Source organism: Prionailurus viverrinus, chromosome C1, assembly GCF_022837055.1.
Source record: "Prionailurus viverrinus isolate Anna chromosome C1, UM_Priviv_1.0, whole genome shotgun sequence".
NCBI classification, from domain to species: Eukaryota; Metazoa; Chordata; class Mammalia; order Carnivora; family Felidae; genus Prionailurus; species Prionailurus viverrinus.
In genome coordinates, this window is record NC_062568.1 from 39,542,368 (window position 1) to 39,830,725 (window position 288,358).

A 288,358-nucleotide genomic window follows, 5' to 3' on the forward strand; every position below is an offset into this window, starting at 1 on the left:
GACTATTTTCCAGGTTTTCTTTTCTGTTTTTTTTTTTTTTTTAAGTTTATTTATTTTGAGAGAGACAGAGAAAGAGAATCCCAGGCAGGCTCTGCACTGTCAGCTCAGGGCTCAAACTCACGAACTGTGATCATGACCTGAGCCAAACTCAAGAGCTGGATGCTCAACCAACTGAGCCACCCAGGCACTACTCTGGGTTTTTATTGTTATTTATTTTATTGTTTTTAATGTTTATTTTTGAGAGACAGAAACAGAGCACGAGCGGGGGAGGGGCAGAGAGAGAGGGAGACACAGAATCCGAAGCAGGCTCCAGGCTCTGAGCTGTCAGCACAGAGCCCAACGTGGGGCTTGAACTCCTGAGCCATGAGATCATGACCAGAGCCAAAATTGGACGCTTCACGGACTGAGCCACCCAGTCGCCCCTCTGGGTTTTTATTTTTAATGTGGTTTATGAAGAACGGATTATCTTGTATTTAAAATCAACCATTAAAACAACATTGCAAGTGGTAAGAATATATAGCTTGAGAGCCAACAGTCAATCACAAAGCATAAAGATGGCTTTAAACACTATAACTCAATTATCAGTAATGATTGAATCTGCTGTATGCAACACAATACTATTAAAAAGAGTTGGACAGTTCTTTTCATTGTAATTGTAAAAAAAAAAAAAAAAAAAAAAATAGAAGATGCTGCAGAAATATCCTTTGGCCCCCAGAGGGCGCGAGGCAGAAAGAAGTCAGAGCTGAGAGCTGGATCCCTACAGATGGGGGCCTCCGACCTTACCAATGCTGCTTAAGAGAATAGGAAAAGAGGTCCACATCCACCTCAGAGGACATTCAATATGGGATTCTAGTAGACATAAGGACTGTCCATATTTAACTCTACTCCTAGTTTTTGAAGTGTAAAAATTGCAAGAATTACAGAAACCTCCTTATCCCCTCTACCTTATAGATAGAAATGGAGTGTGTATGTGAGGATATTAGAGAGAGAAATAGAGAATATTTGAGAGTGCATGCACATGTGTGAGAGAGGGGGTGTGTGCACGTGTGAGAGAAGGAGTGTGAGAGAGAGTAGGAGGGGGCACACGGTGTTCCAGGCTTTAATTCTCATAAGCAACATAAGAATACTATTGAAAGTATGTGAATTTGGCTAAATTATGCATAAAATTGACAGTTCTAAATGTTCTGCCAAAGGCTAGAGCTGCAGATTTTCCCTTCAAGACAGGAAGCAAAACCCAAGCACAGCCCTTTCCTGTGCTCTCCCTAGTATTTCAGTGACACTTTATTTATGCTTAGGTGCTTGGAAGAGTATTACTAATTGAGCAGGAATTTTTCCTCTTCAATATTTTATTGAAGTGTTTCAAGCAACACTAGTAGCACAATATCCACTATTAAGAACTTTGCACATCAATGTAACTGCTACATGATGTCATTCATTTATTGAAATTATCGTTATTATGAACACATAATGGAAAAATGCTCCTCAAAAGAGGAAGGAGAACGTTGACCATCCATAGGACAAAGCTGTCTTCAAAAGATAAGAGATGTGGGAAATTGTTCACAGTTGGGTTTTCAAGTACATGAGAACAGAGTTCATCTACGTGCATGTATCCACAGGCGCAAGGTTTTGGATAAGGAGGCTCAGGAATGTCTCCAGTTGCTTCCTTGATCTGTATGCAATCAGTCCTCCCTTGTTGGCCCACCGATCCACGCCAGCAGCACCTTCGTTTTCCACGTGGTACACCAGCTGTGGCAAATCAAGCCCCATTTCTGAATTTCTTTGCAGGCATTCTCTTAAGTCTACCATTCCCCCACCCATGGCCCTGAGTATGGCATGAGCCGCACAAGAGTCCCACTTGAACGTGGTATCCTCTGAAAAGATGTAAATGTCAACAAGGCCTTGGACAACACAAAGGCTCTTGTAACCAGCCCCGGCTGCCCGGAATATGCGCTCGCCACATACACGTGACAATGCGGCTTTGATAGTGTCCTTTTCACTCGTACTAATGACCGCTGAAAACGGGTAGGAGCGTTCCGCCTCAGAGCTGGTGTTTTCAGTCATTTGGCTCAGCGCTTCACTGTTCTTTCTTGTAGAGTCAAGACGCTGAAGTGAATGGATGTTGGTATCCATGTAAGAAAGGCCCCAGTAGCACTGTCCTTTCCACCTGCAGAAGAGAACTTTCAGTTTGTGGCCATAGGCTGTCACATTTGTTTTATTACTTATGTTGTTTTCCAACAGGATGATATGAAAAAAGTGTATCAGGCAACAAATCTCAATGCCCTTAAGGCTAGAAATAGGTATCAAGTAGCTAATTGGTTTGTAAAAGTAACTCCTATGCCTGCACGTGTCATGTGGCTGCCAGTTAGAAATGCTGTCAGCATTATCACATCAGTCTAGAACAATGTGGAAACATCTATGGGATTTCTGGCCTCCAGGAATGGTCTGACCTCTTGTACTTCCATTTTTAAGCTGCTTGTGTTCCATTTTTCCCAACTCTGTGGGAACTCTGGAAGGGAGAGGACATGTCTGTAGTTCATGTGGCATCTAGCAGAGCACCTTGCAGTTTCTATCAGCATCCACCAAGCCCCCACTAAAATTATATTTAACCCAGGATTGAAAACAGAAGGAATTTTAATTTAAACCTGCAGACTTTAGTAGGAACACCTTAGTGTATCAAGTCATGGTATTGTCATGTAGAGTGACAGATCTTACCTGAGTGTGTTTAGATCTTGTGATACAAAAGGTTGGTTGATGACTCCCATTAGGGGCACTCCTGTCTGTAGGTCATAGACACCAATTAAAATGGTGACACACTGAAGTCCACTGGGGAAGATTCCTTGTTTGGATTTAATGTCAGCAGAACCTTTTATATACTGATAAGTTGAATCTGGGAAAAAAAAATGAAGCACATTTGTTTGGATTCAGGTAATGATTATTTCGAAGATAATGATGGATACAACTGGAAACGCTGTGCTGTATCATTTCTGTGTTCTACCAATTTGGTAACTGCTGTGGTCTGAATGTATTCTCCCCAAATTCTAACCCCATAAAGGTGATTGTATTAGTAAGTTAGGCCTCTGGGAGATACCTAAGTCATGAGAGTGAAACCTTAATTAATGAGATTAGTGCCTTATAGAAGAGGCTCCAGAGAGATCCTTACTCCTTTCCACCCTATAAGGACATGGTGAGAAGGTGCCAGCTATGAAGCAGGAAGAGGGCCCTCATCTCACCATGCTGGCACTCCAGAACTTTGAGAAATAAGTTTCTATTGTTTATAAGCTACCTAGTCCATGGTATTTTGTTAGCACAGCCCGAACAGACTAAGAGAGTAATCAGTCAAGTTTTGCCTTTGAGTGTCACTTGTTTCAAATTGTTATTTGACCTCTTGTACTTCCATTTTCAAGCTGCTTGTGTTCCATTTTTCCCAACTCTGTGGGAACTCCTGAAGGGAGAGGACATGTCTGTAGTTCATGTGGCATCTAGCATAGCACCTCGCCTACCATAAGCACTCAAATATCCATCATCTGTCAAAAGCATTTAAAAGCTAATGACTCAGGATGACTGTGGTGGGATTCTTTAGAGCCTCTTACTAATCAGAGGACAAGTATAGTGTGGATGGATGGGAAAATCTCCTTCCAGAAATCTCTCAGGGGTGAAATTACCTTTTTTTTTTTGTCCCTCAAATTAAGTTTTTTTAAAAATGTTTTATTTATTTTTGAGACAGAGAGAGACAGAGCATGAGCGGGGGAGGGGCAGAGAGAGAGGGAGACACAGAATCGGAAGCAGGCTCCAGGCTCTGAGCCATCAGTACAGAGCGTGACGTGGGGCTCGAACTCACAAACTGTGAGATCATGACCTGAGCCGAAGTCGGGCACTTAACTGACTAAGCCACCCAGGCACCCCTGTCCCTTAAATTAGAAGAGGGAGTCAGTGATGGTGGCACAAAAGGAAGAAATTGATAGTCCTCCTGTGAAAAAGAAGGCAGTGAGCTTAAGAGACATACATGCCAGCAGCTGACTGCCAACATCTAGTAGTGAGTTAATACCCAGCTAAGGTGTGCTGTGCAAAAGAGCTGGCTAGCAGAATCAATTCAGGATAGAACCAAGAAATAGGAGATTCTGGTCCCTCAGAAAACCACAACTAATGCTAATTTACCATTGTGTGATAAAAGATTTTGGGAAATCTTAGTTTGCATATGTAATCCATCAACTGAATGTTCTGTAATTCCCTGATGATTAAAGGCACTTCTGTAATGTTATATTAATGTGCTTGCAAGATGGGAGGATGGGGGCAGGGGATGCCTAGGAGTGGTCCCAGCTGTATCGGGCAGAGTGTGGTAGGCAAGTGGAAACGAAAAAAAAAGGAAAGACTCTGCAAATTAATATCCTGGGCATTGTATTAATAGCATCACTGAAATAGACCTACACTGTTAAAACACAGAGCTATAAACTAGGGTTCTACCACAACCATGCCCAAGAAAATAATAGGTAAGATTTACATAGGGCACACCAACTGGGAGTGAATCACATTCAGCTGTGTTATACTGTGTTTTGCTTGACCTATACAGTGGTTTTGACTGTTTACTTGTTTAATTGAATTAGTAGTCAGTGGTTAAAAAATGGGAGCTATCACTTAAAAACCTGGATTTTGGTTTCTCTTTAAAAAACCTAAACATCTAGACTGTACTCCTATATGGCCACAATCTGCTAGAGCTGAGTATTCTTTAAATGGCACGTGTGCTCAATTAGTTATAGCTACTATCAGTTCATTATTCTCTCATATTTACCAGTCTGGCCTCTGAAGTCTTTCAAAGATGAATTAATTCAGCTTTGTGTGTGTGTACGTTAATTCAGCTTTGTATATATATGCACACACAGAGATGGCACACAAATACTTGTGCATATCCATTGTAGAAATGTTACAAATATACACATAACAACACATCATTACATGTATACTTTCACTCTTCACTATTCATTTTATAACTCTGAAATGTTAAAATCTTCTAGGAGAATTAAACTACACTCTGAATTTTTATTTTTCCAAGCCTCCTCCCACAAAAGGATTACTAATAAGAACAAATAAAAGCAAACGTTCTCCTCTACTTACCTATGGGATCCACCCAGATTCCCAAAATGTCCTGTGGAATGCTGATCTCTATTGAATCCAGAGTTGGGTCAGTAAAAGTGACATCCTGATGGACAACCTTGGCTAACGCTTCAGACGCCAACTTGTTACCATTAAGGACTTTGCTAAGAAGCTCTACTGTTTCTTCCTCTGTTGGACACAGTCTCAAGATAATCTTTTCCCCTGGAATAAAGACAAACTAAAAGCCATTACATTTCAAGAGCTCTGGGGGAGAAACAACAACTGAGGGGTGAGGAAGAGCCAAAGCTGTGCACTTAGATTGGGCGAGGGCAATATGTTCATACTCCTGGTTCCTACCCTGGTTGACTGCCAGAATCACCCAGGCAGCTTCAAAAGGTCACAAGTGCCCAGTAGTGGCCGAAATACCTAGTAGGACGTGAGGGGTAGATTCCAGGTATCAAAGAAACTTCTTCCCAGGAAAATGTCCACAGGGGAACATGCATACAATCTTGCATCTAGTTTAAGGGAGCTCATGAACCAGTTAAGAAACCCTGAATCCCGAGCCCTTGATAATATTTATGTTTTATGCCTTTTGCCTTCTGAATACACACAGGTCACCTTGTTAGTGTTAGAATGTATTATCGAAAAGAAGGGAGGTTTTATCAGCACACGAAATGCTTCTACCTCCCTCTATAAAACTGCTTTTAACTAAAAGGTGTTTATGCTCAGCAAAGTACCATAAGATGAAGTGTAACTACTCTTTACGTGTGGTAAACTGCATGACTCTAAATGACATACCTAGAAATAGCTCTCCTCTGTGAAACCCACTGGAAATTAGGATGTAAGTAAAGCTACTCATCCAAATGAAACCACAAGTTACCAAATCCAGCTGCTTCACGATCACTTTGAACATGCTTCTTAGACCCTTGGTTAATCTGGTTTCTAGCTCCCAACAGAAGTGAGGAAAGAGGCAAAAATAGGCAACTTAGTAGCAACACAAAGGGACGGCAATGGTGAATATAAACTTTTTAAAAGAAGAAGACATGGCACTTTGGGGCTTTTTAGGTAATAGACAAGTACTCCTAGTGACCCTAGCCATTCCAAGGACTGGCAGCAGCATCACCTGAGAGCCTGTTAGAAATTCAGAACTTCAGGCTCCATCCCACACCTGAGTTTTAAAGAATCCCAAGTGATTCATGTGATCATTAAAGTTTGGGAAACACAGTATGAATCTATTACAATGATGACTGTATCAGCAAGAAACATTCAATTATATTTAGTTAAGTTCAAATTAAATTAGACTGTTGAAGTTGGGGAATCATAATGCTAATCACTGCCACTTAACCAAGCACCTATGACTGGGCTTAGTAAAAGTCATGGTATCAGGCCAAGAAGCAAATCATATCACATCACTCCTGTGCTTAAAATGCTCCAGTGAAAGGCACCTGGGTGGCTCAGTCAGTTAAGCATCTGACTCTTGATTTAGGCCCAGGTCATGAATCTCATGGTTTGTGAGATCAAGCCCCACATCAGGTTTCTCCTTGACAGTGAGGAGACTATTTGGGATGTTCTCTCTCTCCCTCTCTCTCTGCCCCTCCCCTGCTCACTGTCACACACACTCTCTCTCAGTCTCAAAATAAATAAACTTAAAAAAATAAAAAAGAATAAAAAAAATCACTAGTGAATTCCCATCACACTTAGAGGAAAATTCAAACTCCTCCTGCAAACTTCCATGCTCTGTTCCTGCCCCCACTTACCTTATCCATCCCACGTGCCATGTTTCTGTGACCCACCCCCAGCACGCTAAACTCATTCTCCCCTTCGGTTCTCAGGAATATGTATATGGAAGGCCTTTTTGCCCCTATAATTCTAGGTAAATAAAATACTAAATTGTTTTTGAGGTAGGCAAGCATAGGACTTCTTATCAGTTAATCACAGGTGTTTTTTTTCAACCTTAAGAAGTTTAAATGAGATTTCTCTCAAGGAGTATCATAGAACTAATTGCATCTTAATACACAGCCCACAAAGGGGAAAATTTTCCCAGCGTTAATCCAGAAATTAGTTTTTGCCTTTGTAACTGTGCCTCTAGAGGTTTAACTATTTGTCAGTGATCAGTGATTAAAGTTCACTATTTTAGTCTTCTACCTTAAACAAATAAAACACCCAAACTAAAAATAATTTGTTTCTCTCTAAGGGATCAGAGATTTTGATATTTTTCTCTCTACCATAAGGGAACATGGAAGTAGATCAACGGACAACCTGGCCCACAGGAAACTAATTAAAGAAGACATAAAATTTGGTATTAAAGGAACCTTTTATTTAATCCAACTCCTTTTACCAAGGTTCTGAGACCAGAGAACTAATGAGGTGAACACGTTTTCTTTACTCAAGAGCACACAGTATTTCAGAGACAGGGCCTCTCTAGATTCTCAACCAAGGTCTATGGACTCCCCGGGAGGTCCATGAATGGGTTTAAAACTTGGACCTAGGGGCACTTGGCCAGTTGACTGGGCATCCAAATTTTGATTTCCTCTCAGGTCATGGTACCAGCGTCATGGGATAGAGCCCTGTGTCTGGCTCCAAACTGAGCACGGAGCCTACTTAAGATTGTTTCTTGGGGTGCCTGGGTGGCTCAGTCGGTTGAGCATCCGACTTCAGCTCGGGTCATGATCTCATGGCTTGTGAGTTCAAGCCCCACATCGGGCTCTGAGCTGACAGCTCAGAGCCTGGAGCCTGCTTCAGATTCTGTGTCTCCCACTCTCTCTGCCCCTTCCTCGCTCATGCTCTGTCTCTGTCTCTCTCTCAAGAATAAATAAAACATTAAAAAAAATTTTTTTTTAAAAGATTGTTTCTCTCCCTCTGCCCGTCTCATCTAGTCATGTTCTCTCTCTAAAAAAGCAAAACAAAACAAAAAGAAAAAACAAAAAAACACAAAACTTGAACCTAAAATTGTCTATATAACTGTAAATGTGCATCTTTCTGAGAGCATCTGTGACTTCCATTAGATTCTCAAAGGGCCATGCAACTTCCCCAAACATTATTTAAATGGTACAGATTTATATATAAAATAATACATGTGGACTTGCTAAATACTTACAAGATACTACATCTCTCTAACTTGAATGGCATAATATTCTGAGGTACTCAATGAAGCTTAACATTAAAATATGCTATTTATATGAAAGGCTTACAAACATTCCTTTATTTCTTGATGTCATTGAAAATTACAATACCATATAATAATTAAATTATAAAAATACATTAGGATTCTTATACTTACCCAAATCATTAGTAAACTCATTGGATTCTTCTCCCAAAATGTTTTTTCCCAAGCCTGGAAACTGAATGATTTAGAGTATGACAAAGAAACAAAAAGACAAAAACAAAGACAAAGCAAAAACCAAAAAATCCCCAAATTCCACATACATGTTCAATTCTGTGCATATTCTCATTTTGTACTTCAAATTAACTAGTACAACTAGATCTGAAATTTAGAAATTTACAATCCCAGAAATCAATCTAGTATAAAAAGTGAAGTCAGGTTGGTTCAGTACTTAGTTTTCTAATATTTTCCTGCTCCTTGGCCCCTCCAGGAAGTTAAAATCATGGTAGAAGTCTGGTTTCCTTATGTTCTGTTGGGTCTGCAGAAGTACTTTAGAAACTTCATCCTTCCACTTACAGGCGATAGAACTAGAATATTTGCAAAGGAGACACTTGAACTGTTGCTCTTCAACAGCACCCTACTGGCTTATGTGAGTTAATGGGATTGACCAAGTACCTAAGACTATAACTTGAGACTGGATAGAAGGGATCAGAGGATGACATTAGATGTCATTGCTTTCATTTTCAGGTGTCTTCCGCACTTGTTGGAGGTATCACGAGACTTCAGGCAAGGAAGGGGATACAGAAAAAAAAGGGGGGTTGGAATATTTTATTGACTGATAATGCATCAAAATAGAATGAAAAAATGGAGCTAAGTAAGATTCTTCTCTCATCCCTTGTATGACCAGGAAGCTTTCAGGGATATTTTGCTTCTGATCCTCTCTGTGGTAAAGATAATTTTTCTCAAAATATGTGCTCAGTTACGATATGCATGATGTTCTCAGGGAACAAAAGCAAGGAAATGCTTCAGATATTTGAACCCAGTCATTTGCAGATGGCCAATAGCTTTAACAATGCCTGCAACCACTTGTTATTTTTTTCCTCTTCTGAAGAACAATCCAAGTCAACAGGGGCTGCCAGTGAGCCCATTCATCCCGAGGCTACAGGATGTAAGGGTCATGAAACAAAGCCTCTTATATAGCCAGCAATGAATGTCGTTTATTTGTTCATAAGTCCTGTCATATGTTTATCAATGAACAGTTACCTCAGCTTGTTATAATGCTTGGGGGCAAATATTAGCCAATAACTGTGCATGTTGATACATTTCTAATGCAGTTGCTCAACCTTCTCTTGCACCCAACTATCTCGATCAGTAACAAAAATAAACTTGCTTCATTTATTGGAGCTAGATATTACAGGGCATGAAAAAGTATAATTGGCAGAGATTTCAAGGGGTCATTTATTCTCTCTTCCTGCCTATGTTCAAGAATTCATTTAAATGGTTCCAAATGATTCCCAACATTTTGAGAATTTCATAGAAACTATTCCAATATTTTGTACTGCTTCCTGTAATAAAGTTCTATCCTCTCAAATCTTAAAAAAATATGTAATTATTAGATTATCATATAAAGGCAACATAGTATTGCAAAGAGCACAAACTCTGGAGCCAGTTGGCCTGTGTTCAAAAGCCAGCCCTGCTATTTGCTTGCTGTGTAACTTTGGACAAGTTACTTAACCTCTCTGTGCTTCCCTTTTCTCATCCATTACATTGGAATAATAGTTTCTACCTCATAAAATTATTACAATTTTAATATAAAATATAAATATAATATATTATTTATAATTATTTATATTATTTATAATTATATAATATTATAATAGTTACATAAATTAATATACTTAAAGCCCTTAGAAGTGCCTGACACACAGTGAGGACTCGTAATTGTCTGCTAGTGCTATTGTTTGTTATAACTACTTACAAATAGTTTCTTTTCCCAGTCAGCTTAAGATACCTAGAATCACAATCATTGTTAGTTATAAATGTTTTTCTATTATAATAAAGGGAATTTCCAGTATCCAGGACAGTACAAGCCAATAACTGAGACAACCATTAGATACAAGATTACATCAAAAGGTGGGATATGATATGTCAAGTTAAAAAAAGAACTCAATAAAACAGTATGTTCTCATTTCTACTGAGATCAGTTCTATGTGCCATGCAAACAACTACATATAGACGGAAAATGTTCCTACAAGATTTGGTAAAACATAGCTGTCGTTCTCTCTAGTGTTAGGATTAAGGATTCTTATTTTTGCTTATTTTCCAGAGAACATGTATTATTTATTAAAAAGAAATTCATTGATAAGTAAAAAGCTCCACGCCCAAATGTTTCTCTTTAGCTGTCAGAATTGTGATTTTTTTTCCCTTATTTGCTTTTCTGTATTTTATATTTTTTCTGCAATGAACATTTTGGTAATTTTGTAGTCAAAACAAGGGGAGGGGAAAACCCAAGTTGTTTATTAGAATCCTAGGCGCTAGTATTCTGAGGTGGGGAGGGAAAAGGAAAAGGCATGCTATTCTATCGGAAAAAAACCACAGGGCAATTACCTTGGCTGTGACCTTTCTTACCTTGTTCTCCATATTCTGTTTTATAACTTCCTGTACCAGTACATCAGCCAGGGTCTTGAAATCAACTGCAAACTTCTTGTTCTTTTCTCCCTCTTTCTTTTCTTCTATCAGCAGCTGGAAGAGGGCTTCCTGCTGCCTGCATGCCCGGGCGATGTTGGCAGCTTTCTCAGAGACACGGAGCAGCTCCCGGAGGATAGCTGACATTCTGAACCTTGCTTTCCAGTGGCGGTGCTGGTGGAATCGGCACCTACCCTCTGGGCTGTCAGCTGGAAAAGTACAAGAATGTGAAAGAGAAAGCAGTTCAGGGAATGATGTCAGGGTGCCTCTGACACTACTAAACAGCCCGTCTGGCAGTCAACCTGGTGGGCAGGACTGAACAGCTAGCATATGCCCTAGTCACATCTTCAGTGTGAAAGAGCAGATAGCATCTAAAATATCAAAGTTATTCTTTAATACTTCAAAATGTACTTTCAGTCTCAAAAATCCATTATGCAAAGAACTGAATTCTCAGAGAAGGGAAGTCTTTGAGAATCCTCTACATTACATTTCTAAATCCCTAGATGGACAGGCAGGTGGATACAAGCACAATGTTAAAAGGAAAACAGAAGTCTTGTAATGACCTTAGTTAGAATGATCACACAGGCTCAGTGGCAATGTTGAAGCAGCGCTTTCTTTCACCCTATTGGGGAAGAAGAGAGAAGTGGAAGAGGATTTGTCCTTATCCGTTTTAGGGCAACTTTCTAAAGTACTAAGTAAGCATCACTTCAGCAAGCACTGTAGTGTCCTACAAGACTCTGAAGCACGCTTGGGCTAACAGCTAAGCTGTCTTCCAACTACCTTTTTTTTTAATGGGGAGAAAAAAGTCCCACAATCTGTGCTGCTGTAAAAGTTTAAATAGTAAAGTAAAACACGCAACTTGTTGGGACTTTAAAAGTTCTGGCTTCTAAGAAGTATTCTGTCATACCTTGACATAGCAATTGGGTAATTAGGAAACATTTCTCACTTTTCAGCAGTAGGTGCATTTCACTGAAAGCTCCAACAAGCTTAAAATGCGATGTCATTGTGAGAATTACTGTGAAGATTGTCAGTTTTGTTTTACAGTCAAGGAAACCTGAAGCCTAGAAAGATTGGGTAACTTCTTCAGGGTTACAAAAGACTAAACGGCAGGGCTCTGAGTCAGTCTCATTCACAAGCCCAGGATCTTTATTGTCATAATAAACACTCAACTTCTTAAAAAAAAAATTCCCTTAATGGACTCTCAGAGGCTGAGGATTAATATAGCAAGGATGTCCTTGCAATGGAGTTAACTGTGAGTGGTCATAGTTGGTTTGTCTTAAGTTTGCCAAAAAAAATGCTATATTCTTAAGATTATGCATCAACCACCATGAGAAAATATGTCCAACCTCAACAGTAACAGAAGTGAATAAAAACAATGAGATCTCTTCCTTTGCTACTAGGTAGACAAAGCTATTTTAAGCTAGCATTCATTCTTGCAGGTATGGTGAAACAGGTGTGGATGCTCTACTCAGGGACATGCAAACAAATGGCTTTCCAGAGGGGGTTTGAGATAAATGTATCAAGATTGCTACATATGTCACTTATCTTTAGGCAGTAATTCCATTTTGGCTTAATTTGTGTTAAAAAAGTCAGAGTTGGGTTAAGATATATTTGCAAAAGAAGGATTAATATTGTTTACAATAGCAAAAGGTTGAAAATAATCTTAAGTATTTGTAAAATGTATGACAGACTATGTGGTCCTTAAAATCACGTTTTTAAGGAATATTTAATAATATGGAGATATGTTAATGCTATAGCATTAAGCGGGAAAACCTTATCGCTATGTATATAGTATGATAATATGTTACCAATTTGTGTTTATATGCACACATACACTCTCTAGGTGTGTGTGTGTGTGTGTGTGTGTGTGTATACACATATATACATATATATGTATATATGTGTATATATATATATCTAAAGAGAGAGAGAGAGAGAGAGAGAGAGAGGAGAGAGCGAGATTGAAAGACCAGTAGGTGATGCTGTACTGGTAGTTATGCAGATATTTAAAAAAAATTTTTTTTAACGTTTTATTTATTTTTGAGACAGAGAGAGACAGAGCATGAACAGGGGAGGGGCAGAGAGAGAGGGAGACACAGAATCGGAAGCAGACTGCAGACTCCGAGCCATCAGCCCAGAGCCCAACGCGGGGCCCGAACTCACGGACCACGAGATCGTGACCTGAGCTGAAGTCGGCCGCCCAACCGACTGAGCCACCCAGGCGCCCCTATGCAGATATTTAATGGTAGTTATTGAGTACGAGAATTGTAAATGATTTTTTTATTATGCTTTTCTATAATTTTCAAATATTCTACAATAAATATATACTATTTTTATAATAAGAAATGACATTCAAAAGTATCTTGGGACAATTAAGCATGAAGGACAATAATTCGTCAATTCGTGGAGACAGTTGTCCAAAGTAGTGCTATGGTAATAACACAAAGAGCTGTCAGGTGGTAGAGAAGATGAAGTTAAAAATTAAACAAAAACACCTGCCTACCTAACTGCCATTTTTCATCCAGGAGTGAATAATAGTCAAAGATTCACTTTGGTTGACTTGAACCTAAACACTAAGGAAAACAGGGGTGCCTGGGTGGCTCAGTCGGTTAAGCATCCAACTTCAGGTCAGGTCATGATCTCCCGGTTTGTGATTTCGAGCCCCACATCAGGTTCTGTGCTGATAGCTCAGAGCCTGGAGCCTGCTTCAGATTCTGTGTCTCCCTCTCTCTGTTCCTTTCCCTCTCACACTGTGCCTCTCTTTCTCTCAAAAGTAAATAAACATTAAAACATTGTTAAAAAAAAGTTATATTAATAAGCTGAGGCACTTGGACTTAGAAATAATTTATGGCACCTGTACACTATAAATTATAAGTTATATGAAATGTGTATATACCCGGATACATACATATCTTGGAATACACATGCCCCAAGGGTATAAATTCAGTAACTCTGATAATATTGATTTCTTTGTAAATGTTCTAAGTAACTGATTATAAGTGAAGAGAAAATAATCAGTGAACCAATAGCATCCAAATAGCTTATCTTAAAAGCAGCATAAAGATTTTAAGGAGTCTAATTTGAAAGCTTTCTAGATAAACAGTATCAGTATTGTCTATTTCCCTCAACTTTGTTAAAACCAAGTTTGTTTAAAGAAACACTATACCACTGCACTGTTGCACAACCAAGAAACTTTCCCTATGATGCCCTCAGAACACTCAGTTGAGCTACTTACAGAAGCCACACCACTACCCCTTTCTTCCCACAGAAAGCTCACCCCAGGGATCTGGAGTTTCTCCCCTTTGAACTTGACCTTTATTTCCTCAATAATGACCATTCTCTCACAACTTGAGCACAGCAGCTTGACCAGCAGGAAAGAAGTATCAGCTATAAACTTCAGTCCTGCAATTAATAGGTGTACAGATTTTAGGAATTCATCATAACACAATACTTGGGTTTTTCAGTTCCAAAGTTATCTTAGAGTCCAACCTTAATCACTCTTTCTTCTGACCCTGGGAAACACTATCATATTTTGTTAAGCTCCGGATTGAATGCCCAGTTTCAACTTCGGACTATGCTTTCTCCAGCCATCCTATAGAACCCAGCACTGTTTACCTTTCTCCAGGATCCTAGCTTCCTAAAAAATCTCTCACAGCTATCATTATCTACATGTAAAACTTTCTGATTAATTTGCACAACTAGCCTGCTACTTTCTGGCTGAATGGACCATTTCCACCATATAAACTGAACCAATATTCTCTGTGCTTCTCTTCAAACTGCTTCCATGTATCTCTCACCATCTGCCCTCAACTCAGGTCACTCAGGCCATTAGCCTGAGGGGAGCACTGAACAATTCATCCTCACCTTGAGTGACTCAACTGGAATAACTCAAATTGTCTATGGAAAAACTGAGGTCTACACTCGATGCTGAATTTCTTCAGGTTTATCAATAACTCTTAAAAACACTTGTGGAAATTGTCTTTCAGATGCTTTTTTTAAATGTTGATTTTGAGAGAGAGAGAGCACACACGAGTTGGGGAGGGGCAGAGAAAGAGAGAGAGAGACAGAGAGAGAGAGAAAGAGAGAGAGAGAGAGAGAGAGAGAGAGAGAGAGAGAGAGATTCCCAGGCGGGCTCTGTGCTCTCAGCACAGAGTCTGACTTGAGCCTCAATCTCACAAGCTGCGAGACCATGACCTGAGCTGAAATCAAGAGTCAGGTGCTTAACTGACTGAGCTACCCAGGCACCCCTCAGATGATTTTTAAAAACAAGTCTACATACTCATTTTTTAACCTAAGCTAGTTTTATTTAAACATTTCAAATGCCTTAAATGAAAATTATTACGGACTCATGATTAGTAAGTTATGAAATTTACCATAATTTAATAGCCTTTAATAAAGAAGAAATTATTTTTGATTAGTATTTCTTAATAGTTGTTCTGAGAACCACCTGTATCAGAATTAACCAAGGTGCCTACTAAAAAGACAAATTCCTGGGCTCCATCCAAACTTGGTGAATCAGAATCTTTAGGGAAAGGGCCTAGGAATCTATATTTTTGTCAGCCTCCTAGATGATGCTGACCACTGAGGTTTTTTTAATATATTTTTTTCAATGTTTATTTTTTGAGAGACAGAGACAGAGAATGAGCTGGGTAGCGGCAGAGAGCGGGGGAGACACAGAATCTGAAGCAGGCTCCAGGCTCTGAGCTGTCAGCACAAAGCCCGACACGGGGCTTGAATTCACAAACCATGAGATCATGACCTGAGCCAAAGTCCGATGCTTAACCGACTGAGCCACGCAGGCTCCCCTGACCACTGAGATTGAATATCTACTATTCTTCAGGCCCACTTCTTCTTCTTCAATACCATTCTGGCAAGTCCATGGGGGCTGGCACCTGGTGGCAGATATCTTGGTGGAACCATGTAGGTGCAAGAGTTCCTCTATTGGTTATCCACATGCAGAGACAGGGCCAAGTTAAAATAATAGCTAACATGTATTGGGTGCTTACTGTATGCCAGGTATCCTTCTAAGCACTTTACATATATTATTTATTTAATTTTCACAAAACCTTATGAAGAAGGTACTATTATCTCTATTTTACAGATAAAGAGACTGAGGCACAGGAGGTTAAGTAGTTTGTCCAAAATCACACAGCTAGGAAGTGACTGTGACAAGATCCAAGTCCCAGGAAAATGGCAGTCGCTCTAATAGCCAGCACCGTAGCCAATAAAATTCTTTCATAAATTCTTACCTGTTAAGTCAGGGGAAAAGTAATTATTGGGTAAATAACCATAAGTATATTATTACTATAAGGTACATTATATAGCAAAAAAATTAGAGAAACACACCTAGCTGACAGCTGTCACTAATTTGACTATTAAAATCACTATCTGACACTTGACTTCCTTTGTACTCTTAGAAAAACCTTTCCCCAGCTGATCTTCAATGTATACCATCTTTGCTGGAAAGTAAAATCTCATCCATCATATTCTACTGATGTCTCACTTAAATGGCTGTGTTGGCATCAGCGGGAAGGGCTTAGCTCATTCCAAATATCTAATTCCTGTTGCATCAGTTTGCTAGGGTTGCCAGAACAAAATGCCACAGACAGGGTGGCTTCAACAACAGAAATGTATTTTCTCATAGTTCTGAAGTTCCAAGAGCAAGGTGTCTACACGTTTGGTTTCTCCTGAAGCCTCCCTCCTTGATGTGCAAATGACCACCTCCTCGCTGTGTCCTCCTATAGCCTTTCCTCTGTGCGAACATCCCCGGTGTCTCTCCCTCTTTTTATAAAGACACCAGTCAGATTGGATGAGGGCTCATCCATATGATATCATAAACCCTAACGATCTCTTTGAAGACCCTGTCTCCAAATACAGTCACATTATGAGGTACTGGGGGTTAGGGCTACAACATGCACATTTTGAGGGAATACAACTTATCACCCAACACCTCTCCTGAAAGAGGTATTGCTTGATAATCTTAGCAAATGTCAACAAAATCTATTCCTTCATCTTCTGTCTTCTGGCCAGATAGTAAAGATGGAGTAAGGTACTTTGCCCCATCTATATGGTCAATAAATTTAATTCTGTGAGTCAGTCTTTCCTAATAGGAGGTGCTCACTTTAACAGCCAAATCATTAATGATACAGTGAACATTGAAATAACCTCCTGTAAGCCTTACTCTGGGACAACCTACTTCAAGGCACTTTTGAGCAGAACAGGTTTGAAGAAGTTATATTCCTCACCATCTCAGACCAAATGTATGTCAACATAATAGTGTATCGCAATGTCAGACAGAAATGGTCTCTTTAGCTTTTGGGGGATTTTTTCATCCCCAGTTGGAGAAATATTGAATACATTGAAGTGGGTGAAAAAACTGTTCTTAAGACTTTTCATGGAAACCCAAATCTCTACACAGACAAAACTCCATTTTAATTCCTAACCATCCTGTCATCTCATCAGAACACCAGTATTTTAAAAATCACATTTGAATAATATATGCATATTTCAGATGTGATAAACAGTACAGTGGGAAAGACACAGGCTTTGGAGACAAACCTGGGATCAAAACCTGGCTTTGCCATTAGCTGTGGGGCATCAGGTAATTTACTTATGCCGTCTGAGACTCTCTCCTCATCTGTAATATGAATATAATACTTAAAGTGCAGGGACACTGTGAAGATCAAATGAGATATTTCTGGAAAAGTACCGAGCACAGAGCTTTGCATATAGTAGATAACAAAGGACAGCTATGACTATTAAATACAACTTCACAGAAATACAGTCACGTGTCCTTCCTTGAGAAAATAAGAGGTTGGCAACTTTATATGGGTCACCAAAATCTTTTCTGAAAATTTACTAGTCCATTAAATCCCAAAGGCTGGGAGCTACTTGTAATTCTCTGAATGACCCAGATAAACTTCCTTTATGCAGGCCAGATCTGATTGCTTCAGTTTCTGGGCGTCTGAGTGGAAACTTGGCTCCTGGAGGCTGCATGACTACTCTGACATCATGGTAGGCCCTGTATGGATGGCTTGAGAGGACCATTATACTGTCAAGGGGGACATTTTGTCAGGATATTTTATGGGGATTCTAGGGCCCAAGTGTGTTCTTTTTGTGTGAAGAGCCTGGTTGTACCAGGAACTGGCCTTGCCCCTTAGCTGTTTACAGTGACAGAAGTGTGACGACATAGATAAGGGCCCTCAGCAAAACAGAACTGCTAATGAGTAAGCAAGTAGGTCAAAGCATTTCTGTTGACATTCCTTTCTTCCTACAGATAACTTCATACACAACTTCTACAACTTCTAGGGAACCTACATTTTGTCCAATATACAATGACTCCCCACCCCACCTCCACCATTCACATCCTGAATTTAGTTTTTCACTCATGCTCTGAAGGTTGACAGTTGGAAGCTGTTGTGTGGTGGCCATGCCTGACAGCTATTGCTGTTGGGGGGAAAGGCCAGACGTCCATGAAATACGTGGGTGTTTTACAAGAAATGTGTTTGTGGAGACTTCTCTCAAGGGGGTGCAAATGTCCAGGAGTCTCCCTAGGTGGGCACATGCTGAGGGGCTGACCAAGGCTTCACTTAGTGCACAGTTTTAGGGGAAACACAGACCTTGTTCTCCCTCTATTTCCTGCTTAGGACTGCTTTAGGGGCTAGTTGAGAGAATGGCAGCTTCCCTGGCAGAAGGGATAGGGCAGAACAGAAGTGGACCCACACAAAGTATGGCGGGGTCTCAGTTGGCTCAGTTGGAGCAACCAGTGAGGGCTAAAGAGCAACTTGGTAAAAATAGCCTCTCCTGATGCCCCTATGGGTCTTTCGTCGGCCCATCTGGTTACCTAGGCCACAGGGGAACTGAATCATAAGCATTACTAGGTATTTAAATACTACCTTTTAGCTAACTGGAAATTAAATTATCTTTCTAGTGGATAAGCTGTATTCAACTTTCAGGTATTTGTCAAACATTTCTCAGAATCCATTAAGACGTACAGTGTGAGACCACCTGTATTTTTTTTACTTTGTACTGTTATTTTACTTTGTACTGTGCGATATTGCTGTCATCAATTCATAGGTTCTAAATTTAGCATTTTCATAATTGATTTCCCACTATCTGTCCATTTACTCCTATGCTCTAATTTGTAATGCTGTTCCCTCTGGTTGATGATGCCTTGCCACCTGCCTTCTATGCCTAATGTTTACTTACTTTCTCACAATCAGTTCACGGGCAAAACAAACAAACAAACAAACAAATACTTGAACAGATACTTCATAAAAGAGGATATTTAAATGGTCAATAAACATATGGAAAGATATTCTATCTCAGTAATCAGGAAAATACAACTTAAAATCACAACAGGACACCACTGCCTATCCAATGGATGGAATAGCTCAAATCAAAGACTAACACTTTCCAGTTTTGGTGAGGATTTGGAGCAATGAGACTCTTATACACTGGGGTGTGAATGAAATTGGTAAAGCCAGTGTTGGAAATTACTTCTAAGTTGTTGAATATAAGCATAGTCTGTGATCCAGCCATTTCCCTTGTAGACATACACCCTACAAAAATTCATGCATGTATGAATATGAAAGGCAGGCATGAGAATATTTATGATTGCATAATTTGTGACAAGTTAACACTAGAAATAAGCCAAACAACCATCAATCATAAGATGGAACAAACTATGGCATGTTCACATAAGTAGATCTACATAGCAGTGAGAATGAATGAATTACTGCTCTAGGAAACAAGGTGGATGCATCTCACAGACACACACTGTTGAAAGAAGTCAGCCACAAAATATACATACTGTGCAATGTAATGTATTTGAAGTCTGAAAATAGGCAAAACTAACTTACGGTATTAGAAGTGACAATGGTGGTTCCTCTTGGAGAAGAAGGAGAGGTTACTGATGGGGGGATATGATGGGGGCTTTTAGGCACTGGTAATGTTCTGGATCTGAGTGACAGTTGCATGAGTAGGTTGACTTTGTGTAAATTCATCAAGCTATGCACTTTGAACCTGCATACTTTTCTGCATGTGTTTCTAATTCGATAAAAAGTATTTTTTAAAAGGGGAGGGCAGGGAGAAAGAGAGAGAACAGTCAGTTCAGCAGTTGGCTCCTCCAGGAACCATGCCTGACCCTCCTTCTTGTGCACCTGGAGCACAGAGGCCAGCCAAATCTGTGTTCCATCTCACCAACACCAGTACATTGGTTTGCTTGTCTAGGCTCTGTCTGGCAGGAGATTTAAAGGTGTGTGGTTTCTGGGGTACTTGGCTGCCTCAGCCAGTAGAACGTGCAACTCTTAATCTTGGGGTCGTGAGTTCGAGCCCCACTTTGAATGTAGAGATTGCATAAAAATAAACTTTTAAAAACCAAAACTTTGGGGCACCTGGGTGGCTCAGTCAGTTGAGTGTCCAACTTCAGCACAGGTCACAATCTGTCAGTTCATTAATTAGTTCCAGCCCTGTGAGCCTGCTGCCAGCAAGGAGCCCGCTTGGGATCCTCTGTCTCCCTCTCTCTCTGCCCCTCCCCTACTCTTGGGTGCGCGCGCGCTCTCTCTCTCTCTCTCTCTCTCTTAAAAATAAACATTTGACAAAAAGCCGAAGTTTTTTTTTTTTAATTTTTTTTTCAACATTTATTTATTTTTGGGACAGAGAGAGAGAGAGAGCATGAACGGGGGAGGGGCAGAGAGAGAGGGAGACACAGAATCGGAAGCAGGCTCCAGGCTCTGAGCCATCAGCCCAGAGCCTGACGCGGGGCTCGAACTCACGGACCGTGAGATCGTGACCTGGCTGAAGTCGGACGCTTAACCGACTGCGCCACCCAGGCGCCCCCAAAAACCCGAAGTTTTAAAGGCGTGTGGTTTCTTATAACTCTTAGCACATATCTCAGAGGTATTTAACAATGTCATCTGATGCATTTTCTCTGAGCTTTGTAAATACAGAGTTCGTCCTTGTAATATTGCTTATTGTGCTTGGCTTTTATCAGCAACACCTAGGTGCTGTTAGGCATGTGGGACTATATTTATTCATATAAAAATCTGCATATATTCTGTATTCATTTACAAAAACAAATCAAAGCTGTATCTGGATGACTAGAACTGAACCACCTTTGTGCCACATCAGAATCTGAGGTTATGCTTTGTCATCCAGAGGTGACCTATCTTGACATGATGAATTTAGTCGATTAAAAGACCAGAATACTAAGTTTAACTTGGTTTCGTTAGGCAAGACATTAAATATGGGATATGTAAATCCATCTATTTAACCTTAACATTTCTCCCTCCCTCCTTCATTACCTTCAGATGGCATTTACATACGTGCTGCTTCCAAGCTGGTCAGCCTACCTCACCCTAGCCCTATTAACGCTACTATTGGACCACAGTAGTCCACATTTTTCTCACTGATACTACTTACAGCAATAGACCACAAAAATGTCCTCCATTTCCAATGTTCTGGTAGCTTATAAATGGGATCTTGTGCTGAAGCAATGCTTTCCAGATTAGTAAGATCAAGAACTAAATGGGATGCTTGTTTAAAAATACAGATTTTTGGACTTTGCGCCTGGATATATTGATTCAGGAGATCTACGTTGAGGACAGGGAACATTGCTCAGCAGATCCTTATCTGATAATTTAAGGAAACATGAAGTGCACCAGTCAACTCTGTGTCTGGCTGTTCACTTGGAAGCAGAACAGGGAATCCTATATATACTGCAGCCAAGAATGATGGGCCTTGGTTGGCTAAAGGGTCAATTTATGTTGCCTTTTTTGTAAAGAAAATTAAATGCTGGGGGGGAAACACAACTTGATCTACCTAATAAGTATTTCATATTGGCATAATACTTGGATAAAATATGCATTCAAAGACTTCCCAGTATTCATTTGAAAACTATGAATTCCATTCAGAAATAATTTTAAATTTGATAGTGACCCTTTTTTTAAGCCTCTTCACCATAGTTAGGAACATTTTCACTAAATAGAAACCCTATTCATTTGGATAGTTTTCTTTCTTCTAAGTTTCAACTGTATGTTTAAACTTCTCTATGGTCAAGGATGTGTTTAGAACAATCATGGAGTCACAAATGAAACCTGAATTCCCTCAAAATACGAAAAATAGAAGCAGATTCAGTGTAACTATCTTAACCATAGGAAAGAATATATTTTTTCAATGTCTTATTTATTTATTTTGAGAGACTGCACGAGAGTGGGGGAGGGGTGTAGACAGAAAGGGAGAGACAGGATCCCAAGCAGGCTCTGTGCTGTCAGCACAGAGTCCGACAAGGGGTTCAACCTCACAAAATGAATGGTGAGATCAGGACCCCAGTCGAAACCGAGAGTCAGATATTTAACTGGCTGAGCCACCCAGGTGCCCCCAAGATAAATATTTTTAAGAATACAAATGTAATGTATAATTCAAAGCAGAAAGAAAAGAGACAAGATGTATGGCTTGTAGAAGAGTCTTTTCCAGGAGAAGATTATTTATAGTGATGATAACTGTTACTCAGAATCCAGTCTTACTGATCTTCAAATCGGTTCCAATGTTTCCATTCAAAGGTAGCATTTTTCAATTAACTTTCTTTCTGAAACCTGCAACACTTCGCTTTTGGCACCAACTCATTCAACACTTGTCTTTTATTGGCTGCATGGGCTTCGTGGGTGTATAGCAGAAAGAGCTTTCGTTTAGGCCATAGGAGAGCTGGTTCTTAGGCCCCGCTTTGCCTCTAACCAACCAGGTGTGAAACCTGGGCCACAAGCTCAGGGACTTGTTTTCCTTATTTTTGTAAATATAAAAAATGAAAGCAGGGACAGAGAGCTTAAAGGGGATTTGTGTGGTGTGTTCTAGTTCAAAACTTCCCTGTTTTTTATATCTATCTTCCAAATCAAAAGAGGTTGGGGAATATTATCCAGCCTTTAAAAGTAATGAAATTCTGGTACATCCTACAACATGGATGAACCTTGCAAACGTTAGGCTGAGTGAAATAAGCCGGACTCCAAAGAACAAATATTGTATGATTCCACTTATATGAGGTACCCAGAGTAGTCAAATTCATAGACAGGAAGTGAAATGGTGGTTACGGAGGCTGGAGGGAGAGGAGAATGGGGAGTTATTGTTCAGTGGGTCCAGAGTATCAGTTTGGGATAAGGAAAAAGTTCTACAGATAGAGAGTGGTGATGGTTGGTTAACAATGAGAACGTACTTAATGTCCGTGAATTATGCTCTCAAAAATGGTTATAATGGTAAATTTCATGTTATTACAGTTTTTAAAGAGTAAAAAACAAAATTTTAGGTTCAAAAAATGCACATTTTAAAAGCTATGGCTATTTATCATCTACCTAATGAGGGCATAGTAAATATTTGTTGAATGAAAAAAAATGAGGCTGGGAAAGGGGCATGAAAATTGGGTTGAAAGAATGGGCACTAGGCTATTTGTCTTGAAGTTGATTTTTTACAGGAATCACACGGATTTTTAATACTTGGATTATATTTTCATATGCAATGGTTTGGGTGTGGGTGAAGGAGCTAATGAATGTTATGAGGAGGGCCTACGCCCCCTCCAAGCCAGCCTTCAGGCACCATTGTTCTCTCTCTAATGGGCTATAAATTCCTTGAGAGTAAGACACACATTTTTTTCAATGTCCCTTGTAACACACAGGGGGAGTTTTGTAAGTTAATTGACTGATTTTCTTTCCACTGGAGACAAACATGTTTACGTGGATTTTCTTCCACCAAAATTAATCTGTCAAGGATTATTCATTATGTAAATTTTCAAATTATAACTGTTAGGAGAAATGTGATTCAAAGGAGTTCCTTATTGATCTTTTTAGACAATTGCTATTATTTTTTATTTCTGTGATGACAAGTAACATGACCCAAATATATTCTCTGAATATTACAGTAGGAAAGCAAGGTCATAGATCACGTTATGTATCATTTTTTCGAAGGCTGGGTGTAGCAGCCTACCTCCTGTCATTCTACTTCCACGTTATAGAGGCAAAAGTTGATTTTTTTTTTCAATGTTTATTTTATTTTTGGGACAGAGAGAGACAGAGCATGAACGAGGGAAGGGCAGAGAGAGAGGGAGACACAGAATCGGAAACAGGCTCCAGGCTCTGAGCCATCAGCCCAGAGCCTGACGCGGGGCTCGAACTCACGGACCGGACCGTGAGATCGTGACCTGGCTGAGGTCGGACGCTTAACCGACTGCGCCACCCAGGCACCCCCAAAAGTTGATTTTTAACAGATATTGACAGATATTGAATAAATCAATACCAAAAACTGAATGTAACATTTGCCTTTAAAGGAACACAAACTAATAAAAGAATATAGTCCTTTTATTCAAAAAGTTCAAACTAGTAAAAAGACATAAATGGCTCATTAAAGCCAACATGTAAAAATTATCCTGCATGCTTGCTAATCCTACAACCATAGATAACTATCTAAGTTGGTTAATATTTATCTTCCCGATCTGAATTCTTTATTTCTATCTCCCCATTCTTTGGTATTAATGATGCTTACCATCAGCCATGTTTGTAAAACAGAGCTTTCTTATTCCCAGGTCAAATTGGGACTATATGTGATTGATTATATGTGATTCTTACAAATTCCCAGGAGAAAAACAGATGTTTTCTAGAATTTGGAAGATCAGATCCTATTTAAAAAGCAATTGATAATGAAAAATTATAACATCACTATAACTAAATTAGGTTCTCCTTAAGCAATATTAAAAGAACAGTTTCTGGGGCACCTGGGTGGCTCAGTCAGTTAAGTGTCTGACTCTTGATTTTGGCTCAGGTCAAGATCTCATGGTTCTTGCGATAAAGCTTCTCATGGGGGTCTGCACTGTCAGAGCCTCCTTGGGATTCTCTCTCCCTCTCCCCTGCTGCCTGGGCATGTGCACACACACTCTCTCTCTCTCTCTCAAAATAAATAAACATTAAAAAAAGAGAACAGTTTGCTTTGATCATTTGAATTTAACTCCTTTGCTGTTTTTTTTTTAATTTTTATTTTTTTTAAATGTTTATTTTTGAGAGAGAAAGACAGTGTGAGTCGGGGAGGAGCAAAGCGAGAGAGGGAAACACAGAATCCAAAACAGGCTCCAGGCTCTGAGCTGTCAGCAGAGTCTGATGCGGAGCTTGAACTCGGGATCGGCAAGATCATGACGTAGGCTAAAGTTGGATGTTCAACTGACTAAGCCATCCAGGTGCCCCTAACTCCTTTGCTATTAATTATAACTCTCATTAGCATTGCACTCTGTAAAGAAAAGGATACGTTCAAGTATCTATTGATAAAGTTAGCAAACATTTACATTAATTTAAACTTTGATAATAGATTTTAAATATTTAGTTGATTAAAAATAAAAATAAGCTAGCAAACAAACCTCCTCCTCCCCTCAAAAAACAAAATACAACAAAACAAGAGAAATAAAGAAAAGGAAGGAAGAGAGAAGAAAAGGACAGAATACTCTGACACTTTCCATTGTGGTAATTCATCTTGACAAATTCTTTTATAGATATTTAATATTCTATTTTGTTAATTTGTTTTTATATATAATTTACCATGTTTTATGCCCAGGTAAAGTTTTTTTTTTTTTTCTCTTTTGGATGGAGTTAGGTCATTTTAGTAAAAGTTATAAATAAGTTATTAAAATGTGTGTGCTTATCTTCCCTATTTAGGAACACAAAGGGGCAGTAAAGAAATCTGTTACATGAAAGAAAAATGATCAAACACAAGAATTTGCTGTAGATTACTAGTCACAGTAATCTATATTAAAAGCCCATTAATAAAATGTTCCTATAACATTAAAGGACTTGAATTAACATTGCATACCACATAAAAGAGACTAAACATGCAAAAATGTTTGTTAGATTCAATCATCAGGAGGCTTGACTACAAAAGGATATAAAAGTTTCAGATTTCCTAAATGGGTGACTTCATCACGTTAACAAAACCATAGCTTCCATTTAAGACCATTTTATGTACCGGAATGAGGATAGGTTATGTCACCTACTCATTCCAGCAATAGTTATTTCCCACTCGTGTTTCCCATCCTTGCCTTTTTCGTTTGTCTTTTTAAAATTTTGTCATTTTGACCTATCTGAAGTATCTTCTTTCCCTTAGAGATTCTGATTCAAGAAGTTCCAAGCTGCAACCTGGGAATCTTTAAACCACTTTTGTTGCCCCCTCCCCTATGTGCCTGAGGTATTTTTTTTTTAACTAGGCAAATCTGGGAAACACTATGCTAATCATGAGATGGGAAGAAAAATGTTGTCAACCCTGCTTTTATTTCTAAACCCTAAACCAAACAAAAACATCAGTGTACAGAGGTTTTTTTTAGCTTCATTTAAAGATTCAAAATATTTTAATAAGGACATTTATTAAGAACACATCCAGAAAAAGTTCTCATATACACCATCCTCATCTTTAATAAAGGAGGAAGACACTTGTTATTAATCACTTTATATGATGTAATTATCTTTAAAAATTTTTTTAACATGTATTTATTTTTGAGAGACAGAGGGACAGCATGAGCAGGGGAGGGGTAGAGAGACACGGAAACAGAATCCAAAGCAGGCTCCAGGCTCTGAGCTGTGGGTCTCAAACCCACAAACCAGGAGATCATGACCTGAGCCGAAGTCAGACGCTGAACCGACTGAGCCACCCAGACGCCCCAATGTAATTATCTTTACACAATTTATCTACAAGATGGAATAGAATAAGACATTTTCTAGTTGTTATCAGAGAGAAATAAAAGGAGAAATACATACATAATGAATAAACTTATAACTTTTGTTTCACAGTCCTTATATGCCCAACAAGACATATTTTCTTTCTTTTTTATTTTTCAGGAGTACCACAAGTACAGTCATAATTTAAATCTGTAATGAGGTATTTCACATCAAAGGGCAAGTCCAGGCTGCAATTTCCAAGCATGCAATTTCCAAGCACGGTTTAGTCCCAAAGCATGAAAAGAAATGGTGGCTTATTCCATTCAAAAAGTGTAACTTTATGCATCTTACATAATCCTCTTTATGACCAAGAACTAATTTAAAGAGTAGTATAAAAATCCACAAAAGTTGGGGCGCCTGGGTGGCGCAGTCGGTTAAGCGTCCGACTTCAGCCAGGTCACGATCTCGCGGTCCGTGAGTTCGAGCCCCGCGTCAGGCTCTGGGCTGATGGCTCAGAGCCTGGAGCCTGTTTCCGATTCTGTGTCTCCCTCTCTCTCTGCCCCTCCCCCGTTCATGCTCTGTCTCTCTCTGTCCCAAAAATAAATAAACGTTGAAAAAAAAAATTAAAAAAAAAAAAATCCACAAAAGCTTAAAAATAAAGTCGGCTCTAAATAATTCAATAAGTATGTTTTGAAAAAACGAACTTTTCCCCTGCCTTTATCTTTTCTTTATATTCCCTATTTTTAAAGTAAAAAATGAGATCACTTAGCTAATTCATCACTCAATAGTAGTTCAGTGGATTATTTTCACCATTAGACTGTTATCCGGCTGAGTGGGGCTGATCCTCATCAACTTCTTTGGTTTCAAAGTTAGGAATCACAGGAAAAGGGCCAAAAAAATGTTTTATTTTCAATATGTGGGATTCACTTAAGTGGTCTGTCCATACAGCCTTAACCCACTGTTCTTTTGAAGTGAATGCCATTCAAACAGAGGGCAAATTTCTGCTTATTCAATGCCTTAAAATTAGCTTTACAACTGGAAATCTCCAAAATACACACCTTAATTGTTCGTATGTATTTTTCATGGATGTACTAAATAATCTAGGGATTTTTTTCATGCTCTTTGTGTCTAACAGCGTATAGGATTCGGCCAAATTAAAATTTTCCCACTTACTATTCTGGCCACACCACCTATCTATGAACATCTCACAAAACCGCCCTTCCAAATGCAGAGAATTAAAAGCAAGGAAGTAAAGACTTTTCTAAATATAGCCTCATCATGTTTATTTTACACTCATCTAGTAGGTCACCAGCAGCAGCCAGCAGCAACGGACACTTCGAAGCATCTCCCAAAGCAAAACCAAGGGGCGCTGGACAGCTACGCCATCTACCTGTTGAACCTGGGCCACTGCTCTCCGCAACTGTCAGGTCAGCTTCTTCGATCTAGAAATGCTCAAGATCGGTTTGTTTTTGTTTTTGTTTTTTTTTTAACCAAGTTGTTGGCTAACCTTTCTTCCCACCCTATGCTTCTTTCGGGTCATTTCTGCAGGGCGGAGGGAGCCGAGGGAGCCGCGGGAGCCGCGAGCTCCTCGGCCCGCCGGGCTGCAAGCCGCGATGCGGGCGGGCCGGGTGGCAGCCGGACTGCCGCGGACAGAGGTCGTCACAGGCCGGGCGGAGAAGCACGGAGCCTCCCGGCTCCGGTTTACTCACCTACGGTCCGCTGGGGCGGTGGGGCGCGTGCCTTCCGCCCAGCCCGGGGACCCAGATCCGAGGAGTGGGGAGGCGGCGGCGGCGAGGTGAGGGGCACGCAAGAAGGAAACCGTATTACCTAAGCCGGGGATGCGGAGCGAAGGAGGCTGCAGCCTTTCCCTCCAGAAACGGAAGAGGCGGGGGAGGAGGAGGAGGAAAATGAGGCGGCGGCGGCGGCGGCGGCGGCGGGCGCGGAGGCTGGCGGAGGGGCTGCAGGCGGCTGGCCGCAGGCTTAGCCCGAGGGCTTGGGGTCCGCGGCACCGCGGGGGGCGCTCGAGGGGACCGCGAAGCGCGCCGTCGTGCTCGCTGCCCGGCTCGTCCCGGCTCTCGGACCGTCAGCATCCGCGGGGCCGCCGCCCCCCCCCGCGGCCCCCGCGGGACCGCGGCGTGGAAACGCGGTGACGCCTGGAGGCTCCCGGGGCGGCGAGGGCATCCCACGCCCGCCGGGGCCAAGCGTCTGCGACGTCACAAGTAGAGCATGATGATTCAGGGAGCAGGGGCGCTAGGAGGAAAAGGCCCCCAGGTCACCTAACCCGCTGTTTTTGTTCTTTCCTTGCGGCCGCCCACAAATTTCGTTTGTGAAATCCTCCTGCTCCATTTTTCCGTACTCTTTTGGGGATTCAGGGTTTTTGACAGACGGGTCGGCAGCTCGGAACATAGACTTTCTGCCAGTGACAATCGGGTCCCACTATTCTAATAGAAATGTCAAGTGTGCTGGTGGTTCTCCAAACCAAAGCGGTGTCTCCCGGGCCTTTGCCTTATAAGGTGTGGGCCTAGGGCCACCTTGACAGGAAGAACATCATAGGTAGGGAACCCCTCTCTCTAAAAACCCTTTAAACTGTGGTTTTCAGGATGCCTTAAAAATGGTTTTGAGGGGCGCCTGTGTGTCTCAGTCAGTTAAGCATCTGACTTCCGCTCAGGCCATGATCTCTGAGTTAGTGGGTTCAAGCCCCCGTGTCCCGGCTCTGTGCTGACAGCTGGGAGCCTGGAGCCTGCTTTGGATTCTATGTCTCCCGGTCTCTCTCTGCCCCTCTCCTGCTCATGCGCTCTCTGTCTCTCTCTGTCTCTGTCTCTGTCTCTCTCTCTCTCTCTCTCTCAAAGATAAATAAACATATAAAAATTTTTTTTTAATATTTTTGAATTGGGGGTGGATTCAAAATTTTTAAAAAGCAACATGAAATTTTGAGTAGAAGGTGGCCTGGCAGCTGGCCCAACCGACTGAATGTTGTCTGTGAATGCATTGGGCCTTCTGCCCTTTCCTTTCACTTCTTGGCACAGCTAGGAAATGATACAGCCCCAAACAGGGTGAACAAAACAGGCTCCTTCTGCAGGCATAACCGGGCCCTTCCACCTGGAGGACCAAGGAGACCAATATCTACATACCTGTAACTCACTCCATGGCTAGAAATTTAGAAGCTCTGTTTTAAAGTTCCAGCTGGCAGGTTTTCTTAACTGTAGTTTCCAAAAGCACCCAAGACTGCCTCCTGAGTTGTCAACGCCTGGTCCCCTGTTCCCTGGGCTGTGAGGAACCACCAACACAGGAGCACAGGGCAACACTCAACTTGTCATAGTCCAGGAAATAGAGCTTACAACTTTCCATCTCCCAGACTGAACTCATGTTTCTGCTCCTAGCCTGCTTCTGTGGTCTCTAGTGTGGGACAACTCAAGTTCTTTTGCAGGCGGGATTCTCTAGCTACTATGATAATAATAGCTAAGGGCACTATGCTAAGTGCTTTTTGTGTTATATAGCTGTTCTTTCTTAAATCAGTCCTGGGGTAGGTGTTGTTGTTATTTCCACTTAAAAAGAAATCTGAACCTAAGAGTTTAGGTCATTTACTTAAACATGTAATATGTAGTGAGGCCGTATTTGAACCCAGCAATGTGACTCCCATTCTATTACCTATTGGTGTTTTAAATATCTTCCTCAGACTCTAAATTTGAGAAGGATTAAAAGATTTAAAATTTTTAGAAGTCTTAAAAGTGCAAGGAGAAAATATAAGTGAATTGCTTTTAATCTGAAAGTAAGCTTGGAGCAAAGGGCAAAATTACAAAGGAAAAGTGACAGACTTGACTATAGAATTTTTAATTTCTTTCATCAAAAAGACCCATAAAGGTAAAAGACAAGTAAAAACTATCAAAAAATTTGCAATTTGCAGGGCACCTGGGTGGCTCAGTCGGTTAAGCATCTGACTTTTGGTTTTCGGCTCCGGTCATGATCTCACCATTAGTGAGTTGGAGCCCCTCATTGGGCTCTGTGCTGACAGCATGGAGCCTGCTTCAGATTCTCTGTCAACCACCAAGCTCAGTACTGAGAAGGATATAAGTTACTTCAGTGTTTCTAGAGGGCAACTTGGCCGAACCCAGTAAAAGCCTCAAAAAATATTCACACCCTTTGCCTCAAAAACTGCATTTCTGGGAATTCATAATACAGGAATTGACAAATGTTTTCTGTAAGAGCCCAGATAGTAAATACTTTAGGCTTTGCAGGCCACATATGTTTCTGTTGCTTCTTTGTGTGTGCGCTTTTGTTTTCAAAACCCTTTAAAAATATGAGAGCTATTAGCTTCAGGGCTGTAGAAAAACAGGCTGTGGACTGAAATTGGCATGAAGGCAGTAATGTGTACAAAGAGTAGACTTCAAGAAAGTTCATCCTAGTGCATTTGGTAATAGCCAAAAAAGAAAGCATGCTAAATGTCTGAGGAGAGAAATTAGTCACAACCAGGTATGAGGAAACAAGTATTTTAAAAGTTTTAAATGTTTTTAAAAGTTGCAGAATGATATTTATTGCATGAGATAGTATTCGTGATTTATTACATTAAGAAAAGCATATCTATGTTATCTCAAATATGACATAATCATGTGTATGTACGCATAGAAAAAGATCTGGAAAGCTGTAAACACACTGAGATATTGATAGTGGTCTTGGGCTAGAGGTGAAATTGTAGATATTTGGTTTTCTGTTATGTGTGTGCTTCCTATAGTGAATATGTGTTGCTTTTGTAATAAGCAAAAATATAAGAAACTTTGCTTAGGCAGCAAAAAAGCACTTTTAACTTAGATTTTTGAGAAAATTTCCCCTGAATTCACTCTCCCAGATGGAGTTGTTTGCTGTCTCTTCCATGCTCCTTGAATTCATAACGGTCTTTTGAGTACCATTATTTACTTAATTAGAGAATGGTTAATACCATCATTTACTTAAGCATTCCCCTATTATTGGATCAGGGTTCCCAATATTTCACTATTGTAAGTTTGCCAGTTACTTTCTACCAGCCCTCTGCCAGATCCATTTTCCATCCTTCTCTGCTAAACTCTGTGCCTCTGAAGGCAGAACTTTCAAAAACTATTTTCTCTGGGGTCATTCCAGGTAGGATTTACCAATGGGTTATACTGACAATAGGTTGGAGGGGGGAAAAGGAGAAAAGTTGGGGTATTTATTCTCACCTCTTTTCCTGGTTTTGATCTCCTCCCCTTGCCCCTTCAGTCCTAGCAGTGGTCAGTGGCTTCTTATGTTGTCAGAACCTGGGTACCTCCACATCTCCTACCATCTCCATGTCATGTTATATACCTTTGCCCTCCTCTAAACCTAACCCAAAACTTCTATAAGTAGTCCCTTCAATAAAATCTCTTCTTTTTGTTTTCAATATATGAAGTTTATTGTCAAATTGGTTTCCATACAACACCCAGTGCTCATCCCAAAAGGTGCCCTCCTCAATACCCATCACCCACCCCCCTTCAACCCTCAGTTTGTTCTCAGTTAATAAAATCTCTTCTGTTGAAACATCTGAGTGGAAGTTGGTTCTTGTTAGGACAGACTGATATGTTAACACTGGTGAATATCATAGAACTCCAATCTTTTATTTCTTAAGTGACAGGCCCGGATATTCTCAGATTTTATATCTGAGATGTTGACTATTTACAAGGTAATTATAGAATGATTTCAGGTTTCCTGAAGCAGGAATTTAAATTACCGTGGGTCCAGCGTTTGGGAATGTAACACTCTGACTATTGTTCTCTACTTCTCCAATAGTTTTTGAGAAATAACACTCCATTGCATTTTATTGAAGAAATCAAAGAGTCCAGTATAGTGGTGTTCTAACTTAATGTTTTCAGTGGAATCTTTTTTTTTTTTAATTTTTTTTCAACGTTTATTTATTTTTGGGACAGAGAGAGACAGAGCATGAACGGGGGAGGGGCAGAGAGAGAGGGAGACACAGAATCGGAAACAGGCTCCAGGCTCTGAGCCATCAGCCCAGAGCCCGACGCGGGGCTCAAACTCACGGACCGCGAGATTGTGACCTGGCTGAAGTCGGACGCTTAACCGACTGCGCCACCCAGGCGCCCCTTCAGTGGAATCTTTAAGAAAATAAGTAATCTATAGGCACATAACATATAAATAAAAGCCACCTGCAGAGTTAAAGGAACCTTCTTCCTTATGTTTGAGGCATACTCTGCCCCTCTCCCCACCTTCACAGAACACCAGAGCTCTTTGGAACACAGTTTGAAAACACAGATTTAAAGAGTCCAAGTCTAGAAGATATATCCTTCATAAATTTCCAGTGTCTATTATATTTCTTTAGGTTAGATGCCTAGAATTACATAGTCTACAATATGACTACAATATGACAATTGCCCTTCAAAACACTCCTCACTGTCAATGATGTTGCCTATCTCATTACTGTGTCTATCATCAAATACACACCGACAAACAAACAAAAAAACCTTTCCTAATTTCACATCACAGTTTTAGTTGCATTTTTATTACTCCAAGTTCATTTTCCCTCAAATATCTAGCCAACTTTCCTGACATTGTTAGTGAGCAAACATCCCACTAATGTGTAATGATCAATGTATCATACATTAAGCTGTTTTATGCACTAGGCCATATTTCTGAGTCCTCTATTTCCTTTCATTCATCTTCTTTTGGATTATACTGTGCCAATGGCATAGCCTTTTAATTTCAATAAAGTAACTCTGTGCCCAAATTAGCTTTTTCAAATATTGTAAATATTTTGAAAAATAGTCTAAGTATTCTAAATAAATGCTTTCAGATGAAACTGTTGACTTTTTTCTTGTTATAAAATTAACACATTATGAAGAAAAGTTTGTGGAAACTCAAAAAATGTGAAAAAAATATGAAGAAGGAAATAAAACCCACCGCAAATACTGTAACTGTTAGCATTTTAGAGTATAATGTTCCATCTTCTCTCTCTGTATTATTTTTACAAATGTTACTAAACATACTGTTTTGTGAGCTGTTGTTTAATCATCATATATGAGCATTTCGCCATATCATTAAATGATTTATATATTTTTTGAAACATGATTTAATTTTTTTTAAGGTTTATTTTTGAGAGAGAGAGAGGGAGAGAGAGAGAGAAAGACAGTGTGAGTGGGGGAGGGGCAGAGAGTGAGGGAGACACAGAATCCAAAGCAGGCTCCAGGCTCTGAGCTGTCAGCACAGAGCCCAATGTGGGGCTTGAACCCACAAACTGTGAGATCATGACCTGAGCTGAAATCGGAAGCTCAACTGACTGACTCAACATGACCTGAGCTGAAATCAGAGGCTCAACATGACTTTTAATGACACGTTAGCCAAGGGCTCTAGAATCAGGGTCACTAGTAGCAGTGGCAGCAGGCAGTTCTCAGCTTTCTAGACTGAGTCATACCCTTTCCTCTGTCATATTAAACTCGCTTGAAGTCTCCAGTTGTTCCCTCATAGATCAACATTGCACACCTGCCCCTGCCACACCTCATAACCTGAAATCAGCTGCTAGACATGTGAAATTGGTTTTGACTGTAGTTGGCTGGATTTTAATGATTTTTGCAGCATTTGCCACCTGTATATCTTCTGTCAAGTGTATGGAAAGATGACGCAACCATAGTATATTAGGTGGTTAACAAATAAGGAAAATGTAGGTTATCCACACAAGGACTAGATTTGAATTAATTGTAAGAGTTTCCTAGCACCATATTGCACAATCTTATGGATTCCTTTTAAATCATTAACTAGTACGAATCATTTATACTTGTCTTAGAAAAGATTGAACAACTCTGGTGAAAACACAGCAGAGCTGTGATTTCTTTTAAAGATTTGAGGGTGGGGCGCCTGGGTGGCTCAGTCGGTTGGGCGGCTGACTTCGGCTCAGGTCATGATCTCGTGGTCCATGAGTTCGAGCCCCACGTCGGGCTCTGTGCTGACAACTCGGAGCCTGGAGCCTGTTTCAGATTCTGTGTTTCCCTCTCTCTGACCCTCCCCCATTCATGCTCTGTCTCTCTCTGTCTCAAAAATAAATAAACGTTAAAAAAAAAATAAAAATAAATAAATAAAGATTTGAGAGAGAAATCATTAGCATTTGTGATAGTATATTACAACTTTTTCAGTTGTTCTTAAGTTACAGTGAAAATTTACTGAACTATATAATCTAGGGGGAATCAGATATAATATTGAGGGCTACAAGTAGCTAAGGTATCAAAAGCAAAGGATAGATTTTTTTAGAACAAGTAATGTAGGTATATTTATAGGTGTTTTCCAATTCCTGGGCTTATAGGCTTCTAACAAAATTTTATTGGGTTTATATATTTATCTTTGTTCTATCACACTACACACACACACACACACACACACACAATGTATATATGTTAATTTTCATAAAATGGGAATTATATACTTTTTCACTTACTTTTCCATGTTCCTAGAGGTAAAATATAGTAAATGTCAAAACCTTGAATTATATGGACCCTTAGGGTCTGATCTCCACTCTGTCTTAATTAACACTGGATTAAATTAAGTTAAACGCTGGAATCTGAGAGCAAAAAGTTTGGGGGAGGGACACTGGATCGCCTTCCCCTGTCTTCATTTGAACATTCCTTACTAAACTGCCCAGCCCAGCCCCTGCTGATTAGTGTAGAGTGTTCTTGTGGTTTAGTACAAAGGTTATCCGCTGGAGCATATTATCAATTGAGTCATTTCCTCCAATTCTTAAACTTTCCTGAATATTTTCTTGTTTACATTAGCTATCCAGAGAAGACCCTAAAATCAATTTATTGTTGGATCCTCCCTGATACTCTTTAGTTTGTAAAATCATTTTATTGCATACTTTGTAATCTCAGAATATTTATATCCTGATTGCTTATTCCTTTGGTGTGTTTTGCTTTGGAATAAGTTGGCGTAGCTTTACAAATTTTTAACAATTTTTACGAATTGTTAACACTTTCGTAATCTATCTTTTGGATATTGCATGACAAGTATGATTATGACATTCATTTCATAGGGAATAGAACATCAAATATCTCTTAATTTCTTAGCTATTCAGTAAGAACTTTAAAAGGCTACTTTAAAATATCTAACATACAAAATCAAGTTCTTTTCCTAAACTGCACCCATATTATCTCCATTACACATCATGTTACCAAATCATTCTCGTAAAAACTTAAGGCAACAAGAGACTAGAAAGGCAAGAGGAGACAAATAGATCTCTCACATGCTGATTATACTGGGTTTTTAATTTGTTAACTAACTTCTTTTTCTGGTATTTAAGTGCCTTTGGAGACACATTTGGGCACATAGGCTGTATTATTACTCCTAATACCTTACAACTTAAAAATAATGCTAGCTTTTAAAATGCCTTCACAGGGGCGCCTGGGTGGCGCAGTCGGTTAAGCGTCCGACTTCAGCCAGGTCACGATCTCGTGGTCCCTGAGTTCGAGCCCCGCGTCAGGCTCTGGGCTGATGGCTCGGAGCCTGGAGCCTGTTTCCGATTCTGTGTCTCCCTCTCTCTCTGCCCTTCCCCCGTTCATGCTCTGTCTCTCTCTGTCCCAAAAATAAATAAACGTTGAAAAAAAAATGCCTTCACAAATATTAAATCTGACCCTAAATGATTATTGTAAGTGTTTTTATAGAATGTACTGACACTGGAATATTTGCTTATTGTGACTAATCTCAGGTTTCCACAAAAGAAATGTTATAAATGGAAAGAAAACCTTGGAAAATTAGAAAGAACATACACTTGTCTCCTTTTTTGGTGCTTATTTCAGTGTCTTTCTTCATACACATTTCCCCCCTCTTTTTCCACAAGAAAAGTTAAATATATTACCTGACAAATACAGTTACATTTTATGTTGGAAATAATAGTAAATGCAATTCAACAGATGCTTCTGTGAGGACCAATGAATTAAGTGAAAGGTGCAGGGCATTGCTTGACAGGATGAGGAAAAGCAGTGAATTTCCAGTCACCATTCACTTCTCCACACCATTTCTGGCCTCCTGCTCTCCATCTTCTTACATAGTCTTATGTTCTCTGTCAGGGTGGAGGTCCCATCCTTAATACACTCCAGAACCTAGGAAGAGGTCAGCATACAGCAGCAGCTATCTCTAAGTTGTTGCTGTTGAAGTCACAAATTAAAACTTGAAAAAAATCTTTGGTGTTACCATTTACCATAAACCTTTCATCAGCTGAAAATTACTTCCTACTTTATCCACTGTGAATCTTAAAAACACATCCCAAACATTGCTGTCTTGCCTTCCACTATCTTTTTGCTCTAAGTTATTCTTTTGCTCCTAAATATAGGCAGAAATTACACAAATTTCAATTGATTTTACCACTCATATCATGGGATGAGTTATCTTGGTTTTTTAATTTGGATTTGGAGGCAAGAGTCTTAAAGGAGGGTTTTTGAGCATTGTAGTTGCATGGAATACCAATAATTATAATTTTCTTTCCTTAGCTCTCAGGAAAAGTGAATATAGTAGTAAGAGCATAGAAAGTCTCACCAACCAAGCACAACGTAAAAGTGACTCTGAAAAGGATTCGAAAACCTTTCTCATATGAGTAGAAAAACATACCATTTCAACATTCATTTGATTTTATTTCTCCTCCCTAAAAGAGATACCAAATATTAAAAGCACCTAGTAAAGGTATATGCATACTTTAAGACAATTGTTAATCTACTTACATTTTTGTAACTATTATTGCTATGTGTACATACATACAAACAGTTCTAGGGAAACCCGGAAGAGCTTAAAAGCCATAATTATTACAAAAGATCTTCCTGATTACACAGTTCCCTGTGGCACTTGCTAATGTCATAGAATTTGTAATGTAACTTACTGAACTTGGTAGGACAGATCAGTTTACTCATTTACTCATTTGGAGATGTTTTAATAGTCATTTTAAATATGCATTGCTAAACTGAGGTCCTCAAGATTGTGCCTATATAATACACATATTTTTAAATGACATTGCATATTAGAAATATGCCAATTATTAGAAATATACAAATAGATTCTGTACTGTTACTGTGTATCAAGGCTTATGTTTTTTTGAAGTCTTTACAATGTTAGCATTACATCTTATGATGTGTATGTGTTATGCGTGTGTTTTTAATTATTAGAGATATAATTTGACATGCAATACATCAAAGTCAAGAAATGCACTACAGCTTTTCTTTTTCTTTTCCTTTTTTTTTTAGTGAAGTGCAATAGTGAAAAAGGGGAAGAGTAGAACAAAGAGATCTGTAACTGACTGTGAACAATCAATTGAGATAACTCACTACCTTTGGACCAGCTGTATTAAAGCTTTTCTAAGAATTTTATTTGGAGAAACTATTTTATGGAAAAAACATAAACCTTTCAATCTTCTTTGATGTGGTACATCACTACCTGGTAGCAACTCCCTAGAATCCAGTGCATCTAGTAAACAGAAAATTTGTCCAAAAACTATTTTCAGAATTACTTATAAAGAAAAAAATATGGTAGATTTTGTGCAGTATTTGTCATTTCCTTAAAACCACTTTTGTGTTTTGTTAATAAAACAACTTTTCTCATGAGAAACAATAGAAAATATAAATAACTATAGAGAAGTACTGAGTTACCCATACTTTCACCACCACCTACCTGTTGTTAACATTTGGGGTAGATATTCTTCTAGAATGTTTCTGTGCACATTTTTTTCTAACAGAAACCATTTTTGTTTTTAAAATTTTCTATTTTATTAATGCTCCTATTTTTATCAGTTGCTATTTGAATCATAACTCTGGGCATGGATACTGGTTGATGATCTGGGAAATAAGTCACCCTTCCCTGCCAAACCCACTTAATCTTGGAAGCCATGGACATCCCCAGTATCCAAATAGATGATGAAACCCCAAATGCCCCTTAATCCAAGGTCTCACATTCATGAGCTAATCAGATTGCTCTGCTGAGTTCAGATAATGAGAAACAGATTGGCGAGTTAGCAAACATGGCAAAAGCAAAAAGAGTATGTAAATAAATAACTATTTAAAAGCCAAATTGTGGGATGATGTCATGAAGTACAGTTGGGATCAGACAAGCCAGGGCAAATCAAAACTTCTTGCAAGTCAAGCAAGTATGAAAGCGCAGAAAAGATATGGGGAGGAGTGTGGGGAGCCAGACGTGTTCTCTCTGACCCACTGGCCGTACTTCAAAGTGATACTGACGGAACTAAAATCTGATAATGTCGTATTTCTGCTTACATACGCTTTAAAGGTGGCTTCACGGGCTCTTTGTGATCTGATCCCACCCTACCTCTCTAGTGCCACCATCAGAATCTGCAGTTGTATGCTTTGCTCTATCTGTGCCGAGTTTCCCTCTGTCTAAAACAGTCACTTCTTCTGAGAAGCCTTCTCTGATTTCTGGTTTATGACAGGTGGCCTTACTAGGTGCTTCCATAGCACCCTTTAACCTCCAAGGCTGCAGGGCCCAACACCTCACATAGTACCTGGATTATAATAGGCCTTCAAATTGACTAGACAAAGCACCAGGAGAGAAGCAGACATCTCACAAGTATGCACGAGATTGCATGTGGCCAAGAAAAGAGGGAGAGAGAAGAAAAGGCACCCAGATGTGGTGCTACTTGAGATTTTTTGGATCCAGTTTTGGCATATGTGATCCCTTCAATAACTGCACTACTATGCACGTAGTCGGGTCCTGTTCGTTGGTTTGCACACAGTGATTAGCACAAACATACAAAAGGGCAAGGGTGATATTCAAAATATTGAACAGCTGTGGTATACTGCGGTGCTGTGAGGGCAACGTTGGGGTTAGCCCGCAGCAGGCAGTCTCGACCAAGGCAGCAGCCTGACAGGCACCAGGCACATGCCTTCAGGTACACAGCACTATTGCCAGAAGTGTTATCTTCCATAAAAGGGCTTGGCCTACTATGAGCACATGGCATTGTGGTCTAGTGTAGACAGCTGTGGCCTGCTGGTTGGCAGGTACCAGGTTGGTCTCATCAGTAGTGCCCACCTGGGGTCCTTGGGGCCAGATTGACCAGATTAGCTGACATGGACAGTGGGTACTTATTAATTGGTTTGGAAGCATTTCGATGTCTTAACAACCATGTAGCCATACTGATGTTATTTACTGAATATTAGCCTTACAGAAGGGCTTATTTAACTTGCACTGGGCGCTGAGCAAGAGGAAAAGGAAGGGATCAGATTTCATTACTGGACTTTGGGCTTCCCCAGAACTCCGGGGTCTATAAGGTTACTCATCCATGACTGTAGTACAAAGGAGAAAACGATAAATGCCTTAAAAGAAGAGCTGTTGGGTCACAGGTTCAACAGTATCCCATACTGCTCACCTAGTTATATATAAGAAAGGATCACGTCCTTTTTGGGACCAATAAGTTGAGATTAACATTGTCATTGGATCAAGGTCTGTTTTCCGCACTGCTTGTTGGTAATAATTGAGCAATGTCTTACTTTTTGGCCTCCACTGTATGACCCAATTCCTTTTGTTTGGGAAGACACCTGGGACTCTGTGCAGGTAGTCTGTGTTGTATGCATCCTGTGGTTGGTGCGTGGCTAAAGGGGTACACTGAGACCACTACACTTACAGCTTTAGGTTGGGACCAATGAGATAATTCTAGGTCAGGCTTTTTCCCTGGAGCTTGGCATAAAACAAAAGAAAACAAAACAAAAACAACAGCAACAAAAACACACACACGCACACAAACAAAAAGATTGGCTCAAAACACTATTCCCACAAAAGGCCACTTTGCAAAATTTGGGGAAATTCAGGTATGAAAAGAAGGTGAAATGAGTGGGTTTCAGCACTCTTTCAAGAAGACTGATCGAAGGGAGTGGAGGGTTGAGCCTTAAGACTTACTACCCAACTCATGGGCAAGGGAGCAGGGTAGAACTGACCAGGTAGCACAGCCTCAGGCTGGTTAGAGTGAAGAAAAGGCACAACCGCTGAGGCTTTTCCAGAAGTGGGTTATTGGGACAGCTAGTGTAAGCAGCTCACTTCTGGCACTGAAGAGATCCTTGTTTGGTGGTGGAGCTTAGGGGTAGGGGGTGGGGCTAGGTGTGCTGAGGGACCTCAACCCAACAGTGGTGGTCTTTTGGCAAGCTTTTCAGAGCCTTTCATTGATTACCAATCACTTTCTAACAGGGAAGAGCACTAGGGAGTCACTTCCCTGCCTGGTGTTGGCTCCTGGATAATCTTTCACATGTGGGTACTTAATTCAAGGAGCATTTGTGTTTTGACAAATAATTTTTACAACTTATTTTCCATACCAATGCCAGGTTTACACTGATTAAGATTCACACAGTTATTTGTATGCAAAATCTTTCCTAATTAGTTAATTAGTATATCAAATCTGCATGCCTGTTTATCATGTTCCCAGCACTAGGTTTTCGAAAAATTCAGACAACATGTAAGATATAGTTTCTATCCTCAAGGAATGTATAATTCAAGAGAGAAGATTAGCATTCAGCAAACAATGAAGCAAGAAATGAGTGATGAACTAGGATGCTGATGAGAAGTATAATTCAAATGCAGGAGAAAAGAATCTGGTACAGGTTAGAATAAGAGACTGTTGCAGGAAAATGAGACTCAATACAGGCCCTCAGGATGGAAAAATTTTAGAAGAGGATGAAAGAAGAACAGCTTTCCTGACATAAGAAATCACCTGAACCAAGGAACAGAGGCAGGACATGAACATTAGGTACTCAGGGGCATCCAGGAGAGATGTGTGACAGGAATGAGGGCAGGTACATGGGAAATAAGTTTGGGTAGGTAAGGTAGAGCCCTATTTCTGTCACCTCAAAAGTCAGTCAGTTTGAACTCGACTTTACAGACCACTGCTGTTCAATAATAATGCCACGTATGTAATTTAAAACTTTCTATGTCACACTAAAAAAATAAAAAGAAACAACTGAAAATAATCATATATTTTCCCTAACCCAATATATCTAAAATATTACCGTTTTAACATGTAATCAATATTAAAAAATTTTACACTGCTTCAGTTGTTAAATTTAAATTAAAGACAAATTCATTTCCTCACTTGCACAAGCCACATTTCAAATGCTCAATAGCCACACGTGTCTAGTATTGGGCAACATAGCTATAGACAATTGCGAGATTATTTAGCAGCTGAATAATAAGCCAAAGTTGAATAGTATCTTGGGAGAATTTGTTGTCAATGAAATGCAGAGTGCATTGAAGGGTGTGATGATTGCGGGTGAAGAGGGAAGTTAGATTTGGAATGAGTTATATGTGGGTGCTGAAATGGTTGCCATGGGACAGGGCAAGAGGATAGGGCAAATCTGAGAGATGCTTCAAAGAAATAATTGGTGTGCCTTGATGACTGACTGGTAATGAGAAAAGAAAAAAAATAATTCACAAGTGGTAGCCAGCCTCCACACAGCCCTCAGTGATCCTCGCCTCCAGGTGTGGTATGTGTGACCAATAGAATAAGGCCACAGTGATAGTACTTCACTTTCAAGATTAGATTATAAAAGATACTCTGGCTTCTGTTTTGGTGTTTCTCTGTCTTGGCTCACTTACTCTGGAGAAATGGAGCTGCTATGCTGTGAGCAGCTCCGTGGAAAGGCCTATGTAGCAAGGAACTGAAGCTTGACAATGAGCCCATAAGTGAGTTTGGAAGGGGGTCCTCCTGCCCCAAATGAGCATTCAAATGACTGTAGTCCTAGCAAACACTGTGACTGCAACCTCAGGAGAGACTCTGAGCCAGAACTACCTCTCAGCCTCTCTCTGATTCCTAAACCTCAGAATCTGAGAGAGATAATAAATATTTGTTATTTTAAGCTGCTAAACTTGGGGGCAAATTGTAACAGCAACACAGAATGATTGTATCAAGCAGTAAGAAAAAGATAACTTCGTTTAAAATAGGCAAGAGACTTGAACAGCCACTTTACAAAAGAAGAGAGGCAAAGAAAAAAAGTGCTCAATTATTATTAGACACCAGGGAAATGCAAATTGAAACCACAATGAGATAACACTACCCACACATCAGTAGGGTAAAAATAAAGACTGAAAGCATAAAATGTTGATGAGGATGTGGAGCAACCAGAATTCTCTTAAAATTAAGATATAATTCATGTACCAATCAGTTCACCCATTTAAAGTATACAATTTAATGACTTTTAGTATAGTTCACCCATCACCACAATACATTTTAATTTTTTTTTTCAACGTTTTTTATTTTATTTTTGGGACAGAGAGAGACAGAGCATGAACGGGGGAGGGGCAGAGAGAGAGGGAGACACAGAATCGGAAACAGGCTCCAGGCTCCGAGCCATCAGCCCAGAGCCTGACGCAGGGCTCGAACTCAGGGACCGCGAGATCGTGACCTGGCTGAAGTCGGACGCTTAACCGACTGCGCCACCCAGGCGCCCCCACCACAATACATTTTAAAGTATTTTTATTACTCCAAAGAAACCCAATACCTCTTAGCTGTCACCCTTCCTGAACCCTAGTCTACTTTTGGCTCTGTACATTTGCTTATTCTGGACACTCATGTTAATTAAATCACACAATATTTGGTCTTTCACACTTGGTTTCTTTCACTTAACATAGTGTTTTCAAGGTTCATCTATGTTGTAGCATGTAGCAGTACTTCATTTTTTTCATAGCCAAATAATATTTCATTATATGAATATGTCACTTTTTTTAACCCATCAGTTGATACATACTTGTTTCTACTTTTTGGTTATTATGAGTAGTTATAAACATTTGTGTGGACTATACTTTCATTTCTTTGGGGTATATACATAGGAGTGGAATTACTAGGTCTTATGGTTGTCTATATTTAACCAATTGAGGGATTCTCAAATTTTTTCAAAATGGCCATATAATTTTACATTCCCACCATCAGTATATGAAGATTATTATTTCTCTGTATCTTCATCAACACTTATTACTGTTGGTCTTTTTGATTATAACCATCTTAGTACCAAGTCGTATCTCATTGTGGTTTTGATTTGTACTTTCTTGATGGCTAATTATGTTGAGTATCTTTTCATAAGATTATTTATCATTTGTAGATCTTCTTTGGAGAGCTGTCTATTCAGATCCCTTGCTCATTTTTAAATAGAAGGATCTGTGTCTTTTTAAAATTAAGTTGTAATAGTTCTTTACATGTTCTAGGTACAAAATCTTTATCAAATACTACATTTGCAAAGTTTTTTTCCTATTCTGTGGGTTTTCTGCAACCAGAATTCTTTTTTTTTTTTAAGATTTATTTTTAGAGAGAGAGAGTGCAAGTGGGGGAGGGGGAGGAAGGGGGAGAGAGAGAGAGAGAGAGAGAGAGAGAGAGAATCTTAAGCAGGCTCCATGCTCACCACTGAGCCCGATGCGGGGTTTGATCGCATGACTCTGGGATCATGACCTGAGCCAAAATCAAGAGTGGGATGCTCAACAGACTGAGCTACCGAAGTGCCCCTAGAAAGAGTACTTAATCCAAAATGGTATAAACACTTTTGAAAAACATCTTGGGTTACATAATTTGCCCAAGGTCACTAAAGTCAGCATGCTAGGGACAAGACAGGACCAACTACATTAATTTCTAGGATCTGCCTGTAGGAAAATGAAAATGTGGTGCACCTTGTTAAAAACTTGTTAAAAATAGAACATTAAACCAAATGCAGAGCCTTTCTAAGCATGAGGCCTTGTGAGACACAGGCTATATGCACATGAAGCTAAGGGAACAGGGAAGATTATATAATCTTGGGCTGTTTAACAGGAAAGCCCATGCTCTTTCCAATAAACCGTACTGCGTTGAGGGATCCATTCATTTTTTTGTGCACACTGAATGAGACTTTTTGTGCACACTGAATGATGGCAATGTCAGATGGTGATATAAAATATTGATGTCCCAGAGCTGTTTAAAAACTGAATTGCAGGTCAGAAGTTCCTTCTGGGATGCCTGTTTGTCTTTTGTTCAGTGGGCATTCAGTACATACATTTGATCTAAGTTAGAAAAGTAACTTTTGACCAAAGTCTTGACAGTATCTTCTTAAATGTTAATTTGCTAGGATTAACTCTTTTAACTCCCCTCCCTCTGAAATGCTTCACTGAATTCCTTTTTTCTGACAAATGTGCCAATGCTTTAGCGGTGATGAAATGTTTGCTGCTGGACATCTGGGTGTATTGGGATACAGAAGAACATTCTTCTGAATCAACAGTGGATCGTAATGTATAAGGTAAATCTTGAGTAATTTTGAGTATACTTTGAGTAATACTTTGAGTATTTTGAGTAAGCTACGTTCTGAATAGAATTAGGCTTTCGTTGGTAACAGTTAACTTTCAGTTTTGTTGGTGAAGACGTTATCTATCACCTCTTAATGGGACAGATTTTTGCCTGCTATTGAAGAGGAGTAGGGGATCAATAACTTTTCAAAAAAACTTGAAATATACCAATCCTAATGTAAAAGAAGTTCTGCTGTGGTAAGGTTAGGATTAAACTACATCAGTGTCCTATTATCAAGCGTTATTTCATCTGATCCTCAAACGAGAGAATACTAAGCTTATATTTTTAGTTAAAAAAAAATCTTCAAATTCAAGCAAAGTCTTTCATGTCAATCTCCGCTAGTCAAACGACGCCGGTGAAGCCCAGCCCAAGAGAGCCTCCAGGGATCCACTTCTCTTTGCCCAGTCAGCGGGCGTCAGCGGGCGTCAGCACTCAGCCGCTACTCTAGCGATGCCGCATCTCGCCTTCCGCCTTCGCCTAGGCCCCGCCCCCTAGCCAAGCCCCGCCCCGTCCGCTTCTTCCGCTCTCCACCCATTTCCTCCCGCTGGGGTTTTCGCCCTGCCCCTCAGCGCCCTCCGGTAGCGGAAAATCCCGCAGTGGGCCTCTCTGGCCGCCTGGAGGACTTGTCATCTGTGTCTGGAGGCGCCCGGCGGCGGCGGCGGCGGCGGTGGGCGGGTCTGAAGTGCGGCGCGACGAGCCACTCTTGTGCGCCTGCTCTGACTACTTTCAGTTTGTGGGTGTCTTCACCATGGGGCTGCCAGAGGCGTGGAGCTTCATGTGCAGGTGAGTGAGCTAGCGAGCTGCCAGCGCAGGCTCCGGGGCTGCGCTCGCCGAGGTGGCAGAGGGTTGCAGGTGGCGACTGCCTGGCCTCGAAATTTCTAGTCACTTTTGGAGGCTCAGCTCTTAGATCTGAGCCCGGGCCCCTTTCTGTTATGTCGCTCTTACTGTGTTTAGGCGCCTTCTTCGCAGCATCACCTTCGTTTTCTGCTATTCTGGTTCGTATTCAGCCTTGACCCTGTGGTGTCTCCGCATTGGGTGGGGACCCCCAAATGTGGGGCAACGATCAGGTGGAAGGGGCGGGAGGTGTAGGAATTCACCTGAGGCAGAACAAAGAAGATAGAAGTTTATTGACTATATCGTAAGGGAGCCGCGAGCAGGACTGCATGGAAGAGGCTGCACGGAGGCCGTGAATGGGCCTGTTTTTAAAGGGGAAAGTTGAGGAGGTGTGGCCACGTATGGAATTCATTTCTTGGCAACTGTGCCTAGTGGTAAGTAGCTCATTGGTCGGTTAGGGCCACTAAATATCTCGAGATGGGTCGCCTGATGGGCCGATATGTATTCTGCGTTCCGTTGCTCAAGCCTGTGTGCCTAAAAGCGGTCTCCCCAGGGCACACACAACTTTCTTTACTTTCGACTCCCATTTCTTTCCTTTCTTCAAAGCTGAGTATAGTTTGGGGGGACACGCGGGGTTTCAACTCGGAGGATTTTCGTGCTGTGTTTTGTGCGGCTAACAAACGCTCCTGCTTTGGCAGCTGTTACACCTGTGCACGTGGTGTGCCTTTCTCGTTCAGTTCTGTTGGCTGGCTCCAGCGTTAATACAGGTGTACCGAACATCCAGGTTAGTGTTGTGGACACATATTGTGGTTTGGTGTAGTATGTGTGCGAACTTGGTGTTCAGCTTTTGAAAGTGCTGCTGAATGCATCTTGAGCTCAGTTAAGGAGTCGTAATGAGTTTAGGAAGTTAGGCTGCATCAGTCTTGAGGCTTACTGCCTGCCCCTGTGCATTCAGGTAGCAGCTGTGACCACTTGAAAAGAGAGCCATCTTATTTACTCCATAACTTCAATTGCTGGGTTCTTTAGCTTTTGAGTTTGCCTTGGGGGAAAGGGATGGGAGCATTTCTTTGGTTTAAGAACAGTGGTTACTGCTTTAGGGGAAGATGTCTGGTTGTTTAACATTGTATTCACAGACCTGGATCTCAATAAAAGAAAAGTGGAAGAGTTTCTTTTCTGTTTTGTTTTGTGTTTTTACTTAAGTAATCTTTACCCCCCCCCCCCCAACTCATGTGGGGCTCAAGCTCACAACCTTGAGATCAAGAGTTTCACGCCTTTCTGGGGTACCCGCGTGGCTCAGTCGGTTAAGTGTCAGACTTTGGCTGAGGTCACGATCTCCAGATCTCCAGGTTCCTGAGTTCGAGCCCCACGTGTGGCTGGCTCTGTGCTGACAACTCAGAGCCTGGAGCCTGCTTCAGATTGTCTTCCTCTGCCCCTCTCCACTCACCACCCCCCCCCCCCATACAAATAAACATTAAAAAAAAAAAAAAAGAAGAAGAAGAGTTGCATGCTCTTCCGACTAAGTGAGCCAGGTGCCCAGCAATGTGAATGCTTTCTTTTTTTTTAATAGCATTTTATTTTTTAAAGTAGGCTCCATGCCCAGTGTGAGATCTCAAACTCACAACCCTAAGATCAAGAGTTGCACGTTCTACCAGCTGAGCCAGCCAGGCATCCCGTTTGTTTTTGTTTTTTTAATACCTTGAAATTAGTTGTCCCTGTGTCTCTGAACATGGCAAATATTAAGAAAATCACATGTCATTATTGCTGCTGCTTTTTGAAGTTGTGAGTAAACACCGGATTATTTGAGAAACAAATAGGAAGACATATTGGTTAACAAAATTAACTGACTTGGGAAAGAATCTGACACCCCTAGAGTTCAAGTTGGCTTTATTCCACCCTCTGATCTCAAGGTTGCAGACTGGTTAGGTGAGTCCCGGACCATTTTTGGGGTTTAAGTCAGGTCTTTTCCAGGACCTTGGAGTGGATATTACCCTAGCAAAGCAGAGACCTGAGGCCAGTGTCATCTAGTCTACAATAGCCTAACCCACAAATGTATTAAGGAATAGGGTGCCACAGAGTGCTTTTGAGAGGAAATAAGTCCTCTCAGCTGTGGTTGACATTGTTGGGCAGTCCCCTCTTGAACTCTGGTTTCCCTTGACTTTTCTGGCACTGTCTTTCCCTCCTCCCTCTCCACTACTTCTTATCTTGCCCCAGTGCCAGTACAGCCCTTGGGTTTTTTTGGGGGGAAGGTTCCAAATAAAGCACAGTTCTCTGAAGAAAACTCTCAAATGTGTATGTCTAATCTTGATTTATCCAAAGTGCTAGTGCTGGCCACACTCACCTGAATGTCTCATTTGTACCTCAACTGTAACTTGCACGTAAGTGTAACCCTTACTCCTCATCTGCACTTCCAATTTCTTGGAACTCTTATTATTCTTCTACGTTTTTAAAGTTATGTAAATTCTCCCACATTCCCAATTCTTATTTCTGACTGCTGATTCAAATTTGAACAATCGTTTCAAATTTTTCGCTTGTTCATTTTGCAGAAACTTGTTGGTGGACTTCTTCCCAGTTTGAATAGCTTCCGCATCTCACTGCCAGGTTAATCTTGCTAAAGTTCAGTTCAGTGTCTGCCATTCTTCTCCTAAGAAGGTCTTAAAGGTGTCCTCCTACCTCTGGAATTAAATAAAAATTTCCCAGCCCGATTTCAAAGATTTGGCCCCAATTTACTCATGAATTCTACCAGACTTTTATATTCTAGCTTCTGGGAGTTCTAGGCACTTTTGTTATCCTGTAGCCAATCTGGACTACTTGTTATCTTCCTTATTAAGGCCTTGAAGTCCCAAAGGAAAGCAGACAAGAAACAGATGTTTAAATAAAAGTAATAGTTATAAACTCTGATAGTGTCTTAACAGAAAAGTATAAGTATGAGAAGAATGGGATTTAGAAAGGAAAGAGACGGTCAGGGAGGCTCTTCAAAGAGATTGATCTTTTAAGTTGTTAAAGGCACTCAGTGCCTTATCCATTTGCTGTGTACTCTGTTGAACTACACTATTTTGGTTCTTCTTGAGCTGCCTCTTTTTCACTACATACATAGTTGTATCTGAAGGCTCAATATTTGATTCCCTTATATTTTTTTCTGTGTTAGGAGTCACAGACCCAAATGCAGAGGCTAGGAAGGAAGCGTTGAGTGATGCTGTCTAGATGACAGCACTGGGGACTAGTAGGGAACTATGAACTAGAGAAAGTGCTCTGTCTAAAGGAGCCAGCTTCTCAGCCCCAGGCATTGTTGCCATTGTAGAATGTAGACCTGCAGTTTCCGTAACTAATTTTTCTGGGAAACTGCATTTTTAGGTGGAACCTTTTGGTTTTAAATGTTTGTTGTTTTCAAACACTGCTGACCGACAAAACACATTTGTAGACCCAGCATTCAGGCCACTAATTTTCAACTGCAGATCCTTCATCTACTCCTCATAGAAAGCTGGCAGGTAATTTTGTGACATGTCTTCAGTTCTAACTTTTCTTTCAGACTCCAGTCTGCTTGCTCTTGAATGTTTCTACTTACGTCAGTACAGTCTCAAGAAACTGAAAATGGAATTCATATTTCATTCTACAAACCAGCTAGTTTCCTTGCCAGCCTTTTCAGTGCCTATATTCTCAGCTATTCTCGCTTGAAATCTTGGAATTGCTGTTGACAAAGTTCTTTTCCTTGAATTTTTACCAATAGTTCCTAGTAAATCATTCCTTTGTTTCTGCGGCTGCTGTTTGTCAGTTCATGCCTGAATTACCTGGCCTTGGGTTTGATTTTTTGTTCTCTTCATCTTCTCCCTTGCCTACTTCTGCTGTAATCTTTATTTAAGCACTATTTTCATGATCTCATCTTAAAAAAAATTCATGAAAAGTTGTTTAATTTTGTAAACTCGTGAGTGCCTTATTGGTTAATTGCAAAAAATCTCCTGACTGATAATGTTCTTCTCCTTCTAAGTCAGTTGTTTTTACCTTTGGCATTTATCAGAATCACTTGGGAGGTTTGTTAAACACAGATTTCTGGGCTCACTCCACAGTTTCTAATTCAGTGGGTCTGGGGTGGGGCCAAGACTTTGCATTTCTAACATGTGTCCCGGGATGCTGATGGTGCTGGTTCAGGAACCACACTTGGAGAACAGCTGCCCCAAGCAGACCAGTTGACCATCACCTAAAGGAAGTAAGTCTGCTTAAGTGATTTAGTAAATTAGCAGTAGCTAGAGTGTGCGTGTCCATTTCTCTCCACCAGATGGCAGTCTGGGAGCCAATAGGAAGGAAAGAGAAGACCATAAATTCAGAATTATTTGGGGACTCTATAAACACTCAAATACATTTTTTAAGATGTAAAAGATAATAGCAGATTTTAAATAATGGTTGAGTATAAATTGGAAGAAATAAAATTAATGATTATATGGAGTCTGGTAAGGAACGTTTTAGCTTTTTGTGTTTTGTAGCAATTGCTCCAGAGATTTTTGTGACCTTTAAGTGCTGTGCACAGTGCTTTGCACTTGCGTTTGGTAGGTATACATTGACTTTCTGTGAGCTAAAATTCTATCTCCCAGATAAAACCAAGACTTGAAGCCAGGCCTGTGTTTATGCAGCAGGTAGTACTTAAACTATTACATAAGACATGCCAGTCTGGCAGCATTGTGTTTAACCTTGAACTGGCATTTGGGTGCTGGTCTTATTAAGGAATTCAGGGTTATTCTGGATCTAAAGAAATTAGTCCTTAAATCTTTGATAATTCAACTTTATTTTTTTGGAATTTTTTAAGTTCAAAAAAATTTTAAAAATGGTGCTTCATGATAAGTATAGTTCAGATTTTAAAAGTCTATATGAAATCCCTATTTAGAAAATACCCCTAAATAAGCAATATGCAAGTATCTGTCACTTCAGTTTAATTTTTACAAAGTTGATTTTAATGACCACTTGTCTGCACTTTGGGATCACTTAGAGGAGCTCCAAACAAAATACCTATGCCTGTGTCCGACCTCCAGAGTTTGATTTAATTGTTCTTGGCTGTGAGCTGGGCTTTGGAATGTTTACTAGGGTTTCCAGGTGATTCTAATGTTCAGACAAATTGTGGAATTACTGGGCTAGAATATTTTACTTGTGGTAAGACAAATTCAAAACCTGCTAGTCCAGGAATGTGAAGTGTGACCAATTTAAACAAATTAGTGGTTTCCCCCTTTTTGTTTTTTGTGGTATTGTTCAATTTAAGTTTAAAAGAAAACATTCTGGAAAAGTTGGATTACAAATGTTTTTATAAATTAAGTCACCTGAATTTATAATTCGGGGGGGCTCCACGAACTGTGAGGTCATGACCTGAACCGAAGTCAGACACTTAACCAACTGAGCCACTCGGGCGCCCTGTGGTTTTCTTTTTTTTACATAAGAAAATAGATACGCGTTGGTAGATGCTAACTGTTCATACTCACACAGAGACAGTGTATTCTCTGAGCCAAATATACAGAGAAAGGAGGAAAAAAGCTAAAATTCTGTGTACTACACAGGAGCCCAGCACCCTCCAGCTTCCAGCAGAGCTAAGGGAGCAGAAGGTTGTTCTTTTTTTCCTCCACAGAACACTGTGGTGTTGATTTCATAAAATTTTTAAGCAGGAAAGGATAAAAATGAATTTGGAACCAAAAGGGATAGGGATTCTGTACCCACTGTATTCTTCTCAAGGTATTTCCTCCTAAAGTAAGTTGAGAACCATAGTACAAATCAGAAGGGGCTTCAAAAAACCAGAGCGACTGAACACAAGAGGTGGGGGAGGTGGGAAGATTGAAAGTTGCTTATGGGGCCTGGAGAAAATTTAAAAAGGTTAGAATCCATTAGCGTTCCCTTAGTCATCTTCTCCTCATCCTTCTCTCTTTGCTCCAACTCCATCATCATCATCTTCATCCCCTTCATCAGCATGTCAAGAACCAAGTAGTACTGTAATGGATTTGGCCAAATATCTTTGATGAGCTCCCCTAAACTCCTCTGCACCTGCATCAGAATCATCAGTAAGCCAGAGAAAGAACTCTGTGAGTTCTTCATGCTCTCTCTTCCTGCTGGCTTTATTCTGCATTTAACTTGAACATTTTGTCACATCCTTTCTGGATTTCCATCTGATTTCAGTGTACTTTGAAGATGGGTTACCACTCTCATTTTGATGAAATTCTTTGGAGAGAACTTTATATTCAAAGTAAGGTTTGTTTTTTTTTTATCACAATTCTGTAACGTGATTTAATATCTTCAAATTATGTCACTCTAACTCCTGTCCAATAATGCAGTGCAGATACTTGTGGATGAGTGACAAATGTTAACCCAAAGATGTGGGATTTGGGCAATCAATTCCAACCTCTTCTGGAAAAAATTGGTCAGTGGCATTTGTTATAGGTCTGTTGCACTTTCAAAACCTCATTGGCTTGTTCATTAAGTCTATTGCATTCTGTACTTCATTAATGCATTCAACTGCTCCTTGTGTTCTTTTTCTGAGGTCTCAAGGGCTCCATCGTGGTTAGGGTTGAGTTTCTTTTTGCTGACTTTGGTGGGGGTGGGGATGGTGGAGGCAAAGGGTGAAGGCAGCAACTTGGTCTAGTTGCCTCTAGTAATATTTTAAAAAGTGTCATCTGTACAAAACCATTACAAAACCAATGAAAATATTTACTTAAAAATATTTAAATAATACTTTTGACATGGAAACATAATCACAATAGAATTACAAAAAGAAAGCAAGATATAAAATAAACATAATAGGGGTGCCTGGGTGTTCAGTCACTTGAGCGTCTGACTTCAGCTCCAGTCATGATCTCATGGTTGGTGAGTTTGGACCCTAAGTCGGGCTCTGTGCTGACAGCTCAGAGCCTGGAACCTGCTTCAGATTTCTGTGTCTCCCTCGCTCTCTTCCCTTCCCCACTTGTGCTCTGTCTGTGTCTCTCTTTCTCAAAAATAAGTAAACGTTAAAAAAATAAAAACCTTAAAATGGGGTTAGAGAAGGTCAGTAAAGGGTGAGTTTAAGATGTTTGGATGAGTTAAGTGGGCATTTTGACAGCATGGCTTCTTTGGCATGTTTGTGATGTTTAATGGACATCCTTGCAGTTTAAGATGATACGTTTAAAATAAAATTCTCTCCTAATGATGACTTGAGTTCTGCCACTTGATGGGAAAATTAGAAGAACGTGTAGGATCTTATTTGGAATTGACATTCTATGGAATTGACATTCTCTATCATAATTTTATTTTTAATTTTGTTTTACTGGAAAGGAAAGATAATGCTCAGTTTTATTTTTAAAATTTATTTCTGTTATTTTTTTAGAAAGAGAACACAAGTGGGGAGAGGGCATGGGGAGGGAGGGAGGGAGGGAGGGAGGGAGAGAGAGAGAGAGAGAGAATGAATGAATCCCAAGCAGATTCTGTGCTCAGCACAGAGCCCAATGCAGGGTTCGATCCCACGACCCTGGAATCATGACCTGAGCCAAAATAAAGTTGGACACTCAACTGACTGAGCCACCCAGGTGCCCCAAGATAATGTCACTTTTAAATATTAAAAGTGTACAACTTACATTGTTGTAGGAAAACTAAATGTATACACACACAAAAAAATTGTTAGTTTGTTTCCAGTTTTTCCCTTCTGTAAATAATTGTGAACATCCTTATAAATCAAAATTTGATCATATGTGATTTCCCTAATACAAATGCTTGTGAAATTACTAGGCGTAAGGGTATGATCATTTTAAAGGTTGTGGAACTGTGCTTCCAGATTGCCTGCTGGAAAGGTAGTACCAATTTATAGATTTCACAGCAGTGTCTGAGAATGCTTATTGTATCTTTACCAAACTCTTTTTTTTTAATTAATACTTTATTTTTTAGAGCAGTTTTAGGTTTATTAAAATATTGAGTAGAAAATTGACAAATGTGTGGCATGTCTCTACCATATAATCCTACAGACTAATTTCACTGCTGAAAACATTCCATGTGTTCTACGTATTCTTCCTTTTCTCCCTCCCCCAAACTCCTGGTAACCACTGATCTTTTACTGTCCCCATGGTTTGGCTTTTTCAGAATGTCCTGTAGTTGGAATAATACCATATATAGCCTTTTCAGATTGGCTTTCTTTGCTTAGCAGTATGTATTTAAGATTTCTGTATGTCTTATTGTGGAATGATTGATGATTTCTTTTCATTGCTGAGTAGTATTCCATTGTATAGATATACCATAATTCGTTCATCCATTCACCTATTGGAGGACCTCTTGATTACTTCCATATTTTGGCTATTCTGAGTAAAGCTACCATAAACATGCATGTGCAAGTTTGTGTGTGTGTGTGTGTGTGTGTGTGTGTGTGTGTATGTGTGTGTGTGTGTGTGTGTGTGTGTGTGTGTAAGTTTTCACTTCATTTGGGGAAATACCAAGGAGTGTAGTTGCTGGATTATGTGGTAAGGTATGTTTAGTTGTGTAAGAAACTGCCAAGTTGTCTTTCAAAGTAGCTGTACCGTTTTGTGTTCTTACCACAAAGAATGAGAGTTAAACCTTTAAAAAAAACCAAAAACATTTTTTTTCTAATATCATTTAGAAGAGGCTAAAACAAAAGGAAATATGGTATTTATACATTGAGGCATGACTACCCACATTACTGTGTTCATTGTATTCTACATTTGTTTCAGGTTTAATTCATTCAAAAGGACGAATATCATACTGCAACATTTGGTAAGTTTGGACTCTGTTTTGCTGGCATTATTAGATTATGATGTGTAATATAAAATGTTCTTAGGGAAGTGGAAAATACTGGCAGATTTTGTGGACCTTTATGCCACATGGTTCCCAATTTTTTAAGACTTGTGTCAAGACTTGACACAACTTGTACGAGATGGTAGAAAGTTATGAATAAGAGTGTGGTCTTTGGGCGCCTGGGTGGCTCAGTTGGTTAAGCGTCCGACTTCGGCTCAGGTCATGATCTCGCAGTTCGTGAGTTCAAGCCCCGCGTCGGGCTCTGTGCTGACAGCTGAGAGCCTGGAGCCTGTTTCAGATTCTGTGCCTCCCTCTCTCTCTTTGACCCTCCCCCGTTCATGCTCTGTCTCTCTCTGTCTCAAAAATAAATGTTAAAAAAAAAAATTAAAAAAAGAGTGTGGTCTTCAATTCAGGATGATTGGGTTTATGTTTTTTTTTTTAATTTTTAAATGTTTTTATTTTATTTTTGAGACAGAGACAGAGCATGAGCAGGGGAGGGTCAGAGAGACAGGGAGACACAGAATATGAAACAGGCTCCAGGCTCTGAGCTGTCAGCACAAAGCCTGATGCGGGGCTTGAACTCATGGGCTGTGAGATCATGAACTGAGCTGAAGTCAGACGCCCAACCGACTGAGCCACCGAGGTGCCCCTGATTGGGTTCATTTTTATTTTTTGATGTTTATTTACTTTTGAGAGAGACAGGCAGACAGACAGACAGACAGACAGAATCCAAAGCAGGCTCCAGGTTCAGAGCTGTCAGCACAGTGCCCGACCTCGGACTCGAACTCAAGAACTGCGAGATCATGACCTGAGCCGAAGTCGGACACTTAATTGAGCCACCCAGGTGCCCCAGAATGCTTAGGTTAAATAATGGGTCCACTACTTAATTTTGGGTAGATTATCTCATCTCTCTCAGCTTCCTTTTAGATGTTATAGAATGAAGATAATACTATCCATCTTAGAGTGCTTATGAATGGTAAATAATTCACTTAAAAATCTAGCACTAGTGCTTGGTGTGTAATTATTTTATACTTGTTAGCTACTATCGTTCAAATAACAGTCTTCCAAAGCTTAGATGTTTTTAGTTTATCATTTTGCAAAGAAGAAATAATTTTTATTAATTTTTGTGTCTCTCTGCTATGGATTGAACTTTATGTTTATATATTAAAATCTAATCCCCAATGCAATGGTATTTGGAGGTGGGGCCTTTAGGAGATGATTAGGTAAGAAGGGTGGTGTTTTCATGAATGGGCTCAGTGCTCCTATAAGAGAGACCCCAAAGGGCTTTCTCACCTCTTTTCCCTTATGAAGGAGTACACAGCCAGAAGACAGTCTTTTGTGAACTAGAAAGAGGGACTTCATGAGACTACATCTGCAGGTGCCTTGATCTTGGACCCCCCAGCCTCTAGAATTGTGAGAAGTGTTGTATAAGTCACCCAGTCTATGATACTTTTGTTATAGCAGCTCAAATGGACTAAAATACTCTTGTGTAGCCTGGCAAGTACCTTGTACATAAAAAACAAACAAACAAAAGGCCAAGTCACTCTGATATAGCACTTATTGTATGCCAGGTGCTCTTCCAAGTACTTGATATGTATTTGCTCAGTTAATTCTCATTGTAGTTCTATAGAATAGATACTGTGGATCTTTTAACTGTAATTCTGAAACCTCAAAACCAAAAGTTTGTGGTTAGTTTGTGATAAATTCATTTTGTGACAAAATCTGACCTGAATGTACTTGAAGCTCTTTTTTCTTTATCCTAATAGGTACGCATATTCATCGTTTGCTGCAGAAGTGTTAAAGCATTTTACTGCAGTGTACTGACCAGATTCTACTTGGGATGTTTTTTATAGCATTAATATGTATTGTGTTACCTTTCCAAAATCTAGAAAATTTTCTGAATTTTGAAACATATCTGGACCCAAGGGTTTTTGGTTAAGGGATTATATGGCTTTATCCCTATTTAATGGATCAGAAATTGAAGGACAGAGAGGCTATGTAATATGCCTCACTGTCACCCAGCTAGTAAATAGGAGGTGGAATTTTAATCCAGTTGGTCTGGCTCCATAGACTTTCCTATTGCACTTTACAGCTTGAGGCAGAGTGGGCATTAAGTAACTATTGCAGAATCTGTTTCAGGTAAGCCTAAATGGAGATGGGCAAATTAAGACTGGAATATTTCATCCTACCCTTAATTATTTTAGTCAGCATATATACATGGGAGCTGAGGAGTTTCTATAAAGAACTTAATATTACAGATTCATATTTATACACATGCACCCAGGTAGAATAGAAAGACATGACAGAATCCAGATCACCTGGACTATAGTGACCTGAGGCATAAACCACATTGTGAGAAGGAAGATAAACTGAACTTTTAGCAGGGCTTGAAGACTGAATCATTCTTATCCCAGTGTTGGCTTTTACATGTGCTTCAGAGATCGGCTTTATTCCAAGGAGTCCTTCCGTGACCCTTCTAAGAAAGCCAATAGAGCAAGAGCCCTTTTTATTTCATAATGGAGTGATGAAAGCATGCAACTGATGGCAGTACTATTGGCAGAGTTATGAGAAGTGGATAGGACTGATTTATGATAACAGTATGACATTCTTACCCTTCAAAGATTGTGGATGAAGACCTGAACCTGGAAAGGGGGGCAAGGTTTATCAAGCTAATGCAAGCAAGTAGAACCTATTAATGAGGTTTCATTTGTATCCATAGGCTGATGTGGACATATTTTTGCAAAACTATTCATGGAAAGATTTCTTTCTTTCTCCATGATATTCTATTAAAAAAATTTTTTTTAATGTTTATTTATATATGAGAGATAGAGACAGAGTGTGAACAAGGGTAGGGCAGAGAGCGAGGGAGACAGAATCTGAAGCAAGCTCCAGGCTCTGAGCTGTCAGCACAGAGCCCGACATGGGGCTTGAACCCACGAACTGTGAGATCATGACTTGAGCTGAAGTCAGATGCTTAACAGACTGAGCCACCCAGGCGCCCCTCCATAATGTTATATTTTAAACTCTTACACAGCATTTAATGTGCAAAAGCTCATTTCTTCCATATAAATTTGATCTCAACACGGAGAAAACTGTGGTCTTATTTCTGAAAGTAGTTCTTTTCCATATGAAGGTTCACTGGATGGGCTGCATGAAATGACACTGTACTTATCGTTTTCAGGACAGCAGTCAAGTCTTATTTTGTATATCTAGGTGATGATCTAGAATCTGTGTCAACCAATTTATAATCTACAGTTTTTGAACAGATACACATTAAGTGCTTGCTTTGTACGCAATGAACTAAGTGCTTTGAGATACTATTATGAAAGACCATTCCTGACCTCAAGAAATGAATAGTCTAATAAAAAGGCCTAGAAATATTTACTAATATAAAAAGCTTCTGTACAACAAAAAAACCCATCAACAAAACTAAAAGGCAACTGATGGAATGGGAGAAAATGTTTGCAAATGACATATCAGATAAAGGGTTAGTATCCAAAATCTATAAAGAACTTACTAAGCTCAACACCTGAAAAACAAATAATCCAGTGAAGAAATGGACAGATGACATGAATAGATACTTCTTCAAAGAAGACATCCAGATGGCCAACCGACACGTGAAAAAATGCTCAACATCACTCATCATCAGGGAAATACAGATCAAAACTACCATGAGACACCGCCTCATACCTGTCAGAATGGCTAAAATTAACAATTCAGGAAACAACAGATGTTGGTGAGGATGCCGAGAAAGGCGAACACTTTTGCACTGCTGGTGGGAATGCAAACTGGTGCAGCCATTCTGGAAAACAGTGTGGAGGTTCCTCAAACAATTAAAAATAGAACTACCCTATGACCCAGCAATTGCAGTACTAGGTATTTATCCAAAGGATACACAGGAGTGCTGATTCGAAGGGACACGTGCACCCCAGTGTTCATAGTAGTGCTATCAACAATAGCCAAATTATGGAGAGGCCAAATATATACAATGGGTTACTACTTGGTGATGAAAAAGAATGAAATTTTGCCCATTACAGCAACATGGATGAAACTAGAGTGTATTATGCTAAGTGAAATAAGTCAAAGATATATAATTTCACTCATGGAATTTGAGAAATTCAACAGATTAACATAGGAGAAGGGAGGGAAAAATAAGATAAAAACAGGGAGGCAAACCATAAGAGACTCTTAAATACAGAGAACTGAGTATTGTTGGAGGGGAGGTAGGTGAGATGGGTTAAATAGGTGCTCGGCCCTAAGGAGGGCACTTTTTGGGATGAGCACTGGGTGTCCTATGTAAGAGGTGAATCACTGGGTTCTACTCCTGAAGCCAAGACTTCACTTTATGTTAACTAACTTTAAATTAAAAAAAGGATATTTAACAAAGTGCGGTAAAAAGACCAAATAAATTAAAGGTGTGAACAAAGGTGGGATAGAGTGATACTGACTTTATAACCAATGAAAGCTTACTGGAGGAAAATCATTTGATCTGGGCCTTGAAGAACAATTATGGTTTCAACATGTGGAGATGGGAATAAGTGGATGTTCATATAGTAATCCTAAAGTGATTCTATTATCTCCATTTTACAAAGGCAGAAACTGAGGCTCTGAGAATAACTTGCTTGAGGGCGTACAGTAGTGAGTGGCTAAACTAATGTTTGCATCTGTATGACTCTAAAATCTGGTTTCTTTCTGTTACACAATATGCTTGTTCTATGTGGCAAGAATGGTGTGATGGGAGAATAGAGGTTACGTTTAGGGCTTTCTGAGTATCTATGTTATAAGGAGTGCTATGTGGTGGTGGGCCCATTTTACCCGGGATCCAATGTAGAGACTTGAAGGCCATGCCAAGTAACTTGGATGTTTTTGAAGGTAACAGGGAGTCATTGACCATTTTTGAATGGCAGGAACAAGATTAAAATTATGTTTTAGCAAAATTTTCTCTGGTGGCAGTGAAGTGTAGACAGACCACCAGGCAAAGGTTCTGGAAATCTGCCAGAGAGGAAGATTGTAACATGGCTTACAGCAATGGGAATAGAATGGAATGGAAGAGAGAGTTGTTTTAGAAATAGATTTTCCAGTACTTGGCAACTGCCTCACATTGTTGGCAGAGAGGGGAAGAGAACAAGTCTGGTTGAGAAAAATGGTGATGCCTCAACCTGTTCTAGGGAACAGAGGAGGAGAGACAGATTTGTTGGGGAGAAATTTGTTGGTAAATTTGGTTTTTTACCAAGTTGAGCATAGGGCACCATGCACTTCTGTAATTTTAGCAGGCATTTGGAAATAGGGGCCCAGGCCTCTGGAGAAGTAAAGAAATGCAAGTTTGAGCCAGCTGCCTCAAGGTAATAATTGAAGATGGAAAGTAGCTTATCACAAAAAGGTGAGAGAATAGAACACAGCTAAAGACCATTTGAGAGGCTCTGAAATACTGTGGAGGAATTTACTGATCCAATTTGAAGTCAGGAAGGATTGAGTGAAGGTTGAATAATCAACATTTATTAAATGTTGTTAGAGGCTAAGAACCTTACTTACATTGCTTTGGTGTCCTTTTTGGGTTACAGTAATTTAAATTTAATGGCATTCAACATTTGCTGGAAATAGGTGAAAATCTTAGGAGTAGGAAAGATACGTGTTTGGATAAAGACGAAAGTCAGATGTCAGAAAAAATCATGTTCGGCTAAAGGTAGGCTATTTTCCTGGGTGTGTCTGTGGGTTGCAACTCCATTCAATGGCAGTGGGTGTTACATATAATGGAAGGTGTGGATATCCACAACGTGATGCTTGCCCTAGGCTTGCGTTATAGCAGAACTGCGTCACTAGAATGATCGATTATTCATCCAAGCTTTTTAAACATTTTTGAGATACCTATGTACCAGGTACTGGAAAGGTTCATTTCTCACAATGTTTATGACAACTCTAAAGTGTTTTCCAAAATGTAGCCTGCAAAGTACAAGTCCAAAGAAGGAAATATTCCATGAAAAAAAAATTTTAATGAGGTAAGAAAACTGCTCATTGTTTAAAAAATTTATATTTAATATTTGCATATTAAGGACTAAAATGTCTTATTGATATTTGTTTAAGTTTTTTTCCCCAGACTGATTTGACCATGGACCATTTATCTTTCCGCATAGCAGCACCAATCATCCTTTTGCACATTTTGGGAAATGTTGCTACTATGAATTTTGCCAGCATATATCTATGTTCTAGCAAAGTAGACATCCTAAAGTTGTGTGTGGCTTAGGAGTTTTATTTTGGCCGACTTCATGCATTCAGTTCAGCACAGAGCTGTGTGTTGATGGTGTTTATACATTTCAGCAAGTTTCCTTCACGTTTCTCCTTGGAACAGATGTAAATAACGGGTCACCCAGGCCTTATGGAAGTAGAAAAAGTTCTGTGGAGTGAGTTAGAGTGGGTAGGATGATATCATTTGAAGAAGATGATTGGGAGAGTCTGTTTAGGGGTATAATGGTTAGAGCAATAGTTCTCGAATGAGGTAAACCTAGGTTTGAATCTTGGTCCTGCCCCGAAGCTGTATGACTCTAGGCAAGTGATCTAACTTCCCTGGGCCTCAGTTTCCTTATCTGTGGAAAGGAGTTTCTGGTATATAACTCATTAGAGGTGTTTTCAGGATTAAGTGTTCAGTCAAATGTTTTACCATAGTGTCCATGGAAAACTTCTAAATGGTAAGTTAATAATAAGGAACAGCTTTTGCTGATTGCCTAAGAAAATATTTGAAAATAAAAGTAAATGTGAACCTGTTGTCTTTCCTGGATGTACAATAAAGATTTAATAAAGTTCTAATTTCCTTCCACCTTACATCTATTTTCCTCCTTTATCGTGGTTCTGGCTAGAAGCATTTCTTCTTTCCCTTCTCTGTTGTCCTTTATCCCTTATGTCCTTCCCCCTTCCCTGCCCAGCTGTGGATTGTATGTGAATTCCATTTCCACAGTCTCTGTAATTTTTCCTAATATGGCAGTTTTTCTTTATAGAAACCTTTTCTAGATTTTGTTAAAAATTTGTGATATTTTCGGAAAAGATACTTAATTTTTTCTGCAGAATTAACCTATACATCAATTATGCAAATACCGGAAGCTTTATCTCCTTTCGCTTGAATGATTTTGGTTAATGAACTAACAGTTGTTTTTAGGTTTTGAGAAGGCCATGAATTTTTCAGGTAAGAAAAAAATCCTATTTGTCCATTCATTTACGTCATTCTAATGGCATTACCAGGAGATTCTGTAATACTCTTTGCTCAAAGTCTGACCCTCTGTAAATGTCCTGAAAAGTACTTGGCCTACGTGCTTGGAGATCCATGCTTAAAAATATTCCTGCATCATTGAAATAGTAAAAATTGAAAATTACTCAGTGTTTACCAACAGGGGACTGATTAAATTGATATGTAAAAATGGACAGCTGTTAAAAAGTATGTAGCATGCATGTGGAATCAGCAAAACCCTGGGAAACTTTACAGGTTAATTGGCCTGTTATTTTCAACAAATTGTAAGGAAAAGAAAGGGATGAAGGGAGAACTTCTAGATTAAAAGACTTGAAAAATATATCCATTTAAAAAAATAGATGATGTTTTTGGATTTACACTTTGTGTTTACTGTACAAATCAGGATAGTTATATTTTGATACAGAGGAAGAGGGCTGTGATGGGGAGGGGGCAGGTGGAGGGCCAAGGGCTTTCGGGCTGACTGGACAGCATTGGGCTTGGGATTTGATTTTTACCCCAATTACAAGCTTTTACTGTAGCCTTTTTAATGTGGCCTTTACTACATGGATGGTGGCAGAGGATATGAAACTCTTGTTAGTGGCACTTCAAACAGCCTTGAGCTTGATGTTTGTATTGGTTTTCCTTGCTCCCCAAGTTCCACGGGGTGACATAGAAGGCCCAGAAGAATGCCTGCATGTGCAATGGGTTGCATTACAGAACAATAAAATTGAATTTGGGGAACCTGCTGGTTTGTAGCAAGCTGTAAGCAAGCCTGCTCTCCTGTCGGAGACATTACCCTTTCTTTAAAGTTGCTCACAGCAAATACGACCCTGAAAATGACCAGACAAAGAGAATGGTCAGGCCCTTGGGTTCACGACCCAAGCATTAAACTGCAAGGAAACCCCAGGGCCCATGGCAGATAGCGTCTTCTAACAGCCAAATTGGAAATAGGGTCATGGCAGACATAAATAGTTAAGATGAGGTCATACAGGAGGAGAGATAACTGGATCAATCCAAAATGACTCTCGTCCTTATATAGGGAAAATTTGGAGACAGGCATCCTGGGAGAAGTGATGTGAAGATTGTAATTAGGCTGCTTCAAACCAAGAACTATCAGAAGCTAAGAGAGAGAGGCCTGGAACAGATCCTTCCCCTAGCCACCTTTAGGGGGAGTGTGGTCCTCCTGCTGACACCTCCATCTTGGGCTTCTAGCCTCCAGAACTCTGAGACAGTAACTTTCTGTTGTTTAAGCCACTTAGCTTGTGGTACTTTGAGTTGACAGCCCTAGCAAATGAATGCATTTCCCATGGTACATTTGTCAAAATTAAGAACATTGGTATGTTACTATTAACTTTAAACTTTATTTGGATTTCATGTGTTTCCATTAGTTTTCTGTTCCAGGATACCATATTGCATTTCCTTGTCATGTCTCTTCAGTCTCTTCTGGTCTGTGACAGTTTCTGCATCTTATTTTTTGTGACCTTAAAAGTTTGGAAGAGTATTGGCACGGTAGCCTGTAGAATATCCCTTAATCTAGACTTGGGTCTAGTGTTTTTTGTTTTTAATAAGTAAACTGCAGTTAAAATGTTTTTGGAGAGAATAACACAAAAGAAAAGCGCCCTTTTCAACACATCGTAACAGAGTATCTGTGGGTTTTGATGTAGGCATCAGGGATACATGACATTCACACTACATAGCTGGTGATGCTGACCTTTATTACTTGGTTAAAGTGGTGTTTGTTTGGTTTCTCCCCTCTAAAGTTACCATTATCCCCTTGTCACATTCTGTTCTTTAGAAGCAAGTTAGTAAATTCAGCCCACACTCAGAAGGTGAGGCGACTAAGCTCTGCCTACTGGAAGGGAGATTTTTACGTGTATTATTTAGGAATCTTCTGTAGGAAAGAAGAGCCATTCTCCATTTCCTTATTCAGTTATTGATACCTGTGTGGGCTCATTGATCCTTACTCTTTGGGTTATAATCTAATATCACATTTTGTTACTCAAATTATTCTAGCTTTGGCTATGAGGAATTCCTTCATTCTGGATCTTGTGCCCTTTTGATATGATCCTATTTTTTTTTAATGCTTCCTTTTTCATGCCAGAGGTGTGCTCTGGGCTCCTCATGTTTTCCTCCTTGCAGCTCTGGAATCAGCCATTTCTCCAAGAAGCCCTGGTTGGAGCTCTGTATCAGAGAATTGCATTTAGAAATGAAGATCTGACCTCTGGGAGTGCTTTTTGATACTGGGGAATGATGGCTTTCTCCAGGGGGAGAGAGCTAGGGTAATGTATGTATGTATAGCAGATTGCACACACACTGTATACTAACCCTGTTATTAATGTATTAATGTAATAACCCTGTTATTAATGTAGTTACACTATAACTAATGTATGTATATGTGTCTGTAGTTGTATCTCTATCCTGTGTGTGTGTATATATACACACACACACATATATATATAAGCTAAGCATGAGATCGTTCTGACGGCATCTCTGACTTTAATCCAGAGCCACAGGGCAGGGTTCATTGTAGAAGCTTCCCTTCTTGTTTATCTATAACTTTCCTCTGTTACTTATTTCACCCTAGTATGCATGCAAAGCAGTTTCAGAATTGTTAACCATCCCCATGAAAAACAAATTTACCAACTAGAGCACAGTGTTGATAGACAGTCCTTTTGTATTTATCTTTACATTTTCTAATCAGATGACTGTTTTCCAAAGTTACTTGGGTCAGCTCCCCTGAAGTCACCACCATGATTACGTCAGTGATGCTATGTCATACATGTGTAATTTAATTAGGTTTGTCACAGTCTGCATTCCATGTTGGAATCCTGTGACATCTTAGCTGTCTTTTTTTTTTTAAGCATAGTTTGTATACATTGAAGTTTACTTTTTGTGAGGTACATTTCTGTGCATTTTGACAAATGCGTAAATCATGCGTCCAGCACCCCACAACCATACAGAGCAGTTCCATCACCTAAAACTTCCCCTGTGCTTTCCCTTAGTAGTCGACCTCTGCTACCCCCAACCACTGATGTGTGTTATGCCCCCATTGTTGTGTCCTTTACAGAATGTCTTATGAATGGAATGATACAATATATAGGCTTTGGGGTTTGGATCCTTTCACTCGGTGAAATGCATCTAAGATTCATCTATGTTGCATGAATTGATGACTTGGTCCTTTTTATCACTGGTATTCCATTTTGGATATGCCAGTTGTCCTGTTGAAGAGCATTTTGGTTGCTTCCAGTTTTTGTCAGTTATGAGTGAGGCTGCTAAACATTTGTGTACAGGTTTTTGTGTGAACATAAGTTTTTAATTCACTTGGATAAATACACAAGGGTGCAACAGCTGGGTTGTATGGTAAGCCTATGTGTAACTTTATAAGTATTTGCCAAATTGTCTCCCAAAGTCATTGTACCATTTTGTATTCTCACCAGCAGAGTGAGAGTGCCTGTTGTTCTGTACCTTTGGCAGCATGTTATTGTCTGTGTTTGGATTTCAGCCATTTTGATATGTGTAGTGCTATCTCATTGCGTTTTTTTTTTTTTTTTAAGTTTGTTTATTTGAGAGAGAGTGTGAGTGAATGAGTGCATGGGAGGGGCAGAGAGGGAGGGAGAAAGAATCCCAAGCAGGCTTCCAGTCTCGAGCCTGATGTGGGGCTCGAACCCCCAAACCGTGAGCTCATGACTCCAGCCAAAACTAAGAGTTGGTTGCCCACCTGACTGAGCCACCCAGGCACCCCCTCCTTGTGGTTTTAATTTGCATTTTCCTAATGATCTTCAGATGATTTTGAGAATTTCCTATGTTTGTTTGCCATCCACATATCTTTGGTGAAGAGCTTCAGGGTGTTGTTGTTTTTTTTTTCTCATTTTAATATTGGGTTTTTCTTACTGAGTTTTAAGAGTTTATATATTCTGGATGCAAGTCGTTTATCAGGTATGTGCTATTCAAATATTTTCTTCCAATTTCTGGCTTGTCTTTCATTGTCTTAATAGTATCTTGTGCAGAATGGAAGTTTTTAATGGTGATGAAACTCAGTTTATCAATGTTATCCTATTAAGCCTTAATGTTTGGAAGGTACTGTGAACCATGGTTTTAAGGGATGTGGCCCTCACAAGTGTTCCTGTCCCTCCTCCAGGGATAGGCTGCTTTTTTTTTCTCCCTTTCCTTTGCCCCTCATTTCTTTTCCTCAGTTGTGGTTGGTAAACACTGAAGTCTTTGGGAATGGTTTCGAGGTTCTTCCCCCATGAGATTAAGGCTTTTATTTTGTAGACCTCCATTTACTTCCCCCACTATAGTGAGGCTTCACCAGAACCCTGGGCTACAGACTTTGAAGTCCTTCCTCACTCCCCTGCAGATTTAGCCTTTTGTTTTGTATGAAAGATGAGGGGAAAGGATTTCTCTATACCTGCTGTTTCCCTACCCCAGCCAGCACCACACAGGAGAGCTTTCTCCAGTTTTCCCTGAGAGCTCCTGGTTGGATTCCAGGAGGAAAAGCCAGCCAGAGAAAACCCCTGCATGACTGTGACCTCCCCAGGAGCTTCATGCTGTCACATTTGCCCACATTTGGCCTCCAGCAGGTCATCAAAAATTCTAATTAGTCTTCCTGAAAGCTTTTGCCTGAAGTAAGCAAATATTTTGGTCCTGTGTCTCCCTGAAGGCACCTGTCACTCTCCAGATTTTATTACAGCCATTTGCCCTGTGACCTCAGTTCTCTGAGCTTACCAGAGCCATTAATTTGCAGTCTGTTCAGCCTTTTTTCTTGTTAATAAGGTTAGGATGAGCATCTTTTCAGCTCTCAACATCTCTGAGCTGAAACCAAATAATAATAAAGTTTTGAAGGATTGTTTCCATATTGGGTGATAATTTATATAAACTACTCAGTGAAAACCATGAAATTTTTTTTGGCTGACAAATTTGACTTGGGTTCAAACAGAAATTTGGTTAGTATGGAGATCTCGAGATGAAAGTTTATTAATACTTGCATTTAACATGCTTGTATGATAGGAAAACTTTTGTCTGTATTTTAAGATTTAAAATGATGCGGTTATCTGAAAAGTATAGCTGTTTTAATCTGTCATCTGTCCTGTCATATGAGTAAGGGTTTAATCAAGGAGGTAGAACCACTATGGGTATTTAAGGGGAGCAGAATATGCCATTCCTTAAATATGCAGCTTTGGCATGTGAATTATTTTGAGCTGAAGGCAGTCAAGACCCAGCAGATGTGGGAAAAGCTTTTTACCTCCCTCTCAAATGCCTGAAAGAAATTAGAAAGGAGCCTCAGACCCTATTTCTTTTCTTAGCTCAGGATGGTATATGAACCTCAGTTGCCTTGCTGCTTTTGAGTCTCACACCATTGTGGTCCCCCTTACTTAAGAAATGAAAATTTTCTCCAGTTAATCTGTCTTTATTACAGTGGGGGAGGAGTTTAGCAAAGAACCTGGAAGGGTAGGGGGAAAATTATGTTTTCTCCCCTACAGTATTATGGAATAAAAGATTTAGTATGGGAATAAGATCTTCCACAATACCGACAGAAATTATGAGAGGGTCTAGAGAAGGAGTCGGAGGGTCAGAAAACTTACCATCTGTCCTACTCATCTACTAATACAAGTGGGTCAGTAGGAACTTGGACGAACATCAGAGAAGCTAGGTACTTTAACCGCTAGGGTAGGTCTGCAAAGAAGGTGATAGGTGAAATCTGGGGAAGGCTGTGTCTGCTGGTGGACTTGGTGTCCTTTTTGGTCTGGTTTCTTTTGTGATTTTTGTGTATAATTTGCTTTTACCACAAATGCTTTTAGTATCAGTAAGGTAAGAAAATGAAAAAATACAGTTTCCTAACTCATATGTTTACTTAGCATCTTTTTTTCTTCTTTTAGGGTATGAAAAAATAGATTTATTGCTATTTCTAAAAGTCAGAACTAGAGGAAGAGTAAACGTAACATATGTTATAAGAACATAAGTACAAACAACTATTTTACAATAACACGTACTTGAAACACATTTTTGTACTGCAAACTATGAAAAATAACTCTCTTTAAATGATTTTAACATTTGCTCTTCCTTATATACAGTTGAATTTCCAGTGGGAGAACAAAGATGCTCACAGCTCTCTGGGCCCTGCTTTGTGAAAACCCTTCCTTAAAACTTTCTGGAATGCTCCATGAAACCAGTGTATGGTTTAGCAGGAAATAGGGGCTGTCATCAGTGCACACGTATATGCATGTTGTCCTATCTTCCCAACTCTCCCGCACATGTGGGATCATTACTGGGGTTCAGGGGACCCCATGGACAGTCAAACAAGAGCGCCCTCTGGAACAAAGCCTTTTAATGAAGTTCCCTTTTGGAGATGGCTTAATACCTTTTAAACTTAATGTATTACTCTTATTAAAAAAAATTTTTTTAAATACTGGTTTGAATAGGTAGTAAATACATAAGGCACAGAATTCAAAAAGTTCAAAGGGATCATACATTAAAAAGTCTTTCCACCCCTCACTTCTATGTCCAATTTTCTTTCCTGGAGGCAACCATTTTAGCAATGTTTTCTGTATCTATTTAGAAATACATTCTGGGGCGCCTGGGTGGCTCAGTCGGTTGAGCATCTCCCGGTCTGTGGGTTCGAGCCCCGCGTCAGGCTCTGTGCTGACAGCTCAGAGCCTGGAGCCTGCTTCGGATTCTGTGTCTCCCTCTCTCTCTGCCCCTCTCCCGCTCATGCTCTGTCTCTCTCTCTCTGTCAAAAATAAATAAACATTTAAAAAAAATAAAAAAAGCAATACATTCTGTGTGTAAAAATGTATGTGTCCATGTACAGAGTGGGTGGGCAGCATTGTAAACACACTGCCTGGTTGTTCCACAACAGTGTATGGAGAGGTAGCTGCCTCATTCTTTTTATTTTTTTAATGTTTATTTTTAAGAGAGGGAGACAGAGAATCCCAAGCAGGCTCTGCGCCATCTGCACAAAGCCGGATGTGGGGCTCCAACTCACAAGCCGTGAGATCATGACTCAAGCTGAAACCAAGAGTTGGACACTTAACTTACTGGGGCACATAGGTGCCCCTGCCTCATTCCGTTTAAAGCCTCTGTAGTATGCATTTTTGTAGGAATGGTTATAATTCTTTCAACCAGCCTCTCACTGGTAACATTTAGGTCATTTCTAATGTTTTGCCATTACTAATGACATTGCAGTGACTATTCTTGTGTATTCATTTTGCCCATATGTAAACATGTCTATAGGATAAACTTCTGGAACAAGGATTACTGTGTCGGTGTGTATGCTTTAAAAAAAAATTTTTTTTTTAATGTTTACTTACTCTTGAGAGAGAGACAGAGCAGGAGCAGGGGAGAGGCAGAGAGAGGGAGTCACGGAATCCAAAGCAGGCTCCAGGCTCCAAGCTGTCAGCACAGAGCCCCATGCGGGGCTCGAACCCACAGACGGTGGACTGTGAAATCATGACCTGAGCCAAAGTCGGACGCCCAACTGAGCCACCCAGGTGCCCCCAGTGTATATGCTTTAAAAAATGGGTTGTCAGGTTATTTTTCCTAGGCTCTCCAATAGTTTTTGTTCCTACAGTATATCTGTTTCCTCACCCTCTAGATATCACGGGATACCAAACTTCTTGCCAAGTTGGTTAAAAAACATTTTACTATAGTTATAGGTTCTAAGTTTTTTTTTTACATTTTTTAAAATGTTTATTTATTTTTGAGAGAGAGCGCGCGCGTGCGCACGAGTGGGGGAGGGGCAGAGAGGGAGGGAGATACAGAATCTGAAGCAAGCTCCAGGCTCCAAGCTGTCCGCACAGAGCCCGATGCAGGGCTTGAACCCACGAACTGAGAGATCATGACCCGAGCAGGAGTTGGATGCCCAACTGACTGAGCCATCCAGGCGTCCCTAATTTAATTTAATTACTTTAAGGGATGCTTGGGGAAATTTTTATTAGCTGTTATAAGGTCAATATGAATAATAGACTCTTTCCCCATACACAAATAATAATTAAAAACTATTAAGTGGTTGCCTTTTAAAATGTTAAAAATAAATGAAATAAAAACAATTGGAATACATCCAATGAAAGGTGTGGAAAGTCTCTACTCAGGGAAATATAAAATTTTGAAATTTTAAATTATATATAAAACACTCAATATTACAAAAGTGTCAATCCCACTAAATAGGTCTTTAAATTCACTGCCATAGTAGTCATACTCCCTGCAGAAGTTTGTTGTAGATATTGACAAGCTGACTCTAAAATCCATAAGAAAACACAAAAGATCAAGAAAACAGTGTTGAAGGAAAACAATATTGGAAGACATTGGTATGCTATCAACAATGATTAAAATAAAATAGTAATAAAAACAATGTGGTAATGAGACATTAAGAATCAATGTAATCATTGGTACAAAACAGACCCACATAGATATGGAAATAAGAGTTACAATAAAAATGTTACTTCAGAGCAATGAAAAAAGGATGGTTTTATTGCTAAATGGCACTAGGTCATCTGGATAGCCATACAGGTGACTAGTCATGGAAAAATCCCTTTTATCAGTTTGCAGCTCAAACAAGTCATAATTTGGATGGCCTGCAAGAATGGACAGTTTGGGCCTGCCGTGACCACACATGGCATCATGTATCGGGAGTCCAATGGTATTCTCTCTCATATTTATTTATATATATATATATATAATTTATTGTCAAGTTAGCTAACCAACAGAGTATACAGTGTGCTCTTGGCTTCGGGAGCAGATTCCCATGATTCGTCACTTACATACAACACCCAGTGCTCATCCCAACAAGTGCCCTCCTCAATGCCCATCACCCATTTTCTCCCCAACACACCCCCCCACCCTCCGCCTCCTCCATCAACCCTTGTATTTAAGAGTCTCTTATGGTTTGTAACTATTTTTTTTCCTTCCCTTCCCCTATGGTCTTCTGTTAAGTTTCTCAAATTGCACATGAGTGAAAACATATGATATCTGTCTTTCTCTGACCTATTTCACTTAGCATAATACCCTCCAGTTCCATCCAGGTATTACTTGTTGCATTACTTGTTGCAAATGGCAGGATTTCATTCTTTCTCATTGCCAAGTAGTATTCCATTGTATAAATAAACCACGTCTTTATCCATTCACAAGTTGATGAACATTTGGGCTTTTTCCATAATTTGGCAATTGTTGATAGCACTGCTATAAACATTGGGGTCCATGTACTCCTATGAATCAGCACTCCTGTATCTTTGGATAAATTCCTAGTAGTGCTATTGCTGGGTCATAGGGTAATTCTATTTTTAATTTTTTGAGGAACCTCCACACTGTTTTACAGTGGCTGCATCAGTTTGCATTCCCACCAACAGTGCAAGAGGGTTGCCCTTTCTCCACATCCTCACCAACATCTGTTGTTTCCTCAATTGTTAATTTTAGCCACTCTGACCAGTGTAAGGTGGTATCTCAGTGTGGTTTTGATTTGTACTTCCCTGATGATGAGTGATGTTGAGCTTCTTTTCATGTGTCTGTTAGCTGTCTGGATGTCTTCTTTGGAAAAGTGTCTGTTCATGTCTTCTGTCCCATTTCTTCACTAGATTATTTGTTTTTTTTTGGGTGTTGAGTTAGGTAAGTTCTTTGTAGATTTTGGATACTTACCCTTTATCCAATTTAAGTTTTAATTGAAAAAAATTCAGACTTTGTTTTTAATAGCCTTTTCCATAACCCTTGTAAGTGAATATACGTTATTTTTATCTGATAATGAATTTTAATAAAAACTAAGCTGACATTAAATGTGCAGCATGATTTTATAAAGACTTAAACAGTGTGTAACATTTAATGCTATTAAATTATGGACTTCTGTGTTTTACTAGATTTCAGTTAAGAAGTGTGCATTTGCTTTTAATTAGCATTCTCTAGTTAAAATTTTCCAATTTAAGCTTTATATTGTACACAGTTCTCATGTGAAGGTTAAAGCATTGTTTTTAGTTAAAGTAATAAATATGATTGTGCCATTAGTCCTAACAATTGTGTATAGCAGAGTCCTGGGAGATTGTTATCTTTCTTACAGGTGTTTATATTAGTACTATATATTACATGAGCAGTGAATCTGATAATTAAGTTATAGCGTATGAGTTCCTAAGTAAGCATATAGGCCAGTTCATCACAGCCATATGACTTGTAAGTCTGTCATTTTATAATCTGGCCTCACCTGCTTAATCTGTTTACTTTCCTATCCCTCATTTCCTCAGTCAGCCTTTATTCACTCATATTTAACATCTTAATATTTCCGGGGCGCCTGGGTGGCTCAGTTGGTGCCCTACTCTTGATTTCAGCCCAGGTCATGATCTCAAGGTTCATGAGATAGAGCACTACATCTGGTCCTATGCTGACAATGCACAGCCTGCTTGGGATTCTCTCTCCACCTTTCTCATTGTCCCTGTCCCTCCCTTTCTCACGCTCGCTCTCTCAAAAAATAAGTAAACATTAAAAAAAAAATCTTGATGTTTCCAAATATCCATTGTTTGTTTTAGGATGTGTTATTCTCTAGGATTCTTGCACTCCTTTTTCTTGGCATGCATCAAGGCCCAGCTCAAATATCCCCTTTTCTATTTTTTTTCAAATTGTCAGTAGTTACTGTAGTCAAAATTATTTGCCCTCTTTATTCATCTTTGCTTTGCAAGCACCTAACATATAACTTGGTATATAGTAATAAATTAAGAGATTTGAGAGTATTTTGTAGTCCAAGTAATTCTAAGACTAGGTTCTGTTCTAAATCAGTTGACTCTGTTCCTTCAGAAACAAAAAAGATTTAATTACTGTGTGTATACTTTGTATATACTATGTATATACTTTTGCTTTTGGTATGTATATTTTGCTTTTCTACAGAATTTAAAGAATTTTAGAGACCTTTGTCAGGGGCACCTGTGTGGCTCAGTTGGTTAAGCCTCTGACTCTGTTTTCAGCTCAGGTCATGATCTCTTATGGGATCAAACCCTGTGTTGGTGGAGCCTGCTTGGGATTCTCCCTCTCACTCCCTCTCTGCCCCTCCCCTGCTCATGTGCTGTTTTCAAAATAAATAAGCATTTAAAAGAGAAAAAGAAACTTTGTCAGATATACGTAGTAGTCCATTTGATTACTTACTGTTAACTTGTATGAAAGATTTGCATTGAATGTCCAGGCATACCTCGTGTCATTGTGCTTTGCAGATTTTTTTTTTTTTTTTTTTAACAAATTGAAGGTTTGCGGCAACCCTGCATCAGCAGAGCAAATCTATTGGTGGTATTTTTCCAACAACATCTGCTCACTCTGTGTGTCACATTTTGGTAATTCTCATATTTCAAATTTTTTCACTATTCTGATGAATGGTGATCTTGATGTTACTGTTGTAATTGTTTTGGTGGCGCCATGAATGCACCCACATAAGATGGTGAACTTAATAAATATTGTGTTTCTTCTGACTGCTCCACCAATCTGCTGTTCTTTCATGTCCCTCTCCTTAGGCATCCCTATTCCCTGAGACACAACAGCATTGAAATTAGGCCAATTAATAATTGTGCCTCCAAGTGTACAAATGAAAGGAAGAGTCAAATGTCTCTCACTTGAAATCAAAAGCCAAAAATGCTTAAGCTTAGTGAGGAGGGCACGTCAAAAGCCAAGATAGGTCAAAAGCTAGGCCTCTTGCACCAGTTAGCCAGGTTGTGAATGCAAAGGAAATGTTTTTGAAGGAAATGAAAAGTGTTACTCAAGTGAACACATGAATAAGAATGTGAAACATCCTTATTGCTGATAAGGAGAAAGCTTTAGTTGGGATAGAAGATCAGACCAGCTACATTTCCTAAGGTCAAACCTAATCCAGAATAAGGCCTTAACTGTTCAGTTCTATGAAGGCTGAGAGAGGTGAGGAAGCTACAGAAGAAAAGTTTGAAGCTAGCAGAAGTTAGTAATGGGGTTTAAAGAAGGCCGTCTCCATAATGTAAAGATGCAAGGTGAAGCAGCAAGTGCTGATGGCAAAGGGCAGCCAGTCATCCAGAAGGTCTAGCTAAGATAATGAAGGTGACTCTAATAAACAAGATCTTCAATATAGATGGAACAGTCTTCTGTTGGAAGAAGAGGTCATCTAAGACTTTGATAACTAGAAGTCAATGGCTGGCTTCAGAGCTTCAAAGGATAGGCTCACTTCCTTGTTAGGGGCTAATGCAGCTGTTGACTTTAAGTTGAAGCTAATACTCATTGATCATTCTGAAAATCCTGGGGCCCTTAAGAATCATGCTAAATCTACTCTGCTGTGCTTTATAAATGGAACAACAAAGCCTGGATGAAGCACAGCTGTTTACAACATGGTTTACTGAATACGCATACACACATTTATGTATATATGTATATATGTGTGTATATGTGTATATACATATATGTATATATGTGTATATATGTGTATACATGTATATATGTAAAATGTTTATTAATGTTTGTTTGCTTTTGGGAAAGCATAAGCAGGGGAGGGGCAGAGAGGGGAACAGGATCTGAAGCCCTGATGAGCCCAATGTGGGGCTCAAACTCAAGAACCAAGATCATGATCTGACCTGAAGTTGGACACTCAACCGAGTGAGCCATTCAGGTGCCTCCTCAATATTTTAAGTCTATCGTTGAAACCTCCTGCTCAGAAAAAAAGATGCCTTTCAGTATACTGCTCATTGACAATGCACCTGGTTGCCCAAGAACTTTGATGGAGCTTGCTAACACAGCATCTATTCTGCATCCCTGGGTCAACGAGCAATTTTGAATTTTCAAGGCTTATTATTTAAGAAATACATTTTATAAGACTATAGCTGCCATAGAGAGTGAGTCCTTTGGATCTGGGCAAAGTAAATTGAAAACCTTCTGGAAGGGATTCACCACTCTAGATGCCATTAAGAACATCCGTGATTCTTGGGAAGAGGCCCAAAACTAGCAACATTCATAGGAGTTAGAAGAAGTTCATTCTGACCCTCATGGATGATTTTGATGGGTTCAAGACATCAGTGGAGGAAGTAACTGAAGATGTGGTGGAAACAACAAGAGACCTAGAATTAAAAGTGGAGCCTGAAGATGTGACTGAATTGCTGCCATTTCATGATCAAACTATGAAGAAGGAGTTGCTTTTTATGGATGAGCAAAGAAAATGGTTTCTTGAGATGGAATCTACTCTTGATGAAGATGCTGTGAAGATTGTTGGAATGACAACAAAGGATCTAAGACTGTTACATAAACATAGTAGATAAAGCAGCTCCTTGAGGTTTGAGAGGATTGACTCTAATTTTGAAAGCTCTGCTGTGGGTACACTGCTATCAAACAGCATTGCATGCTACAGAGAAATTGTGAAAGGAAGAGTCCTTCAATACAGCAAACTTGACTGTTGTCTTATTTTAAGAAATTGCCACAGCCTCCCCAACCTTCAGCAACTTCCACCCTGATCAGTCAGCAGCCGTCAACATTGAGGCAAAACTCTCCACCAGCACAGATTCTGACTCAAAGTGCAGATGATCATTAGTATTTACTAGCAAAATTCCTTTTTTTCCCCCCTTTTCACAGTGTCAGCTTTATTCAGTCAAAGCAAGGTTGACATAATTATCAAGCATGTGTTTAACTTGGCTTCTATAGTGTGGCCTCTTCTCTCCCTTTAGTTGTGGAGTTTGTTCTGTCAGCCTTCAGGTTGATTTCTGGGGGTATTTAGGATGAACTGATAGTTATCTAGTTGTGTTCATGGGACACACATAACTGTTATATGCACTGGGGGAAAAATCATTTGAATTTATTGCAGTATTTGCTTTATTGTCATGGTCTGGAGCTGAATCCACAGCACCTCTGAGGTATACCTGTATATGGTTTAATATTGGCTTGTGACAAAATCTTAATGAATTTCATCCTAGGCTTAATCTTTTTTTACACAGAGAAGGTCTATGCACATGGATGCAGCAGGAGAAGTACTACTGGAAAGAAGAGGTTGTGCAGGAGTGATAACACTAAACAGACCAAAGTTCCTAAATGCATTAAACCTTAATATGATTCGGCACATTTATCCACAACTAAAGGTTTGTGATTTCCTTAAATTATATGGATACTTTAAAAAATGTATCCTTAGGGGCACCTGGGTGGCTCAGTCGGTTGAGTGGCCAACTTCAGTTCAGGTCATGATCTTGGGCCCCATGAGTTCGAGCCCGTGTCAGGCTCTGTGCTGACAGCTCAGAGCCTGGAGCCTGCTTTGGATTCTGTATCTCCCTCTTTCTCTGCCCTTCCCCAACTTGCTTGCGCTCTCTCTCTCTCTCTCTCTCTCTCTCTCTCTCTCTCTCTCCCCCTCTCTCTCCCCCTCTCCCTCTCCTCTCTGAAAAATAAACAAACATTAAAAATAAATAAGAATGTATCCTAAAAGAACATTTCTGGGATTCTCTTCCATGGAATCTTTGGGATCAGTGCCCAAGCCCCACTGATTTCTTGTCTTCGTCCTTTCCCTATGTGATTATCTTGAAGCATCCCTAATGACGGGGACTTCATGACCTCCTGAGAGCTCCTTCCACTTTTCCATAGCTCTGAGTTTCTTCCTGTGTTTTGCCACTCTGCTTCTCTGACCTTTTAACCAGTGATAATAGTTCTGCCTCTTGGGACAGGAGTATACAAATCTAACGTTCCATGTGACAGCATTTCGACACGATTCTTAGAGAAGACTATAAGCTTTTCTATTCTAAGTGAACTGCATGGTGCTGTGGAAAAGCATGACTTGTAGTTGGACTACTTTGTTTGAAACTTGGACTTCTGTTTATTAACTCTTCAGCTTGGGAGTGTTCATCTTTCTATCCTTCATTTACCTCAGCCGTGAAATGGGGATTATAATATCTCACAGGATTATTGTGAAGTGAAATGGTGTACCTAATATGGTCAGCCACAAAGACTAATTCTCCCCTGGTTACAAGTTCCTTAATTTTTCATTTGATGAGTCTGTCTTCTATTTCCTTATGTCCGTTTGGGACACTTTATAATATGTCTTTAAATGTAATAAAGAGAAATCAAGTATTTCAGGTTGGAGTGGACCAGAGTGGAAGAAAGTAGAAACTTCCATGTTAGAATGCCATATTTCTATTAATGTAGTCCAATATTGCATTAGTCTTTTGGATAGCCACATCCATCCAGCTACATCTCTTCCTTGTGTGTTTTTATTTTTATTCTCAAGTGTAGAATTTATACAGCTCCTGTTAATTATTTGTCTCTGGTTAACTGATGTTTTAGTGAATAGTCTTTTGAATTGCCCTTGGCTCTTGATTCTTTCATCCTGATTATTTATTAGTTGCCCCTGCCAACCTCAAATCACTTCAAGATTTAATCAGTATTGTGGTTTCATTCTATTGCTTATAAATTTGTCAGTAGGTTGGAGCCCTATATTACCACAATAGAAAGGTTCTTGTTCAGTTTATCAACAGTCTTTGGACTGATTTGTTCACCAGATTTATAAGCTGGGATGTATATTTAAGCCCATCTTCTTTCATCTTGGTCTCAAAGTTGTCATGGCAAAGATTTCTTCAGATATCATACAATTTGGATCACAAAGTGTATTCATCTAGCAACTTTGTTGGAATAGTCTCCAATTTATGTCAGAAAAGAAAATGAAGTTAGGATCCATTCTTTTGGATGTACTTCATAAAGCTTGTACTTTATGTGTATTGACATAAATTTATCTATACATGTGTATGTGTGTATCCATATGTGTATATAAATGCATATAGATTTTTTAAATGAGTTTTCATTTATAGTATGCTTTTCCCATTTTCTTTTCAACTTGGATAGAATTGGGAACAAGATCCTGAAACTTTCCTGATCATTATAAAAGGAGCTGGTGGAAAGGCTTTCTGTTCTGGGGGTGATATCAGAGGTAAAAACTTTTTCCTCCTCTTAACCTAAATGCTTTTTTCCCTGAGTAGAACTGATAAAACCAACAGGAAATTTTTATAGTACTTTGTAATTTGCTTTACTTAGAATTTTTTTTTATTATAATGTCTTTGCTTTTGTAGTTAATATTAGAAAAATGAGAATAGCATTTTTTTAAACTATGTATGTGCCCTTCATATATCCTGTCTTTCTACCTAAATCATCCTAAACAAAATGTATAGTTATGGTGTGTGAGTCCACTTTTTATTTTAGGTTAGCTGATATTCAGCAATTCAATTTGTTCTATAACCTGACAATCTGGCCATGTTGAGTGACTTGTCATTGTCCAAATATGACATTCTTTCACATATCTCCTTGACTGTGCTTGTGCTTTTCCCCAGTTCATGATCCCAAAACAAGAATGTACTTATACATTTATCCTATTGTCAATATATTTTTACAGATGTTTAAAAACGTTGAAATGAGATAAAAAGATTAATTCTCCTTTCTAATTCTTTAGGTCAATCTGTATACATGTAACTATTAAAGGCAAAAGAAAGAAGAAATATATATTCTCAGGATCAAAGTCACATATTTATCATCACCACTGGTGATGATATTTCAGTATTTAATATATACTGAAACTGTTTTTACACTTTGTAATGAAATTGGAAGAGCTCAGGGATGGTTTTTTTTCCTTGAGTTTTTATCGTGTGTGTGTTATTTATTTATTTTTGTATTGTGTTAAGGCAGTACTGTTTCTATTATATTTGGAATAGGAAAAACAAGCTTGATTTAGGATATAATTTTAGGTACCTATTAAATTTTTTTAATATTAAATGTGATTTATTGTCAAATTGGTTTCCATACAATACCCAGTGCTCATCCCAACAGGTGCCCTCCTCAATTGCCCATCACCCACTTTCACCTCTCCCCCACCCCCCATCAACCCAGTATGTAAGAGTCTCTTATGGTTTGTTTCCTTCCCTCTCTGTAACTTTTTTTTCCCCCCTTTCCCCTCCCCCATGGCCTTCTGTTAAGTTTCTCAGGATTCACATATGAGTGAAAACATATGGTATCTGTCTTTCTCTCCCTGATTTATTTCACTTAGCATAATACCCTCCAGTTCCCTTCACATTGCTGCAAATGGCAAGATTTCATTCTTTCTCATTGCCAAGTAGTACTCCATTATATATATAAACCACATCTTTATTCATTCGCCAGTTGATGGACATTTAGATACCTATTAAATTTAAAGTAACTTGAGTGTTAAAATTTCAGTTGCTTAGATAGATTTGTTAACTGAATTGTGTTTGAATTTATTGTTTTGCCCACAACATGAATATATTTAAAAAAATGTTTTTCAGCGTGGAGCTAACCTTTATTGTGGAGTTGAGCCTAGGATCTTCATAGTTTAGAGATAGGCAGAACCTTACATATTGTTTTTAGCTTCTTCTAACTGTGAGCTATTTTTACATACACATTTAACTTTATATTATATATATAAATATATATGTAAATGTATGTATATATAAGTATATATATATTGATATTTGGAGGTACAGTTACAAGTTACAGATTTAGTTTATGTGTATAAAGAAGTGGTCTTCAATTCCAGGAAATTTAGTTGCTTTAAAGATGTTTATTTAGTCCAAGATGATAAGTGGGCACTCAGAAAAAAAAATTTTTTAAACGCTATTCATTTAATTTTAACTTCTATGGAATTAATTGATTAGAATAAGATAAAGAGGAAATCAAAGATTTTTGAGGTAACAGCTTCATTCCATAGGCCATATAATTTGCACTTTTGTCATTTTAGAATTGCTAAATAGTGGTAAGAACTGAATAAGAAATAATAGATGAGGGTTTGAGGGCATGCATATAGCAGTGAAATACCATTAATGACAAAAAATAGACACCAAATCTTTCTTTTAAAAGCCAGGAAAAGAAGTCAACATTTGGAACATTTTGAAGGAAAATATATCAGTTTTCTAGAGTTAGTCTAAATACCTATAGTCAACAATTTTTAGGTAACTCTTTCCCATAGAAGAAATATGTTTATATTTTAATTTGTATTTTAGTAGATGATTCTTAGAAGGGGTGCCTAGATGACTCAGTTGTTTGAGCATCCGACTTGGGCTCAGGTCATGATCTCGCCATTCCCGAGTTTGAGCCCTGCATGGGGCTCTGTGCTGACACCTCAGAGCCTGGAACCTATTTCAGATTCTGTGTCTCTCCCCCTCTCTCTGCCCCTCCCCTGCTTGTACTCTCTCTCTCTCTCTGAAAAATAAATAAAAAAGACACTTAAAAAAAACATTAAATAGACTTAAAGAGGAAAGGCATATAATCTTAGAGTATATGGAGGAGAATGGTTTGGTAGTAGTCTTAATATTGACTGGACTAGGAATACAGTGGGTGCTCTGTTTCATGGTGAAATGAATGTGGCGGAAATATTTAACTAGACAGAATATATTGTACTGTGTGTATGGGTACATGGATACGCATGCACACACGTGCTTATATTTCTCTGTGTGTATGTATAATGTACTTTGTGTTAATATATGTTACCATTGGAAATGTATATCCAGCAAATCTTTATTTGGGTGCTATAGAAAATAGTCAAAATAAAATGGTAGCAATATATAAGTTCTAAATTAGGTATAGCACTTTGTAAGAAATTCTTAAGAATTTTTGCCTTGAAGTTTTGACTTTGAATATGGATCTGGGGCTGTGTCTGTGGCAAGGGCACTTCAAAACTTTAACAAACCATTCTAGAGTTTCCCCTGGTACTTAATATCGCAGTATTTTAAGTTTATTCTCTTTCTCTTTGACGGTGTTAACTAGAAAGCACTTTATTAAAAAATTACAATCTTTTTCCCTTTCTTCTTCTTTTTTTTTTTTGTAGTGATCTCAGAAGCTGGAAGGGCAAACCAGAAGATAACTCAAGATTTCTTTAGAGAAGAATATAGGCTGAACAATGCCATTGGTATGTGTGTTCCTCTGAGAGCTTTAAAAATGGAATCAAGATATAAGCTGCAGTGTCAATTGTTAAAGATACAATCAGTAGGGGTGCCTGGGTGGCTCAGTCGGTTAAGCGTCCGACTTCGGCTCAGGTCACGATCTCGCGGTCCGTGAGTTCGAGCCCCGCATCGGGCTCTGTGCTGACAGCTCAGAGCCTGGAGCCTGTTTCAGATTCTGTGTCTCCCTCTCTCTCTGACCCTCCCCTGTTCATGCTCTGTCTCTCTCTTTCTCAAAAATAAATAAACGTTAAAAAAAAATTTTTAATAAAAAAAAAAAATAAAGATACAATCAGTAGACATTCTTATTACTCTTTCTACTCTTTCATAGACTATATGTCAGGCATAAATAAAGCTGATTAAACTATTCTGACTGCTCATTCCAGAACAATTCATACTTTAATATTAGTAAGCTATACTTAGTTACTGTATGTCCTACACTCAGTATGAAAACATGGATTCTGATTATATCGCTGGCTTTCTTAGAAAACAAAAATCTTGGGCCTCAGTTGTCTCTGTAAAATTAAGTACCGTTTCCTAATTCTTCAGGAACTCTGGGATGAAAATGCCTTTATAGTTGATGTTCCAGGTTTCATTGGAAGTGAAGCAGTACTTTTATCAAGCATGTGCTTCAAGTGTTAAGTTGCAGGGAATAATATAATAAATAATTGTGTACCCACCAGCCAGAATGAACAGACATTAATATTTTATTTTTGCTTGATGTTTTAAGATTTATTTAGAAGAGATAAAATACTACATGTTTTAAACTTATACTTTAGTTGGCTCTGTTGTTTTCCTTAGTGCCATTCTTTTCTCTCCCCAGAAGCAACCATTATCTCTCCTCAAGAAGCAACTGTTGTCGTTAATTTTTAGTGTATTCTACTAGACCATACTTAATATTTTTACTGTATATTTATGAACAAAAGTAGTATTACTGTGTGGTTTTGAAATTTATAGAAGTAACATCTTACTATGTATACCAGTGCATAAGTTGTTTTTAATAACATGGAACGAAACTGTTGGGTAGTATTCTGTATTATGAATGTATCCCACATTACTTTTCTGTTCTACATGAATTAATATTTTAGGTTATTTCAAATTTTTACTAATACAGATATGGTCCCCTTAGTGTCTATGTACAAAAGTTTCTCTAGGAATAATAGAAGCAGAATGGATGGATCATAGTTTATAGGTCTTCAGCTGTTTCCAGGTTCTTCTCTAAAGTACAAGACTTTATTTTTTGCATGTTGTTTCCATCATTTTTTTGTGTTAAACTTTGCATGTTTAATATCTTGCTGTGGCTTTAATTTGTATTTCATTGCATATTGGTGAGATAGAAGGTGTTTTCTTTTTTTTTTTTTAATGTTTATTTATTTTTTGAGAGAGAGAGTCAGAGCGTGAGCGGGGGGAGGGCCAGAGAGAGGGAGACCCAGAATTAGAAGCAGGCTCCAGGCTCTGAGCTGTCAGCACAGAGCCCGATGTGGGGCTGGAACCATGAACCGTGAGAACATGACCTGAGCCGAAGTTGGACACCCAACCGTCTGAGCCACCCAGGCACCCTGATAGAAAGTGTTTTCTTAAGTAATCATTTCGATTTTCTTTTCAGTGTCATCCTTTCTTCATCTTTCCGTTGGATTGTCTTTTTCTTACTGATTGTGTAGGTCTTTATGTATTCTGGATTCCTCGTTTTTGTAAACTATACATACTTCTGTCTGTTTGCTACTTTAGGTTATTTTTTGGTATATCTAAGTTTTTATTTGATGAGTTGAAATGCATCCATTCTTTTCCTTTATGATTTATGCTTTTTTGCGTTAAACCATGTAATAACACTGAGGTTATTAAGATGTTGTCATATTTTCTTTTAATAGTTTCAATATTTTGTTTCTTTGTACTCTAAGTCTTTAATGTACTTGGGATAGTTTTTTGCATGTGACATCCTTTAACTTTTAGTTTTCAGCTAGAAAGCCAGATGTTGTTTTCTTTTATGTGTAAATTTCATGCCTTTTTCACTGATGTTAATGATACCTCTGTCAGGTATCAAGTTCTTATATGTGACCTGGTCTGTTTCTGGGCTTCTTTGTTCAGTGGTCTATTTGTACTTATGATGAAACTACAATGTCACAGTTATTACAGCTGTAAGATATGTTTCTATCTAGTAGTGTAAGTTGCCTTTGTTTTCTTTTAGAATTGTATTGGCTACACTTAGGCTTTTGATCTTACATATGAATTTTAGAATTTTAGTTTTATTTTGTCTGGCTCTACAGAAGATTCCATTGAGGTTTTGATTGGAATGACAATTATAGGTTAGGGTGAATTGACGTCTTTCACGTTGAGTCTTCCCATCTATGCGTGTGGCATATCTGTATGAACACATAAAAACTTGTGGAGTTAATAGTTTGCGTACCATGAAACTCACCCATTTCAAATATATAATTCAATAACTTTTAGTAAACTTGGGTAACTATTACCCTAAACCGATTTGGAACTTTTCATCAGATTTGACTTTTTATATCCTTGAATAATGTCTTGTAACTTTATTCATAAAGATCTTCCTGCTTTTTTTTTTTTTTTAAGTTTTATTCTTAGGTAGCTTACTTTTTTGTTACTACATTTAGTTGTAATTTTTACCGTTAAATTTTGTAATTTACTGTCTTTGGCATATTGAAGTGATTTGAAATTTAAATTTGGTTCTTATATCTAGCAGCCCTGCTGAAATTTGTTATTCTAATGATACTTCTATAGATTCTCTTGGCTTTTCTACATAGGCAGTTATACCATCTGCACATAATTTTTTTTCACCTCTGTCTCTACAGTTTTTATATTATGAATTTTCCTATATTTTTGGGGATAGGACCTCTGTTACAATGTTGAATGATTGTAGTGTTATTTCTGATGTCCATGGGAAAGCTTTTACAATTTTAATTTTTAGTATTATCTTTTTGTAGACATTTATTTATTTATGTATTTATTTATTTTAGCAGGTTATGGATATTACTTCTATTGCAAATTTGTTAGGGGTGTTTTGATTTTTTTGTGCAGTGGTAGTGGTGGTGCTTGTTATCCTGTACTTGAGCATGCTTTTTCTCTCCCTCTCCTGGAAGGAATTTATTGACTTCCTGGCTCAGCAGATGGGTTTTCTAGTCATGTTTTGCATATCCAATAGCTCTTCCTAGCAGGAGCTTTTATGCAGGTAGTCCATTTCATAAATTATATGGCCTAGAATTTATTTTAAAAAAATTTGTTTTCTAATGTTTGTTTATTTTTGACAGAGTGTGAGCAGGGGAGGGGCAGAGAGACAGGGAGACACAGAATCCAGACCAGGCTCCAGGCTCTAAGCTGTCAGCACAGAGCCCGACATGGGGCTCGAACCCACAAACCACGAGATCATGACCTGAGCCAAAGTCAGAGGCTTAACTGACTAAGCCACCCAGGCACCCTTAGAATTTCTTTCTGACTTAAAATAAATACACACTCACTCACAATTATTGGCTGTAGCTTCTCCTCAGCTATTGATTTTGGGTTTGTTATGGCACTGATGGATATCCTTTGTTTGGCTTTGAACTTGGATGTACATTAAAAAAATTTTTTTTCCTAGAATTTATATATCTTTGAAGTAGGAGTGGGGAAAAGAGGCTGTTTCTTGATTTAACTCAGTGAGCTGGATTGAATGGACATCTCTCACTTCTTTAAGTCTCAAATTCTGTGTATCGGATTTACTTAGAATGGCTTACTCATTTTGAAAATTTATACCAGTAATATCCAATAGGACTTTCTGCAATGATGAAATTATTCTGTATCTGTGTTGTCCAACGTGATTGCTACCAGCCACATATGGCTAATGAGAACTTGAAATGGGGCCAGTGTGAGCAAGAAACTGAATTTTAAATTTCACTTAACTGTAATTAATTTTAATTTAATAGCTACATTTGGCTAGTGGCTACTATATTAGTGCAGTTCTATACTAAATAAAAGGAGATAGGAGAAAACCTTGAAGCAGTTGGGTAAAAAAATAGGAAGCGTTCAAGGTTTAATTTCTATACATTGTAGTGACCTATTTTAGCTAATAAGGAATTTGACAGATTGTGGCTTTATGCACTGCATCAATTAACTTCTAATGTTTTATGTCTGAAATATATATATCTATAGCTGAAATGGGGGGATTGTGTATCTCCATCTCAATAGAGAAACTTCTTTCCATAGTTTCTAGGGAATTAGAGTTCTGTAGGGAATTGCAGTTCAAGATTGAAGGGAATTCTAGCTCAGGACTGAAGGCTGTGGAAGTCCTTGCAAATATGAAATCAGAATTAAATTAATTCTGGAATTGTGCTTTGATGGCTTATTTGGCAAATTGGAAACATTTACAGAACTGCTAGATGTGTTAAAGCTGTAGTTTTACCCTTCTACATTACATGGAATATTACTCAACCTTAAAAAAAGAATGAGATCTTGCCATCTGTGACAATACGGATGGACCTGGAGGGTATTATGCTAGATGAAAAAGGAGAAAGACAAATCCCGTATGGTTTCACTTATATGTGAAATCTAAAAAACAAATGAATAAACAGACAGCAGAAACAGACCCATAAATACAGAGAACAAACTGATGGTTGCCAGAGGTAAAGAGGGTAGAGGCATGGGTAAAATGAGTGAAGCAGGGAGTGAGCAACACAGTCTTCCAGTTATGGAATGAATAAGTCACAGGAATAAAAGGTACAGCTCATTGAGAATATAGCCAATGATATTATAGTGGCATTGCATGGTAACAGTGGTAGCTACAATGGTGGTGACCATAGCATAATGTATATAAACTTGTTGAGTCACTATGTCTTACACCTGAAACTAATATAACGAACGTTGTATGTTGACTACACTTCAATCAAAAAGAAAAAAAAATAAAGTCCAAAAGAGAAACCAAAAAAACTGAATTTTTTTTTTGTGGTCTTCACTAAATAAGTAATATTGGCAACAAGCTGTAACAGAAGCTCAGTGATTTACATTTTTGTTATATTATAAGCAACTCCCCCTCTCAGAGGAAAAAGAAAAAAGGGAAAGGAACAGAGTAAAATTTTACAGAATTTTTGAGCTGAAAGGAACTTCTGAGGCCATATATTCTCATTGTTTAATATTCTCATTGTTTAATAGATGAGGAAACTTACATGTGTATCACATACACATATATGATATGTGCATATACATTAACATGTGTGTGTGTGTGTGTGTGTGTATGTATACCAAAAGCTATATATGTGTTGAATTGCCAATATATAGGTGTGTACATGTCGGGGGGTGGGGTACATCTGATGCCAGTATATATGTTGAATATAGTTGGATATAGTTAATGACAAAGCTGAGACTAGAATCTGGGTCTTTTGACTCCCAGTCCTTGCTTTTTATTGTATGCTGCACTTCTCTTTGTATCCAAATACTTTGGATGTATTGAAAACAAATTACATTCCTTTGAATACAACTGTGTACATAAACAGCCATGGCTTATAAAGTAAATCTTAATTACATTTTTCAATGGCTGAGCTATAAAAGGCTTTCATTTTGTTTGAAATTGAAGTGTTGAATTGCTAAATTAAATAGATGATCAGGATTGTGTAGAAATCGACATTTTAAAAACATATTTTACAAGCCATATATTTAGCTACTTTGATATTTCTTACAAAATTTTTCTAGGGAAAATATTCAGAGTTAGTGTAATATGTGATTTTTGAAAAAGTGAATATATTTTAAACATTGTAACTAATTATAGCTCTGTTTCTTTTAGGTTCTTGCCAGAAACCATATGTTGCACTTATTCATGGAATTACAATGGGTGGGGTGAGTAGACTATTATACACGCATCATTGATATGTGAGTTTATTAAAAATAAGTTAGTCATTATTAATCAGAAGTGAGATGATTAATGTAATATGGCAGAACTCATTGAAACAAAATCACGTTTGGATTTTGGAGCTTTCTAGGTTTAGGATATAATATTTGCATATAACACTTTTAGACTTATTTCCACCCAAAAGAATATGTTCTTTTTTTTTTTTTAATTTTTTTTTTCAACGTTTATTTATTTTTGGGACAGAGAGAGACAGAGCATGAATGGGGGAGGGGGCAGAGAGAGAGGGAGACACAGAATCGGAAACAGGCTCCAGGCTCTGAGCCATCAGCCCAGAGCCTGATGCGGGGCTCGAACTCACAGACCGTGAGATCGTGACCTGGCTGAAGTCGGACGCTTAACCGACTGCGCCACCCAGGCGCCCCTAGAATATGTTCTTAATTATGTTATATACTATTTTCGTTTCTTGAATTAGCAAGCTTTTTTAACCAACAGAACGATTGAATTTTTTCTTGTTACATAGAGTGTTTTTTCTACTTATAAATAAACTGCTTCCAACAGCTTCAGAAAAGCACCTGGAATGTTAAGGTTTTCTTAGACTGAGTGGTTGGGGATGTGTTTGCCTAAATTGTATCTATTGCACAAAATCTCACCTCAGTGAAAGTGTTTGGGTACTTTATGAAGTTTTCTGAAACTGCGTTTCTTATCAGTTACAAATATCTATGTTGTGTCTGTGCAGTTACAAAGAAGTCTTAAATGTTTTTGGCCTTGAATAAACTTGGAAAAACATGAAATAATTACAGAAAAAGTGGAAAATTGCATGGCACTGGCTATACCAAAGACAAGCCTTTAAGAAAGTGAGAGGTCAGAATGTACCTTCATGGCAAGAAAAGAAAGGATTTAAGTAGGTTGTAGGAGGCCAAAGGGCAGAATTTCAAAGATTCCATGTTCAGTGTTTCAGAGATTTAGTCTTTGGGACTAGAAGAAGACCCCTCTTTTTCTGGTAGAACCAAACTAAATAAAGCCTCTTGGGCACTGGGAATTTCTTAGATCTTGCACATCATTTTGGGAAGGGACTCTACTAACAGCTGTGATTAGAAAGTAGGATCAACGGGCCACATGTACTTCTTGGCTTGTTGGCAGCTACTGAGCATGGGTTGATCCTGCTTTCTTTGTCCAAATACTGGGGAAGAAAATCCCTGAAAAAATACTGCAGAATAAAGGGAAGGAAAATAATGGAAATGTTGAAGGAAGAGCTGCCTTGTGAATGTGGAAGGAACCAGGAAAAAAATGAAAATAAAAAAAATACTGGGCATTCTTACTAACATGTTAAGAACACTTGAACAATCCAAAAGATGGCACCATAGAGCTTGCTTTTATTTTTGTGGTTTTTTTCTTTTTCTTATATAAACTTTTTTTTTCCCAATCAAGGAAAGTAACAATTTTACTTATGTTCTCTATCATGAAGAGTAAGTAGCATGAAACTTTGTAGAGGGGATGGCTATATTCCATTATGTTTCAGATTTCAGAAATTTGAAACTTTACTCCATATTTTAGTCTATGGTAAAATAAAAAATGTTTGCTAAGTGCTTCTTCACTTAGTTGCTCAAAATTGTTGAAGATTATGTCATTCCAGTGTTTTTGCAATAGATTAACAATTTTTTATTATGAGCAATTTGAAAGAATAGGTCATTCTGTTTCCCAGAAAGACATATTTTTAATTCCTTTTCCCTTTAGTTTAAACATCTAAATTCATATTTTTTCACATTAATATATATGTATATATAGAAAGGAAAATGCCTAAAAATCAATATTAATTTTAAGTAGATATAGAACAGAGAAAAATCTTTAGAATTTTCTCTGTATGTGTAGTTCCATCCCCATTTCCCTCTCAACTGAACTGGATTTAAAGAGCTTTCAAATTTCTTTCTTCCTTCCTTTCTTCTCCTTTTCTCCATTCTTTCTTTCTCTTCTCTTCCCACAATGCATTTTATTTATTTTTTTTTTAATTTTTTTTTCAACGTTTATTTATTTTTTTGGGGACAGAGAGAGACAGAGCATGAACGGGGGAGGGGCAGAGAGAGAGGGAGACACAGAATCAGAAACAGGCTTCAGGCTCTGAGCCATCAGCCCAGAGCCTGACGCGGGGCTCGAACTCACGGACCGCGAGATCGTGACCTGGCTGAAGTCAGATGCTTAACCGACTGCGCCACCCAGGCGCCCCCCACAATGCATTTTATAATAGAAATAAAGTTCGCCCCCCCCCCAACTCAAAATATGGTGCAGTATGGTATTGTTGTATCTCTCAAAGTGTCCTAAGATGCTGCTAGCAAAAGGCTTTATGATCAATATAATGGAAAATTTAAAGTTTAAAGGCATAGACAGGGGTATGAGACTGCAGGGGCTGTGAAAGGAAGAATTAGGAAATTTCCATTGGATTTCAAAGTGTGTAGAATATGTGCTTATATGCATTCATTTTTATCTGTGCTCATGTTGAACTTTCTTCCAGTGTGGGTGATTATCCTCTTTGTCTTGATAGAGAGGGGTAGGGTCTCCCTTTCTCCCTATGGTATTCTATGATTTCCGTATGCCTTTTTAGGGGAGAGTTAGGATGGCTTTATAGTTGCACAATTTCTGATAGTAAATTTTTAGGGTCATTTAGTTTCTCAGCCTTTTTCATAGGTAAACATTGGGTTGTATTTTTGAAGTTGCAATGGATTATCCTCTAACAGAAGTTCCTATACTTTTTAACTCTATTTTACCCCTTGTCTGTCTTATTAGATAGAACCCTTGATTCTCCACTTTACTCTTTTCCCCCTGACTCAGGGATATCTAAAGGCAGAATTGGGAGGTGCTTGTATTTCCTTACCAGGACCTTGGCTTTGTTGCCTCCCTTATCCACCATTTTAAGGTATTGAGTTCTGACTCAATATAGAACTCAGTATAGAACTTTGACTTTATAGGAGTATGGGTATTCTTGGCAACTTCTACAGACTTGCAGATTCTCAGATCTACAGGGAGTTCTTTTCTTTTTCCCTTGGCCCTTTCCTGTGGATATATTCGTAGGATTTTGGTTCATTTTGTTTTTAATTGTGAATTTCCCCTAGGTTCTTGGTCAAGAGGCAGGCACCTCCTCCCTGTGCCATCCTTACCCTGCCTCTGTTTCATCTACCATGTCATCCATACACCATGTTGGGTTGAATGATTTGTGGTCTAGAGGGCTCGGTTCCTTATTGAGGCATCAGATTATTGCACTAAGAAGAAGGGGGGAGGGAGCTCCTCTTGCCCTTAAAATGAGCTCATTCTCCTACCGATATATTGACTTAAGAGGTTTAATGTTAACAAGAGGTTCATTATGATTTTAGCCATTATTTGAGATTATTCTCCACTATTTCACCCAACCATCAAAAGTTAATCTATGTGTGCTAAATACTGGTTAGACTCTGGGCTAAAATAGTTAACAAGGCAGATATGTTTTCTTTCCTTATGGAGCTTCCAGTAGAGAGAGGCAGGGACAGGTATTCTGGAAATACACAACAGTACCATCCTCAACTGTGTGAATATGTGTGAGTACTTTAGTGAAAGGGCTGGTGTAGGGGAAGCATCTTGGAGGAAGTTCTATCAGCAGTCAGGAAAGAACAAGTTGGGAATAGTGGAGAATTATGATTGCTAATGTGTATAAGGGGTTGATGTAGTGTGGAAGGACAGTGGGCAAAATGAGAAGATAGAGACATGTAAAAGGAGATGAGAGAATGTGTATTTGGGTAAACATCAGTGTGCCTGGATTTTGGAGTGTGAAGGAGATAGTGGTTAAAGTCCGAGGCCAGAAAGGTAAACAAGAAGCTAGATCAGTCCTTTTATATAAGCTATGTTGGGTAGTTTATCCTAAAATCAGTAAGGAGAGCCTTTAAAGTGCTTTTAGATGGGGAGATGGCTTGATCAGGTTTGCATTTAAAATTTTTTTTTTTTTTACAACGTGTATTCATTTTTGGGACAGAGAGATACAGAGCATGAACGGGCGAGGGGCAGAGAGAGAGGGAGACACAGATTCGGAAACAGGCTCCAGGCTCTGAGCCATCAGCCCAGAGCCTGACGCGGGGCTCGAACTCACGGACCGCAAGATCGTGACCTGGCTGAAGTCGGACGCTTAACCGACTGCGCCACCCAGGCGCCCCTGCATTTTAGAAAGATAGGTCTCTTGTGGCAAGAACAGGTTGGAGGGGGTTAGGGTTGGAAGTAAAGAGATTGTTTAACAAGTTATTGCAGGGATCCAGGTGAGAGATTATGGTGATTTTGGACTAGGGTAGCATCGAGGACCTGAAAATTAGATTTATGGGCAATATTTAGGAGACTTGGGATTTGATGAGGACTAGAACATGGGGGGGTAAAGAAGAGGAGGAGGCAAGCTTGAGTTACCAGGTTCTAGTGTGGGTACTCGAATGAAGGGTGGACTGTTCACTGAGATTTTGGAGGAAGAATGGAAGGTGGTGTAGATGGGAGGGTGAACAGAGATGAGTTTAATTTCGGGCTTGTTAAATGTGAAATGCCTGTGGACTATCCACATGGGTGGGTTGTGTCTGAACAAAAGTGTTGGCTATGCAAGTCTGAAACTCAGGGTGTTGCCCGGGCAAGAAGTTCAGTTTGGGACTCGTGTAGGCACAGTATGCTCTGCAGTATGTGCTTCTGGAGCATGAATTAGCTCATAAGTGATTGGTAAGTGGTGAAATCATGTTAGCAATAATGTAAAAGTTGTGTTTGGTTCATATGCAGGGTTTTTTTCTAGACAAGGGGAGATAGGATAGTGGCAATAAATACATAATCATTAGCTATGCAGGAAAAAAGTGCTTAGATCTGTTGATATACAGTGAATAGGAATTCTCTTGTCTATATTTTAAGAAAATTAAATACTTGTTGGGCAGCTTCCACCCAAAGCTACCCCCCCATACCCCACCCCGACACACACACACCCGGCACTTGGATGTTTAAGGGCGGCCCCACTGGCTTTTAGTTGCACTTCTACCTGCTTTGTTCTCCACACCTGCTGGTCCTGCCCTGATTAAAGTATTGCCATTGTTTCCACTTTATTTTTGTGCATTTTAAATATCTGTTCTGGTATTCTTTGTTTATAATGAGATGCCTGACTGGGTGATCTAGATCAGGTCCCTGGGACCATTTACAGTTTCTGTTAGCATTCAGATTACAAAGTTGCATAGGTTTTGAGCAGACTGCCCAAACTCTATTTTTCCTGTAAGCTCTGTGCAGTTTTGTAGAATCTGAGGATTTTTTTCAGAAATTCATTTTCTTAGAGCTGCCTTGTATTGAAAACTTGACAATAGAAAATTATGCAAGGAAATGTGACAGAAAGAGTGACAACCAAAGTAAGTCCAGAATGGAATCCTAAAACAAAAAACACCCAATGTTTATTGGCCAGGGGCAGAACAAGGACCCTATAAAAGGCACTGAATAAAAGGGGTCCAGAAGAGGCAAATTAGAAGAATGGCCTTGTCATGGGAAATTTCAAGTTGGCTACTGTGCCCCAGAAGTCTTTGATAGTTTGTTTTGTGGTAAAGAGCATATCCTAGGTTCCTCTTGTATGCTGCATTCCCCAGACCTGAAAGTCAGCTGTTTCTCCAAGACAGCTCTGGTTACTTCTAGTAGAAAATGGTAGTTAGCAATAACAGCCTGGGCACTAGTTAAGTTGATAATTGTTTCTACACTCTTTCAGTGAACAGAACTAAGAATACAGATCTTGTTTTTATGAGAAGATAGGTCCTGAGTTAATACATCTATTCAAATTTAGATTTTTACTTCTTTGATATTGGTATCTTTTTTATATTAAACATCTTTTTTTTTTAAATAATGTTAACACTGTTACAGATTTGCTGTGTCCTAATACATATACTAGTTTTAGAATAACAATATTACTAAAGATAAAGCCAGTTGAAATAATTACTCTCCCCTATACCAAATTTTTTTAGTGACTTGTCTTTTTCATATTTTTCTAGAGTATTCAACCTGGTTCTCATAGAACCAACTCTTTATTTTTATACTCTTATCAGTTTACAATGAATTTTATTTAAAGCACATACTTACTATACAAGTACGACTGGCATAAACAGACTAGAAATACATATGACTAACATTTCATAAACTCTAAACTCCACAGATTGTAGTATGAAATTGTATCAAAAAGTAGCCAGAGAGTAGTTTTCAGGTGCTAGTTAATATGGACATTAGTTAATATGCTTTATAGAATTAATGGAAATCCTTGGTAAATCAAAGGTCAAGTAACAGTACTCCTAGTGTAATAATCCTTTTTGTTTAAGTATATGATATAAAGCAGTGGTTTCTTAGAACTTCTTTTTAAACTTCTGTTAAGTGTATAAATATAGCATGAGCTGGGGCTCCTGGGTGACTCAGTCAGTTGGGCATCCTACTCTTGACTTCAGCTAGGTCACGATCCCTGTAGTTGTGGGATCAAGTCCTCTATCAGGCTCTGTGCTGAGGATGGAACTTGCTTAAGATTCTCTCTCTCTTTCACGCTCTCAAAAATAAATAAATAAATGAAATGTGCAATATGTTACAGATACGTATGTGTTCTAGTTGGACACGTGTACATACATAATTCATAAATATGCATATATTGAGGAATGTGCTCATTGAGGTAAAAAAAAAAAAACCTTGAATATTTTTAAGTTATTTCACATTTATGCTTTAAGGTATGACATGCCAAAATTCATTTATTCCTTAAACTGAAATGTAATTGACCTATAACATTGTGTTAGTTTTAGGTGTACTGTGTAATGATTTGGAATGTGTATCTACTGCAGAATGATTACCACAATAATTTAATATCCATCACCACAAATGGTTAACAAAAGTCTTTTTTTTTCTTGTGATGAGAGCTTTTAAGATTTCCTCTCTTAGCAACTTTCAAGTATCCCTCTGGCTTTTTTAAAGTAAAACTATACCTGAAGAATGGTAGACTGTTAATATCTAAATAAATATTTTTATCTCGATTGTTTGGTTCTGCTGAATATAATTTTCATTCAGAAATAATATGAATTATGCATCCAAAGCAGGGGGAGTTAAAATACATTAACATTATGTAATCAATGTATTAGTATCATTAATATGCAGTACTAGCCTATTAATATTAATGCGAGAAGCATAATAAAGTCTTTGTTTTCACTGTGGAGACTGCTGATCAGACTGCTAATCTAATGCATGTGGTCCCAGAGATACATTATGAAACGTATTGTATATTTATGATATTAACTTTTATACTATAGTGAAGTAATGTACAATGAAAAACCTGTTTGAATTTCTAACAGAAACTTATACCTATTTGAAAGCACTGTTTCAAACCCTGAATGATGATGAGAGAGGACTCTCACATACTCTCCGATACTGTGATGCAGTGTTCATTCTGGGCAGGAGCTTCCTCATTCTCCCTGATTAGAATTTAAATCCATGACTCTTTGTATAAGCATTAGTCACATCATCCCATTGTGTGCCTTTCTCGGTTAGTTGCTTTCTTAACGGTGCTTGTTGGCTCTGTTTACTCTGTAACATTTAATTTTAATTTTAATTTATTTTTTAATTAGAAAAGCATTTTTATTGTGAAACAACTTCAAGTTTACGGAAAAGATGCAATAACAGTACAGAGAACTCCTATGTATTCGTCATATTCCCTGTTATTTCCACATATGTTTATCATTCTCTCTTCCTCTCTTCTGCATCTATCTGTGAAGAATTTTTTTAACCATTTGAGAGAAAGTTAGAGACGTGATAACTATTGTTAAATTGTTCAGTGCGTATTGCCTAAGAATAAAGACACCAAAATCAAGAAATTTAACACTAATACAATACTATTATCTGGAACATTTCTTTTTCAAGCACCAAATTAAATTGTTCCACATGTGTCCTTGTTTGTTTGTGGAGAGAATAATCTTGCCATTAACATAAATCATGGGGACTACCTGGGTGGCTCAGTCGGTTAAGTGTCCGACTTTGGCTCAGGTCATGATCTCACTGTTCACAAGTTGGATCCATGTGTTGGACTCTGTGCTGACAGCTCAGAGCCTGGAGCCTCCTTCGGATTCTGTGTCTCCCTCTCTCTCTGCCCCTCCCCTACTCGCTCTCTATCTCTCTCTCATTCTCAAAAATAAACATAAAAAAATAAATATAATAATGGAGTGGTTGACTATATCTTAGGTTAACTCTAAATATTCTTGTAATTATCAATTTTTACAATGTTTTTGTCTCAAATAGTAATATTATCTGGAAATATATAAGTGGTGCTTATTTCTAGTTGCTAATTAACATATTTGCATTGTAAAGAATTTATGCTTTTTAAGTAATTCTAAGATCTTTGTAAAAAGCCTTAAATAAAGCTATGTCAGCTTTTTCCATCTATCAGTCTAAAAACTCATCTATGTCTCTTAATTAAAAAAGTCTTAGATTGGGGCGCCTGGGTGGCGCAGTTGGTTGAGTGTCCGACTTCAGCCAGGTCACGATCTCACGGTCCGTGAGTTCGAGCCCCGCGTCGGGCTCTGGGCTGATGGCTCAGAGCCTGGAGCCTGTTTCCGATTCTGTGTCTCCCCCTCTCTCTGCCCCTCGCCCATTCATGCTCTGTCTCTCTCTGTCCCAAAAATAAATAAACGTTGAAAAAAAAAAAAATTAAAAAAAAAAAAAGAAAAAAAAAAGTCTTAGATTGCCTAAATTTTGCCTTTAAAGATTATGAAATTTAAATAAGTAATTGTTATTCTTATGGCACTATGAGTTTGACTACGTTCATATATTGTTTAGTTGTTTTTTGTCCCTATTAGCATTTTTATACTAGGTTGTAAAAATGGATCAAATTCATTTTACTTTATTAGCACAGGGTGAGCACAGTACTGCAGTGATGATTGTTTACTATTAATAAAAGTAAAAAAGAATGTCCGAGTGCTTGGGACACCATAAATAAAAGGCACAGAAGGGTTAAATGTAAAATAGATACCATACCACCACTAAACTAAAAGACAGTTGACATATTTTAATAACAAGGTAAATTTTATGACAAACATATTTGATATAGAAGGACATTTCAAGTTATAGAATGGTTAGCTATAACAAATCCAAATTTGTATGCCCTGTGAATCTGCTGTGTATTGTTTCTCTTTGGTGTTAGTCATGTGGTCCTTTCTTATATGTTGGATTATTTCTAATCAGGGCTAGTTACTTCTAACTGACTGTTATTTGAGTCCTAGGATGACATTATCTTCCTTCAAGGAAGATGTGCCTTTGTTTCTAACAGGTGTCTAGGTTGAGAGCACTAGTAATTCCAATCATCTAGATCCCGTCAGGGATGGAAGGATGTGTAGCTGGGCTTCACTCCAGGTGAGGGCTGGTCTGGATTCAGGTCACCTTAACTCCTAGGGTGTTGCATTGAGGGGCCCAATTTGGCAAGCCCTAAATTCCATTATTTGTTTCCTTAGCAGGTAGGGCTTAGTTCAGTCTGTTAAACTCTGTTCAGATCTTCATTCACCCTCTTAAGATCACTGAAGTCAGATTCTGAAAATTTTATTGACCTTAATCAACTGTAGTAAACTATTTTGTAAATATTTATCTAAAAATCTCAGTTTATAACTGAATATGAAGCTGAACTGAGTTATACTTAATGAGTTCCATAACATACAATATGACAGCAGTGTTAAAACTGAGAAACTATGGGAACAAACCCCTGGCTATCTGAAATAACTCTACTGGTATGATATTGTCAAACATTTTTATGCTAAAAAGTAGAAAGTCCTAAGAGGGGAAATAGACAAAACCACAATCTGGAGCAGAAAACAGCTCAGTGTAAGTACATATATACACACACATATTTTTCACGCATACACGTAATTTGAACATTGTGTAATAAACTTGATCCAATTAACATGTATTCAGTAACTGCAGATATGTTCATTTCATGTGTGCATGGGACATTTACCAAAATTGGTCACAGAATTAGTCTTACAGAATTAATTTCAAAGGATTAATCTCCAGACTCTGGCCCCAATAGAATTAAGAAAGCACTCAATAATAATAACTAGAAATTTCTGAATATTTGAAACATACACTTATGGCTGTGTCTTAAGGGTAGGGAAGGATTACTTAAATAATACATAAATGCACCATAAACAAAAATAACACATTTAAAAACTAAGAACTTTGTGCATTCTGAGTCATCAATAAGAGTGAAAAGGCAAACCATGGACTAGAAAATAGCTCCTGGAATGCATATGTCTGGTAAAGGAATCATATCCAGAATGCATAAAGAATTTCTACAATCAATACAAAAATCCAATGGAAAAATGAGCAATAGATGAGAATAGACCTATCACAAAGATATCCAGATAACAAATAAATGTAATAAAACATTCAACTGCATTAATCATCAAGGAAATGCAAATTGAAGTAACGATGGAATAGTAACATATACTTGTTAAAATAGCTAAAATTATGAAAGACCAATTCAAATATTGGTGAGGATAGGAAATAACACACTCACTTCTGGTGGAGTACAAAGTTGGTACTAATGCTTTGGAAAATTGTTATTAAAAAAATTTTTTTTTAATGTTTAGTTTTGAGAGAGAGAATGTGAGTGGGAGAGGAGCAGAGAGAGAGAGGGGAACACAGAGCCCGACACTTGGCTCAAACCCAAGGACCGTGAGATCATGACCTGAGCTGAAGTTGGATACTCAACTGACTGAGCTACCCACGTACCCTGAAAATTGTTATTTTTTAAAAAGTGATTGAATTAGTGTCCTTTGACCAGTAGTTTTACTCCCTGGTATATATATATACCCCATCAAAATGTATGCACTTACGCACCAAAAAATATGCATAAGAATGGCATCGAATCATTATTTGCAATAGTCCCAAACTAGAAAACCTAACTGGCTATTTATAGAATAGATCAATAAATTATTCATACAAAGGTCTGCTGTACAATGAAAAAAAATTGCTACACACAACATGAACGAATCTCACAGAATGTTGACTAAAAGATAAATAGTATATACTCTATGATCCTATTTATATCAATATAAAACCAGAAAACATAAATCTTATTTTGTTGGAAGGATAGTAGTTGCCTGAAGGATAGAAAGAATAATGAGTTGACAGAGCGCATAAAATAATTTCTGATAATTTTTATCTGCATTTTCATTACTTGGGTGTGTTCACTGTGGGATAACCCACTGGACCTGTATACTTATCATTTGTTACTATTTGTATACTTTTGAATGTGTATTCTATGTCAAGAAAGTTATTAAAAAACAAAAAGCACGCCAATGTGCCTGACCTGAATGAAAGTGAGGAATGTGGAAAATGGTAAAACTCTAAGATGAGGGAGCTAAAAAGGGACCAAATCACATAGAGCCTTATTGGCCGTGAGGAGGAAATTTGGTAATACTTTAATGTGATGGGAAGTCACTGGAGAATTTTGGGCAGGAGAAAACTTTAACTGATTTACATTTATTTAATAAGCTTCCTTGGCTGCTGGGTAGAGAATGGATTGTGGCAAGAACAGAAGCAAGACTAGCCCAGGCAGAGATAGTAGTGACTTCAACTTGGGCTGTTACAGTGGAGATGTGAACCGTGGCCTGATCCAAAGTATATTTTGAGGTAAGAACTATCTAGACAGGTTCATAGATGAGATTGGGAGATCAGAAAGAAAGAGGATGATGCTGAGGTTTTTGGCCTGACCAGCTGGGTGAATGGTGGTGCTATTTACTGAGGGGGCCACTCATTTAAGGAGATTTATTTCTCAATTTATTTCTCAATAAATCAAGAGATTTATTTCTGATGTATGAACATTGAGAAAAATACTAGAGCTTCAAATGGAGATGTGAAATAGGTGGCTAGGTATGCAATTCTAGAGAAGTCAGGATGGAGAAATAATTTAAGTCATTAGTGTTATGGTGCTTAAATTCCTGGGGCTCTTGGAAGAGATCACCTAGGGAACAAATGTAGAAAGAAGAGAGTACAGGTGAAGTGGAACAGAAGAAAGACATCTGATCATGGGGGCGGGGGGGGGGGAGGAGGGCAGATCAACATTTTGGTGTCAAGGAGAAGAACAAGAACAATTAATGAGACACAAGGAAAACCAGGAGAGTGATGGTATCTCAAAGTCAAGTTAAGTGTTTCCTGATGTAGGGACTAAACAGTTCTGCCAAATGCTACAGATACAATCCAGTTAGATGAAATGAGATTTGACTAGTGGGTTTGGAAGGATGCAGGGGGAGTATTTGAGAAGAGTCAGGAATAAGAATGATATCTTACATTTGGGGAATAAATCTGTACAGTATAACCATTAATCCAGTAAAATTTGAAGACTTTGAAGCCTTTTTAGTCTAGCAAAGGAGTTTAAAAAGTATATAACAGTAAATTTTTAAAGATTCAAGGGAGGGCTTATTGTAAACAACCTATAATGGATTCTTTTATATAAGATACAAAATTTAGATATGAATCTGCCATGTAGTTGCTATATCCCTTTGAACATTGATCAGCATTTATATTTGTAGTATCTCCAAGTGAGGTGGCTTGCATTTTCCCAGCTTCCCTCTTAACTGAAAGGCTTTTAAAATTGGCTCTTAATGGTACTTATGGCAAGGATCTCTTATTCTGAAAGCTTGTCATTATTAATTTTTTCTAAAATCTTGAAGTGTTTGATTTCATTCATTGTTTTTTCAGCTATGGGTGAAACAAAAGGTATCATGTAACAACAAGATAAAGCACTGAATCAATGAGTACAGGATCTGTAGTTTCTAGATCAAAGAATATGGGACTCATAAATTTCTTTCTCTATTGATATCAAGAGGTAGATAAGGCCCTGTATAGAGAAGTTGGGCTGTTAGGTGGTTCTCTTGCCAAGTGAGGATTTCAGGAGATAGAATCGAAATGACTAGTCAGGGATGAGCTCTGTTAGCAGGAAAAAGGGCACAAGGCAGCTTATACTGTGTGATGCTGAAGCTTGACAGGATGTAGATCTGGTTCTAATCAAAAATGTGGTGAGAGACTTTTTTAATTGAAAACATGAAACAGATGCAGAAAAGAGAATGGAGCAGTTATTAGACAAGCACAGCGATTACACAGGAATCCATAGACAAAATCTGTAGCGTAGCTTGCCTTCCTAAAAATTGAACTGCAAGTGTGGACTTGAGGCAAATTTAAGTAGTATGTTTGTCATTTTTTCTCTCCAACTGTCTCCGCTGCTTTTTGTATGTTTGCTTTGTTCTCTGTGCTGTACAGGCTGCATGCAGCCTTCTCCATGTATTTGTCTTCACCCTATGTAGTTTCTGCTTTAACTTGGCTCACATGTCTTCGGCTCAAATTTCAAATGACCTTTAAGCTTTGGCTGTCATCAACTCACAGCTGCCCACCATTTTTTAGTTTAAATACCTGACAGTGAGAATCTTGTCTAATGCACTTTTCTTTCTCCCCCTTTGCTCCATGGGCCTTACAGTTCTGGTGTAAGGCGCCTCAATTGGGTGCCCATCCCTAGTTCAGCCACCGCTCAGGGAAAGGCAAAGTCTCTGGGCAGAGAAGTTTCCCATAGAGAAAGGGCAGCAATGGGGCAGGTAGTATTCTTCTTTAGTATGTTTTCCTCACTTTAAAATTATATGATTAATTGAAATTGTAAAGGCTTGGAATTTTGGAGGAATGGCATGAAGGCCCTGTGGCTGGTGGAATAAGCACAGCAAGTGCGACGGGAGATGAGGTCAGAGGTGAGCTGGGCCATACTATGTATACCTTGCACGCCATGGATCAGTTTGAAGTGTGTGTGTGTGTCTCATATAAATATTCATGTTTGTTCAAATATGTGTTAGAGATACACAGGGAAAAAATCTGAAGGGTTACATACCAAATTAATAACTTTATCTGGAAAAAAGAGAGGAGACTAGGATTGGGGCTATGGTCAGATTTAATAAAGGGGGATATAGTCCTTGCTATTTGTGGAATTCAGGGTTAATTAAAAGAGGTAGGAGGCAATAACCAGAGGAGTATGGTTTGAAACAGGGTCAGTCAGTGAGGCCTGGAGATCTACCTACTGTGCAACCCGAGAGGGAGGCAGTTCTGAGTCTGGGGACTCAAAAGTCTAAGTTCTTAGCAAGACATTCCTGAACACTGATAACTTTCATCTACAATGTGATAAACTGAAGTGGGGAGTAGAATAAGAAGCAAGGACTTTTAAAATAGTATAATAAATTATTAGTGAAACTAGTAATGTTCTATTTTCATTAAAATTTGTAAGATTGTGATCTTGGAATACATACAATTGAATTTGGGTCAGTGTTGTCAGTTGACTGTGTCATGATAGAATACCTATAACGATGATATTTACCTGTACAAAGAGTATCGAACATTGTAGATTTAACTTATAAATGTTGACACCAAAAGATGTAGGTGGTGGCTGAAGAATTATATTCACTTCCGTGTTTATTTGCATGGTTTTCTAAAATTTAAGCTTAGCATACAGAACATAAAATTTATAAGAAATTGCATGTGTTTTTGAGTGTTTTCTTAAAACTGAGTATGAAAACACTTCAAAGAGTTGAAGAAATTGTAATGAAAGATTAGAAGAACCAGATAGAGGTGAGGCCCTTTCTGTTTAGTTAATGCTTATAGAACTCTTAAGTGCCTGGCATTGTTCCGCATACTTTATATGTTTTAACTCCTTTAATACTGTGATGATGAAGAGTACACTGGTTAAAAAGAACCAAGAACGAGAAGAACTAAAACAATCTAACAGAAATTCTGAATAATGTAAAAAGAACACAACATAGGAAATGTGTGTATAGTGTGAGCACTGACATGAACTGGATACTTTGTCATTACACGTATACCTCTTATTTCATTGTATTCAAATATGTTTTTTCAAATATGTTTATTCAAAGATAACTATTAAGTTTGCCCTTTTCAGTGACATTCAACAAAACAGAGACTTTCGGCCAGATCTTATTTTCTAAAACTTGTGTTCAGTAATCATTTTTTAGAAGTTGTATAGTTGGCCGTTAAATGTTGTATCTGATAAAAACAGTGTTGCCAATATTCTGAAATACACAATAAATGAAACCATGAAATAGGTGAATGAATAAAATGTGTTAATATTCTATTTAAAGCTATTGAAATTAGCTGGAATAACTTGGTTGTGCTCCTCTGATGAATGGTCCCGCCAACAGCAGCACTCAGTGGTTTTGGGAAGAGTCACTGTTCTGTAATGCTGTATCTGATTTGAAATGAGAGGGAATGGGGGAAGAGGGCATGAAACATAGCAAAAAATACTGATTGAAAACAAATCTATTCCACATATCACGGCTACCCATATATTTTTTGTCCAGTAAGTTCTCCTGAAATTATGTGTTTCAGGGTTTTCCTCCAGTGTATCCCCTAAAAGAAATTCTTGTGGAATATAATTTACTTGGTTTAAAATGTTTGTGTGTATATGAGTCTATGTTTGTTTGTTTGTTTGTTTGTTTGTTTTTCAGCATTTTAAAACAACTTTTTGCCTTATTTTCCTAGGGAGTTGGTGTCTCAGTTCATGGGCAATTCCGAGTGGCTACTGAGAAGTCTCTCTTTGCAATGCCAGAAACAGCAATCGGTAAAAACCTCCAAATTTTTCATAATCATTTTTAGAATTATCTTTTGATATGTTTCAGATTACACTGTTGTTAAAGGAATTGATGGAATCTTGTTGAGATAACAGCAATGAAAGAGCTCTTTAAGAACTTAGAATAGGAAGACACCTGGAAGTTGTATTAGCTCAGTAATTGTATCTGAAAACACGCAAGCAAGAATATTTAATTGGCAGCACTAACAAATTGTAGTTAATTTTAGGTAAAGTATTACTAGGGGAAAATAGTCTTATATTCACATCTATGATCCTTTTTGAAACTTTTGTATATGGTATGAAATATAGATAGAAGGTCTAGGTCAAGTTTTATTATTTTACCTATAGACATGTAGTCATTCACACACTGCATTTGAAGAAAGCTATTGTTTCTCCACTGATGGCTTCTGTATCTTTATATATATTCTATTGATGCCAACCCCACCCTGCCTTTTTTTTTTTTTTTTTTTTTTTAATTTGGGAGAGAGAGCACATGTGCATGTGAGCAGGGGAGGGGGAGAGGGTATTGTAAACAGGCTCCATGCTCAGCTCAGAGCCCGACTCGGGGCTCAATCCCACGACCCTGGGATCATGACCTGAGCCAAAATCAAGAGCTGACACCCAACCAACTGAACCACCCAGGTGCCCCTACACTGTCTTGATTGTTGTTGCTTTATAAAGAAGTTAGGTAGTGATAACTGACTAAGCCATCCAGTCACCCCAACTTGTGCTTTTTTTTAATTATAATGTCTTGGCTTGGGTCTCTTTGGGTTCATCTTGTTTGGGATTCTTTGATTCTTGGACCTGGATGTCTGTTTCTTTCCCCAGGTTAGGGAAGTTTTCAGCCATCAATTCCTCAAATAAGTTTTCTGCCCCTTTCTCTCTCTCTTCTCCTTCTGGGGCCCCTATAATGTGAATATTTGTATACTTGATATTTTCCTAGAAGTCTCTAAATCCACTCTCATTTTTTAAAATTCTTCTTTCTTGGGGCGCCTGAGTGGCTTAGTCAGTTAAGCACCCCACTTCGGTTCACATCATGATCTCACGGTTCATGAGTTCGAGCCCTGCCTCGGGCTCTGTGCTGACAGCTAGGAGCCTGGAGCCTGCTTCGGATTCTCTGTCTACCTCTCTCTATCTATCTCTCCCCTACTCGTGCTCTCTCTCTCTCTCTTTCTCTCTCTCTTTCTCAAAACTAAATATTAAAATTTTTTTTTAAATATATGTAAAAAAATAAAATTCTTTTTTCTTTTTGCTGTTCTGATTAGGTAGTTTCTACTCTGCCAGATGCTGACCTGTTCTTCTATATCATTTCAGTTATTCTTCAGCTTTGGTTCCTATATTTTCTAACTCTGTGTTGAAGTTTGTTCATTCTTGAGTTCAGTGAGGGTCTTTATGACCATTACTTTGAACTCTTTATCAGGTAAATTACTTATCTCTGTTTCATTAAGGTCCCCCCTCCCCCACCCCAAGATTTTATCTTCTTTTGTCTGGAACATACTCCTGTGTCTCCTCCTCTTGTTTGACTGTGTGTGTGTGTGTGTGTGTGTGTGTGTGTGTGTGTGTGTGTGTGTGTGTCTCCTGTGAAGTAGAATAGCTACCTCCCTCTTTTAGTCTTGAAGAAGTGGCCATGAGTTAGGAGCATCCTCTGTGTACACTGGTATGTCTGGCAGCTTTGGCTGGTTGGAGTGGAGCAAACATGGGCCAGGAGTGTGCTGCTCTGAGGTTACCTTGGCAGGACAGCTGGGGCTGTGGTGGGCACCTTCAGGGGACAGCCGGAATTGTTGTGGGCTAGGAACCTGGGACTTGCTAGGGCAGCCCTACTAAGTTGACTAGAGTGCCTGGACCCTGCTCCCATCTGCACTATGAAGCTGGAGGGGGCATATAAAATGTGGTACTTGCTGGCACCTCTGACCCCAGAGAGTTCCAGCAGTTCCCTGCCTATTTGGTGGATGCCTTAGGGTTACTAGTGGATTAACAGCTATGTTTTGTTTTGTTTTGTTTTGCTGTGCCCAGTATTGGCGAGTCTATGCAGGGGCCCCTCTGTGACATCCCTTCTTTCGTCAAGTTATCACATTGGGAGTGGTGTTCCTGTGGTTACTATGTCTCTGTCTCTCTTACTCTTATGTATGTGGTTCCCCCTATCATTTTTTGTGCAGAAGCTGTTCAATCAGTTCTCGGTTCTTTTTCTGCAAGAATTGCTCTATATTTAGATTTAGATCTGGTATGTCTGTGGAAGAAGGCAAATTCAGGCTCTTCCTAAGCCACCATCTTGGACTGCCATCTGAAATACAATTGATTCTATACTGACTTTGTGTTCTGCAAACTTGCTAAACTCATTATTTCTAGTAGAATTTTTTTTTTGTAGGCTGTATTAGATTTTTAAAAAATTTTTTTTTTAACGTTTATTTATTTTTGAGACAGAGAGAGACAGAGCATGAACAGGGGAGGGTCAGAGAGAGGGAGACACAGAATCTGAAACAGGCTCCAGGCTGTGAGCTGTCAGCACAGAGCCCAACGCGGGGCTCGAACTCACAGACCACGAAATCATGACCTGAGCCAAAGTCGGCTGCTTAACCAACTGAGCCACCCAGGCGCCCCTGTATTAGATTTTTTGTATAAATAATTATACCATTTACAAATAAAGTCAGTTTTACATTTTCCTTTCCAATCTGGATAGTATTTATTTACTTATTTGTTTTTTGCACTGGATAGAACCTCCAATACAATGTTGAATAGACGTGTTGAGTGTGGGTATTCCTGCCTTGTTCTTGGTCTTAGGGAAAACATCCAGTCCTTCAAGTAGGAGGTTAGGTATAAGTTTTTCATTAGGTGCCCTTTATCAGGTGTCCTTTATCAGCAATTCCTAAATTGCTGAGGGTTTTTATTAGGAATGGATTTTGGATCTCTAAAGCCAAAACTTTTTCTGCATTAGTTGAGATGATTATTGATTTTTCCTTTTTAGTTTGTTAGTGGTGAATTACTTTGATTGGTTTTGCATTAAACCCTGCATCACTAGGATAAATCTCAGTCTGATATGATGTGTTATACTTTTTATACGTTTTTAGGTTTGGTATACTAAAATTTTATTTGGAATTTTTACATCTCTGTTCATGAAAGACATTGGTCTGTGATTTTCGTGTAATGTCCTTGTTTTGTTTTGGTATGAGGGTAATGCTGGCCTCATTTTCTCAAAGAGTTTATGTAGAATTAGTATAATTTTTTTCTATCTTTGGTAGAATTCATCAGTGAAGCCATTGAGGCCTGAATTTTTCTCTGTGAGAAGATTTTTGACTGCAGTTTCAAAGTATTTAATAGATGTAGGGCTATTCAGATTATCTATTTCTTGCAAAAGCTTTAGTACAGTGGATCTTGTAAGGAATTTGTCCAGTTTATGAGCGTAAAGTTTTTTATAACATTCCCTTACCTTTTTAGTATTTTGTAGACTTTATAGTGCTTGATATTAGTAATTTGTGTCTTCTCATTTTTTTTCTGATCATTCTAATTAGAGGTTTATTTATTGGTCTCAGAAATCATCTTTTTATTTCATTTTCTATTTTCTTGTTGTCTGATCTTATCCTATTTTCTTTCTTTTACTCCTTTGGGTTTCATCTCTTCTTTCTCTAATCTCCTAAGGTGAAAGCTGAAGCCAGCGATTTGACTCCAGGGATACAATTTTATTCTATTCTGATTTTTAAATTTCAGTACTTTAAAGATGTTGTTGCATTGCTGTCTTGTTTATGTTTGCCATGAGAAATCTGCTTTCCTCATCTTTGTTCCTCTGTAAGTGTGCTTTTATTATCTCTGGCTGCTCTTAAGATTTTCTACTTATCATTTGTTTGGGGCTAAATGATTATAATGTGCTGTGGTGTATTTTTCATCTTATGCTTGTGTTTCTTGAGCTTAGATTTATAGTTTTTGTTGAATTTTCCAAAGTTGACATTATTTCTTCAAGTATTTTTCTTTCCCCCACTCCCTTTACAGGAACTCCATTTATTTATTTATTTAAAAAAAAATTTTTTTTTTCCCAACATTTATTTTTGGGACAGAGAGAGACAGAGCATGAACGGGGGAGGGGCAGAGAGAGAGGGAGACACAGAATCGGAAACAAGCTCCAGGCTCTGAGCCATCAGCCCAGAGCCCAACGCGGGGCTCGAACTCAGGGACCGCGAGATCGTGACCTGGCTGAAGTCGGACGCTTAACCGACTGCGCCACCCAGGCGCCCCTACAGGAACTCCATTTAAACTTGTATTAAACTCATTAACGTATTGTTTACTTTGAAAGCTTTTCATTTTTTCATTTAAATAGTTTCTATTCCTGTGTCTTCAAGTTCACTAATCTTTTACTAAGTGTAATTTGCTTTAATTCCCATTCAGATATTTTTCTATTTATACATTCATCTTGGTTTTTATCTCTGTAAGTATCATTTATGTCTTTTTTATATCTTCTGTTTCTACTTAACTTTTTGAACCTATAAGATATTCTGTGTTAATGTTCTTGTTTGCTAATTCTTATGTTTGTTATGTCAATTCTGTGTCAATTTTGATTGTTTTATCACCTCATTATGGGTAGTATTTTCCTGCTTTTTTAAATGCCTTGCAATTTTCTTTAAGTTTATTTATATTGAGAGAGAGAGAGAAAGCACACGTGCATGCCAGGGGAGGGGCAGAGAGAGGGGGAGAGAGAGACAATCCCAAGTGGAGCCCTATTTGGGACTCAAACTCATGAACTGTGAGATCATGACTTGAACCAAAACCAAGAGTCGACTGCTTAACCATTTGAGTTACCCAGGCACCCCAATGTCTTGTATTTTTTTTATTGGATTCTTGACATTAAAAAAAATTTTTAATGTTTATTTTTAAGAGAGCATGGGTAGGAGAGGGGCAGAGAGGGAGGGAGACACAGAATCTGAAGCAGGCTTCAGGCTCTGAGCTGTTAGCAAAGAGCCCAACACAGAGCTTGAACTCGGGAATGGTGAGATCATGACCTGAGCTGAAGTTGGACACTCAACCGACTGAGCCACCCAGGTGCCCCTGACTACTTTACTTTATAACCACTGTTCTTATTTCACAGATGAAATATTTTCTTCTTATCTGAACCATAATTGTTAACAATTAGTCTTTCTTCCATTCCTTCCTCAATGCTGACTTTTACAACCCCCTTCTCTCTCCCTTTTGTCTTTGCATAAAGGGTTTCCCTCCCTTCTGTGCCTCTGCCATTTTATCTCCCCCAATTCACATACAGGCACCTCAATCCTGCCAAGCTGTCTCCCTCCAACTGTGGAGATCCTTCTGCCACTCTGCAGATCTACTTCCTGGGTGTTCCAAGTGATCTGACCTTAGTACAGCTGTGATGGAGGGATGAGGAAAATCCCGGTCACTCCACTTCTCCACCATAACTCCCTTTGTCTGATTTACATTTTACTACCATCATTCTACTTTAAGGATAATGGATTATAGGGTTACAAGAGCAGTAGCAAGGAGACTTGTTAGGAGGTCATTATATTAATCTAGAGCTATGCTGTATAATATTATAGCTACTGGCCGCATATGGCTATTTAAATATAAATTAAATTAAAATAAATTTAGTTCATTAGTCACACCAGCCACATTTCAAGTGTTTAATAGCCACATTCAGTCTAGTGCCTATCATATTGGATAGCATAGATTATAGAACATTTTCATCACCACAGAAAATTCTTTTGGATAGCACAGGTCTAGAAGAGGGTGATTTTGGCTTGGGGTAGTATGGAACTATATGTTGGAATAAAATAGATTTGAAAAATGTTTTGGAGTGAAATGGCTTACTCATGTGATGAATCAGGAATAATTCCAAGGTGTTTAGCTTGTGTGGCTGGATGGATGAGGCTGATTAGGGAAGGAGCCATGTAGTTAGAGGGTTTTGGGAATCATATTGTGTTTTTGCCATGTTATATTTGAGGTGCTTATTATCCATGTGCTTATGTCTAGAATGCAGATCTAAAGAGTTTCCTATTCAAGGGAAAAGGCATAAGTTAGATATATAGATTTGGAAGCGTATTGGTCTGTTAGGGCTGCAGTAACAATACTACAGACTGGTGATGTAAACAACATTTACTTTTCACAGTTCTGGAGGCTGGAAGTCTAAGACCAAGGTATTGGAAGGTTTGGTTTCACCTGAGGCTTCTCTCCTTGGCTTCTGGATAGCTGCCTTCTTGCTGTGTCCTCACATGGCCTTTCCTGTGTGTCTGTGCTTCTAGTGCTGTTGTCTTCTTCTTATAAAGATCAGTTGTACTGGATTAGGGCCTAGCATTATAACCTCATTTAACTTTATCTTTTTAGAGGGCCTATATCCAAATTGTCACATGGTGGGGGGGGGGGTCAAGTCTTCAGTTTAAAATTTTTGTGGGGGACACAGTTCAGTCCATAACAGGGACTTAAGAGCATACAGATGTTATCTAGAGCCAAAAGTGCTGAGGAAATATGTGTGTAGGGAGGTAGGGATAGCCTAAGGTCAAGCCTAGGCATAGCAGCATGTAGAGGTCAAGCAAGGGAAGTGGACCCGGCAGTAGGGGATGGAAAGAAGCAGCCACTGAGGCAGGGGCAAAAAGAGAGAATGTGTTACCCTGGAGCAGAGGAAAGTACTTCAGGACAAAGTATTTTTTCACTTGTGAAGAGTGCTGCTGAGGCTGTGGGGAAGGTAGTATATGTGTTGTAGAATGTATGTAGAGTATAGAATGTTGGGGAACTGAAAGAAGAACAGAGTGGCTGGAATGTAGTGAGTGAGTATAGTAAGAGATGTATTTGAAAAAGTGGTTGGGGGCCTTGAAGACTTTGAAAGTGTTAGTTTTAATCTAAGAGGGATAGACTTTCTGGAAGAGTTATGGAAGAGTTTTAAGCAGTAGAAGGCAAAACATGATCAAGATTTGTGTAATTAAAAAGGTCACTCTGGGGGCGCCTGGGTGGCGCAGTCGGTTAAGCGTCCGACTTCAGCCAGGTCACGATCTCGCGGTCCGTGAGTTCGAGCCCCGCGTCAGGCTCTGGGCTGATGGCTCAGAGCCTGGAGCCTGTTTCCGATCCTGTGTCTCCCTCTCTCTCTGCCCCTCCCCCGTTCATGCTCTGCCTCTCTCTGTCCCAAAAATAAATTAAAAATGTTGAAAAAAAAATTAAAAAAAAAAAAAAAAAAAAAAAAAGGTCACTCTGGTGGGGTGCCTGGGTGTTAGTTGGGCATCTGACTTCAGCTCAGGTCATGATCTCACAGTTGTGGGTTCGGGCCCCGCATCAGGCTCTGTGCTGACAGCTCAGAGCCTGGAGCCTGTGTCAGATTCTGTGTCTCCCTATCTCTCTGCCCCTTCCCTACTTGCGCGCGCGCTCTCTCTCTCTCTCTCTCTCAAAAATAAATAGACATTAAAAAATTTAAAAAAAAAATCACTCTGGCCATTCATTGTAGGGAGAACTTTCTGGAAGAGGAATCAATAGGTCATAGTCACTGGTGGGTGCTAAAGGGGTGGTATGAGAAGAAGGTGTCCAGGCTGGATGGCTGTGTGCTTGCTTTATTGAGGTGAGTGATATTGGAAGGGAGATGATGGCAGTTGGGGGAACTCATGAATTCCCTCTTAGACCTTTTTTATTTGAGATGCTAAGAGATATTTAGAGTAGAATGGTAATTCTTTCAAGTCTAAGAACTTTTTTGTCAAGTAGAATTGGGAAGAATTTGAATGCCTGTGTTCTAGTCTCAACTTGAATAAATGAAGCAATCTTAAAATAGATACATGGATTATAAAACAAGAGGGTCACAGTTATTTAAGGAGCTCTTAAATACCAAAAAGTACTGGCAAATATTTGCATATGCTACTTTCAGTCATTTTTAATAAGGAATTTTTAATAAGGGAATTAAAAAAAGATGGCTAAGAAAAGAGTTACTGCAAGTGATTTTGTTAGGTGTAAACTTGTTCTTCGTAGGACTAAAGGTTATGGCATCGCTTTAAATATCTTGAATATTATATCATTGACTAATGGAATAGACTGACTTAAATGATAATGAATTTTCACATAATATTGGATTATGCATATTTTTTCTTTGCTTATCATTTGGAAAGAAAGTATTCTTTCGGTTTTAACTATTTCAGAGATGATCAAAAATAGGAAACTTTAGGTAGTGTTTATTGAGTACTACTTATATGTAGAAAATTATGCTGTCAAATACTTTGACTTGTATGGCAGTAAGATGTGAAAATTTTGAAAAAAACCTCAAGTTAGCACAATTTAATAGCAAGTCTTTTGTGATTTTGATTGCATTGGGTAGTATTTAGTTTAGTAATATTTTTAGTATAGATTGAAATTCCGGAGAGAGATGGCCATCTGATCTCAAAGAGTTCCATTCTTTTTTTTCATTTGAGTCGATATCTCTTTCCATTATTTTATTACAGGACTCTTCCCTGATGTGGGTGGAGGTTATTTCTTGCCACGACTTCAAGGAAAACTTGGTTACTTCCTTGCATTAACAGGATTCAGACTGAAAGGAAGAGATGTGTATGCAGCAGGAATTGCGACACATTTTGTGGATTCTGAAAAGGTAATTGCTTGGATGATTGCATTTTGTGTTGTTAGAATAATTCCTATTGTACATGGAGGCATTATGAGTGGTTGAGATCACAGGCTTTTGGTTAGACATGGGTCTGAATCCAGGATCTGCCGCTTAAAGCTGTGTGACCTTTGAGACAGTATTTAAGCTCTCCAATCATGTTTCCTTATGTGCAAAATGGAGAAAATTATATCTGGATTCAGGGCTGTTTTGCCTGACACCGTCAGTGCCTAATTTTTAATGAATAATTACACTTTGGTCAAAAAAACCCCACACCTTCTTTAAGAAAACCTAATATATAAAGATTTAAATTTATATATAAAAAGATAGGCTTTTATAAAAACATTTTTGAAAGGTCTTCTCAATTGTGAGTTTCCTTACCAGTGCATTTAAGGGTTCCATTTGTAAAATAGTCTTAAAAACTTTTCTAAAGGGTATCTGTTGCAAGGGACACATGTTGCTTATCTGTCTCTTCTTTTTAACAATGCGGCCAATTTTCTTAGCACAGTATAGCATAGTGGCAAAGAACTGCAGACAGACAGCTTGAGTTTAAATCCTAGGTTGAATTTAGCTTCTTTATCACCCAGTTTTCTCATTTCCAAATGGGGATGGCAGTTTCTACCATAGTAGTTGAATCTCTTTGTGGTAAATGTAAGAGAAAATCCAATTCAATGTGGTTTTGCCTCAGAATTCCCAGTAAGAGATTTGGGATTTATTCTGCTTCAGCTGGCTTAGCTCACTCTCATTGAACTGGCTTATATCACCCTTGAACCCGAAAGTGGGTTAGCCTGTATCAACTAGCCCACTTTGCTAATGTGCTCCATTAATGTGTTCCATTTCTGGAACTATGGGGTGAACTTAGCTTTCCAGGATGCACATAGGTCTCTAAATGAATATCTGATCTTGAAGGAGATGTTTTGGCATAGGAGAAGGAATATTATAAAAAAGTACAAAGTACAGGGGCATCTGGGTGGCTCAGTCGGTTGAGTGTCCAACTTTGGCTCAGGTCATGATCTTGCGGTCCGTGAGTTTGAGCCCTGCATCAGGCTCTGTGCTGACAGCTCAGAGCCTGGAGTGTGCTTCGGATTCTGTGTCTCCCTCTCTCTCTGCCCCTAACCCACTCGCATTCTGTCTCTGTCTCTCTCAAAAATAAATAAGAAAAAAAAATATAAAGTACACAAAGTTGAAAATTGTTTCCTGTACACTGTTAGGAGGGCCTTCTATCACATTTACTTGAAGTTTCAGATCTTTCTCCATGTTATGGGCATCCACAGTCACATTGAATAGGGGGCGGTCCCATTCTTCTCTTTAGGTGTAATAGGAAGCAAACATAGGAGTCCATTATCTCTTCTGGAGGGACAATCTTGAATAGAGCGGAATTTAGTTAAGGATGGGAGACAGTGCTAATGCACAACCTATTCCCTTCTCTGTCATACAGAGAAAGTACTCAGTGGATTGAAAGGAGGGAAAACTTACTTCTAAGAAGGGACTGGAAGTTTTCCCACAGAGGTTGCAGTTCAGCTAAGCCTTAAGATGAGTTTTGTCAGGAAAAGGCATTCTGGATAGAGAAAATATGTAATGAGCAAGCTCATGGGCAGGAAAGCATTTGGTATGTTTTGGAAACAATAAAAAGTCCCATTTGTTGAGCTTAGAACAGGTATGTGAGGGATATAGATGGAGAGTTAAGTGTGGCTGTATGGTATAGCTGTGCATTGACTATAGTAGCCACTAGTCACATGTGGCAATTTTAGTTAAAATTTGTAATTCAGATCTTTGGTTGCAATACTACATTTCAAGTGTCTAATAGCCAGAGAGAAACAAAGATGAATGTCTCTCTTTCTCCTCTTTATTTTCTTCCATCTTTATCCAATTCCTTGCAAGGTATGTGCTGTGTGGGAATGTGTGTGCATTCAGCTTCAGAGAAAATTTCCTTCACTGATTCAGCTGAAGAGAGCACATCATAATTTTAAGACAAGTATTTTTAAAAAGAATATAAGGTTTCTAAAAAAAGTCTGTTTCTTTTGGGTTTCAAGTGTTTTCTTTTTTTTTTTTTTCCTCTTTTAGTTGGACATGTTAGAAGAAGATTTGATAGCCCTAAAATCACCTTCAAAAGAAAATATTGCGGATGTCTTAGAAGCTTACCATACAAAGGTAATCTTTCAGATTCTAACCTCAGATTTTAATTCATGGGGAAGAGGGAGTGATTAAACAATTAGCAGTTGGTGGATATAAATATGCTGAGATTAATTTTCTTTAAAGCTTGATGGAAGGATCACTGCTTCACAATTGTTAGGATAGTCATCTGAGAAGACGACTTCTTTGCTGCACAACTGCACAGCTTATCTTCTCATTGCTGGTGAATATCAGTGCATAACCTTGTGATTGGCCCTTGCAAGGGCTTTTTACAGTGCACTGTGACATGTCTGTAATGGATGGTTCAGTGTTGACCCTGTTGAGCTGCTAAAGTGAAACTCTGGTACATATCTAAATATAATTATAAAATATATCACAGTGTCACTTGTAATTCCTTACTTATGTTATTTAACTTTCTTTTAAGAGCCAAAACTCTAAAAATGTTATATGACTTTTTATTAAACTTGATGGGTTGAATACATGCTCCCTTCTAAAACCCCACTTAATTGTAATGAAGGAATAAAAAAGGTGCAAATCCACAAAGAACAGAAAAGGAGAAAGTGGCAGGCATGAGATGTCAATATTTTGGAAGGCTGAAAACAGAAGGATGAGGGCAGCTACTTTAAATTTATTTATTTATTTAACATTTATTTATTTTTGAGACAGAGAACATGGACGGGGGAGGGGCAGAGAGAGAGGGAGACACAGAATCTGAAACAAGCTCCAGGCTCTGAGCTGTCAGGACAGAGACCGATGCGGGGCTCGAACTCACGAACCGCAAGATCATGACCTGAGCCGAAGTCGGACGCTTAACTGACTGAGCCACCCAGGTGCCCCTAGGGGGCAGCTACTTTAGATTTGAGAACACTGAAGTCTTATCTTTCAGTGGGGGAAGGCAGTAAGAAGCAAGCCAGTTCTTGCTGTTTATGCTCTGTAAGGTACCAGGGTCCTCTGAAGACTGGGGTGTGGAGATGGACAGAAAAAACAAGAGGATCCCTTCAAATTTTTATAAGGAGCAGTTAGGCCTCCAGAAGTCTTCCTCCTGTAGCAGCAACTAACCTTTCATAGCCTGACTGAAGAGTGGAAATTTACTCCTTAGATAAAATCAAACAGACCTTGCTGACTGAGGGAAAGGAGCAGGTTCTTCCAAAAAAAAAAAAAAAAAAAGAGGCATAACATAGTGAATAGGAATACCCCTAGCCTCTTCTTCTAGTTAGCTTCCAGACTATTAAATATCCTCTATCTTAGTTTGGGCAGCTATAATAAAAACACCATTAAGTTTGATGGCTTAAACAATAGAAACTTATTTCTCACAGTTCTGGAGGCTGGAAATTCCAAAGATTTGGTGTCAGTTAAATTCTTGGTGAGGACCCTCTTCCTGGTTTGCAGATGACCTCCTTCTTGCTGTGTCCTTACACAGCAAAGTGAACTCTCTCAGGTCTCTTCTTATAAGGATGCTAATCCCATCATGAGGGCTCTACCCTCTTGACCTAATTATCTCCCAAAGGCACCATCTCCAAATACCATCACTTTGGGGATTAAAGTTTCAGCATGAATTTTGGGGTGACACAAACATTTGGTCAATGGCACCATCCCACTTCCAAGCAGTACATTTGTTAGCGTTTATTTATTTTTGAGACAGAGACAGAGCATGAACAGGGGAGGGTCAGAGAGAGAGGGAGACACAGAATCCAAAACAGGCTCCAGGCTCTGAGCTGTCAGCACAGAGCCTGACGCGGGGCTCGAACTCACGGACCGCGAGATCATGACCTGAGCTGAAGTTGGACGCTTAGCCGACTGAGCCACCCAGGCGCCCCTCAAGCAGTACATTTGAAGAAAAAGAAAAAAAACTATAGATGTTGCCACTTGAGGACTGTCTCCACCCCCCCCCCCCCCCCCGCCTCCAGGAAACATCCAGGTCTTTGCCTGATATCTGTAATGCTTCCTGACAATTGATAATCCTATAACTACGATTGACTTTACACATAAAGCTACTTAATTGTAATACTTCACACTAAAATTTTTTATGCTAAGTGTAAAAACAAAGAAGGCACTTGAAACAAGCAGACAATGCAGGGAGGAGAAAGAGAAAGAGGGAGGAAGGAAAGGAAGAAAAACTATAACTGTTAAAACTTTTATGGTTCTGATAAGAGGAAAATATTTCATCTGTGAAATAAGAACAGAAGTTATAAAGTAAAGTATTCAGGGACGTCTGGGTGTCTCAGTTGGTTGAGCAGGTTTGTGGTTTGAGAGTTCGAGCCCCGCATTAGGCTCTGTGCTGACAGCTCAGAGCCTGGGGCCTGCTTCAGATTCTTTGTCTCCCACTCTCTGCTGCTCCCCCACTCATGCTCTGTCTCTCTCTCTCTCAAAAATAAAAATTAAAAATAAAAGTAATAAAATAAAGTAGTCAAAGAATAAAAGAGAAGTGTGATTAACAAAAGGGAAAACCTCACAACAGATTAGATTAAAATTGAAGGTGGAAGAAAACTGTAACAAGACAGAAAGGTTAATAACATGGAAAATGAAGAGAAAGGAAGATTAGAGGTATTATTCCAGGAGGTCTAATATCTTATTATTAGGAATTCATAACAGAGAAGTGAGAGGGGAGGAAATCTTTAGAAAAATAGTATAAGAATTTTATCCAGAACTCAAGAACATGAATATGGATTCACAGAGCCCCTGAATGTTCAGTGCTGTGACTGTGAACACAGAGCACATGAGGATTTCACCAGATTTTTGTCAAAGCATTTGACAGTCTCTCATGTTGGGTAAATATAGCATGAATTATAGTGTGTGGGAGTTGAAGGGCCTTATCAAACAGTTCTGTTAAATTTGAGGGTATTAGTCTATAAATAAAGTCATGTTGGCCTTTTTCAGTTTTTTAGAATTTTTCTCAGTGAATTGGATGAGACTGTTGACAGCATTTTGATCAAATTGACTTGAAACTAAAAAAAAAAAATTAGGTGAAAGAATATGGATTAAAAAATCACTCCCTATGTTTTCCTTTACTCTCCCACTACTACCACACTCATAACACTTTTGACACCAAATGTGTGTGCACACATCAAGCAATTCTCTGCAACACCAGATGGATGTCCAGTAGTCACTTTTAATCCTAATGTTGTCTACCTGGAGTTAGCATCAGATACCACACCCTAATGTCTCAGTCCCACAAAACCGACCCCATTTCAGATGCCAGTCACAAGTCCCAACTTGTCACTTCTGACTGGTTGGCCATAAATTGGGGTTCTCATGACCCCTTCCTTGGGTTTGATAATTTGCCAGAATTTCTCATAGAACTCAGGGAAACAATGTTTTTGGCTTATTATAAAGGATACAGTAAAAGATACGAATGAATAGTCCAGTAAATGGTACACAGGGCAAGGTCTAGAAGGGTCTCAAGCCCAGGAGCTTCTGTCCCAGTGAGGTTGGGGTGTACCGCTCTGCCCACTTGGAGGTGTGTTCACTAACCTGGAAGCTCTCCATCCTCTTGGATTTTTATGGAGGCTTTATTACGTACTCACTGTTGATTAAACTATTGGCCATTGGTGACTGAACTCAGTCCACAACCTCTTTCCCCTCACTGGAGATGGAGGGAAGTGGGGAGGTGGTACTAGTGTGGGGGAGGGACTTTCAGTCTCACCCTCTAATCACTGGTTGGTTTCCCTGGAAGTCAGCCCTTTCTTTTCCAAAAGTCCCCTCATTAACTTGAACTCCAGTGTGGTTGGAAGGGGCTTGTTATGAATAACAAAAGACCCATTTCACCTTTATTTTAGGAACCCAGGACAAAAGACCAAATACTACAAAACGATGCCCTGTTTAGAGAAATTCCAAGGTTTGGGGGAGCTAAGAGCCAGCAACAAAGAACAAATGTATGGGCAAAGACTAAATATGTATTTTTTTATATTTTTGTAAGATTTTATTTTTAAGTAATCTCTACCTCCAAGTTAGGGCTCAAACCCACAACTCCAAAATCAAGAGTCACATGCTCTACTGACTGAGCCAGCTGGTTGCCCTTGTATTTCTTATTTTAAATCACAGGATCACAATAGAGATAAGTGAAAATTTTGAATTTCCATCCACAGTACCACATTTATAAAGTATAGCACGGGAGAAATGTAGCCTACAATGGGACTGGTTTAAAAAAAATAGCAGCATAATAGAACTGCCTGAAAACTAACTCAGGCTTAGTCTTATTAGTAAAAGTGTTGTACCCAGAACAAACAAGGATATGTGGAGCCCTGCTCTACTTTGCTATGACCCAGTCATACCTGTAGCTAATGTAGAAGGACTGGACCTGGTTTGTGAGGGAACACAAAACTGTTCTGTGTGAGAAGAGAGGTGGAAGTAGGATTAACTAGCACTATAAACAGGAAAGGACTAGTTTGGTCCAGAATAAAAAAAAAAAAAAAATCCTAATTGTTCAATCCTTTGTGAGTTCCTTCCTGAGGTACTGTTTTCTGTCCCTGGGGGTCAGCGCTACAGAGATAACAGTCATGTTGTAGGAATTTCCATACCAAATGGAAATTTGGACAGGATGATTTCTCAGGTCCCTTAAAATGCTTAATTCATTGACCTATTTTAATGATGTAGCATATATAATGAATTCTACATAAAAATACAAGAACATATTTTGCCTTTCACACTTTTAAGGCCTACTCTGGAAAAATACAGTCTGGATTTTCAGTTATTTATGAGCTTGTTGGATATAATTTGACTGAAAGTGATAATTTGACTCAAAGTGTATTATTAAATTTGATGACATTTTAAAGGATTTTTAGAAGATTTGGGTTACTTCAAGTTAATTATGAGATTTTTTTTTTTCCCCAAACAGTCCAAGATTGATCAAGACAAGTCTTTTATACTTGAGGAACACATGGACAAAATAAACAGGTACTTAAAGAGAGGTCTTAGTATATTTGTTCTTTTGGAAGGACTGTATTAAATTGAATTTGCTAACGTTATTACATTGTGTTTGGAAATGCACTGAATTCTGAGATTAGATAGCATAGTGCTTTTATTTTCACTTTTTAAAGTAGCTTCTTGCTTACTCTTTCAGAGGGATTAAATCCATATACTTTATCATGCTGATTCATTTTAGTGCAAAACATCTTTTTTTAATGGGAAAGAGGCTAGAAAATAACAATTGAATTATCTTTTATTTTTGTAAAGTCATTTTTTACAGAGTTCTTATGAAGCTGATCAGCCAAGAATTTTTTTGTGCAGTGACTTGAGAGATTGACAGACTGGCTTAAGGAACATAAGAGGAGGAAAATTACTGGAAAATAAGACATCTACTTCTAATTTTAGAAGCATCAGTTTTTCACAGTTACAATATTTATTTACATATAATAGAGCAAGAAAGCAAAAAAAAAGAAAAATTTGGCTTTGTGTTGAATTAATGAAAGCAGACTGCAAACACCCAGAGAAGCAGTGTTTTATTTCATCATCCTGTAAAGTATCTTGGAAATTTTTTCATTATTGAAATGCAGTTTGGGGAAAGCCTGTGTTTATATTCATTGCTATTTTGGAAAGAAGAAATTGCTTGCAGATTGGTGAAATCATGTGTTTCCTTTTTTATAGTTGCTTCTCAGCCAATACTGTGGAACAGATTATTGAAAATTTACAGCAAGATGGTTCATCTTTTGCCTTAGAACAGTTGAAGGTAATATATGGATCATTTCTGCTCTGAGTGTGGTGGATTTTGTGATAGGGAAACCTCCTTGAAGGGCATCAGAGCTCCATGGTGGTGACACTGCACAGTTTTTTGTTTTTTTTTTTCCTGAGCTCATTTGAGCCTCAGAAAGCAATTTCACAAAACCTTTATCTATACCCAAGTGTCTTGTCTACCTGCTGGATGTTTATAGCAAAGCTGAGCTGTTTTTAGGTCCTGTGACTGTAACAGAGACTTCAGTAAGCATGCTTCATCTCCCTGTAGTCCTCCTTGTCCTGGGGAGAAACATTTAAGGACATTTTTATTAGAAAGGCTGGGTCATTGGAGAATAGTCTTCTTATAATATATTGCAATTTGTGCCTTTAATCTATATATTCTATTTAATATGCAGCAGATCAATATATGGTCTTTCTAAGCAACAGTGATAAAAATAAAAAAAAAATGATCCTTTTCAAACTAGTAAGAGGCCCCATCCATAGCTATGGCTGAATTTTAAGCAGTGTTCGTCAGTGTTAGGCACACTTTGATCTTTCTACAAGGTGACTCAACAGGTAACAGCAGAAGAAAAGGTGTTTTTGTATAAAGGAGTGCACACTGGATACTGATGTGCTTGGAACTACAATATAATTATGAAACTTGGAATATTTCAGACTTCTACATAAAGGAAAGAAAAAAAGTGTTCCCTTATACTTTCTTTTTCTTTTTTCTAATTCAAATCTTAGTTAATATACAGTGCAATATTGGTTTCAGGAATAGAATTCAGTAATTCATTACTTACTTATAACACCCAGTGCTCATCACAAGTGCTGTCCTTAGTACCCATCACCCATCTAGCCCATCTCCCACCCACCTCCCTCCCTCCATCAACTCTGTTTGTTCTCTATCGTTAAGAGTCTCTTATGATTTGATTCCCTCTTTTCTCCTCCCTGTCTTCCCATATATTCACCTGTTTTGTTTCTTAAATTCCACATATGAATGAAATTATGGTATTTGACTTACTTTGCTGATTGACTTAGTTTGCTTAGTATAATACATTCTAGCTCCATTCATGTCATTACAAATGGCAAGATTTCATTCTTTTTGATGCCTGATACTCCTGTGTGTGTGTGTGTGTGTGTGTGTGTGTGTACACCACATCTTTTTTATCCACTCATCAGTTGATGGACATGTGGGCTCTCTCCATAGTTTGGCTATTGTTGATAATGCTGCTATAAACATCAGGGTGCATGTACCCCTTTCAATCTGTATTTTTGTATCCTTCAGGTAAATACCTAGTGCAATTGCTGGATCATAGGGTAATTCTATTTTTAACTATTTGAGGAACCTCCATACTGTTCTCCAGAGTGGCTGCACCAGTTTGTGTTCCCATCAACAGTGCAAGAGGGTTCCTCTTTCACTGCATCCTTACTAACACCTGTTGTCTCTTGTGTTAATTTTAGCCACTCTGACAGGTGCCAGGTGGTATCTCATTGTGGTTTTGATTTGTATTTCCCTGATAATGAGTGATGTTCAGCATCTTTTCATGTGTCTGTTGGCCATCTGGATATCTTCTTTGGAAAAATGTCTATTCATGACGTCTGCCCATTTCTTTACTGGTTGGTTGTTTTTTGGGTGTTGAATTTGATAAGTTCTTTATAGATTTTGGATACTAACCCTTTATCATATATGTCATTTACAAATATTTTTTCCCATTGTATAGACTGTCTTTGAGTTTTGTTGATTGTCTCCTTCTCTGTGCAGAGAAGATCTTGATGAGGTCCCAGTAGTTCATGTTTGCTTTTGTTTCCCATGCCTTTGGCAACATGTGCACTAAAAAGTTGCTCTAGCAGAGGTTAAAGAGATTGCTACCTGTGTTCTACTGTAGGATTTTGATGGTTTCCTGTCTCACATTTAGCTCTTTCATACATTTTGAATGTGTCTGGTGTAAGAAAGTGTTCCAATTTTTCTGCATGTTGCCATCCAGTTTTCCCAACACCATTTGTTGAAGAGACCTTATTTCCATTGGATAGTCTTTCCTGCTTTGTCAAAGATTTGTTGACCATATAGTTGTGGGTCAATTTCTGGGTTGTCTATTCTGTTCCTTTGATCTATATGTCTGTTTTTGTGCCAATACCATACTGTCTTGATGACCTCAGCTTTGTGATATAGCTTGAAATCCAGACTTGTGATTCCTCCAGTTTTGTTTTTCTTTTTCAGGATTGCTTTGGCTATTTGGGGTCTGTTGTGGTTCTGTACAAATTTTAGGATTGTTTTAGCTCTGCGAAGAATGCTGGTGATATTTTGATAGGGATTCCATTAAGTGTGTAGATTGCTTTGGGCAGTATAGACATTTCAACAATGTTTGTTCTTCCAATCCATGAGCAAGGAATGTTTTTCCATTTCATTGTGTCCTCTTCAACTTCTTTCATGTCTTCTGTAGTTTTCAGAATACAGATCTTTTACCTCTTTAATTAGGTTTATTCCTAGGTATCTTATTGTTTTTGGTGCGATTATAAATGGAATCAATTCCTTGATATCTTTTTCTGCTGCTTCATTATTGTTCGAAATGCACCAGATTTCTGAACGTTGTTTTTATACTCTGCAACTTTGCTGAATTCATGCATTAGTTGTAGCAATTCTTTGGTGGAGTCTTTTGGGTTTTCCATATAGAGTATCGTGTTGTCTGCAAATACTGAAAGTTTGACTTTTTCCTTGCCAATTTGTATGCCCTTTATTTCTTTTTGTTGCCTGACTGCTAAGGCTAAGACTTCTAGTCTTAAATAGTAGTGGTGAGAGTGGGCATCTTTATTTTGTTCCTAACCATAAGGGAAATGCTTTGTTCCTAACCATAAGGGAAATGCTCTCAGTCTTTCCCTGTTAAGGAAGATATTAGCTGTGTGTCTTTCATATATGGTCTTGATGATGTTGAGGTATTTTCCATCTGTCCCTACTTTGTTGAGGGTTTTTGTCAAGAATGGATGCTGTATTTTTCAGATGCTTTTTCTCCATCTATTAACAGGATCATATGGTTCTTATCTATTCTTTTATTAATGTGGTGTATAACATTGACTGATTTGTGAATATGGAACCAGCCCTGCAGCCCAGGAATAAATCCTACTTGATCATGGTGAATAATTCTTTTAATGTACTGTTGAATTCACTTTGCTGGTATCTTGTTGAGAATTTTTGCACCCAGGTTTATCAGGGATATTGGCCTATAATTCTTTTTAGTGGGGTCTTTGGTTTTGGAATCAAGGTAATGCTGGCTTCATAGAATGAGTTTGGAAGCTTTCCTTCCATTTCTATTTTTTTGGAACAGTTTGAGAATAGGTATTAAATCTTCTTTAAATGTCTGGTAGAATTCCCCTGGGAAGCCATCTGGCCCAGGACTCTAGGAGGTTTTATATTTGTTGGGAGATTTTTGATTACTGATTGAATTTCTTTGCTGGTTACAGGTCTCTTCAGATTTTCCATTTCTTCTTTTTTCAGTTTTGGTACTTTGCAGGTTTCTAGGATTTTGTCCATTTCTTCCAGATTGCCCAGTTTGCTGGCATATAATTTTTCATAGTATTCTCTCTTAATTTGTATTTCTGTAATGTTTATTGTGATATCTCCTCTTTCCTTTGTGATTTTATCTATTTGGATCCTTTCTCTTTTTGATAAATCTGGCTAAAGGTTTATCAATTTTGTTTATTCTTTTAAAGAACCAGCTCTTGGTTTTGTTGATCTGTTCTACTGTTTTTGTTGTTGTTGCTGTTTCTAGATTGTTTACTTCTGCTGTAATCTTTATTATTTCCCTTCTGCTGGCTTTAGGCTTTCTATACTCCTTTTCTGGCTCCTTTAGGTGCCAGATCTTTGGGCACCTTTCTTGCTTAGGTGCAAGATTTGGGATCTTTCTTGCTTCTTGAGATAGGCCTCAATTGTAATATACGTTCCTCTTAGCACTGCCTTTGCTACATCCCAAAGAGTTTGGACTGTCATATTTTCATTTCTGTTTGCTTCCATTATTTTTTTATTCTTTAATTTCCTGGTAACCCATTCGTTCTTTGGTAGGATACCCTTTAACCTCCATGTATTTGAGGGCTTTCCAAATTTTTTCTTGTGTTTAATTACAAGTCATTGCATTGTGATTTGAAAATCTGTATGGTATGATCTTGATCTTTTTATATTTGTTGAGGGCTGATTTGTGACCCAGTATGTAATCTATTCTGTAGAATGTTCCATGTGCACTTGAGAAGAATATATATTCTGCTGCTTTAGGATGAAATGTTCTGAATATGTTTGTTAAGCCCATTGGTGTAATGTGTCATTTAAAGCTATTGTTTACATTGGGCATCTGGGTGGCTCAGTCATTTGGGCATCTGACGTTGGCTCAGGTTATGATCTCGCAGTTCGGGAGTTTGAGACCGTCATTGAGCTCTGTGCTGACAGCTCAGAGCCTGGATCCTGCTCCGGATTCTGTGTCTCCCTCTGTCTTTGCCCCTCCCCAGCTCGCGTGTGTGTGCTTGCTCTCTCTCTCTCTCTCTCTCTCTCTCTCTCAAAAATAAATAAGCATTAAAAAAAATTGTAATAAAAAAACAACAACACCAAAGCCATTGTTTTCTTGTTGATGATCTTCCTTGTTTAGGTCATCTGCCCTTTGTTGTAAGTGGGATGTTAAAGTCCCCTGCTATTATGTGGGGAAACGGGAACCCTCTTGCACTGTTGGTGGGAATGCAAATTGGTGCAGCCGCTCTGGAAAGCAGTGTGGAGGTTCCTCAGAAAATTAAAAATAGACCTACCCTATGACCCAGCAATAGCACTGCTAGGAATTTATCCAAGGGATACAGGAGCACTGATGCATAGGGCCACTTGTACCCCAATGTTCATAGCAGCACTCTCAACAATAGCCAAATTATGGAAAGAGCCTAAATGTCCATCAACTGATGAATGGATAAAGAAATTGTGGTTTATATACACAATGGAATATTACGTGGCAATGAGAAAAAATGAAATATGGCCTTTTGTAGCAACGTGGATGGAACTGGAGAGTGTGATGCTAAGTGAAATAAGCCATACAGAGAAAGACAGATACCATATGGTTTCACTCTTATGTGGATCCTGAGAAACTTCACAGGAACCCATGGGGGAGGGGAAGGAAAAAAAAAAAAGAGGTTAGAATGGGAGAGAGCCAAAGCATAAGAGACTGTTAAAAACTGAGAACAAACTGAGGGTTGATGGGGGGTGGGAGGGAGGGGAGGGTGGGTGATGGGTATTGAGGAGGGCACCTTTTGGGATGAGCACTGGGTGTTGTATGGAAACCAATTTGTCAATAAATTTCAGAAAAAAAAAATAAATAAAAGTAATACCATTTTTTAAAGGAAAAAAAAAAAATAAAGTCCCCTGCTATTATTGTGTCATTATCAATGAGTTTGTTATTAATTGATTTATATATTTGAGTGCTTTCAAATTGTGGGTATAGTTACAATTGTTAGCTGCTCTTGATGGATAGACCCCTTAATTATGATATAATGCCCTTCTTCATTCATCTCTTGTTAAAATCTTTGTTTTAAAATGTAGTTTGTCTAATTATGGCTATGCTGGCTTTCCTTTGATGTCCATTACCATGATAGATGATTTTCCATCCCCTCACTTTCAATCTGCAGGTGTCTTTAGGTCTAAAATAAGTCTCTTGTAAGCTGCATATAGATGGATCTTGTTTTTTTATTCATTCTGAAACCTTAGGTCTTTTGATTAGGGCATTTAGTCCATTAACATTCAGAGTGATTATTGAAAGATGTGAATTTAGTGCCATTGTGTTACCTGTGGAGTTGGTGTTTCTGGTGATTCTCTGGTCCTTTCTGGTCTTTGATGCTTTGTTGTTGTTGTTGTTGTTGTTGTTGTTTTGTTTTGTTTTTTTGGAGGTTGGGGGAGGTTTCTGTCTGTACCCAAAGAGTCCCCCTTAAAATTTCTTGCGGGGCTGGTTTAACGGTCACAAACCCCTTTAGTTTTTGTCTAGGAACCTCTGTCTCTCCTTCTGTTCTGAATGGCAGCCTTGCTGGATAAAGCATTCTTGGCTGCATATTTTTCCCATTCAGTACATTGAATATTTTCTGCCACTGCCATCTGGCCTGCCACGTTTCAGTGGATAGATCTGCTGCTAACCTTATGTGTTTACCATTGGAGGTTAAGGACCTTTTGTCCCTGGCTGCTTTCACAATTCTCTCTTTATCTTTGTATTTTGCAAGTTTCACTATGATATGTTGTGCTATTGACCTGTTTTTGTTGATCTTGAGGAGAATTCTCTGTGCCTTTTGGGCTTGAGTGCCTGTTTCCTTCCCCAGGTTAGGGAGATCCTCAGCTATAATTTGTTCAAATAAGCCTTCTACCCCTTTTTCCCAATCCTCTTCTTTGGAGACTCCTATGATACCTATATTGTTTCGCTTGATGGAATTGTAGAGTTCCCTAACGATCTAATAGTTTTGTTTCCTTCTTTTCAGCTTCATTATTTTACATAATTTTATCTTCTGTATCACCTATTCTCTCCTCTGCTGCTTCATTCCTCATTGTGACTCTATCATGTTGATTTTGCAGCTCAGTTATCACATTTCTTATTTTAGCCTGACTAGTTTTTAGGTCTTTGATCTCTGCAGCAAGGGTTTTTCTGGTGTCTTCTATGCTTTTTCAAGCCCAGCTAGTAGTCTTAGGACTGATGTTCTAAATTCTTGTTCAGATAATATTGCTTATGTCTGTTTTGAGCAAGTCCCTGGCTAGGATTTCTTCTTGACCTTTCTTTTGGGGAGAATTCCTCCATCTTGTCATTTTGGCTGAGTTTTTGTGTTTTGCATGTTTTGAAAGCTTGTTACGTTTCCTGCACGTGAGAGTAATGCTACTACATTAAAAGGGGGTCATACACTGTCCAGGGCCTGGCACTTCAGGAAGTGTGTCTGGTGTAAACTGTGTATACTGTACTGTTGCAGATTGGCTGTGCTTTCCCACTGGTCAGTCAGCTGCAGAGCTCCTCCTTGCTTGGGGGTGGGGGGGGGTTGGACCTTTAATTCAGTGTGCTTTAATTTGTTTGTTAAAATAAGCCTGGGGGGAAAAAAAGGAAGAAAAAAAGCCTGATAAAAAAAAGAGAGAGAAGGAAAAGGAATGAAAGAAAAAAAAAAAACAGAGTCAAAAAATATGATACTGATTCCAAAGGAAAAGGACGGAAAAAAAAGAAAGGAAAAAAAATCCTGATTAAAAAAAAAAAAAGAGAGAGAAGAGGAAATGTAAAAGACAAAAATGTATAAGCCTGATTCCAAAAGAAAAAAAGAAGAAAGGAAAAAAAAAAGTAAGCCTGATTCTATTTCCACCAGAACTGCAGGTGATGCTTTGAAGCATTTGATTTTCAGTGCACTTGGTACACGGGGATGCTTACTGTGCTGGTCTTCTGGAGGAGAGGTCTGCATGCTTTGGCTCAGAGTCAGTCTTGCCCCAGTAAATAAGCAGTTGCCAGGCACAGGAGGCAGTGGGGTTTAGTGTAAGCTGGTCCCACCTGCACTGGGGACCATTGTGTTGCCCTTTGAAGTACCACCATGTTGGTGTTGGGGGGGGGGCAGGAAATGGTGCCACCCTACTGTCTTTTCTCCCCCTTCCCCCGCTATTCGGGAAACCTTCACAGAATAGTGAGGGCAGTCACCTGGCCCTGAGCAACAGCTTTCCTGCATTTTTTTTCTTTGGTGCACAGCTGGGATCTAAAATGCGAAATCTTAAGGGATTTGACACAGCATGGACCACCCCCCCCACCCCAGAGTAGAGCCTCTTCATACTGTGTCTGACATCCTTTGTCCCAGAAAAATAGTTCCACACCTGTGCGGTGCGTGGGGGTCTGGGGTGTAGCACCACTAAAAGCAGTAACAAGGTTATATGCTTTCTGTGTGTACCTCTGTCCCCTACCAATGAAAGGCCTTTTGCTGGCACCTTCCAGAAGTACTCCAGGAAGGGGAATGTTCTTTCCCAGTGGACCTTGGGGATCCCTACACCTTGCTTGCACTCTGGGTCCAGCTCCCTCTTCCCCAGGAGCACACACCACAGCTCTGCTCCAGAGAAAATCACGCACTTAAAAACCTCAGAGTTTGAGCTCCACATGGTGTTTGCAAAAACAAAAACAAAAAAACCCAAAAAACTGTGACACTCAGTACCTCTTGCTCCTCTAGTCCATGGTCCAGAGAGGTTTTCCTCTTGTGTAGACCGAGTGCTGCAGTCTCTCAACCCCTCTATCATTCTCTCCCTTTTGTCTCTCCATGGAAAGGGTTCCTTCTCCTCCTCAGCACCACAGTTTTTCTGTCCTGCAGTTCACTTCCACACACCATGCACCTGCCACACTGTCTCCCTCCAACCACAGAGATCCTTCTGCCACTCCGCAGTTTAATTTCCTGGGTGTTCCAAGTGATCTGACTTCGGTACAGCTGTGTTTGAGTGACCAGGAAAGCCCAGGGTCCCCCTACTTTTTCTCCTCCATCTTAACTCTTCCCCCCCCGCTTAGACTTCATTTTTTTTAATTGTTTTTCAATGTTTATTAATTTTTGAAAGACAGAGAGTGTGAGTTGGGGAGGGGCAAAGAGACAGGGAAACACAGAATCTGAAGCAGGCTCCAGGCTTCGAGCTATCAACACAGAGTCTGACACAGGGCTCCAACCCACAAACCATGAGATCATGACCCGAGCCGAAGTCAGATGCTTAACTGACCGAGCCACCCAGGCGCCCCTCCTTAAACTATAAAGAAAAGGTGTTTTAGCTCTTCCTTATCTGATAGTATTTTTCATATAATTTTAGTGTTTCAGTTGTCAGAAAACTTACAAAAATTTAAAGTTTTACTTGTGAAGATGGAAATATTTCTGCATTGTTACTATACTCTTAAGGTGGAAATCTTAAGTTAGTCTAGGGTCTTATTTAGTAATTACAAGTCTGTTAGCATTCAAGGATAGGCATAAATTAGAGTAGGTAGACCAGCCTAATTCAAAAAATTAATATCACCATTAACTTTTAGGAATGTTTGCATAAATGTGAATAATCATTTTATATATCAAGGATTCTGACTTTAAGCTGGTTCTCTTGTTTCCAGAGCAATATAGAAACTAGTATTCCTGTTTTTGTTTTTTCCCCCAGCAATGGGGCCCAATTAAGTATGCACTTAGCAATTTCATTTGAAAATAGTCATGTAGCACCTTACCTTATAAGTTAAATGATGTCACTTTAAAGCAGTACAGATATGCAACTAGACATATCATTTGAAAACCACCAGCCTAAGCCAAAATCAAGGCATAGAACTCAAATATTCTTTCAGTTTTCCTTCTGTACCTCTGGCAGTATGGTGATTATGTATTCAAAAAGGCAAGCCAGCCATGACAGCTGGGATCACCATAAGCACTCCCATTGGGAGGATAGGTTTTCATTTTTTTTCAGTTGACCTATAGCTCTGGTGAATGAATGTGGCTCCACAATACTAGTATCTGCTGGGAATAACATGGTGTGAGGATCAAAAAATCCCCACTGAGGCTTCCCTGTTAGAGCTTAGACACAGGGTTCCTTTTAATTATCTCAACCAGAAGCATACATCAAGAAAAAACCCTGAAGATAGTTTTCAGTGCTTCCATGAAAGATTTGCAGATCAAAATTTGAACAAAATTTTTAAAAGATTCTAATACTTGTGACAAGTATTAGATTCTAATACTTGTGACAAGCTTACTTGTCAGTAAGCTTCTGGGATTGCTCTAATCCCTGTGGGCTTTTCAGGGATTCCTGTCTTCCTTCTGTAGGTCTATTTAAGTTCCAAGTTGCAACCATCTATTCTGTGTATGTGTTCCTTTCCATGATTGCTCACGGGGAAGAACAAAATCTTTTCAATATACTTGGCTAATCATTAAATAAAAACATAAGCTTTTTTATCCTTTGTTTAGATTTTTAAAGTTTTTACTGCTAATCACTGTAGGATAACATGGATTTTAAAAAAAGAACAAATATGAGTAACTTGTAAATTCTTTACAACTGATACAATTTTCATAGTACCTTATTTTATGGCTTCTCACTTCCTTTCTTAGATTTCCCTTCAATGTTCCAAATGTTCCAATACACTTTTTTTTTTTTAAATGCTTATGGTTGGAGTTCCTCCAATCTCCTTTAATCCCCCTTTGGGTGTAGGTTGTTCATCGTGCCAAACAACCCATGTAAGCTGTTTGGGCTATTTAAACGTTAGGGAAACCTTAACCAAAGTCTCCAGTTGACATGCTGTGTGTGTGTGTGTGTGTGTGTGTGTGTGTGTGTGCGTGTGTTTTAATTGCGGTAAAATACATACAGTATAAAATTTACCATCTTAACTATTTTTAAGTATATACCTCACTTTTGTTAGGTATATTCGCTTGTTGTACAACCAATCTCCAGAACATTTTCATCTTATAAAACTGAATGAAACTTTATACCCATTAAATAATAACTCCCTATTTCCTCCTCCCTCCAGTTTCTGGCAACCACTATTCTGCTCTCTGCTGCTGTAAATTTGACTATGCTGGATGCCTCACACAGTGGAATCATACAGCAGTTGTCCTATTGTGACTGGCTTATTTCACTTAGCATAATGTTTCAAAGTTCATACATGTTGTAGCATGTGCCAGAATTTCATTCCTTTTTAAGGCTGAATAATAATATTCCATTGTACGTATATAATACATTTTCTTCATCCTGTTGATGGACATTTAATTTGGATTGCTTCTACCTTTTGGCTCTTGTGAACATGCTGCTATGAACATGGATGTACAAATATCTTTTCAAGACCCTTTTAATTCTTTTGGATATATACCCAGAGTGGAATTGCTGCATTATATGGTAATTCTGTTTTTAACTGTTGAGGAACCTCCATACTCTTTTTCCATAGCAGCTGCACCATTTTACATTACCACCCACCAACAGTGCATAAGGTTCCAATTTTTCTACTCTTGGCCAACTCATTATTTTCTGTCTTCTTGATGGTAACCATCCTAATGGCTATGACATGATAGCTCATTGTGGTTTTTGATTTACATTTCTCTAATGATGAGTGATACTGAACATCTTTTCATATACTTGCTGGCCATTTGTATCTTCTTTGGAGAAATGTGTGTATAAATAGACTGACATGGTGCACATTGTGTATTGCCATACCATTTATGAGGTAGGTAGTGTTACTATATCCATTTTACTAATGAGGAAATTAAGATCGATCATGTAGGAGGTGGTGGAACTGGAATTCTGCTGAGTTGTTGGACTTGAGTTCAAACCCTGAGTGTGTCAAATTGCCTGTATACTCTTTCTTTAAATATGATGTCTGTCTTAGGAAATATCTGTAATTACTAATTCATGAAATGTCTGAACCAGTGGAGCTTTTCAAATGAAATTTTCTTCCCTTTTTTTCTCCTCTTGTGTATTTGTGTGTGCACACGCACAGACAACTGGAGGACCCCTTACACGGCCTTTTTACCCTATTTCATCCATTCCTCCACCTGCCTCCCTCTGACAACCACCAGTTCTCTGTATTTAAGTCTGTTTTGTTTTTGTTTTTGTTTTTCTTTTTTTCTTTATTTATTTTGTTTCTTAAATTCCATGTATTAGTGAACTCATACAGTATTTGTCTTTCTCTGATTTACTTCGCTTAGCATTATACACACTAGGTCCATCCATGTTGTAAAAGTCAAGATCTCGTTCTTTTTTATGGCTGAGTCATGCTCCATTGTATATACACACCATATCTTCTTTATTCATTCATCTGTTGTTGGATGCTTGGGTGGCTTTCATATCTTGGCTATTGTAAATAATGCTGCAATAAACATAGGGATGCATGTATCTTTTCAAATTAATGTTTTTGTTTTCTTTGGGTAAATACCTGGTAGTGGAATTACTGGATCATATGGTAATCCTATTTTTAATTTTTTGAGGAACCTACATAATGTTTTCTCCAGTGGCTGCACCAGTTTGCATTCCTAGCAACAGTTCACAAGAGTTCCTTTTTCTCCACATCCTCACCAACACTTGTTGTTTCTGGTCTTTTTGATACTGGCTATTCTGACAGGTATACGGTGATATCTTGTGGTGGTTTTGATTTACATTTCCCTGATGCTTAGTGATGCTGAATTGCTTTTCATGTGTTTGTTGGCCATGTATATGTCTTTGGGAAAATGTCCATTCATGTCTTCTGCCTCTTTTTAATTAGATTGTTTTTGTGTTGAGTTGTATAAGTTCTTTATATATTTTGGATATCAATTCCTTTTTGGACATATCATTTGCAGATATCTTTCCCCATTCAGTAGGTTGCCTGGTCATTTTGTTGATGGTTTCCTTTGCTGCACAAAAGCTTGTGTGTGTGTGTGTGTGTGTGTGTGTGTGTGTGTGTGTGTGTGTGTGTACATACTCTTAGTAGTTTATTTTCGCTTTTGTTTCCCTTGCCTTAGACATATAAAAAATTTTTTTGTTTAGAAAAATATTTCTACTGTCAGTGTCAAAGAAATTACTGCCTGTGTTTTCTTCTCAGAGTTTTATGGTTTCAGATTTCACATTTAGGTCTTTATCCATTTTGAGCTTATTTCTGGTATGTTGTAAGAAAGTGGTCCAGTTTCTTTCTTTTGCATGTAGCTGTCCAGTTTTATTAAAGAACCTATCTTTTCCCCATTGTATATTCTTGCCTCCTTTCTTGTAGATTAATTGACCGTATAAGTGTGGGTTTATTTCTGGGGTCTCTGTTCTGTTTCATTGGTCTATGTGTTTATTTTTGTGCCAGTACCATACTGCTTGGATTACTCTAGCTTTGTAGTGTATCTTGAAATCTGGGATTTAATACCTCCAGCCTTGTTCTTCTTTCTCAAGATTGCTTTGGCTATTTGGGGTCTTTTGTGCGTCCATATAAATTTTGGTAGTATTCTAGTTCTGTGGAAAATGCTGTTGGTATTTTGATAGGGATTGCATTAAATCTGTATATTGCTTTGGGCAGTATAGACATTTTAACAGTATTTGGTTCTTCTAATCCATGAGCATGGAATATTTTTCCATTTGTGTCATCTGCAGTTTCTTTCATCAATGTTCTATAGTTTTCAGAATACAGGTTTTTTTTTTTATCTCCTTGGTTATTTATTCCTAGGTATCTTATTTTTTGGTGCAATTATAAATGGGATTGCTTTCTTGTTAAGTGGCCTTTTTAATGAAATTAATTGGTAGCCAAATGAGGAAGTATAGCAAAGATAGAGTTTGTGTTTTGAGAATTCTAGATTGCATATAAAGTGCCAAACCAAGAAAGAGGACACAGGCAATTAGACATCATTGTAGTTCTGAGGTACATGATTGTGGGTTTATATAATACAGCCCTGTTGGAAAGGGAACTGGAGCTTCATTGACTTTGCAGACTAGAAGAGATCAAAGTTGGCTGTGTCACTCCTTTAAGAACACCTTTTAGCATTGTGAATGAAGTTCTTCCAGATGTTCATCTGTGATAATGTGGGCATGGCTCTGGCTAGAGAAAACCAGTGGTTTCATCAGCAAAATGGACCTCTTGTCTTCTTGCCTGTGGAAAGGAGGGGCCTCCTAGCACAGTATGCAGACTGCTGTATGGGTGCCATCAACCTTGTGGCCTGCAACCAGAAAGGCAAGAATGTGAGTGGTGTTGCTACTTGGGCATTAAATGAGATCATGTGCGTACGACACTGAGGGCGAAAGGGTGAGTTCCTGTGAAAATGAATCAGGTACATAAAAGCCTTAATTGCTTTCTCTCTCTCTCTCTCTCTCTCTCTCTCTCATCTTTTCTTCAGCATTGTGACTGCAGGTAGGATACTGGTCTTCACTGACCTTTTCCTGTAGAGTAGCCATCTAAATTTTAGCAGCTGGTAGGTAATATACTGTCCTTTCCATTCAGTCTGTTCTCCAAATCTGTGTGCAAGACTTGAGGATGCTACAAAGAACCTGGAGTCTTGATGTGGGGAATTCTTTGACCTCAAAAAGTGAAATTTATACCTTTGAGACAGTCACTCAACAACACACTTGAAAACTGTATATTGCAATTATAAAGAAAAGGGCAAGCCTCAGGTTTACACAACATGTGATGGGACCTCTTGTAGCAGCTGTTGGTCACAGTCATACACATATGTCAGAACACTAGTAATAGCATCTTTAAATGCAGAAGGAAGTGGTATAGCACTGTAGCCAACCAGCTGGGCCTGTAATTCTTATTTTATTAAATATTTAAATACTGTAGAAGACCATCTCATGGTATCTTGAATTATTTTCTCTCCTTTTAAGGTAAGTTGATTTATTTATAGGTAAAAACTATAGTTCAGTTAAAAACACTTCTCTTTAGTCACAAAAAGGGAAGGAAAGACTACTGTATTTTGACTCCAGCTTCTTTATAAAGTAAAATGTCCTCTGATATATTTGTTGTTTATAAGATGTGTATTAATTTTATTTAAACATAATCACTGCTTACTTAGTTGGGATCATAATTTATGTCAGGCAGCTACAAAATACAGATTTATGTTATTAAGTTATAGGCACAGAATTTATTCCACTGATGGAATGATCTTTCTTGTTATTATAATAGATTAGAAAACTGCTGGTGCTTTGGCAGGATTAGGCTAAGGTATAATCTTACTTTTATGAAACTGTCATATGAAAGTACTGTTTAAGGAGAAAATTTTAATAAGATTTATATCAAAATGCTTATTATAGACAATAAAGGAACTATTGGGCTAAAACTAGCAAAAAATTTTTTTCTTTCATAGGTAATTAATAAAATGTCTCCAACATCCCTAAAGATCACACTAAGGCAACTCATGGAGGGGTCTTCAAAGACCTTGCAAGAAGTATTAATTATGGAATATCGGCTGAGTCAAGCTTGTATGGTAAGAATTTTTGAAAAATAGTTATTTTCTATTTATGAAAGTAATAGATGTTCATTGTAGAGCATGTAAAATACAGAAAGCTATAAACAAGAAACTTAAAACTATCTGTAAATATACTCTGTGGAAACACAACAGGCCAGTTAAATTAAGATGTGTGGAACTATTCTTCCAAATTGTTCTTAAGCCTTTATGAAATAGCAATTACATTTGCATGTACTATAAGAAAGCCTCTAATCTCAGGTGGAATTCAAAGTAGAAATTAACCATTTTTCAGGCATGGTCTCTGACCTTGGGATAAGAGGCATAAACTCTCTATAGCTGAATTCCCTCATTGGTAAAACAAGGAATATATATATATGTGTGTGTGTGTGTGTGTGTATAGAATATGTATATATACACCCATATATACATATATATAATGTATGAATGGAAGTTACTAGTCTGTTACATGTTTTAGTTAATAGATTAGCACTGAAAGTTCCATTATAAATACACTTAAAGTAGAAAATAATCACCTATAAAATTAATTTTATGAAACATTTCAGAGTCCTATAGATTTCCTCTTGTAGACGATAAACTCTTTGAAAGCAGAATCACTGCTTTTGTGTTATGGGTAGAAGGCCTTTAGGTTAATAAATTTATGGCCTAAAGAAAATACTCTGTTTAATAACCAGGAAGCAGATATCCCAAATGGACTTTCATGTCTTGCAGTAGTTAAGGGGAGTGCCTAGGGAGCTCGGTTGAGTGTCCGATTCTTGATTTTGACTCGGGTTATGATCTCACCGTTAGTGGGATTGAGCTCTGTGTTGGGTTCTGCGCTGGCAGCACAGAGCCTGCTTGGGATTCTCTCCCTCCTGTCATTCTTTCCCTCCTCTGCTCATGCATTCTCTCTCAAAATAAATAAATAAACAACAACAAAAAAATAGTTAAGGTGTTCAAGCAGTTCATCCAATTATAAATAAAATTCGGTTAGTCCCTTTAATCTTAAAGTCGCTCCTAGTAGGATGAAAGTGGCAGCTGAGGTCTGTTGTTTGTTAAGAAAGGTACTATGCCAGGCACTTCACATACATCCTGTCCGTTAAATTTTACACTATTTCGGGGCGCCTGGGTGGCTCAGTCGGTTGAGCGTCCGACTTCAGCCAGGTCACGATCTCGCGGTCCGGGAGTTCGGGCCCTGCGTCCGGTTCTGGGCTGTTGGCTCAGAGCCTGGAGCCTGCTTCCGATTCTGTGTCTCCCTCTCTCTCTGCCCCTCCCCTGTTCATGCTCTGTCTCTCTCTGTCTCAAAAATAAATAAACGTTAAAAAAGTTAAAAAAAAAATTTTACACTATTTCTAGAATGGTAGGTATTATTCTTGTCTCCACTTTACAGATGAGGAAGCTGGCAGAGAGAAGTAACCTGCCTAAGGTGGTATAGCTATTAAGTGGCAGACACATGGTGTGTGAAACCAGGTGGTTTCCCTCCGGGGCCCTGTACTCTCCACTACTACCCCAGTATACCTCACACAGTCCATGCTTCTCACTGTACATTTACTGCACTGCCTGGATTGATTGATTCCTTCCTTCCTTCAGCAAATCCATTAGCTGTGTTGTTGCAGGGTTCTGTGCTAAGTGTTATGTTGTAGAAAGAGTGACCCAGTCCTTGTTCTCATGAAATTTAGAGTCTACTGAGACTATGAAGAACAAGTAAACAAAATATGTAAAATAGTTACAAATTGTGGCAAGTGCTCCAAAGGAAACATACAGGTTGATGATGGGAGAGAATGATGCAGGGACAGGAGCAGGTGGGAAAGACGAAGGGAAATAAGTTGTCAGAAAAGACGTCTTTGAGATGCGTGCTCATCTGTGACCCGAAGGGTTAGAAAGGAGTATGTCGAGAAGTCCCTTGGGTTTCAGCAGTGGATGATTTGGTTCTGTTTGCTTTAAGAAAGTAATTATTGCTGCTGAATGGAGATGGGGTTAGAAGGATTCAAGAGGGGATGTAGAGACCAGATTTGAGTTTTTGCAGTAATCCAGCTGTGAAGTTGCTGTGGCTTCGGCGAGGGTGGCGGCAACGGAGAGAAGTGAATGATTTGGGGAATAATGTGGGAGAGGATTGATAGGCCTTGATGATGGATGTGAGAGAAGGAAAGAATGCATTTAGGAATTGGAGCTCGGAGCTGTGGGTTAGAGATTTAAGTCTGAAGCTTTGGAGATTTATTTACTTAATAAGAATGCTTACCATGTGCTAGACATTGTTAGAGGCACCAAGAATGCATAGGTCCACAAAACAGACAAAAATGCCTGCTCTTATGGAACTTACTTTATAGTGGGGGAGATAGATCATAAACAGATAAAATTATAAAATATATAGTACATGATTATAAGTACTAAGGAGAAGAAGTAAAGTGGGAAGGAGGGTATGGCATAAGGAGGAGGTGAGGGAGAGTTTGAATTTACAGATAGGATGACCAGAGAAAACCTGACTGAAAAGATGTTCTCTGAGTAAAAACCTGAAGGAAGTGAAGGAATGAGCTGTGTAAGTATCTGGGGAAGAGCATCCAGGCAGAGGCAGTACAAAGCCATGAGGCAGGGGTGTGCCTGCCTGTTCTAGGAGCTGCAGGAAGCCTTGGTGGGTGGCATGGGCAGAGAAGGAGGGTCAAGTGAGTGAGAGAGATGAGGTGAGAGCTAACAGGGTAGAGAAGGACTGGGCAGAGCATATGTGCTTCCTCAAAGGCCTTTATAAAACTCTGGCTTTTGTTCTGAATACCATGGGAAGGTACTGGATGTTTTTGAGTAGAGGAGTGACGTGATCTTGTATCTTAACAGAATTGATAACTCAGTGCTCATGTGTTGGGTATAGAATGGGTAAGAGCATATAGAAAGAAAATGAGAGAGCCCGGATCTGAGCCCCAAGAAATTTTGAATAGGGTGGAAGAGAAAAAGGACAGAGGTGGAAGAACCAGGAGTCATGAAAGCAAGAGATCAATGTTTCAAGGAGGAGGAAGCACTGTGAAAGTGCCCAGTAGGGGAGGATAAAGTCATACTCAGCATATGGCAACACTGAAGTTACAGGTGGTTTGGCAAGCCGTTTAGAGTGTGGGGGCAAAAGTTATAGTATGGTGAGTTGGAGAGGAAATGAATAAATGGGATGTGGAGAAGTGACGGCTATATGTAGACAACTCTTCTTAAAACAGAAGTAGGGTAGAAGTTAGGACTGTGGAATCAAGTGAGGTTCCTTGTTATTTTATAAGGTGGAAGATACTAGAACATGTTTATAATTGATTGGAAATGATCCAATAGAGAAAAAAGATTATGTTGATGATACGAATAGCATTTACTGGATACTTAACTGTGTGTCAGACACTGTGCTGGGATGTGGAGTAAGATAATCCTGTGATGGATGTATTGATGTTGCCATTTCATGTAAGGAAGCTTGGCATTAATGAAATTAGTAGATAAAGGTCACATAGCTACCAACCATGTAGTGGAGCCAGGAGGTGAGCCCAGACATTTGAATTGTAGTCAGTCACTGAGTTATGCTGCCAACACTGATGATGCCAGGAGAAGAACTAGAGATATGCTAGGATTAGAGGTTGAGAAGGTAGAAGGCAGTTAGAATTATCATCCTGGGAAGCGGGGAAGAGAACATGGATTGTTAGGCAGTTTTCCATGCCTGTTTGAGGTTTGTGGTCATGAACTTTAATTTTTTTTAATTTTTTAAAAATATAATTTATTGTCAAATTGGCTAACATTCAGTGTGTAAAGTGTGCTCTTGGTTTTGGGGTAGATTCCCATGGTTCATCGCTTACATACAATACCCAGTGCTCATCCCAACAGGTGCCCTCTTCAATGCCCATCACCCATTTTCCCCTCTCCCACCCCACCCCCCGCATCAACCCTCAGTTTGTTCTCTGTATTTAAGAATCTCTTAAGGTTTACCTGCCTCCCTCTCTGTTTGTAACCATTTTTTCATCTTCCCTTCCCCCATGGTCTTCTGTTAAGTTTCTCAAGATCTAGATATGAGTGAAAACATATGATATCTGTCTTTCTCTGACTGACTTATTTCACTCAGCATAATACCTTCCAGTTCCATCCATGTTGCTGCAAATGGCATGATTTCATTCTTTCTCATTGCCAAGTAGTATTCCATTGTGTATATAAACCATAATTTCTTTATCCATTCATCAGTTGATGGACATTTAGGCTCTTTCCATAATTTGGCTATTGTTGAAAGTGCTGCTATAAACATTGGGGTACATGTGCCCCTATATATCCTTTGGATAAATTCCTAATAGTGCTATTGCTGGGTTGTAGGATAGTTCTATTTTTAATTTTTTGAGGAACCTCCACACTGTTTTCCAGAGTGGCTGCACCAGTTTGCATTCCCACCAACAGTGCAAGAGGGTTCCCGTTTCTCCACATCCTCACCAGCATCTGTTGTTTCCTGAATTGTTAATTTTAGCCACTCTGTATGGTCATGAATTTTAAATGAAACCAGTCACAGTTGTATGATTTTTCTGCAGCAAGATTTAGCTGCTCGAAAGAAGGCAGAGGTAAATGGTAGGGGCAGCTGGTGCTGGGATTTTGCCAGGAAAGACTAGAGGGAGGAAAAAGGCTTGAGGGAGTTGAGGGCATTTTTGAGGCAAGGTGACCACATTAATGCACTGGGGAGACTGGGCTGGATGAAGAGCAAGGTGAGTGGTGGAAAAGTTGTAGTATCGGTGGTGTTCAGTGGGGTCAGAGATTTCCAAGTGAAGATACTCGAGCAGATAAGAATCGGAGGTGGTGATCCGAGAGTGGGTCATAAAGGCAGTCCAGTCTCTAAATGTATATTTCAGGCTATGGCCATGGGGGTGGGAGGCTACAGTGGGTGGAGGGGAGAGATCATCACTGCGAATAAGGATGCCTGGAAATTCACCATTTAATCTCATTTTCTTTCAGGGAGGCCATGACTTTCATGAAGGTGTTAGGGCAGGTAAGTGATGGTTGTCTTCTTCCTGGCTATTATGGAAATAGGATTTGCGAGCCTACACTGTTAATCAAAGATGATAGTTGTTTTATTAGTGAAAATTATACCTTCATAAAGATTGCAAAGTTGTTGCTATTTTAATATTACCAACTGACATATAAGGGAAGATCTGTCTTTAAAACCAATATTGTTTGAAAAATTCACATAACCTTGTGTCACCGCTCCCTAATTTCTAAGAGGTGACCCTGCTTCTACAGTCACACAGACTGCCTCTGCTAAGTGCAGCTGAGTTTGAACAGTCGTTCTGTTGCTGAAACCTTTGAAAGGTGCATTTATTCCCTTGCAAGAAGCCCTCAAGTCCCCTGCCCCTCTTCTTTCTAGTACTGGCCTGGCAAAATCCCAGCAGCATTGAATCTCTACCATTACCTCTTTGCCTATACCTGACAAGTTCAAAATTGACATTGAGAAAAACCATATGACATAATTGGTAACATGTGCTAGTGTTCTTATTAATTTCTGGTTTATCATTATCATCTCCAAAGTCAGCATATTTAGAAAAAGCAAGTGAAATGGTTGATTTTTTTTTGTTTTTAGAAAATTTGCAACAATTTTTTATGTATAAGCTCATATCCCTATAAATAATAGCTGTTTTTTATGTTGTATAAAATGAGTTCTTAACCTTTGCATGTGTTTTGCACATCTAATTTTTTAATGTTTTTATTGAGCCCTCTAATATAGTACAGACTCTGTATTTACTTTATCTAAATAAAAGATTATGTTCTCTGAGCTGTAAGCTTTGATAAATACTGGTCACCATTGTAGAATTATCTTAATTTATGGCATGATAAAATATCAGAAATAAGCAGGGGGTTAGGGGCACCTGGGTGGCTCAGTCGGTTGGGCGGCCGACTTCGGCTTGGGTCATGATCTCGCGGTCCATGAGTTCAAGCCCTGCACTGGGCTCTGTGCTGACAGCTCAGAGCCTGGAGCCTGCTTCAGATTCTGTGTCTCCCTCTCTCTCTGCCCCTCCCCCATTCATGCTCTGTCTCTTTCTGTCTTTCAAAAATGAATAAATGTTAAAAAAATTAAAAAAAAAGAAATAAGCAGGGGTTTAAATTCTCTTAGAAGGCACAGGGAATTGAGTCAGAGGAGATGGCTATATGTTTTATAGAAACCAGGTAAAATAAGCACTTTTCCCACTAATTCCCTGCAAATTCTTGCTGCATGTGGATCAGAGCCTAGACAACTATTAGTTATTAGAAGGATGTGTGTGTTATTTGGGTTTTATTGCTAAAATACTCATTATATGTTAGAGCAGCCCTTCTTAAACTTAAAAAATGAAGGTTTTTTTTTTCATATTTACTGTCTATTGTCTTAAGGAAACAGAGTTAAAACCAAGCAGCATCAACATTCTGATTCATAAGGCAAGAGCTTATCAAGCTACTTTCTAATGAAGAGAAAGTATACTGCCCCATCTTTAGCATAAGCTCCTTATTTTGAAAGCAGTATCTATTCTGGGTAAAACTGTTTGGTGTTCTTGCATAATAACCAAATGTTTGCTACAGTTTGCTAATGATAAAATATGTTAGCAAATTAGGGGAGTGGTTGTTAAAAATTCTTACTCTTAACATCTAGAATAAACTTCTTCCTGGTTATAGAAGAAAATAAAAATAGGTTATTTCAGCAGAGCTAGAGAGTTACCAAATGGGATTTGAGTGGGTGCCTCACGAGACTTGAAAAACCCTGAGCTGTCTACATGGCAAGAACTTGTTATATCTATGCTAAGTAAAAAATTATGTCAGTTTGAAATAAAAGAACATACAGATTTGACTAATATTCTCTTTCATTTTGCCCTTCAGACTGTCAAGGAGGTAGATAGCATGATAGCATTGGCCAGAGGGCTTAAAAAGGAAGAGACTCTTGAAGAAATGTTCCAGAATTGTTTTTACTTAGGCTGTCTGTCTGGGGAATGTAAAACTGTCAAATTGGCAGGGATCATAACATCAGTGTTCAGTGTTACCACTGATCTGATACTGGCTAGAATCATGTAGCTAGGCAGCCGAGCCTTAAAAACCTCTAGTATCCGCATTTAATAATGCAGCCCCTTTACTTCCTGTTTCTTGGTTTCCAGATTGCTTCTTTATTTAACTTTCTAATACTAAATTTGGTTTTTTAAGTTCAGAGTTTTTATGTTTAAATATTTTTATCATTCACAAGAATTATTTACATTTTAAATACGGTTGAAATTCCCTCCCATAACCATACCTAGTCCCTTTCTCTTTTAAAAAAATTTTTGAGATAATTGTAGATTAACATGCAGTTTTAAGAAATAATATAGAGAGATCCTATGTGCCCTCCAAGTTTTCCCAAACAGTAACATTTTTATAACTATAGTATACAGTCACAACCAGGAAGTGGACACTCGCCTACCTTTTTAAAGGAGAGGTTTGCCGATTGCCTCATACTTATGATCCTGTGGGGATGCTATGTGGCTACACTAAATGATGACTACACCGAAATAAGAGAAGTCGAGTTTCTTATGATAACCTGAAGGTGGTCTGGTATTTTAATGCAGAGCTGTGTGAACCAGAGGATTCAGCAAAACAGTATCCTCATTTAATTATGCATAAAGTCATCCCCTTCTAAGTAATTTTCCTTTCAACTCAATGTGGAGGAGGTTAGAAGGCAGATCTGGGCTCTCCACCCTCCCCTGCCTTCCCTTTAAACTGCACCAACCCTGGTTTTAGCTGTTTTATAACAGGAAGATTTCATTTACAGTTTTGTTTGAAGAAGGAAAAAGAGTTCCCAGTCTTAAACCACATTAGTTCGTGGGCTATATTCAAGTTCCGGGCATCAGACTTAGCAGGTTGGGAGATAACCACATGGGTCATCATCCATCCAAATTCTGTTGGGGCTTAATTTAAAAAGAAAAATGGAACACATACAAAGATTTAAACTTTGCAGAAAGAGTGCTATAGAAAATATGCCTTGTGTAAGGTAGTTTCTGTCAGTTCTGTAATTAAAATCTGGTAATACCTGAAAGAAATGTACTAACATTTCTTATGTCTTCACTTGACAGTTTTAATAGATAAAGACCAGAGCCCAAAATGGAAACCGGCTAATCTAAAAGAAGTTACTGAAGAAGATTTGAATAGTTACTTTAAATCTCTGGCAAGTAACGATTTGAAATTATAAGGCGACTGGATTTTTAAGGGATTATTTTGGAGCAGATGTTGGCAAACTATGGCACATGGGCCAGATCTGGCCTGCTGCCTGTTATTTATTTTTCCACCAGCTAAGAATGGTTTCTGCATTTTTAAATGGTTAGAGGAAGAAAGCAAATACTAATATTACATGATGTGTGAAAATTATATGAAATTCAAGTATCAGTGTCCACAAATGAAGCTTTATTGGAACGTAACTATACTCATCTCTACATATTGTCTATGGCTGCTTTGAGTAGTTGCAACAGAGATTGTCAGGCTAGCAAAGCCTAAAATATTTACTGTGTGATCCTTTGCAGAAAATGTTTGCCAACCCCTGCTTTATAGATGGGAAAATTTGAAATTCTTTAGAGATTGTGGAGTTGAAATCTCTAATTGAAATGGGAACCTTATGTTTTGGCTTTGGGTAGTAGTTTGTACATTGATTAAATCTATATATAGATGATTAAGAAATGGCCCTGAAATTTTTTTGTCTATTGTGTTAATGCTTCATAGAATTTTCTGCATGAATAAATGTATTTTAAAATAATTATGTTACTGTAGAAGTGTTCCTTTTATAATATTAGAAATCTCAGGGAAAGCAAAAAGGTTTTTATGAGGTTATCTCTCTAGTATTATTAACTCATCTTTGGTCTTCCCTAAAATTAACCAGAATCCTTCCTATAGTGAAAGTGAAAGCATTAGTTCTCATTGTTTTTTTTTTAGGATTTGTTAAACTGACAGAATGAGAAATTAGGAAGTGTGGGAAATTATTTGGCATTATGTAGTTTAAATCAGGAGGAAAAAAAAGTCGAAAGCCAGGAGTTTTGTTCAAAATAGAAATACCTTCAATAATTGGTACTGTTGACAAAATAAGTTTTTCTTAAGGTACACAAGAAACTGCAGGGTGTTCCAGACTTGGCACATTAAAGTCTAGAGAAGAATGACCTTTAAAGGCCAGTTTATCATTTATAACTTGTTACAGTTTTTCCTTCATCCAAAACCCCTCAGAAATGAAGAAAATTTCAGATTTCAATAACAAAGGTGGAAGAACTGAGAAAGACATCAAAACTTATATACTGCACTCCTCTTTTAGATGAGGAAATTGCAGTCTAGAAGGAGTTGCTTTAAATTTTCTATTTTTAATATTTAACATGAAGCATTCCGTCCCCCAAAAAGTGAGGAACAGATTTAGACTAAAGACAGCATGATAATGGACATGTTTACATTTATATTCTTAAAGCTCTTAAATTGGACCTGAGTGATCCAAGAAATTATTTGTATTTTTATTCACTTTGTATTCATTAGACATGCATAAAATGTTAAGTTCTTTATGTCAAAAAATTTGACAGTATACAATGTTGAAAGGCATTTGCTTTAATAAGAACTCATAGCTAGTTAATTGCAACTAGACTTTTATTGTACAGTTAGAAAAAAATGTTTCTCAAAAATATTTGGAAAAAATATACCATTTCATAGCTAAGTCTTACAGGAAGAGAATTAGCTAACAAAATGTGAGTTTTGCAAAGTAAGAGATAGGGAGTACATCTGAGCTTGTGCCCACTTGCCTAAGGAAGGTATGTTCTATTTGGCCACACAGATACATAGTGAGGGCCTTATGATTAAGCAAACAATAGATTTGTTGGAACTTTATTTTTTAACTACTATTCCTTGAATTTACTTGATTCCTAAAACTATACAATAAAAAAGTATAGTTCCCTCATCTCATAAAATGGCAATGATATTAAGTAGGATACATCTGTCATGCTAGCTCATTCATTCAGCAGTATGTCTATTTTTAATACTAATAAGGCAATTTGACACAAATTATTCCTTTGGAACTAGGATCGTTTTTATCCCCTTCCAAATTGTGCTTTGAGTGCTAATGACCATAGGTGGTTAGCAAAGGACAGATAAGGCAACTGAAAATGGAGCACTCTGATATCAAAGGCTTGTAACTGAAAGGTAAGAGCACACAGGAGACCTTTAACTGGAGAAGGGAGCAGGGAAGCACTTTTGCGGGGTTACGTGAGTCTGTGTAAGTGAGGAACCTGCACGCTTCCTCTGAGAATCTTCGTTTACAGTTGCCATCAGCAGGTTCTTTGTCGCACTGGCTGCGGCTCATCTGCGCCTATCCTGGATGTTCTCGAGAGAAAAGAGTCAGTAGTAGTTGGTCACCTGTCAGGGTGGTAAAGAAAGGAACTTGCTACTGTGTCCCTTCCCTCAGTCAAGAACATTGGAGACTTGTTTTGCAGTGTGTCTTCTGATGGAGCCTGACGTGAGTGCTGTTTCTTGGGCCCTCTTTCCCCCCAGTTTCCTTTCCCTTATGATTTGGCCACTATTCTTATTTCATCTGTGTTTGTGATAGAAGTTGGAACAAATGTCTCCCTTTCCAGTAGCTAATAATTCTTCCAGTCGTCTGTTTTATATGTTCCTTCCTTCTCAAATAGGCCTTTTACTGTTCATGAAAGTTCAAAGTGAAGTAAATCCAGTATTTAAATATGAAGGTATGATAGAAGGAATCCTATCAAAGATGTTCTCATCTGTCTCGTCATCAAGGCCAAACTATATCTTGATAATGATCACATGTGGTACACATTTGCTTATCCAGTTCTTTTTCCTGCCTGCCTCCAACTTGGTTTATCTGCTAACTCACTGATTATGCAAGCCTTGTAGTTCCTTGTCCATGTTTTGACATAATACAGCATATATTTCCAAGATAAGTCTATACTACAAGATACTATACTCTGTTAAAATGATTCAGGAATGAGGGGTTGGTGCTTGGTGACAAAACCATACTGCCATAGTGTCAGGGCAACAGAGATTATACTTCTAGCTAGATATGGATCTGAACAGGCATGCCTGCTACCCCCCTGGGAAATAGGGGCCCAGGCACAGGAGAAACCTGAGGTTAAAATACTTAGCTGTAATAAAACTCGCCAGTCTACATCCCTATATATGCCGAAAAATTTAGTGTAGCTATGGCTTTGTGTTCTCACCATAGTATTGTATTACCTTACATACTTAATTACACCTTTTAAACAGTGAGTGACTTTGCAGCAAAAATATCCTGATATGAGATACAAAATGAATGAAAAACAGCAACATCTAAGCTTTTGTCTGAGTCATTAGTATACTCAAAAACCTAAATTTTTCTTCATGAGCTGGAAATATGTTTTGCACTTTCAGAAAACTTTTTGTCCCTTAGTCTTATGACTTCAGATCCTTGTATAAATGAGGATGGTGAGTTTTTTCTACTTTGTTTCTAGATTGCAAGTACAACAGGACAGTTCAGATCTTGGGACTAGGTAAAATGAAAGTTGAATGACCAAGTGTCTAAAGGCAACGGAAAGATAGCACATCACTCACTTCAAAGAACTTTCTTTGTCCATGCAACCGGGAGAATTCACTCTATTTGTGGGTTTCAAAGTATCATGGTTAAAACTAGAGGTAGCATTTCCGCCTGCTTTTAAGGCCAAATACATATTTCGCAGGTCTTCTTCTGCCTTTCTTTAGATATTGGTGACCAGGGTCTGTTGGAAATAAAAGAATCTAATGCACACAGACTTAAAAATAATTCCCTTTCCAATTAAAGTCAGTGTGCAGCAAATCTTGATGAAAAGACAATTCCAGTGACTGCATCCCAATTTTTCTACAGGTATGTCTTCTCAATATCTTCTTCCCCTCCCAAATTTTCTATTACCATTGATCTCAAACAGTAGTTACTTGTTAAAAAACTTCCTCAAAAAGGTAGACAAATTTAAGAAAATCATATATGGCTTTAAATGCTCTAAGGGCATTGTTACCGTACACACACACGAATACTCTTTGGAGGAGCGTTTGATCTTTTGTTTTGTAATACAACTGTATATACTCATGCACAGACTGGTCCCACCAGTCAATAAGAAAAATGGGAACGATTGCCCATATACCAACCTTCTGCATCTTTGAGACGGTAAAACTTAACATACATGCAGCACTGAGAACAGGTTCTGCTTTCTACCTTGACTAGGGCTTCTGTTATTTGTTTTAAAAAATACTGTATTTCTATTTGTAAAAATTCTTGTTTTCTTGTTATATCACTGGGCTGCTTAATTCAATACCATAAACATTAATGTCATGACTTCTGTAAATTGTATCTCGTTCGGGTGCCGTATGTGCGATGTCTTGAGTCATCCAATAATAGCTGAGGTTAGTTAGGGCCCTGAGGTTCAAGGTGGTAGTTAGGCTTTTCATCTACAAAAATATCTTAAGGACAGGTTTCAAAGTGGACTATTTCTGCATGGGTTGCTTTCTACTGCTTGATCATTTGTGTTAAGAAGTAGGAATCCTTGACACAAATGGTTTTGACAAACAAGACCCACTGTTAATTACTGTGGCTTAAGTGCCATTTCCTTGCCAAGGCGTTTTGGGGGAAAAAAAAACCTTCTCATGTCTTATTTGTATGTGTGTGTGTAAATTAACAAATAGTAATTTTAAAAGGAGTGTCTTTAAAATAACCATTGGATTTCTTTGGTGATTCTATTACTGCCTCAGGAAGAAAGTGCTATGACATACCAGCTGATTACTGTGGTACAGGACCTATGTTTAGCCCTTTAAATGACTAAAATCCAAGACCAAGCAGGTAGAAATCACTGTTAACATAAAAAGTGCTTAACATATTTCACGTAAGTATTGTATACTCTTGATATTACCATAGACTTTTTTTTTACATCCAGATGTAGTTATTTGTATTTATTCACATTAGTTTTTGCTATTGTTTCATGTATTTAAGCTAGCACCAACTTTATCCACAATTCAAGAAGTTATCATCATCCTACAGCGTTAAGGCCCCTCACTCTCAATATATGGGATGTCATAGTACTTGATGTTGTTGCCTGCCCACTGCTGCAAGGCATCACTCAGGATTTCCTGGGACAGGCGATGTGCAAATTCGAAGACCACAGTTTCGGGCCCTGATGGTTTCTTCACTTCCTGTTCGACATTAACTGGAGAAGGCATCCTAGGTAGAAATCTGTCTCCAGACATAAAGCTTTCTTCACTTGCATGCTGCTTCTCACTCTCACATGTGGTAGGAAATGGGAAAGTTTGCTTTGATTTCATGCAGCCCATGTTATGAAGAGCTTTGAAGGAAAGCAGTAGCAAAGACTACTTCAACAGCATCTTTGGAAAACACTGAGCTTGTCCATGTGATACCGACCAGCGCTTTTCCTCTCCAGGCCACCGCAGTAATCAGTGCTTCTTTTTACCAATCTTCACCTGTAGTTTTTATCTGTCAAAAGAAAAGTTTCATTTTGAAGTTACCACATGCAAAATACTGTGTGATTAGGTAGCATGTAGAAATAATTCTCTACCACTCTTGGTCACTTGCAGGAGTTGGGAGGTAATAACAGCTTTATCTCATCAATAGAAAAGATAACCATTCAGTAAAACTGGCAATTTACAAAATAGGAAAACCTTTTTTCAAGATCTTGAACATTTTATAAAACTAAAAACACAGTTAAACTTTTGCTAATTTATGTGCACCAGGGTTCAGCAAACTCTAGATCAAATCCTAGCTGCCTGTTTTTGTAAATTAAGTTTATTAGAACACAGCTGTGTTATCTGCTTATGTGTTCTCTACGGCTACTTTCATGCTACAGTGGCAGAGTTGAGTGGTTTTGACAGAAACCGCGTAGCCTGAGATGCCTAAAATATTTACTGTCTGGCCCTTTACAGAAAATATTTGCCAACCCCTGATCTGTACTGTTGAGAGAAACAAGCATATCAGACATTTGCTCCTGCCTTAAGCCTCATGAGCCTACACATCTTGGACTGTTTTCAGAGTCAGGCTTTGTCCTCTGGTTAGAGGTTTACAATTCAAAGAGAATGACAACTTTAGCCAACACAAGTTAGATGAGGCAAAGCCACCTGTTTTTTTTTTTCTTCTGAATGAGATACCCCCTATGAAACTATATGAAAAGCTCAGATTAATTTAAAATAAGGTTAAAAGTTTCTCCCCCGCTAAATGTCTCACTCTCGTTTGATGTCCGGTCAGTAAGTAGACTGCAGTGCTCACAATGTGCCTTCTAAGCTTGCACGTCCTATCTTAAGATAGGACTTAACAGTAGCAAAATACAAAGCAACTTCACTGGAGGGAGTGTAGCCATAAGAAAGCACAGGTAAAGTCTCTATAGGATTATGATCCTTGGTTATATCTTAGTTTTTGGACCAAAAAGACATAGCTCTAGACAAATTCACAAAATCAAACTCAGTTGACTTATTTTAGAAACTACTGATCTTAAGATTAAAAATGGATTTAAATGCATGGTAATTGTAGTTTTTTTTAAACACTTTATAATCAAAGTCCAGAAGAGGTGACCTTTGCCCTATATTTTTTTAGATTTCTATAAAGCCTATCCAATGTCTCTCATAATACTACCTCCAATAAGGATATATGGTGGGAAAGGGGAGGAAATCTAGCCCTCTACTTTTAATTACCTCTAGTTCTGTATGCCTTGCTAGAGATGTATTTCAAAAAGGGAAAAGGGGATGTGTATAATGTTTGATTTACTAGACTGAACTCCCTGCAGACGGGAACTCTCCTGGTTGTACGTGGCCAACATGTAATGACTTACATAGTGTCTACTTTGTACTATCCGGGATGGTTAAGGGAATTGTACATAGTTAACCTGAAAATGATTATTCAGTAAATGTCAAATAAAAGGCCATGAGTAGAATTATCACAATATTTTGTTTTCTAGGATCTCTGGTTCTGTAAAAAGCAGCTTTATCTACCATAACAAAATAACTAGTGCCGGATGTACCCTCACAAAAAACAACTTTAAACCTGGACAAAATATGTGGGCAGATATTTTCAGGCATTGAACACCAGCACAGGACTGTGATCTTTGGGAGAATAGAAACACAGACTGTTAAACCCCTTAATTAAGCATCCTGAGATTCTGCCTGGGAGCATCTTCCAGCATTATCTTGGGGAAATTGGCCCTAACTAGAGTGTTGATGCTACTGAGCTGAAGAGATTGGGTTACTGAAACAGAAGTTTCAAGAGATAAGGGAGCTGTTGGGAGGGAGGCAGAAGTGGGGTCTCCCATCTGATGGGGTCTCATCAAGAGTACTTGTCTGAGGACTTAGGATGCGCATGTACAGGAAAAGAATTTGCAAGACTTAGTGCCGCAGAATCCTTGGAGTAACCAGACCAACCCAAATGGAGACACCTCAGTGAAACCTGACACCTTAGGAGTCTAGTGTGAATCCTAGAGCAGGAGTTGGCAAACTTTCTTAAAGGGCAAGATCGCATAGGACTTAGGTTTGTGAGCCGTATAGTTCTGTGTCACAACTATGTAGTCCTGCTGTTTTAGTGTAGAAGAAGCTGTAGACAATATGTAAAAGAGTGGGCAGTGGCTATGTTCCAATAAAAGTTGACAAAAACAGTCCAATATGGCCTATGGACTGGCTAGCCTAAGGTCAAACAAACAGTCCCAAAGAATAAAATACCACTTAAAAGAAGATGACATAATCCAGACTCCTTCAAGGGTATCATCCACAACATTCATCCTAGAATAAAAATTACTTGCCATGCAAAACAGGAAAATGTGCCCTATCAAAAAACAGTTATTAGAAATAGACCCTCTCTCCCTCTCTCTCTGCCCCTCCCCCATTCATGCTCTGTCTCTCTCTGTCCCAAAAATAAATAAAAAACATTGAAAAAAAAAATTAAAAAAAAAAAAAAAAAAGAAATAGACCCTCAAATGACCCACTATTTGGTAATTAACACAATAGAACTGTAAAGATGCTATTTAAATACATTCAAGGATTTACAGGAGAAATGATCATAAAGAGTGAACAAGTAGAGAATCTCATCAGAGACATGGAAATTGTAAACTCAAGAACTAAAATGAACTCATGAGCTATTGGATACTTAAGAAAGGATTAATGAACATAAGTCTATAGATATATCCAATCTGGGGAAAAAGTTTTAAAATGTGAACAGAGAAACCACAAAAAAGTATGGCTTAAAAACAATGAGAAATTAGCAATGAGGAATTAGACACATTTAACCCAGAGAGCAGGAAATAAAGAATATAGGAAGGAAAAAGAATATGGGGGCAATTAGAAAACAGCAAAGTGACTGACTCAAACCCTTACATATCAAAAATTATGTGGAAGGAAAGAGACTAAAAATTTCAATTAAAAGGCCAAGTAGTTAAGATCCAACCCACACAAACATAGCTAACAGATCTCTGACAGTGGAGCGAAGGTGGTCTTTTCAACATGTACTGGAATTGTATAGCCACAAAAACAAACCAAAAAACAAACAAAAACGCCTTGCACCCGTCACAAAAATTAACTCAAAATTGATCTCAGACCTAAGTGTAAAACATGAAACTATAAGACTCCTAGAAGATCACATCCAGATGTTAAATCTAGATAAATCTGGATGACCTTGGGCTTGGTGATCACCTTTTATTTATTTTTTTACATTTTATTTATTTTTGATAGAGACAGAGCACAAGTGGGCAAGGGGCAGAGAGAGGAGGAGACGCAAAATCAGAAGCAGGCTCCAGGCTCTGAGCCGTCAGCACAGAGCCTGATGCGGGGCTCGAACTTAAAAACTGCGAGATCATGACCCGGGCCGAAGTCAGTCGCTTAACCAACTGAGCCACCCAGGCGCCCTGGTGATCACCTTTTAGATGTAACACCAAAGGCATGATCCATGAAATAAATACTTTGTATTTCATCAAGTTAAAAACTTCTGCTCTGTGTAAGACACTGTCAAGAAAATGAGAAGCAACAGCATATCTGATAAAGGATTATCTATAATGTACAAAGAACTGTTAAAACTCAACAAGAAAACAACCTGATTTAAAAATGGGCAACAGATGTAGGGGTGCCTGGGTGGCTCAGTTGGTTAAGGCCTGACTCCTGATTTTGGCTTCTGGTCATGATCTCATGGTTCATGGGTTCGAATCCCAAGTCCAGCTCTGTGTTGACAGTGCAGAGTCTGCTTGGGATTCTCTCTGTCCCTCCCCTGTACATGCATGCTCTCTCTCAAACTTATTTTAAAAAATGGGCAAGAGATCTGAACAGACACCTCATCAAAGAAGATGGATGGCAAGTAAGCATATGAAAAGGTGTTCAACATCCTATCTTAGGTAATTGCAAATTAAAACACTGAGATATCATTATAACTTATTAAAATGGTGAAAATTCAAACATTGATGACCTCAAATGCTGGCAAGAATGGGGAACAACAGAAACTCATTCATTGTTGGTGAGAATGCAAAATAGTACAGCTACTTTGGAAGACAGTTTGGGGTTTTCTTACAAAACTAAACATAATCTTACCATATGAGCCAGCAGTCATACTCCTTGGTATTTACCCAAATGAGTTGAAAAATTATGTCCACACGAAAGCCTACATATGGATGTTTATAGTAAGTTTTATTCATAATTGCCGAAGTTGGAAGCAACAAAAATGTCCTTCAGTAGGTGGACAAACAGTTGTATATCCAGACAATGGAATGTGATTCATTGCTAAAAAGAAATCAGTTATCAAGCCATGAAAAGAAAAGGAGGAAACTTAAATGCATATGACAGTGTTAAGCCAATCCTTCCAACTATGGTATTCTGGAAAAGGTAACTCTATGGAAATAGTAAAAAGTATGATGGTTGTTGCTAAGGATTAGAAAGGAGGGAGGGCTGAACAGATAGAACATAGAGCATTTTTAGGACTGTGAGCTACTCTGTATGATACCACAGTGGTGCATACATAGCATTATACATTTGTCAAAATTTATTGAACACACAACAAAGAGTGAACCCTAGTGTAAACTATGGACTTTGAGTAATGATGGTGTGTTCATGTAACAAATATACCACTCTGGAATGGGGATGTTGATAGTGGGTGAGGCTGTGTGTATGTGTTGGGGTGGGGGGGTGCGGGGAATATCTGTACTGCCTGCTCCATTTTGCTGTGACCCTAAAACTACTCTAAAAAATAAAGTCCTTTATAAAAAATCCAACTATATACTACCTATAAGAGATGTACTTTAATTAAATATGGATATAAAAGTTGCAAGCAAGAGAGTTAGAAAGGACATACCATGAAAATAGGAAGCATAAAAAAGTTTCTTTAGCTATATGAATATCAAAGTAGACTTCAAGACCCAAGGGATTACCAGAAATAAAGAGGGACATTTTGTGTGTCAGTGAGGAAGGTACGACAATCATAAGTGTATATGTAGCTAGCAACAGAGCTTCAAAATACATGAAGGAAAAACTGACAGAAGTAAAGGGAGAAATGAACATTGCTCTCTTGGTAAATGATATAATATCCAAGGGAAAAAATACGGAATTCGAATTTTGAACACTAGTATTCAACTAGTATTTGAACTAGTAACTTGAGTTAGTTAACATTTATCATATACCCAACACCTGCAGGATATATATTCTTAACTGCATATGGAATATTCACTAAGACAACATGGTGGTCTCAAAAGGTTTCAAAAGCTTGAAATCTTAGAGTATATTTTCCAACCACCACAGAATTAAATTAGAAATAAGTGGTAATAAAATATACAGAAAGGCCCTAAATATTTGGAAACTATCACATTTCTGAATAACCCATGGGGCAAGGAAGAAATCACAGGGAAATTAAAATGTTTTCAACTAAATAGAAACCATATCAAATTAAAAAAAATTTTTTTTAATGTTTATTTTGAGAGAGAGACAGAGTGCGAGTGGGGGAGGGTCAGAGAGAGAGGGAGACACAGAATTGGAAGCAGGCTCCAGGCTCTGAGCTGTCAGCACAGAGCTTGACGCGGGGCTTGAACCCACAAACCATGAGGTCACGACCTGAGCCAAAGTTGGATGCTCAACCGACTGAGCCACCCAGGCACCCCCAATTTTTTTAAATGTATCACTAGCGCTTAGAGGGAAAGACATGGATTTAAATGCTTCTAATAAAAATGAAGGTTTAGTTTAAATCAGTGATCTAAACTATGACCATAAGAAACTAGAAAAAGAAAAGTAAACCAAAAATAAGTAGAAGGAAGGAAATAATATGGATAAGAGCAAAAATCAATGAAGCAAAAAGGGCAAACAATAGAGAAAAATCAGTGGAACCAATGCTGGTTTTTAAGGAAGATTTAATAAAATAGAGAAGTCTCTACTCTGATCAAGAAAAGTGACAGGACACATTACCAAGATGTGAGAAAAACAGTAGTACAGATGCTATATGTGTTAAACCAACCAGAGAATATTATGTACAACTTTACAACAATACCAAATTACCAAAACCGACACAAGAGAAAATAGAAAGGGTGATAGCTCTTTATCAATTAAAGAAATTAGATCTATAACTTAAATCTTTCCAAAAAGAAACCCCCAGGCTTAAAAGACTAGCTAGTGCTCTAAATTGTTTCAGACACTCCAGGAAGAAATAATACCAATCCAACTTAAACTCTTCAGAAAACAGAGAAGGAGGAAACACTTCTAAATTTATTCTATATCAGGTCAGGATTACACTGTTACCAGAAGTAAAGAGATTTGAAGAAAACTCTACAAGTCAATATCCCTCATGAACACAGACACAGATCACATTTTTTTTAAATGGCAAATTCAATTCATATGTAGAATGGTTAATACATCATGACCAAGTGGGATTTGTACCAAGAATGCAAGAAATGCAACAGAACATTCAAAAGTCAAGAAATATAATTCACATATTTTTTAATTTTTAGCTTATTTATTTTTTGAGAAGGAAATCCCAAGCAAGTTCCACACTGTCAGTCAGTGCAGAGCCCAGTGCGGCACTTGAACTCGTGAACTGTGAGACCATTCCCTGAGCTGAAATCAACAGTTGGACACTTAACTGACTGAGCCACCCAGGTGGTCCTATAATTCATCATTAACATAAAGATTACTGGGGCACTTGGGTGGCTCAGTCAGTTAAGCATCTGATTCTTGATTTCTGCTCAGGTCATGATCCCAGGGTCGTGGGATCGAGCCCTGCATCAGGCTCTGTGCTGAGCATGGAGCCTGTTTAGGATTCTCTTTCTCCCTTTGCTCCTTTCCCTAGCTCGTGTACTTACTCTCTCAAAAACAAACAAAACATAAAGATTACCATAACTGGATAATCCTCTCAATAAATGTAGAAAAAGCATTTGATAAAGCCACCATTCATGATAAAAATTCTCAGCAAACTAGCAATAGGAATTTCCTTAAAACTAATGTTAATGGTGAAAGTGAATACTTTTGCCATGATAGGAACAAGTCAACAATGTTCATTCTCATTATTGCTATTAATATTGTACTGGGGGAGGGGAGAAATACAGACTGTCGAAAAGGAAATTGCTTTTATTTGCAGATGATATGATTGTATATGTAGAAAATCTTTAAGATTATACAAAAAAACTAGAATTTTAGCAAGGTCTCAAGATCTAAAATTGCTACACAAAAATCAATTACTTTATGATTAGGCAGTGAAGAACTGGAAGATGAAATTAATGCCACTTGGAATAGGGTGGAAAGTATGAACCCTTAGGGATAAATATAACAAAACATTAAAGAACTACACTGCATAATATTGTGTATTTGTATATTTGTATGAATAATACAAACTGTTACTGAGAAAACAGAAATAAAGTGTTATGATCTCAAAGACAATATTAAGGTGTCACTACTTCCCAAATTGATGTATATATATATATATTTCTAGGCATTCATCTAAGACAAATGGAAACATGTCTGCCAAAAAACTTGTATGCTAATGTCCATAGAAGCTTTATTCACAGCAAAGCTGGAAACAACCTAAATGTCCATTAGTAGGCTTATTGGAGAAGCAAATTGGGGATCTCCATGAAATGGAATACTAGTTGACAATAAAAAAGAATGAACTGTAGATAAATGCAACAACATGGGTGAATCTCAGAAATGTGCCAAGCCAGATACAAAAGGCTGATCGTATTTTTTTTTTAATTTTTTTTTTCAACGTTTATTTTTATTTTTGGGACAGAGAGAGACAGAGCATGAACGGGGGAGGGGCAGAGAGAGAGGGAGACACAGAATCGGAAACAGGCTCCAGGCTCTGAGCCATCAGCCCAGAGCCTGACGCAGGGCTCGAACTCCCGGACCGCGAGATTGTGACCTGGCTGAAGTCGGACGCTTAACCGACTGCGCCACCCAGGTGCCCCAAGGCTGATCGTATTTCTATGAATTTTAAGAATGCACAGTATTAATCCCATAAATGGAAATCATACATGGTTCTCTTTGAGTAAGGGCTGTGTGGAAGGGGTCGTGAAAGAATGTTCTAAGTGATATAAATGTATATCTTGATTAGAGTGTTGATTACATGAGTATATACATTTGTCAAAACTTTTCAAATTATACCCTTAATATCTATGTAATTTCACTGTAATTTTTACTTCAATAAAATATATGTAACAGTTTTGAGAACATTCTGGGAGATACAAGTCCAGGGAATTGATATATTTATACCTGAAAAAGGCTGCCTGCTTGAATCAGTCACACCAAGTTTTAAAATCAGTCTAAAATTCTAACTCTTAAAGTGATGAGGCAGCATCCAGTGCACAAACCAGCTCACAGTGCTGTGTGCCTCCTGTGATAGGCATGTGATTTCCATGGTTCTCACACTGGCCTAAATCAGCCCAAACTCAGTGGTCATATTCTTCGGCACCTACAGAAAAGCAAGAACCCTCCATCTACCCACTGCTACCAGTTCAAGGGCTTTGTTTCTCACTTCCTTTAGGAACTTGGAGAGATCCCCATGGCCAGGGATCATGACCTGAGCCAAAATCAAGAGTTGGACGCTCAACTGATTGAGCCACCCAGGCGCCCTCAATAGTGTTAGTTATTAATGCAAGTCAATAATTTAGCAGATTGTACAATTAACCTTCTTAGGACAACATGTGGGATCAGCTGTCCTAAGTTAATTTTCAGCCTACATTATTCATCTGTCTGGCTGGGAAGTTACTATGGCTATCAGCTGAAGGTATAATACAATAAATGCTGGATATTAACCAGGAAAAGTATTTTAGCTCTTGTCATTTTAAATGGCTGATTAAAGAAATCAATTTTCAAAAGTGAGCCCAGAAATAAACCCGTACTGTATGGCCAGTTAGTCTATGACATAGGAGGCAAGAATAGACAATAGGGAAAAGACAGTCTCTTCAATAAATGGTGCTGGGCCACCGCAGCTACATGCAAAAGAATAAAAATGGACCACTTTCTCACCAGAAATAAACTCAAAATAAAGACCTAACTGTGAGACCTGAAAAAAAATAAAATTCCTAGATGAAAACACAGGCGGTAATCTCTTTGACACCGTCCTTAGCGATATTTTTCTAACTATGTCTTTTAAGGCAAGGGAAACAAAGGCAAACCATTGGGACTACATCAAAATAAAAACCTCTTGCACAGCAAAGGAAACAACAAAATGAAAAGGCAACCTACTGAATGGGAGAAGATATTTGAGAATGATATATCCAATAAGGGATTAACATCCAAAATATATGAAGAACTTACACAGCCCAACACAAAAGAAACAATCTGATTTTAAAATGTGCAGAGGACCTGAATAGACATTTTTCCAGACAAGACATACACATGGTCAACAGACACAAGAAAAGATGCTCAACATCACTAATCATCAGGAAAATGCAAAGCAAAACCACAATGAAATATCACCATACGCCTGTCAGAATGGCTAGAATCAAAAAGAAAAACAGGTGTTGGTAAGGATGTGGAGAAGAAGAAAACCCCTGTGCACTGTTGGTGGGAATGCAAACTGGTGCAGCCACTGTGGAAAATAACACAGCAGTTCCTAAAAAAATTAAAAATAGAAATACCATATAATCCAATAATTTCACTACTGGGTATTTACCCAAAGAAAGTGAAAACACTAATTCAAAGAGATATATGCACCCCTATGTTATTGCAGCATTATTTTACAATAGCCAAGACATGGAAGTGACCCAAGTGTCCATATAGATGAATGGATAAAGAAGATATGATTTATGTGTACACACACGCATGCATGCACACAATGGAATATTATTCAGCCATAAAGAAAAAAAATGAGATCTTGCCACTTGCAACAACATAGATGGACCTAGAGGGTATAATGTTAAATAAAATAAGTCAGAGAAGGACAAGTACCATGTGACGTCACTTAAATGCGAAACCTAAAGACAAATGAACAAAGAAATAAACAAAAAAACCCAGACTCTTAAATACAGAGCACAAATTGGTAGTTGCCACAGGAGAAGTGAGTGGGAGGATGGGTGAAATGATAAAGGGGATTAAAAGGTATAGACTTCCAGTGATAAATAAGTCACGGAGATGAAAAGTACCGTCTATAAAATATAAAAGTACAGGGAACAGAGTCATAATATTATAATAACCTTGTGACAGTGACTACACTTATGGTGAGCACTGAGTAATGTATAGAACTGTTGAATGAATATGTTGTATACCTGAAACTAACATAACATTGTATACTAATTATACTTCAATAAAAATACTGAAAATCCATTTGGTTTATACTTTAGTTTATAATCTTAAGATACGTAAAGAGCTGTGAGAACATTCCTTAACCATCTAGCCAGTCTTTAGTCTCTATTATGTGTTCAGGACCAATGTCTTTAAGTGCTTTCAAACTCATTGAACAAATAAAGTTAAAGAGAGAGTGAGAGGAGATGACAGCTTATTCAGACAATAAATAGTGTAGATGCCCAGAGAAAGTCCTTAATTTGTTTTATCTTTGCCTTAATAGGGGAAGTGGCCATTTTTTGTTTATGCCACTGGCAGCTAAATACAATATAAGGATGCCTTTCCTCCCACCACACCTTCTCCCTCACTTCCCCCAATCCCAACACACACACGCGTGTGCGCGCGCACACACACACACACACACACACACACACACACGCAGAGCACAGGTATGCATAAAAGAAAGGTCCTTTGACTTGTTTCCCTCAACGTTACTGAGGAGCCTCAAAGCGCTAAGTATGTGGAGTGTGTCAGGCCACAGCCCTGGCACTTCCCTTGGGAACAGGTCTAGCACCTACTGGGTCTTCTATTGGATCCTTCAAACAGAAGATTTAAATTACCGCAGCCCATTCATTCCGTGTAGTTCATTTCAGAGCTGTGATGCTCCATCCTGGATGCAGTGTCATCAAACTAAGCCTCATGAGTAAGCTCCTTTGGAATATACCAGGGAAGGTGTCAAAAAAGCCGTAACTTGAGTATGAGGCCCAAACACAAAGCACTAGCCAAAAAAAAGCAGCTTCTAAATATCTGCTCTGGAAATGAACAGACCTCTAAATCCCTGAAAGTCCACCTTAAATACTAGATTAACAGAAATGGTTATTACTGCTGTCCTACTTTATATCATATTCTAAGCCTCTGAACAGGTTTCCAAGATGTTTTTATCTCATGCTATGGCTTAAAATGGGCCCTAGCCCTGAATTAATGCGAATCTTTATATAATTTAAAAAATGCTATAGTCTTTAAAAGAAGTCTTATTCATATAGGGGTGCCTGGGTGGCTCATTCAGTTAAATGTCCTACTCTTGATTTCAGCTCAGGTCATGATCTCATGATTGAAACCCTGCATTGGGCTGCACACTGACAGTGAGGAACCTGCTTGGGATTCTCTGTCCATCTCCCTCTGCTCCTCCCATGTGTGCTCTCTCCTGCTCTCAAAATAATCTTAAAAAAAAGTTTTATGCATATATATTTTTCAAATTTCAATGTAGATTCAATTAATAAATGCTAATTCATTAAAAAATATGAGTTCATTAAAAAAATACCTGAGTTCCTAATAGAATGTTTGTCATTATTCATTCTCTAATAATGGGCACTAAGAGTATATTTTCTTTCTTGTTGGGGGGGGGTCCATAAAATTGGACTTTAAACAGAAGTCTTTGTCCTGATAATATTGAGAATCACTTAGACTTTAAATTCATAACAGGGTCAAATGATGCCAGTTAAACTGGCAAACAAATGAACTCAGATTTAATACTCTCACCAAAAAGTAAAAGCTGGAAAGTATGGCAAATATTTTGGCCAGTTTGAAGGTTGCCTAAAGAGCACTACTTTGGAAACCGAACAGTTGGATTGGTCCTCAGGCACGCAGAACGTACACAGCGTGCATCTGCTCACCTGCAGGGTGGTCTCAGGATGACTCTTCGTGAGGTCACATTTGGGGTTCAATTTTCTCAATGGAGGGGCAGGGGAAATAACACTGTTAATTGAGAGGCTAATGTATGAGATTCTAATAAACCTGAGTAGAGCTATGTGGTAGGACTTCATCTGTAAACTGAGATCCACCTCAGACATTCATCATAAAATTTAAGTGAGCTTCCATATATAAAACATCTAGAATTGTTTTGGAACAAGCAAGGTGTTCAGTAAGTGTCATTTCCTTTCTTTCTTTCTCTTAGATTGTCCCCTAAAACTACTATTACCAAATTATTTTAAGCGCTTTACTGTACTTTAAGATAATTAAAGAAAGAGAAGAATATAAGAATGCTGACAGTGATTCTGAATCATTACAATCAGGTGATAGATCTAAAACAGGTGTCAATGTTTCACCCATTTTACCAAGTCCTCCAGGTGGAGAAGAGAAACAGGCATTTCTCCTGGCCCTCTGAGCTTTACTCTGGGTACATGTCTGGTTTCACCTGACCAATCCTATTTATGACTAGGAATATTGAATCTTAGTCTGCAGTAATTCTTCCAGTACTATCCATATAAATCCCTGCAGGAAAATGGAGAGTAGCTACTGATCAATTAGTTGGAAAAAAAAAAAAACTAGCTGAAGAAAAAAATTTGATCTAGATCACCACTAAGAATATAAAACATTTAACATATACTTTTTTTTTTTTAGAGAAAAGGGGTGTGCATAAGCAGGGGAGAGGGACAGAGGGAGAGAGAAGCTTGAGCAGGCTCCACGCTCCACCCCCTGACCAGGGACTCAGTTCCATGACCCTGGGATCCTGACCTGAGCCAAATCAAGAGTCGCATGTTCAACTGAATGAGCCACCCAGGCACCCTAAGAATTTAAAACATTTAAACTTTATATTCTATATTCATTTCTTAGTCATGTCAGGCCACAGCTAAATGACACAGCTGTACTTGTGATGCATGAATTAAGCTCCATAAAATTCTGAAGCCAGTTCCTTAAACAACTGTTGTGAAATGGAGGTGGTATGAAAAACTGGTAACAACGTCAGAATATTGTCTTTAGTTTGTTACACCTGGACTGCTCTTTAGACCCTGTACCTGAAACTAGGAATTGGAACTTGAATCAGAACATGAAACCAAAACTAATGCAAAAATGAATGTTCAGTCTTAAAACTCACTGTAAGCTGAAAATCATGATCCAATCATCCTTATATGCTAAGCCAATTATTCCATAGATTCCTTCTTCACATTTGTAAAATGCTTTGTCTCTTAAAAAGGGCTTTCTTATCATTTCTCCTTCTCTCTAGTATTACTACACAAAAATTTCTTCTTTCTAAAAATTTACCTATTCTTAAGTGTGCATCTCAAGTCCACTTCCTGTATAAAGGATCTCGCTACCTAATATCACTCTATCACGCTCTGGGTTTCCGTGCCATATTTATCTTCATCACTGTATTTCCCATTCTGCCTTGTTTACAAGTCTGTACCCATACCAGATGGACTCGTAAAGGCTTGAACATGGTCACAGCACTTAAATGCTTTCTAAAAGAAGACTGGTAATAAGTCATTGTTATTCATCCTTGCATCTCACTTCTATACGCATGCATAATGAAGGGCTTCAGTAAATGTTAATTGACTTAAATAATTTAACTCTAGATGTTAGAAAGAAATTCCTATACAGGCATACCTCAAAAAAACTGTGGGTTCAGTTCCAGACCACTGACTGTTAAAGCAAATATCACAATAAAGCAAGTGAAAAGAATGTCTTGGTTTCCCAATAAAAATAAAAGTTATGTTTACAGTATTCTGTAGTCTCCTAAGTGTGCCACAGCATTATGTCTAAAAATGCGAATGTAAATAAAAATGCTTTACTGCTAAAAACTGCTAACGATCATCTGAGCTTTCAGTGAGTTGTAATCACTCATCATAGATCACCATAACAAATAATAAAAGTTTGAAATATTGTGAGAATTACCAAAACGTGACAGAGAGATGAAGTGAGCAAATGCTGTTGGAAAAATGGTGCAGACAGACTAGCTCAACACAGGGTTGCCACAAATCTTCGATTTGTAAAAAAGGCAGTATCTACAAAGTGCAATAAAACAAGGTATAGCTGTACTCCTACAAAGAGAGCAGCAGAGTATATATAACCATACATTACAAATGATAACCAAGTGTCTGGAGCTTTTCAGAGTAAATTATCCATCTATCTCTGTTTCTATTGAGCATATCTCATTTCCATTTTTCCCTTTACTCTTTCCCTGGTGTCTTATCGATCTTTTATGCAACAGAAAGGAATTATTTTTCCATATTTTACAAAGTACATTGATGTAGACTGTGTACGTAAGCAAGTTAAATATCCTGCCTGAGGAAGCACATAGTCTGGATGACAATGCACGAGAGACCAGTTGCACTGCCTGTTCTGGTACTCAGATCTTTTGAATATGGCTTCAGGGATCTCGCTGCCATATCACAATGCCTCCCTTTCAGATTTCATGATATGCACTAAATCAGATAAACAGTGTATTTATGGAACAATTTATTTTACAAGCCCATTCTTTAAAAGAATGGTCTTGGGGCACCTGGCTGGCTCAGTCGGTTAAGCATCTGACTTCGGCTCAGGTCATGATCTCACAGTTTGTGAGATTGAGCCTAGTGTTGGGCTCTGTGCTGACAGCTCAGAGCCTAGAGCCTTCTTCGGATTCTGTGTCCCCTTCTCTCTCTACCCCTCCCCACTCACACTGTGTCTCTCTCTCAAAAATGAATAAACATTTAAAAAATTAAAAAAAAAAAGAATGGTCTTAAAGGCGATAGGGTACAATGAACATTCTCAAACACAGGTAGTAGTTTCAACTGCTTCAATAGTAGCATAACAACTCATGTTAGAAGCTTTAAACCAAATATCCCACCTCAGAAATCTATCTTAAAGAAATGATCAGAGTTGCCAACAAAAATTTATATATAAACTTTTTCATGGTAGTCTTTTTATAATTAGAAGAATTGAAAATAAGCTACATGTGCAATGACATGTGATTTATCATAGGCTTATATCCTGAATATTATGCAACTGTTAAATAACTGTAGTAGATAGCCTCTACAATGGCCCCCAAGTAATCTCTGCCTCCAGAAATTCCTATCCCTTGCTTAATTCCCTCTTCTTGTAGGACCAATGATTTACTTCTAACAATAGAGTATAGCAAAAGTGATGGGATGTCATTTCCAAGATTAAATTTTAAAGAGACCATGGCTTCTGTCTTGCACTCTTACTCTGATGGAAGCCAACTTCTGTGTTATGAGAAGCCTTATGGAGAGGCCCATGAGGCAAGGAATCGAGGAAAATCTCTGTACAGCAGGGTGCATAGAACTGGTTTGTTCCTCACTTAAGCCTTCAGATGAGATCACAGCCCCAACTGGCAACTGTGAAAGACTTTGACAGGCAGGCACTCATCTAAGCTGCACCCAGATTCCTGATTCACAGGGACTGCAAAATTAATGTATGTTATTTTAAGCCACCTACTTTTAGGGTAGTTCATAATAAACAGATGATAACTTTTTAAAAGAATAGTTAGTAGCATGAGGCAATACTCATATGTTAAGTTTTTAAATAACTAGTCAAGAGGTTTATTTATCCATGACAAAACAAACGAAAGTATTGTTTTAAAACATGTATTATGTACTCACATATTTGTTATTTGAACTAGTAATTTCCTACAACATTTCCATTCACTGAAAATATTTTCAAGACTGTTATAAAGCCTATCTTGTAATATCATATAATTTTAAGTATAATTATTATTAGCTAAAAAAAGACACCAAACATTGAAAATATTACAACCTGCCTCCTAAAACATGGTAGAAAAGTTTACAAAGATTAGATTTATCCGAGTCTTAAGAACTGATAATTTTTAAATTTTTTTTTTCAACGTTTATTTTTATTTTTGGGACAGAGAGAGACAGAGCATGAACGGGGGAGGGGCAGAGCGAGAGGGAGACACAGAATCGGAAACAGGCTCCAGGCTCTGAGCCGTCAGCTCAGAGCCCGATGCGGGGCTCGAACTCACGGACCGCGAGATCTTGACCTGGCTGAAGTCGGACACTTAACCGACTGCGCCACCCAGGCGCCCTAAGAACTGATAATTTTTAAAAGCAGAAAAATATATATGTATTATTCTGGTATTTAAAATATAGATGCTTAAGAAAAAATAGAGTTAAATACAAGAAAACATGAACAGAGTTGCTCTTTGGATGGTGGGATCATAGGTAACTTAAATTTCCTCTTTATGCTTTTCTCTGTTTCCCAAAATTTTTTCAAATATATGTGTGTGTATATATATACATATATATGTGTGTATATATATATATATATATGTGTGTGTGTGTGTGTGTGTATATATATGTGTGTGTGTGTGTATATGTAATTTGTATCAGAAATGTCTTTTTAAAAAAGCCAACCTGATAATGTAATGTAACACATTTTAGTTCCTTGAAACCCAGATTTAATGCTAATATGAGACTCACCATTTTGTGAAGAAAGAGAACAGCACTGGATCCACTGATCCAAGTGGTAATACTTAATTAGCAAGTAAAAATAGTCAATAGGACTATAATACATCTAAATTTAAAAAAAAAGCCATCAAGTTGAGTCAAATGAGAGGGCTAAACTAATGCAAAATTGGTTAGAACCAAGCACAAGTTTGTGAGGAGAAATTGTAGATGCCTTCCATGGCACTGGTTCTAAAAGATTAAGATTTATAATCAGAATATTAAAAAGTTGAGGGAGAGAGGGAAGATGGCGGCGTAGGAGGACGCTGGGCTCACCGAGCGTCCTGCTGATCACTTAGATTCCACCTACACCTGCCTAAATAACCCAGAAAACCGCCAGAGGATTAGCAGAAAGGAGTCTCCGGAGCCAAGTGCAGATGAGAGGCCCACGGAAGAGGGTAGGAAGGGCGGCGAACTGTGCGCGCTCCACGGACTGGCGCGAGGGAGCCAGGGCGGAGGGGCGGCTCGCCAGCCAAGCAGAGCCCCCGAGTCTGGCTGGCAAAAGCAGAGGGGCCTGACGGACTGTGTTCCGACAGCAAGCGCAACTTAGCATCTGGGAGGTCATAAGTTAACAGCTCTGCTCGGAAAGCGGGAAGGCTGGAGGACAAAGGGAGGGAGAGCTGCTGAGCCCCCAGACAACAGAGCTCAGTTCGGTGGGGAACAAAGGCGCTCGCCAGCGCCATCTCCCCCGCCCATCCCCCAGCCAAAATCCCAAAGAGAACCAGTTCCTGCCAGGGAACTTGCTCGCTCCGCGCAAACACCCAACTCTGCGCTTCTGCGGAGCCAAACCTCTGGCAGCAGATCTGACTCCCTCCCGCTGCCACAGGGCCCCTCCTGAAGTGGATCACCTAAGGAGAAGTGAGCTAAGCCTGCCCCTCCTGCCCCCGTGCACCTTGCCTACCCACCCCAGCTAATACACCAGATCCCCAGCACCACAAGCCTGGCAGTGTGCAAGTAGCCCAGACGGGCCACGCCACCCCACAGTGAATCCTGCCCCTAGGAGAGGGGAAGAGAAGGCACACGCCAGTCTGACAGTGGCGCCAGCGGTGGGCTGGGGGCAGACATCAGGTCGGACTGTGGCCCCGCCCACCAACTCCAGTTATACACCACAGCACAGAAGAAGTGTCCTGCAGGTCCTCACCACTCCAGGGACTATCCAAAATGACCAAACGGAAGAATTCCCCTCAGAAGAATCTCCAGGAAATAACAAGAGCTAATGAGCTGATCAAAAAGGATTTAAATAATATAACAGAAAGTGAATTTAGAATAATAGTCATAAAATTAATCGCTGGGCTTGAAAACAGTATAGAGGACAGCAGAGAATCTCTTGCTACAGAGATCAAGGGACTAAGGAACAGTCACGAGGAGCTGAAAAGCGCTTTAAACGAAATGCAAAACAAAATGGAAACGACGACAGCTCGGATTGAAGAGGCAGAGGAGAGAATAGGTGAACTAGAAGATAAAGTTATGGAAAAAGAGGAAGCTGAGAGAAAGAGAGATAAAAAAATCCAGGAGTATGAGGGGAAAATTAGGGAACTAAGTGATACACTAAAAAGAAATAATATACGCATAATTGGTATCCCAGAGGAGGAAGAGAGAGGGAAAGGTGCTGAAGGGGTACTTGAAGAAATAATAGCTGAGAACTTCCCTGAACTGGGGAAGGAAAAAGGCATTGAAATCCAAGAGGCACAGAGAACTCCCTTCAGACGGAACTTGAATCGATCTTCTGCACGACATATCATAGTGAAACTGGCAAAATACAAGGATAAAGAGAAAATTCTGAAAGCAGCAAGGGATAAACGTGCCCTCACATATAAAGGGAGACCTATAAGACTCGTGACTGATCTCTCTTTTGAAACTTGGCAGGCCAGAAAGGATTGGCACAATATTTTCCGTGTGCTAAACAGGAAAAATATGCAGCCAAGAATCCTTTATCCAGCAAGTCTGTCATTTAGAATAGAAGGAGAGATAAAGGTCTTCCCAAACAAACAAAAACTGAAGGAATTTGTCACCACTAAACCAGCCCTACAAGAGATCCTAAGGGGGACACTGTGAGACAAAGTCCCAGAGACATCACTACAAGCATAAAACATACAGACACCACAATGACTCTAAACCCGTATCTTTCTATAATAACACTGAATGTAAATGGATTAAATGCGCCAACCAAAAGACATAGGGTATCAGAATGGATAAAAAAACAAGACCCATCTATTTGCTGTCTACAAGAGACTCATTTTAGACCTGAGGACACCTTTAGATTGAGAGTGAGGGGATGGAGAACTATTTATCATGCGACTGGAAGCCAAAAGAAAGCTGGAGTAGCCATACTTATATCTGACAAACTAGACTTTAAATTAAAGGCTGTAACAAGAGATGAAGAAGGGCATTATATAATAATTACAGGGTCTATCCATCAGGAAGAGCTAACAATTATAAATGTCTATGCGCCAAATACTGGAGCCCCCAAATATATAAAACAATTACTCATAAACATAAGCAACCTTATTGATAAGAATGTGGTAATTGCAGGGGACTTTAACACCCCACTTACAGAAATGGATAGATCATCTAGACACATGGTCAATAAAGAAACAAGGGCCCTGAATGAGACATTGGATCAGATGGACTTGACAGATATATTTAGAACTCTGCATCCCAAAGCAACAGAATATACTTTCTTCTCGAGTGCACATGGAACATTCTCCAAGATAGATCATATACTGGGTCACAAAACAGCCCTTCATAAGTTTACCAGAATTGAAATTATACCATGCATACTTTCAGACCACAATGCTATGAAGCTTGAAATCAACCACAGAAAAAAGTCTGGAAAACCTCCAAAAGCATGGAGGTTAAAGAACACCCTACTAACGAATGAGTGGGTCAACGAGGCAATTAGAGAAGAAATTAAAAAATATATGGAAACAAACGAAAATGAAAATACAACAATCCAAACGCTTTGGGATGCAGCAAAGGCAGTCCTGAGAGGAAAATACATTGCAATCCAGGCCTATCTCAAGAAACAAGAAAAATCCCAAAAACAAAATCTAACAGCACACCTAAAGGAACTAGAAGCAGAACAGCAAAGGTAGCCTAAACCCAGCAGAAGAAGAGAAATAATAAAGATCAGAGCAGAAATAAACAATATAGAATCTAAAAAAACTGTAGAGCAGATCAACAAAACCAAGAGTTGGTTTTTTGAAAAAATAAACAAAATTGACAAACCTCTAGCCAGGCTTCTCAAAAAGAAAAGGGAGATGACCCAAATAGATAAAATCATGAATGAAAATGGAATTATTACAACCAATCCCTCAGAGATACAAACAATTATCAGGGAATACTATGAAAAATTAAATGCCAACAAATTGGACAACCTGGAAGAAATGGACAAATTCCTGAACACCCACACTCTTCCAAAACTCAATCAGGAGGAAATAGAAAGCTTGAACAGACCCATAACCAGCAAAGAAATTGAATCGGTTATCAAAAATCTCCCAACAAATAAGAGTCCAGGACCAGATGGCTTCCCAGGGGAGTTCTACCAGACGTTTAAAGCAAAGATAATACCTATCCTTCTCAAGCTATTCCAAGAAATAGAAAGGGAAGGAAAACTCCCAGACTCATTCTATGAAGCCAGTATTACTTTGATTCCTAAACCAGACAGAGACCCAGTAAAAAAAGAGAACTACAGGCCAATATCTCTGGTGAATATGGATGCAAAAATTCTCAATAAGATGCTAGCAAATCAAATTCAATGGCATATAAAAAGAATTATTCACCATGATCAAGTGGGATTCATTCCTGGGATGCAGGGCTGGTTCAACATTCGCAAATCAATCAACGTGATACATCACATTAACAAAAAAAAAGAGAAGAACCATATGATCCTGTCAATCGATGCAGAAAAGGCCTTTAACAAAATCCAGCACCCTTTCTTAATAAAAACCCTTGAGAAAGTCGGGATAGAAGGAACATACTTAAAGATCATAAAAGCCATTTATGAAAAGCCCACAGCTAACATCATCCTCAACGGGGAAAAACTGAGAGCTTTTTCCCTGAGATCAGGAACACGACAGGGATGCCCACTCTCACCGCTGTTGTTTAACATAGTGCTGGAAGTTCTAGCATCAGCAATCAGACAACAAAAGGAAATCAAAGGCATCAAAATTGGCAAAGATGAAGTCAAGCTTTCGCTTTTTGCAGATGACATGATATTATACATGGAGAATCCGATAGACTCCACCAAAAGTCTGCTAGAACTGATACAGGAATTCAGCAAATTGATTTGCATTGCATTGATTTGCAGGATACAAAATCAATGTACAGAAATCAGTTGCATTCTTATACACTAACAATGAAGCAACAGAAAGACAAATAAAGAAACTGATCCCATTCACAACGGCACCAAGAAGCATAAAATACCTAGGAATAAATCTAACCAAAGATGTAAAAGATCTGTATGCTGAAAACTATAGAAAGCTTATGAAGGTAATTGAAGAAGATTTAAAGAAATGGAAAGACATTCCCTGCTCATAGATTGGAAGAATAAATATTGTCAAAATGTCAATACTACCCAAAGCTATCTACACATTCAATGCAATCCCAATCAAAATTGCACCAGCGTTCTTCTTGAAACTAGAACAAGCAATCCTAAAATTCATATGGAACCACAAAAGGCCCCGAATAGCCAAAGTAATTTTGAAGAAGAAGACCAAAGCAGGAGGCATCACAATCCCAGATTTAGCCTCTACTACAAAGCTGTAATCATCAAGACAGCATGGTATTGGCACAAAAACAGACACACAGACCAATCGAATAGAATAGAAACCCCAGAACTAGACCCACAAACGTATGGCCAACTCATCTTTGACAAAGCAGGAAAGAACATCCAATGGAAAAAAGACAGCCTCTTTAACAAATGGGGCTGGGAGAACTGGACAGCAACATGCAGAAGATTGAAACTAGACCACTTTCTCACACCATTCACAAAAATAAACTCAAAATGGATAAAGGACCTAAATGTGAGACAGGAAACCATCAAAACCTTAGAGGAGAAAGCAGGAAAAGACCTCTCTGACCTCAGCCGTAGCAATCTCTTACTCGACACATCCCCAAAGGCAAGGGAATTAAAAGCAAAAATGAACTACTGGGACCTTATGAAGATAAAAAGCTTCTGCACAGCAAAGGAAACAACCAACACAACTAAAAGGCAACCAACGGAATGGGAAAAGATATTTGCAAACGACATATCGGACAAAGGGCTAGTATCCAAAATCTATAAAGAGCTCACCAAACTCCACACCCGAAAAACAAATAACCCAGTGAAGAAATGGGCAGAAAACATGAATAGACACTTCTCTAAAGAAGACATCCGGATGGCCAACAGGCACATGAAAAGATGTTCAACGTCGCTCCTCATCAGGGAAATACAAATCAAAACCACACTCAGGTATCACCTCACGCCAGTCAGAGTGGCCAAAATGAACAAATCAGGAGACTATAGATGCTGGCGAGGATGTGGAGAAATGGGAACCCTCTTGCACTGTTGGTGGGAATGCAAATTGGTGCAGCCGCTCTGGAAAACAGTGTGGAGGTTCCTCAGAAAATTAAAAATAGACCTACCCTATGACCCAGCAATAGCACTGCTAGGAATTTATCCAAGGGATATAGGAGTGCTGATGCATAGGGGCACTTGTACCCCAATGCTTATAGCAGCACTCTCAACAATAGCCAAATTATGGAAAGAGCCTAAATGTCCATCAACTGATGAATGGATAAAGAAATTGTGGTTTATATACACAATGGAATACTACGTGGCAATGAGAAAAAATGAAATATGGCTTTTTGTAGCAACGTGGATGGAACTGGAGAGTGTTATCCTAAGTGAAATAAGCCATACAGAGAAAGACAGATACCATATGTTTTCACTCTTATGTGGATCCTGAGAAACTTAACAGAAACCCATGGGGAGGGGAAGGAAAAAAAAAAAAAGAGGTTAGAGTGGGAGAGAGCCAAAGCATAAGAGACTGTTAAAAACTGAGAACAAACTGAGGGTTGATGGGGGGTGGGAGGGAGGAGAGGGTGGGTGATGGGTATTGAGAAGGGCACCTTTTGGGATGAGCACTGGGTGTTGTACGGAAACCAATTTGACAATAAATTTCATATATTAAAAAAAAAAGTTGAGCAACTCCTATATCTCCCATAAATTCAGTATTTATCATCTGTGATTTACCTAAATATTCCTGAATCTTACATTCTACCCTACTTATATGAACTTTGGGGGCAGTGCTGTTCTATGTGTAGTGTAAAGTATGTCTTTTATTAATTCTAACACTATATGTACAGGAGGAAGGGAAAAATTGTTTGAGATTTTAGGGTTTGGTAAAATTATTTTTTGTGAAGCCAGTTCTCATTTCTTTGAGCGTAGACTGGTAGTTCATCTAAGATCCTGACCAAGATTCTTTTTTTAAAAAAATGACACCTTGAGGCTTCCAGAGAAGATGACAGTGTAGGATGATCCTAAGCTTATCTCATCCCATGGACACACCTAGCTAACACCCACATCAGTAAAAGAACCTAGAAAATAACCTGAAGACTGGCAGAACAGATTCTCCATAGCTAAACGCAGAGAAGAGGCCACATCAAAAATGGTTGAAAGGATGGAGATGTGGCCAGGAACCAAACTGACCCATAAGATTGTCCACAGGAGGGCAGAACACTACAGGCATGGAGAGGGAAGAGAAGACCCCACTCCAGGCACCTGCGGCATGGAGAACCCACATGGGAAGATGGATCCCCACAACATTTGGCTTTGAAAAACCAGTGGGGCTTAACTTGGCAAGTTGTTAGAATCAGTGGGGCTTAACACCAGGAACTTTAAAACTCAACTGGCTTGGCTCTGGGGAACCCAGAGGGCTATAGGAAATGGAGATAGCATAACAAACAGCCCTGACATACAGTACAGAAGAAGCAGTTTGAAAAATGCCTGGGGTACACAGGAAGGAGATTTATTTACTAATCTCAGGGTGTGCTGAAGGGGCAGGGATCTTTGGGAGAGTTCTCTAGGAACAAAAGAGGTGGTTGGTACCATTTTCCTCCTCTGCTCCCCAGATACACAGACACTTGTAGGAACCAGCGGGAACATGATCTCTACCTAGCTTGCTAATAGCATACCCCAGTCCTGCATTCTTCTGCAGTCTGATCCCCTCCAACCGGTCCTCCACAGGACTTCTACAAAGGTCTCCTGCTACAGCAGACAAGTGCAAACCTTGCTAACATCACCCACCCCACCCCTGCATAACCTGTGGATCTGCCCCACCCAAACTGCACTGGGCAGGAGTCCATCCAATGCAGAGCACTAAGCATGGCATTGTGCAAGAGCCCCAACAGCCCCAAAGTGACTTCTTCCATGGGAAGAGAAAAAGATAACCACACACACCAGTTCAACCATGGCACTAGCAGTGGCCTGGGGGCAGACACCTGGCCTGACTGCAGGCCCCACCTACCAACAAAAGCCCTGTAATTCAGTGCTACTGCAGCCCTGGCAGATGCCTGATCTGACCCAAATCAAGCCCAAGGTGGCCCCAGACTGGCTCACTAACAACAGAGGGACCAAACCCTGCCCACAACAGGCAGACAGCCATTGCAGATGACTGGACTGAAGGCAAATGTGGCTCAGCCACAACAGTAGGGTACATGCAACACACATAGAGATACCCCTGAAGCGCCAGAGTCTGGTGAACAGGGGACACTGCTGCAGGGCACTACAGGACCCCTTCTTCATAAGGCCACTACTTTTAAGAGCAAGGGACATAGCTGACTTTCCTAACACAGAGAAACACAGTGAGTTAGAAAAAATATAAGATCAAGGAATATGTCCCAAATAAAAGAACAAGATAAAATCACATCAAGACAGCTAAATGAAACACAAATAAGTAATATGTCTGATAGAGAATTTAAAGTAATGGTCATAAAGATACTGTACTTGAGAAAAGAGAGGAGGGGTTCAGTGAGATCTTCAAAATAGAAAGAAAACATACAAAAGAATAAATCAGAAATGAACTCATTAACTGAAGTTAAAAGTACACAGGCAGGAATAAATAGTAGTAGAGAAAGCAGAAGAATGGAACAGCGACCTGGAGGACAGAGTAATGGAATGCAATCAAGCTGAACAGGACAGAGAAAGCAGAAGAAAGGTAAGAATAGATTAAGGGAATTTAGTGACATCATCACATGTAACAACATTTTATTCTGAAGGGATTCTGAAGGAGAAGAGAGAGAAAAGGGGACAGAAAATTTGGAGAAATAATAGCTGAAAGCTTCCTGAGTATGGGGAAGGAGACAGAAATCCACATCCAGGAGGCACAGAGAGAGCCCCCAACAAAATCAACTCAAGGAGGTCCACATCAAGACAAATGGTAATTAAAAGAGGCTTCCAGACAAACAAAAGCTAAAGGAATTCATGACCATTAAACCAGCCCTACAAGAAATGCTAATGGGGACTCTGAGTGGAAAGGAAAGACCATGAGTAGGAGTAAGAAAAGTAGGAAGCACTAAAGTAGGAAGCAATAAAATTAATTATATCTATAAAAATCAGTCAATAGTCTCACAAAATGAAAGTCTGTAAATTATGACAACATATACCTAAAACGTGGTGGGAGGGGGAAAGGATTAAAGAATGTGTTCAAACTTAAGCAACCATCAACTTAGTATAGGCTGTTATGAGCATAAGATGTTATATATAAACCACATGTGACCCACAAATCAAAAACCAGTCGTAAGTATGCAAAAAATAAAGAGAAAGGAATCTAAGTATATCATTAAAGAAAGGCAACTAATCATGACAGAAGAGAGCAAGGGAAGAAAGGAACAGAGAACTACATACACAATCATAAAACAAGTAACAAAAGAGCAATAAGTACATACCTATCAATAATTACTTTGAATGTAAACAGACTAAATATTCCAGTCAAAAGACATAGGGTGATGGAGTGGATAACAAACCAAGACCCATTCATACACTGTCTACAAAAAACTCATTTCAGACCTAAAGATACACGCAGATTGAAAGTGAAGGGATAGAGGGGAACTGGGTGGCTCAGTTGGTTAAGCATCTGACTTCAGCTTAGGTCATGATCTCATGGTTCATGAGTCTGAGCCCCATATCAGGGTCTGCTCTGACAGTGGGGAGCCTTCCTGGGATTTTCTTTCTCTCCCTCTCTCTGTCCCTCCCGTGCTCATGCTCATGCTCACGCTTTCTCTCTCTCAAAATAAATAAACTTAAAAAAAAAAAAAAAGAAAGTGAAAGGACAGAAAAGCATTTATCATGTAAATGGATGTGAAAAGAAAGCTGGGGTAGCAATACTTATATAGGTCAAAACAGACTTTAAAGACTGTAATGAGACTAAGAAGGATACTGTATATTCATAAAGGGAACAGTCCAACATGAAGATATAACAGTTGTAAATATTTATGCACCCAACAGGAAAGCACCCAGATACATAAAACAGCTATTATGAAACATAAAGGAAGTAACCAATAGTAACAAGATACAAGTATGCAACTTTAACACCCCACTTACATCAATGGATAGATCATCCAAACAAAATCGACAAGGAACCAGTGGCTTTGAATGACACATTGGACCAGATGGATCTGACAAATATATTCAGAATGTTCCATTCTAAAACAGAATCTACATTCTTTTCAAGTGCACATGGAACATTCTTCACAATAAGTGATATATTAGGTCATAAAATAAGTCTCAACAAATTAAAAAAGATCAGTCATACCATGCATCTTTTCTGACCACAATGATATGAAACTAGAAATCAACCACAAGAAGAAATCTGGAAAGAGCACAAATATATGGAGGTTAAAAAACATGCTACTAAACAATGAATAGGATGACCAAGAAATGAAAGAGGAAATAACAAAATACATGGAGACAAATGAGAATGAAAACACAACAGTCCAAAATCCTTGAGATACAGCAAAAACTATTCTAAGAGGTGAGTTTATAGCAATACAGGCCTATCTCAAGAAGCAAGAAAAATCTCAAATGAACAAGCTAACTTTACACCTAAAGGACCTAGGGAAAGAAGAACAAACAAACCTCAAACCAGTAGAAGGAGGGAAATCATAAAGATTAGAGCAGAAATAAATGAAACAGAAACTTAAAAAAAGCCCCAATAGAAAAGATCAATGAAACCAGGAGCTATTTCTTTGAAAAGATCAACAGAAGTGATAGACCTTTAGCCAAACTCAGGAGAGAGAGAGAAAGAGACAGAGAGAGAGAACAGGAGGGAGGAGAAAGAGTGAGGGGAGACAGATCCAAGAATTTCTTATACTTACAAAAATGGGTTAGAAAAAAGTTTAGGGCAGAAAGCTGCCGCCACAGGGCAAAAGCGTCCAAGGTTAGTTAGCGAGATATTATAATGGGATCACGAGTAACTTGTTATATCACCTGAAGGAAATTACTTTTCATCTGGCACCAATATACTATTGTGCTTTGATCACAAACTCCACTTGCTGCCCAGACCCTTTGCTTCTTACACACACCAGTTAATGATTACTGTCTAATTGCTTTCTTCAAATTCATCATGTATGTAAGATCTTAGGAGCTCAACAAATAGAGACGAAACCCCTGTTCAGGGCTCTTTTCTCCTTCCAGACATTAGCCTCTCTCATATTCAATTCTGAGTCTGCTCTCTTGGTGGACAAGAGAGAACTCCAGGCTCAGAGTCTGTGACAAGAGAGTAGAGTGACAATGAGAGACGACTCAAACAAAATCAGAAATGAAAGAGGAGTTTCAAGAGTGGTTCAGTATTCACAAATCAATCAACATGATACATCACATCAGTAAAAGGATAAAAACCATATGATTATTTCAATAGATGTAGAAAAAGCAGTTGACAAAGGATATCATTCATGATTAAAACTCTCAACAAAATAGGTTTACAGAGAATATACCTCAACATGATAAAGAATTTATATGAAAAATCCACAGCTAATATTATACTTACTTGTGAAAAGCAGAACTTTTCCCCTAAAATTAGGAACAAGATAAGAATGTCCACTGTCACTACTATTATTCAATATAGTACTGGAAGTCCTAGCCACAGCAATCAGAGAAGAGAAAGGAATAAAAGGCATCTAAATTGGCAAAAAAGAAGTAAAATTTTCATTATTTGCAGATGACATGATAGTATATACAGAAAACCTAAAGACTCCACTGAAAAACTACTAGAACTGATGAATAAATTCAGTAAGTTGCAGGACAGAAAATCAACATACAGAAATCCACTGCATTTCTATACACTAATAAGGAAGCAGCAGAAAGAGAAATTAAGAAAACAATCCCATTTACAATTGCACCAAAAACAATAAAGTACCTATGGATAAACTTAACTGAAGAAGTGAAAGACCTGTATTCTGAAAACTATAAAACACTGATGAAAGAAACTGAAGATGATACAAACAAATGGAAAGATATTCCATGGTTATGGATTTGAAGAACAAATATTGTTAAAATGTCTATTCTACCCAAAGAAATCTACAGATTTAATGTAATCCCTATCAAAATACCACAGCATTTTTCACAGATCTAGAACAAACAATTCTAAAATTTGCATGGAACCACAAAAGACTCTGAATAGCCACAGAAATATTGACAATGAAAAGCAAAACTGTAGGTATCACAATCCCAGATTTCAAGTTATACTAAAAAGTTCTAGGAATCAATCAGTATGGTACTGGCACAAAAATAGACATAAAGATCAATAGACTAGAATAGAAAACCCAGGAATAAACCTTTGATTATATTGTCAATTAATCTTTGACATAGGAGGCAAGAATTTCCTATGGGAAAAAAGTCTCTTCAATGAATGGTACTGGGAAAACTGAAGAGCTACATGCAAAAGAATGAAACTGGACCACTCTTATACCACATACACACAAAAATTCAAACTGGATTGAGGACCTAAATGTGAGACCTGAAACCATAAAAATCCTAGAAAAGAGTACAGGCTGTAATTTGTCTGACACTGTCCATAACAACATCTTTCTAGATATGTCTCCTGGAGCGAGGGAGACAAAAACAAAAATAAACTATTGGGACTATACCAAAATAAAAACCTTCTTTACAGAAAAGGAAACAATCAAAAAAACTCAAAGAGAACCTACTGAATGGGAAAAGATATTTGCAAATGATACATCTGATAAGGGGTTAGTATCCAAAATATATAAAGTACTTACACAATCTAACACCAAAACAAAAACAAACAAAAAATGTAAAAAATGGGCAGAAGACATGAACAGACATTTCTCCTAAGAAAACATACAGATGGCCAACAGATACATGAAAAGATGCTCAACATCAGAGAAATACAAATTAAAACCACAATGAAATATCACCTCACACCTCTAGTGTATGAGGCTAGACACACACACACACACACACACACACATGAAACAACAAGTGCTGTGAGGATGTGAAGTAAAAGGAACCCTCATGCACTCTTGGTTGGAATGCAAACTAGTGCAGCCACTGTGGAAAACAGAATGGAGGTTCCTCAAAAAATGAAAAATAGAACTATCATATGATCCAGTAACTCCACTACTGGCTATTTACCCAGAGAATACAAAAACACTAATTTGTAAAGATATATGCATTCCTATGTTTATTGCAGCATTATTTATAATAGCCAAATAATGGAAGCAGCCCAAGGGTCCATTAGTAGGTGAAAGGATAAAAGAGATGTGGTGTTGTTGGGATGAGCACTGGGTGTTGTATGGAAACCAATTTGACAATAAACTTCATATAAAAAAAAGAGATGTGGTGTGTATGTATCTGTGTATACACACACACACACACACTATATATATATATATATATACATATATATATATATATATATACACATATATATACATACATACACACACACAATGGAGTATTACTCAACCATAAAAAGGACTGAAATCTTGCCATTTGCAACAAAATAGATAGATGTAGAGGGTATAATACTGAGATAAAACAGAAAGAAAAGTACTGTATAAGGAATTTAAGAAACAAAACAAAGAAATTTTTAAAAAGACAAAAAACAAGACTCTTAATTATAGAGAATTAATAGCTATCAGAGGTGAGTTGGGGGGGTAGGTGAAATAGGTAAGGGTATGAGGAGTACTTGTATCACAATGATCACTGAGTAATTTCTAAAATCATTGAATCACTATATTGGACACCAGAAACTACTATAACATGGTACATTAATTATATTAGAATTTTAAAAGTAAATTTAAAAAATGACTCTGTGATACCATAAAAATACCAAACTTAAAAGGTCTCCACTGAACAAAATTACTTTCTACTCAAAATCAGTGTGTTGAGTCTAGTTTTCTTTCAACTTCACTGGGTGTATGGAGAGAAATACACATACAACAAATGTGTATATTCAGAGCTCAAAAAAGGAAAAAAAATCAATAAATTTTTCATAGCGATGTCTTCAAATGGATTTTAACTGGATAGGGGTAGAGGAATTTAATTAGCAATGTGATTACAGGGACTTTCCTTTGCTTCTCTGTATCCTCATTTCTAAACTTAGGTTAATTCCTGCCCCAAATTCCTCCTTGAATTGCAGTAAGGAAAACCAGCGTTATAAAAATGTAGCTGCTATTCTGCTACTATTAAGAGAAGCTGGCATTTGAACAGATTATTTTGGATAACTCACACTCCCTTGTTCTGAACAGTTGTCCCAATCCTGTTCACGAAAGTCCAACCCGCAAGAAACACACAAGATTCCCCAATCTCAAAATCTTCTTCAAAGGTGGAAGCCATACACTCCAAAAACAATCCTAAAAATGTCAATTCTTGTGAAATTCTATTACAACATGAATGCATCTCATTCCACGGGATGGATGGTATATTTCTCTCTCTCACACATCTATGAATTCATGGAAGGTAGAGACTTTGCCTTACTCAAGTAGGAACTTTAATAAGTAGTTTCTAATCAAAGTTCATCCAAAATATCTAAATTTTAGTCATTTTAATAGATCAAATTATCTTAACTGACATTTTTCTGGATCATTAAATTTTCTTTACCTCAAATGCCATTAATGAATTTGAAGGAGATCAGAGTTTGCCATCCCAACACATGCCACAATGGTATAAGGGTTGCTTTGAGCCAAAGGCAATAAGCTCTCTGCACCCCCCTTTTTGTCAAAAAAGCAGGACACAAATTTCCCTTTGTAAAGGTGCCTTCATCTTCTATATGAGAAGGAAAACTACTCCAGAGACAATTTTCATCACCTGAGACAACTCTTATCTGTTTAACAGGCCTTATAAAACAAATCCTGATTTATCATATATTTCCTAGTCACCTTCCCATAACTTACCTCCACCCAGGAGCCCCAAACTCCTTTTCCTTTGTCTACCCTCTTTCCCATGGTTTTCACCCTTTCTTAAGATGACATATAAGTCTCCAATTCTGTTTCCTTGAAGCACATTCCTTTGTGAACCCCCATGTGTACATAGGTAATTAAATGTTTTTTCCTCCTGTTAATCTATTATCAGTTTGATTTGCAGACCCAGCCAATGAACTTAGAAGGGTTGAGAAAGAGTTTTTCTCTTTCCCTAAAAATTCAAGATTAGTCTTTATGTTATTTAGTGAAATCAAATATTTTAGAACCAGTAGGAGGCATAAATAATAAATTAAGTGTATTAAGTACTATGCACTAAATTAAGTTCCAGACAGTAGTGTATGTACTTCTGAATACTTAAAAGAACTATTATTCTTACGTGGAGATATGGGAAAACGGTGTCCAAATCCACTTGGAATCTAGGTCAAAAGGTCTAGAATTCAGAAAGTTTTGCTCTTTTAAGTTTGATCATTCTTTCATTATGCATATGCCACATTCCTAAAGAATGTGGTCATTACAGAGTTCCTATTTTTTGTAGCTGACAGTACAGTATTTTAGGGTGGAAGTGGGATGTTGGGATGAGGTGGGGGCAGAGGTACATCTAATTTAAACATTTTTTTAAAGCCCTCTTTTTACCTATTAAATTTAACTAATCCAAGGAAGTTTCCTGTCCTGTCAATTATTCTCCTTACCACACACACCCATGCTCATTTTCTCCTTTGTAGCTTCCCTTATGTTGAAACACACAACCTCCCCCTTATCTCCACCTAACACTCCTTCCCTCTTCCCTGCTTAAACCAAATCCATACTATCTTCATGGCTAGGGAAGCCCCATCTCTTTGTGCAGACTTCCTGGAATTCCTCTAACCCTTATTCAGAATTCTCTTCTTGAACTGATGTCCAGTTGGTCTAATGTCTAAGTGCTTACTCCCCAAATGAGATTAAATATTCCTCAAAGGCAACAGTCATTTCTCCTTTTGTTATTATGCATAGAGCAGTTCTTACATCCACGAGTGTAATGAATGCTAATTAAAGTTTGGCTATTTACCAAATATCCGTGTACTTCAAAGTGTGTTAGATGTTGACAGTAAAACTGTGAACTATACAGAGTTCTATTTCTTTCATCACACTTAAAAACAAAGGCCACAAACTCATGGTAGTGTTGGGTTGGTGTTTTGTTTGGCCAGTGCAATGTTTAAACTGTTCTGAATTAGAATAATTCTGAGCTGAACATTCACTCCCCAGTTCACAGGGCTCTCTCACTCCCTTGTATCCAACACCTATCCAGCTTCACTAATTTATGTTACTTCCAGCCTCTTGTACAACATCTGAAAGGGAGATTACATGAATCCAAATTAGGCCACTTTGGCATGTGGATTATTTTGAGCTGAAGGCAACTGAGACCCAGCAAATTCAAGAAAAACTCTGACCTCTCCTTTAACTATTTAAAAGAATTTAGATAGGTCATTCAAGTAAAAGTTATCTCCAGGCTCCCTATCTACATGACAGATCAAACACCTAATTGCCAAATATCTACTCCTATCATCCTGTGAATTGCCCTTCTTCCCCCTTTAACCCCAGATCCCATTCCCTAGCTCAGGATGGCATATAAGCCTCAATTGCCCAATTTACTATTGGGTCTCTTATGGGGCTCCTGTATGGATATAGTTAAATTTGTTTTTCCTCCTGTTAATCTATCTTATATCAATTTATCAGCAAAGAACCTAGAAAGTTAGAGGAAAAAATTTCTTCCCCAACACATCCTTGATTTTACAACTTTGAATTTATAAGGAATAAATTAATTCTTAAAGTATGGGCTCTTCTTATATCAGACACTGACTAGAGTTATTTATTACTTCCCAAACTTTCAACATTATAATGTCATGATTGATTATATTTCTCCACCACTGAGTTGCTGCATACTGTTTATAGTACACTCACTATGGAAGACAGGATCCAGTTAAAAAAAAAATTCCCAAACCCAAGAGCAGATGGTATATTAAGTAGAAAAAGAAAACAGAACTGCTCAGCAACTATTTTGCTTTCTCAAAAGCAAATGATTTTTATGCAGGAAAGGACAGAAGAGACCTCATTAAGAGAGAACCTAGGTACAAGCAGAAGAAGTCACAACTTCTGGTGAATTATATTCCAGGGAAAGCCTGCATACAGAAGCACAGCAATATTACAACCTTTGAAAAAAATTAAGAAAGGGGCACCTGGATGGCTCAGTAGGTTAAACATCTGACTTCGGCTCAGGTCATGATCTTACAGGTTTGTGCGTTCAAGCCCTGCATTGGGCTCTGTGCTGACAGCTCAGAACCTGGAGTCTGCTTCAAATTCTGTGTCTCCCTCTCTCTCTACTCCTTCCCTTCTCTCTCTCTCTCTCTCTCTCTCTCTCTCTCTCTCTCTCTCTCTCTCTCTCAAATAAATAAAAACATTAAAAACAAAAACAAAATGAGAAAACATGAAGGAGGGACATCTCAAGAAGCCAGAGACTCAGTCAGTTTCTTTTCTCCCAGTTTATTTCAAACTCTGAAACAAAAGGAAATTTGAATCCCTAGGTATTGCAGACAAGTTAGTTTGACACTAATTTCTGGCAAAATTCAAAATTTAATCAGTAAACTGAATATTCTGAGGGAAAAGATTGGGGATTTCTAGGAACTAGACATTCAAAATTCACTATGAATCAGTCATTTTAAAAAAAATTTTTTTTTTCAACGTTTATTTTTGGGACAGAGAGAGACAGAGCATGAACGGGGGAGGGGCAGAGAGAGAGGGAGACACAGAATCGGAAACAGGCTCCAGGCTCTGAGCCATCAGCCCAGAGCCCGACGCGGGGCTCGAACTCACGGACTGAGAGATCGTGACCTGGCTGAAGTCGGACGCTTAACCGACTGCGCCACCCAGGCGCCCCAGAATCAGTCATTTTTAAACTAGTATCATTTACTTTTGTGATAGATTAAGAATACTCAAGATGTTTATTTTTAGCAAAGCATTTGATTAAACTTTTTCTCATGATGTCTTATAATGAAGACTGACCTACAGGCTAGAATAGTTTGATAAATAAGGAGGACAGTGCTAACTGAATTCAGCTGATCATTGATTTGTCTCAGCAATATCTCCCAAGGCTGACTACATTCCCAAGCAGGTCTATATCTGGTACTTTGAGTACATGAGTTTTAATTCTAATAAACATCCTGAAAAGTAGATGTTACTAATATGATGTTATTGATATGGAAAATAAGTTTCCCAAGGTCACAGAGCTAGTAAGTGTCACCATCAAGCTCTAAAACCAGCCTCCAAAAGTCCAGGGCCACTTCTACTGTGCCACACAGGCAGAATTCTAGGTGAGCCACCATGGCAAAAGGAACGGTTTCATATATTATTAATGGCTTGGATGTCTGGTGAACAAACTCACCAAATGTGCAGGTGACTAAAAACTAGAAGATAGAATTAGCATGATGAATGCCATGATCAAATCTAAAACATACCTAGCAAACTGGAAATTGGAGGCTTAGTGTCACACAAGAGAAAAAAAAATTGTTCATGTTCAGGACATTTTTAAGTGTATAATTAAAAAATTAATAAAGCCTACTTTGATAGCAATGTGTTGGGGGTAGGGGAGAGGGAGGGAGAGGCTGGTGGTGGTGAGGTTTTCAGTCAACTGTGGTGTATTTATTACAAAAGCCAATTAAGTGTTAGATGATTTTGTTTGAAGATAGGAATTCACTGCATTTTGCACTGTTCAGATTAGATTGAATTATTGAATTCAATTTGGGGCTAAGGATCTTCAGCACAGAGAAAGGTCTTAAGTATGGAAGGAAACATAAAAGCAATGACTTTTTCGTGAAGATAACTAACATTTACTGACTTCTAGGTAGCTATACCAAGTAGTTTATGAACATTATTTCACTTAACCCTCACAATAATTGTATAGGTTAAGAATAATTCTATTCTTAACTCTGTACCACTTTAGACTTTTCATTTCTTTACTATTTTTTGGTCATAGACTCCTTTCAGATGGATGAATTTTAGATCCTCTCTGTTGAAATATTATCTATGTAATTTCACAAGGTGGAGGACTACTGACAAAAGTAAGCCTAATGAGAAACAGGTCCAAGGAAGCAGTGGGTCAGTTCAGTGTAAACAGACCCTTTTTTTTTTTTTTTTTTAATTTTTTTTTCAACGTTTATTTATTTTTGGGACAGAGAGAGACAGAGCATGAATGGGGGAGGGGCAGAGAGAGAGGGAGACACAGAATCGGAAACAGGCTCCAGGCTCTGAGCCATCAGCCCAGAGCCCGACGCGGGGCTCGAACTCCCGGACCGCGAGATCGTGACCTGGCTGAAGTCGGACGCTTAACCGACTGCACCACCCAGGCGCCCCAAACAGACCCTTATTAATGGCAACAGAAAGAAGGGATACCTCAAAAGTGGTGAGTTCCCTGTCACTGAAGTGTTCGATGAAAATGTGGCTTGTGTGTCAGAAATGCTACAAAGGAGATACTAACATGGATTAGAGGTTGGTCTATGATTTTAAAGTACCCCTTTTACTATAAGATTGTGAGCCTAATAGGTAATTTCGGCAATTTTTGTTTGATGGCAAGATAAAAGAGTTAAAAACTGGAAATAATTGTTTTTCCAGATCATTTTGCTGAACATGTCAAATAGAAGACGTAAATAATATTGTTTCCCATCTATATATTGATATTGGCTCTATCAAGTACTTGAAAATGACCTCATCCAAAGAAAAAAAAGGTATATTCAACTGTTGATCTTGACGTGATTTATACTTAGTCATAATAAAAGTAGATTCTTTATTCCTCTGAATCCTTAATTACAATTTTGCTTCAGGTAAATACTGCATACACCAGATCCTAAAAAGATCCTAAAAGATGTAGTCTTTAATGGGAACATTTACTAGTTTATAATTTTATGTTAATTTCCATAAAGGATGGGGAGAGGGCAGACAGGAAACAGAAGATAGACAACTCCTATTGTTCCGCTTTGCTTCTCGGATCCTTGAGCTAATGGCTGAAGGATCTTACAGATCTATTCCGATCCCCCCCCCCCCATTTGCAGTATAATTCGCCCCAAGACACAGCCTCCCACAGCTCTAAAAGAGCACAAGAGCTAGTACTTTGCTCATCACATGTCATTCGGCGCACAAGCCTGACAGTTTGGCATACAAATTAAATGCTCATAGGCAAATCTTTTACCTGGAAATCTTCAGTCACTCTTCAGGTAGGAAGGAGAATGAAACTGCAGCTCAGATATGCAATACCTCGGACTTGGGGCTCAGAACCAGGTGGAAGGGGTGGGGGCTAACTTCTCAATGAGGAGACGGAGACGTGAGGCTCTATCCGAGGCAGCTGGCCGCGAGAGGGCTGCTTGAATTAAAGTCGCCTGTAACTCCCAGGTTTCTGCCATTGAAAAACCCAAAGGGCAAAGCTGACGAGCCAAGACCGACGGACACACAGCGGTCGCCCACCTCCCAGGTGTTCACTTACACAGCACATCGCCGGGGCGGCTGCGTGCCCAACGCCCCTCGGGATGGCCGCGGGGCCGGGGAGGCATCCGGCATTGGCCGGCTGCGTGCGCTGCTCGGTCCCCGAAGCCGCCGCCCGGGGGGGGGCGCCGGTTGGCGTCAGGGCGGCGGGGTGCGGAGCGCAGAGCAGTCCGGCTGCAAGGCCAGCGGCGCCGCCTTCTCGCGCGCCTCACTCAAGTGGCAGCATTTGGAGGACGGGGTGTCCTTTGGCACGGCTCTGGGCTCTGGGCCCCTCCTCCAGCCGCCGTCGTCGCCGCCGCCGCGCCCGCCGCGCGCTCCTCGCGGGTTCGCGCCCCGAACCAGGCCAGCCGGGCCCCGCAGGTGGCAACCCAAGGGTGCTCCGCTCCAGCACGCGCCCTCTGCGGGCCGCACGCAAGTACAAGGCTGCGAGGACCGCCACCGACCCGTCGGCTGGCGCCGGGTACAAGGCAGGGGCGGGACACCACCGCCCTCACTCCCACTATCCAGAGTGCTGCCGCTTCCCCAGCAGGAATTAGATCCCAAAATTTCCAACAAAACAGAAGTAAGCAACTCACTTCGCTGCCTGCCCCTCCCCCGCCCCTCATCCGAACCACCTGAGCCGCTAACTGTTCTGGGCTCTGCCCAGGTAAGAGGAGGGAATGGTCTCTGAGACCGCCGCACGACGGGCGGAGATTGCCTTGGGGAGAGCAGATGCTCGGCCCGCCACGCTAAGCGGGTGAACTCGCAGAAGCCTCGCCGCAGACTTCCCAGCTAAGCGATCTGGAGCTCAGATCCAGGCGTAGCAGTCAAACCCACTTTGACCTCAAACCCCACTTTGCAGGGCTAGGCCAAGGATTCTGCCCTTCCTAACTAGTTTGCACCGTGAGCATGCAGAGCAAAAGTGCTTGGAGCATTTAATCATTTAAAAGTACACATCCATTTTCTACGTCTCCATCCCAAAATGCTCAAGAAGAACATTTTCCAAGATTGTTTCTCAAAACAAAGCACCTCTAGCCAAACACCATTTTCTCGCTCTTTAAACTATTGAAGTCACTCTCTCAACACATGGCCATTATTCAGTTGTGTTTCCCTGTGCGTTCCACGTGGTGCCTCCATCTGCCCCGCATGATTCCTAGCAGCAGTAAAAGCCCCAAGAGGACTACAAAAGAACCATTATTTTAGTTGTGTTCTACAGTGGAGTGGTCATGCAAAATCCATGCTTGGAGAGACTTTAGAGACAGCTTCACCTGACTCCTTCACATTACAGATGAGGACCCTGAGACTCACAGCTGCAAAACTAAATGTGAAAAAGAAACACCTGAACCTACAAAGCCCACAATTTGTAGACTAACGTGAAGCTTAGGTCTCTAAAGATATAACATAGGAAAGAATATAGTTAGATTGCTGAGGAGTTGAGAGCACACATTATACAAAATCTAGCTCAGAATCTTTCAGATTTTAAGTGCACCGAGCATTCTTACTACTATGTTTAAATTAACTAAGGTGACTTTATATACAAATACAGTAGCCCAGAAATGTAATTTTTCTGCATGATAAAATGATTAGTGGAATTGCAGTGGGTACATTCTGACACAGAATGTGAATACACTTATGTTGATTTGTCTGATATGTATGAATTTTTAATGTATACAAGTTGATTATACTAATACAAGCAAATTTTAGTTCTACGTATTTCAGGCATATCATGCTAAATAATTATGATCAAATGCAAGGATCCACCTTTAGGCCTAATTCTTCACTTAACCTATTTCATTACTTGCCCTTTTTCTTTCCCAGCATTGATTAAGCCTTTACCAAACTAGTGCTGGAATAATCCATGAGACCTCTGGGTTCCACACTGAGAGCTCAGCGTCAGCCCTTGATCTGCTCAAGACAAGAAAAGAGAAACTTGGAAATTTGTGTTTCACTTCCCAGTTACCCCAGCAGAAGTGGGGGAGGAAAGAGTCTCCGGCCTTGCCTAGAAGAGAAATAACTTCCCTAGGCGCACATCCTGTTCTTTCACTCAGTTCAAAGGTATAGTGGATCTGGGGCACCTGGGTGACTCGGCTGAGTGAAGGACTCTTGACTTTAGCTGGATTCATGATCTTAGATTCGTGAGTCCGAGCCTGGTATCAGGCTCTGCTCTGTCCAGGTTCTGCACTGACAGCACAAAGCCTACTTGGGATTCTGTCTTCCTCTCTTTCTGCCCCTCCCCCACTTGTTCTCTGTCAAAATAAATAAAAATAAACTTAAAAAAAAAAGATACAGTGGATCATCTTTACCAAATGTTAGTTGTTCTCTGACCGTTTGGTCTCAAAAATGGAGTCATGTGGAAGCTTTGTGCTGGGCCTCCCTGTTCCCTGTGGGTGGCACTTGTCACAGGGGCTGTTGTTCTGGCCAGACCCAAGCCAGGCTCTCCCTCCATCATCCTGGGTCTGGCCAAGACACAGAAAAACCCGAAAGCAGCCCTTGCCACCTGTCTGCGCTGCCTCTCCAGATTGGCCTCATACTCAGAGCCCCAAGTCTAAGGTGGTGTGGACCGGGCAGGCTGCAGACTGGCGGGGCCTTATTTGGGCTGCTGGCTGACCCCCACTGCTAGAGGTACTTGATTCACTCAGAACTAGGAAGGATGCAGGCCCTGAACTCACTGCGGCCGTAGGAGAAGCTGCTTTTCCGAGTGCTTTTGAGAAGAAACCTGCCTCCAACCTTAGGATGTCAAAAGGTAAGCAGAGCCTTGGCCTCTCCTCGGGACTGCAGGTCATGCTTTGGTCAATATGGTAAGAGCCGGAGCTAAGATGGCTCGGAGGAACCGAGCGCCCCCTGCTGCTGGGGCTCAAAAAGGCTGGCTTTTCCTCAAAGCCACCGCAGCCTGGAACTAGGAGCCAAACAAAGCCCGGTGTTTCTGCTCTCCTGTCATCCTCCCATCCTGGCTTGAACAAGATGGTTGAGGAGGGAACCCGGAGCTCATCAAATTGGTAGTGACGCCGACTGTACGATTTTGAAATCGTGCTAAATAAAACTTTTAAAAACTGGAGAACAGGGGTGCCTGGGTGGCTCAGTCGGTTGAGCGGCAGACTTCGGCTCAGGTCATGATCTCGCGGTTCGTGGGTTCGGGCCCGATGTGCTGACAGCCTGGAGCCTGCTTCAGATTCTGTGTCTCCCTCTCTCTCTCTCTCTGCCCCTCCCCTGCTCACGCTGTCTCTATCTCTCAAAAAATAAATAAATGTAAAAAAAAATTAATAAAAACTGGAGAACAAAGTGAGAGAGGAAATGAAGGACCCCAAAGACAGCCTAACTTGAATGTGGTTAGGGTGAGGGAGCCTGGGCTCTAACAAATGTGCAGTGGGTTTTCTTTCTGAAGGGCATGGAAGGAAGCATAATTAAAACAGTAACAATAAAATACTAGAATCTGAGCACAAGCAGTCTGACCCCAGAACCCATGCTATCAACAGCAAAGAGGTATTAAGCTGGATAGAGGACTGTATGCCAGATAGTAACTTACCCTGGTAAAGAAATCCCATTTCCAACCCAGCCACCTACAACACTTCCACTCTGGACAGGTCAGAGAGAGGTAGGTAGCTGACTCCCTCCACTGGTTTCTCCATCTAAACCCTGAGCACCTCTAACTTCCATTCCTGCTTCAGGTTGACCACTCAGAGCTTACATCTCTGGGAGACGCAAGGGAGGCCATGCCAGCGAGGTAGAAGGAATCTTCTCTCTAAAAGAACTCTAACTAGTGAAATGATGTGACCCTGTCAGGAGAGATCTGGTCACTAGGACTCACCTGCCATTGGGGCTCTTACTAGAACACCAAAGATCAAATGTCTTCATTTGCTTTCTGATAACAAAGTGATGAGGACAGGACAAGTAGATGGCATAGTATGTGAATGTTCATATAGAGACTAGAGCATGCATGTCATTAGAGAGTTATGGAAGTCACAGAAACAATTTATAAAGGATAAAAAATGAGGCAGAAAAAAATTACCATTATGATACACCATCATGGGGTATAAACTGATTGACTAGCACACAGATAAGACCTATGAGAAAACTCATTTTGATTTTCATAATAATAAAACTATGTTAAGATAAAAATAATGCTTTTATTTTATGCATATACAAATTAAAATTGTATCTCCTCATTTCTCATAAATAGTCCACTAGTCCAGGGCGGGGGGGGGGGGGGGAACCAACTTCTTAGTGGTTACTGGAAACAAGGCTATTTCCCACATATACTTTTCACTGATTCAGGTTTTATGAATTATTTTTTATGTTTAGGCTAAAACGGTCTCTCCAAAATATGTCTTAAACATCCTAAGCTATTTTAGATTTGGCTGAGAGACCCAGATATCTCCTCTGAGTAGGCGACAGACATATTTTCATGTCAGGCCCTAGACTAGGGTTTTAGGATTCAAAGCTATAAAAAAAATTCAGTAGCAGAAGTGACACATTGATTCTTCAATTTTTTGTAGCCCAAGACACATAAACACATTTCTTGATGAAGAACTAGCTGTAGGTATGAAAATGGTGTCATCCTTCACTCCTGAAACTTTTTCTGCACTCCATGTAATACTCCCAGTTTTTCCTATGCCATAGCAGGCTTCAAAATCTTGTTATAAACCTTAATTACACTGTTGTGAAAGACCTATGCTTGGTCAACATTTTCTCGGAATCAAAGAGCAAATTATCAGATTACCTGACCAGCTAAACAAGTGGCAATATAAACCCACTGGGAGAATTTCCCATTTTAATATTTTAATATATATCTGAATATGTTTAAAAGTTCTTATGCCCAAAGTAAATTTTCAAAGCTTCATTTGAGGCTATTCTAGTCTTATTCATTATGTCACTGAAATGAGAAGTGATTTACATTATCTTCCTTATAGGAAAGGCAAGAATCCAATCACCCCTCAGAACTTCTTTTTTCCTGAAGAAAAAACGTTTAACTTTTTCTCACAGAATTTCCTTTACTCATGTTTGTCAGGCTTCACTAGACCCATTCTTGTTCTCCAGATGCAATTAAATGTCTGCCAATGCAAACTAGGGAAAAATTTCAAATAAGAGTTTAACTAGCACAGAGCATTAGATAGAGTATTAGGGAACAATATTTCCCGACCATGTATTATATAATCCAATTCTGTTCATTAACAATTAGACAAGTTGTCGACTGTGCCATAGGCCTATTTGTTCTCCTCCCTTGTTTCATTTTTCCTTAAAGTTCTACATGCTCAGGTTTAGTATTGTGAATGAATAAAAGGAAAACTTCATTTACAATGGAGTTAGGAGACCAGCAGGGGGAGCTCTCGTGCCCTACCACTGTTGTCAATTGCAGACTCCATAGGAGGAGAGGGACCTTGAATACTATACTACCCCAGCAGCAGGAAGAAGAAAGGCTTTCCTCCTTCACCGGCAGTAGCCCAGCCAATGAGAGACTGTCACTACTCAACCAATGAAAAGCCACTATGCTTGGAACTCCTAGTTTTCATGGACTTTTTGTTTACAACAGCCTTCCCAACTCCTCTCTTTCTTCCATATAAGTGCGGTCCTCTCTTTTGTTCTCTGGACTTGCCTATGGTTTTGCTGTAGCTTGCCTGTGCCCGACTGCAATTGTCTGCCATTTCTGAATAAATCCATTTTTGCTGATTAAAATAACTGGCAGTTTTATTTTTAAGGTTAACAGTCTTTAAGCTTATTAATGTATATTTGTCAGTAAATAAGTCTCCTTGTACCTATGGAAGATCTGTCTGAACATCTTTACACTAAATTAAATATATTTTGGAGTCTTTATTTTAAATCACCATCAGTGCTCTATTTCTCTTGTATAAGTAAATTTAATACTCCCCCCCCCCCCCCAAGAGGTAGAAATGTCTGGAAATAAATTAGATTATTTTTAATAATCTAATAATAAGATTATTTTTAAAAACTATTTTGCTGTCTTTAATGGTGACCTATATTTGTCCTCTCCCTGTATTGTAAACATCTTGAGGACAGGAACTGTGTACTTTATGTATTCTATGTACTTATTTCTGGTGCCTGGCATATGGAAGGTATTAAATGTTTGCTGAATTGAACATTCTTACTCTGCTGTGGTGCTTACTATGATTTCATCTCACTTTAAACAGAGGAAAACATTACTACTTAGATCCATGGGTCTGAGCTTCTTTAAGTCTTTAACCATGTTTATTTGGACAACCATTTCTGGCACTGAGATGGGGCCAACTTCATTTGATTACAATGTGGGTATAAGACATTTAAAACCAGGTAAATACTACAATCATTGCTCCAAAATTTATTATTTCAGACATCATATTGTATTATATGTTTTTTACTTAGGGCATATGTGCCTTTCATTATGACTCATTATCCATTGTCTGAATACCATGGTTGTTAAAAATAATGTTCCAGTTTGATCAAAATAGTACAGCTTCCCTCCTGGAAATGTGGAGATTCTGGATAAAAATTCTAGATAAAAAATTTTATTATTCCCATTTTCAAAGTATATTTAGCAAATACTTAGCTTTAATATAAAAATTATTAAACATTAAGATGTTTATTCAAGAATTTAGGGGTATTAGAATAGATATCTGAGGGGTATTCACATGGGTGAGGGGATTAATCTACATTGCTCTCGTGGGAAGAACCACCAGGAAAAAATCATGGGAGGCAGATCTGGATTTAATTAAGAAAGGACTTTCTAAATAGCACTGCTAGGAATTTACCCAAGGGATACAGGAGTGCTGATGCATAGGGGAACTTGTACCCCAATGTTTATAGCAGCACTTTCAACAATAGCCAAATTATGGAAAGAGCCTAAGTGTCCATCAACTGATGAATGGATAAAGAAATTGTGGTTTATATACACAATGGAGTACTATGGGGCAATGAGAAAGAATGAAATATGGCCCTTTGTAGCAACGTGGATGGAACTGGAGAGTGTTATGCAAAGTGAAATAAGTCATACAGAGAAAGACAGATACCATATGTTTTCACTCATATGTGGATCCTGAGAAACCTAACAGAAGACCATGGGGGAGGGGATGGAAAAAACAAAAGTTAGAGAGGGAGAGAGCCAAACCATAAGAGACTCTTAAAAACTGAGAATAAACTAAGGATTGATGCGGGGGGGTGGGGGGGGGTGGGTGATGGGCATTGAGGGCACCTGTTGGGATGAGCGCTGGGTGTTATATGGAAACCAATTTGACAATAAATTTCATATTAAAAAAAAAAAGAAAGGACTTTCTATTGGTTAAAGTTTACAACAGGACAGAATGGTTTGTGGGCTTCCTCTTAAACCAGAAGTTAGGTAATCTATCTGGAACATAGCATGAAGATTTTTAAAAGGAATAGTAAAATTCTATATCTTCTAAGGAAATTTCTCCAAAGCCAAGATTCTATAACTTAGGAGTTATTTTACAATATGAAGACATGTGAGCTGGCCTTTGGACTGCATCCATTCCAACACTAAGGCATCATCTTGATGTCTTACTGTGTGTGCCCTGTACAAGGCCAGAGAGAGCCCTGCTATATTTGTTGCTAAGGAAGCAGTTTGTCATCTTTTAAAGATTTTTTCCTTAAAACAAGCAAGTCTACTACCACATGTATTAATTGGTATGCAAGGAAGAATTCTAGCTGATTCAATATAAGCAACAGTCTATCCACATGGGGATATTTTATGGCTTGTGATATTTCACTTAACTGATAACGTTGCTTGAGGAAATAGGGAGCTACTATAACTTAGAGGTAACAATGATAATGACTATTTACTGAGCACCCACTATGTGCTGGGAGCCACAATGGCCTTCCACACACTATCTCATTTAATCCTCACAATAACACTTTGCAGTATGTATAATTTCTGTTTTAAATATGAGGAAATGGAAGCTAGAACTTGAATTTGAACCCACGCCTGAGTCTAAAGTCTCAGTTGTTCACACAATGGCCTATTAAATCTGGCCGCAGTTCCAGGCAGCATTCCTCTTATACCTCTCCTAATCCATCAACTCTGATGGGCAGTACCCAGTGCCATAAATATCTTCTTTAAAATGCCTCCTATAAATGCTCCCATGTACCCAACATCTTAAGGAAACTCCAAAGGAATCCTCTGATATGTCTATCAGAACTGAAGTGTTTTTAATTTATTTATTATTGATAAATCTTAATCAAGGTTCTTGGATAGTCAGCTTGGATTTTCCTGGTAAGTGAACATGGGGATATTATTCTTCCAGTTTTACTGATGAAGAAAACAAAAGGCATAAAGCCTTACCACCTTACCTCAGTAGTCATAAATGTAGTAGTAGAGATTGTAGTAAAACTTGTTTCTCTCAGATGTTGTCTTTGTAGCTCTATTCGCAATTCTTTGGTCTTTTCCAAAGCTTCTTTTCATGGAGTTTTAATGACAAGTTTCTCTTCCATGTCAATGTTCCGTATTTAGGGCTTATTTCCTTCCCAAGATTTTCACTCCATTTTTGTCCCAACTACTTCATTGCCTAGAGTGGCTGAGGAGAGTAATATTGGTAAGATGTCTACCAAAACTAAAATCCTTGGTTTGGAATAGTTGAACTAATACCATCTTCTTTCTTTCTGGCTGTGATTAGAGAGTACAACTAATAGTCTTCTAAGGTCACTCCTGGTTCTGAATAATAAACTCCTATCATCTGATTATAGGTCTTTACTTTTTGGCAGCTGAACAAACAAACAAAAAGTAACCTGTTTATCCAAGAGTAAATCCAGAATCTATTCCTATTTCAATGCACTGGCAAATACAAGAGAATACTTCCACTGCTCAGCTCTGCTTCTGCATAACCATCTGTAAAGCCGTGGGGGGACTGTCTGTATTGAACTGTTACATTTTATCTCATAACTGATTCCTGCTCCAGGAATCAAAGGTTGATGAAAGGTTAAAAAAAAAAAAATAAACCCCCCCCCAAACAAAGAACTAATATTCTGTCATATAGTGAGTCTGACAGATCTCTCTATTAAAAGGACATGGCAAAAGTAAAAAAAATGAATGATTATGCCTGCAGAACACTTGCTACTTGTTTAGATTATAGGCCTAGGAAGCCCAGATGTGTTATGAAAAAAAAATCTAGTATAATTTTAGATGGAATGTCCATTAAATTAGTAGGTATGCCATTTGGATAGAGTAAAGAAATGCCTTTTAAAGACTGGTACAAACTGCATTCTGGGTTCAATCATATTGGGCCATCCATGCAGAGCTGATAAAGGCAAGCACGGTGACAAGTTAATAGAAAGTGTTACTGATAATTTCTGGAGGCAAGGATTTTTTTGTGTAAAGTCTTCCTTCAAGCACTGGCACTGGTACTGAAATTAGTGGAAGTTTCTTTTCAACAGCAGCTAAAATTGAGTTTCTTCTCTACAGCTGGCTCAGTCCTGCATAGCTGACAAGACTGATAGACGACTCTGGATATGTAGCTGTTCCCTCCACAACTTAAGCAAAAATGAGAAAAGCAGAATACGTGGCCTATTTTAGAATTACCTCCAACTACAAAAAACAGCATCAGAAAATTACCCTTTAAAAACAGAAGATGGGTTGGGAACTCAGAAAACCACTGACGATTGATTAAATAGTTTTCCCTCTCATATTTGCATTCACTTTTTCATCATGTATTATTTTTGAGAAAATGTTTAATTTAATTATAAATCTAGTAATCAAGAGACTTGAGTTAAAGCCCTGGTTTTATCCCTAAATAATTGGGAAGCTTCAAAAAATTTCAGGTCTCTTAGAAAAAACTATTTGCTTATCTATGAATCAAGACCAACTATCAAGTTACATTTTAGCATTCTTCATATATCAGTATTTTATTAGGTTTCATTGAAGGCTATTAGTGATTGACCAGAGCTAAATTAATTCTAACCATTAGTTCTTTCAAGATTAAACAGAATAGAGGTGCCTGGTTGGCTCAGTCTGTAGAGCATGGGATGCTTGACCTCAGTGTTGTGAATTCAAGCCCCACGCTGGTCATAGAGCTTACTTAAAAAAAAAGGGGGTGCCTGCGTGGCTCAGTCGGTTAAGCATCTGACTTCAGCTCAGGTCACGATCTCACGGTTTGTGAGTTTGAGCCCCACATCGGGCTCGGTGCTGTCAGCACAAGCCTCTGTCTCCCTCTCTCTCTGCTCCTCCCCCACCTCTTAAAAATAAATAAACATTAAAAAATAACATAAAAGATTAAACATAATAAAAAATAAGTATGTTATTCAAAAGATAAAACTTCTTACTGTTTTTTCAATATATTTCCTTTCAATATTTTATATATTTTACAGTAAATACATACTCATACTTTATGTAGTGGTTCTTATTCATATACAGTTCAATCATATGACTTTGACTTCACATAACATGAAATAGTATTGAATTTTTCTATAACTATTGGCTATAAATTTATAGAATTTAACTGAATGAAACCACGGTTCCATTTACGGAAACAATCTGGAATATAATACATTTCTTTCTGATCTGAAGCAAGTATGACTAGATTTTTACATAACTGCAAATGGATGTGTGGCATCATTTGAAGATTTCACTGTTTATTAAGAATTAAAAGCTGTTCATGGAATTTATACACTTTACCTAACTTGGAATCAGACATTCCTCATGCTACAGTCCTTTTGTGGTTATTATTTAATATCTTTAATTTTTCAAAGCCTATTTCTCTTTTTAAAAATCCCAGATGAAGAAAGATAGCTAAAAATTACATAAAACATTTGCCTTCTTGTCACTTTGCCTCGTCAGTGTGGGTCAAACACAAAAGTCTAGTCATACTTGCATTAAATGAGAAAGAAGTATGCCCTAAAATTCTAATTTGTTTCCCATTCCGTAAGTCAACACACAAGTTTTATTTAATCATACCTTGTAAATATCACTGGAGAAAACAAATTTCAAAGTATGTTCTTTCAGCATAAGCTATGGTAAGCTATGCAATTTTCATAAGAATTGTAAAAAAAAGACCAAGAACCCAATACTTTGAGCTTGGCATTTTGAGGTGGGGGATCCTCCAGGAGTAACATGAACATATATGCCTATGACCGTGACTTAAAAAAAAAACCCTTCTTCTTGTGCCATCAAGGCAAGTGGGAAAAGTTGGATAGGAATAGAGCATGGTGATAATGGAACAATATCTAAAGGCAGTTCATAAATGACCATTAGCTTAACCTACTCTGAGGCCTTTGAATATGTAGATGCTTGCAAAGCAACTTAAGAAACAAACCAAAAAGATCAAAGTAACCTGAGATTGAAAGTCGCATCAAAACCAGATCCATGAGAAGATCAAATACTCCATGATTGTCCTCAAAAAGTTCATAATTACATCTTCAAAAATGAACAAAAAGAAACCCAAAAATGAACTGCCAGTGTAGCTGCCTGGATCTAAAGAATGGTGTCGACTCTCAACTTTAAATTGGAATATTAAAAGGAAGTGTTTAATAAAGTTTTATTTGCAATGAAATTCAAAACCCATAAATGATTTCCAGTTTGGCATTGGCAAATTCTAGTTCATAGCAGCTTAATGTTTTCAGATAAAGGCAGTGGTTTCAGAAGTTAAAGAACAGAAGTTCAGGGGGCCAACAATGGCTTTTTAGAATGGATTACTACAACTTGAACCTTTTTGCATTTTTCTTCACTGACTTCCTTGACATTTTCTCCTTCCATATATGCCAAGAGTCTGGTTTTGTGAGTCACTGAATTCAGCTTTTTTTCTGTAAGTGATCTCTCAATCTGAGATAATTGAATGTTATTGGCAAGCTCTATTACTTTATTTCATGTTGGCTAGAGGAATGTGGTTACAAAGCAGTCATCAGCCTAGGCCTCAGGGAAAGAGAACTTGGAACACCACGCTTCACAAAACAAAGGATCATCAAAGAAATGAGTCCCACTCCCAGCCAAATATGACGGAACTGTGCCACTCTAGCAGCACCGCTTCCCAAAGCGGAATAGGGCACGTCCTGAATTTGATGAAAAGCATCTAAGTTCTCCAGATACTGATCAAAGAGTGAATATTTTATACTCACAAAAATGCCATTGATAGTGATTTGTATAGAAGTGAGAATACAACAACTCAGCACAACAGACTCATCTAGAACTTGCATGACCCCCTAGGAGGTCTTGCCCTTTGGCTCCACTACTGTCAAAGGCCCTTGTACACAAGACCCCAAGACAGGTCAGACCACATGGTAATCTTAGGCAGCTACAGCACCAGTAGAATTTGTACCAAACTGGGTGGAGGCCTATCGTGTGCAGGGAGGAAGCCAAGTACTTCATCACAACTTGGACCACCTCCCTTCTCTAGTTCCCTTACACCTTTGTTTCTCAGCTCTGGTGAAATCCCACCGTTATGCTTTACCTCAGCCCCTTTCACTGCAGCCCTGAGAATCTTAATCCCATTTTCCTCAAGCTTCTATACCCTCATCTTGTCCTAGAAACCTCTCCAGGCCCAATGGGAATCCTGGCCCTCCCCTGAGGATAAGCTTTCTCCTGCAAAATGAATAAAATTCTCCGGCCCACTCCTGTCTGCCAACATGAGCATTTCCCTGCTTCTTAAGGCCTTTGCCCTGTGTTCATACTCTCTGCTACACTTCATCGCTTTTTTATGTCAGCCTCTTATGTCACTTTCCCTTGTTCAGCGGGAACTTCAGGGCCTGCGTTCACCCTTTCTTTCCACCTGGTGACTGCTTAATGTTGGAGGTGATCTTGTCCATGTTGAATAGAATCAAAAAGATAAACTTCTTAGTGATAATATGAGACTGTGGATCACCTCAAGAATTTATAATTTTATCAATAATGTTAAAAGTAATGTGATTATAGTTTGTGTATAATAGAACTCATCTAAAATATGTAAGTATTTATATAGAATTATAAAAATAATTTCTTACTGGTTTCTGTTCAATAAGTGAAACAGTGTTTAAGTTGCTTCAAATTAATTAGTGTAAAAAATAGTATGGCATCCAATTTTTAAAATGAAACTGCTTATTTGAAGGGTCTGCTTACATTCTAAAATGTAGAGTAAATTTAACTTCTGCTAAAAAACTGTTCTTTCATGACCTGATATTTAGAGTCTTACACATTAAGTCTTGTATACTATCCCTATACTTTCTCTTGTTAGCATTAACTTTTTAAGTTCTAGAGATGTGTGGAAATAATCTTCAGGTGTCTTTATAGATGTATTATTGTTATATCCCCATTAACTTAGATTTTCCCCCCCCAATGAATATAGCTTTCTCTTCCCTCAATCAGGCATTCTAATTAAAAAATATATACAATTAAACTGAGGGTTGATGGGGGGTGGGAGGGAGGGGAGGGCGGGTGATGGGCATTGAGGAAGGCACCTTTTGGGATGAGCACTGGGTGTTGTATGGAAACCAATTTGACAATAAATTTCATATATTGAGAAAATAAATAAATAAATAAGTAAAATAAATAAAAAATATATACAATTAAAAAATAAAAAAGCCAAGGTGAACGTAAAACTCATGTAGAATCCACTCTTCCCCTCAGAAAGTCATTCTTTCATAAATAGCTCTTGGGATTACAGCTTACATAATTTTTTTACTATGAATAGTAAATATGCTTCTTCCATAAGGAATAAGGTTAACAACCTCATGTGTAGCGGTTCTTACTTTTTCTAGTACACAAATATATTCTAGATATATAGCATGCTGTGTGGTGTGTGTGTGTGCATGTGTATGTATATGTTAACAAAATTTAGGTGGTCATTTGTTTTTATAATAATAATATCTCATTATATATGCTTCTCTATGTTAATATTTTTGTACTACACAGTGTTATGAAAATTTCTCCAAGTAACTGTTTAATGTTGGAGGTGATCTTGGCATAAGGAAAAAATATAGTAATTTTGAATACAGATGTGTGAGGCCTTGGGTAACTTAAAAAATTGTGTTTTAGTTTTCTTACCTGTAAAATTACCACCACCTACTAAGTTGTTGTAAGGACCAAATGAGTTCCTAGCTCAGGGCACATGCTTCTTAAGAATCTTATTTACTTCTTTTAATGGCTGCATAATACTACATGATGTGGGGGTGCCATCATGACTTAGTCACTCACCAACTGAGGGGCATTTACTTTGTTTTCAGTCTTTGACTATTACAAACAGTGATACAACACACATAATTGTATGTAGATCTCATCTAGCACTGATTTTATTTCCATGGGACAGGATCCTGAGAGTGGGAGAGATAAATATATTATTAATTTCAATGGCTAAGTCATATTTCTTTTTAAAAAGGCTGAAACAGTTACCATTTCTGCATACAAGAAAGTACCCTTTCCCTGAATGTCTTCAGCAAGAGGTACTTCCCCTTTTCACTTTTGCTCATCTAATGGCTATGCAGTAATATATTGATGTTATTTTATTTGCATTTCCCTAACTCGTAGCAAAGTTGGGCATGAATTCATGTTTAGTGACCTCTTGGATTTGCTTTCTCCCAATCTCATTTGCCCGTTTTTTCTTTTTGGCTATTTGTGTTTTTATCCATTTGTAAGTACTTTTTATATAGCTTAAACCTCTATCATATATTTCAGGTCATTTCCCTAAGTTATGATTTCCTTTTAAATTTTATTATTATTATTATTGAAACTTATTTGGGTTTTTCTTTCTTTTTTAAATTAATCAATTAATTAATTTTAAAGAGAGAGAGAGCACAAGAAGGGGAGGGGCAGAGGGAGAGAGAGAATATTAAGAAGGCTTCACTCTCAGCATGGAGCCCAACATGAGGCTCTTGGGGCTCTATCCCACAATGCTGGGATCACGAACTGAGCCCAAATCAAGAGTCCAATGCTCAACCAACTGATACACCCAAGCACCCTGATTGATTGATTTATTTATTTTAGAGAGAGAGAGAGAGAGAGAGCACAAGTGGGGGAAAGGGGCTGAGGGATAAAAAGAGAATCTTAAGTAGGCTCCCCACTCAGCACAGAGCCCAATTCAGGGCTTGAGCCCATGATCCTGGGATTATGACCTGAGCCGAAATCAAGAGTCAGATGCTCAACCAACTGAGCCACCCAGGAACCCCCCATTGCTTCTTTTTTTAAAGTTAAGTTTATGTTGAAGCACAACGTTCACTTCCTTTTGGTTGATGTTTAATCCTTTTTAAATGGATTAAATTTTTAAATTATGTGTGTATTTTCTTTCATAGCTTCTAAGTCCTATCTCGGTTAATCAACAACTTGAGGAATATTTCTTGCATATGAAACCTATTATTTTTTCCTTCTTTTCTTTAATCAACCTGGAACTTCTTGAAATACTCTTTTCCAGATGAATACACTGTTAGGTCAGCACCATTTTAAATTTTTTTTTTTCAACATTTATTTATTTTTGGGACAGAGAGAGACAGAGCATGAACGGGGGTGGGGCAGAGAGAGAGGGAGACACAGAATCGGAAACAGGCTCCAGGCTCTGAGCCATCAGCCCAGAGCCCGACGCGGGGCTCGAACTCACAGACCGTGAGATCGTGACCTGGCTGAAGTCGGACGCTTAACCGACCGCGCCACCCAGGCGCCCCAGCACCATTTTAAAAATAACCCATCTTATCCCTTTTAACTGAAATACCATTTTTGTTACATATCAAATACCCACATGTACTGGAATCTATTTCTGAGCTCTCTCTCTTCTGTCCTCTGACTTGTCTCTTACTAAGCCCAAACCGAAGCCAATATAAGGAGGTTGTGATATGTTTTAATCTTGTAAGGCTAATCATTCCTCATGAGTCTTATATTCATGTATTATCTCACATAAACTTTAAGATCACTTTAGCCAATTCCTCCCAAATATTAGTCAAATTTAAATTACAATTATATTACATTTCCTTAATTTGGGGAGAATTCATAGTTTTTTCATATTGTATCTTTCTATCTAAAGACATATTGTTTGATGTCTTTTTTTAATAAAAAAAATTTTTTTAATGTTTATTTATTTTTAACAGAGAGAGAGACAGAGCATGAGTGGGGAAGGGGCAGAGAGAGAGGGAGACACGGAATCCGAAGCAGGCTCCAGGCTCCGAGCTGTCAGCACAGAGCCCTACACGGGGTCGAACTCACAGACCGCGAGATCATGACCTGAGCCAAAGTCAGACGCTCAACTGACTGAGCCACCCAGGCACCCCTTGATGCCTTTATATAACATTTTATTTTTTTAGATGGCCTTTTGGGGTTTTTTTTCTCTTTTATAACTTGTTGCTAGCAGAGAAAAAAGGTAATTTACTTTTGTTTACCACCTTAGGTCAATTCCGACCCCAGTATTTCATTCAGTGAACATTATAAATTTTCCTCACTGTTCAAGCTGTCCTTATTCTCATCAGACATCCTCACTTCCTACTTCATTAAGAGAATTGAGGTTATCAGCTTTCCAGACTCCTGTATGCATAATCACCTGTATTCATACCCATTCTTAACAGCTTTTCCTCCATTCTTGGAGGATGAAATTTGTTTCTTCCTATTGAAGACCAGGCTATATTAACTCCAGCCAACCCTTTCGATTTCCTTGAGTACCTTGCTTTATTAGTTATGCCACATTTTCTCCTTTGTTTTCCATCTCTGCTTCTTGTTTCTTTTCCTCAATCTCTTCTCTGTGCTCTGTTAAATTTCTCTTTTCTGGGGCGCCTGGGTGGCGCAGTCGGTTAAGCGTCCGACTTCAGCCAGGTCACGATCTCGCGGTCTGTGAGTTCGAGCCCCGCGTCGGGCTCTGGGCTGATGGCTCAGAGCCTGGAGCCTGTTTCCGATTCTGTGTCTCCCTCTCTCTCTGCCCTTCCCCCGTTCATGCTCTGTCTCTCTCTGTCCAAAAAGTAAATAAACATTGAAAAAAAAAAATTAAAAAAAAAAAAAAAAAAATTTCTCTTTTCTGTTGTGGAGAGGCTCCTTCAATGATCTTGGCCTGATTCTACAGTCATTCAGTCATTTCCAGTTATCACAAATACATAATTTGGATTGTTTAGTTTTTCTCCCATCCTCCCTTAACTTAGGTTAAAACTATGGCTCTGTCAGCTTAGAGTGAGAAGGACAGACAAGGCTCTGGCTCCCAGAAACTGCCTCAGCCTCTTTCTAGCTCTTCTGTATTTGTAGAGAGAAGAAAGAAAAATGTCTCTTTCCTGGACTGGGGCAAATTACAGTGTTGTGAGTCCCTGCTTCTGTGACTAACACTGAGTGTCCATCAATGAACTGTGAACATGTTCAAATGTTGGCTTTCTCTTCTAATACTTGTATGGATCCTTAAATAAGCCTTGGAAAAAGGGTCTCAGGTGGGAGATCTGCCTGCAGGTATATATCTCTTCTCCAATCCCCATTAGCTCCCACATGGGCAGTCTATCTTGTTGCCTGGAGTGGACTAAGTCTCTGCTCAAATCACCACAGTATTTTACAACTTCTCCCTGAGAGTGGAGTTTATTTCTCCACCCCTTAAATCCAGACTCAACTGTATAACTTGCTTTGGCCAGTGGAACATAAGAAAATGTGACTTTTGAGGTTTGTGTGCATGATACAAGTCCTACTGCTATTGTAAAGCAAAACTCAGCCCTAAACAAAATATACTCCTAAGGCAATGCAATTCAGTAAAGATAAAAATAAAAGGATGAGGGGTGCCCAGGTAGTTCAGTTGGTTAAGGATTTGACTCTTGATTTTGGCTCAGGTCATGATCTCATGGTTCATGACATCAAGCAACACGTGGGGTTCTGCACTGACAGAATGGAGCCTGCTTGGGATCCTCTCTCTATCCCCCTCAAAATAAATAAATAAAAACATTTTTTAAAAAGGATGAGCAAATACGAACAAAAAGAAAATATGGACCATGGTTTTGATATGTATGAATACATAATCCAAACCAAAAAGCAATTTTAAAAGACCTCAATGCTAAAGGGAAGAATTGACAAGGAAGATATGATATGAATATCTATGTACCAAATAACTTAGCAATAACTCTCATGAAGTAAAAGCTATAGAATATACAAGGAGAAAGAGAAACGCACTAAAAATAGAACACTTTAATATACTTTCCAATCCAAAATAGATCAAACGGTTAAAAAAAAAAGATATGAAGAGATGGAAATAATCACAGAAACAAAGAGGATTAAGAAGTTACTGCATACAACTCTAGAAAGTAAATAAACCTGGATAAGATGGATAATGTTTCAGGAAAATGTAATCAACTAAAACCCCAGAAGATTTGGAAATTCTTCAGAGCTCAATTTCCATTGAAATAGATGAATTAGGTTGTAGTAGCGTAAGTATAGTTAAGAATACCAAGGTTAAACACTAATACTAAAATTGTGTGTTAGAATTGAGGAAAAGCCTAAAGAAGTGGTTGCAAACTAATTGTTGCTTTTGTATGTTGCAAATGTGTATTCCACCCCTAAAAAGTACCATTGTCTTGTCTCACAAAGGAATCTTTAGAGATAGGTAATTCTAATGCTATTTAAACTGTCCCAGATATTAGAAAAGTGAAAACTTCCAGATTATTTTACAAATTATGACTTTGATACGAAAACCTGATAAATTGCAAAAAAAGATGATCAATTTTACTGTTGAATATCAATTGAAAAAGATAATAAATTATTAACAAACATTAAGAGAATAATGGATCATAATCAAATGGGTTTCCTCCCCACCACTTGCACAAGAATGGCTCAACAGTACAAAATATATTAATGTGTTATAACATATTAAAGTATCCATGGAGAAAAATTCTGTTCATGTACATAGCTGTTGAAAAGGCATTTGATAAAAATCAAATCTACTCTAGATTCTTTAAAAAGAACTCAAAATAAGAGTTGATGAAAACTTCCTTTATATGCTTATACATATTTTATATCAGCCCTAAGGCTAGCATATTTCCTAATGGAGAAATACTGGAGATGTTTCTCACAAAGTCAGGAAATAGACAAAGATGTCCACAATCACCACTACTACTTCATATTGTCTAATTGATTGTCCAATAACTCCAATACCACAGATAATTAAAGGTGTAACAGTTGGAAAAATAAAAGCCACATATTTGTAGATAGTATGATTGTACACCTGGAAAATCCAAGAGATAGCAAATGAAAATGATGACAAACAATTCAGCAAGGTAACAACGAGACAGAGAAACTAAAGGACTCCATAAAAATCTGCCTTTTGCTCCTTTTCCCTGCTTCTGTTTTTGCTAGGACCTGCACCCCCCCACCCCCCAACCTTACACATGTCTTGTAAAGAGCATATATCCTCCATGTAAGGGACAAAGAGTTAATGGTTCTCTAGGATAAATAACATCTAAAGAAGGACCAGGTGAGAATGACTAGAGGGAGCTATCAAATGCACATTCCAGACTATCAGTGCTAGACATCTCAATGCCAAGACCCCCTGACTCCAAGGAATGACACCTGGGCTCTTTGTTCTAACTGGTTCCTGAATGCTTGTACATGTACACATACATGAGAACTCCATCCTCAAAAAAAAACCAAACCAAAACAAAACAAAAAAACAAAAACAAAAAAACAAAAAACCCAAAAAACCCCACAAAAAACCCCCACAAAAAAACCAAAACAAAACCCAAAAAAACCCTGATCCCAAAGATGAGACTCCCTCCTTTCCTTTCTGAGTCTCTCAGACACTCACTCTGTCTCATATCTACTCTCTCTAGATCTTCAGTAAACTCTGCTTTCACCTCCAGCTGGCTCACATTTGATTTCCTTCCTGTGTGAAGCCAAGGACCCTCTTGGATGGTCCTCAGACCTAGTCTGCTGGCATCAAGCAGAATATAAATTTATTCATAAAGAGAAATTGAGTAACATACAGAATTAAAATAAATACATACAAATTTGACTTAAAATAATAAACAAGTAAATCCCATTTCAATAACAATAAAATTCAAAATAATCAAGACTTACTATGAAATTTGCAGAACTAAAGGAGAATTGTTCTAATACAAAGGATATAAAAGTTAATCTGAACAAATGTAAAGACATACTGTGTTCTTTGATAGGAAGATTCAATATCACAAGGCAGTATGTTACATTTATAAATTACCAAGGAACAATTATAATAAAAATACAGGTGATTTTCTGGAACTAGATAAACCAGTTTTAAAGTTCTCATGAAAAAAACACATGAACAAAGAAAAATAGCCTAGAAAATTCTGATAACAATAAGGGTACTATCCTTACCAGATATTAAAACATGCTAAAGTAATTTAAATTACTATGCACTTGCAATTATAAACGTAGACTTCTGAGGAAGATGGTACAGTAGGAGGACCCTAAGTTTGCCTTGTCCCATGGATACAACTAGATAGCATTCACATTAGTGTAAATAAACCAGAAAACACCCTGAAGGCTGGCAGAACAAACTCTTCACAGCTAAGTATAGGGAAGAGGCTGCATTGAAGAAGGTAGGAAGGGCAGAGATGTGATCCAGAGCTAAAGAGACCTACAGGAGTGTCTGCAGGAGGGAAGGAGCCAATAGCACAGAGAGTGGAGAGAAACAGATTCTCACCCTGGTGTACCCACATGGGAAAGACGAATCCCCACAACATTTGGCTTTGAACACCAGAGGGGCCAGATTTCATGAGTTCTTATAATCAGCAAGACTTAAAACCTAGAACTTTAAAAATCAACGACTTGGCTTTGGAAGAGACAGAAAGGTCAGAGAAAACTCAGTTCCCTCCCTTAAAGAGACAGCACAACAAACAGCCCCTCAGAGACACAGCATAGAAGCAGCAGTTTGAAAAATGCCTAGGGTATATAGGAGGGTAATTTGTTTACTAACCTCAGAGTGGTCATAAAGATATTCCCATATTTGAGAAAAGGGTGAAAAACCTCAGTGAGACCCTTAACAAAGGGATAGAAAACATAAAAAAGAATCACTCAGAGGTGAAGAACTCAATAAATCAAATAAAAAATACAATAGATAGAGAGCAGAAGAATGGATCAGCAAACTGGAGGACAGACTAATGGAAAATAATCAAGCTGAACAGGTAAGAGCAAAAAAATGAAAATAGACTTGAAATGAAATTAAATAGACTAGAAATGAAAATAGGCCATCAGGCGTAATAACATTCACACGATAGGGATTCCAGAAGAAGAGAGAGAGAAGGGGGCAGAAAATTTATTTGAAGAAATAATAGCTGGAAACTTCCTGAATATGGGGAGGGAGACAGAAATCCAGATCCAGGAGGCACAGAGAGGCCCCAACAAAATCAACCCAAAGAGGTCCACACCAAGACACATGGTAATTAAAATGGCAAAAAGTAGTGATTAAAAGAGAATTTTAAGAACAACAAGAAAAATAAAACAGTTGGATACAAGAGAAATCTCATAAGGCTACCAGTGGATTTTTTCAGCAGAAATTTTACAAGCCAGAAGGGAGTGGCATGCTATATACAAAGTGCTAAAAGGAAAAAAACCCTGCAGCCAAGAATACCCTATCCAGCAAGGCCTTCATTCAGAATAGAAGGAGAGATAAAGAGTTTCCCAGACAAACAAAAGTTAGAGGAATTCATGATCACCAAACCAGCCCTACAGGATATGTTAAAGAGGACTCTTTGAGTAGAAAAGAAAGACCATAAGTAGGAGTAAAAAAAGTAGAAAGCACTAAAGAAGTAAAAAATAAGTATATCTATAAAAATCAGTCAAGGAAATCACAAAATAAGTTTGTAAAGTAGGACACTATATACCTAAAACATGGAGAGTAGAGGAGTAAAGAATGGGTTCAAACTTAAAGTGACCATCAACTTAATACAGACTTCCATATGCATAAGATGTTATAAACAAACCAAATGGTAACCACAAATCAAAAACCAGTCATAGATATGCAAAAAGTAGGGGCGCCTGGGTGGCGCAGTCGGTTAAGCGTCCGACTTCAGCCAGGTCACCATCTTGCGGTCCAGGAGTTCGAGCCCCGCGTCAGGCTCTGGGCTGATGGCTCAGAGCCTGGAGCCTGTTTCCAATTCTGTGTCTCCCTCTCTCTCTGCCCCTCCCCCGTTCATGCTCTGTCTCTCTCTGTCCCAAAAATAAATAAACGTTGATATGCAAAAAGTAAAGAGAAAGTATATCACTACAGAAAGTATATCAAGTATATCACTACAGAAAGCCAACTAACTGTGAGAGGAGAGAGCAAGAGAAGAAAAGAAAAGAGAACTACAAAAACAACCACAAAATACGAAACAAAAATGGCAGTAAGCACACACCTGTCAATAATTACTTTGAATGTAAATAGACTAAATACTCCAGTCAAAAGATATAAGGGCACAGAAGGATAAAAGGGCAAGACCCATCCATATGCTGCCTACAAGAGACTCATTTCAGACCTAAGATACAAGCAGATTGAAAGCCAAGGGATGGTGAAGCATTTTTCATACAAATGGATGTGAAAAGACAGCTGGGGTAGCAATACTTATATTGGACAAAATAGATTTTAAAACAAAGACTGTAACAAGAGACAAAGAAGGACACTACATAATTATAAAGGGAACAATCCAACAAGAATATATAACAGGGTACCTGGGTGGCTCTATCCCTTAAGCGTCTGACTCTTGGCTTCAGCTCAATTCATGATCTCATGGTTCATGAAATCAAGCCCCACATTGGGCTCTACACTGATGGTGTAGAGCCTACTTGGGATTCTCTCTCTCCCTCTCTCTTTGCCCCCCCCCAAATAAATGAACTTAAAAACAAATAAACTTAAAAAAAGAATATAGGGGCGCCTGGGGGGGTTCAGTCAGTTAAGCGTCCAGCTTCGGCTCAGATCATGATCTCACGGTCCATGGGTTCAAGCTGCATGTCAGACTCCGTGCTGACAGCTTGGAGCCTGGAGCATGTTTCAAATTCTATCTCACTCTCTCTCTGCCCCTTGCCTACTCACATTCTGTCTCGTCTCTCTCTCTCTTTCTCTCAAAAACAAAAAAACATTAAAAAAAAAAAGAATATATAACAATTGCAAATACTTATGCACCCAACATGAAAGAACACAAAAACATAAAGTAGTTAATAACAAGCATAAATAAAGTAATCAATAGTAACACAATACAAGTATGCAACTTTAACACCCCACTTACATCAATGGATAGATCAGCTAAACAGAAAATCAACAAGGAAACAGGCTTTGAATGACACATTGGACCAGAGGGATCTAACAGATATATTCAGAACATTCCATCCTAAAACAGAATACACATTCTTTTCAAGCACATATGTAACATTCTCCACAATAGATCACATATAAGGCCAAAAATAAGTCTCAATAAATTCAAAAAGATGAAAGTCATACCATGCATCTTTTCTGAACACAATGCTATGAATCTAGAAATCAACCATAAAAAAAATCTGTAGAGAGCACAAATACATGGAGTTTAAATAATATGCTACTAAACAATGAATGGGTCAACCAAGGAATCAAAATGTACATGGAGGCAAATGAAAATGAAAACACAAAAATCCAAAATCTTTGGGATGCAGCAAAATTTGTTCTAAAACTGAAGTTCATAGCAACACAGGCCTACCTCAAGAAGCAAGAAAGATCTCAAATGAACAACTTAACTTTACACCTAAAGGAGCTAGAAAAAGAAAAACAAACAAAACTCAAACCAGTAGAAGGAAGGAAATCATAAAGATTAGAGCAAAAACAAATGACATAAAATCTTAAAAAAAACAATGCAAGAGATCAATAACACCAGGCGCTGGTTTGTATAAGTCAATAAATTGATAAACCTTTAATCAGATGAATCAAAAAAATATAAAGAGAGAGAAAAAACTCAAATAAACAAAATCAGAGATGAAAGAGGAGAAATAACAATGGATGCCACAGAAATACAAAGGATTATAAGAGAATATTATTAAAAATTATATGCCAACATATTGGACAACTGAGAAGAAATGGATAAATTTCTAGAAACATATAACCTCCCAAAACTGAATCAGGAAGAAGTAGAAAATTTGAACAGACTGATTACCAGCAATTAAATTGAATCAGTAATCATAAAACTCTCAACAAACAAAAATCCAGGACCAGAGAGCTTCACAGGTGAATACACCCAAATATTTAAAGAAGAGTTAGGGGTGTACCTGGCTATTTCAGTTGGTATACCATGATTTCAGGGTTGTCAGTTCAAGCCCCATGTTGGCTGTGGAGCCTACTAAAAAACATTTAAAAAAAATAAAGAGTTAATACCTAGTTTTCTTAAACTATTCCAAAAAATAGAAGAGGAAAGAAACCTTCCAAATTCATTATATGAGGGGTCAGCATTACCCTGACACCAAAACCAAATAAAGACACTACAAAAAAAGAGAATTACAGACCAATATTTCTGATGAACATAGACGGAAAAATCCTCACCAAATATTAGCAAACTGAATCCAACAATACATTAAAGAAGTCTTTCACCACGATCAAGTGGAATTTATTCCTGGGATGCAAAGGTGGTTCAATATTCACAAATCAATCAATGTGATATAGCACATAAACAAAAGAAAGGATGAAAACCATACGATTATTTCAGTAGATGGAGAAAAAAGCATTTGACAAGGGACAACATCCATTCATGATAAAAACCCTCAACAAAGTCACTTTAGAGGGAACATACCTCAACATAATAAAGGCCATATATGAAAAACCCACAGCTTACATCATACTCAATGGTGAAAAACTGAAAACTCTCCCTAAGGCCAGATGTCCACTCTTACCACTTTTATTCAACATAGAACTCAGAATCCTAGCCACAACAATCAGAAAAGAGAAAGGAATAAAAGGCATCTAAATTGGTACAGAAAAAGTAAAACTTTTATTATTTGAAGGTGACATACTATATGTGGAAAACCCTAAAGACCCCACCAAAAAACTACTAGAACTGATCATTGAATTCAGTAAGATTGCAGGACACAAAACTGATGTACAGAAATCCACTGCATTTCTATACACTAATAATGAAGCAGCAAAAAGAGAAATTAGGCAAACAATCCCATTTGCATTTGCACCCAAATAATAAGATACCTAAGAATAAGCTTAACCAAAGAGATGAAAGACCTGTACTCTGAAAACTATAAAACACTGATGAAAGAGGATAGAGATGACACAAACAAATGGCAAGACATTTCATGCTCATGGACTGGGAGAACAAATACTGTTAAAATATCCATACTACCCAAAGCAATCTACAGATTTAATGTAATCCCTATCAAAATACCAACAGAATTTTTCATAGAACTAGAACAAACAATTCTAAAATTTGTATGGAACCACAAAAGACCCCCAATAACCAAAGCAATCTTGGAAAGAAAAAAACCCCAAAACTGGAGGAATCACAATCCCAGATTTTAAGTTATACTACAAAGCTGTGATAATCAAAACAGTATGGTACCAGCACAAAAATAGACACCTAGATCAAGAGGACAGAATAGACAGCCCAGAAATAAACCCATATTTATATGGTCAAATAATCTTAGATTAAGGAGGTAAGAATACACAACAGGTAACAGATAGTCTCTTAAATAAATGGTTCTGGGAAAACTAAACAGCTATATACAAAAGAATGAAACTGGGCCATTTTCTTACACTATATACAAAAATAAACTTAAAGTGGATTAAAGACCTAAATGTGAGACCTGAAACCATAAAAATCCTAGAAGAGAGCACAGACAGTAATTTTTCTGACATTGGCAACAGCAACATTTTTTTCTAGATAGGTCTCTGGATGCAAGGGAAACAAAAGAAAACATAAACTATTAGGACTACATCAAAACAAAAAGCTTCTTCACAGTGAAGGAAACAATCAATGAAACCAAAAGACAACCCACTATATGGGAGAAGGTATTTGCAAATGACATATCTGATAAAAGGTTAGTATCCAAAATATATAAAGAACTTATAGAACTTAACACACACACACACACACACACACACACACACACACACACACGCACACACAATCCAATTAAAAATGCACAGCAGAAGACAATGAACAGACATTTCTCTAAAGAAGACGTAAGGTTGGCCAACACATGAAAAGATGCTCAACATCACTAATCATCAGGTAAATGCAAATCAAAACAACAATAAGATATCACCTCATATCTGTCAGAATGGCTAAAATAAAAACCTGAAGAAAAAAAGTGTTGGTGAGGATGTGGAGAAGAGGAAACACTCTGTGAAGGGAATGCAGACTGGTAAACTAGGGCAGCCCCTGTAGGAAACATTAAAGAGTTTCCTCAAATGTTAAAAATAGAACTACCATATGATCCAGTAATTCCACTACTGGGTATTTACCCAAAGAATATGAAAATACTAACTTGGAAAGATACATGCACCTTTCTGTTTATGGCAGCATTATTTACAAGAGCCAAAATGTGAAAGCAATCCAAGTGTCCACCAACAGGTGAATGGATAAAGAAGAAGTGGTCTATATATACAATGAAATATTACTCAGCCATAAAAAAGAATGAATTCTTGCCATTTGCAACAACGTGGATGGAGCTAGGGAGTATAATGCTAAGTGAAGTAAATTAGTCAGAGAAAGACAAATATCATGATTTCACTCCTATGTGGAATTTAGGAAACAAAACAACAGACAAACAAAAAAGAGAGACAAACCAAAACAGACTCTTAACTGTTATCTCATGAGACTACAAGCTTCATGAAGGCAGAACTGTTTTTCTCAGTACTTTGAAAAATGCTTGGCACGTGGTAATCAGTAAAGGTTTGTGAGAAGAAAGAATGAATTAACCTCCATAAACTTGCAAAATGATATTCTTATCCTCTTTTTCCAGATATGGAAATAGAGGATCAGAAAAGTTGGGTGATCTATCCAGCATTCCAAAACATGGCCCACATCTAAATCCTGTGGTTTTGAATGCTACACTGTCTCCCAAATGCAGAGGGGCTTCTCATGAAAATAAATAAGAAAGGCCAGGAAGCGGCGTAGGTAGCTAAAGAGGAAGGCAGTTTGGTTCTTGTTAATGAGGTTATGGTAGCACTGGGCGTTGTATGGAAACCAATTTGACAATAAATTTCATACTTAAAAAATAATAAAAAATGAGGTTATGGTTATAGAAAAAGAGCAGGCTCAGTTTGAGGGGGCTGGAGATGAAGTAAGGTCCTTGGGGTTTCAACCTCACATCATAATAATGATGTGATGAGGGAAGTAGGTTTGCAAAGGGATAGGGCTCTCAGAGGATCCTGTGGAATGGAGGGAAGAGACTGGACAGCAGGAGGAAAATGAGCCAGAAAGAGAGTGAGGCTTTCCAGCAGCCATGGGGATAAAAGCATGAATGTGTGGTTGACTGAACGTAAGTGTCTACTTTGGGAAGTCTTTGCAGACTCCAGGAACAACCAGCTGGGACAGAATCGGGGGCGGGAGGCGGGATGGTGGTGAACTGCTCAGGTGTATCAGAAAGTACTCAACCAGGATGAGTCTATGGTATTTACTGTATTCCTCTAAGTTTTCTGAGCACTCTTCTCCCTGGAGAGACTTCTACTTACTAGCATGGCCTGTTTGCCCCTCATCAAATTCTGGCATAACCCCCAGTTCCTCTGGACTCCTGCTTCACTGCTATGAGCTGAGCTACATCCTGCTGCAGAGGCCAGGGGCAAGAACATAAATCATGCTCAGCTCTGGAAGGAGAGGAGTGTCTGCACAAGAAGGCCAGGGATGGATTTTCCAGGGGGAGAGTTAAAAGCTTAAAGTTTCTGATGTATATATAATACCACATCTTATGCTCTCAGAAGTGGGTGTAAATTTATCTGGGTATGGTCTTAGACCACTTAAGAAACTGGCAGGTTTAAAAGGAATGGACAAATGGCTTTTAAAATATAGAAGCTCCTGACATCAGACATATTCCATTATGGTTAAAAATCTGTGTAGTTATATTTAGAGAGGGACAAAAAGGAGTAATATTAGGTTTATTGTGTCCATCACTAAAAAGCAAAATGTTTAGTATTAAGAGTTTCCAATAAAAACTATACCTTAAAACTGGAATCCAAATAATCCCAAACAGATAGTGAAGTGTATAGAAACAGGCTGGTGGCTCCTGAAAGGCAACCACAGCTGGCTCCCAAGCCCCCTTTGCCTGGAAACAGTTGCTAGGCAGTATTAGATTTGCTCACAAATGCACTTTTCACCCAGTGATGGGTATTATGATAAGATACATGCCACCTCCCAATCAATTTTTCTGCTCCTGTTTCATTAAAGGCAAGAGACTCTGGTCAACATTATTGATGATGGCACTGAATTGTGCCTGTCTATTTCCTGAACAAAAAGATTAAGATCTTTGCCTTCTAGGTCTGGGAGTATTTAGAAAAGTCTGAGAGCTACATATTTCCTTTGTTCTTAATTCCTTTGAGGCTAGTGGAAATGCTGTCCAGGGACCAGAATAATGGAATAGTGGATGTGAGACTCATCGTCCTTCAGGTTCTCTGATTGATTCACAAAAAAACAATACTGCAATTCATTTAATTTGAACTTACTTTAAAAATATTTAGTAGACAGATTCTGAGAATTTGAAACATATAAAGAAAACAAAGATATCATTCTAGAATTCTAAGGTGTTACTTTTGTATTGATGGCAGTCATGTGCTCAGTAATGCAAAAATAAAAGGCAAAAGTATGATGGCCCTTTTTCCAAATGGAGCTCTTTCTGCTACATCTGCCAAATAATTTATTGGATGTATTTCCATCTTTTGTACTCAACACTTCAAAAAACAAACATATCTTTTCTTCAAAGCACCTATGCTTCTAATATTCTCATTTTTGCTAAAAACACCTTCACATTCCTCATCCCGCAGACTTAAAATCCTGGAGCTATAATTGCCTCCTCCCCTATATTTTCTCCACGTCCAATAACCAAATCCTGCTTCATATTTCTTTTGTTCTCTCTTCCACTGAACCATCCTGTCTATTGTTTTCCTGCATCATTTTATTCTGTTCACCTCTATCTATCTATCTATCCATCTATCTATCTCCCATTTTTTTAGTCTGGAATTAAGAAGATCTAATCTTAGCCTCTCAAATGCCTAACCAGCCTCCCGCTCTTGTCACCCCACACCTTCTTCAACATTCCTGGCACCCAGTAGGTGTGATTCCCTGATTTCCTCTGTTCCTCTCCAAGTATTTATTCCTGCCTCTAAACCTGTTTCACCTGGAATGCCCTTAAATGCTTTCTGTCTCTAATCATCCCCAAATTTCGTCATCCCCTAAAGCTATTCTAGATTCCCACTTTCTCCATGGACCTTTCCTCAAGTCTCCAAACACACTAACGGAAAACTCTCACTAATATCTTTCAAAATTAGTCAGTTGGCATCTCCATATGTTCTAGAATGGTAGTTAATCCAGAATGTTGTCATAATGAGAACTGATACATGTACCTATTCTGTACTAAGTTAGCACTAATCTAAATACTTCCATTTGTTAAATTCGATTTTTCACAACTTCATGAAGTACATACGATTATAATCCCTATTTTTCTTTTTTTAAAGTTTTTTTTTTAATTTCAAGTTTTTATTTAAATACTAGTTAGTTAACATATCTGATAAAATTGGTTTCAGGAGTAGAATTTAGTGATCCATCACCTACATATAACACCTAGTGCTCATCACAACAAGTGCCATCCTTAATACCCATCACATAATACCTATTTTTCAAATGAGGAAATTGGGACACAGGGCAGCTATATAACTTACCCAAGTTCACACAGTAAGTGGCAGAGTTGGGAATCAAACTCAGCCACGCTGGTTCCAGAGTCTATGCTCTAAACCACTTAATCCTCATAATAGGTTCCTTGTAGTCTTAAAATTCCTACACATTTGACCAAAGAGAAAACAAGAAGGGGAAAGATTCAGTAACCCACCCTAAGTTACATAAAGCAGCATTTCTCAAAATGTAATATACTATGAATTACCCAGGGGTCTTTTAAAAATGCAGATTCTAATTTAGTAGGTATAGGATGGAGACTACATGTCTACATTTTTAACAAGTCCTCACATGGTACTAATTTTACTGGTCCACATACCACACTTTGAACAGCAAGTACAAACAGAAATGCTAGCTGAGATTTATTCCATCCAGTGTTACCTAAACATTAAAACAGATAAGGTGGGAGAAAATGTGACTGAGACAATTTGCTAGGAAAAAAAATTACCCCATTTTGAACCATCTTCTTGCAGATCATGAGGGATGAATAAACTTTATAGTGCTTTTTTCCACATGAATTTTTATTTTGTAGTAGTATAAGAGCTACATTTAGATAGTTTTAAGATTTACCACCCCTCTCAAACCTGTGCAAGTATTGAGCTTGTGCAAGATTTATCATCCATAAATTCACCATTCATGTCTCTATATCCCATCAATTAATTGCTCTGGGTAGTGGCTTAGGGATATGGGGTTGAAGGAGGAAAGAGTATTCAGGGGGAAATAGGCTTTCTGAGACCTCAGAAAGCTGGAGTTCAGGACACTACTCGTGGATCTGGGCATTCATTCTGCTTTTTCTTCTCAATGAACTTGCTGCTGAGTTAGGCTGGAGAACCAGAGAGTCGTAGATGTCTTAGTTGTGTTTTCCAATGAGGGCATATATTGTCCAAGTTCTTCTTAAATAGTAATGTATGTCCCTGGTACAAAAAGTACAGGATAGGGGCACCTGGGTGGCTCAGTAGGTTAAGCGGCTGACTTCAGCTCAGATCATGATCTCACGGTCTGTGAGTTTGAGCCCCACATCAGGCTCTGTGCTGGTAGCTCAAAGCCTGGAGCCTGCTTCTGATTCTGTGTCTTCCTCTCTCTCTGCCCCTCCCCTGCTTGCTCTCTGTCTCTCTGTCTCTCCCTGTCTCTCTCTCAAAAATAAGAAACATTAAAAAAAAATTTTTTTTTAAAGCATAGGATAAAATAAAACTTCCTGGATCTGAAAAGGCTTACCTTTTGCAGCTAGTATTAAAAGTTGTATATCCCTCTTTTAAGGGCTCTGGTGGCCAAGGGAAGCTGCTGAGATATGTGGCCAGCTGACTTCCACTAAGCCTCTATGTCCTGGGCCAAATACACAAATCCATCAGAAACTTCAGGACAGTGAGTAGGTATATTCTCTTTCTAGCCATCTGTCATCTATTTAAGCCTACAAAGTTAAAAAACAAAACAAAAAAGCATTACAGTTCTTCTGATGTCATTTCTTTCTTTGTTTAAAAAAAATGTTTGTTTATTTTGACAGAGAGAAAGAAAGAGTGTGAGCAGGGGAGGGGCAGAGAGAGAGAATCCCAAGTGCTGACAGAACAAAGCCCAAAGCGGGGCCTGATCTCACAAATCATGAGATCATGACCTGAGCCAAAATCAAGAGTTAGACACTTAACTGACTGCCCCCTTTTTCCTACCACTCTGGCCCTCTCCACATCTGTGATTTTGTGGGCCAAATTCTGTTTGCTTCATCTTCCCTTACCTAAAGTTGTAGTTCTGTAACCTACTCTATTTGGCCCTTAAACAAGTATGTATCCAGGAGCTTTTATTATGGACTTTAAATAACATTAATCACCAACTAAAGATATCTTTTTGTTGTTAGAGAAGGATGTAAAAGAAAACAGTATTCCTTACATTTCTCTTAGATGTATTTAGAATGCCAGATAAAATAGCTCTTTGAGACCTGAAAAATAAACTTTGTGGGTTTCTCTCATATATGAGAATCAGGAATTATTCAAAAATTAAGCTTTTTTTTTTAAAGGACACTGCAAAGATGCTTTCGATTTACTATGGTATTTTTACACATATTTATACAACATGATTTTCTGTTAATAAAATTTTAATTGTATAATGATACTTTCCAGTATGCAATGTACTCTCATTTTCAATATATTGCTTCTGGAGTAATTAATAAATCTGAATTATTAAAGACATTATTGTTTTTAAAAAGATTTTGAGGGCCTTCAAAAATATCTCCTCATATATTTTTCATAGCTTCATTATGTAAGTAATTTTGTTGAAAATCTATAGCTCTGAGAACTGTCATGCTGTTTCATTAATTTGTCTCTTCTTTCTAAAATATAATCAAGTGTATGGGGGAGGAAGGATTTATTTTGGTTCCCTCAATATTATGCTCTTTAATTTATAGAAAAGCATTTTGCCCCACAAACTTTTATTTTAGTAGAAATTGTCTTTTGCCATGTCAGCCACTATGATCTTTGTGTCACAGATTTCCCAGGATACATCCCAAATGAGTGCTAGGGAAAGAGAAAGCTCTCTCAGATAATTTACTATTACAGCATTGATTTCTGTATCGATTACAGAGTGGTTGATTTCATAGCTTTCTTGGTTCACTGCATTTAAAATCAAGTCCAAATTTGTACTTTGTAGAAAGTTGTTTTAAAGAGCACACAAAAATCCAAAACTGTTTCATTAGGGTGACACTGGAGACAAAAAATCCTCTAAATTTTATAGAGGCCATCATTTCACTGACAGAGATGGGCTTCCTACAGTCAACTTACTGCAGTGAATCTTGCTTGCAATCATGAGTTATCTGTATTTGGCAATGCTACGGACTCCCATACTCCAACATTTAGGAGCACATAAACTTGAAAGAATGAAGACATTTTCTGAAGATGCACTTAAATTAAATGCAGAAGACCTGAGGTGGAGAAAGAATTTGAAAGCCAATGGTAGTATATATTGACACCCTTCGTGAAAGCACAAGACTGATTTTTATTACGTACAGAATAACCAGATTTCATACCCAAATAACAAGCAGCTTTGCCAGAAAAAAAGATTTGGGAGGAGCAAACAAAGAAAAAAAAATTCACAGGTAAAGTTTTGCATTTGGCAATGCTACAGACTCCCACACTCCAACATTTAGGAGCACAAAATAAAACTACATAAAAAGAAAGGTTTTATATAAGTGAACTAAAAATTAGAGTACTAAGGAGCAAGAATGATTTGGCAATGAAAATCAAAAAACAATTAAATTAATTTTTAAGTATATGCTTAAAAAAGATTGATGAAAAATGAGGGAAATTAAGATACAAGCAGACTTTAAAAGTGAGATCAAGATACACAATAATTAAAAGGCTCAAATTCTTACACAGAGACATTTCTCGGATATTCCACATTTTGTATGAAGAGAAGCGATCCTTTTAACAGGAACAAAGCCTCAGTGGTGCTTTGTCAATCAATTTTCCATGTTAATACAATAGAATATGAAATAGTAATCAATACAATGAGTAAGAAGCATTTCTAAGAAATAAAAGCTATGTCAGACTGTAAAAAAAACAACATTATTGTTGAGTCAAAGAATAATGAGAATGATACTTAGAATCATGTTACACGAAATATTTACTTGGCTTCAAGAATAGTAGGATTCGAATCGCTTCAATCACAGAAAGAAAAAGCAAGTCAAAGTCTACCTTAAGATGGAACGGATTAAACCAGTAAACAGAAGAAATGAGTCCAACTAGTGTGAGAAGATCAGCCAGGGCAGGCCCAGCAAGGTTTTACCTCATCTTTAAAGAGACCACCAGGGAAGTGAGCAGAAGTTTCAGACAAGATCGAAAATGCTACCTACACAGGCGTCCGATTCCAGTCATCCTCTCTCCATTTCTAGCCCCTGGACAACACTCCTCGAAGACCAATCTTCCCATGAAGGACAAGAGCATACTTCTCTTTTGTAGTTATTTTCACTTTGAATTCAAATAATGGCCTATAATGAGTGCAGCCACTTTTTTCCTAATAACAAACTCACCACTAGGTTGCAGTCTTAGCTCAACCGCTTCTTTAAGAATATCTGTTTGCACGCAGTAAACCATTTTAACGATTGAGCACATACTACTTCTCCCTGGTGACAAGAACTGATACCAGCCACACTCACTTTATCAGTTCAGCAGCCCACCTAGATTCTGTAACAGATACAGTGTTCTTCAAGAGCATCAAAACTCACACATTGCTCCCCTACCACCTACCCCCTCTCAAAAAAATCCTCACAAGCTGCCCATCAAAAACGAAACAAAACAAAACCAAAAACCAAAACCCAAAAACGCTCACTCATCAGCAGGCAGCCTCTTAAGAGCTTTCCTCCACTACAAGGCAGATGATCATGTAACCAACAAAAATCATTTCTGGAGTATTTTAAGCTGCTATTTTCAGTATAGGATCAACAGTTAAATAACAGGTACATCATCACTTCTCTTCATTTCCAGGATTTTCTTGGGTCCTAAGATCCCATATAAGACCTCCATTGGCCTTGTGCTGATCCCTTTGAAAAGTCCCCCTTTCTGTAAGCATTGTGGGCACTTCCGCGAGTAATTCCCCAAATGAGCTTCAGGTAATGTGCATTCTTTTATCTCTAAAACCATAGTTAAAAAAAATTTTTAACGTTTGTTTATTTCTGAGGAAGATAGAGACAGAGCACCAGCAGGGGAGGGGCAGAGAGAGAGGGAGACACAGAATCTAGAGCAGGCTGCTGGCTCTGAGCTGTCAGCGCAGAGCCCAAAGTGGGGCTCGAACTCACGAACTGAGAGATCATGGCCTGAGCCAAAGTCAGTCAACCGACTGAGCCACCCAAGCGCCCCAAAACCATATTTTTAAAGGAAATTTACACTCTTTATTTTTTATTTTATTTTATTTATTTTGATAGAGAACATACAAATGGGAGAGGGGCAGAGAGAGAGGGAGAGTGAGAATCCCAAGCAGGCTCCACATTGTCAGCACAGAGCCCTATGCAGGCCTTGCACTCATGAACCACGAGATCATGACTGTAGCCTAAATCAAGAGTCACATGCTTAACCGACTGAGCCACCCAGGTGCCTGGACACTTTTTATTTTTAAAGGGAAAACCCAGGGATGGACAAAAAATAATAATAATAATAATACTAAGGAAATGAAACAATAATGTCTTATTTGTAATGTATTTGAATCCTTTTGATTCCTTATCTAATGGAAGTGCTCCTAAATGTTGTATTCTCCTTCCATGGATGACTCATAAGTTTTGTGGATGTTTTTGGGTGGGGAGGCAGGAAATAGCCGTCACAAATTCTTTTGGAGGAAATTCTTAGTTATTTAGTTTGGAATAAATTTTTAAAAATATTTCCAATGATACTAAATCACCCAATTATAATTTAAAATAAGTCATACATATCTATAATTCTCCCAAATTCCTACAAGATAAAGCAACTGGGAACAATCCCATAAAATAGACAACATTCATTTAGAGCCTAATGCAGGCCAGACCACACAGTCAGTGCTTGCCACACAGTTTCATTTAATCTGCTCCCAAACCCTGTAAGGTAAATTCTTTTACTATCCAGGTAGTCTTCCCTTTGCATGGTAGATAATACAGGACTATAAAAATGTGCAGGCTGAAAGTGTGCAGAGAGTCTAATAATCAATGGGAAAAATTACAATGGTCCATGATTTTAAAAACGTTTTGTCAAAGCTTTTAAAATTCTCTTATTGTTAGATTCTAAATATGTGAGGAAATCTAAAAATTTATAAAATTAGTAAATTAGTATACTGTAATTTAAAACATTAGAAACATATAGAACTGAAGTATTTTATTTCTTATTGAGATTTAGTTATAAACACTAAGTTATAAACACTTATGGAGAGTAGTCTGAACAGCTCCAGCTTCCTTCTGCCTGTCATGTATCTTACAATATGGATCCAGCGTCTTTCTTACTCTTTGGCAAATGGACATAATCTGTTTTCAGTCTGGATCAGCTTATCCTTTATCAATGTCATGACATATCATTGAGACTTCCTTTCGTGGGAAGTTTCTTTTTTAATTTTTTTAACATTTATTTTTGAGAGAGAGGGAGAGAGGGGAAGAGAGAGAGAGAGAGAGAGCGCGCACATGAGCACAAGTGGGGGAGGAGCAGAGAGAGAGGGAGACACAGAATCCGAAGCAGACTCCAGGCTCCGAGCTGTCAACACAGAGCCTGAGGTGGGACTCAAACTCACAGACCACGAGATCATGACCTGAGCCCTAAGTTGGACGCTTAACAGACTGAACCACCCAGGGCCCCTAGCGGGAAGTTTCTTGCCAGCGTCTCTTTCTGGGATGTCTTCCCCTTTTTCTTCATAATTGCTTTCCTCGTGTTGCTAAGCAGCCTTCACTGTTTCTCTGGTTGCAGGTCTAGGGGCTCTCCACTGGCAGCAATGCTAACATTCCCATGGTCAGCTACTTCTTTCACTCCATTTATGTTTGATTTCAATTTCATTTCTAGCATCATCACTTTTCATTTCTTTGCTGCATTTCATGTTCTTTAGCTCATTTCTTCTTTTGGTTAGCAATTTTTAAAAAAAATTTTTTTTTTCAACGTTTATTTATTTTTGGGACAGAGAGAGACAAAGCATGAACGGGGGAGGGGCAGAGAGAGAGGGAGACACAGAATCGGAAACAGGCTCCAGGCTCTGAGCCATCAGCCCAGAGCCCGACGCGGGGCTCGAACTCCCGGACCGCGAGATCGTGACCTGGCTGAAGTCGGACGCTTAACCGACTGCGCCACCCAGGCACCCCATGGTTAGCGATTTTTGTAAAATGTCACATGTGTTTATCCCTGCCAAGGAGGCAATACAATATAGGCTTTGCGGTCTGTGCATGAAGTGAATAACAGGTGCACAGTGCCAACCAGGGACAGACTTTGAAAAAGGTGATGTGATAGATTATTGACCGTAATGTGCGTCTATTATTTTACATGGCAATTTGAGACTGAAATGCTAGCAACAAAGTTTGTATTTTATGCAATTACTCACAGTTACTACATGTGGTAACTGCTGTTTGAACTGTGTTGTTGGGAAACTGGTATAATTTAACTAAACGATGGTGACTGAAATGTGTACATGTCGGAACCGTGCAAAGCAAGGACTGCCTATACTTATTTTAAGTAAAAGAAGGACAAGAAAGGTTAAGTAATTTTACTGGTGTCATATACAGCAAGTAAGGAGCCAAACTAAGTTTCAATCTTAATTTTTTCTAGCTGTAAGACTCAGGTCTTAATATTTTTTAACCTCTTCATCCCTTTCACCTATTTTACCCACCCCCCCTACCACTCTCCCCTTTGGCAACCACCAGTTTGTTCTTTGTATTTAAGCACTGTTTGTTGGCTCATTTGTTTTGTTTTTCAGATTCCACATATAAGTGAAATTGCATGGCATTTGTCTTTCTCGGACTGACATACCTCACTTAGCATAATACACTTTAGGTTCATCCATGTTGTTGCAAATGACGAGTTCATTCTTTTTATGAATAATATTCCATTGTGTATACCATATCTTCTTTATCCATTCATCTATCAATATATACCTAGGTTGCTTCCATATCTTGTAAATAATGCTGCAATAAACATAGGGGTGCATTATCTTTTCAAATTACTGTTTTCATATTCTTTGGTTAAATATCCAAAAGTGGAATTATGGGATCATATAGTATTTCTAATTTTTTGAGGAACCTCCATACTGTTCCCCTCAGTGGCTGCACCAGTTTACATTCCCACCAACAGGGCACGAGGATTCCTTCTCCTCCACATCCTCCCAATGCTTGTTGTTTCTTGTGTTTTTTACTTCAGCCATTTGACAGGTGTGAGATAGTATCTCCTTGTGGTTGAGGTCTTGACAATTTTGAATTGCTTTGTTGACAGTGCCTTGAGTTCTGCTTAGTGATGTGTCTCTTACTTTTCAGCTTAACAAAGTGACAGTATCTTATATTTTGAGGAATATTTAACTACTCCCTAGTCTGTGTTTCCCAAACCGTGTTACAAGACATTGCTAATAGGTATGGTAGAGACCCTAGAACAGTGTCCCTGGGGATCAATGGGGCATTAAGGAGGCCAGACTGAGTGGAGGAGGCAATAGGAGAGGAGCCAGAGCTTTGGAATAAGAGAGGAACCAAGAAGCTAGGCCATGTAAGATCTTATAGGTCTGCATGAGGATTTGGTCTTTTATTCTGAGATGGGAAACTACTGAATGATTTTGAGCAGAAGATTATGGTGTAAGAGAAATGAATGAGCATCCTTCTCTTCTCTCAGGCCTGGTAATTAATGGGAAGGAGGTGCAGGGGAGAGAGGTAGACAGAGAGAAAAGCAGACATGAGAACCACTCTGCTGTCTTGGCTTTGACCTGGCGATGGGGAGGAATGCTCAGTATGTGAGGGAAATACTGAAGGTAAAGGAGCAGTGCTTGCCCCACTTTGGAAGAAAGTTCTCTCAGACTGCCCCACCCCACCCCATCCCACCCCGACATGGAGCAGTTACAACATGTTGACATAGCATGATCAGATAGAGAGTTGCCAAGAGGTTACATTTCTGGGCTGAGAATCCTTTTAAATAGTGGCCATGCAGGGAAGGTGGCCAGAAGTTGGCTACAGGGTAGACTTCTCAGGTAGGGCTATATTGCAGTCACAGATTTCAAAGGGGAGCCTTGATAACTCAAAGCATGCTCCCTGGATGGGCTGCGTCACCACCATCACCACCTAGGAGATTTTTGAAAAATTTAAAGTCTCAGGCTCTACCTAAAGCCTACTTACTCCGAATCTCTGGGGCTGAGGTCCAGGAATTTGTATTTTTAACAAGCTATCCTGGTGATTCTTATTCCTGTTAAAGTTGGAGAGTACGTGTCCCTAGCATCATCAGGAGCTGAAAGTGAGGCTGAGGCTGAGTGAGGGCCTTTGCCTAAACTAGAAGGAACAGCAGCCTCCTTCAGCCACCAGGCAGACAGACTGCCCAGCATGCAAAGGAGGTAACGAAGGTAGAGCACTGGGAATGCCAGAGGCCTATCTTACCCCCATGCCTTCTGGTCATATAAGCCACATACCTCTCTTAATATAACAATAATAATAACAATAATAATAATAATAATAATAATATATCTTATTTCAGACATCTGACCTTCTTGGTGGAAGGAAGAGGATAGATAAGACACTAGGCATTTTATGCAAGTGAACCCAAGTACTTCCTAAAACAACTACAGTTGACCCTTGAACAACACAGGGGTTGGGGGCACCAACCCCCTACACAGTCGAAATTCCATGTGTAACTTTTGACTCCCCCAAAACTTAACTACTAATAGCCCACTGTTGACCAGATGCCTTACCAACAACATAGTCAACTAACACATATTTTGTATGTTATCTGTATTCTATACTGTAATCTTACAATAAAGCTACAGAAAAGAAAATGTTATTAAGAAAATCAGAAGGAAAAGAAAATACACTTGCAGCACTGTACTGTAAAAAAATCTGTGTATAAGTGAATCTGCAGTTCAAACCTGTGTTGGTCAAGGGTCAACTGTATTTAAAATATTGGATGGACGTGTAAACTAGATTGGACTTTCTGTTTTGTTTTGTTTTTTGAAGCAGCAGATGGTGAGCATGGGAAGAAGACAAGATTGGCTACAAAGTGACAAAGCTTCCGAGTTATCTGCACATTTCGATTATTGTATTACAACTACATATGTTAGGATGCATTATCAGTCTCCAAGAGTGAAAGACTGTGCAGTATTCCCACACTTATTTCAACACAGGACCCTGTGTGTTTCCTCCAAGAATAATAAAAACTAACCCTGATTGCATGCTTACTATCTGCCAGGGACTATATTAAGTAAAAATACACCCCTAATAACACTATAGAATAACCCCAAAGTAGTTTCTGCACCATTCCCATCACAGCAGAGGAAATTTGCAGTGAAGCTCAGGGGTGCTCCTCACCTGCATAGGCCTCTTCCAAGGCCCTGTCTCTAATTTTGTATTTACAGTTTTGCATGTTTTTCTTTTAAAGGGCCACTATATTTCAGCTCCAATATCCCTTGCTACCTGACTGCCACCTACATGCAAAGTCCGTAACAGAGCTCACCTGGTAAAGAAAAATAACAGGAGAAAAGATCTGCATTAGCCATTTGCATCTTAGAGATTAGGACACTGAGATATGGAGATATAAAGCGATATACAGATAGTAAGTTATTCAGTCATGCCATCAGTGTACCTCAAGAGACGGAATTTGCACCCTAGTCATCTGACCCCACATCCCACACCCTTAATCACTAGGCTGTACTGCCTGCCTTCAGCTTGCAGTGTTATTTCCATTATAAACTAGTTTTGGAATGTGTTTATAGTAGACCAGGTCAGGCATCTTGGGGGGAAAAAATTAATCCACCTACATACACCCATACAGAGTTAAGTAGCCACATGAGAGTTTAAAGATAAAGCAAACCCAGTTCTGCCAGATGGGAAACCAGGTTCAGGCTGCTGGCTCCCACTTTACCTCCAACTGTGGGCCAAAAAGGACCAGAAGAGGGAGGAGGAAATTTATGAACCCGAGAGCCATGTTCAGCAATGGAAACCAACCTTGTGAGTGCTCCTTATGAATGAGAAGGTAGTATAAACCCAATGTAGAGTGAAAATGGTGGTGAGGGTAGAGGGAAGGGCCAGAAGGTAGAAGTAGAGATACGGATTGCTGATGGCAAATTCTTCCTCTCTTACTCTCCTGTGGGAACCTAAAACTGGGAGTGGCAATCATAGTCAGTCAGCCAAACTGGGGCCAGAACTAGAATATATCTCTTCATTTTAATGTTGGAAGTTTGACCAACATTAAAGGCTTACAGGTTTGTAGAGAAATAAAACCTCTGCAATATGGGACATTTGCTGTGCATTAACACACACACACACACTGCATGAACATGAACCTCCCAGACCTAGAACATTACCCATTACATTGATTTCATGGAGCTAGAAAGCAAGAGTATCAGCTGGAAACAACCGCATTAAGATAGGAATAGTGCCTGGATCTAGCTGGAGTAGAAGTCAGAGGAGGTAGTGTGTAACTGTGCATTTCCTCTATTCCTCACTCCCTGACCAAGAAAGGAAATAAAATATAAAGGTGTTTGCTCTGAGACATGAACAGTGCCTCCAGTGCAGGGACTGAGAACACCTCCAAGGGCGGAGTGGGCCACTGAAAGGGAAAATAGAACAATGGAACCCCGATTAAGGTACACATGCATTTCTCCTCTCCTCCCCTGTCTTCTCATTCCCTCTCCACTCATTTTTTCTCTTCTGTCTCATGCACACATGCACGTGTGTGCACACACACACACCCTATGAGAAACATAAGCCAAGGTTTAGGCTTTTGTTCAAGGTAAATGTCACTAACCAAGGCAATCCACTGTGCCAAAAAATAAAGATGAGCTTAAAGGGAAAATTAATTAGATCTCTAAGGAAGGTGAGCATTTTGAAATAAAGATAACAAACTCAGACGACAATAGAAGTTAACAATTTCAAAGATAGGGACACCTGGGTGGCTCAGTTGGTCAAGTATCAGATCTTGGTTTCAGCTCAGGTCATGATCCCAGACTTGTGGGATCAAGCCCTGCATCAGGCTCCACACTGAGCATGGAGCCTGCTTGCAATTCTGTCTCCCTCTGCCCCTCTTCCCTGCTCATGCACATGCTCTTTCTCTAAAATAAAATTTTTAAAAAAAATTAAAAAAATAAAACAATTTCAAAGACAAAGAAAATTCTAAATGTTTCCAGAGGCAAAAAGAAAATATAAAAATAAAAAAAGGAAATGAAAGTAACCACCTTCAAATCAGGAATCACAGAGGGATTAGACTTTTCAACTGCAATACTGGTTAGAAAACATTGGAGCTATATCTTCAGAGTTCAGAAGGAGAATACATTTAAACCTAGAATCTTACTTCTAGCCAAATTATATTTTAAATGTGAGGAGAAATAAATATTACAGAAAGTTTACCATACATCCTCTTTGAAATAACTATTATAGCCCAAACTCCAGAGGAAAAAAGAGACAAATTCAGGAGCAGACAGTGAGATAAATGTGAAAGAGTAAAGAATTGTGTACTTTAATTGTTTAAATGAGCCATTACTACAAATAAGCCCACTTGACCAATATGAATCTGGAATAAAAATGCTAAATCATACAAATAGGAGCTTGGCATGCACAGATGTAGATAACAATGTGTTAAGAACCAGTTAAGATTATCTGTTTGGGGAAAAGACTGAGATATTGATAAACTTTAGATAGTTCTTCTACTTTAGTAACTTTGAAGTAACTGCCAGGAGAGTAAAAGTAGAATGAGTAACTTTCTCCTTTTTTTTTAAAGTAAGTTTTTTTAAGTAGGGTTTGCACCGCAGCCTCATGACCCCGAGATCAAGACCTGACCTGAGATCAAGAGTTGGATGCTTAACCAACTGAGCCATCCAGGTGCTCCTAGAATGAGTAACTTTCAGAACAGAGGAAGCAAATTTGATTACCCAATAAAGGAAAGAAAAGGAGAAAAAGAAACTAAAGTCAGGAAGAAAGCATGGTGCTTCTTCCTAGCTTCCCTCATGGTTTTGTATCTAGGCAGTTACTTTGGAAAGAATCCCAAAGAACTGGGGGACTTGCCAGTAGGGGACTGGCAAGAGTGACACTGAGAGGAGGGAAAACCAATTTAACAAAGTCCATTTAAGACTGCTTTATCAAGTCAATCACAATGGTGGGCAACTGGGGCTCAATCCACTAGGGTCTTCTAAGAAGCCAGACAGGATGCACCTTAGAATTATCTACTCAAAGGATAGAAGAGAGGAATATTTATCTTCCAGCTCCTATGCTTCATTGATCAAGGGTTGCCCATGGTTGTTAATTCATCTGCACTTCTTGGTTCACTCATCTGTCACATTGGTGAAAGGTTCTTGCAGGTGTCCCAGGCAGTGGCGGTAAAGTCTTGGAGTACAAAGCAAGAGATCCATAGTGCAGCTGAGACAATGTACTGTCAGGTTATATCTGTACACAGGTGGTGGCTTCAACAAAGCCTGGAGTAAAATGATAAGCCGAAAGATGACAGCAATAATTGTAATGATAAGCCTTATAAAGGGGTTCAATGCATCAGGTTAAAGAAATACAGTGCTATGTTATTTAAAGGATGCATACAAAAATATTAGTATACTGAGCTTCCAAAGACCTGACAACCTATATTCTCTGACTTTAATGAAATAAAATTAGAACTGAAAAACATGGTTCTTCGGGGAAACTCCTGCTTTTATTATGTCTTCTTCTTCTACTTTTTTTTCTTTTTTTTTTGGGGGGGGTGTATAGTAAATTTGGTTATCTGAATGAGTCCTGTTGAAAACAACTAAACATATTGAATAAATTTGTTAAGTTTTTAAATTTATTTTGAGAGAGGGAGAGAGAGAACAGGAAAGCAAGAGAGGAGCAGAGAGAGAGAATCCCAAGCAGGCCCCACACTGTCAGCTCAGAGCCTGATGTGGGGCTCGATCCCACAAACCTGAGGTCATGAGATCATGACCTGAGCTGAAATTAAGAGTCAGACACTGGAGAATTTTAAAAAATCTTCCTAAAACTAACAAACAGCCAACAAGATTTTAAGGAGTTACCAGGAGTTACCAAAGCCTAAAGGGGACAAAGGAACCTAAAGAGGTAAGCCAATATAGTGTCCTCTTTGGGCCTGAAAGTGTTTGCCAATCCCAGTATATTTAAACTTCCATTCTGATAACTTCATTTGAGAAAAAAAAGCCCAGCGTCACACAAGGTGAAGAATCTAAATACTATAGACACTTTCCATAATGATCTGGGCTCTCAAAAAGTTACATTCTGAGACTAAGTGTTAACTAGAAATGAACCAGCACTTATGGGGTATTACAGTATACATTTCCATCATTAACATAGACCCAGGGTCCTTAACTCTTTTTTTGGGGGGGGACCTTAAGTCTTAAACATGGATTAAGGTGTCCCTGATACGGTAATATAATTAAAGTAATATCTCTAGGTATTTGGCAGAAACCAATTTGAAACTTCTGGAAAAAAGTAACTTTATGCAAGATCTCAGAATATCCTTGTAATATTTTTGAAAGTACAATGGCTATAAGGCAGCCCCAAATAACCAAGTTAATAAACAAAACACTATAAATGAGAACTGGGAAAAGCAATAGACAAAAGAAACAGATCTGCAAATGTTCAGATACCAGAATTATCAGTCAAAGACTGTAAAATAATTATGTTTAAATAAACAAAGACAAATTTGGAGGGAAAGTTTGCAAGGAAAAAGAACCTATAAAGATTAATAAATCATATTTAAAAGGAAGCGAATTAAGCCTCTAAAACAGAAAAATACAATGTCCCAAATTAAGAACTCAGTGGATAGGTTAAGCAGTAGATTACATTCAGCTATGAAGATAAGTAAAGAGAAAATATCCAGAATACAACATTGGGAGATAATAAAATAGAATATACGAAAGAGGGTTATTTATTTATTTATTTATTTATTTATTTTTCAATACATGAAATTTATTGTCAAATTGGTTTCCATACAACACCCAGTGCTCATCCCAAAAGGTGTCCTCCTCAATACCCATCACCCATCCTCCCCTCCCTCCCACCCCCCATCAACCCTCAGTTTGTTCTCAGTTTTTAAGAGTGAGGGTTATATTTTTAAAGGATAAAATAAGAAGGGTTGGCATAGCAAATTGGTGTCTTATAAAGAAAGAAAGGAGAGACCAATACTTTAAAAGATAATGGCTGAAAATTCTACAAAGACATACATTGTTCTATAAATTCAAGAAACTCAAATAGCCGATAGGCAAGTATAGCTGATTTCTGTACAGCAATAATGCAAGCTAAAAGTAAGTAGAATGGCATCTTTATTGTGCTGAAAAAGAACAGTCAAACTATATTCAGTAGCAATATTTTTCAAGAATAAAGAGATTCTGTGAAAAAAAAAAGAAAGCATTTACTACCAATATACTCAGAGCAAAAATTCTAAAGCATCTACGAAAGAAATGAATAATGAAGAAAATGACAAATACTTAGGTAACCTATATAAACAATGGGTAATGTAAAACAATAGAAATAATGTCATGCAAGGTTTAAAAAAGTATATATATTTTCTGTAATGGTGAATCTGGTAATTCCAATCAACGCACCTGCTGAGAACTAGGAAAGCTATATTGGAGAGCCTAAGAAGAATTACAGCACCAGGGTTCAGGAAAAGAAAAAAACAAACATGGGACAGCTGATATTTGGGACTCTATCGATTCCGGAAGAATCAGCTGATAGGCTACAAGATGAACTGAGCTTTTCACAGATTCATAGGGTTAGTAGGATAAAAACTAGACTGCAGGGCCAATTAAGCAGTAATCTGGGACTTGTAACACTCCCTGCTTCAAGTGGCATCCCCAAATACTGCACTCCAGGAGTAAATGTGAACTAAAATAGAACAGTCAGCTTCAAATCACCTCAATAACTGGATTAAACTAAAATAGTCTGGGTCACTAATACACCTAGACAAGAGTAAATCCTCTCTGGAGGAAAACAGCGTCATGCTGATCCTCAAAATATTTCTACAGTTCTTCATATTCAATTATAGTATCAAGCTAAACAAAACCCAGGCATACTAGTAAACATCCCCAAATAGTAAGAGAAATAATAGTTAAAAGAAAGAGATATACAAGGATAAAGATGTTATCAGATAGTGGTAGTTAAAATAATGCCTAATATCTTCAGGGAACTAAAAGCAAGATTTAGAATTTTGGCAGGGAACTAAAAACTATACAAAAGAGCTGAAAAGAAAGTCTAGAACTAAAAAGAACAATAACTGAAATTAATAATACGATGGATTGCTTTCAAGGCAGATTACACATGGCTCAAGAGAGAATTAATGAACCAGAAAACAGATCACAAGAAAATATCCAAACTGAAGGACAAAGAGAAGAAAGTTTAGAAAATAGAGGAAACAGTGAGAGAAGAGAAGAGAATAAAGAATAAACAGAAGAGAACAGAAGAGAATAAAGAACCAGAAAACAGATCACAAGAAAATATCCAAACTGAAGGACAAAGAGAAGAAAGTTTAGAAAATAGAGGAAACAGTGAGAGAAGAGAAGAGAATAAAGAATAAACAGAAGAGAACAGAAGAGAATAAAGAATAAACAATAAAATAAGTATATGGATAAATAAATTATAAATAAAATAGACTGCATAAAATATAATGCCTTTTGAATAAATGTATGAAAATACATACAAATATATGCATATGTATGTATGTATACATGCATGCATGCTTACATATATATGCATATACCTACATGCATGTATACCATATACATATGCATGTGTATATATGTTGAGTGTCTTTTGTGAGACTCTTATCCACTCTACTGGGTTGTCTCTGAACAAATTAAGGAAAGATATTTTCAAAAATATTTAGGACTGAATGAAAAGGCTTACTAAAAAGCAGGAAGATGTAAAGAAATAATACACTAAACAAAAAGTGAAACTAGCCAAAAGAATAACATATTTTTAAAAAATTAATGAAAGCACATCATAAATTACAAGTTAGTAAATCTGAAAACTTGATGAAATGAAAACAAATACTGAAGAAAGAGAAAATTTTGAAATTTACCAAGGTGAAAGAAAACTTTAACAGACCAATAGGTACTAAGGAAATTTAATCAATTATTGAAAAAAAAAAAAGTTTACAAGTGGCCATGTCTGGGCTGTTTTACAGATAAGGTCCACAAGAAACCCATACCCTCCAATTAAAGCTAACCAATTAATGTTATAATGCTAGTACAGTCTTCATACCAGATTTGAAAAGGATAGACAGAGAAAAGAAGATTATGGGTTAATTTTATATATAAACAAAGATTCAAAAATACTAAACAAAAAAGTAATTAAACCCAACATGCTATAAATAACAATAGTAACAACAAAACATCATGATCGACTAAGGTTTATACCAGGAAGGTAAAGTCTAGAAGAGAGAAGGGATATAACTAACTCAATAAACTTTAAGAGTTTGATAAAATCCAACAACTATCTGTGATAAAAAGCTCTTAAGAAGGAAAAAAAAAAGTTAGAGAGGGAGGGAGCCAAACCATAAGAAACTCTTAAAAACTGAGAATAAACTAAGGGTTGATGGGGGGGGGGGGGGGGAGGGAGGGGAAAGTGGGTGATGGGCATTGAGGAGGGCACCTGTTGGGATGAGCACTGGGTGTTGTATGGAAACCAATTTGACAATAAATTTCATATTAAAAAAATAATAAAGAAAACTAATAAAAATTTAAAGAAAATAAAAGTAGGAATGGAAGGGAATTCTTTTACTCTGATAAGGGAAATATATAGCAAGATTCATATTAATGGAGAAATTTTAGAAGAGTTCCTTTTACATTTAGAAACGAGATAAAGATCCTATTATTGACGTAGAACACTGTATGTCCTGGACAATAGAAGACAAGCCCCAAACTAAATAAATTAAATAAATAAAAAAGAAATGAGTAAAATATGAGATTTATATACAAAAATTTGTAGTGTTGCTCTAACAGAAAATAAGATATCGCAACAGTAATAAAAACATTAATAAGTTTCCCTACATAAACCAACAATGAATGCAAAAGAAAAATCTATTCTTTAAAATTCTTTAAAGGTCACAAATAAGGTTACAACATTCTATTAAAGGTTATAAATAATGGAGGGATATACCATGTTTGATTGGTATATGATTGGAATGACTCATGCAGAAGTGGGAAGGAAGTAAGTTGTTCTAAATATAAGAACATGGAATCTAAAAACATAACATGAGTAAAAAATAAACAGATGTAAATTTATACAATGTATGTAAAATTTATAAACAAAAACTATATTATATATTTTTTAAGATATATGGGTGTGTGTGCACACATACATACATTCCTCATATGAATTCTATTTCTTAGTCATATGTGTTTTTATATATATCCATATATTCTATTTTAAGAACAAACATTAAAGACCCAGGGAAGCTTATTATTGCTTTCACAAGTGCCTTAAATGGTAACTTAGGCTGGTCCTGAAAGACTTAATCTCTCTAAATACTTAGCTTAGTTTACTCAGGGTTAGAAGAGATGATGCTGGCATACTCACTAAGTTAGAATGATAATAAAAATCTTCCAAACACATTTACAGTGTAATATCATACCTCTGCTTGGGTATATTAATGCAATATCCCTTGATGGCTAATGGACACTGGGCACTCTGAGGCTCAGTCTTCTATTTGAGATGATGTACTACTCAGTAATTCGATTACCAGTAATGGGACTCAGCCATGAGAAGGAATCTGATTTCATCTCTGAGGTGGAAAGAAGCAAGCAACAGACAGATTCCAACACAGGTTGTGTTTTGTTTTCAAAGTAGATATTTTGATGAGGTATATGGGTCACCTGGCAGCTCCTATTCATCACTCAATTTCTAATCTCCTTGCTGTGACCATGCACAGCACAAATCAGACCATTCCCGTGCCTTGAGGGGTTCTCTGCTCTCTTAGAGGCCCAAATCACCTACTTCTGGCACAGAATTATAATCATTGCTTTCCAATACTTGACCAATGGTTCTTTAGAAAGAAAGATTAGGAGTCCTAAAGAAATTGTTCTGATCTTGAACTGTCTTTGAGCTTCTAAATGCTCTGAGAGTTAGCCCCTGGGGCACAGTGGAAGCCCTCTCCCCAATCTCTGTGCCCCACATTCTTACTCTTCTCCTTAGGGGTGTGTATCAGACTTTTCCTTAGACTTCCATGTATGTAACAGGGTAAGGATGGCTCTCAGAGACGGTAAAAGCAGCAGATGTCTCAGCATCCATTAGCAGATATAAAACATGGTCAGAAGCACTTCATGCCCCAAATTTATGTTCTTAAACATCACTGATTACAACTTCTAGATCATTTTTGAGACTAGGTGAATCTATGATACTAAATAGTGATGTTACTTATGTGAGTCATCCTGTATAAAAGAAAGAAATGTTATGATTTTATAATTATTTTTTACATTATCCACTACTGTATTTGTTCACCTCATGTGATGTCATTGTTGTTAATTAGTGTTACTGTAACTTTGATTTCAACTTACGTCTGAGCAGAGTCTGGGCTAACTCTGGATTTAAGGGAATTAAAGGGCCTTTAAAAATAGTTAATTTATTTCCTGATGTCTAAGAGGAAACAGTAGTGTTACAGCAGGGTGTAAAGACAGCTGTTTCATATGGGTCTGGAAAACAGTGTTCTTTGTTCTCTGTGAGAATTTAAATATAGTGATATCATGGGGATGCTTGAAAGAAAGATTAGGAGTGATATCACTCCTAGGAGTTTTCTGGGTGATTTGTCATTTCACAATGTGATATTTTGTCCAAATGTTGTCAGTTTTCAAGATTAAAGTAATCTTATTAAAAATAGCTTAACATTCTTTGGTCAAATATACCCTCCCTATGTGATACTTATGGAAGTATCATATATTCCACATTCTGATGTTGGGATACTCCATTCTGTTGTGATTTTCCCTTGATCTCATCCTACACTAGGCCAGTGGTTTTCAAAGTGTGGTTCCTTGGGCCAGCAGCATTGGTATCACATGAGAACTTGTAAAAATTCAAGTTCTCAGGCCCTACACCAGAACTATTGGATCAAAAGCTCTGGAGTTGGGAGTCCAGCAGTCTCCAGTTTGTGAGAGAAACTCCAGGTGATCTGAAGGCTAGTTTGAAAGCCTTCGCCCTTGGTCAATTTTGCCCTCAACACGTAGCACCATGGATGTAGTTTCATGGTAGCACCACATAAATTAGCCCAATTTTCTGATGCTAGGTTGTTGCATTTTGTTGTAATATTCCCTGTGGGTTTGTAAGGCAAGTTCACACCCTGAAGTTACAATTTCTTCAGAATGAAATGGACAGGTCTATTCCATGAACTGTAGAAAGAGGCAGATCCTGGGATAGGCAATGGGGACCTGGAAATGAAACCACCTACCCCATGCAGAGGGCTCTTGTGAGACCATTGTCAGCAGAGGTGGTGGCATAGAGGCCCAAGGAGAAAGGAGCCTGTGTGACAGTTCTTGGGTCACTGTCAGAACAAACCTGAGAAAATAGTGTAGAGGCCTAATTCAGGATGGGTGCTGCAGGCATGGTAATGTTGGCAGTAGAGATGAATGTTATACCTAGAGGCTGGTGAAACTCAAATATGCATTCACACCTGTTGGACTGCCTACTTATCACAACTTCCTTTACCCCTACTTTGCTGACCTATAATTCTAACTCAGTGCCTGGTTCTCCCCTATCTCACACTGTACTGACCTTTCCCTTGGCCCTCACATTATAATATATAAAAATCAATGAGATTTGAAAGGCAGGACATACCGTTTCACAGTTAAGACAAGGATACTGCAAAAACACATCTTATTAATTCTCATTCTTCCTCCATTTTTCTTATGACACTATAAACCAACACCCATGAAGTAATCAGAAACTGAAGAAAGCATAAATCTCACCTAAGAATTTTGAGAGGGATAATAAGGCCTTACCCTTCACTGGTAAGAATTTAGGAAAGTGAGGCAAATTTCAGTTAGAGTTCCAGTCAACCTATTTAGCCTCTTTGACTTTTCTTTGAAAGTTATACATTTATGTTTTAGGGTTTTTTTTTAAATTTTGATTTATTTTTGAGAGACAGCGCACAAGCAGGGGAGGCGCAGAGAGAGAGGGAGATAGAAGATCTGAAGTGGAATCCACGCTGACAGCAGTGATCCTGACACAGGGTTTGAACTGAGCAGAAGTTGGATGCTCAACCGAGTCACCCAGCTGACCCTACGTTTTATGTTTTTAAAAAGAGAACACTTTCTTCTTTTTATCTTGAAATGAGGTCTTTATGGAATTTTGTTAAGAATCCTAAGGAGTTCAGAAACAAAACCAAATAAAACAACAACAAAACAATGTAGATGAACAACATAGCCTCAAATACGTGTTCCATCACTAGATTTTTATTCTAACTTCTTAATCTCCCATTCTCTTTTGATTCCAATAGACACTCCTGACATTTCTTATGGGTTTTATATCCGGGCTGCCAAGATGAACATCTTATTTAAGACTTTCCTTGATTCAAATGCCAATCCAGTCATTTCAATCATTTCAGCTTTCCCTCAGGGAATATCCAGAGTGGAGTTGCCATTTAGGCACCAAGAGTAACAGCTCTGATTTAGCAGCCATTTAGGCACCATTTAGGCACCAAGAGTAACTCCACCAGAGTGGAGTTGCCATTTAGGCACCAAGAGTGACAGCGTGATTTAGCAGCTAAATCACGGGGGAACAGCTTGTGGTCCTTCCAAACATTTTCACAGAACATCTTTTATTATAACAAATTTAGCTTTCTTTGTATAACTGAAAGTGATTGCATTGGTTAATAGATCTTTTTGAGTTGTTCTTATGTAAAATTTGGACATGTCCCTAAATTTCTACATGGAGCAGGAACTATGTTATCAGAAGAGTTTAGTGACAAATATACTGGATTATCAGTAAGGACAGCTGGTTTTGTTACTTAACTTCTCTAGGCCCCACTTCTTCATCCATAAAATGAATGAATTGAATTCTGATCTTAAATAATATTTAGTAGCCTTTAAAGTCTAGTCCAGACATAAATATTGTTGATGCTGTAAAACTTAATTTGATCTGTTCTTTTGCATTACCTCACATTGTCTGGTTGAGTTTCTTTACACAGAATAGTAATAAATGCTACTGGATGACTCTTAGACTATGTTTCCAAAACTGTGTCCTGGCATTGCTTTCTTGAGACACCCACGCCTGACTTTGTATGACTCCACTCTTTCAGCAACGCACTTCTGGAACAAGAAGTACTCAGCTGGTGAAGGATGAGGCTGGACATCATCCTGAAATCAAATAGACTCATCTAAATAGCCTACGTCTATTGGCAAACCAGCCCAATTCCATAGTTCTCAAACTAAAATAAAAATCCATTTCACTTCCTTCTCTGGCTTGAAGTCCCGAGGCCAAGTACATCGGGATGAATAAGGCAAAACCTTGGAACAACTTCCATGAAAACTTGTTTTAAATAATTGTTTATTTTATGCCAGATGTTCTGTCATATACTTTAAATATTTTTTTATTCTCTTAACAACTCAGTGAAGTAAGTATTAGTATTCCCATTTTACAGGTGAAGACATAATCTCAGAGCAATTTGGTGACTTGTCAAAGATCATGCCCCTAGTAAATGATAGAATCGACTGGAACCCAGGTCAGTTTGGATGCTCTTTCCACTATATCATCCTACTTCTCACATTTTAGATATTGACCAAGAAACATATAATATTAGAATACAGAAGCATAATAGCATAGACATTTGAGTAAAAAGAACATTATTCCATATAAATATGGCCTTTCCTTTCAGTACACCTAGATGTGGCCCACACAGCTGCCAAAGATTACTTAGCAGTCTCTAATTTCAACCCTTCCCTCTCCAGCTTATGTTTCTTGCTGGCAGAATAGTAGGATCTAGGAATAGAATCTCCTCAGTTGGGTGAATTTAAGCTGTTCCTCAGTGATGGTCACCACTTAACATTACCACAACAAAAAACACACCTCTTGAGTTGCTAGACAATCGTTTGCCCTAAATGCTAACGAAAAAAGATATTTTAGTGAACTATCAGTCCCTGGTTGTTGTTTTTTTTGGGGGGGGGCATCAGACAGAGACAAAGAATGTAGTCACTTCAAAGCATTTTGTAGAACAGTTACATTTCCTGGACATGTAGAATGATGATACTGATTGCTATGAGGTACCTCAGTTGGACTGTAAAGATGATTTGCTCACACAAGAATTAATCTAGATCCAAGAGATAAAGACTTTATGGCTGCCAAATTCAGAGTCATCCAGGAGTGTAGAAGATGAGTGATAAGGAGAGAGGACAGAAACTTTTAAAGATACCAATGTCTAAGGGCTTAAACAAAAATTAAGAACAGAGAAGTAGGATAGGGCAAAGAGAGGTCTGACAATCAGATTTAGGATTAGGATGAATATTGGCACAGATGAATAATGGCACAGATGGTTAGAAATGCAGGAAGGGGGCACATGGGTGGATTCGTCGGTTAAGCGTCCGACTTTCCCTGAGGTCATGATCTCGTGGTTCTTGAGTTCAACCCTGTGTCGGGCTCCGTGTGGACAGCTCAGAGCCTGGAGCTTGCTTCAGATTCTGTGCCTCCCTCTCTCTCTCTGCCCCTGCCCTGCTTGTGCTGTTTCTCCCTCTCTCAAAAATTAAACATAAATATTAAAAAAAGTTTAAAGAACATTAAAAAAAAGAAATGTAGGAAGGAGCTTTTTCTAGGGTAGGAACTACAGGAACTCAGTAAAACTGAATATGTTTTATAAGACTGAGAACATATATTGGAATATGTGTCACTCCAGTGACAAAATTTTCAGATATCCTTGGATCTCATTGCCATTTGGGCTGCTCAGAACAGATACCATACAGGCATTAAGGCCAGTTAAATTAAACATAGTATAATTAAGTCCTAGTATGATGTATCTATAGTTTTAATTATTATAATATCTCATATTACATACCTCACAAACAAGAAACACAATGCATACTTGCTTATTTTGCCATAACTTAAAAAGTTGATAAGTCAGATGGTAATATTGTCACATAACATGAATATTACCATTATGTTCCATTGTTCCTACTACTGCTTCTTGCATCAGTTCTTTGTCATTCATTCCTGTCCTCATTCATTCATCAAATACTTATGTCCAGAACTTACTCTGTGCCAGGAAATCTGCAAGATGCTAGAGGAAGAGAGAGGAGTATGAGAAAGGCCCCATCACCAAGGAATTCTGTTCAGTGGGATAAACAGACTCTCAAACCCCAAACCTCAGTACAGGGTGACAGTGGTGGGCCAGAGGCACATTTGAAGTCTGTCAGGACTTTAGGGAACATTACAAAGAAGCCCTAATGGCCCACCTGAGTTGGAAACAATGAATTTGTGCCAGTATCAATGCAACTGGCTGCTAGAGAAAAGTAACAAAATATATCAACCCAAGTAAAGAAGCAAAGAAATCAAGTGGATTTGCTAGAAACCTAGAGATTTGCAAGGTTGTAGCACAGGAGAAAAAAAGAGATTGAGAGATTTAGGGTATTTTTCAATAAAGAGCTCAGTCTAAACTACCTAGGCAAGAAAGAAAGCTAAAAGTGGTTGGGAGAGTTTGTAGATCTCAATGAGATTTTAAGGACAGGAATAGTGAATTAGGCATTTTGGCTCAATATATCAATTAGCCAATAATCAGGGTATACATATAACTTATTTCTCAAACTGGATGAAGGGGAGCACAAGAGATGATTAACAATTACTCCAGGCAGCAGGTGTATACTGGGATGACCTTAGGAGGCGTAGCTGCCCTGTCAGTAACCTTGTGCTCGACACTGTACGAGGCACTGGAGATACGGTGGAAAACAAGGCAGAAATGGGACCTGACTTCATGGAGTTTACATCCTACATGAATGACAAACACTGAACTAGAAACTATAACTGTGTCTAGTGTTGCTAAAAAGACAGGTGAAAGAGCCACAGGGTTTATTAGACAGGAAATGACGCCCTCTCAGAGGCTGGCAAAGGGTCTCCTCCGGAGAGGATGTCTAAGCTGAGACTGCAAAGGTGAGTAGGAATTTGAAGGTAAAGATATGAGCGTGAGTGTCCAGGCAGAGGGAAGAACATTTACTAAGGCCTTAGGAGGGGAAAGAACATTACATTTGACTTCTAAATTCTAATATATACATTTTTTCAAATTCTTACGATCATTTTTCTCATTGTTTTCTTCCCTTATGGTTTATATTCCATCCTTCATCCCTTTGAACATTTTAAACATACTCTGTAAATTTTTCATCCAGGTTATTCTACTCTTCCAAGCTGTGGTTCCTATTTCTTTCACCATCTGACCTTCATGAATAGTTTGTTTTATAGCATGGTTTATAAATTTTAACCATGAGCTAGTCATTAGAAGAGAGGTCTCTGTGGGGAAGTGGTTTGCAGGCTGCTTTTGTTTTGCTTCAACTTGAGCAAAAGAATTGGCTCCCTTTTTAGGTTAATTTCTCAGCTTCAGTTTCCTCCACTTAGGCCATGTGATTTCAAATTCTCCATCTGTGAATGGCATGGACCTTGGCATTTGATTTCTTACAGGTGATGTCCTCTCCTCTGTGATCCCGGGATACTATAAACCCTCTTCTTGTTGTTCTGGGCTGATGGGCAGAGTTCCCTTAGTCTTCATTTCAAAGTCAGTACAACCTTTTGTGATTCCCAGGTTTATCTAAATAGCTCAAACTTTCCTCTTAGGTCCCAGAACATGGAACCTTCTTCCAGGAGACTTCTTAGAACCAATTCCAGCTCTTAAGGCCCGTATCTGGTTCAACAATTCTATGATGTGTGTGGGGCGTGAGGTTCTGCTTAGCACTCTGACTTAGAGTTCTGTCTTTAATTCTGATTTAATTCTGAGAACTCTTTCTTGGCTTCAAGCTCAGCAATATAAAGAAGCTTTAAGTGATATATATTTTCCATATTTAGAGCAGAAGGGTGAAGAATTCTTTCATATCAGCTCATGTTACAACATGATAAATTTGGGAAACTTTTAAAAAACATATTCATTCATTCAAGAAATATTTATGGAGCATCTGTGATGTTCTAAGTATTACAGAACTGAAGGGTAGAGGGTAAAGGTAGAGGGGCATGAGTTAAGATTGAAGAGTGACATGAAGTATGAAAATCATGTTAATAATCTGGATTTTTTTTTCAAAGCAAATGAGCAGCTACTGAAAAACTTTAAGATAGGTTTGCATTTTGAAAATGCAGAATAGAGAATGGATTAGAGCCCAAAAAGAGTAGTGTGTGTCTGTGAGTGGGGGAAGTGTATGGTAGTCCAGCAGGAGATGATGGTGACTTGAACCAGGCAGGGAGGGTAGATAAAAGTGAATGAACTTAGGAGACTTTCAGTAGTGAATTTAGTTAATACTTGCATCCAGACTTAACTGGGGAAGGGATAGGGATGAGTCAAAGATTACTCCCAGGTGCTTGGCTTGAGTAGTTGTTAATACCATTTAATGAAATAACACAAGAAGGAACAAACTTGATCCCAAGTTTGTTTTGGGGCATGTTGAGTTTAAGGCAGCAGACAGCCTGGTGGAGATACCAAGTAAGCTGCAGGCTATCTGGGTTGGGGCTCAGAGCATAAATCTGAGCTGAAAATAAAAAAGAAACTGAATTGGGGGTGCCTGGGTGGCTCAGTCGGTTAAGTGTCCAACTCTTGATTTTGGTTTAGGTCACGATCTCACAGTTCATGAGTTCAAGCCCTGCATCAGGCTCTGTGCTGATGGTGCAGAGCCTGCTTGGGATTCTCTCTGTCTCCCCTCTCCCTCTGCCCTTACCTGCTTGCTCTCTCTCTCAAAAATAAATAAATAAAATTTAAAAAATTTAAAAAAAAGAAAACTGAATTGTTTGGGGTAGATGAAATTTTCTGAAGAGAGACAGTAGAGTAGAAGAAAAAGAGGGTTTGTGATCTACCTTGAGGGATTCTGCTCACTTGACAGTTGGGTAGAGGTAAAGAGGAGCCAAGAGAAGAACAGCTGGAGGGAAGTATTATACGAAGGATGACTTTTTTCCCCTTAAGAAGGAACAGACTTGAGAATATTTATTAGCTGATGGGAAGGACACCAAAGAAGTTATTACAGAAAGGAAAGACATTTGCCAACATAAAATTTCTGACAAACTGGAAGAGGATGGGGATTCAGAGCAGAGGTAAAGGATTGGCCTTTGATGGGGGGGACAGCACTATAACAAGAGGGGAAAAGGCAGGACAGATACAGATGCAGATAGGTTTGTAAATTGATTTTTGAAAGGTTGTGGTAGTTCTTCTTTGTATTATTTTCTCTGTAAAGTGGAAGGTGAGTTCATCTGCTCAGTATAATAGGGTAGGTAGAAGGACAGAGGCTTGAGGAGACAGAGTTTAAGACAGAATGGACCATAAAGACACAGTGGGATTTCCAGGCAACATTGACAGCTCAGAAGTCTTCCAGTTCATATGATTTTTCTCTGCTAGTGTTCTTCATCCTGAGCATAAACATAGAGGTGGGTACCTGGCTTTGCCAGGCTTGGGACTTTGCCAGACAGGTGCTAGAAAAGGACAATGAGTCACAGTAAGTTATAATATTGACATGAAAGTGGCTGGTTAAGATGATGGATTATGGAATACAGACTGGACAAGGGAGGAAACAATATAGGAGGGAGAAGACGAGAAGATAATAGAAGAGTGCTATGGTCTGAATGTTTGTATAACCCCAAAATTCATAGGTTAAAATCCTAACCCCCAAAGATATTGATATTAGGAAGTCAGACCGTAGCAGGTGCTCTTGTCATGAGGGTGGAATCCTCATGAATGGAATTAGTGCCCTTATAAAAGATGCTCCAGATAGATCCCTAGGGCCCTTCTGCCATGTGAGGACAGAGAGAGAAGGTGCCGGCTATGAACCCAGAAGACTGCTCATTCAACTTTGCTGGCACTCTGATCTCAGACTTCTAGCTTTCATAACTGTGAGAAATAGTTTTCTGTTGTTTTTAATTTACCCGGTCTGTAGTATTCTGTTATAGCAGCCCAAACAAACTAAAACAAATGGTCAATGGACTGAAAGTTGCAAGTGAAGTAGTGATAGATCCAAGCAAGTCAGCCAAAATGATCAGAGTCTATAAACTAAAAATGTGAAGTTTGTAGAAGTGGTTTCAAAGGTGGAAGACTTTCCAGGGATGAGTTCCAGAGTCTTACTCTGGGAAAGGTATCTATATTAGTCAAGATAATATAAACTATCCTGCATTAAAAGATTAGTGCCAATCTCAGATACAAATATCAAATAAAACAAAGCTTTATTTATCATGCATGCTGCTTTTTTGAAACGCTTCCAGGTTTCTATGACAGAGGATAAGACTACACCAAATTCTTAAATGCCTTGGTCTAGAAGCAAAACATGTGACTTCAGTTCACAATCCTTTGTCCAGAAGTCATCATATGGCTTCATCTATTTGCAAAGGGGCTGGGAAACTTGAAGGAGTGTATGGATATTAAATGAGAAATTAATGTTTCTCCATGGCTGCTGAGATGGATGGAGGTGAAGGTGATTACAAATAAAGTCATTATGGAAGGGCATCCTTGATGATTGTCAGAGTTGTAGGAGAAAGAAAAACTGAATGAGGTGCTATAGCATTTAGTGAAAGGAAGTGCCATTGAAAGTTGGTAGATAAGAGCAATGAGAAGGAAGAGAGTTGAATGGTGAATCCAAGCTTTTTAAGAAGAGAAGGATTTTGCCCTGGGTGGAAAAGCAAGTGTCTAGGAAAATGCATTTGGGAACAATAAAGAAATCTATCACTTCAGCAATAGGAATCCAGCTGTTCCACTAGACTGCAAGGGAATCAGGACTATTGCCCAATAAAGTCCTGTGGAGAGATAAGAATGGCCATATAGCCAGTCCTCATAAACACATATGGTTGTTTCTGTGATAGGAAATTACTTCTGACTATTAATTGATATTTTTTTGGGTATTTCTTTGTCTTTTGTGTTTAGCCCTAACTAGTTAGCTAGTTTTTGCTCATTGCCTTAGTGTGAGGATTGTAGCAAAGTGGAAATCCAAGGGCCTTTAACACTACTCCTCAATTCTAGTCTACAAATGGCCCAAGCCATGAAAATAATGGAAAAGTGTGATGGGCAGAACAACAGCCCCCCACAATGTCCATGTCTTAACCCCTACAACTTGCAAATATGTTAGGTTATATGGAAAGGGGGAATTAAAATTACAGATGGATGATGGATGAATGGATAAAGCAGATGTAGTATATATATACAATGGAGTATTACTTGGCAGTCAAAAAGAATGAAATCTTGCCATTTGCAACTACATGGATGGAACTAGAGGATATTATGGTAAGTGAAACTAGTCAGTCAGAAAAAGACAAATATCATATGACTTCCCTCATATGAGGACTGTAAGATACAAAACAGATGAACATAAGGGAAGGAAAGCAAAAAATAATGTAAAAACAGGGAGGGGACAAAAACATAAGAGACTCTTAAATATGGAGAACAGAGGGTAACTGGTGGGGTTGTGGGAGAGGGCATGGGCTAAATGGGTAAGGGGCATTAAGGAATCTACTCCTGAAATCAGTGTTGCACTATATGCCAACTAACTTGGATTTAAGTTTAAAAAAAAGATTACAGGTGGAATTAAGGAGACTTAAATCTATCCACAGGGTCTTTAAATGTGGAAGAGAGAAGCAGAGGAGTCAGTATCAGAGTTAGACAACACAAAAAGGCTTGACTGGCCATTGCTGGCTTTGAAGATTAAAGAGAGCTATGAACCAAGAAAGGTTAGTCATCTTTAGAAGATGGAGAAGGCAAAGAAATTCATTTTCCCTTAGAGTCCTCAGAGGGAGTACAGTCCTACTCACACCCTGCTTTTAGCCCAGGGAGACCTATTTTAGACTTGAACTCTAGAACTGTAAGATAAATTTCTATTGTTTTTTGTTTTTTTTCTTAATTTTTTTTAACGTTTTATTTATTTTTGAGACAGAGAGAGACAGAGCATGAACGGGGGAGGGGCAGAGAGAGAAGGAGACACAGAATCGGAAGCAGGCTCCAGGCTCTGAGCCATCAGCCCAGAGCCCGACGCGGGGCTTGAACTCATGGACCGCGAGATCGTGACCTGAGCTGAAGTCGGACGCTTAACCGACTGAGCCACCCAGGCGCCCCAAATTTCTATTGTTTTAAGCCACTAAATTTGTGGTGATATGTTACAATGGCAATAGCAAAACTAATACAAAAGCAAAGAAAAAGTTTTAAGAATTGGAAATTTAAGGAGGGAATTATCTGGGAAAAGGGAAGGGAGAACAACATCAGAGAAGAAGCAATGATAACATGGATATTTGTTAACAGCAGATAAAACAGCCTTGTACCCTGCTCTCCGGGCCAACATACAGGCAGGCAGCTAACTCCCTGAAATGGGGTTATACATATGATCTGTGCTTTATACCTGGTGAAAGTGCAGGGAGACAGCAAGACCACTAAGCAAAATAGCTATGTGCTGTGATAGTCTGAAGGGGTCTTAATTGGCCTCATTAAGAGTTCTTATTTTGGCCAATAGTACTTTGCCCTCTTTTCCCCAGTGCTATATCCTAATATTCTTTTTGTTTAGTGTGGCAATTTTGTCAACCTGTCTAGACTGAACTAAATTTCTTGAGTTTTCCTTTCTTGTAGGTTAGGGTGAGCAACAAAAGCCATTCTTGTGGGGAAATACGGAGGGTGGCAGGAAAGCGACAGCTATGTTGTAGTTCAACTATATTGTCACTTCTCTACTGGCTGGCTCTCTTTATTGGTGAGGCAGTGACATAGTTGAAACTGGGTCACCCTCACCTAGATCCTCCTCAGCCTCCCTGAATCCTGAGGTGGGTGTTTAACTCCATGAAGAAAGAAGTGGCTTCTGCAGGCCACCTACCCCACCAAGGTCAGAAGCAACAAGAACAAAGGTGTCAGACCACCCTGTGAGGCTCCATCTCAAGCCGTAGGTTCTAGCTGGTTCTTGCTTTCTCCTACATCATATCTATCTTTTCTTCACAACTGCCTGCCTGTTGGACTTCAAGCTCCAACATGAGATAGGAAGACAATGGTTTACAGAAACTGCTTAACTAGCTCTCAAACTCCATAAGGTCAAATCCCTATAATAAATCCCTTTGAATATGAGATAATGTACATGTATATATACACCCTGTTCCCCTGAATCCTTGAGTTTCCATCTTATTTGTTTCTGATGTTACCAAAAATTCTTTTCAATTTATGTGATTTGTAGGAATTATATTTAGTGCCTCTCATGGATTATTATCCATTATTATAAGTAATTATTTGTTTCTTACTTAAAACTATCTATAAAATGCCTCTCCCTACTGCTCCTTCAACATCCCCCCCCCCAAAGCCTTAAAGGATCATTCAAAATACATAACTCAGATATAATGCTAATAAAGGAACCAGTCAGTGATCCATGAATAAATTATGAATAGTGACAGAAGGCAAGGCGATGTTTGTGATTCAGCTCAACAGACTTTGCTGGCAAGAAAACATCCTGTAATCAATCCTTTGATTCTGGAAAACAGAGTTCAAAATAAAAAATGAAGTAATCCTGCAAATACAGCCAGAAAACATAAAACAAACACTTGCAAACCTAGAATTCCACTCCTCTTGACCCCTTTAAAAAATACTTAAACTACGTGGAAAGAGTGGGGGATTTGAGAGTCAGACAGGCCTGGGTTTCAATCATGGTCCTGGAATTCCATATTCTGTGGCTTTGAGCCAACAATTTAACTTTTAAGAAGCTCAGTTTTCTTATCCACAAAATGTCAGTAATAGTACCAGCCTCATAGGATTGCTGAAAAGATTAGAAATAATATGTAAAAGTTCTGGCACGTAAAAGGCACTTGGGGCGGGGGGTGCTACCTCCTATTACTAAACAGCTCAAATAGCACATGCATCCCCTTTGTTATCTCCTGGGTGCCTGGGTGGCTCAGTCAGTTAAGCATCTGACTCTTGATTTCAGCTCAGGTCATGATCTCACAGTTTGTGAGTTTGAGCCCCACATAGGTCTCTGCACTGACAGCATGGAGTCTGTTTGGGCTTCTGTCTGTCTCCTATCTCTGCTTCTACCCCGCTCACACACTCTCTCTTTTTCCAAATAAATTTAAAAAACTTAAATAAATTTTTTTAATTTATAAAAAATATATCTCTGAAAACGTCTTGGAAGATCCCTACAGATGGATGCAATATACTTTGGAATTGCTTTGGGACTCATCTCACCTTCCAGCCCCAAGACCCATACCCACCAAACCTTTCCTACAGAGTCTAAGATCATACTAAAGGATGTAGGAGTTCACCCTCTTCATAGCTGGGGGAGGATGGAAGCCCAGGCAGGAGCATTGGAGAAGAGCATCAGAGAAAGCAATGCCCTAGTCCTTCAGCAGACAGCTGCTGCTTCCGTAGCTGCACTGGGGGCTCCGTCACACGACAGGGGACCACAAAAAGAGGTCAGGCCCTTCCTGGCCCAGTTTAGAGTGAGTGGGTGAGCAGATTGCTTTCCTCTCTGACTGCTTCCAACCGTTTTCCCACCTTCTTCTGTAGGTTCCCACGGTCAGACTACCAAGCCCAGGAATTCCCAAAGTGAAGATACACTGACAGCTGTGTTTGGAATCTATTTAACAGCATTTTAACAATTACACAGGGCCAAATCTGACCTTTAAATTACAGGAAACTTATCCCCAAAAGACTGAATGAAAAGGAAGAGATCACATAAATAAAAAGTGTTCCCTAAATGAAACGAAATTATGGATGAAGAAAGGAAAACATGCAAATAAACATTATCCTATCACAGGCAATAGTTTAAAAAAACTCTGGGGCCAAGAATATAAATCTTTATTCTATAATACAAATCTTTATTCTATAATCTTAAACAGAATTCTCTTGTCCCCAACTTACACTATAAGGCATCCAAGAATATTTATTTTCTGATTCTTGCCACATGTATTACTACTATTTTAGCTTAGTAGAGTAGCGACTTTTTTTTTTAAATAGCAAACATTCATCTATTGCCCTGATAAGCCCATCTATGCTGTCTAAACACTTTTTACCTGTGGTTTAAAGTTTCTGTAGATGTGTGGCCCAAGAGAACACCACCTTTATGAATATAATGAATTATTATAATCCTAAGAATGAAATATTGATAACACAGCATTTCTAGTACTTTTGCTTCTAGCAAAAAAGCCCAATATAAGTGAAATTTTATTCACAGTAGTTAGAATTAGACAACAGAACTCTGGTTTTAATAGCCAGTCTTTTACTCTGATGAAATAAAAACTATGCCCAGATCAGATGAACAGTGTTCTTAAAAGGCTACTACTCTGGGTTGGCAAGGATTTGGGGTAAACAGTCACTTTTGAATATCCCTGTTACACATCCAAATCAATACGTCTTTCTGAAGAAAGATGGAAAAAGGATTCAAATTCTTAAAGATGTATTTATTGAAAATGTGTCTCTTTTTTCTTTAATTATTTTTTAAATGTTTTTATTTATTTTCAGAGAGAGAGAGAGAGAGAGAGAGAGAGAGAGAGAGAGACAAGAGTGTGAGCAAGGGAGGGACAGAGAGAGAGGGAGACACTGAATCTGAAGAAGGCTCCAGGCTCTGAGCTGTCAGCACAGAGCCTGACACAGGGCTCAGACTTGTGAACTGTGAGATCATGACCTAAGCCGAAGTCAGACACTCAACCGACTGAGCCACCCATGTGCCCAAAAATGTGTCTCTTTTAAAATATATATTCTTTATATATTTATATATATGTATTTACAAAAAAGACATCAAGGACATGTTTTGCAATGTTATTATGACAGAAATTTGAAAGAACCTAAATGTCCTACAATAGAATATTAACTAAATTGCCAAATATTAATATGACATGATGCTATATAATCATTCACAATAATGTACAAAAATATTTAGTGATGGGAAAACAGTCACATTGTAGTCAGTTAATTTGTTTACTTACTGAGTATATAAGCCAAAATGTTAACAGTACTTATTCATAAAGGAAAAGATTACAAGTGATTTTTGGTTTTAACCTTGTGCTGTCTATATTTTATAAATTTTCCATGATGAATATGCATTACACTGCATTCAAATTCTGTTAGGTATTAAAAACTATTCTAGAAACAGAATTTTTAGCATATTTATATTTGTGTTTATTAAATTTATTTCATAGTTTATGCAAAATTACAAAAACAAATTTATGGAATTTATTTATATTTATGTTTGTACTTATTATTAGAATCATGAAATTTCATATTTGAAAGGGATCACAGGGATATCGTGAATTCTAGAGACAAAGTTTGGTCTCTAGAAATTTAAAAGATATAACTTACATCATTGAATAGACTTTTAAAATCACTAATATAAATTATGACCTCTTTAGTCCTTAAAATGGTTCCACTTGGGCCACTTCTGATTTTTTTTTTTTTAAATAAAAGAGGATAATCTCTACTAGTTTTATAAACTATCTTTTACTTTAAGAAACAGAGGAAACAGCTTTTAAGAAACAGAGGAAACAGCTCTTTACCTTTGAAAGTAGGTCACTTGTAACATATTTCAATACAGCTTAAAATTCTTTTGAATTACTGTCTAAACATCATGGTAGTAGGATTCCCGTGAAGTAACACACTTTCTTTTTTTTTTTTTTTTAATTTTTTTTTTTTCAACGTTTATTTATTTTTGGGACAGAGAAAGACAGAGCATGAGCGGGGGAGGGGCAGAGAGAGAGGGAGACACAGAATCGGAAACAGGCTCCAGGCTCTGAGCCATCAGCCCAGAGCCCGACGCGGGGCTCGAACTCCGGGACCTCGAGATCGTGACCTGGCTGAAGTCGGACGCTTAACCGACTGCGCCACCCAGGCGCCCCAAGTAACACACTTTCTAAAACAAATTTGTATATCAGATGTCAAACCGGAAATTCTGGTAATATTTTTTTAGTCTTCCAGAATTAAACTACAAATGAATTTCTGTTTCTGTCCCCAAATGTAAACACGTACCACTGATAGATTGCCTGATTTATATAGCATCAAAAAAAATGTCTTTTTAAATGCAATACATAGTTGAACTTTCATGGGCGTTGCCCATACTTGGGAATACCAAGCAAAAATTCATTTCTCAAACTGTATAGGTGGTTCTTCTATTAATGTGGTGGCAACTAAGCAGTAAAAATACCAAAGTCTTTTCATAAAGGGCACACCTTCAACTTTTTTTAAAACTACCTACTAAGTGCCAGGTATTGTGCTAAGTGCTGAGGATAGATACATCTGTAATAGGCCAGAGTTCCTGCCCTCGAGGAGCCTACAGAATAGAATGAATACCTGAAAATAAGCAGGCAATTAGATTAGATTGTCAAATACTATTCTAAGAGAAGTACTCTTGCTAGGGGAGAAATCGGATAGGACGCTGGTAGAAACCACTTGCAGGACCTGTTTAGCTCATACACCTTTCCCTGAAAGCTGCCTTCTATCTTTGCACCACAGCCCTGTCTGTACTATGTACCAAAAAGTCCAGCCTACAGATGAGGTATTCCTGGATGGAGAGGTACATACCTGACCCAGGCTGGAACTCATCCCAAGAGAAATCTGATCAGTTAGCTGTGGCAGTTGAATAAGTACAGTTATGTAAAATCAGGGGTTGTTGGGGGTGGTTGTTGGGGGCTACATACAAGTAGAGAAAAGAAGGCTACTCTGCTGGAGTTGGAAGAAGAAATGGAACTCAATCCACTTGGGAAGAATCCTCTTACAAGGGGCTCACCATTGTGGCTAGCAAGTTGGTGCTGGTTTTTGTTAGGAGGCCTTAGTTCCTCTCCACAGGACTAGTTGAGGAATGACAGCTGGTTCCCTCAATCCAAGAGGCCAAGGCAGAAGATGTAATGCTTTTCATAACCTTGTCTCTGAAACTACATACCAGTGTTTTCACTGTTATTTGTGACCAGCCATCCTGCTTAACTGGACTAAGACTTTAAAATGGTAATGTTGGAAATGGCAGCAGCAGCTAGTGCTGCCATTGAGAGGGGCAATATCAACCTTTCTCAAAGGGATAGGCAGGTATGTATAAGGAGGAAAGGGCAGAAGGAGACTAAATGGGCCGTCAATGCCTGTTAAGAACTACTTTGTGCTAAGTAGTGTCATGATGGGGATGCCACATACATTGGGCCAAAGGATCAGAGACACTGCTCTTCAAGGTATGAGAAGTTCCTGATACACTCTTAGCTTTTGTATAAATGTACGGATTTGGGGGAGAGGTTTTAAGGCAGATTGAACCCCTTTAGAGTAGTCCTAAATAGAATCCTCGTTCTAAAATGTCCTAAATTTCAGAGTTTAAGACTAAGGACTTAATCCTAAAATTTAGGGTTCTGGGGAATCCTATGATTTTCTGGGAGTAACATTGACTTTTTTGGATGGCTATCTTCTAGCATAATGGACACAGTGTTCCCATCTCTTCATATGTACAGTCTCTATGTTTTCAGAACAAAACCATAGGATATAATTTGATAATGGGCAGGGTATTTGAAATTAGAACTGTCATTGAAATCCCTACTTTCTCTTAGATATATAAACCAGTTCTTTTATGTTCCATGTATATAGCAAAATAACTATGGAGGAGTATAAGCAATTAATAGAATTTCAGGGTTCTTGAGGATGAGTGGCTTCTAAAGAAGCTAACTACATTTTTTAGGTGTTCATAGGTCAAAAAAACCTCCCCAAACAAAAAACAACCCTTCAGGATAGGGTTGAATTTTGTGTTTTGTTTTAATATCACACATTTAAAGAAATATACAATATTATATTTTCATTACAATTCTCAGAGGTGAAAAACATAATGTAGTTAATTAAATAAAATAAATTCTCCTAAGAACCCCAGAGTCGATAGAGGTAAAATGATCTCTAAGGACAGGAAAAAGAAAGAAAGAAAGACAGAGAAACAGAACAAAAGAACATTGCAGTGGGTTTTTGAAGTACATTGGAAATCAATTCAGATAACATCTGGGTACAAGAGAGGCTCTATGTAGTCTCAAACAGAAAATCAAAACAAAGGGCAGATATAAACTGTAAATTAGAACATAAAAGAGAATCAGATTTAGGGCACAATGTGACTATAGTGACCCCTGCTGGAGCCTTTTTTTTTTTTTTTTTTTTTTAACTGAAGAAGCCAAATCAGGTCTGTGTAAGGATAAAAAGTTTTCATAGAATAATTGCATTTGGAAGCTAGGAGAGGCTTAGAGGATATGTAGCATTATCTCTTTAATTCATGACTGATGAAATAGACTGGTCCAGAGAGGTTAAACGACATGCTTTAGGTCACAGAATTGGGATTAACAGGAAATAGACATCTGCTGAGTTCTTGGGCCTGTTTACACAGATGGAGTTTTATGTCACAACAAATAAAAATGTCTATAACCCACAAAATGAGGAGGGCAAGCAAAACCTCAGGAACCTGGGTTTTAAAATAAATTATACATTTGATTTGGTAAATGAGGACTCAACTTTACTAAAAAGAAAAATTTCTAATTGATATTAACATGACAGTTTTTTTTTCTTTCCTCTTTGGCCTGTCAGTTTATATAACTTCATATCAGACTCAAGTTTATTTTTGGAGTGTTAAGTTGTTATGTCCTCTACTAGGTCACCTGTGTTCCCCATCTCTGCTATTTTGATCTTTTTGAAATATTTCTTTGTGTTTGAGTATGCTTTTTATGTCCTTCCCCATTCTTTACCCCTAAGAAAACTCTTGATAATGTACTAAGAAAAAGGACAAAAGAAAAATAACACAATGGTAGTGGTTCTTACACCAGGATTTTCTGGAAACCTGACTCTGATTCTTACCCTTTACTCAGTGCCCTGGAGTCACCCATTCCAGCATACCCTTTGCTGCTTTAACTTTCTTCCATCAATCAACAGCTCTCTCCACTCCATAAATCAAGAGTTCCCCCAGGATATCATGACAATGGGATTTGTGCATTCATTCTCTTGTCACCCTACTAGAAGGTAAAATCCGGGTCCCAGCTTATAGTCTTAGGCAGTTATGGAACCTTTGGCAAAGCCACTTTACTCCTTCTGCATTTCAACTGTGTCATCTTTAAAATGTATATAATCATATCAGCTATACTTCACAGTGTTTCAGTGATAATAAAATAAAATATTTGAATGAGCTTTGAAACTGTAAAGAATTATGTGCAGGATATATTTGAGACATTATTTTTATTATTTCTTTGTAATTTATTTCCTCTACAACTATTCAAGCAGGTAGCCAGATTATTTTCTATTTCTTTACTTCTGGAATTTTTTTGCATGGAGAAATCTTAAGCTATTTGAGGTTAAAAAAAATTCTTCTTATCTTTTATAGAAAAGATTATATTAGGAGTTCTGGAGAAGGAAAGAAGAGGAGGGTGTCAAGTAAAGAGAACAAGATAGAAGATAGAAGTTTGAAGACAGAACAAGATAGAAGTTTGTCCCAATATGACCAGATAGATTATAGAAGTTTATTGATTTCACGACCAATGGGGACACAGTAGAGCCTACCCTGTACCTATGGAAGATGGCAAGGCCACAAGGTAGAAGACTTCATGATATATGTGTTAAAACCTGACTGTCCACTTTACCTGGCAGAGAGATAAACAGAAGTAGAGATCTACATTGATTCACAGATAAGTGGCTATTTGGACAAGGAGGCTAGAAAAAATAAGTCAGAGGCTTGAAGAAAACAGGACTGGTAGACTGGTTAAAGGAGATCTGAAGAAGAGTTATATGGATGGGCTTCTCAGAGAGGGGAGAGTGAGGATATTGTGTCCCATATAAATGCTTAATAAAAGACATCCACTGACAAAAGATTTTCAGTAATCAAGTAAACAATATGACAAATCCTGTGGATATCAGTTAGCTGTCTTTCCCAGCCACCCTGGTGCTTGTATAATGGGCTCAGGAATATAATGATCCTGGCAACAGTGTGGGCTTAAGAACACAGACTTCACCACACCCTTCACCAAGCCTGATCTGGCTACTATCACTGATGAGTGCCTATCTCACCAACATCAGAGACTAAATTTCTAAAATGGCACGAATCCCAGGATCTGGCAGCACCTGATGGCAGATGTATTACACTGAACCTATATTATCATAGAGGACAAGACACTTAACTTGGATATGGATTTGCCTTCTTTGCCTATAACGCTTCTGGTAGCACCGCTATCCATGGATTTAGGGACTTCCTTGTTCACAGTCCTAGAATCGCATAATATATTGCTTTTGACTAAGAAATTCCATTTAAAGAATTAGAGTTGAAGACATAGGTCATGTCCATATGAAGAAGGTGGTTTGATAAAATGGTGGAATGCACTATTGCCACAAGTGGGACTGGGAGCTGTCACACAAGTTTTACTATATTTCCTAAGCCAGCAACCAATATATAATGCTATATCTTCCATAGCCATACTTAGCTCTAAGAACCAAAATATAGTAGTGGTGACTCCTTTATTGTAATTCCTATTGACCGAACTCATGCAACTTTTGTTTCCATCTCCACAATTTGTTCTTAGTTTCCAAAGGAAGAATACTCTCTCTAAGAAATACCAGAAGGGCTCCACTGAATGGGATTTGAGATGGCCACATTAGCTACTTTGGGTTCTTCATGCCACTGAACCAACAAGCAAAGGAGGGGGTTACTGTATTGGCTGGGGCAACTGATCCTAATTATAAAGTAGAAAAAGGGTTGGTATTACAAAGCAGAGAGGGAAGACTATGTCTGGAGGTCCAGGGATTCTCTGGGCAGCTCTTAATACTCCCACATTCATGATGAAAGCTATTATAAGATTAGAGCAACCTAAGCCAAGCAAGAATCACTAACGGTTCAGATGTTTCAAGAATGAAAGTTTAGATCACTGTAACTGATAAATAATTATGACCAGCTAAAGTGTAGCTGTCAAGTAGGAACAGGGTAAGGGTAGTGAAAGAAGGGAGTTGCAAATACCAACTATAGCTCATCAACCATGTAGAAATGAGGACTGTAATCATGAATATTTTTCAGTTTTTTTCTTTTTTATCTTCTTCCCTGAGGAACTCCAGGATTTGAATTTAATTATGGAATAGGCCTGGGTCTGGGTACAAGGCGATTCATCACCCTCTGACCAATTGACTATCTCAGGTAATATTATATCAGGTTATCAAGCAAAAATAAAGATTATATCAGACAGAGGAAGAAATGTTACTTCTACTGACAGCAAACACTCAGTGAGATTTGGGGACTCAACATAGCTGGATCATTGGAACCTACCCAAGTATTTCTATTTTGGGGATACCATGCTCCCAATCGGTGCTTAGAAAGTCTACATTGTAATGCATAAAGCTGTAAAATCAAATGTAGGTTTGATTTTTGGTACCTCAGACCCACTGATACAAGAAATAAGGCTTCTTCTTTTTTTTTTAAAGGTAGTCAAGGAAATTTTCTGATTCTCTGACAGTACCTTGAGCTAATAATATAAATCCCTGAATTTATCATTTTCTTTATGTAAGCTTTCCAGTATACTCAGAACAACTCCCAGGCCCTTAAACTCATAATTTCCACCATGATATTTTACACTAATAATCACTTAATTTCCCAAAGTCTTGTCATTAAAAGGCACCTGATTCTTAGAAACAATAGGTTACGTTTTGAGGAACATTTTGTCACAGCATGCATGGTATAGACTCCTGGTGTCCGTTTTTTTCCACTAACAGTGAGGTCATTCCTGATTTCAGATCTAATCTTTGTATATATTAATGTCCACTATATGCTCATATTATATGATAGGTTTCTCGGGAAGAAGAGGGACACACATGAAGGAGAGCAGTGGACCTCGACCTCAAGTATGTTGTGAACTTATAATCAATAGCTAAAAGAGTTCTGCCAACCTCCAGATAGCACACAGCATTCTTTGAGCTGCCTCATTCTCTTTTCATTAGATGACCAGTGGGCACTATATCTGTTAAGCTGAGTCAGAAAGGAAAGAAGATAATTCTTACAGCCCCAAGTAGTGCCACCATATTTCTCACAGAAACAGTGTTATAAATGATGGTTAAGCTTCCACACTAATTCCTTAAAGTCTATTTGACACAAAAGGTCACTGAAATACAGTCCTATTTGAATATAAAATACAGTACATTTCTGAAAAAATTATGAGTAGGCTCTACTTACATAACCAAGAAGTCTAATAATCATTCAGACATTGTTTCTATTACAAAATATACTTTGAGTCTAATCTGACATTACAAATATCCTTCCCTTTAGGTTTAAAGGGAACATAACCTCAACATAATAAAGGCCATATGGAAAAAAATCTCACAGCTAATATCATACTCAACGGTGAAAAGTTGAGAGCTTTCCCCCTAAGATCAGGAACAAGACAAGGATACACACTCTCATCACTTTTATTCAACATAGTACTCGAAGTCCTAGCCACAGCAACCAGACAAGAAAAAGAAATAAAAGGCATATAAATTGGTATAGAAGAAGAAAAACTTTCACTATTTGCAAATGCTATAGTACACAGAAAACCCTAAAGATTCCACCAAAAAAATTACTAGAACTGATAAGTGAATTCAGTAAAGTTGCAGGATAAAAAAAATCAACACACAGAAATGGGTTGCATTTCCATACACTAATAATGAAGTAGCAGAAAGAGAAATTTTAAAAGGTGGTGAAAGACCTGTACTCTGAAACTATAAAACGCTGATGAAAGAAATTGAAGATGACACAAATAAATGAAAAGATATTCCATGCTCATAGACTGGGAGAACAAATATTGTTAAAATGTCCATAGTACCCAAAGCAGTCTATAGTCAATGCAATCTTCATCAAAATATCAACATTTTTTTACAGAACTAGAAAAATCCTAAAATTTGTATGAAACCACAAAGACCCCAAGTTGCCAAAGCAATCTTGAAAAAGTAGAACAAAACTGGAGATATCACAATCTCAGATTTCAAGATATACCACAAAGCTGTAGTAATCAAAACAGTATGCTAGTGGCACAAAAATAGACACAAAGATCATTGGAACAGAATAGAGAGCCCATAAATAAACCCACATTTTTTTAAAAAAATTTTTTTCAACGTTTTTTATTTATTTTTGGGACAGAGAGAGACAGAGCATGAACGGGGGAGGGGCAGAGAGAGAGGGAGACACAGAATAGGAAACAGGCTCCAGGCTCCGAGCCATCAGCCCAGAGCCCGACGTGGGGCTCGAACTCACGGACCGTGAGATTGTGACCTGGCTGAAGTCGGACGCTTAACCGACTGCGCCACCCAGGCGCCCCTAAACCCACATTTATAAGGTTAGTTAATCTATGACAAAGGAGATGAGAATATGCAATGGGAAAGAGACAGTCTTTAACAAAAGGCATTGGGAAAACTGGACAGCTACATGCAAAAGAATGAAACTGGACCACTTTCTTACATTTTCAAAAATAAACTCAAAGTGGATTAAAGACCTGAACATGAGACCTGAAACCATAAAAACCCTAAAAGAGAGTACCGGCAGTAATTTCTCTGACATTTGGCAATAGCAACATTTTTCTAGATATGTCTCCCAAGGAAAGGGAAACAAAAGTAAAAATAGACTACATCACAATATAAAGCTTCTGCACAGCCAAGGAAATAATCAATACAACTAAAAGACAACCTGCTGAATGAAAGAATATATTTGCAAATGACATATCCAATAAACGGTTAGTATCCAAAACATATAAATAACTTATACAACTCAACACCAAAAATACAAATAATTCAATTAAAAATTGGCAGAAAACATGAACAGACATTTCTGCAAAGAAGACATACAAATGACCAACAGACACATGAAAAGATGCTCAATATCACTCTTCATCAGAGAAATGCAAATCAAAACCACTATGAGGTATCAACTCACACCTGTCAGAATAACTAAAATCAACAACATAAGAAACAAGTGTTGGTGAGAAGGTGGAGAAAAAGGAACCCTCGTTCAACTACATGGATGGATCTAAAAGGTATAATACTAAGTGAGATGAATCAGTCCGGGAAAGACAAACACCATATGATTTTACTGATGTGTGGAATTTAAGAAACAAATGAAAAAAGAAAAAAGCGAAACAACCAAAAAGCCCCAACTAGATTCTTAAATATGAAGAAATTGATGGCTACCAGAGGGAGGTGGATGTGGTGTGGGGATGAGTGAACCAGGTGATGGGGATTAAAAGTACACTGATGAGCACCATGTAATGTATAGACTTGTTGGATTACTATATTGTACACCTGAAACTAATATAACACTGTATGTTAATTATACTAGAATTAAAAAAATAATTTAAAATAATAAAATAAATAAATAATTTAACTATAAAAAATAAATATGCTCTCCCTTCCCCTCTCACCTAGCATGCAGATCCCACACTGACATTCTGGCTAAGAGGGAATCATCCTCTCCTGGTCAACTCCCAGCGATGCCATGTGGTCTGGCAGGAAACGAATCAGTCCTGAGTAGTTGTAAGAAGAGTCCTGGTGGTTTGGGAATGTTTGGCAGCAGGAGGCAGAAGATGGGTTTTCTGAGAATGGCTGAAGGACACAAGTGGTGCCAACACTAAGCAGTCCTGGGATGGCTTCGGGTGCCCTCAAGAGTGGTGCTGCTTCTTGTGATGCTGTCTCCGGAGCTGCCAGTTCCCAGCCCCAGCTTTAAGCTTCCAAAGTCTGCAGCCTAATGGGGACTTCTCCCCAGTCCTCCACAAAACAAGAGATTGCTACTGTACTCATCTGATGTACTCTGAAGTCTTTCCGGAATACTCTCCCCTTGCCATTTTAGTTTTTTGGAAATTCTCACTCTTGCAGGCATCTTCCTTCTCTGTCTCTGCCAGTTTCATGTTAACAGCTATCAGCTTTTCTGAGTGAATTCCTGGCCCTTTCCCTCACCCCCGCTCTCACTTGGTCTGTTTTATTGCAATTTGGCTCCTTTTATGAGCAGAATGGTCGCTGTTGTTGTAAGATTTATAAAATCAATAAAGTCAGTGGCGGAAAGGAAGGAAGGAAGGAAGGAAGGAAGGAAGGAAGGAAGGAAGGAAGGGAGGAAAGAAAGAGGTTGACTGGAAAAACCAAGGAGTTTTCCCAGGTCCCTTTCAATTCATTTTGTGCATGATGAACTTCAGGAGGAGAGCACGAAGGGCAGCATTCACTCCATTTATTCCAAGATGAGAATCCTCTTCTCAAGGTCACCTTTTACATCTTTCACAATAAGTATTTTGCAGAATGCTAAGTAACTTGCCAAGGGCCAGTCAGTAAGACAGGGTCAAAGTTAAGGTTCAAAGTCAGGTCATATTGGTTCCTCTATATTCTTCAGAACTTTCTACAAAAATATAATCACTTCAAAAATAATCTATAAGTGGCATTTTCCACCATGATAAATGATAAATGAAACTGTGCCTTACCTCAAGCTTCCTATTCACTTTAACTTTTAAGAGCTGTGGTCTCAAGCCAGACAGCACGTTGTAATCACCTAGAAGCTTTAAATCACCTGGGCTCTACTCCAGACCATTAAACTAGACTCTCTGGAGGTGGGACTTTTTTTTTCAAAGTTCCCCATTTGATTTCAAGGTACTCTAGGGTAGAGAACCACTGTGTAGTATGATAGAAAGAAAGTAGGCTTCCAAGTCTTGAAGTTGAGATCTGTAACTTGCTGGCTGTGACTGCTAACAAGGTATTCAATTGCTTTAAATGTTGCATGAAAGAAAATTCATGAGGGTTAGAGAGAATGTATTTGAGCATCTCACATTATGTCTGGCATACGGTGGAACCATACTAAATGGTAGGATTAAGACTGGACACTGTTACAGAGGAGAGAGAGCAGGGTGGGAGTTCGATAGACCTGGTTTCAAATTCTAGCACTGCCATTTTTAGTTTTAGGTATGTTGAATGTTCTGTGCCTTAGTTTCCTAATTTGTATAATAATTAAAATATTTCCTATGTTATAGAATTTCTGTGAGAATTAAATAAATTGTGAAACACCTGGCACATTTATTCTGTTCTGTTATTTGTAACTGGACTATGCTAGTAAAACTCTACTAAAAATAATCATAGAATGCTTGTAACATTTAGAAGTGTTCTATTTTAGACACAGAAATGTATAGGTTCTGTTTTGTACAATACATTCAGGTAACAGTATAGATTTTATTTTCTTAAGTTTATCTATTTATTTTGAGAGAGAGAGACAGAGACACAGAGAGAGAGACATAGCAGGAGAGGGACAGAGAGAGAGGGTGAGAGAGAATCCCAAGTAGGCTCCACACACAGCACAGAACCCAATACGGGGCTCAAGCTCAATGACCATGAGATCATGACCTGAGCCAAAATCAAGTCAGTTGCTTAAACGACTGAGTCACCCAGGCGTCCCTAGATTCAATTTATTCTGTACTATTTCCTACTCTACTATAGAATAAACATCACAATTTGGTGGTCAGTTATCATAAAGGGGCTTACTGAAGACAGGGCAAGTTGAACCTACTGGGTTATTGAACTATAACAGAAAAGCCAGCATCGGGATTCTTCCATCCTTGCTATGAGGATGAGCTATTGCCTGGACCTGACCCAAGTGCAGATCAAAGTGGCCCTGAACACAGGAGGAGTGGGGCTAGAATGTCACCACTGCCTTCATGAAACTGAGTCTAGAACAATCATTAGCTGCTCAGTGCTGTTAATACTGTTGTAGGAGGGGGTTGCAAACAAGATGAAATGTGTCAGCAGTGTTAAAACAAACATCTCTGCTCCATCTTGAGAGCAAAGTCTATAAATAGTAGATCTGAACATGGCTCACACCAGACCCTTGTGTAATTATCTGTCTTCACAGGATGTGCCTGGCACATAGGACTAAAGAACCTGGAACAGTGCCTGACATATACAAGGTACTCAATAAGTGTTCTGACCTGTGTCCTCTGCCTGGAACACTTCCCCAACTGGAACTAGATGTTAACATTTATTGGGTCTTACCAAGTGCCTGGCCCTGTACTAGGCACTTTATATAGAGATCATCTCATTCACCTGGCAAACTCTTGCCCATCCTTCAAGATCTAGCTCAAATGTCACCTATTCTGTTAAACCTTCTTGACTCCCTTAGGCAGAGTCCTCTGTGCTTTTGCACTGACAGCTCTTTGCTCAATCCTCAGAAGAACACTTACCACCTTCTACTTTAACATATCTGTTTACAAGTCTGTCTCCCCCACTGGAATGTAAGGTCATCAGGGGCATCATGTTTTTATTAATTTTTTTTGTTACTGGAACTTAGCACAGCATCTGATAAAATTAATTTTCAAACCCCTCTGTGATTCTGCTGAGTAATAAATCACACTGAATGCATTTGTTTAAAAAAACTGCACCCATGTAAACATAAAGACAGCTAATATTTTTATCCAACTGGGAAAGCAGCACAATTTTTGTATAACCTAGGGAGAATGCATTCTACATCATAGAATTTGAACTAGTGAAGAAATGGGAATATCAGGACCTATCCGCACATAACAGCTATGAGAATCAACACCTCACAACAAGTGCCTAATATGTCTCCACTAGAATCTACTTTGGGACTAAACGGGTATTCTAGGACATCTATATTACCTGGTAACCATATTCTGGCAGGAATTACATGCTGCAACAGAGAAAGAGAAACACAAGAGGATTTATACATAAACACAAACATACACACAAGGCTCACTTTTCACTGAAAAGTGAAATTTTAAATTATTATGAATGTTGAAATAACTTTTGCCTTACAGAGTTTTGTGAGGATTAAATGAGATAACGTGTATGAAGTTCCTGATATAGTGACTAATTTATTGCTAGTTGAAAAAATGGTAGCTATTTCATTATCCCACAACCAGGAAATACTCTATTATAACTTCCAGCTTTCTGACTCCTTTATTCCTACTGAATGATGTGGAGTAGGGAGCTTAGTGAGAAAAATTCTTTGACTCCAGGTGTTTGACATGAACAAGTGGTTGAATGGTGGTGTCATTTACTGAGATGGGGAAGGCTGTGTGGGGGAAAGAATTGGTAAATCAGGCCTTCTGCTTTGGCCATGTTGAATTGGAAATTCCTATTAACTATCCAACAGAGGTGTAAAGTAGACTGTTGAATATAAGTCTGGAGCAAACACCAGCAAATATTTGATATTAAAATCATGGGGTTGGATGAAATTTCTATGAAGAAAGCATATGTGTATTGAATATAACTTTTCTTTTTTCATAGTTATAAAATCTATTCTGTTCTAAAATTTGCTTTCTCCACTTAGTATATTATAGTCATCTTTCCATGTTAGTATATACATATAGATCTGCTTAGAGATACTGTAACTTATTTATTTTAAATTATTAGACATGTACATTATTTCTAACTTTTCAACATTATAAGCTCTACAAATATTTTTGAGTTTGTGTAAGTTAATCTGAGGTCAAATCCAAGAAAATGGAATTGCTGGGTCAAAGGGGAATAACATATTTAAAAATTTGAAAGAGAGTGCCAAATTGTGCTGCAGTGTGGATAAAAATTAAAATTTACACTCCCACCAAGAGGGAAGGAAGAGGCTATTTTCCTGTGTTCATCCTAATACTTGAATGAGAAATGGTATTTCACTGGTATTTTAATTATATTTTTACTTAGGAGTGAGGTTGAATACTTTTTATAGGTTTATTAGAACTTAGTATTTATGTTTTGCCATTTTTCTATTGGCTTAACTTTTTCTTATTCTTAAGGGTCCTGGATTGAAGGTAAGAAGAAATTTAGCCCTTTTCTTGTCATTGTTGTTTCATTTTTCCCTTTGTTATATTTGTCTTCTAAGGGGACTACTAACTCAGGCACATATGGTTTTCTGGTACTGTACTTGCCTTCCTGCTGTAACAATGAGGCACATTTTGGATCACAAGGTAGAGAAGGGGAAGAGAGTACAATAATCTTGCTAAGTTGAGGAAACAGAAATTGGCGAGGCTGAGGATACTGTGGGGCAGAGTTCCAGAAAGGAGGGAGCTATGCAAAGAAAGACTCCAGAAGTCTGCACAGGGGTTCCCTTAAATCTAAAATCAGTTATAAGTTAACAGAGTGAAGCTTCAAGGGCGAGGGGAACCATAAGTTGAACATTCTTCAGGATCACAAAGAACTCTAAGTTTTGACCAGCCAGAGTAGAAAGACTTATTGGATATTCAGGGCATTAAATGACCTTAGAAAAGTCATACTTCAGTAATCAGACTAAACTAGGCCTGGAATAAAGGCTACTGTAGATCCACACAAGCAAAGCTTGAAAGTCAAAACATCCAGCTATCTCCAAGTAACTTAATGGCTTGTTTAAACCAACTTCAACACTCTAAAGGAAGAAAACAAAATTCAAAAATTTTGCAATATAACATTTAAAATTCCTTACACCCAATTAAAATTGACCAGATATACAAATGAGAGAAAAAAATGTGACTCATAACCAGGAGAAAAAAAACAGTCAACAGACACACACACACACACACACACACACACACACACGACATAGGTAATGGAATCTGCAGACAAGAATTTTAAAACAGTCATTAAAATATGCTCAAAGTTCTCAAACATAAACACAATAAGGGAAGTAAAGAAAGATATATTAAAGAACCAAATGGATTTTCTAGGAATGAAATACAATGTCTGAAATGAAAATTTCACTTGATGAGACTAATAGGTGATTAGACACTGCAGAAAAAAAAATCAATGAACCAGAAGAATAGTCATGGAAGCTATCAAAACTGAAGCACAGAGAGAAGAAGAGAATCAAAAATAATACAAATAGAAGCTCTGTGACCTGTAGGACAACATCAAGTTGTCTAATTAATTTATGTGCAATTAAAGTCCCAGAATGGGATGGGAAAGAAAAAAGTATTTGAATAAATAATGGCTAAATTTTTCCAAATTTGATAAAAACTATAAAACCCCAAATCCAGAAAAGCCAATGAAGCCAACAAAGAAAACCACATCAAGGCACGTTATAATGAAGTGGATGAGAACCAATGATAAAGAAAATAATCTTAAAAGTAGTCAAAGAAAAAGACAAACTGTACAAGAGCAATGACATGAATTACTACCAATTTCTTGTGGGAAACAATGTTATCTAGAGGACAATGAAATGGCATTGTTAAAATGCTTAAAGGAAAATTTTGTTAATAGAAAAGTCTACATCCAGTGAAAATATTCCTCAAAAATAAAAGTAAAATAATGCCTTTTTCAGACAAACTGAAGCTGAGATGACTTGTCACCAACAATCCTGAAGTAAAAGAAGTGTTCAAGAATATTTTTTTAGGCTTAAGGAAAATAATTTAATATAGAAACTTCAGTTGACTCCAGTAGTTCTCAACTGGTGACACTTTTATCTCCCAACTGGTAACAGTTTCATCTCCCAGGGAACTTGTGGCAATGTCTGGAGACATTTGTTTGTTGGCAAAAAAACTGTTTTCAGGTTGGCATGACCTGGGGGAGAGTTGTTATTGCATCTAATAGTAGAGCCAGTGATGTTGCTAAAGATCCTACAGTGTATAGGACAGTCACAGTAAAGAATTATCCAGTCCAAAGTGTCAATAGTGCTAAGGTTGAGAAATCCTGGTCTACACAACAAAATGAGGAACATCGAAAATGATAAATATATGCATAAGTATAAAAACTTTTTCTAGAAAATTGACTGCTTAAGGCAAAAAATAATAATGAATGTATTAGGAGATTTATAACGTAGGTATGACAGCAGCCACACAAAGGATGGGAGAGGAGAAATGGAAGTATATTGTTATGAGGTTCTTACGTTATACATGAAGCAATAAGATATTATTTAAAAGTAGACTGTGATAAATTAAAGATGCACATTATAAACTCTAGAGCAACCACTACATACATAACACAATCAGGCATTGTGAATAAATCAATAATGGAGACAAAATTAATCACTAAAAAATAATCTGAAAGAAGATAGAAAGAGAAAAACAAACAAAAAAACCCAGGTGGGACAAATAGAAAACAAAAGCAACATGCTAGACTTAAACTGAGCCATACAGATAACTGCACTAAATGTAAATAGTCTAAATACTCTAATTAGAAGGCAAATGTTGCAAGACTGAATTAAAAAAAGGAAAACTCAATGATATGCGGTCTACAAGAAACACACTTTAAAAATAAAGGCACAAATAAAATTACTACATGATTCCACAATTCCATTACTGGGTAATTTACCCAAAGAATACAAAAATACAAATTTGAAAAGATATATTCACTCTATGTTTATTGTAGTATTATTTATAATAGTCAAATTATGGAAGAAACCCAAGTTTCATCAATAGGAATGGATGAAGGAGATGTGGTATATATATACAATGGAATGTTACTCAATCATATAAACAAATGAAATCCTGCCATTTGCAACAGCATGGATGGGAGAGTATAATGATAAGTGAAATAAGTCAGAGGAAAACACATAGCATATGATTTTACTCATATGTGTAATTTAGGAAACAAGACAAAGCAAAATACAAACTACAAAACAGACTCTTAACTATAGAGAACAAACAGTTACCAGAGGGGAGGTGGATGGGGGGATAGGTGAAGGGGATTAAGAGTACACTTATTATGAAGAGCACTGAGTAATGTGTAAAATTGTTGAATCACTGTATTGTACACCTGAAGCTAATATAACACTGTATGTTAACTATACTGGAATTAAAATTTTTTTTTTAAATGTTTATTTATTTTTGAGACAGAGAGAGACAGAGCATGAACGGGGGAGGGTCAGAGAGAGAGAGGGAGACACAGAATCGGAAACAGGCTCCAGGCTCTGAGCTGTCAGCACAGAGCCCGACGCGGGGCTTGAACTCACGAACCGCGAGATCATGACCTGAGCCGAAGTCGGACGCTTAACCGACTGAGCCACCCAGGCGCCCCTGGAATTAAAATTTTTAAAAACAAAAATAAACATTCAGACACAGATAGGTTGAAAGTAATTGGCTGGGAAAAGAAATTAGTGCAAACACTAATCTTAAGAAAAATGGAGTAGCTATATTAATATCAGACAAAGCAGAATCCAAGACAAGGAATACTACCAGAGATAAAGAGGAACATTGCATAATGATAAAAGAGTCAAATTCATCAAGAAAGATTAGAACTGTAAATATGAATGCATCCAATTATGCAGCTTAAAAATACATGAAGCAAAAACTGACAGAAATGAACAGAGAAATGGTCAGATCCAACATTTTAGAGCTGGAGACTTCAAATACTCCTCTCTCAGTAACTGATAGAAATAAGTAAGGATGGGGTGCCTGGGTGGCTCAGTCAGTTAGCCAACTGACTTGATTTTGGCTCAGGTCATGATCCCACAGTGGTGAGATCCACCCTCACCCCCCCCCCCCCACCACATTGGGCTCCACACTGGGCGTGGAACCTGCTTGGGATTCTCTCTCTCTGTTTATCTTTCTCTCCCTCTGTCCCTCCCCAACTTGTGCGTGTGCTCTTCTCACACTCTCCCTCTCTCTCTCAAAAAAAAAAAAAAAAAAAAAAAAAAAAAAGAAGAAGAAAAAGAAATAAGGATATATAAAACTTAATCATATTTTACCTAATAGACGTTTTTTGAATCCTACGGGCAACAATAAAAGGATACATATTCTTTTCAAGTGCTCATGAAATACCCACCAAGATAGACCATCTGCTGGGTCATAATACCAGCTTCAATACATGAAAAAGGACTGAAATCATATAGAGTATGTTCTCAGATCAGAACAGAATTAAACTAGAAATTGGTAACAAAAGTATATCTAGAAAATCTCTAAATATCTGGAAATATCTAAACAACATACTTGTAAGCAACCATTAGGTGAAAGAACTAACCACGAGAAAAATTAGAAAATATTTTATGTTCGGCACCTGGGTGGCTCAGTTGGTTAAGTGTCTGACTCTTCATTTTGGCTCAGGTCATGATCTCTTAGTTCGTGGGTTTTAGCACTGTAAGGGGCTCTGAGCGGACAGTGGGGAGCCTGGTTAGGATTCGCTCTTTCTCTCTGCCCCTCCCTCTCTTGCTTTCTCTCTCTCTCAAAATAAATAAATAAACTTAAAAAAAAAAGGAAAATATTTTGTACTGTGCATGACTTTTTTTAGAGGTTTTCTTTCCCATGCTGAAATGAAAAACTTTTACTGAGGCACATTTATCAAGCTACAATAGAAAAAATTGATAAATGTGACTAGTGAATTTTAAATTTCCATCATGGCAAAGAAAACCTGAAACAAATTCATGTGCATATATATGCTTAGACTGTAAGACACCACTCCAAAATTTACAAAATGGTATAAAAAAGCACTCACATTTTTCTTTTCATATTTTTCTAGTTTCATTTTTGAGATTTAAATTTTTGACTTATATGAAATTGTCCCTGCTTTTATGGAGCTTACAGCCAGGGGTCCATGTGACTTTTGGTCTGTCTCAATACTAATACATAATGCATCTTTTTAGTGGCCTAACTTAAAAATGACCCTTGCTTGGTTCTATTTTTCACTCCTTTTTTTCCGGTGTCACTTCTCTACCTTTTTATTTTCTGTCAATAACATGCTATTTTAAATGACCAGTTCTTAAAATGTTTTCATATCCATGAATGTTAGTCCCTCTCATTTCTCTGCCTTTGCAAAATTTACCTAGCTATTCTGAAGTACTTATGTTTAAAAACTGACTGCTATTTTAAGTGGAAATTACACTGCATTTATAGATTAAAGAGAATGGCATTTATACAACATTGAGTCTTCCTATCCATGAATAGGATGTGTTGTTCCATTTATTATGATTTTTAATATTTTCTTCATATGGAGCAGCAGTTTTTTCTTTGTATTTTACAATCACTTGGATGGAAAATTACAGATGTTTAGGCCCTACCCCCAAAGGCTTAATTGGCTTGGTGGTGAGCACAGGCGTTGTGTATTTATGAAGAGCTTCACCCCAGTCAGGGTTAAGAACTACTAATGCAGAGCCCACATACCTCTAGCTGAGTTCTCCTTAGGTGCTTTTTTATCTGGTTTGGTTTAATTTTGGCTATTATTTTGAATGACATCTTTTTTTTGTTCATTATATTTTCTTGTTATTTACTTTTGGCATAGAGAAAATCTGTGATTTCAGACTGTATTAATTTTGTAACATGTCATCTTACTAAATATATATATATATATTTTTTCAGTTGATTGTTTAGATTTTTTTTACAGGCATTCAATTATACCATCTGTAATATTGTCTTTTATCGTCCTCTATCTGTGGCTCTTTTTTCCCCCTATATTTGCACCCCTTATCCTCCTATCTTGTCTATTTTTCTTGGCTAATAATGCCATAAAAACGACAAGTAATAGTTATAATTATATGTATATATGAAGTTATGAAGAAAATTTATGATTATATATATGAATATATAATTAATATATTTCCAATTTTAATGAAATATGCATAGTGTTTTATCATTAAACATAATACTGATTTATCATTTTTTTTTTCAACGTTTATTTATTTTTGGGACAGAGAGAGACAGAGCATGAACGGGGGAGGGGCAGAGAGAGAGGGAGACACAGAATCGGAAACAGGCTCCAGGCTCCGAGCCATCAGCCCAGAGCCTGACGCGGGGCTCGAACTCACGGACCGCGAGATCGTGACCTGGCTGAAGTCGGACGCTTAACCGACTGCGCCACCCAGGCGCCCCTACTGAAGGTTTTTAAGTAAAGACTGATACTAATTAAAGGACTTCTGTCATGTGCCTTACAGGAATCTATTAAGACAATCATGTTGGCACAAAAACAGACACATAGACCAATGGAATAGAATAGAAACCCCAGAACTAGACCCACAAACGTATGGCCAACTCATCTTTGACAAAGCAGGAAAGAACATCCAATGGAAAAAAGACAGCCTCTTTAACAAACGGTGCTGGGAGAACTGGACAGCAACATGCAGAAGGTTGAAACTAGACCACTTTCTCACACCATTCACAAAAATAAACTCAAAATGGATAAAGGACCTAAATGTGAGACAGGAAACCATCAAAACCTTAGAGGAGAAAGCAGGAAAAGACCTCTCTGACCTCAGCCGTAGCAATCTCTTACTCGACACATCCCCAAAGGCAAGGGAATTAAAAGCAAAAGTGAATTACTGGGACCTTATGAAGATAAAAAGCTTCTGCACAGCAAAGGAAACAACCAACAAAACTAAAAGGCAACCAACGGAATGGGAAAAGATATTTGCAAATGACATATCGGACAAAGGGCTAGTATCCAAAATCTATAAGGAGCTCACCAAACTCCACACCCGAAAAACAAATCACCCAGTGAAGAAATGGGCAGAAAACATGAATAGACACTTCTCTAAAGAAGACATCCGGATGGCCAACAGGCACATGAAAAGATGTTCAGCGTCGCTCCTTATCAGGGAAATACAAATCAAAACCACACTCAGGTATCACCTCACGCCAGTCAGAGTGGCCAAAATGAACAAATCAGGAGACTATAGATGCTGGAGAGGATGTGGAGAAACGGGAACCCTCTTGCACTGTTGGTGGGAATGCAAATTGGTGCAGCCACTCTGGAAAGCAGTGTGGAGGTTCCTCAGAAAATTAAAAATAGACCTACCCTATGACCCAGCAATAGCACTGCTAGGAATTTATCCAAGGGATACAGGAGTACTGATGCATAGGGCCACTTGTACCCCAATGTTCATAGCAGCACTCTCAACAATAGCCAAATTATGGAAAGAGCCTAAATGTCCATCAACTGATGAATGGATAAAGAAATTGTGGTTTATATCACAATGGAATACTACGTGGCAATGAGAAAAAATGAAATATGGCCTTTTGTAGCAACGTGGATGGAACTGGAGAGTGTGATGCTAAGTGAAATAAGCCATACAGAGAAAGACAGATACCATATGGTTTCACTCTTATGTGGATCCTGAGAAAGTTAACAGGAACCCATGGGGGAGGGGAAGGAAAAAAAAAAAAAAGAGGTTAGAATGGGAGAGAGCCAAAGCATAAGAGACTGTTAAAAACTGAGAACAAACTGAGGGTTGATGGGGGGTGGGAGGGAGGAGAGGGTGGGTGATGGGTATTGAGGAGGGCACCTTTTGGGATGAGCACTGGTGTTTATGGAAACCAATTTGTCAATAAATTTCATAAAAATAAATAAATAAATAAATAAATAAATAAATAAATAAATAAATAAAAAGAGAAAGGGAAAAAAAAAAAGACAATCATGTTCCCACCTCCTTTTACCTATTAATATGTTGAAAGATATTAATAATTTCAGATATCGAACCATGTCTGCACTGCTGGAATGACTGGGCTTGGCTACAGTATGCTGTTCTTTCAATGTGCTGCAGAACCGTACTTGCTAATATTTAATTTAAAATTTTGTGTCAATATTCTTTTCTTATTATCATTGCCAGGTGTTAGCATCAGTACTATGGGAGCTTAAATTTTTTTGTAAGCTTTGTCCATTTATTTTCATTCTTTAATTTACTAAAATTCTAGAAAAGTTAGCTTTCAGAGTGTTTTGCTTGTGACTCACAATAAGAAATGCAGCTTTAAAAGGAAACCTGGTATAAATATATACATTGAACCAAAAGTTTCACCTAATAATACTTGCCTTTACTATGAGAATACACTTTATATTGTTATATTTCAGTAAAAAAAAATGCTCACCTCAAAACACTATTTTGAAAATACTATCTGTCCTTTGAAGATTTGCAAGAATCATCTATAAACTGGCACATTTCAGAGACTAGTTTTCTGGTAATTATTCCATGTTCTTTCTTTGTTATGTTTTTCTCTAGAAAATCTTTATCATCTTAATTTCACACAGGTCTTTAAATTTATTTGTATAATACTTCTGCAGTATACTCTTAATTCTTTAATTCTCTCACAGTGTCTGTAAATCTTCCCTTTTTTTAATTTAGAATATTTGTGCCTTATTTGTTTTGATGAGCTTAGCTAGTGTATTATGGCTTTTTTTTTCCTCAAGAAAACAGGTCATAGTATTAATCCTACTGCTTTGCTCTTTCCGACTCAATTTTAGTTTTTCTTCTGCTTTTTAAGGTTTAATTTATAGTTCATTTCGTTGCTTTGGGGATTTTTTTTTGAGTTTTTTTAAATTTTTATTTTTATTTTTTTTTTATTAAGTAGTCTTCACGCCCAGGGTGGAGTCCAACACAGGGTTTGAATTCATGACCCTGAGATCATGACCTGAGCTGAGATCAAGAGTCAGACACTTGGAGCGCCTGGGTGGCTCAGTTGGTTAAGCGGCTGACTTTGGCTCAGGTCATGATCTCACGGTCCGTGAGTTCGAGCCCCGCGTCGGGCTCTGTGCTGACAGCTCAGAGCCTGGAGCCCGTTCCAGATTCTGTGTCTCCCTCTCTCTCTGGCCCTCCCCTGCTCATGCTCTGTCTCTCTCTGTCTCAAAAATAAATAAATGTTAAAAAAAAAATTAAAAAAAAAAAGAGTCAGACACTTAACTGACAGAGCCACCCAGGTGCCCTTGTGGTTCATTTTCTAATTTTTTTGAGTTAAATAGTTTGCTATCCTCATGTTTTCTAGTTTAGCAATACATGTTTACAGCTATTAATATCTGCTAAACACACTGATAGTTATATCCTATAGGTCTTGGTATATAATGTTTTAATTATTATTTTCTACATAGTGTTTAATTATTATTTTGTACACATTCTGAAATATCAGTTTTACTTCCAATTTGTACCCAAAATTCTTTTAAATAACTTTTGTATTTCCAAGTAGTGGAGACATTGAATTTTATTTTGGTTATTCATTTTTGCTTAATTACACTGTTATCAGAGAATGTGGTCTAGATTATTTTTAATTTTGGGAATTTATTGAGAAGTTTTTTGGGTAGGAGCCAATATATTTAGTCAATTTGGTAAATGTTCCATGAGTTTTTTAAAATAAGATTATCAGTTAGCAGGATATCTATTTCATCTATTCCATTAACCGCATTTATTTCATCAACCTTATTGACTTTGTTGCTCAGGTATATTCTTACTAACTTTTGACAGCTTGATCCATGAAGTGAATTAAAGTAGGCTGCTACTATTTCATGTCTGATCATTTTTCCTTGTATTTCTGCGGTTTTTCTTTATTTATTTTTGCTATTATATTATTCAGTGATTGAAGATATATGAAAGGTGTATCCTTTCTGCAAATCCTTTGCCATCATAAAATTTCCCTATTTGTCCTGTCTTATCTGCCTTAAATTTAGTTTATCTGTGATTAATATCATGACCCCAGCTTTCTTTTTGTTAGCATTTACCTGGCATGTTTTCCCCCCACATTTTTCTTTCTAGTTTTTTTTTTTTAGTCATTTTGCTTTAGATATTCCCCTTGTGTACATCATATACAGCTGACTCTTGAACAACACAGGTTGTGTTGTGCAGGTCCATTTATACACAGGTTTTTTTCAGTAAATACAGTACAGTACTGTAAATATATTTTCTCTTATGAGTTCCTTAACATTTTCTTTTTTCTAGCTTACTTTACTGTATATATAATACATTATTTTTATTTAATAACGTACAGAATATGTATTAATTAGCACGTATGTTATTGGCAAGGCTTCTGGTCAACAGTAGGCTATTAGTTAAGTTTTGGAGAAGTCAAAAGTTATATGCAGATTTTCGACTGCATGGGGGTTGGGCCTCTAACACCTATATTATTCAAGAGTCAACAGTATACTCATCTCTCACTTTACAAAATTTCAATTAATAAATTTTCAGTTTTGCAAAGATTTCTAATACAAATTAACATTAATTATATACATATTGTTAGGTACAACTGATATCATTATAACATGTTGACAATGATTTTAACATTGAATATTTACTAAGTGCTTACTTGGCACCAGGCACTGTTCTTGGCACTTTATCTCATTTAGGCCTCACAATGTGACCTATATTTCCATTTTGCAGAAAAGGAAATGAAGGTCACTTAATTTGGTCAAAGTCAGAGAGCTCATAGAAACTGTTTAGGGAAGAGTATTTATTTATTCACATGTTTTGGAAAGGGGAGGTTTTATAATCTTGTTTCCAGTCTCTCATTTGTCCACCACCCTCCAGCCTGCCTCCCATGTACATAAATTGTTCCGGCTATTCCCAAGAAACTATTGGTTTGTCCTACTCCATTCCATGATTTCACATTTGCTGAGTGCTGTTTTATAACTATTATCCACTGAAATGGGGCAATGTTTTCTATAAATATACTCAGTGCCTACCCACAACCAAACACTAGGTATTCCGCAAATATTTGATGAAATGAAATGCTAAGTAGATCCTTTCCCACATTTTTTCAAGTATTTACATTTCACCTGTTTTCTTATCAGATTTCTCATCTGAGTTGGAGTGCAGATGAAAAATATTAGATTTCTTCATACTGAAAACCAAGGTACAAAATTTGAATTATGGTAGATTTAAGTTCATGTGCCATGTAAAAATGTCCAATATTTAACACAGATTTCGAATTTCAATAATAGTAAAGCATTAGCTTTACTTACAGATTTTATTTAATACATTTCTGTATGTTACAAAAAAAGAGAGAATGTATACAAAACTGAATTCAAGGTTTAAGTCCTTAGACCTTAGAAAAATTGGTAGTACGAGTGATGTAGTTCTTAGAGTTCCCAGCAGAGGCCAGAATGTTCATGTTAAATCTAATTAAATGAAATGTTTTTCCTATAATTAAAGGTGGTATGTTTTTTTAAACTAATAAAAAAAGGTCAGAGCTCTCTATGGTTAAAATTACTAGAAACTACTGACTTATTCATTTGAAATTTCCAGAATGCAAGTATATAATTCAAAATATTGAAAAATGAGTTTAACAGAAAGGGTGACATTCTATAACAAAAGGCTGACCCCCAATATCTAAGCAAATGGGCAATCAAAGTATGTTTAGTCAGTAGACACTAAAACTCCTATACTAATTGCCAAATGCAGGTCATTGGGTCTTTCAGTTGCCAAGCCAGACTATGGACTGGTTCCAAGAACAAAGGGCACCACTGTGGCATTGACCCAGGAAATTGAGCACTGACCTTATTTGTTAATTTTAGAACATTAAAAAAAAATCTTAACTCAATATAAAAGAAATACTTGGTGCTTCAAAAGTACTTCAATGCAAATTACCTTTGTAAATCAAACAAGCTTTTTAAAATTTAATAATTTAAGTAATGCAACCTTTCTCTGGGCCTCAGTTTCTCCATGTGCTCACAAGTAGATTAGACATGACAATCTTAAAATTCTTTTATTTCTAAAATTCAGAGTTTTTTCCCCCTAGGCAAAAAGCATCATTTTCCCCCCCTTGTTTCCAATTCTTGGCATAGTACCTATCATAAACCAGGTGTTAATAAGTGTTTAATGAACAAGTAAATGAAAACATGACCAAATGGATATTATTTTTTGAAGAGTTCTTTCTAGGAATTTACAAAAGAATTTGGAAACGGAATGCTTCTGGAAGCCAATACTCTATGAATTATAAAAAACAATGCTGTAGGCAATTCCAAAAAAAGAAGAAAACATTTTCTGAATACTCTTGGAAGGAACTAAACTCTTCTAAGGCTATCATTACTGCCAAGCCACTAATTGAGTACAAAGGGAGTTATTTTTTTAAAAAAGCATTTTAAGATTTTACATTTTAAAACCCAAATCTAAAAAAAGTTAAAATATTTCTTTTTATTTCCAGAAAAACACTCTTTATTGAGACTACTATGGTTTCCAAAGGCCCCCAAAACAAAACCCTGAAAACTGCAAGATTTTCTCTTGGGAAGTGGTTCTTTACCAGAAAGCTTAACTCAATAATAAGAGTAAAGATTTTAAAACAAAAGATATGCCTTTGCCAATGCAATCTATGTTGTTATCTGCTCTGGAAACCCTGTGCTTGTTCTAAAGTAAATCAAAATATTATGAAGGAAATCGGTCATCAAAAATAATGAATATTAACTTCTTATTATACTTATTATATTTCTCATTTGTAAATTTAAAAAATTTGACTTTATTAAATTTTGGGAAGAAAATGTATAGCTGCAGGTAGAAGTTTGTGCCTTCTTAATCCAGGATGATGGGCAATGTGTGGAAGTGTAGGCTGAAAGTGAGGGTGTGGCTGGAGCAAATTAGAGAGCCCAACTAAAGACTGGTATAACTTGCAATCAGGCAGTCTGAAACATTCGACATGCTGTCTCACTGCATATACGTTCAACATACACAAAAAAGAAAAAAAAAATTTTTAAATATTTATTATTTCTGAGACAGAGAGAGACAGAGCATGAGCAGGGGAGGGGCAGAGAGAGAGAGAGGGAGACACAGAATCTGAAGCAGGCTCCAGGCTCTGAGCTGTCAGCAGAGAGCCCGACGCGGGGCTTGAACTCACAGACTGCGAGATCATGACCTGAGCCGAAGTCGGACGCTCAACCGACTGAGCCACCCAGTCTAAATTTTCTAAAAAGAAAATTTAGCTCCAGCAAAAAGAGATAAATTAGTGAATTACAGACTTTTTCCAAACTAAGCCACTGTCTTTGGGCAAAGAACTGAAGTAGCTATGCTTATTTACTATGGATAAAATAAGGAAATTATTTGAGCCAGATTCTCAAACTTGAATAATGTAAAGATACCTTTCCAAAAAAATTTTTTAAAAGAATTCCCATGAGTAAAAGGTAACCCCTATCACTCTAGGTGGCACTTGAAGTCAGCTTGATTATAGCAAAAACAAAACAAAACAAAACGAACAAAAAACCAAAACCCTCACCTGTAAACACTGTATTTGCAGACAGTGTAGAAAATGAAGACATTGAAGCAGTAATCAGATGTAAGGTGGTTATCTGGATGATCTAGAAAATGCATAAAGAGCTAAGTTTTATGAAATTACTTATGGAACTCACAGACATCCCTGGGAGCTAAGGAACTTTATTTAAGAGGGCATTCTGGGAAATAGGTTGACCTCTGGCCCACCTTGGCTGTTCACTCAAAGAGCTATGCCATCCTGGGTAAACTGAGGTGATAAACTCTATCCCAGTTTTGGAGGAAAGCTCCTTCTTTCTCGTATGAGAAGAAAGCAGGGAGAGAAGGATCACTGAGAAACTTAGTACTTTACAGAAAAGAATATGAAGGAGAAGTGAAGACTATGGCACATATAATCAGTTCTCAGTTCTCTGCATTGGGTCAAGGTAAAAAAGATTGTTCTACCTTTGCCTTGCTTAAACACACACACACACATACACACACACACACACACACACAGACATACACACTGCTCTTTTGAGATTTCTTTTCTCTTCTCTGGCTACCTTTGATACTCCTGAAAATCAATTTGACCTAAATATGACCTATGTTGGGTGGGAGCTCTCGTCTTAAGGTCTTAAATAGTGGTGTCATGGCCACTCCCTAGCAAGGTCCCCATTAAGAGCCACACGATGTCTAAGGGTAGTCATAATTATTAAATGCAAAAGCTCCACTGGGACATTCAAAGTGCTCATTGCTCTACCAGAGAACTGTTAGAGGTGGCAAAGACAACAGGGACCTGTAACACCAGTCTCCCTACCAGTTTGCAGAGGAGGGACCCCAGGAGAAATGCTACAGACCATCATCAGTGCAAACTAAAAACACAACTAGAGTCACTTAGAAAAGCTATAAATAACTAATTCTACCATTGGAAAATTAGGAAGTTGATGTTTCTTGTATTTAAGGAAACATTCATTCATTTATTAGTTTAATTATTAAGTGAATACCCTTTTGCCAACATAATTATGTGCTGGCTGTTGAACCAAGAGCTGAAGACACAAAAATGAACACAATAATTCCCAGCCTTTAAAGAGCTCAAAGTATGTTTGGAGTTGCAGGAAGACAAGTAAGGGGGGAAAAGCAAGCAATTTAGAATTGTAATAATAAAGGTATGCACAACCTATACAATGTTAGCACTAACTCTTTGAGTATAGCATCTTTTTTTCAATGGACAAAATGAGAAAGCTAAATTATAACTCTATTCTCTGTATTTCAAATCTCTAATAAATAAATTAGAGTTCCTACTTTGGAAAGGAAAGAGCAGAAATCACATTTTGAAGTTTTTTTTTTTTTTTGAGTTAATTCTACCTCTAAAGTAGGGTAGAATGCAGAAACTTTACTATCTGGGACATTATTATGAAGCATTGCCATAATATGGATGTTATTATCTCAAGACTGAACTGAAGACCATATACAAAAATTCCTCACGTCCACAGATTTCAGTCAATACCCTAGAATTGACAAATGTGAAAATGTTCTCTTGATATACTGTAAGTTGGTAGTTGGTGATTATAGTAGAGTAATATTTATATTTCTGCTCTTGGCTACAGTTATGTGTCAGTAAATAAATACACAATGTTTAAAAATTCCCATATTTGATGTATCATTAAAAGCAAAGCTACAGGTACTAGGAAGAGGGTATTCAAGTTACAGGGAAACAATATTTAATTGAAGTATAAACATTATCACTTGGGGCATGGTTCTCAAAGTGTGGTCTGGGAATCTCTGGAGTGGAGACCCTTTCAGAGTCTCTGAAATAAAAACTATTTTCATAATGATGCTAAGATGTGTTTTTACTACTCTTATTTTTTTCTTTTGTGTACAGTGGGGTTTTCCAGAGGCTCCATGACATGTGACAACATCATCACTGTCAGCAAATACAATATATGCTTGTGAATGCTTATATTCTAAAATTTCCCATTTTTAATTTTGTGATACGTTAAATATTGATAACTATGACCAATATAAACAAAACCTTTTGAGGATTGTTTATAATATTTAAGAGTATAAAAGAATCCTGAGACCAAAAAGTTTAAGATTTACTACCTTAGAGGATAAACCTCAGCTGAAGGGGCACACCTAATCAAATCTCTTCATGTTTTACACAAAGAAACTAGACTGTAGGTTTTATGATGACAGTGACAATTTCTGTCTGGCTCGTTGTTTTCTCCTTAAACTCCAGCACATTTCCAGGTACATGTAGGCATTAAAATATTTCATAAAATAATAAATTAATACATACATACATACATACATACAAGGACACCTGGGTGGCTCGGTTGGTTAAGCATCCAACTTCAGTTCAGGTCATGATCTCAGTTCATGAATTCCAGTCCTGTGTCAGGATCTGTGCTGACAGCTCAGAGCCTGGAGCCTGCTTCAGATTCTGTAACTCCTCTCTGTCTCTGCCCCTCCCCCGCTCACTCTCTGTCTCTGTCTCTCTCTCTCAAAAATAAACAAACATTAAAAAATTAAAAAGAATACATACATACCTAGATTCATAAATGAAGGCTTTGCTAATCAACTCATTCAAGGTCACATAAAACCTCAGCAGCAAAGTCAAAGTATATTTCAGGTCTCTTATTCCTATACTGTTGGTCTCTAGCTCAAGAATACTTTTGTTTCTGTTAATTTTTGTTCTAATCTATTTAAAGCATTAGTAATTGGACATCAATGTGGGATGACTACCTTCTCATGCTGCTGTGTGAGTTGGACACTATAACACTATACAGTCTTTTTTTCTGGCCTTCAGCATAATTAGCATAGAATGACACTAAAGGGCTGTCGTTATAAGAAAATGGCAAGAGTGATCAGATAAAATATCTTTCTGTTTTTTTCCTACAACAGAGTTGAATAACTCATGATCCATTCTAATTCCTAGTCTTCTCCTTTCTTTGGCCACATCATTTAAAATCTGGCAAGCCTTAGTATCCAAAATCTATAAAGAGCTCACCAAACTCCACACTCGAAAAACAAATAACCCAGTGAAGAAATGGGCAGAAAACATGAATAGACACTTCTCTAAAGAAGACATCCGGATGGCCAACAGGCACATGAAAAGATGCTCAGCTTCGCTCCTCATCAGGGAAGTACAAATCAAAACCACACTCAGATATCACCTCACGCCAGTCAGAGTGGCCAAAATGAACAAATCAGGAGACTATAGATGTGGAGAGGATGTGGAGAAATGGGAACCCTCTTGCACTGTTGGTGGGAATGCAAATTGGTGCAGCCGCTCTGGAAAACAGTGTGGAGGTTCCTCAGAAAATTAAAAATAGACCTACCCTATGACCCAGCAATAGCACTGCTAGGAATTTACCCAAGGGATACAGGAGTACTGATGCACAGGGGCACTTGTACCCCAATGTTTATAGCAGCACTCTCAACAATAGCCAAATTATGGAAAGAGCCTAAATGTCCATCAACTGATGAATGGATAAAGAAATTGTGGTTTATATACACAATGGAATACTACGTGGCGATGAGAAAGAATGAAATATGGCCTTTTGTAGCAACGTGGATGGAACTGGAGAGTGTGATGCTAAGTGAAATACGCCATACAGAGAAAGACAGATACCATATGTTTTCACTCTTATGTGGATCCTGAGAAACTTAACAGGAACCCATGGGGGAGGGGAAGGAAAAAAAAAAAAGAGGTTAGAGTGGGAGAGAGCCAAAGCATAAGAGACTGTTAAAAACTGAGAACAAACTGAGGGTTGATGGGGGGTGGGAGGGAGGAGAGGGTGGGTGATGGGTATTGAGGAAGGCACCTTTTGGGATGAGCACTGGGTGTTGTATGGAAACCAATTTGACAATAAATTTCATATATTAAAAAAAATTAAAAAAATAAAAATAAAATAAATAAAAAATAAAATAAAGTGTTGATGCACATTAACAAATTATTTTCTAGAAAATGTGTAGCAATCTATACCTTTATATACACAATGGAGTACTACATGGCAATGAGAAAGAATGAAATCTGGCCCTTTGCAGCAACATGGATGGAACTGGAGAGTGTGATGCTAAGTGAATTAAGCCATACAGAGAAAGACAGATACCATATGGTTTCACTCTTATGTGGATCCTGAGAAACTTAACAGAAACCCATGGGGGAGGGGAAGGAAAAAAAAAAGGAGGTTAGAGTGGGAGAGAGCAAAAGCATAAGAGACTCTTAAAAACTGAGAAACTGAGGGTTGATGGGGGGGGTGGGAGGGAGGGGAGGTTGGATGATGGGTATCGAGGAGGGCGCCTTTTGGGATGAGCACTGGGTGTTGTATGGAAACCAATTTGACAATAAACTTCATATATTGAAAAAAAAGAAAATGCAAAAAAAAAATCTGGCAAGCTTTATATTTGTGTACTCAGTAGTTCCCAGATTATAAAGAGTAAAGCCATAAACCTGCTTGGGGAAATATGCTTTATACTCTCAAAGTTATTTTAAAACACCCCCTGGTATTTGTATCAGAGATGAGAGAAGTTTGCTTACTACCTTACTTATGGTTACAGAAATGTGAGGCCCGAAGTGCCTTGGGTGGCTCAGTCAGTTGAGCATCCAACTCTTGATTTTGGCTTAGGTCATGATCTTGCAATTCGTAAGTCAGAGCACTGTGTCAGGCAGTGCAGAACCTGTTTGGGATTCTTTATCTTCCTCTCTCTCTGCCCTCCCCCCCAATCTCTTTCTCTCTCTCTCTCAAAAATAAATAAATAAACATTTAGAAATGTAAGGCCCACTCAGTGCAAAGAAGCATAGGGGAAAGAAAAATACAAGTCTTGTGAAGTGCTGCATTAATCACCTAAAATCTGATTCCTATGAGAAACTGCTTTTAAAGATGGCCAACCTAAGACAAAGCCAACAAGCTGGCTGACCAACTTCTCCCAATCAGCTAAAAGAAATTCTTCTCTGCTCACTCATCCTAATCACACACTGTCCTGTCTCCTTCATGAAACAGCCAAAGCCAGGCCATCAGCAGTCAGACCACAGTGAAGGTTCCTACTCTGAGGCCTTGGGAAGGTTGCAGTCCCAAGCAATATATGGAGAAGCAATATATGTTCACAAAATTTCTTCAGTACCTCTTAACTCATTCAATGTTGATCTCTAGAGAAGTTGGTTAGATATAGATTTTCAATATTCACAGTAGTTATGTTCTATAAAGTCACTGCCAGGACTGAACGAGTGATTATTGAACCTCTGCTCCTAGCGGAAATACAAGGCTACATTCCTGTGAGCCTCTGGTCACAACATTTTTACCAACCAATCAATATATAACCCTATTTATCTGTTTAAAAATATCTTATTTAATACATACTGTGGATTCATTAACATTGAACTCACAGCCAACAGGTTATAGATAACTCAAGCCTGAATAGAGCTCATCTAACAACATAGTTTTCCATAAGGAATTTTTTTTCTAAGACATATCACAACCTTATTTCTTAAACTCTAGTAAAACATATATAACATAAAATTGGCCTTGTAACCATTTTTTAAGTATAGAGTTTGGTGGCATTAAATACATTTATATTTTGTGCAGCCATCATCAACATCTACCTCCAGAACTTTTTGATCTTCCCAAATTGAAACTCTGTAGGTATCAAACAGTAGCTCTCCCACCAACCCCTTCTCAAAGCCCCTAACAACCACTATTCTACTTTCCATCACAGCCTTCTCGTTCTTAGGAGCACAGCACCTTAGCACTAGGCACTGGGGACCACTGTCAACAGTGGTCCCACCAAAAAATGTAAAAAATGTGGTACTAAATAGATTGCAAAAAGGGCATTTGTTTACAGTATGAGAGCTGAAACAAGTCAGAGCATTGTCTTGTATGACCTCAGCTGGGAACCTGTGCATTAGAAGATTCAAAATTTCACCATTCTGTGCATGTGCATGAGTGGCCACAAAAGCACCCTGCGCATTGATTTTGGGTTAAAAATAAATTTTAGCAAGTAGGCAAATTTGCAAATATGGAATCCATGAATAATAAGCATTGACTATATGTGGAAATGACAACCTTTCTTTACTTTATTCTATGTAGTAAGAATAAAGAGCTGAAATATGCCTGCAATAGGCCTGCCTTAGAAAATTCTAGTTACCTCAGAGGACTAAAGAGGTAGTCTTCATGAATTGATAATTGGCAGCTACAACCAGTTCTAGTTCATGGGGAGGATATATTTAAGCATAATCTCAAACCCCTCTGTAGGAAACAAAGACTGACCACTCAAGTAACAGTTATCAATCACTTACTATATGACAGGCACTATATTCAGCCATTTACATGCATTATTAAATTACATCCCTCCAAAGCTCTCTGAGGAAACTGAAGGTTAGATAAGTTAAGTACCTCATCCATTATCACATAGTTAGAAGTGGCAATGTTGAGATTTGAACTCAGGTCTGCCTGACTCCAGAGCCTGGGTTCCCAACTGCTATGCAATTCTAATCAAGTTTAAAAAAAAAACAAAACAAAAAAACCTTGACTTACTCAGAAGTATACAGGAACATATGTTACAATGATTATAACCTTGCCAATATTTATACATAGAAAAATAAATTTACTAAATAAAACTTTATAAGCTTGATCTAATATTGTTCCACAATAGAGTATCTGAAACCCTTCAGGCATCTGGTTTGTGTCTGGTTTTCCTTAATCTTTAATGATGGGCAAATCTAATGCATTATGTAAGGCCATTTTTTCTCAAGAGATGTAGATACCTCTTAAGAATTTGATGAAAATGCATTAACTTTTCAGGCTACTGAGTTGCATTTTAGTGCACTGAGGCAGTAAATTAGTGTACAATGTGAAAAAGTGGTAGTGACCTAAAAAATAAATATTTGATATGAGCCACTGCATTCTCTTGGGGGTGGGGGGAAGTAATGGATTAACTCTCCTAGGAGTCCTTAGCTTCCCAAAAAGCAGTAGGAAGAAGAAATCTCCTGTGGCCTGGAAACAGCTTGTTTCTCACTGGCTATGTTTGCTTAGCTCTTTAACAGTTCATTTGATTAGATCTTGTGGCTCCCAAAGCTAAGGTTGAGAGTTTGATCCCTACACAGGCCACTTAAATTTAGAGAACAAAAAGCTCCATTCTCTGCTCCCAGACCTTACCCCAAATCCCTGCCAGGTGTCTGCCCTCTGGTCAAAATGAGAAACTGGCAAAGGGGTGCAAACCAATCGTAGTAATGGGGCATGAAAAAACGGGCACCCCTTTATTATGATGCTCTTTCACTTTTATGTGCTGACAGTATTTTGATATAATTTGTATAGAATGGATACTACGCTTTTTACTTTTGCCAATGGAAATCCGAGGCAAACTGTGCTTACGTGCTGCATTGCCAGTCGTAAAACCCATTGTCTTATTCTGAGTTCAGAGATTTTTCTACTAGCTGACATCATCCTCTTGGTAATAAACAACGAAGAAACACATCTTCTGAATAATACTAATCTGCAGCTTTACAAGAGGAAAGAACTGAATAGTAATCAGCCAAAAATTGAGCACCATTTTCATAGTAATGAAAAACATTAAATTATTTAAAAATAATTCCATGTGTAATATAACATTATAATAAGTTGATTTTTTAATGTGTGCTAAGAATTTAAACAGGAAAACAAGCCTCTCAAATTTTAGCTGCCAATCTTTTACTAGTAACACTATCTTAGCTTTTCTTTAAATTCAGGTCTTCCTAACTTAAATTCATATTTCCCTAATTACACGGCACTTAAACATAATTTAATACAGTAAATAAAATTATTTTTACTTCAAATGCTTGCCTAAATAACAGATACTCATTTTAATTTTTAAGGAAGTAACATTTCAACTTTTTAAGCATGAAGTGTAAAACTAAGATTTACTTATTTAAATTATAACCTGAGTTTCACATGTAAAGATTAAGAAGATTTAAGTGTAGTTTCTATTATTGTTAACATAGACTTTATTTTTTTTCAAATGTCACATATATCTTTCATTATTTGTAGATTTATTTCTTTTATGAAGTAGTCGAATGAATCAGCTCACCCTTGACTGTAACAAAATACTGTTTGGTGACTTGTGACAGACAGGGTTTTAACCTCTGACAGCGAGATTCATTGTGGAGCAAGAGCCAATCATAGATCCTGACGACACTTGTCTCATCAAAGTTGGAATATAAAAAGCCACTTGGAATACAGTATAAAAGATTCACTGGTGTGGCAAGTTGTCTCTCAGACTGTACAGGCATTAAAATTGTGCTTGGCATTACTCAAAAGCAAAAGAAAAGTAAAAGGAAGAAATAAGAACAAGGAAAAAGATTGTATTGATTTTAAAATCATGCAGAAACTGCAAATCTATGTTTATATTTACCTGTTTATGCTGATTGTTGCTGGTCCAGTGGATCTAAATGAGAACAGTGAGCAAAAAGAAAATGTGGAAAAAGAGGGGCTGTGCAATGCATGTACTTGGAGACAAAACACTAAATCTTCAAGAATAGAAGCCATAAAAATTCAGATCCTCAGTAAACTTCGCCTGGAAACGGCTCCCAACATCAGCAAAGATGCTATAAGACAACTTTTGCCCAAAGCTCCTCCGCTCCGGGAACTGATTGATCAGTACGATGTCCAGAGAGATGACAGCAGTGATGGCTCTTTGGAAGACGACGATTACCACGCTACCAAGGAAACGATCATTACCATGCCCACCGAGTGTGAGTAGCCCTCTTAGTGTATATCAACAATTCTGCTGACTGTGGTTCTAGTGTTTATGAGAAACAGATCTATTTTCAGGCTCTTTTAACAAGCCGTTGGCTTGTATGTAAGTAGGAAGGAAGAGTTTCTCTTTTTCAAGATTTCATGGGAAATCTACTAATGAGACTGAAATCTGCTGCACTAAAAACCCAAAAGGAGATAAAATAAAATGTTTGCATGGCATTAATGTTTCGTTTAATTTGACAAATAGGAAATGCTTATGCTTTCACTGCTCAGTACCTGCAAGGCAACGATTGGGAGATACTACAAACAATGTTAAAAACCTACATGAAATTTCATGATTGCATTTAGTTGTCTGAAATAGGCATCTGTAATAACAAGTTTTTTCTCTAATAAAAGAGAAAAATGTCTTCTGCTAAATGCCTAGAATGACATCTGTTATTCAAAGCTACTCCTCACGGTGTTTCTATGTTCTTTACAAATTAAAATATTTAACTTTGAAAGCTTTTACACTGGAGAGTATAAAAAATGTTTTTTTTAAATTTAATGTATTAGTAAGACCAGTGATGAAGTGACATAGCAGAATGATAATCATGAGCTTATTATCAGAAAATGCCTAAGAAATAAACATTTTAATTAAACAGGTTATGGCTCACAAAGTCCCACTTCTCCCTTGACCCCGGCACTATTGTTGAGAGTCCCTGGTTTGCATGTTTCCAGGAAGGCACATTGCTCAATAGCCTTCTAAAATATTGTTTTCTTCTTCATATGAGGGAGGACTATTACCTGTAGTATCTACCTTGCTTCTGAAAGAGAATACATTTTGTACCATTGCTTTTTCAGTCATTTCAAAATGACACTCAAGGAAAGGCAGACAGTCATCTTAACAGAGAAGGCAAGACAAGAAAGATTTTATGCTATGTGTCTGCAGTCTTGCTTTAAACAGTGCTTTTATACACTTGAAACCTGACTCAAAACAGTTTCAAATACTGTTTTGCTTATTAGGCAATCACGTTACAATGCAACAAATAATTCTCTTTTAAGACTCTGCTATCTAGTCCTGGAGTAGATTTACCTTATTTGTAAACAATCTTGGAAAAACAAAAGGGGGGGAAGAAACTGCTTGTGCTGCTTGCCACGACAACCTGGCTCTAAAGACCGTGTTTCCTAACTTTTGAGATAAGCCTGAATATAACATTCACATTTTTGTGCTAATTACCTGACTCGTTTTGTTCCTTTAGGGCTATTCCAGAGCCAAAACATAACAGATGTGCTATATTTTCTACTAATTCCCAGGGCTCAGTTAGTTGCTCAGCGTGTCTTGTCCCCAGGTAATTCAGGCCTGGGGGAAGGGTTCCTTCTTCCAGACTGATTGGTACAGCTGCTCAGTAAGTGTAACTACTCAGATTCCCAAAGAATTCTAAGTGGATGTTCCTCCACGGTGTCTCTTGTTCTCTCTAATCATCATCATTTTAAAATTTCATCCACTGCTCATTCTTTCATAGAATTCTCTTTAGCCCACAGTTCTCTGAGAGGGAGCAGATACCTCATAAACAGCTGAAAAAACATATATCTAAAAAATTCTGAAAAGCTAGAGTAATTATTTTCTTTGATATTTTTCTGAATTATGAATGAAATCCTACATGGTTTTTCACTTTAAAATATGCATTCACTATTCCAATGGGGGAAAAATGCTCACCAATTTTTTATGAGAAATAATTTCAATAACTACTTTTCTTTTCTTATTCATTTATAGCTGATCTTCTAATGCAAGCGGAAGGAAAACCCAAATGTTGCTTCTTTAAATTTAGCTCTAAAATACAATATAATAAAGTCGTAAAGGCCCAACTGTGGATATATCTGAGACCCGTCAAGACTCCTACAACAGTGTTTGTGCAAATCCTGAGACTCATCAAACCCATGAAAGACGGTACAAGGTATACTGGAATCCGATCTCTGAAACTTGACATGAACCCAGGCACTGGTATTTGGCAGAGCATTGATGTGAAGACAGTGTTGCAAAATTGGCTCAAACAGCCTGAATCCAACTTAGGCATTGAAATCAAAGCTTTAGATGAGAATGGTCATGATCTAGCTGTAACCTTCCCAGGACCAGGAGAAGATGGGCTGGTAAGTGATAACTGAAAATAATATCTAGCAACAAACATTGCTACATTTTGATTCATCATGTGAATGAATAATAGTGGAAAAATCACTACCCATTTCCTATGCTCATAAACCAGACAAAAGTATCTTACTCCAATGGTAGCTCTGTACCCAATAAAAAGTAGGTGTCTAATTTCATATCCTATGAAACACCCTCTTGATACTTTTATTTTGCATGAGGATTAAAAAAAACAGTTATGCCATAGTCCTTAACTTCTTAGGGAGTTCTTTAGAAGCGGGGATGAAATATAAAGTGCTTTTCATTGATATGCTACATGATTTCATGGATAAAAACATGAAATCTTCATAGTGGATTCTACTACATAGCCAACAAATTTAAACATATCTTTTTATCCCAGAAAAGTGCCAAATATGTTGAAATTTTTTGGTTTAGAAAAGCAGAAAAAACAAACTTGAAAAATTATAATTAAAATAAAATGCTTTTATTTATAGCATGATATGTTTATATGTTTATATATGTTTATATAAATATGATATTTATAGTATGGTATGTTTAGGCCTATATCTTATTAAATGTATCATTTTCAAGGTTCCTCATAATAAATATGTTTATTATTTTGTAGACTGTTGACTGATGTACATGTAGATTACTTTGTGAATTACCCCTAATGAAATTTAAATTTCCAGGCTACTTAACATTTGTCACCTAGCTTATTTCGAAGCTGCCTTACCATTTTTGTGCAAGGGTTTACTTAGGTGATGCCAACTAATTTGATATCAGACCAAGCAGATGACAATACTTCATATATTATAAAATTTTATAAAAACCATTTAAAACCCTAGTATACGTTTAGAGTTACTCACTGTTCTGCTTTCACAAACTTATTTAATGTGACCACACTTTTTACTTCTGAAACCTATTGACATAATTTAGAACAAAACATTATACTTGCAAACAATAAATGCTATCTTTTTAGTCTTTAAATGGTCTTGGTTTTAAAGAAGTATATAATTATTAAGTCAGATCTACTTTATTTTTTTAGTTTAATTTTTTTTTAATTTATATCCAAATTAGTTACCATATAGTGCAACGATTTCAGGAGTAGATTCCTTAATGACCCTTACTCATTTAGCCCATCCCCCCTTCCACAACCTCTCCAGTAATCCTCAGTTTGTTCTCCATATTTAAGAGTCTCTTGTTTTGTCCCCCTCCCTGTTTTTATATTATTTTTGTTTCCCTTCCCTTATGTTCATCTGTTTTGTCTCTTAAAGTCCTCACATGAGTGAAGTCATATGATATTTGTCTTTCTCTGACTAATTTTGCTTAGCATAATACCCTCCAGTCCCATCCATGTAGTTGCAAATGGCAAGATTTCATTCTTTTTGATTGGCGAGTAATACTCCATGGTATATATATATACCACATCTTCCTTATCCATTCATCTGCCGATGGACATTTGGGCTCTTTCCATACTTTGGCTATTGTTGATAGTGCTGCTAGAAACATGGGGGGTGCATGTGTCCCTTCGAAACAGGACACCTGTATCCCTTGGATAAATGCCTAGTAGTGCAATTGCTAGGTTGTAGGATAGTTCTATTTTTAGTTTTTTGAGGAACCTCCATACCATTTTCCAGAGTGGCTGCACCAGCTTGCATTCCCACCAACAATGCAAAAAGAGATCCTCTTTCTCTGCATCCTCATCCTCGCCAACATCTGTTGTTGCCTGAGTTGTTAACCGTTAGCCATTCTGACAGGTGTGAGGTGGTATCTCATTGTGGTTTTGATTTGTATTTCCCTGATGATGAGTGATGTTGAGCAGTTTTTCATGTGTCGGTTGGCCATCTGGATGTCTTCTTTGGAGAAGTGTCTATTCATGTCTTTTGCCCATTTCTTCACTGGATTATTTGTTTTTTGGGTGTTGAGTTTGATAAGTTCTTTATAGATTTTGTATACTAACTCTTTATCTGATATGTCGTTTGCAAATATCTTCTCCCATTCCGTCAGTTGCCTTTTAGTTTTGCTGATTGTTTCCTTTGCTGTGCAGAAGCTTTTTATTTTGATGAGGTCCCAAGGTCAGATCTACTTTAAATCAAAACATATTATTTAAAATATTATATAATTTTACAAATGATATATGTTTCTTTAAATGTGCTACATGACAGGTGATTGACTCACAAAATGATGTGATTTTTTATAATATTAAATAACAATAATTACCAAGTCGATTTTGATTTTGATTTTGATATAGGGTAAAAACCATTATTAATTATTTAAGAAAGTACTTTTTATGGGTAGTATTTTAATGATCAAAGTTGGTAATGTGACAGAAGTTTAAATTATTATTAAACAGATTATTATTAAACAAGTTAAAGATAATTATTAATATGACATACTCCTCAGATCTTCCCATATAAAAAGATAAGTCTCAAATGCATTAAAAGATTGGGGCAAGGGAAGAACTAGCAAATTATTGTTTAAATATATGAATAGAAACATTCAGTGAAAAAATAAAATGATATATTTTTTGTATCTTCTGAATCTGTCCCTCTCTTCCTCAGAGTTTTTCTTTCCAACCCAGTATGCATACTACCACCTTCATTACCCTACCTCTCTTTTTCCTATTACAATCCATAAAGGGCTGGGAGGTAACTATTTTGCTCTGGCTTTAATAGCAAGTTTCCCCAATTAAAGATCTAGGGAACAGAGGATGGATGAATATACTTATCCCTCCAGAAGTCATCAGACATATTTAGCCAACATATTTAATTAGAAGAGAGAGAACTAACTGCTTTCTTCATCCCTGCTTGTCCTCCCTCCTCCCTGACTCTGTCCCTCTGTCCCTACCTTCCCATAAATATTTTCAGAGTATCTGTTATGTGCCAGGCATTCAGATACTCAAACCAGTAAACACAGAAATTAAAAAGACATAGATCTGACCACAGGAGAATTAGCATTGTTGCTATGTTCTTATGAGCCATAAGGGAAGAATCACGCCTAGAGTAAATTAAAATTCCTTAATGCTGTGCCTTTAAAAAATAAATGTGGTATGAGCAAAATGATTAATTTCTTCAATAATGACTTCTTGAAGTAGGAAAGTGTTTCAGGACCTATTAATATTACTGATTGTTCTTTTCCTTCTCATGCAGAATCCCTTTTTAGAAGTCAAGGTGACAGACACACCAAAAAGATCCAGACGAGATTTTGGGCTTGACTGTGATGAGCACTCAACAGAATCTCGGTGCTGTCGTTACCCTCTCACTGTGGATTTTGAAGCTTTTGGATGGGATTGGATTATTGCACCCAAAAGATATAAGGCCAATTACTGCTCTGGAGAGTGTGAATTTGTGTTTTTACAAAAATATCCTCATACTCATCTTGTACACCAAGCAAACCCCAGAGGTTCAGCAGGCCCCTGCTGTACTCCCACCAAGATGTCTCCAATTAATATGCTATATTTTAATGGCAAAGAACAAATAATATATGGGAAAATTCCAGCCATGGTAGTAGATCGCTGTGGGTGCTCATGAGATTTATATTTGGTTCATAACTTCCTAAAATATGGAAGGCCTTCCCCTCAACAATTTTGAAACTGTGAAATTATGTACCACAGGCTATAAGCCTTGAGTATGCTACAGTTACTTACGCACAAGCTCAGTATATGGACTAAAAGAGAGAATATATGCAATGGTTGGCATTTAACCATCAAAATAAATCATGCAACAAAAAGTCTTATGATTTCCAGAGTTTTTGAACGAGGAGATCAAATTGCTTTTATGTTCATATGTATTACAATATATCTAGGTAAATGAAAGCAATTCTCCTTGTGTTCTCGTGAATTAAAGGAGTGTGCTTTAAAGTCTATTTCTTTATGGTATCATTTAATATCTACAGTAAAATCTGTACGTAGTATTGGTAAAATGCAGGATTGTTAAATACTGTCATTTGAATCATCCTCCAACACTTGAATTTATATTGTACGATAGCATACTGGTAAGATGAAATTCCACAAAAATAGGGATGGCACACCATTTGCAAGTCCCCATCCCTATTATGATCTGTACAGTACACTAACAATCCATGCCAATGGTGCTAATACAATAGGCTGAATGGCCGATATCATCGGGTTTCTCGAATAAAAAACATTCAGTAAAATAGTAAGTTTCTCCTTTCTTAAGGTGCATTGTCATACACCTCCAAATGGGGAATGGATTTTCTTTAATGAAAGAAGAATCATTTTTCTAGAGGTCAGCATTCAATTCTGTAGCATACTTGAAGAAACTGCATTATCTTAAAAGGCAGCCAAAAAGTATTTGTTTTTAATCAGAATTTCAAAATTACAGCCTGC

General features: G+C 38.2%; 4 protein-coding genes and 1 pseudogene across 16 annotated transcripts; 2 read left to right on the forward strand and 3 right to left on the reverse strand.

Annotated features, from left to right (window-relative positions):
- Window positions 1-1,412: 1,412 nt before the first annotated feature.
- INPP1 (inositol polyphosphate-1-phosphatase) lies at window positions 1,413-28,701 on the reverse strand. 5 transcript variants are annotated; one of them, XM_047869096.1, is made up of 7 exons: window positions 28,378-28,701; window positions 11,440-11,498; window positions 10,820-11,085; window positions 8,369-8,429; window positions 5,110-5,310; window positions 2,713-2,887; window positions 1,413-2,164 (listed from the first exon to the last, which is right to left on the reverse strand). In XM_047869096.1, exons 3-7 carry the CDS (start codon window positions 11,021-11,023, stop codon window positions 1,597-1,599), a joined length of 1,209 nt encoding a protein of 402 aa, XP_047725052.1. In that variant the 5' UTR covers window positions 11,024-11,085; window positions 11,440-11,498; window positions 28,378-28,701; the 3' UTR covers window positions 1,413-1,596. The 5 variants fall into 5 exon arrangements, with proteins under 5 accessions (XP_047725052.1, XP_047725051.1, XP_047725050.1 ...); XM_047869095.1 differs by having other exon boundaries at window positions 28,260-28,701; XM_047869094.1 differs by lacking the exon at window positions 11,440-11,498.
- Window positions 27,776-141,881, forward strand: HIBCH (3-hydroxyisobutyryl-CoA hydrolase). 3 transcript variants are annotated; one of them, XM_047869102.1, is made up of 14 exons: window positions 27,776-28,011; window positions 54,322-54,364; window positions 75,500-75,640; window positions 77,385-77,469; window positions 80,371-80,451; window positions 86,253-86,305; window positions 101,871-101,949; window positions 110,364-110,509; window positions 112,583-112,669; window positions 117,486-117,544; window positions 118,235-118,316; window positions 133,061-133,180; window positions 138,101-138,134; window positions 141,208-141,881. In XM_047869102.1, exons 1-14 carry the CDS (start codon window positions 27,776-27,778, stop codon window positions 141,321-141,323), a joined length of 1,362 nt encoding a protein of 453 aa, XP_047725058.1. In that variant the 3' UTR covers window positions 141,324-141,881. The 3 variants fall into 3 exon arrangements, with proteins under 3 accessions (XP_047725058.1, XP_047725057.1, XP_047725055.1); XM_047869101.1 differs by lacking the exon at window positions 27,776-28,011 and adding an exon at window positions 45,301-45,598; XM_047869099.1 differs by lacking the exon at window positions 27,776-28,011 and adding an exon at window positions 45,555-45,598 and having other exon boundaries at window positions 75,479-75,640.
- Window positions 51,531-53,703, reverse strand: LOC125172720 (protein SET-like; annotated as a pseudogene).
- Window positions 141,882-146,050: 4,169 nt separating the features above from the next.
- CC1H2orf88 (chromosome C1 C2orf88 homolog) lies at window positions 146,051-216,619 on the reverse strand. 7 transcript variants are annotated; one of them, XM_047869105.1, is made up of 4 exons: window positions 213,898-214,036; window positions 212,673-212,787; window positions 191,284-191,507; window positions 146,051-146,603 (listed from the first exon to the last, which is right to left on the reverse strand). In XM_047869105.1, the coding sequence occupies exon 4, from the start codon at window positions 146,441-146,443 to the stop codon at window positions 146,156-146,158; it is 288 nt and encodes a 95-aa protein (XP_047725061.1). In that variant the 5' UTR covers window positions 146,444-146,603; window positions 191,284-191,507; window positions 212,673-212,787; window positions 213,898-214,036; the 3' UTR covers window positions 146,051-146,155. The 7 variants fall into 7 exon arrangements, with proteins under 7 accessions (XP_047725061.1, XP_047725060.1, XP_047725063.1 ...); XM_047869104.1 differs by lacking the exons at window positions 212,673-212,787; window positions 213,898-214,036 and adding exons at window positions 182,723-182,926; window positions 210,960-211,047; XM_047869107.1 differs by lacking the exons at window positions 212,673-212,787; window positions 213,898-214,036 and adding an exon at window positions 216,518-216,619.
- A 64,892-nt stretch (window positions 216,620-281,511) lies between these two features.
- Window positions 281,512-287,540, forward strand: MSTN (myostatin). The gene is made up of 3 exons (XM_047869098.1): window positions 281,512-281,884; window positions 283,642-284,015; window positions 287,160-287,540. Exons 1-3 carry the CDS (start codon window positions 281,512-281,514, stop codon window positions 287,538-287,540), a joined length of 1,128 nt encoding a protein of 375 aa, XP_047725054.1.
- Window positions 287,541-288,358: the final 818 nt, after the last annotated feature.

Coding starts and splice junctions, on each gene's coding strand:
- INPP1 (XM_047869094.1), bottom strand. CDS start 11,023: ATGTCAGCTATCCTCCGGGAGCTGCTCCGTGTCTCTGAGAAAGCTGCC. Junction 8,430..10,819: donor AACAGAATATGGAGAACAAG/GTAAGAAAGGTC, acceptor TAAATCATTCAG/TTTCCAGGCTTGGGAAAAAA. Junction 5,311..8,368: donor TGAGTTTACTAATGATTTGG/GTAAGTATAAGA, acceptor TCTTTATTCCAG/GGGAAAAGATTATCTTGAGA.
- HIBCH (XM_047869102.1), top strand. CDS start 27,776: ATGCAGAGAATTAAAAGCAAGGAAGTAAAGACTTTTCTAAATATAGCC. Junction 117,545..118,234: donor CACATGGACAAAATAAACAG/GTACTTAAAGAG, acceptor CCTTTTTTATAG/TTGCTTCTCAGCCAATACTG. Junction 118,317..133,060: donor TTGCCTTAGAACAGTTGAAG/GTAATATATGGA, acceptor TTTCTTTCATAG/GTAATTAATAAAATGTCTCC.
- CC1H2orf88 (XM_047869107.1), bottom strand. CDS start 146,443: ATGGGCTGCATGAAATCAAAGCAAACTTTCCCATTTCCTACCACATGT.
- MSTN (XM_047869098.1), top strand. CDS start 281,512: ATGCAGAAACTGCAAATCTATGTTTATATTTACCTGTTTATGCTGATT. Junction 281,885..283,641: donor CATTACCATGCCCACCGAGT/GTGAGTAGCCCT, acceptor ATTCATTTATAG/CTGATCTTCTAATGCAAGCG. Junction 284,016..287,159: donor GACCAGGAGAAGATGGGCTG/GTAAGTGATAAC, acceptor CTTCTCATGCAG/AATCCCTTTTTAGAAGTCAA.